The following is a 288358-nucleotide window of genomic DNA, read 5'->3' as shown; positions in this document are numbered from 1 at the left end:
TATGTATATAAATAGACATTCTTAAATTATTTTTAGTGGTTATGGATTGATAAATGTAATTCTCTTTTATGAAAAACACAACTGATGAAATCTAGATGTACTTTCACAAAAACATACATCATTTATCACATAGATACCAATCTAACATAGAATATCCGAAGCCTAATCTGACCTTGTCGTTTCTAAGGGCTTTAACCTCTATATGACGTAATATGGAGTAAACAAAAGGAAATTCCTTAGCAAGAAATAAAGGTGACAAAGAACTTTGTAGCAAAGAGGAATAGCGATTGCTTTCTGAAAAGCTGTAAAAAGGATTTAAGGGGGGTTAGGCGGTCAGCGAAAATTCAGCTATTCGGGCCTGAGGTAAGCGGTGAGGGGGTCCGCGTTTAGTATGGAATCAACGTGCTCGAAACTAAAAATCGTAAGCGCCATTCACATTTTTATCAAAAAGTGAATGAAAATATTTAGTATTTTCTAAATCTAAAACAGTCACGAAATCGAGTAGGTATGTAGCTATGTACTTGTGATTTTATACGAATTATTATCGTAAAATACGGTTGTAATGAGCATTTATATGATATTTTAGAGGTAACTTCAGGATTTTTTTTTATCGAGCAAAATTTTTCCAATCGTGTTTTGGAAACAGTCATCCCATCACACATACGTTCTGTAATACATATTAGAAATTTCAGTGCGAAAAAACCTCAATATTTTCAATTATAGCTCATAGAAAACAGTCCATTTTTCCGTGTTCACCTACTAAGGGCCCTTAAAGGACGTTGTTATTGCCTCATACTTTTGATGTATAGATACTTTGTGGAGTATTATTGTTTTGGAGTTATCGTCTTTAGTACTTTGTATAGAACGTTGTCTCATTAACGATAATAAATAATTATACTTATGAACCAAACGTTAGGTTAGAGCTATTTATTTATTCATTTTTGTACACAAAAATACGGACAAATGAAGGTTTTGTGGCTAAAATCCATCAGCTCTACTAGTCCACTTAATAATTTCACAATAGTAAATAAATATATGTAAATTTTACACAGTGCTATTTATGATTGCCAAGCGAAACTAGAATTTATTTATTTTATTGTTAGGTCTCTTTTTATGCAAGGAAGTAAGAAAACTTTGCACTTAAATACATTATCTCATGTCTATTTTATATTCCATTGGTTCTTAGATAATGTAGATCTAATCGGTCTTGTTCTTATAAATTATTCTTCGCGGCATACGGAATGGCAATACTTTCTAAGTCAATTATTTGTTAATACAAGTGTTAAGGAAATTAAATAAAAATATTAACTTTTAATTTTACTTTCATGAAAATGTTTGGTGTTTAATGTGTGACCTACACTGTAAGCTATGAATACAAGACGAAATTTTCTCTTCATAAAACTACGAATAAATTGACTAGTTGTACTGTGTAACTAAGGTTAGGTTAAACTACAGCTTTACAGAGTAACATAGACATAGAGGCATGATTAAGATAGAACATGAAGCCAGAGCAAGCAAAGGTGTTAATATATTTAAATGTATAACTACGTCATCCTTACGTCTCCAGCTGTTACAGTTTTCATACTCGAGTTCACAAAAACTGCCAAATGTTTTATAGTAGCCGTCATAATGCCTTGCACACACTATGTTCCTCCTGAAAATAAATAAATATAGGACACAATCACACAAGAGATTATGTCACATTTTACGGAGCATAGATGATAGAGTTTTACTATTATTTAGATTCTAAAAATCTTAAAACGCACAGTTGCAAATTTTACAATACACAATGAACCAATACACAAATAATAACAAAAAAAGAAAAGCAAAGCAAACTATTTACAGAAAGACCCTTTATGTGCTGCTTATTTTGTGGGTTTGATCCAAAAAAATCAAATAAATTTTCCAAATACACATCTTCCTCCAATAGTACACAAGGCCTATGGCAGATTGTAATTATTCGCGATGACAAATGAAATTACTGGACACAGGTCTGACATAATCTATGATTAATTTGGCAGAGGACTGACAGCTTCACATGCTCTCTGAGGCATGGCGTCAAATAGTCGAGTCTATTTATGCCTATATTATCTTCTCTTAAGCTATGGGATTTTGATGTGATTTGCGAAGTGAATTGCTATTGTATTTTGATGTATTAAAATAGCTATGTCAAACAACATCTATACTATAGATTATAAAGCTGAAGAGTTTGTTTGTTTGTTTGTTTGAACGCGCTAATCTCAGGAACCACTGGTCCGATTTGAAAAATTCTTTCGGTGTTAGAGAGCCCATTTATCGAGGAAGGCGAAGGCTATCATTATGCTTAGACCAACAGGAGCGGAGAAACGCGGGTGAAACCGCGGGGCGCAGCTAGTTCAATATAAATCAATTTAAGAACATGATAGTTTTTGATTTTTTATTGCTTATTTACAGTTAAATGACTACCCACCACAACGTATATGATACGTGACACCTTCCTGATACTGTCGTTAAAGCCAGCACAAACCTGCCGCAGGGATAATCTCGGTTGCACGGTCGGAGCAATTTCAGCGGCTCTCTAAATTGCCCCTGCTTGCCTATAAACATCACAATTAAGGAATGAAGGGTGCAATTCCAATATTGCCCCTGCTGCAGGTATATGCTCACACGTATATAGATGCGGACTACTCAGCCCGCATTATAATATATTATATACGTCGTAGTCGTCGTAGAGTCCTTTAGAAATTAATAATAGTTAATATTATCAGTATTATTATATCTGTGGTATTATATTCAGTTCAACATCAAAAAATGAAAGTATAGAACTAACATTATACTAAACTTAACCCGTCTGTGCATACATTACCGTCTTTACCACAGGGGGCCAGTGCCCAGGGCCCCCCATCGTCTGGGGGCAGCCTGGAGGAGATTTTTGGAGACAATTTTTCTCACATAATATATCTCAAAATATTTTATTAAAAACGCGAACGCGAGCGCGAACGCGAACGCGAACACAAACACAAACACAAACACAAACACAAATTCAAATTCAAATTCAAACTCAAACTCAAACTCAAACTCCAACACCAATTCGAATTCGAACGCGAACGCGAACTAGTACTTGTAGATCATAAAATTATATATACAAAAGCATCAATACATTATTTTCCTAAGGTGTAGCTTCCTATCATTTTCTAAGATAATTATAACGATTTATAAACTCATCCCATCCTTATAATATGCAAACGTTTCTTAAATCACTTCACACCTAAATGATTTTATGATAAAACTTATCGTTTCAGTATAAATCGCGAAATCACCTAATTTTTATTTATTTATAACCTGGAATATGTTTTTTAATTCACGTACCGGAATGACAATTTTGTATTTTATTTTTAGTAATCCTTTGAACAATTTTACTTATTTTCTGCTGGATATGAAATTTTGTAGTTTTAAAGGTCCTAGAATTTAGTGAACTCTGTTCACGTCAGACCATTTCTATACGAATAGATTTGCCTAGGCCTTGAATAAATTAAATTATGTCAATAACGCACGCAATAATTTATTTTGATCAATAAGAAACGGCTACGAAAGAATAATGTGTGCTTGTGTACACACGTAAGAAGTGAAACTTCTTTATAATCTTATTTTTCCAAAAATTATATACCTGTATGCAACTTTACAGAAATACGTCGAATCACGCGTGGTAGGGATAAGAAAAAAATGGCGCGTAACGAAAAAATGTTACACTAAATTTTTTTCCAACCCCGATAAAGGAGTTTCACTTCAAAAAATCCATATGCTAATATTAAAAAGATAAATTTGAAAAAGAGAAAGGTAATTTGAAATTTCGAAATTCTAACAAATTATTTGAAATCTTAAAACTGTTATAGCCATAAACAACTCTTGTTCTGAAAAAGAGCATTTTACTTTTAAAAAAATATACTTAAGTAGCTTTTGCTAACAAAATATAACAAAAAAATTGCGCCTGTGGCGATAATCACAAGAAATTGCGTTGATTTAATTTAACAAATTCATTAGAAATGATTATGTGAAATTACTTTAATCAACGTCGTGGAAAATAAACACCATTTTAAATTTTCATTTTGTTCCCCTCGAAAGGCTTAAAAAATTATCTTATACAAAATTTGGCGCTAAATTTTGGCATCGTATTTCCTTGTTTAGAATACCCCGTATCATTCTCCCTAATTAAGACAAATCTTACGACTCAAGCTAAAATTAGGCCATTCACACTACAGGGCGCGCATTTGAAATATGAATATTAAAAACAATACTAGATATTACCGCCACATGCAACCCTTTCAACCCTTTATCTTTGTTGAATGCTACATTATAATAATCGCAAATACAGTTTAAATATTAAAAACGCTTGGAGACATCAACTAAAGGTAAAAAATATTTTAACCACTTTTTTTTTTTTTTTTGTTATCCGACCCTTTAACCGATTATAACGAAATTTAGCACACATATAGAGGGTATCTTGGATTAACACATAGGATAGGTTTTATACCGGAAATCCCACGGGAACGGGAACTATGCGGGTTTTCCTTTGAAAACGCGGGCGAAGACGCGCGCGAAAAGCTAGTACAGAATATTAAGATAAACTCAAGAAATTTTTGTATTGTCACAGTACCTTTATAAGTGTACTTAACGTAACTTTGAATTAAATCCGTAAATTAAAAGTGGGTTAAATTCGAGACTATGATAAGTGTACAAAGTTTGAACTAGCCTACTCTAGCCGTCCTTTAATAGTGGGCAAAATTCGAATTTAAAGGAGTCGATAACATACAAACATACGGGAGAAGCTAATATAAGCGTGCTAAAAAGTATAGACCATTCGATTCGTTTTAGTGTTAAACTGTATTTTGAATCATGTGATTAATTTTTTTATTAATTTTATAGAACAAAAAAGTAGTAGCAATAACTTACTTATAAGCAGCAGGGCATTCATGAATAAAAACCTTACACCCTTTATCAATAAGGTCTGATTTCCGAAAAACAGAGTTCTTTGGGTAGAAGCGCACACGGCCCGGCTTCGTCATGCTTTTGTTCACGTAGTGGGAGTCAACTGATAAAACTATAATGGAAATTATGTAAAAAATATGATTATTTGGAATTAAATTAAGATGCCGTAGGAAACTATGCGACTACTTTCAATCATTTATGACAATAGGCTCTGAATAGATCATGGGCGTAGCTAGCCATGGGCTCAAGGTGGGGCAACAATAAAAAATAATATGTAACTAGCAACTGTATGCATCAAGTATGTACCCAAAGTTATATCCAGGTCTTCAAATGCCGGCGGCCGTACCGCCGGCATTTGCGAAGGCATTCGCGAAGGCATTCGCGAAGGCATTTGCGAAGGCATTCGCGAAGGCACTCGCGAAGGCATTTGCGAAGGCATTTGTGAAGGCATTCGCGATGGCACTCGCGAAGGCATTTGCGAAGGCATTCGCGATGGCATTCGCGAAGGCATTCGCGAAGGCATTTTTTCTAGTGTAGGCACTAGAAAAAAAAAGTGTAAAGTAAAAAGTATCAGTGAGTTGTAGAACGTGTGACGTCACAACAAAAGTGGAATTGGATAAGTTAGTGGGGTAACTAATTGTGGTACTATACTCATTTTTCTTACAGTTCATGTAACATAGAAGCCTCAGCTATTTTCTTTTTTCATGTGTAATTCGTTATTCGAATTATTCTTATTCAAAACATCTTATTGTTCACCTACCACACCACGAAATAGATCCAAAAATCTTCAGCCATTTGGTCGCTGGGCGTATGACACTTGTTAGTTGTTAGTCAGTCAATTTAGAGGTAAACGGATATTAAGCTTAGTAGTTAGTAGGTACTTCAATTTTTAGATTTGGTTAGGTATCTACCTACCTTCCAGGTCAAAGCTAGAGTGGGGCAAGCGCCCCACCCTGCCCCACCGTGGTTACGCCCATGGAATAGATCCTACTTAATATTATATATGCAAAAGTTTGTGAGGATGTGTGTGTGTGTGTGTGTGTGTGTTTGTTACACTTTCAAGCAAATACTACTGAACCGATTACAATGAAATTTTGCTCACATATAAAGGGTAACTTGGATTAATAAATAGGATAGGTCTCCAACCGGAAATCCCACGGGAACGGGAACTATGCGGGTTTTTCTTTCAAAATACAGGCGAATCCGCGGGCGGAAAGCTAGTAGGTATAATATTTCAAAAATGCTAATAAAGTTTTAATGAAAATTTCAGTAGGTACCAATTTTTGTTTCGTAAATTAATATCACAAGGACACGACATACTTGACAATCTCGCTGTTCTTACAAAAATAAAGATAAAACTGTATGAATATTTAATATAATATTTTTTACTCACATAAAAACGCTATAAGGAATAGAAATCGAAACATAACTTGAAATCAATAAACATAAAACATTATAGACTGAGGTAAATGAAATTTCTAGACGCCTGGAAATTTTTAAACGAAAAATACTATACCTCTACATATTAGAGAAATTAATTTTCTTGTTTCACGCGCAATTTTCTTGGAATCGTTATTTCTTATACAAGTATATTCTAGATGATAAATTTTTATTTATGTTATTTACGATCAGTATTGGAATTTGCGTATTTTAAACTAATGCTAATATTTAGGAATGTATTAAGTAGACTGGTTGTTGATTAAGTTACTTTTATTTCATGAGAGTTTATAAAAATACACATTTAGAGATAACTAATAACTATATTATATTTGTTATATTAAATAAAATAAGTAACTACTTATGTACCAAATGCAGTGGGAAATAATAAAATAATGAATTAAAAGCATTTGTTTAATATTAATTTATGTAACTATTGTGATGGAAAGAAATTCCTCAACATTGCAAAAGAATTCGTCACGGCATCATTTCCACCCTGAGAACCACCTTGTCCAGCACCCTGGAACATTAATTGATATTTATTTTCATATTATTCGTATACCTATTCGACCTTTATGTAATATGATGTATGTAAAACTAGTTTTCCGCCCGTAGTTTCGCCGCGTTTTTAAAGATAAACCCGTTCCCGTTCCCGTGGGATTTCCGGGATAAAACCTATCTATGTTTTAATCCAAGTTACCCTCTATATGTGTGCTTAATTTCATTGTAATCGGTTCAGTAGCGTTAAAGAGTAACAAACATACATACACACACATATAATATCCATCCTAACAAACATTCGCATATTTTATAGTATTAGTAGGATGGGACTAGATGTTTCTTGTGATCAACGAAATTCCTATTCCTAAAAATAATCTTACTTGCCTATTGACTATCTCCAAACACAAACTCGTACCTACTACTAATTATAAAACAACTGCATCGTTTCGTGAAAGAAAGGCAAACCAACAAAAAACATAATTTGAAAGCTCGGTTATAGCGTGACACAAAGACAAACAAACAATTACTCTTTCGATTAGTATATAGTACCTTAGGATAATATTATCAAAGATAATATAATACTAATATTAAAGCAGTGGTGGCTCAGTGGTGAGACCTCGGACTTCGAATCGATAAGTCCGTGGTTCGAGACCAGGAGAGCGCGCAGGAAATAAATTGATTTTTCAATTTATCTGCGCATGTTGTAACATCACCACTGCTCGAACGGTGAAGGAAAACATCGTGAGGAAACCGACATGTCGAAGAATTAAAAAGTTCGACGACATGTGTCATCCGCCAACACGCACTTGGCCAGCGTGGTGGATTATGGCCTGTACCCTCATAGGAGGCCCGTGTCCCAGCAGTGGGAACGTATATGGGCTGATGATGATGATGATGATGAATATCTTAATATATATAAATCTCGTGTCACAATGTTTGTCCTCAATGGACTCCTAAACCACTTAACCGATTATAATAAAATTCGCACACCATGTGCAGTTCGATCCAACTTGAGAGATAGGATAGTTTAAACATGTAGGTACCACGGGCGAAGCCGGGGCGAACCACTAGTAATACTATAGATAGTAAAGATTTGGCAAAGGACAAACGGTTGAAGCTTATAGGAACTGAATACAAAGCCTGAAGACTATTCAGGCATTGTTCAGTAGATCTGGATTCACAGTAATAGTTTTGCCTTATTAATCCAAGCTCTTTACAAATTGTATAAGGTGCTAGGAACAAGCTCAGTGGTGAGCTCTACTATAGAAATTATAACAATTATCATATTTTATTCATAAGAGCTTTTGAAGTTTCATTGTATGGAATCACTACTGCTTATGAGCATTTACAGAATAATTGAAAATCTGCAAATGTGTTGCTAGCTTTTTAATATTATAAATGCGAAAGTAACTCTGTCTGTCTGTCTGTTACTCAATCACGCCTAAGCTACTGAACCAATTTTAATTAAATTTGTTATGGAGATTATTTGATACCCGAGAAAGGACATAGGATAGGTTTTATCCCGGAAATCCCACGGGAACGGGAACTATGCGGGTTTTTCTTTGACTGCGCGGGCGATGCCGCGGGTGGAAAGCTAGTAATAAAAACATTAGAAATGATTATGTAAGGAAAGGTATATAGGTGTTGGTTTAAAACACATACTTATTCTACAAATAATTATTATGGTTCTGGAGAAAATACATAAGATAATAATATAATACTAACGAAGAATGTATTTCGCTTCTTTATAAGAGAAGCGACATTTTTCTTCGCTTATGAAAAACAAAATAAATGGCCAAGATTTAAGGTAAGAGGATACTTACTAAGTTATCACCTAATACACAAGAATTCAGTAATGAAATAACGAATAAAAATATTATAATTTGCTTCATTTTGTACTTTATGTCTACCACGATTAATGTATTTTATGAATATGTAGATTTATAGACATTATTATTATATTACATTTTTTAATGTCTAATAGAAGATTTATAAGTTTGTCATGTGTGTTAGTTTACGGTATGATGCCTAGTATTTTTGGACACTTTATTTGGTAAGAACTTGCAATAAATAAAATATATTATAAATAGAAAAGAAAGTAGTTATCTATGAAGAACAAAATTATTTCAACATAATAATATTTTATGATTAAATAATCTTGGGTGCATATTTTATTCTATGCAAAACCGAAAATCGCTGTTAGTTAAGTAACTACTTATATATTTTTATTAAGAATTCGTGCCGCAATTAAACTCATGATGCATTCACACTGTCACTATTTAGTTTAATAGTTGTTATATCACTTCTACACATTCAATAGACACTTTGCATACCTTACGACACACCACACATCATCTTCTTTTAGTCTTAGATTTAAATATTTCTTCTATAAATAAAATTATTTGTCACGGTGCATTTACATTAAACGAGCGAAATATGCTCGTTCTAACCCCACTTTATCAAATTATTTTAGTGTAAATAGGCGTAGAGTATTATTTCATTGTTCAATGCGTTCGAAAAGATTCTATGCAATGTTCTAATACTGAACAACACTGAAAACGATTTTTCGTTTACACTAAAAGACTACGAAAGAATGCTCTTGCTCTAGCTCTATGTTCGTTATATGTGAGCACCGTGTATTAAGGCACCTACGATAAATAAAGATTAATTTTATTTAAATACGTACATTAACAACAAGACAATAAACACAAACCTCATATAAACTCCTTTATTCAACACTAAATACAAAAATTTACACTTAAGCAACTACTTCAAAAGTACAAAAAAAATAATCCTGCGTGGCTGCTTCCCCGATGACTCTTACAGCGGGGCCTTCTAGATGGAGTAGTTTAATGGATGGATGTAAGTATGTTTTTTAATATTTCACGCGAAAACTTCTAAACGAATTTTCATGATACTTGATAGTTATACGTATTTACTAAAATAACACATAACCTATAGAAATACCTTTTGTTCGTGGGTGAAGCCGTGCGAAGCAGTTAGTTTGAAATATAACTCTTAAGGTTCTTTTCCACCAATAATGTGCGAGGATGCGTAGCGAGGAATGTGTTTGTACAGAACCAATCATATTATCGCTTTATTTAGTTTGAAGTTTGAAGCGTTATGCGTTAGAAGCGCTACTATTGCTTATTTATCGCACATTGGAAAAGCACCCTTATTCTAGCATAGCATTATTATTCTAAATATCGAAATGTACTGCGACATTTCGATATTTAGCATGAAATATAACTGACAATATTTGCACTCAGACTGCACAATGTTGTCACTAAATAAACGTTGATAATTGTAAATTGCACGGGATTATTTATTCATTGGACGCTAATGATTGTATACTGAATAACCGATAACACCGTGGTGGTAGTAAATACAAGATTAATGTTTATTGAAATCAATCAAATGGACTGTCGATTTATAAACTATTGCAAATGCACTTATGTCATTGAAATGATTTTTATACTGTAAAATATTAAATAATACTTAAGTTTATCTTGCTTGTTTATATCTTGGTGGCTTTTTACATTTCCTTACCCTGTCAAAAACAAAAGGAAAGGGGGCGTAAAGATAAAATGGGGGTTAATTTAAAACTTTTTACATTGATTTAATTAAACGCTCTACATTTAAAATATTTTTTTAATAGTTATATTTTTAACGTTGCGAATTGTATCTGATACGTATAAGAAAATAGATTATGTATTTCAATGTAAAACCCTGTGCGTATAGTGATAGTTATGAAAACATGTAAGTTAAAGTTGTATATTAAATTTTAAGAAGAGAAATTTCGTTGACTAGGAGAATCACTTACTATTATGATACAAGGAAGGTTTTCCATATTTCGTTTTTGTATGTAATGTTTAAAAGTATAGTATATTAACCTTAATTTCTTTAGTAAATAATTTGACTCAAACTCAAACTAAAAACTCAAACTCATTTAGTAACTAAAAATCTATTTTTAGAATTATAATTCAGAGTTTCCATGCATAATTTTATAGCATTCATGACGTGAAATATATATATTATACTTATAGTAGAGCCATTTTAATAGGCAACATTTGACAGTTCAACAAAATTCAACAACGTAACCTAGTAACGACGACATGATATTTCGTTTTGTTAGAACTGCACATTTGCTTAACTTTTTACAATTACGATTACATATTTATAATAATAATGACCGATACAAGTAATTTTAGGATTTGATTTTACTGATAAACCATTCTAAACATAATAAACAATTTCTGATTTAAAGAACTGACGTCGCTACAATTTTGTGTCAATTAACTTTTTTTCTTTTTAAATACCAGAGACGTTACTCTAAAAATCGAAATCTGACATCTAGAATCGAATGCATTGATTACTTCGGAATAAAAATTATCATAAATTATTGACATGTGTTTCAAATTCGATTGACAAATGTTTTAAGCCCGTATCGATTAATTCACGTTAATCGATGTTTTTAAGCAGGTTACCACCCTATGAAGATAAAATTGATAGACGTCAAATGTTGCCTATTAAATTGGCTCGACTATAAAATAAGAATTTATAGGAAAGCGCGGGAAACTTCGAACGAGGCGGGAGCGTGTTTTAAATTTTAATTTTAAATTAAACTTAATTTTATGATCAGAGGAGTAATTTGTTGTAAATATTATAGTATTTAGTGTAAATAGTTATAGTTTTATATTATATTGGTAAGTTTTATTGTTAATATTATTTTTAATAGGTACTTATGTAAATTGTATATTTCAATTGAGTCTCCTTCATAGAAATCTATGAAGGATCCTCCTGATCCTTTGAATGAGGGATCAGGTCTGGGACCTGGTCCCTCCGTCGCTAGCTATGTAACAATATGTAGCAATGATGATAATTTCGATAAAGATCTACTTGATTGGGAACAAGAAGGTAATAGAAAAAGGAAGCGTGGTAAAAATATAAATACTATTAATAGCCTAGAGAATTTAGATAGTGGTCGCCAGAGTGTTAACTCTAATAGCAACTCTATATCAGCTAAGGAAAATGTTTCAATTGATTTACAGTCTAATTCTTTAATTAGAAATATATATACTGAACATGACTCTTATCCATTTGTTGTTCATGTACAAAGATGTGAATCATCACCTGGTGATGGTTCTACGTTGCATCCAATTACATTTGGCAATTTTTTGAAAAAAAATAGTTTTAAAAATATTGTAGCAGGCAGTGTCAAAAGAATAGGCAGGAATAGATGCGTTGTTGCTTTTTCAACTGCTCATGATGCTAACACATTTATTAATAATAAAGCCTTAGAAACATTCAATCTAAGAGCAAAAATACCATCCTTCCATGTTTCTCGGATAGGCTTAGTAAGAGGCATTCCATCAGAATGGTCTCCGGAAGAAATTAAAGAAAATATAGTTGTTCCTAATGGATGTGGCTCTATAATAAAAGTACGCAGAATTAATTATAAAGTTATTATTGATGGTACAGTTACATGGAAGCCTTCACAATCTGTAATATTAACTTTTGATGGGCAAACACTCCCGTCAAGAATATTTATTTGTTATAATTCTTTACCTGTAGAGCTATATATATTTCCAACCATTCAGTGTTATAATTGCTGTAGGTATGGTCACACAAAATCAATTTGTAGATCCAAGCCCCGTTGCTATAAATGCGGGCAAGATCATAGTGGTGAAACTTGCAATGTTGAAGAGGATGGTGCATCATGTATAATGTGTTCTGGTTTACATTTTGCAAATAATAAAAACTGTCCTGAATATAATCGTCAGAAACTAATTAAACTTACTATGGCTCAGAAGAACTTGTCATATGGAGAGGCACTTAAATTACACCCACAGGTAAAAAAACCTTATGCCGAAGTGCTTAACAATTCAACATTGCAAGTCTCACCAAAGCATAGTTTACAAAATTCAAATATAAATACATCTCATAAAAAGACTGTTTTTAAAAAACAACGTTCGCCACCTAAAAGTAGCCAAGGCTATGATAGAGCTGCTCATGAAGCTTTAATTAAAGAATGTCAAATGCCTACACCTGACAATGGGTGTGCCTACAAGATATCTCCATCTAATGATACTCAAAATGGTGCTATAATGGAAATTTTACTCGCTTTAATCAATTTATTACAACAAAGTAAGACATTAAGACCGTCCAACGTTGCTTTACTTAATAAAATTATTAATAACACAATAAAAAACAATGGCTTCGAACATAATACATTGGAATTGCAGGAGCATTCTTCCTAAAAAATCTGAATTAATTCATATCATTAATAAATATACCCCATTAGTAATCTCACTAAACGAGACTTGGTTAAAATCATATTTAAATTTTCGTATTCCCGGTTACATTTGTTTGAGGGATGATAGAACTGACGGATACGGCGGTGTTGCAATTTTAGTTAAAAATACTCTTACTTTCAAAAAATTACAACTTTTCCAACATACCGATAAAAGTTTCAATATTGTCGGAATAAGACTTAATAATACGATTTCCATTGTTTCCATTTATATTCCTCAGTTTTCGAATTTAATTAAGCATGATATACAACATATTTTTTCCACACTTGAAGAACCCTATATTATCTTAGGTGATTTTAATTGCCATCACCAATCTTGGGGATGTAGTATATCGAATTCAAATGGAGTACAATTACTAGAGCTGATCGACAATAACAATTTATGTGTAATAAATTCAGGGGAGCCGACACGACGCACTCATGTGGATGAGAACTTGAGTGCAGTAGATCTAACAATTTGTACATCGGATGTAGCTTCATGTTCATCTTGGAGTCCCTTACCGTATACGTTTGGTAGTGACCATTTTCCTATTTTAATTACTTTGCCGTTCAAAAATAATCGAAATTATAAACAAAGTTCACGTTTCAAATATAGACTGCAAAATGTAGATTGGGACAAATATAAAAATACAATTGAAAATGAAGTAAGGAAACTTCCTGATGTAAATATCACTAATGGAATAAAATGCTCGGAAGCGTTGGCAAAAACGATTTTGCAAGTTGCTGAGGAGTTATTCCCCGTTAAATCGACCTCAAACACGATCATGTCTTCTCCACCTTGGTGGGATAAGGATTGTACAGAAGCGATAAAGAAACGAAAACTGGAAGAAAAGAGATATGCTGAGAATATGTCCACGGAGAATTACAATAATCTGATTGCTACAATAAAGACAACACGATCACTACTCAAGAGAAAAAAACAAGAAGGGTGGAAATCTTTTTGCACATCCATTTCACCGAATACTTGTCCCTCTCAAGTGTGGAAAAATTTAAAACGCTTCAGGTCAGCATTTGCTGAGCAACCATATAGATTTCCAGAGTCATTGGCTCATGATTTTATGCAAAATATAGCTCCCAATACAGTTCCAGAGAATAATATATTACCCGTGACTTCTGTTTCATTTGATCACAACTACTTTCGCATTGATTCCTTTTTTTCTCTATATGAGTTGAAAGGAGTACTGTCAAATGTAAAGGATTCCACCCCCGGCCTGGATGGTATACCTTATTCTTTCTTAAAAAACCTCGGAGATACTGCATTACAATACTATCTTGACATAATAAATAATATAATGATTTCCGGAAATATTCCATCCGAGTGGAAGACACAAGAAATTATACCTATACTCAAACCAAATAAACCAGCTGACGAGCTCTCATCCTATAGACCGGTAGCTTTGTCATGCGTTTTATTAAAGGTAGCAGAACATTTGGTGAAAAATCGTTTAGAGTGGCACATCGAGCATCACGATTACCTATCAAACAGTCAGTTTGGTTTTAGAAAAGCAAAAAGTACAATAGACAGCATAGGCATTCTCACAACAGACATACGTTTAGCCTTCTCGAACAACAAGTACTTAGTAGCTACTTTTCTTGATATTTCATCTGCCTATGATAATGTAATTATATCTATCCTCAATCAAAAACTTTTTAAATTAAATGTTCCTTGTATACTAATCAATTTCATAATAAACTCATTAGTGGACAGAACTATATGTTTAAATTTAAATGAATCAGAAAACATTTCACGTAAGATTCACAAAGGACTTCCGCAAGGTTCTGTACTTAGTCCTCTGCTGTATAACATTTATACTTATGATTTGGAAAAGTCACTGAATGATACTGTAAAAATTCTGCAATATGCCGATGATATTGTTATGTATAGTGTAAATAATAGCTTAGAAGAAGCATGCAATTGTTTAAATAACAATCTAAACAAACTTAGTATGTGGCTTAAAGATAATGGTCTTGACTTGTCAGTAGAAAAAAGCTCTGTTGTAGTTTTTTCTCGAAAGAGGTCTTTGCCTCAAGTAGATGTAAGCTATAATGGTAGTATTTTTCCCATTAAAAATGAAGCAAAATTTTTAGGAATAACATTAGATAGTAAATTAACAGGAATACCTCACATTGATTTTGTATCGGCTAAATGTGAGCGTATTTTAAATATAATAAGGTGCTTATCTGGCGTGTGGTGGGGGGCACACCCTTTTTGTCTCAAACTAATTTACAATGCTCTAATAAGAAGCAGTCTAGATTACGGAATGTTTTTGTTGGAAGGTGGTAACGTTAGTGCCTTTAGAAAACTTGATAAGATTCAAGCGAAGGCCATTCGAATAGTTGTTGGAGCTATGAAATCTAGTCCCAATAACGCACTTCAAGTTGAGTGTTGTGACGCTCCGCTTCATCTAAGACGACAGTTTTTATCCGATAGATTTCTTTTCCGAGCGCTGCAATTTTCCAACCATCCCTTATTTCATAAATTGAAGGACTTGAATGAATATATATTAACATCTACGTATTGGCGCTCTAAAAAAGTTCCATGTCTGATCGAAAGTTTCCGTAGAGTCACATCCATTACAACACGTATACATCGATCTCCGCGCTTATCATTGTTTAGTCACAGTTATGATAATTTGTTAACATATCCAGACATTAAGTACGATATAGGAATCATCAAGAATGATCCTCTAGCCAATCTTAATTTTAATACAAAAGTAAATAAGGAATGGAAAGATTGGAACCTCATTTTTACTGATGCATCTAAGACGTCTTTGTCTGGGTGCACTGGAATAGGCATATACCATACACAATACAAAATTATTCAAAAAATAAAATTACCACCTCAAGCATCAGTATTTACTGGTGAATGTTTGGGCATTTTGAAAGCAATTGAATATATACTTATTATTAGCGAAGTTAGCACGAACTGTTATTTTTACTGATTCTAAAAGTTCTTTACAAAGTCTTGAAAAATATCCATTTCATAATAAGCCATTTTACCCTTTCATTTTTGAAATTAGAAACAAATTAACACTTTGTAAAAATAAAAATTTAACAATAGTTTTTGCATGGATACCCAGTCACACCGGTATAAAAGGCAATGAAAAGGCAGACGCCTTAGCAAAAGATGCCATAGATAGTGGTGATATGTTTCCATATATCAATTATTGCCACGATCTTGGTAACCTTCCTAAAGTTTACCTCCATGATACCTGGACTAAACTTTGGGAAAGTAGCGGAATGCAAAAGGGAAAACGTTTCTATTCTCTTCAACCACGGATTCCAATGAAGCCTTGGTTTAATAAAACCAAAGGAAGTAAATTAGCTACAAGTATAATTATTCGTATGCGACTTGGACATGTTTGTACTCCTCAACATCTTACTAAAATTGGCGTATTAGATAATGAAATGTGTGAGTGTACTCTAGATGTGGGCAACCTGAATCACATATTTTTTGCTTGCCCACTGTACGACCATTCCTCTTTGTATTTATCTCTTGAATCACTTGGTGTACCCTTTCCTATTTCTATTAATTGTCTCTTGCTCAATCCTGCCAAATATTTTGAAGCCATTGCCAAATTTATCACTCGAAATAATATAAAGTTGTAAATATTTTTCATTTTTTTATCTTTTTATTTCAGTAAGAATGCAGTATGTTTATTTTTAAAATAGAATTGTTTAGTTTTTGATTTAATTATAATTTTTATTTAATAGATTAGTGTTATTTAATATATCTAGATTAGTATTTTAGATTGTATATTGCTACTTCTCTGATTATGCGCGTGCGTGAATTTTCTGTAATAATTGTAAAAATGTATGTTTCCCTACCTTTTAAAACTTGACACTGGCAAATAGTTTAGTCTTGTTGCCATGATAAACGAAAAAAAAAAAAAAAAAAGAATTTATAGGCATTTTCTTATATTGTGTCATCAATGTGTCATTAAAATAAGAAATAGGCATTTTATCATGTGTCATCAAAATAGGGTTGTTTCTAGTACAATAGGATGTGAGAGTGATTGCACAAAAATTGCAAATAGTTTTAAAGACCATTTTCTTGTACAACCGCTATTGAACGTCAAAGAATGTGAAACAGAGTGTGGTGACCTGATTGATATAGAAATCACAGAAAAAGATGTAATAAGATCATTTAAACATCTCAAAAGAGTAAAATCATCAGGTCATGATAGTCTGAACATTGAGCATCTGTTATATGCTGGACCGACTTTTGTAAAGTTGTTAAGTTATCTGTTTGGCCATTTTATTAAGCATAGCGTATTGCCGGAGTGTTTAATGATGACCACGGTTGTCCCAATTGTAAAAAGTAAGTTGTGTGACCTTTCTGACATGGGTAATTATAGACCGGTATCAGTGGCCACTGTGTTATCAAAGGTTTTTGAATTTATTTTATTGGGCTACATAGAAAAGACTGTAAAAATTAATGATCGTCAATTTGGCTTTAGACAAAATTTATCTACGGATCTTGCGATATTTGCATTGAAAACTATTATAAATCTAGAAAAACTTCTGTGTATGCGTGTTTTCTAGATTTAAGCAAGGCATATGATAGAGTGGTGTACAATAAGTTATGGGACAAAATGTTTAACGCGGGTGTACCTAATAGTATTATTCGTATCTTGAAATATTGGTATCAGCACCAAAAGAATGTTGTAAAGTGGCAGCGGTCATATTCAGATACATACATATTGGACTGTGGTGTAAGACAGGGCGGAATGACTTCTCCGATCCTATTCAATCTGTATGTCAACGCGCTGATCGAGGAGCTGAGTTCAGCCCATGCCGGCTGTCATATTGGCGGGTTTAATGTCAATAACATAAGTTACGCGGACGACATGGTGCTCCTTAGCCCCTCGATCAAGGGTCTTAGAATACTGGTAGATATATGTCAAAATTTTGCTAGCGAACACGGGTTAATGTACAATGAGAAGAAAAGTAATGTCTTGGTATTTCGCTCGGGAAAGGGTCCCGATAACATCCCACCTATTTATTTGAACGGAACGAAACTAGCAATTGTAGAAAATTTTAAATATTTAGGTCACTTTGTCACCTGTGTGCCTAGTGCGAGTTTTCATCGAGTACGAAACGTTACTATCGCGTTTGCGTCACAGCCGAATTAGTATGGGAAATCGAACAGCGCCCCTAGCGGACGTATGGGGAAGCTTTGATTCCCCATACAAATTTCGCTGTGACGCAGACGCGATAGTAACGTTTCGTACTCGATGAAAACTCGCACTAGGCACACAGTACTCTAAGCGACGAAGTTGACATAGAGAGAGAAAGGCGAGGTTTAGCTGTACGATCTAATATGATTATAAGAAGATTTAAGCAGTGCAGTAGAAATGTTAAAAAGCTTCTTTTTACCTCGTATTGTCAGTCTTTTTATACGAGCAACCTCTGGGTTAATTAAACGCGTAGGACCATGAACATTCTAAGAGTTCAATATAACAATGCTTTTAGGATGTTTATGGGCCTGCCGCGTTACTGTAGTGCTTCCTTAATGTTTGCATTATATAGAGTAAATGACTTTTATGCAATTATGAGAAAAAAGATTTTTTCTATTAGAGACCGTATACGTAAAAATGCAAATATTGTGTTAAAGGTGTTAAATTATTCGGATAATATCATTAGTAAGCATTGGATATGTAAATTAAGCTGTAGTAATAAACGTATTTAGGTAATAGGTAATTGTAATACTAACACTAGGATAAGATTTTACTAACACTTTATGGGCTATGTGGCCTGAATTAAATGAATTTTATTTATTTATTTATTTATTATTATTCCGTTATACACAACTATAAATAAATATTTCAATAAGACAATACTATGTTAGTTATTTCATAGACCCAGAGCAAGGTCAACATATATTTTTATTTAAGTTAGTAGTATCACAAAAAGATTAAACATATAAAGAGGCAATAATTATTTTTAAAACGTTTTTGTTCAGTTCAGTTACAAATGCGGGTGGTAAGAGTGATTCCCCTTTTCGTTAGTCATGTCTGAAACCCGTTTCTATAGAACGGTACTAATTACTATGTATCCTTACAACATTCTTACTATACGGGTATCGTAAGGTGGAGGAGGTGAATTCCCGGTGTAAACTAGTACTCCTTATAATACCTAGTTCTGGTAATTTACCAGGATGATAATCTACAAATTGGCAATAAAATAAATCAATCATAACATCATCTTACCCATGGTTGAATTAATCATCTAAGTACTTAGGTATATCATGAATATTACCTACTAATATTATAAATACCACGAGATCGGTAACTATGCGGTTTTTCCTATACTAAGCGGACGAAGCTGCGGGCGGGAATCTTGTCTAAGTATATTATTATAATACTTATACTCATTTATCTACTCTCTACTCAACTCTATCAGGAGAATAAGTTAACTAGCTGTTAGAGCAACTGCATGTACAACCGCATGCAGCATGAAAGCTTAACATTGAAAATAATACTTACGACGCTTACATTTTTTATTTTTTATGTACATAAATTTTCAGAAACATTGATTGTTGTTCGTATAATATGACACTAATATCTTTGTGATATCCCAGTTCACTGTATAATAATTAATAACACTTTATAGGATGTAACGATGTACTAATAAAGGATTAATAATAATTAATCGCGAAATGATATTTTTGTTTTTTTATTTTTCTTGTCCTTCCTATGGATTTACATGAGCGAGTGCTCATGCGAGTGCATTGTAGAGTGATATTGCCAATACTATTATCACAGGCATTATGTATTATTTATATTTGTACTAGCTTACCGCCCGCGGCTTCACCCGCTTTTTCTAAAACCTAATAAATTATTTACTAAAACCTTTCTCTTGAATCACTCTATCTATTAAAAAAAACCGCATCAAAATCCGTTGCGTAGTTTTAAAGATTTAAGCACACAAAGGGATATAGGGACAGAGAAAGCAACTTTGTTATATACTATGTAGTGATTTATAGCTGTTAAACACTGAGACAATAACATTATAATATTATGCACAGTTTTTAATATTATAACAAATTACGATTTTTAAATAAATGACGTTATTTGAACATTATCAATACATATATAAATACACAAGCTGTGATGCCTCAATGGGTCTGAATTATTGTCGGTATTAACTGACTAAAATTTCTAAGTAGGGTAACGGGTACTAACCTTGGCACCCCCCCAGTGATTGGCACTTTGAGGTTTAACATGCAATTATTATGGTTCGCTGACTAATTACCAAAAATAAAATTTACCAAATAATGCCCCCATTATTTATGGGCAACACTAAATGGTAGTTATGAATTTTAATAACTCGTAACACGGAGAAAAAAAATCTTTTTAACCGACTTCAAAAAAAAGGAGGAGGTTATCAATTCGGCCGGTATATTTTTTTTTTTTTTTTTTTTATGTATGTACACCGATTACTCCGAGGTTTCTGAACCGATTTACGTGATTCTTTTTTTGTTCGATGCGGGATGGTGTCGAATTGGTCCCATAAAAATTTTATTCGGCTAGGCCTAGTAGTTTTTATTTTATGAGCATTTTTGTCTGTACTCGATGACTTAATTTCAATGTAGCAAGTAACTTTGATTCACTTCCCGTTAACCGATTGAGCTGAAATTTTGTATACGAATGTAAATTGGATAGCGATGAAACATTATCATGACATGGAGCTGATCTGATGATGGAATCGGAAGGTGGCCATAGGAACTCAGTAATATATTGACTCAACTTTATCGAGTTTGGGCTCGTTTGATTCGTGTTGAAAAATACACTAAAAAGTAGGGATGCGCCGAATACCGAATACATATTCGGTATTCGGCATATTCGGCATCTTTTTCACTATTCGTATTCGGCCGAATTATTCGGTTTAGGTGCCGAATATATTCGGTATGAGTATTTTTACTTTCTTGGCTATAGAACTAAATAAATAACTTCATATTATGAATGATTTATGTCATACTAATCTGCACAAGTCAAAGAAATCCTATGAAGAATGTGTTGAACCTAAGGTATCTACACTAATATTATAAAGAGGAAAACTTTGTTTGTTTGATTGTAATGAATAGGCTGATAAACTACTGGACCGATTTAAAAAATTCTTTTACCATTCGAAAGCTACATTATCCACGAGTAATATAGGATAGGTTTTATCCCGGAAATTCCACGGGAACGGGAACTATGCGAGTTTTTCTTTGAAACCGCGGGCGGAGCCGCCGGCGGAAAGCTAGTATAAAATAAAACAATCATTACATTTCAAATCAACGTTTATTTTGTAAATTTACATCAACATAATTTAATCATGTTTATTATTAGCACTTAGTTAGTATTTAATATTTATTATACTTTAAATCCTGAAGTCTGAAGACAATGCTTTTAGTCCCAATAGAATATGACACACGAAAAATAACACAATCACACAAATTACACTTAACTTTTGTTTTGTCATCTTAAATTTCATCAAAAAAGTCCCAAGCTCGCGATCTTTTACGTCCGCTCATGTTGCAAACACTAACTTAAAGTAAAAATATAAAACTTTTAAACAATATAAAAATTTTAATATTTTTTTGTTTTAATTTGTAACGTATTCGTGCGATGTTTCAACACAACTGAGACGGCACGGAGTGCGCGGGCGATATACGCGGGTGGCAGACGGTGAGGTAAGGCTCGCTCGCCACCGAGCCAGCAGCTACTTGCGACCCGTTAGAATCCGTTTACGCATCAAAACACATCAAAACATTGAACCGAATAATTCGGCCGAATATTCGGTTCGGTAAGGTTTTAAACGAATAGTATTCGGTATTCGGTTATTCGGTGAAACCACTATTCGGCGCATCTCTACTAAAAAGTATTAAATAAAAATAACTGCGTTAAAAACAACCGACTTCAAAAACGGAAAAGTAAGAAATAAAAAAGATTTGATATTATTAATTACTACATATTATTTTTATGTGCTATTTATTAAATAGGTTTGAAGTCGGTGCCAAACACTAAGCACTTTAGTATTAAGCCCATGCACCGACATCAAACCTTTTTAGTAAATAGCACATAAAAATAATATGTAGTAATTAATAATATCAAATCTTTTTTATTTCTTACTTTTCCGTTTTTGAAGTCGGTTGTTTTTAACGCAGTTATTTTTTCTGTCATAGTTCCGAGCGCAACAACTTTATCGTGATTTTTTAACAAATTTTGCTAATACTGGGTAAGTTTGTAAGTTGTTTTTCTTTGTTACTAGATTAATAAATGATTGGTGTGTTGTTTGTACTTGTTAATGAGTTATTATATTACAGTTTTAAAGCAAAATTTGTCATAAAAATCTGTTAATTATTGAGTTCTTGGGGTGCCAATGACTATGAGCCATGTTTTGTATGAGAGTACAGTTTTTTGGCACGGGGGCCAATGAATAGATAACGGTTTAACAATTATCCATGTTAGATTTTGGACTTTTTATGACGTGCATTAAAAGTTCTATTCAAAAAAAGCCATATTATGGTGATAGTGAGTCTGCATCCAAATTTTGGCAGGGCCAATTATTGTACTTTTAAGGCGATTGGCAGGGCCAATCATTATACTCGTATGGTGCCAATAATTATACCTACTTTTAATGAGGAGTAGTAGTGATGTGCTAACGTTCATGTGATTTATTAGGTAAATAATTATAATAACAATAACAGGCCTGATAGAAAGTAACATTGCCTCCTACGCAGAAGGGCCTGGATTTGATTTCTTCATAACAAAATCATGTTGTGTCTAAGGTGCTATAACATGAAGGTATAATAATATGTAATTAAAAAAAGGTATTTAATTTAGGTAGTAAACACAATGTTGGAGGGTGCTGTGTGAATTAAGCCAGATTTTTTTATTATTATTCAATTCAACAAAGATATTCAAGATAAATCATTTTACATCTTGCATTTTTTTGAATCTCTATTAGGAAGAGCGAGAACGTATGAGAGGCGGACCAATCACGAAGCGAGCGGACGCCCATTTTCAATTCGATTCCTTAATCTGCATGGCTTATAACATCATATTTGTTGCAGCATTTTATTATTACAAGCCTATTCCCAACACTATTTGTTCTCCGTCGTATTGATTGGCATACCACGTGTATAATTATTGGCAGTGCCAGTCATTGTACCTTTCACTATGTTAATCACTATACCACCGAGTGCCAATAATAGTGCCCTGGGGACTTTTTCAATATTTGTTTAATTTTATCATGTAAAGTCTTATTAATACAGCTAAATTTTGATTCGAAATGGTTCCTAATATATTTTACAATCAAATGCCATAAAGTGTAGGTCACTAGTATATACGGTTGATTTTACACAAGCGTTAAAAGTCAGTAAATTGCTTTAGGTGCCAATCATTGTACCTCTTACCCTATATTCTATTAAACTTATCTGTCATTTAAATATATGAAATATTACACCAAATAGCATCAAATAGGCTATTTTCAACAATCATCAAAGTAGTGAAACTGTTTTTAATTGTCAAATAAAAAAATATGAATTCAAAATGTGTAGGTATGTATTACATATATATTTGTTTGATGTCCTCAAAAATTAGAACCAATGGAACCAAAAATTTTGAACGCAATTAGAGTCATCTAAATTGTAAAGCAAGTTTATGTAAAATTATGATCCAAGCTTGAGATTATATTTCATTAACAACGAACATAAACTAAGTTTTAGTAAAACTAAGTTCAGATCTTAACCCTACGGTGTTCTGCGTTTAACATATTTGAACTGTTCAAAACTCTCTTCTACCGTCATGACAGTAAAATGTTATATTAAATATTCAATACATCTTAATATATATAAATCTCGTGTCACAATGTTTGTCCTCAATGGACTCCTAAACCACTTAACCGATTATAATAAAATTCGCACACCATGTGCAGTTCGATCCAACTTGAGAGATAGGATAGTTTAAATATCAAATCGTTTTAGAGAAAGCGGGCGAAGCCGCGGGCGGTAAGCTAGTATACTATATGTATCCTACTAAAATTATAAATGCGAAAGTTTGTATGGATGTTTGTTACTCTTTCACGTAAAAACTACTGAACCGATTACAATGAAATTTAGCACACATATAGAGGGTAACTTGGATTAACACATAGGATAGTTTTTATCCCGGAAATCCCACGGAAACGGGAACTATGCGGGTTTTCCTTTGCAAACGCGGGCGAAGCCGCGGGCGGAAATCTAGTTGAATATATACTATGAAATTTATGAAATTAATGGAATTAATTATCATTATACTTAATCATCATCATCAGCCCATATGGTATAATATAAGCATTGTTAAGAAATGTATAGTAGAGCAGATATTATAAAGAAAACATATTGTATTTGATTTAAGATTTTTATTATATAAAAAATTAAAAATATGTATGTACAAAATAATACTTTAGTATGATATATTGTCATTTCATGGTTATGATGTATATCATAACCATGAAATAAATTATTAAGAGTATTTTGGCAGTAAGGATACGAAATCCACAAGAGACGGGTTCTACAAAGGAATTCTTAAATGCTAACAGAATATTATAGTGTTTACTATCATAACACATGTATAAGAAGTAGTATTTAATCCTTAGATTATCAACATTATTACCCAATAAGGTTCTTGTCAAAATTTACAAGGTTAGGAAATCTCTTTGATTTCCAAAATTGAACTAAGCTGATGGTTTAAAATCTTTAGGACTTATTTCACTTATCTATAGTAATATTATAAAGCTGAAGAGTTTGTTTGTTTGTTTGAACGCGCTAATCTCGTAACTACTGGTCCGATTTGAAAAATTCTTTCGGTGTTAGATAGCCCGTTTATCGAGGAAGGCTATAGAGTATAGGCTATATATCATCACGCTAAGACCAACAGGAGCAATGCGAGTGAAACCGCGGGGAACAGCAAGTTCCTGATAAAGTCTCTGATATAAAATACATAGTGTATCAGAAAAATTATCAGCTACTCGTGAAATCGGTCCCTAATACTTCTGACAATTTCTTTTAAAGTCCAATAGTGTAGATTGTGAATCCGTCTATGTAATTGTAGTTATAATTTATATCTTCTATTTTCCCTTGTAAATGGATGTCGCCTGGCCAACCACGGCTACCGCTGGTCCAGCCTTGATGATTCCATCTCGTATGTTCTGTCCCATGTGTTCCTGAAAAATATTATTAATAATGATTAATTTTACATACTTTTTTATGAATAGATAATAACAAATAAATATGGAGCTATAGGGTTTTGAATGGTTCGATTATATTTTAAATAAAGAGATTATAATTAAAAAAAAATAGACAAATAAATACATTGTATAACTATACATTCTCTGGAGTACGAATATTGTAATTATTTCAAATCTATATTAATTTATAATATAATATGTACTACACGAGGTACCTATCTGAAGATATATTCTATCAATTTATAACATGGATACATTCCTATTCGGATAAATATTTACTTATATAGGAAATAATTATTGCTCTTGTATTTCTAGACCCATAATATTTATGGTAGACACAAGTAAAAATTTACTTTAACAATTAAAGCATAACATACAAATAATTATAAACATCAAAAATATAAAAAAATAATTACAATTTTCTTAAATATCTTCCACTTGGGAGCCGCCGACACCGCGCTGAGAGCCAACACCAACGCAAACACGATAGAGAATATCTTTGCGAAATTCATTTCTATATAGTTTTTTAGTTATTTGTATAATATTATATTAATCTTGCTTCACTCACAACTTGTAGTGATCTGAAGAAACATTCAAACACACCGCTTTTATATTACAAGTAAATACATAGTTAGTCATGTGGCTGGAACATAGGTGTTATCAAAAATGAACTTTATACCATTGTGCTACGGTTGAAGTTAGCTAGTTGTTTTAACTGCATCTCGTCTTGGGTCAGAAGGGAACTCCCGACGCTCTTGATAAAGTGATTCCTCTTGCGTGTGATATAATTAATGTTATTGATATAAACATAGTTTATAATAATATGAGGCGTCAAAATATTTTAGTCCCGAATTGTGAGGGGAAGTACCTACTAGTAATTTAATTTTTAAAAAGAAAATACGAAGCGTTGAATATAATATTTTCATTTTAAAGTCGTAAAATATTATATTTTTATTATGGCTCTATTATGACACCGTTGCTATGGTTCCAAATTTACGAAAAAAAATCAATTTAAATAATTATTATTGCTGAATAATACAATTACCTATGTATCTAGTTAAAAACTAATTTGTTTTTGGGGGAAAATACCTCAAATGTTTAATTTAATACTTCAAGGATACGTTTTTAAAATCCCGTATAAAAAATTAAATACCTAGGTACCTCAATTATAAAAATTCCAAATTTACATTGTATATCTAACTAATTCACAAAATATAAAAATTGCAGTCGTTTGTTTCCTATCACTATATAAATTTAGCAATCTTTATGTTAATACTAATAATAGTGTAAAGCTGAAGAGTGTATTTGTTTGAACGCGCTTATCTCAGGAACTAATCCGATTTGAAAAATTATTTCGGTGTTAGATAGGTAGCCCATGGATGGAGCTATGCGGGTAAATCGCGGGGCTCATCTTTTATTTATTTATTTATGTATTTATTATATTTTAATCGTTTTAATAGATTTCCAATGGTAAGTAAGTACGGCACTTACATTATAGAGTGAAATTGCCAATACTATTATCACAGGCGTTGTAAAATATGCGCATTTAAAGGAAGCTTGAATAATAATCAAATTATAGAATATTCTTCGTCGTTCAATATATAATTTGATATTTCCTTACGAATATAGCTTTAAAGCAATCTTATGAAGATTATAAGTAATCAGGAGAAGCGTGTATGGCCAATATAATATAATAATTAATTGGTATGTTATCAAGAAGTAGGTACATATTATCTAGGTAATATTTGTATGTATAACATTGCTATGTTAAAAACATGCTCACCCTTGCTATGTTTTTAGGGTTCCGTAGTCGGCCAAGGAACCCTTATAAGATCGTTCAGTCCGTCCTAGTCTGTCACAGCACATTATCTTCTACGTTTATGGATTGATTTGCATGAAACTTGGTTCAAGGATACTTTGGATATGAATCTCAATTTTAAAAATACAAAAAATGAAAATTACCCTTTTTGTTTCATGTTTAAAAATATAGTCATATCAATTATTCTGCGCATATTAGTTACTTAAAAATTATATTATGTAGAGCCACAGTCGCATGTGTAATTTTAATAATACATAATTTTTCATCGACATTTTACTGTGTTTTCTGATATAATTAAACACATTTAAATGGTAAAATGAATTGTTTCACAAAAACTAAGTAAATTGGTTATCATAACATAATATAATTATATATAACACATCTTCATAAAAAAATCGCTCTCTTTTTTGCTATACCTTCGTTATTAATTTTCAATTTCAAATTTACACTTATTTATTACCTATTTGAAAATTCATTTCATATAATTTTACATGATATTAAGCTACGAACTATTCATTAAAAACGCCAAGTATTTCATTATTACTCCTAGAAGGTTGACTTAATTGACATTCATAACGAAATTAAACTGTACTCTTGTTGCTATTCGGGATTTCATTCGTCGTGAAGCGAGATGAATTTTCCCATATTACAAATTATTGTTAGTAATGTTACGGTGTCGAGAACTAAATATTTATCATAATTATACCTACTATACCATATACCAACAGGGTGTAATCGTTAGGTGTGCACAGGCGATTATTCCGTAACTACGTATTGCAGATATCAAAATACTTTAAACAGATATCGAAAGCCCTTTACCTAATGAGTAAAATAACAAAAACTTTTTAAAAATAAAACGGGAAATATCCAAGTCCTATGTATATACTTTGTAGAAAACGGTGGTAAAATAGTAGGTTAACTAAATAAAAAAAAAATAAAAGAGTAGTTACGAAATAATCGCCTGTGCACTACCATAGTACCATATACGATACATAATATACGATATTATGTATGTGTGCGTGAATGTATGTGTGTCAAATGTACGGGAATGTGTGTGTAGAGTGTAATTCCGAGAAAAAATACAATAAAAAATTGATTTCGTGTATTTTTTCTCGGGAATTTGTGCACTATTTTAAAATTATCCGATTGCACTATATTCTCTATTAAAATTACTAGTATGCTAGTTTGCTATATCTCATAATCCGCGCGGCTCCAACCGCACAATTTCCATAAAAAACGACATACTTTAAAAAGGAGTAACTACTTACAAAGTTTTTACTTCAGGTACTACACAGTAGGTATATACCTACCTACCTACCTAGGTAGGTACTAGGGAGGTATATAGTACCTGCTGGCTTTTGTGTTAGTACAGAGCATATCATTTGATGTCATTGTAATGATTATAAACGAAATGAGGTTATAAAATGCATCCATAAATTCAGTTTATCGTCCTATTAATATTCGACACTGACTCGCTTGGAATACATGGTAATAAATTCCCATAAAATAAGAAAATACATAGGAGTTAATCACGATAATATTTTTTTTCAGGTATAAAAGTCATTACACATAATGTTGAATCAATTAAATTTGTTTATATTTTTACTGTATAGTGCACAAACAGATTTTTACAATTAATTACCTACTTAATATATATATGTACAATCCAATGTTGTTGGTAAAATATGATTAATTATATACTACAAGATTATAGTACTATTATTTGCGCTCATATTCGTCATATAAATTATATCTTATTTATAACAAAATTCATACCCTTTACGTTTTCAATAAAACAAAGGTTTGAGGCGGGATAAGAGCTAGCGCGCAAGAGCAACTTTTGTCTCCGCAACTATTTTGTCTCTCCCACCAACTCTATGGGAAGTTGCGTCGCTACGTGCGCGCACTTTCTTACTATTCCATAGAGTTGATGGGAGAGACAAAATAGTTGCGGAGACAAAAGTTGCTCTTGCGCGCTAGATCTTATACAACATCTACAGATTAGTTTACTTGAAGATCCTTTGTTACTGTTTTGAGCTTCTGGTAGTAAAGTCATTATTTATTCAACAATTAATATTTTCAGATATTATAAACGATTGAAAAATATTTTACGTAATAATGTCTAATTTTTCTAAAATTAAGTGTCTGCAATAATATTAAATTTTGTAATAATAATATATTGACCATTATTGACTTGGAGTTAGAACGAGAATGTTCTGAATTTAACATAATTATTAACAATCAGATGATAAAATAAAATTCATAAAAATAAGTTTTAAGATTTATTTACAAAATAATACTTACTATGTAGTCATATTCTAATTAACAAATAAATAATATCGAGTATTTAGGCAGTAATACAATATCTCAATTACATTAACAATGTTTATAAAATGTTTCATAATGTATCACAATAACATACACAATATAAAGACAGGAATATATCGATTATTTAGGAACAAAAATATAAAATTCGAAGAGTTAATGTTACTAATATCGTTTCGTAGATTGTTCTTCCCATATTTATTTTTAGCAGTAGATAATAAGATGAAGAAAATGTACTATAAACGCAGTTAAGTAATTGACTCATTATTTTGGAGGTAGTTCACTATTTTCCTTTATAAATTGTTGAAGCCTGGCCCACTACCTCTACCGCTGGTCCAGCCTTGATGATTCCATCTCGAATGTTCTGGCCCATGTGTTCCTGGAAAGAGAATATTTAATATATAACAATGCAACAATTAAAGTATAGTTTTAATGTCACACCTAAATTACATAGAAATTAATTTAAGAATTGAAATACACATGTTATAATAATTATTAGCTTGATAAACCAAGTGTTACATAAAATGCACTAGTTACCATGACTAAATTAGTGAAAGATATTATTATTAATTGTGGTAGCTACGAAGTACGAACTAGCTAAGACCAAGAAAATCACTGCAATTTTTCCGATCTCTATAATATTATTCATAAAGCTATCGAGTCCACGTTCTGTTGTTCCTAGATAAAGTATTTAGTATCTAGAAGCCACAAAAACAAAAAATACTTACAATTTTCTTAAATATCTTCCACTTGGGAGCAGCCGTCACCGCGCTGAGAGCGAGCACGAGCGCGAACACGAAAGCGAATATCTTAGCGAAATTCATTTCTATCCAATTCGTCTTGCTGCTTCACGCACAAATTGTGTTCTGAAGAATCATTGGACCACAACGCGTTTATATTCTACGTAAATGACAAACTTTGTTATGCAGTTACAAAAAAATAGACTTGAAAGTTGAACTCTATGCCGTGGTGTTAAGGTTGAAGTTGAATGTAAAAGTTGAATGGTCTGATTACTTTGTTTGGTCTGGTCGGGAACTCCCGAAGCTCTTGATAAAGTGAATCCCGTACAATTAATGATCGATACTTTAATTAATTTACGTCACTGATAGCGCGTATACTGTAATTCTGTTTGAACTTTCTTTGTTTCTTTGTGGGTGGTTTTTTATCGTTTTAGTGTTTGAAGTTTATAAGGAAGATTTAGAATTCTTTAGTTTTATGCTTTAATTGATTAAATAAACTAGAAAGCTTAGAAGGAAAGAAAGATTAAATTTTTTATTACCTATGTTTTGTTTATTAAGTTAATTATTTTTTATTATTAAGCCATGGCTGTCCCACTGCTGGGCAAAGTTCTCTCTTTCCTCCGTCCACGTCTTCCTATTGTGATCAATTTTAGTCAATTTTGGTCATTATTTAAAGTTAATAAATATAATAAATTTTTCATAACGCATGACTAGATCAGGAGAGTATTCCACTCTACAATATATTTTACTAGCTTTCCACCCGCGGCTTTGCCCGCGCGATCAAAGAAAAACCCGCATAGTTCCCGTTCCCGTGGTGATAAAACCTATCCTATTTCCCGGGATAAAAAGTAGCCTGTGTCTTTTCTCGGATATCAAAATATCTCTATACCAAATTTCATGCAAAATGGTTCAATAGTAAAGGCGTGATTGAGTAACAGACAGACAGAGTTACTTTCGCATTTATAATACAAATTACAATGTATTAAGTATGGATTAATCAGTTTTTTTTTTTAATTTTAACATAAACAATGACGTCAGGAATAATGTAGCTTTGAATTAAGTTAAAATTAATTAACCATCCTAAATTTTCCCCACATAAAACAAGTAAAGAATCTAAATATACTATAATATCAAATAGGTATGCATGTAATGAAAATTAAATCATCCCATTTGTACTGTACTGTAACTATTTTCCACAGAGTACAGAGATAAAAATTTAAACTATAATGACACTGTGGCAGGAAGCAACAAAAAAGAAATAAATTTTATTTATTTTAGGGCTAATTTTTCAATCCTTATATTTATATTATTTATATCTCAATCCATAATACTCGGGTACCATCATAAGGAAGGTACCCGGTCCTTTGGAAGGCTTACGTGGGGACACGGATCCAACACGCAGAGGCCCTTTAGAGAACTTTACTGTGTTGTGGGACACCAGCCGCAGCCTGCCCATGACTGCACTATAGAGATACAGCCCTGGGCAGTCCGCGGCCGATGTAGGACTATTTCGAGATATGGAAAGCAAAATAAACTGGGCTATGGAGTGGGATGTTAAATGGGCCGGTATTTGGGGACTATTGGAAACTATGGCACCTGCCTTTCTACTAAAAGAAAGTAAAAATATGTTGGCAGGTGGTGACTCGCCCTCTCACTGTATGGGCCCCCGAAATAAGTCGCTGCAATAGTGCGACAAGGGGGCAACATATTGTGAGCAGCTAAGGGTGGAGAGGCGTCCCTGGACTTTAAACTACGATCACGCGCTCCCTGAGGGTCCAGCATCACGCGCCCACTCGCCACTTACGCTTCGCATCCACCCTTCGAGCTAAAAGCTCTCGCGACTCCACTCTGGCCGGCCGGTTAAGGCGAGCCAGAGGTGGGGGTCCTGTCCTCGTCAGGCTTCACTCCGACCGGCCGGTGAAGGCAAGCCGGAGATGAAGACAGGGGCCTCCCCCGGGAGCACTCGGTTCCCGCGGGGTCGCTACTCCCCGACACCCCGCCACAAGGTGTCCTGCGGGTTGACTGATTGCACGGGTGGAATATCTATTGTCACATAGACAATAGATATTCCAACCGTGGGCGATGGGGTCGTCACATCCCTACGCCCATATTATTTATATTATTACAATAACGTATTAAACTACCATTTCAAACATGTGTTCTAATTGTCCGTATTTGATAGTTTTTATGTGACATTTTAATATGTTCGTGTAATACTTTATTGGACCGATAAATTTTAACTAACGATTGAAAAATCAGCCCTAAATTAATAATAATTGTATTGTCAAATAAAATAACCCAAATCCATGACAAAGTAAATCGACTGAGCTTTCCTTTCAATATCAATATAAAAATGAATATAAATAAGAGAAATGTATAAATCTCTTTAAATTTATTACCTCCAGAATTTAGGTCAACAGGATAACCGTAAAAATATTAAAGGAAGTTCTTTGGTTATTGAGAAATAATTTCCCGCCAAAAACCATTGTATTATTTTTTCACGCAATGGCGTTCGGATTTATAACAACAACGTCATGTTATATTCGTTAAAAAAAGGAAAGAAAGCTCAAAATTATTATGTGCATGGTGAAATTTTATACAGTTTATTGTGTGTACTTATATGAAAAAAAACAAATACAAATAAAATGTGTGTACAAATAACATGTATACGTATAGGCCTTCACACGAGGGGTTCTTAGAATAGATAATTATTATATTATGTATGTAAGTTATTTAAAATTGTTAAAGATATAAGTTTAAATTTATATAGGTTTGACGTATATTAATTTTGTATTCTTATTTATTTGTAAGAAATAAAAGGCTTTATTATTTTTTAAATATTTAATTTTAATTTTTAAGTGTGTAATAACATAGCCATTAAATACGTTTAATGCATACTCCTAAAAATTTTCACATGTAAAGTCCATGAAACATAGTTAATATTGTCCGCCAAAAATAATAGAACACAGTAACAGTTTTAGTGAACTAAAATTGTATACGGGCACAAATCCTGTCAAATGTTAAAAACAAAACTAACACAGGCATTGTTTATAACTAAGTTTTTGTTTGAATTCATAGCGGAAACACGCAGCGCAGAGTTTCGAATGTATGTATTTTCAAAAATGTCTGTAATTTTGTCTGACTTAATTCAGTGTTTAAAACTCTCTCTGGGTATCTGGTCTGGATAAATTTGTATTCATTGTTATAAATAGCGTTTAATAAAAAAATTGCTTAGCAATTAGAGTGGTTAATTAATTAGAATTAAAAGAGATAAAAATGTTTTGTGTGTGTTTCTTACACTATGGGATTTCAAACAATATTTTTTCGATATATTTGTTAAATAAGTAATATTAAGTACGATACAAAGAATTCTTTGAAGTTTTTTATTGACTTCGCACTTGACTTCGAATAAATACTTGACAGTATTTATTAATAAAATGTAAGGTTAGGTATAGAAATCATTTTTTCAGATCAATAAAGATCTTAATAAAATGCCTTAATAGTTTTTAATAATTTATTCCTTAAAATAAATACAAAATACTGGATTCATTATTATTTACAATAATACATTACTTTGAGGTATATATAATAGATATAAAATAATTATTTTATCCTTTTACAATGCTAGTAGCTTGTCCAACAACTGCAACGGCTGGCCCCGCTTTGATGATACCATTACGTACGTTCCTTCCAGCTTTTTCCTGTAAAGAAATAAAACATTATAATTTATTTGTATTAAAAAAATACTTATTTAGGATTGATAATATTTTTATATACCTAATATAAGGCCTAGGTATTAGGTAGATTCCAGTTAAAATAAAAATAGAACTAATCCGTTTCCCATGAGCAAATTCTACATATTACATACAGAAAAAAATATATATCAACAATCTTGTAAGATATTTGAGATAATAAGATTGTTTACATACAATTAAACTGTACCATTCGTAAATGATAAGACCTAAGATTGTCTTAGTATTAATAGAAAATTATCTTTCATTAACCTACATAGTATAAAGTCGCTTCCCACGTCTGTATGTATGCTTAGATCTTTAAAACTACACAACTGATTTTGATGCAGTTTTCCCAAACAGATACTAACAGAGATTCATAAGGAAGTTTTTAGCGGACAAAGCCGCGGGTGACAAGCTAGTTATTTATAATCACATAATTAAAAACTTACGATTTTCTTAAAGAACTTCCATTTAGGTCTGGCGTCCACCACGCTCATTGCCAAAATATAGGCGAAGACAAAGAAAAATATCCTCGAAAAATTCATTATTGTTAATGGTCTGCGTTTAACACGTTTTGCAATGAAGCGATGTGCGTTTATGAGAAATACTGCTGCAAGTCCAATTTTAAATACTAAAAACATGACTAATTTTAACGTGTAGTTAATATCGCGTTGCCAGGAAAATAAGAACTCTAATGCGTAGGAGACAAAGGTTATTTTAGCAAGTTGTATTGTTTGTTATGGTTGTAGATAAAAGGTCAATACGGGTCAAATTGCTCGGAACTAAAATAATATGGGTGATAATCGTGAATCCCCTGAATGCATCGGGACAGGGGGATTATTACGGTTTGTGTTTGGATGTTTATTTCTACACTAATGTGTAAGTAAATTTGGAATAGTGGAATAAAATATTGAGTTTGTTAAATTTATGCCATGCATTTTTCTCTTAATCACTAGGTACATAGTATAAAACAAAGTCGCTTTCTTTGTCCCTATGTCCATTTGTATGCTTAAATCTTTCAAACTACGCTACGGATTTTGATGCGGTTTTTTTAATAGATAGCGTAATTCAAGAGGAAGGTTTTATTATATAATTTATTATAGGTTTCAGACAAAGCGGGTGAAGCCGCGGGCGGTGAGCTAGGTTTTGTCTAATATAATATTTAAATGTGTGGGATTTTATTAGAATTATCAAAAGGCTTTGTTTTTATTTTCATTCAATTTGTGTAGTCTTTTTAATAAGCTCTTTTTATTTGGATGGTTGGATATTTATTGCTCTTTAATAGATTATAGTAAAATCTACACATTTTTATATCTATATATTTTTATACCTACCTAAGAACGTGACTTGTTATTTCACAGTTTTTTGTATTCTGGCAACAGTCCCAATGTCTGGGTATTTTTCATTCTAGCAGACATGAACACAGTTATTTTTTCCTTTTTCGTACGCCTTACTTTACCTACTTAGATACTTATTTATTGTTAAAGAAAACATCATAGAACAGGAACTTAAGTACAAGTACATACAAAGACGAAAAACATTAAAAAAAATTACACAAAAATACTTTAAAAGCCTTTTTTAATTTTCTTTTATGTTATACAAAAATATGCTACACTTTCTCGCTAACCCGCTTATTAAAATTCGCTCCAAGTTTCGATATGAATTAATAAACAGAATATGAATCATTCAAAAACACAGGGTTCAAGTTTCTTGTAAAGTGGCAGGGACTTCACCGATAGAGTTTCAGAACCTTCTAGAATATTTTGATATTTACATAATTTAAGTATATTTCCTAACTATATTCCCTGGAGAGAGGTTTATGATGAAATCAAGAAAAGTGTTTAGTTTTTTTTTTTTTTAATAGTAGAATATCTATAAATGATGTTTTGAAAAGTAATCATTGATTTGATTTATTATCGAACTATATATTTTATAAGTCAATAATTATATTTGAGGATAAGTTATTATAAAAATATAACCAGATTTTGAAGAATTGGTGCCTCTTCATATTATTTCCTACTAATATATTACATACCCATTCCAATATTATTTTGTGAGCACACTCATTAATCATTATACAAAAACTGAACTTAACTCATTATACAAAAACTGAAACTTTATTTATATATTTATTATTTATGACATAATTATTTATATTTATTTATTATTAATTTTATTCAATTTTAAGCATACTATGTATCCATAATGTAATGCACCACCACCATAAAATATGTAATCCTTATGGTTTTTCGGGTTGTCTGGCAGAAATCGCTTACAGCGATAAGACCGCCCTCTGTACATATTATAACTTGTATCACTCTTTTTTGTAATCTTGTATTTTTGTGTGCAATAAAGAATTTTTCATTCATTCATTCATTCAAAAATACTGCTTTCAGTTTAATGTAGTTTTCACTGATGATAAGACGATGATGGAAAATCGATTGATATAATTATTTAGATTTTTAACCCACTTCAAAAAAAAGGAGGAGGTTATCAATTCGGCCGGTATATTTTTTTTATGTATGTACACCGATTACTCCGAGGTTTCTGAACCGATTTACGTGATTATTTTTTTGTTCGATGCGGGATAGTGTCGAATTGGTCCCATAAAATTTTTTTTCGGATAGGCCCAGTAGTTTTTATATTATGCGCATTTTTGTCTAACTAATAACTAAACACTTTACATGGAAAAAAAAATAAATCTTAAAATACAATAAACACATTCAAAAATATCTTAATATCGTATTCGTGATTAGGTGGACTACTCAGCATTTGCCTCTCCGTATTAGCGGAGAGGCGCCGGTTTTCAGTAGTCCCCTCGACTTGCTACGCTTGTAGCACCAGAACGGTCTTCTGGCAGGTTAAATTATAAGAGCTAATACATAAATTAAAAAGTAAAAAAGAAAAAACAATAGGTGATTAAATGTTATATAGATAGTTAAAATTAACAATCCATAATATGTAGATAATAAACTTACTTGTAAATACATAATACTTAACTAACTTTGATTCACTTCCCGGTAACCGATTGAGCTGAAATTTCGTATACGTATGTAAATTGGATAGCTATGAAACATTATCATGACATAGAGCTGATTGGATGATGGAATCGGAAGGTGGCTAAAGGAACTCAGTAATATATTGACTCAACTTTATCGAGTTTGGGCTCGTTTGATTCCTGTTGAAAAATACACTAAAAAGAATTAAATAAAAATAACTGCGTTAAAAACAACCGACTTCAAAAACGGAAAAGTAAAAAATAAAATAGATTTGATATTATTAATTACTACATATTAATTAGATGTTCTATTTATTAAATAGGTTTGATGTCGGTGCACAGGCTTAATACTGAGTGCTTAGTGTGTGGAGGCTGCGTGTGCGACGATCCCAATTGCTGCTACTTTTGCGTTTTTGAAGTCGGTTGTTTTTAACGCAGTTATTTTTATAGACTACCTAATTAATTGCTCAAGCCCACACAGATTGTTATTTTAGTCATCTTAATATTTAAATAGCGTTTTGTAAATTACCTTTACTATATTACTAATTGTACTACTTGTAATGAAAAAATATATTTGTATTTTAACCGATGTACCTATACAAAATCGACAGCGGTTCACATCATAACATAATCTTATTCTATATTACACACTATTATCCTTATACTATAATCGATGAATCGGAAACTAAATTCTTGTAACATAATTAATAGCATTTAATTGTTTGATACGGTTCTTCACCGCTGACTCATTGCAATGCGGAAGCTTAAATTATATGAACATGAACATGTCATAGTTATGACAAAGTGTGTAAAGGATAAACTGAAAAAGGACCTAAATGAAAAGGAAATAGTGTATGTTGTTAAGATTTAGCCATCTTTATTGAGCTTATAAATATAAAATTATTTATTCAACTGAACGGAATGTCGCCATATCGTTTTGCTTAAATAATTATAATATTATACAATATATACATACTATTGTTAAGTTATTGTTATAATAAATTACGAATTAGGCAATAAATGATGATATTTTAATGTTTCAGATCATAATAAAATAAGTAAATGTTGTATGACAACTGGACCCAATCAATGTGTTTAATCTCTTTCTTTTTTTGTAAGAAATACTTATTTTATAAAAATAATCTCACATTCCTTACAGGGTGCTTTTCCACCAATAATGTGAAGCTATAAAATGTCTTCTATTGCTCAAAATTATAGAACTAATAAACATACCTCGCTCGCATTCCTAGCACAGATTCCGCGCATACATCTCTCGCTTGTTTTTTATGCGCAAAAACACAGCTGTACACATCCTCATACATCTCTGGTGGAAACACAGCCTTATACAGTAATTTTTCATCTTATCATAATAATTAGCATCTGATCACATTGTCCATACTTCTGGTTTTCGTTCAACAAACGAAGAAATTAACTGAGACAGTGACATAGTAACAACAGGAAAATTATATTTCAATTTTATAGGATGTTATGATTCAATTGTACCTAACCGTATTTTTGGTACTCTTCACAGAAACAAGCTTCTTTTTAAAAATACATTAGCATTATTGACAGATTTTGAGTCCAGGTGGAATCAATCCTCGAGGTTTTTAAATCAAACTCAATTTTGATTGAAGAAATTCAAGTAGGGATGTATGTTTTATTAAATATAATTATATTATAATTGTGCTCAGTATTATTTACCTACCAACAATCCTATTTCACTTGAATCTATAAGATTAATTAAGTTATTAACTAAGTAAAAAAAAAAAAAAAAAAAAAAAAAAAAAAAAAAAAAAAAAAAAAAAAAAAAAAAAAAAAAAAAAAGTCTACACTCTACATTATTTAATCTGCGAACTCTACATTGTTTGCAAATTTCACCTACACTCGATTAGTCATTTTCAGTGAAAGAATATCAAACATGCGCACAAACTTTTGTCTTTTAAAAAAACTAATAGTAACAGGATCAAACAACAATAAAAACTACGGAAGATCTTCAATAAAAAGTGTAATCCCTTGCAAGGAACATCGATCTGTGAAACAGATGCAGTGACACGCCTTGCCAATGCTCCATTTCACACGGGACTTATTTTAATCAACCGACTTTAAAAAGGAGGTTCTGAATGTGTTTTTTTGGGTTTGTAACCTCAGAATTGTTATAGGGTGAAGCGATTTGGGTTATTTTTCTATTTGAAAGTAAAATTTAACGTGAGAGGCTTGTGCCTTTTAAGTTTGGTTCAGTTCTGACAATTGGAAGTCGGTTTAGTTTTTTGTTAAAAATATTTATTGCTATAACCAACCAAGGTTATTATTATAAGTAAAGGTGTAGATAGGTAATTCGGGCTCCGGGATTGACACGTCGAAAAGTGGCTCATTAGACAGAATTTACACGATTATCACTTTTTCGCTCACGGTAGTTGATACTATCTTGCTATATTAAGGGGCTGACAAGAGCAAATTTAACAGTGACTGCGCTCTCGTTTACTCCTATTTAGACAGTGTACGCAAACGAGAGCGCATTATCACTGGTACTTGGTTGGGCCAGGTCGTAGAAGAAATGAAAAATTTAATGATGATTTCAAGACCAATCTTTGCAATTATTTTCTATCGAGCCGATTTCGTCCAATTATGTATCGAGTCCGTCCACGGTCTCCGAAATATTATGAATATTAACATATATTTTTTTTTGATGGGCTAGAATCTTTTCTTAAAAAACTGTTCAAATAACTTCAATAATTTGGTGTTATCAGCCCCTTAATAACGCCTGTAACATCTAATCGTGTGTGTGTTGGTGGGCCGCTTTTGAAGATCGCATAGAATGTTGTGGTGGTGACATATTTACACCTTTTTACGTTGTTTTTACTCGCAATTAAATTGGTACCTAGTAACCTAGAAAGTTCGTCCTTGACACAAGTATAAAGATAATTTTTCTATATTTCGAGTGGATTGAACACAGAAATCTTAGAGATAAGAGTCGTGTATAACTAGGGTCAATATTTCTTTAGCCTCGTTGATTATCTAATGTTAACATACTTATTGATCTTAAGGATATATAATTAACTGTCAAATGTTAATATGTATTTATAAACGAAACTGAAAGGACGAATATATTACTGACTGACCGGTTGGCTTGGTTGGTAGTAGCCCTGCCTTCCAAGCCAGAGGTCGTGGGTTCGATTCCCACCCGGGGCAAATATTTGTGTGATGAACATTGATTTGTGTCTGTGTGGTAATTTATCTATATAAGTATTTATTTAAAATTATATATATGTATGTTTATCAGCCAACTGGTTTCCATAACACAAGCGAAAGCTTAGTATGGGATCAGATCGTGCCGTGTGTAAAAATTGTCCTGAAATGTTTATTTATTATTACATATAATTTATTAATTACGGGTCTCGTTTTTTTTTCGTAAAAGTTGTGCTAATTCCTAAGCTTAAGAACAATTTTTCACTTTTGATTAAATTTAGTTTTCTTCGTTTTTAATACCTATTATACTATTTTACGTAAGTTTGTTTTGTGCATATTACTACCATATTATTGATGTAGCTAGTCACTCTTACAGTAAGACGACCCTTTTCGTAGTAGGTAATGTTATGTTTTACTAAATATTAGTGCTGATTTACACAGGGTCAGTAACTGACTACAAATTCGAGGCAAATCAGTGCTGACCCGAAAAAAAACCCTGTGTAAACAGATTTGAAGTCAGTACAGAGGCTTGAAGTCTATGTAAACAGTTAAAGTCAGTCGCGGCGCCGAAATTCGGCGCCGCGACTGACTTTAACTGACTTGTCTACTGACCCTGTGTAAATCAGCACTAACATTACTTAATTACAACTCAGTGCTCTAATGCTGGTATTTGCATGACACGACCTTGAAATTTTATTTTCAAGTCCGATAAAGAAGTTTTACTTCGAGTAATGTATACGTGTAGTAAGGTTGTAAATTGCTTCTTTTGTGAATCTAATACATAAAAATGTATATAACGTAATAATCATAAATAATTTGAAAAAATTTTAAACTTTTTATAAGTTTTAATTCCATTGTTCTTTTTAAATCTATGCAAAACAGGGATTAACGATGTCGGAACTTGGTATTCAGCTGAATAAAAAGTAGCTCAAGGCAATATCATTTCTTTTTTGAGATTAGAATCTTGCGAAACGTTTTAGGAAGAAATTAATTTTTTATCACATTTATTTTGGCAGTTAAGAGAAAATTACAATAAAACTTAAGACAGACGTTTCTGAATTCAGCTTCTTTTAAAAGCACTTAGAAATCATCAAGTTTTATTAGTAAATTCTTGTTTATGCTAAATTCGTATTAACTGAAAGTTGAACCATTTTCAAAGACAATATCGTGATATTTCAATGTAAAAATACTTACTATTTGCTATGCCTATGTGATAAGCTATCATTATTTGTAAGGAGTAAAAAATTAATAAATCATACTGCACGAAACTAAGCAACCTTGACTGTATTTTTTATTAATTATTCATTCATTCTAAAACATAATACGTACCGAAAAAATGATTAAAATTATACCTAAAAATTAAAATTTGCAATTCTGATTCTTTGCTATAAAAAAACTATCAGGCACGAAAAATATGATTATAACATGAAATATTACGTGTTCTTGATAAAAACAAGAACATATTAAATAATAATTTAAATATTTATAGTTATTGCATATTTACGTAAGCACAAATCTATTTAATATCCTAATACACTTAGATAATACATAACAATATTATAAAGTACCTATGTGCATCATAGTATCTAGTAGTAATCAACTATATATCATATAGTTGATGTCCGTTGCCCATAAAACATTATAATTTACACTAAAACCTAATGAGACATAGTTATTTCAACAGAATGTAAGCAAAAGGTTCGTGTTCAACAAAATAAAGGGTAACATTGCATGTAACAGCCCTATAAAATTTAAGTGAGGTGCTAGGGTTGGCATAACTTTTAAATCTGTTATTTGCTGCTATTAATTTAATGTGACCTTGTTTTGAACTTGGTTATGTAGTTTTTGTTGCGTGAAAGCCCTTTTTTATAGATTTTTCCTTTATCCATGAGAAATAATGGAATCTTATCATGAATTTTCGGGTTAAATATTAATAAAATAACTAGTCTCATTAATTATAGGCAGTTATGGAAATAGTGCGAAAAAATATTTTTATTAGGTTCTATTTACTAATGTATCATTCGCTTTTTCTATAGAAGATCTAACGAGGCAATTCTGTGGATGTGTAGGAAGAACGAGAAATCGGTAAAGTTGTGTATCTTCAATTAATTGAAGTGGCTTTGAACACTATCCGTATTCAAATACCACAATGTGTTCAAATTTCTGAGGTAAATATCATTCAAGAGTTAATATCATTTTTGATCATATTTCTTTATACAATTATTATAATACTAGCGGTCCGCCCCGGCTTCGCCCGTGGTACATATTCACGTTTTCTCTACATAAGAACCATCCTCGTACTTCGAGGAATATAATAAAAAAATAATTAAAGAAATCGGTTCAGCTGTTCTAAAGTTATGCGCTTACCAACACATTTTGGGATTCATTTTTATATTATAAAAATTACAAAGTATTTTATTTCCGTAGATAATTAAGAAATAATAACATAAAGCTTTTCACGAACCACTTGAAAGAATAAGGCTCTATAGTTTTGTTCAAAACTATTTATTGAACTCGAATTGTCTACCTTAACTCATTTACAATATGATTCATTTTCATTAACTCATTTTCATAAAATTTTATACACAACGTTGTTTCATAAAGCTTCCTTATTTTATATAGGTAACTAGTGATCCGCCCCGGTTTCGCTCGTGGTACATATTTCGCAATAAAAGGTAGCCAATGTCCTTTCTCGGGTATCAAAATATCTCCATACCAAATTTCATGCAAATTGGTTCAGTAGTTTAAGCGTGATTCAGTAACAGACAGACAGACAGAGTTACTTTCGCATTTATAATATTAGTATGGATGAACACCAAACCCTCTAAGAATCGACGATTTACGGAACCGCTTATAAAAGGCGCAAGAAGATCAAGAAATCCTTGACCTGAAAATGGTTGTTTGTGAAAAAAACCCTGTTCAAGACCGAAACAAAGTATCGACGATTTATCATGGAACGTAGCCGTAAATGGTCATAATATTATTGGAGAGATGCCAATATGTACTAGCCGTGAATCTACCGTGATATCTCTGGAATAGCCTTTTTTAAGCTGGTAGAAAATGTTTTCAGTATGGAACTTTTCCGACTAACGTAAAATAAGTTTTTGAAGTGAAACTGCTTTAACGTTCAGAATAAAATTTCAAGATCCATGGCAATCCCGTCATGTCATGAAGTAAGGCGACGACTTTGGTATCTTTGAATCTTGCCAAAGTTTTACTTCTGACACATGTCCTTGGAAGGTTTCTTTAATAAATGCCTTTGAAAGTAAAATTATCGTTATTAATTACTCCTTTCTTTATTAATAGCAAATTACCAGTGAACGTAAAACAACGCAGTATAGAACTAGACCAGACTTTTTTCATAATACTAGATAAACTAAATCCTAAAATCAAATCAAATCGTTTTTAAAAAGCTTTATATTACTTATTGTTGTTTCCTCAATAAAAAAAAATATTTAAGACACGCAAACCCCTCAAATGAAATGCTTTACTAATCCAAGCTTTTGTAAGGTAATCACGCAATACCATAATATTATATAAAATTACGATAACGTAATCTGCTTCCGTGAAACCAAAGTTTACGTCTTTGATAAGGAATAATTTGAGCAATTTAAATAACTACTATGTATTTGAGTCTGAAGGGTATATTTTTGTTTGACCCGGTTGATTCTGTTTGCGATTCTTACCAAGTTATGTAATAGTTCGTAAGAATACGTAATAAGGACTATTGTAATGTATTTATTATTATAGTAGATTGGTTTGATTTTTAGGATGATATAACACATCTGTTATGCACATTTTTTAATAAATAAATACTATAAATTTATAAAGAATAGAAAAAATTCGATCACGAGGCGGGACACGAACCCGCATCCTTTCGCGCCATTCCGGGGCGGATGCCTGACCAACTCAGCCACTCGTGACCCGCCAGAGTAATCGAATTTATTCTATTCCTTCAGTTTTATGTGTCTTAAGGGACACACCTTAAATAAATACTGCCTAATATCTTCAATATAGCTAGCGGTCTAGACTTAGAGCATGTTTAGATAAAACATTGCTTAGTTTTCAACTACCTACATGGAATATTATGAAATAAATGAAATGAAATAAGTTTATTATGGACACATAAAAAAAGATACAATTTAGTTAAGAATAAAATTAACTGCGTTAAAAACAACCGACTTCAAAAACGGAAAAGTAAAAAATAAAAAAGATTTGATATTATTAATTGCTACATATTATTTAGATGTGCTATTTATTAAATAGGTTTGATGTCGGTGCACGGGCTTAATACTAAGTGCTTAGTGTTTGGCACCGACTTCAAACCTATTTAATAAATAGCACATCTAAATAATATGTAGCAATTAATAATATCAAATCTTTTTTATTTTTTACTTTTCCGTTTTTGAAGTCGGTTGTTTTTAACGCAGTTAATTTTATTTAATACTTTTTAGTGTAATTTTCAACACGAATCAAACGAGCCCAAACTCGATAAAGTTGAGTCAATATATTACTGAGTTCCTATGGCCACCTTCCGATTCCATCATCAAATCAGCTCTATGTCATGATAATGTTTCATCGCTATCCAATTTACACACTTATACAAAATTTCAGCTCAATCGGTTACCGGGAAGTGAATCAAAGTTACTTGCTATATTCCAATTAAGTCATCGAGTACAGACAAAAATGCTCATAAAATAAAAACTACTGGGCCTAGCCGAATAAAATTTTTATGGGACCAATTCGACACCATCCTGCATCGAACAAAAAAAGAATCACGTAAATCGGTTCAGAAACCTCGGAGTAATCAGTGTACATACATAAAAAAAAAAAAAAAAAAAAAAAAATATACCGGCCGAATTGATAACCTCCTCCTTTTTTTTGAAGTCGGTTAAAAAAGGAACTTTAGGAAAGGAAAAGATATTTAGTAAAAGTTTTCGAAGCGAGTTTATTTCATACATTATCTTTATTGCAAGCCACATTGACCCTTTTCTCTTTCACATAATAACTTTAATTGTTTAATGATGAGACGTTAAGCCATAAATTGACGTAGTTAACTAATGTGTGTCCAAATCACTACATAGTATAAAACAAAGTCGCTTTCTCTGTCCATATGTCCCTATGTCCCTTTGTATGCTTAAATCTTTAAAACTACGCAACGGATTTTGATGCGGTTTTTTTTAATAGATAGAGTGATTCAAGAGGAAGGTTTTAGTATATTATAATTTATTAGGTTTTAGACAAAGCGGGCGAAGCCGCGGGCGGTAAGCTAGTAATTCATAAATCTTGTTAACGATATCATCAAATACTTTCTCGTCAAGGTCCAATTATTCATATATCCAATAGTTGTTGACAGTAATATGACGAAAGAGAAATCCGGTCGAACAATTTGACAGCCATTATATTTCGTACAGAAATATGAAAGCAATTTTGGTCAAGTGTGACAAAATACGTCATTAAATTATGGATATACAACGGGTAAATGTTACCTAAAATAGCGTTGTTTTACGGCGCATTTACATCAAACGAATGCTCAATCTAACCCCACTTCGTTTTTTTTTTTAGTGTGAACAGGTGTAGAGCAATATTTCGTTGTTCTAATTGTGTTCGAAAAGAATCTATGCAATGTTCGAATACTGAACAACACTGAATACGAGTTTCCGTTTACACTAAAATATCAAAAAAGTATACTCTTGCTCTAGCTTTAGCTCTATGCTCGTTTGATGTAAATGCACCGTTAGCAGAATAAAAGACAATTTCACAGATATTATGTTCTAAGAACTATTTATTATAGAAATTTACAGCTTAAAAAGCACAGATAAGTATTCATAACTTTTTGCTCGTTTCTTGTAACTTAAAAAAAAATCATTAAAAAATATTTATTTTCTTTGATAAAACAGGGATTTCATACCAATTTACACAATTTATAAAACTTTTTATTCTTAACTTAGGTTGACATTTTTACCATCATAAGGACAAAAGTACGTTTCCTTTCACAAATATATCTCAGATAATTGGGCATATACGCCTATTCCCACAAAATGAACCCACAAACAAAGATCAGGAAAACTGATGCAAAACTACTTCTTCCCGACATAATGAAACAAATCCTGCAAACTAATCAACATTTGATTACGGAAACACTGCTTGTATCCTTGTTGCAAACGAGTTTTAAAAGTTCGCAACTAAACAACGTTCGGATGTTACCATGACGTCTTATAGCAGTACTAGTAGTCCGCCTCGGCTTCGCCCGTGGTACATATTTCGCAATAAAAGGTAGCCTATATCCTTTCTCGGGTATCAAAATATCTCCATACCAAATTTCATGCAAATTGGTTCAGTAGTTCAGGCGTGATTGAGTAACAGACAGACAGACAGAGTTACTTTCGCATTTATAGATATTATTATTAAAGTATGGATAAGTATGGATTACTTCCAGGGTGGGAATGTGATGGCGCTAGATGACCTGTATAGCGCTGTCATTTTTCGGCAATAATACTGCTTAAAGACCTCGTGTTACGGAAACAGGATTCGTTAAACCGTCCTCAATCAATTTCTGAACTCAAAATAAACAGTTGATCCCATTTTAATTACGAAAAGTTAGATAAGTACATAGGAACTTTTCCATTTGTTAATCCCGTTGTTTAATTGGAATGTGTTCTCCAGGTAAATATTTATATTTATAGCCGATTTGAAGTCAGGGAAGAGAGCGGAGAGCTGTCAATTGATTCGGGCAAAAGCAAGTTATTAGTTTATGAAAACAGCGCAGCTTTTTTGTTGCATTGAAACTAGACATTATTTTGTCGTGATGTAAAACATTGAAGATATTGCTTAAAAATTATATTATGCTATAATATAATTATATATTTTAATATGTTTACTTATTGTAGGATTCCTAACCCATTGAGCCCCCAGCGGCCCAATCGGTCCACGACAGTGTCTGTGATTCCGGGGGCTGAGTTACTAAAGTTTTGTCTATATGTTCTGCATTTATAATAATTAATATTACCATAGAAATCGATATGTTTCCACATCGACTTAAGAGGCCTACACCACCGAAACTAGCGCCACCGAACATTTTATTTTTTTACTCCTTAACCAGATCAAATTTAAAAAATCTAGCTCGGTACTTTGCTAGTATATTACTTGTAGTATTTTTGGTATTACTTTTCACTATTCTAACTGTTCATTATTCTAGAGAACTTTTGATTACCGCCAAAAGTGGCCACTTTTGGCGGTAATCAAAAGTTCTCCTAATTTACCGAATGCAAAATAATGAAAAGTAATACCAAAAATACTACAAGTAATATACTAGCAAAGTACCGAGCTAGATTTTTTAAATTTGATCTGGTTTAGGAGTAAAAAAATAAAATGTTGGGGGGGGCGCTAGTTTCGGTGGTGTAGTCGCCTTAAGCACCAATCTAAGCATGTTATCAAAAATAGGCACCTGTATTCATTAAAATTTACGACAAAAATAACATCTTTCATGACGAGAAAATTACAAAAAATAGCGAAAAATCGAAGTGATAATAATAGACAAAAATCAGAATCAAAAAAGTCACAAAAAGATTAATATTCTTTTGACATTTTCTTGATCACGACATAGAGCTTATACGAAACATTTAATTAAACCAATTAAACATTGAAAAGCAACCGATGAGGAATTTTCATTAAATTTTAATCAAAAACCATTATTTATAGTGACTGTCTTAAGTTATAAAATTTCCTTTCGCTGTCATTTAAAGTTGTCTAAGTATTTATTTTTAGATACACGTGATTTGTATTTTAATCCACGAGTATACGTTTAATCAAATTTCAACAGACTTTAGTTATATTTAGAAATTGAAGCAATTTTTTGTAAACGCAGAATAGAAAAGGGTACAGTTTTCACTGATATATTGCAAGAAGTCTAAATCAAAATGTTGGATTCATTTGCTGAAGAAATTTCTGACCAAACCTAGTCTAGCTAAAAACATATTGTAAAAAACCTTTTAAAGTAATTGAATTCCTATTAGATATTCACAAACGACACGGTCAAAAGGTATTTTAGGAGTTTTTGTTATCTCTAAAACTGCAGTTCACTAATCATATCAACACATCCATACCTATTTTCTAAAGTATTAATTTTTAAAAATAAGTCTCAACTGAAACAATCCCCTTACTTCACCTCTATTCGTACAAAATTTCAGATCATATCAAGCAATTCTGTCAAACAATCTACAAGGCAATTCAACTATCTAACAACTAGGCTATTTGTTTCCAGAAATACATCGGTTAGTCCAAACCTTGCTATATTGAAATAGCATTTATATAACTGAGATCTATTTCTTAGCCAAAGTTCTGAAGCAATCAGAGAATGACAAACGGTTTCCATTTAGCTCGTTGCTTCGAATCCATGTTTGTGCAAACATGGATAGATACAGAACTATTTTGGTATTTGGCCACAAATATCTAGGAAGTAAATTGATCGTTTAAGCGGTTTGTTGTTGATGATAGATTTGAAATTTGATTAGAATTTAGAGGGATACATTATTTTAAGTTCGGCTTTTGTAATTTACATAGATTTGTAGGCAAAATGATGAAGGTAAGATGTTACATTTTAATTTTACTTTTAAAAATAGTTCATTATAGGTACCTAGTCTACAGTCTACTATAGCAAATAAAAAAAATAACATGATCCTGATCTAATATTGATTATAGATTATATAGGTAAACCAGAATCTGATGGCAATTGGGGAAATCAAAATTTTGAGTGTGCAACCCTAGGGAAAATGGACTGAACGATCTTGATACTGCTTATTTTTTATTTTGTCCTCAACATCATTAGTCACATTACATAAGTATACTGTACTTAATAATGAGATATCCACTTAATATTATGTAGGTACATACTTACATGTATAATATACATTTTACTTTTATCTATGTAATACATATTATTATTTACACATACCTATATTTGTATATTCATTATCATTATGCCATGTAAAAATATGGATGTAAGTATAATGCAGATCAAAACTAGATAATGCTAATATTTTTTTTTATAAAATAAAATAACAATAAAATAAAACTATGTTTATTTTCGTAAGTATGTTGAAAACAACTGTCAACTGTCAACACGCGCAATTGTGCTGTTGGAGATTTATTTAGTTTATAGTTATATGTGTTTAAACTTTGTTATTTTATGTGTGAACATTATTAAAAGTAACTCTTACCAGTGATAATCCTGTGACATTATTAGTAGTGCATAGTGTTCAGTGTTTATCCAGAAAAACTGTGATTAAAATCAAAATCGTGACATTCCGTTTTTTCGAAATTTTTCCACTACCCTCATAATTTTTGATAATTATTTGATCCATAATGTCATAATGTCATTTGACGTTTGGAAAATCAATCATTAGTGTTGCCATATAATAAATTTAAATTTGCCATGAATGGAAAAAATAGTAGTAATCTTACTGGAGTTAAAAATCAAGCTCCTGGTCAACAAAGTACAATATCACCTAAGAAACCAGTGCGAGGGAATAATATTACCAATAATAAGAAAACCCTAGCTCAACAAGTATTTCACCCATCTCTTTTTAATAGACAGAGATCTATTTCACTTACGGATTCGGTATCAAAAGAATGCGGAGGAACATCGTCTACCTTACTAAGTTCAGAGCTAAATTCAAACACCGCAGAAATGCCTGGTCCAGATTCTGAAATGCTTACCTCTGAAAAGCAGCCACCGGCTTGGCAACGCGTCCCTTGGACCAAAAAACGAAAAGTTTCTGAGCTATCACCACCCGGACCTTCAACTCAAGTTGGAAATAGGTTTGCTAACCTACCCATCGATCTCACTGAAGATGAGAATAATGCGCCAATACCAGTGAGCAAGCCTCCCCCCATAATTCTCTATGGCATTGAGGATCTTAATGAGCTCACAAAACTTATAAGTACAGCTGTAAGTCGATCTGAGTTTAACTACAGAATAGTAAACAAAAACATCATTAAAGTAATGATGAATACTATAGAAAGCTACAAGAAAGTTATTTCGGTTATACGAGAAAACGGTTTAATCGGCCATACTTTCACACCTAAAGATTCCAAATGTTACCGTTTTATCATCAAAAATCTTCACCACAGCACACCGCACGAAGCTATTCGAGAAGCAGTTGAAGGTTCCAACAACAAAATTGTAGGTGAAATTATTAATGCTCGCTATGGTCCAGAGAAATTACCAACGTCTACTTTCTTTGTGTGTGTTGAACAAAGTATAAATAATCGCGAAATCAAGAATATTCAATATATCTACAACCAAAAAGTTAAGATAGAAGATCCACGTAAATCTAATTCCATTGTGCAATGCCAGAGATGCCAACAATATGGACACTCCAAAAACAATTGTATGCGTCCGTACAGATGCGTCAAATGTGGTGAAGGACACAAAACCTCAGAATGTATGAAGAAAGACAGATCAACACCGGCTAAGTGCGCTTTATGTTCTTGTAATCACCCGGCAAACTACAAAGGATGTGAAGTATATAAAGAGATTTTAGCACGCCGTAATAAACCTCGCACTACAAGGACAAACCATAACAATATTACAGCTCCGCCCACTGCTAGCCCCAATATTGTGCCAACCCTAAACGAAATGCATCAGAGAACTTATGCCTCAGTTGTTTCTGGAGAAAGATATAATAGTAATCAAGAGCTAAGGCAGGACACCCAGGAACAAAACAACAAGTTAGAACATATCCTAATAAAACAAAGTAAAAAGCTAGATATTCTCATTCAACAAATAGGCTCCTTGGTGAGTCTTATCTCTACCCTCATTTCAAAAATTACAAAATGACTTCTCTTGCTATAGCTGCCTGGAACATCAACGGCATTACTCCCAACACAAATGAACTAGAAATATTTCTTAAAGAAAACAGGATTGACGTCTGTCTTATCTCTGAGTCACATACAACAGAAAGAAGTCAAATATGCATACCTGGTTTTTGTGTTTATTTTACTTCTCATCCCGATGGCGTTGCACATGGTGGTTCTGCAGTTGTCGTAAAAAATAGTGTAAAACATTGTCTATTGGAACCTTTTCCTGCAAAACACCTGCAGGCTACAACTGTAAGAGTAGAAGACCGTCTCGGTGCTATTAATATCTCTGCTGTCTACTGTCCGCCTAAACATAGAATTAGTGATGATATGTTCACCTCGTATTTTCGCAATCTTGGTAAAAGGTTTATATCAGGAGGAGACTGGAACGCGAAACACACACATTGGGGCTCTCGGCTTACGTTAACCAGGGGACGCGAACTTAAGAAATCTGTGGACATTAATCATCTAACAACATTGTCAACAGGAGAACCCACGTTCTGGCCCACGGACAATAACAAAATTCCGGATCTTCTCGACTTCTTCATCATAAAAAATATCTGTCCAAAATACACTCAAATCGAATCCAGTCTTGACGGATCTTCAGACCACACTCCAATTATATTAAGACTTAGTATAGGTATTATAAATCGCATTCCAAATAACGACACGCTTTACAATCATAAAACAAATTGGGTGAACTTCAGACAATACCTTGAAGAAAATATCACACTAAAACTTCAAATGAAGTCGGCAGATGAAGTAGATAATGCTTGTCTTTATATTACAAACCTCATTCAAGTGGCTGCATGGATAAGTACTCCTGAACTAAAACACAAAGCATATAATACTCCTACTCCTATTGAAATTCGTGAAAAAATTGCTGAGAAGAGACGACTTCGGAGAGTCTGGCAGATATCTAGAAACAGAACAGATAAAAGTCGCTTAAATCGTGCTATTAAGGACCTTAAAAATCTTCTCAAAGAAGCCAGAGATAATTCTCTAAAAAGTAATCTCGAAAGGATGTCTCCTGAAGCTTATGGAGTCCACTCGCTCTGGGAAGCAACTAAAAATATTCCACAACCACAGAATTGTTCTCCACCCATTAGATCAAACGACTCATGGGCGCGCACTGATCAAGAGAAAGCTGATGTCTTCGCAAGCCACCTAGCTAACATCTTTAAACCAAATGAACCTAATACACCCGAGGACTCCGAAATAGACACCATCCTTAAGCAAGATGTTCAACTTTGTCCACCCCTGCGCCTAACAACGCCACGTGAGCTATCCAGACTTATCTCTATAATGGACTCCAAAAAAGCTCCAGGCTTCGACTTGATTAACGCTAAGATCCTAAAAGAACTCCCACGAAAAGCAATCGTCTTCCTCACTATACTCATAAATAGCTCTCTTAAAATATCGTACGTTCCTGCTCTTTGGAAAATATCGCAAATTGTAATGGTTCCCAAACCTGGGAAACCAGCTAATGAAGCACAATCTTATCGTCCTATCAGCCTTACTCCGATCTTATCCAAGCTATGGGAAAGAGTAGTTCTGCATAGATTGAAAACAGATCTACAGCAAGTTCAGTTGATTCCAGACCATCAATACGGATTCCGAGACCAGCACTCCACGGTAGAACAGGTTCATCGCGTTTACCAAATTATTAGGGAATGTCTTGAAAATAAGGAATACTGTTCGGCCGCCTTCCTCGATGTCCAGCAAGCTTTTGATCGAGTGTGGCACAGGGGTCTACTTTGCAAGATCAAACTGTTTTTACCTCACTCCTATTACTTACTTCTTGAATCTTACCTCAGCGAAAGGATGTTCCAGGTTAAGGTTCATGATGCCAGATCATCTCTCTTCGCTTGCTTAGCTGGTGTCCCTCAAGGATCTGTACTAGGCCCGGTCTTATATAATATTTTCACTAGCGACCTTCCCCAACACCCAGGGGTATCTATAGCAACATTTGCCGATGACGCCGCATTTCTAGTATGCAATCCAGATCGAGAGAAAGCTAGCTATATTCTTCAAAATCAGCTAAATAAAACCCAAGATTGGCTAGATAAGTGGCGCATAAGAGCAAGTGCGCCTAAATCACATCACATCACATTTGCACTTAGACATGGTCTCTGCCCGCCTGTCCATTTGGGCCAAGAAACTCTACCACAGTCTAATTGCGTGAAGTACCTCGGCTTCTACTTGGATCGTAGGCTCACCTGGAAAGATCATATAAAGAAGAAGAAGACAGAAGTTAACTTCCGCTTCAAAAACTTACTTTGGCTCTTAGGTAGACAATCCACACTTTCTCTAAGCAATAAACTTAGAGTGTACTGCGCAGTAGTAAAACCTATTTGGACATATGGTATTCAACTCTGGGCCTCCGCTAGCGAATCCAACCTAATGTGCATGCAAAGGGTGCAAAACAAAATCTTAAGAGTGCTCACAGCAGCTCCATGGTTCACTCGCAACTCTGAAATTCATGAGTACTTAGAAATGCCTACAATTAAGGAAGAAGCTACTAAATACCTCAAGAAGCATAAGCAAAGACTTGTAATGCATCCAAATCCACTCTCCCAGCAATTGCTTAAACTAAAACCCAGGAAACGTCTGAAAAGAGCTAACGTTGATGTTGAGCTACATTAGAAAGGGGAATTAGGGCACTGGTTCTAGTTCTCCAATCGCCAAATTATTCTGTCCAAATATCTGCTCATAGTCCGTTGACTGATCGCAGATGTCAATTAATAAAAAAAAAATAAATTAAGTATTAACAGATACACAAATAATTATAAAATTGACTTGGACAGCTTGAATTTGACGCATAGCCGTATTGGAAACTCCTGTAATAAGTTTTCATAAAATTATATTGTAATCAACAAACAATATTATAGTTACCTACTTATAATATTTTTAATTTTAAGTATCAAAACGGGTAAGTCCAATTTACCAATAAAATATTCAAAATTGAAAATTGTGATGTGTTTGACCCTTCTTCATCGAATGTTTTTCTATACACATTATAAACAACACCTCTTGCTTGTGATCGCAGCGGCTTTTTCGACATCTTCGAAGATTTTTTAGACAAAATCCTAAAAGTTATTCAACAATTGCAAAGAAGAAAATAATTTGACAACTATTTTGATAGTTGTCAAATAAAATTGCCATATGAAAATCTTTTATTTCATAAATATAAATATGCCATCAGATTCTGGTAGACCTATACAACAAACGATTAATCATTAATGTTTAAAAATCACATTTTGTATTTCCCTAAAGATGCTTTATCTAATTGATAGATTGAATAAATGAATATTGTCTGTATACGAACAAAAAGACAATATAAATTAATTATACACACAACGTAGCTACTACTACTACTATTGTATGTAAAAGGCGGTATTGTCTGACATCAATCTTTAGACTCGAATCAAAAAATAATCTTCTTAGTGCAATTCAAATATTGAAATTTTGATTCCCTTATTCAATAAAAACCAAAGAGACAAATCAATCCTTTGTAAGTACTTTTTGCAATTTGATTTTAATTAAACTTTTAAATGCTTTTCTATTGATTTTGACTCAGAAGAGGACAGTGAGGACAAGTCTTTGTAGTTCAATTTATCAATGAATTATGTATTTGATATAAGTTCAATTAGTAACCTTATTAGGTGTACCCAAAGTACTGGGTACTACTACTGACTTATATAAATAGATTTGGCATAATTTTGATGCATAGAAAAATTAATAGCTTTGACCAAAAAGTAGCTTAACTATATTATCGCGAACAAAAAAAAATGTTGTGTAGTTTTATGAAACCACGGTAAAAGTAAATCTTTTTTTCACACTATAGACATTTAACTAAAAATTATCGTATTTGTACGATAATTATCGTACGTATCGTGCGTCACGCGACATGCGCTACACAGACCAAAAAGTTTGAGACGATGTAATAAAAGTTTCACTTTAAAAAAGTATTTAAACGTAAGCTACTTTGAAGTGTAGACCAAGCAAATACGCGTGCCACGACTATAGCATGGAAGCTATTTACTCATAGGGTTATATAACATTGTCACTAACTATTTACAACCCATGTAACAATAATAATCGATTTGTATTCAAGGAAGAACAATAAGTGAAACTTTATTTGAATTGTTATGACTTATGATAAATATGATAGGATTGCTCAACGTCATAACAATCAAATATACCTTTTGTTTCTGAGAAAGCGTTAATATTGTATTAACTTTTTATTTCAAAGGGGTTTGAAACTTTTTGTATGGACGCTGGCATATCGACCCGCCGCCATTTTGATTTTTTTTCAAAATCGCGGCGCACGATTAAAGTGGTATGTATGGATAGAGGACACATAGACGAACAAAAAATGTCTCATAACATAGTACCCTAAAGCGTCACATTACCGAGATATTTGGAGGTAAATATTCACTTATGAGTACGACAAACACTAAAAATAGACATAATACGTGTCTATATGCATAATATTATCTCCAAATAATCAATCCCAGGTAGATTATTATTATTACAGGAAGAAAGTAGGTATTCATTACATTACTTACATTTTTATGTAATATATGTATGTTTTTATGTATTACCTCCATTATATATTTACCTCCAAATATCTCGGTAATGTCACGCTTTAGGGTACTATGTTATAGGACATTTTTTGTTTGTCTATGTATCCTCTATCCATACATACCACTTTAATCGTGCGCCGCGATTTTGAAAAAAAATCAAAATGGCGGCGGGTTTGATATGACAGAAAGTTTCAATGCCCTTTCAATAATTTCTGAATTCTTATATTAGTTACGTTTCTAAAAAAATATTTCTTTTTTGCAATCGTCTCTCTACAGTGTTAAAGGTACTTTGCCTGCAGGTGATTTTACAAAATTCCTCCCTGTATAATTCTAAGCATACCTAATTGATAGTCATGTTCCAACCCATGTTTATAAAATCGATCAGTTTGTTCAGAAAACCACAATAAAAGACTGTTATTATAATCTAATTTTAAAGGCTTGAATCTGATGTTTATTGAATAAACCCATATTTTCAATCACCGAACCCAAAAGCCAGTTAAAGTTGTTTTAAGAATAAAAATTGAGGTTTATTTTATGAGAATATAATAATATCTATTAAAAACATTAAAAAATAATATTGGCTCTACAAACAGATATGAAAATTACGCTTGATTCTTCTTCGATTCAAACTTCCAAATTCAATATCAATTAGCCAATATAATGCAATTTTCCCATCACTTATTAATTGTCAAAATTATTATTATTGATTTGTACTTAGATAATATTATATACATATTTGTTAAAATATTAAACATTTGAGTTATCAGAGAAGTCCTTCTAAATCGAAATCTCTAGAAAAAGACGTTGATTCAAAACATTTTAGATGTTTTTATTTCATAGCCTTAATTTTATCAAATAAATTCATTCCTTGTTAGCTTGCGTAACGTTTCGTAAAATCCATTGATTTCCTTGATCCGTTGATTCAGAGACATACGAAGAAAGACAAAATTGACTTTCACATGTGAGTCAAGTTGATTTTACGAATTATCAGCTATTCCAAACCACTTTCTCCGACCTCGAGAAAAATACGTAAAAGGCGAGTTAAGGATATAGTCAAAATATTATGTATATTTAATAGGTTCTCCCGCACAGGGTCGGACTGGACTGTGAAAATCACACATACACAAACAGACACGAAAATCCTAAATCTATCGGAATAATGCAACTTTCTACTGGTGAAAAAATCTAATTTTCTTAATCATTATTTGACTTGTTTTTGACAAATATAAAAAAAAATCTAATTAAATCTACGTTCGGTAAAGCAGCGTCTCAGAAGCTTTTTCTGTACTTAATATTATAATATTATTGTTTTGGGGTCCATTTCGACATCAATATAATTTTCTTTTTTTGCAAATTGTTATTTCGTTTTAAAAAGGCAAATAATCACAAAAGTTTTATCATCGTGTCAATACGATTTGTTTATTTTCTTATCTATACAATTAAGATAAGCCATGTTCTATTCATTCATTCAATTTGCTATCATTCAACCGTCTTCTAACCGGTCTGTGCGTTCGTAAAATACAGTTATATACGTCGTAAATATAATAAATAATTCATCAATTTGTCCCCATTCTACTAGGACACAAGCTTCCTAGTATGAGGTTTTAGACTTGGACATAAACTACACTGACCAAGTCAAGTACGCTATTGTATGACGTTATTTTCAACCGACTGAAAAAAAAAGAGAAGGTTCTCAATTATTTTTTTGAGTTCGTGCTCTCTTCTCTCTTCATCACAAGTGTATATGTTTTATCTCATAGAAGTAATAATAATGTAGTTGTTTGTTATGTTTAAGTTTAGTATTTGTCTAGGTCACAAAGCTTTTGTAAGTTGCGCGCAATGTCGACCAAACTGGTGATCAAAAATAGATTTCAATGCTTCAAACTTTCATCCTCTAGTATAATCCATTTTAAATATTATTAAGATTAAGAATAATATGTCTTATTTCTTAACTGACTTTCAAAAAAACTAAACAAAAGATATTAAAACAATAATTAAACAGACATTTATTGTTTAACTGACGACGATTTCTTGGTCATTAGTCATGACTTTCCATTTTACTCACTTTTCACTGTCATAACTCATTAGTTTTTTTTAATCGTTACTAACACTAATGGTGTAGAAGAATTCGTTTGTATGCATATCCGTATAGCAGGAAAGTTATCGTTCACTTTAGAATGATACAATTTCCCGGACATTTATTTTTTTGTAGTTAAGTAAAATATTTGAGCCTTGAGGGTATTTAGACATAAGCCATTAAAATAATGAAATGTCAATATCTTTACAGAGTCTTGTGACTGGAAAAAACGGCGGATGTTTACAAATTATCTGAACATTATAACATTATTAAATATATAGTTAAACAACATTTTCAATAGGGAAATAATTATTTCAGAAAAATGGTGAGATGAAGTAAGATTTTTGCTAAATTATCTTTGGATGACCCTACAACCTTTACAATTACTTAAAATAAATGAAAGTGCAAGCGTTATCTAAAATAAAAAATTAAATCTCTCCCCAAAGAACAAACAAATGTTACCATGTGGAGTAACTACAGCAAAACTATAGCGTTCCTTTTAATTAAAATTCTCACTAAAAAAGGCATTTAAAAAGAAATACTGCATAGAGTTTCCAACTTCCCACATTAGTAAGCGGAAAATGTTTTAATTTCTTTAGAAAATGTCTTTTATAGCGAATACTTTCAAACTTTGGCGCGAGGTGTCTTTTATTTTATTGTTCTGAAATATTTTATAGGTTGACTTGTCTTTGTTCTTTGTACTGTTTGAGTTTTTACAGGTAGGAAATTGAATAACAATTTTTGCGAAGTTCTCTAACGGAAGACAATAAGGATCTTTAAAACTTGTTTCATTTATTCTTTTGAGGCTTAGAAATGTTTTATTCTAATAATGGTAGTTAGAAATAAATTCCATAATTAATTTAAATGTTGTTTACATTTTTTCGAAATTATGGCTTTAAAATTAATTAAAATACAAATCTTAGAAGTGTTTAAGGTGTACCATTGACCGTGAATGTTTACTTACAATAATCAATTTTTATTCATAACTAGTGTTCCGCCCCGGCTTCGCCCGTGGTACATGTTTACGTTTTCTTTCCATAACAGACATTCTCGTACCTAAAGAATATTATAAAAAGAGAATTAAGAAATTGGTTCAGCTGTTCTCGAGATTTGTGATTTGGTGCATTTGGCGATTCATTTTTGTTTTATAGATTACATGTCTTTAATATAATTCAATCATGTTAAATACGTTAGTTTTGCTCACACTTCACTCAAAGACAGTGAATTGTAAATAAATTAAACATGCTAATATGTGCTAGAAACTAATGTCAGATGTGCCGCTTTCCAAAGGAATTCCTAAAGACCTGTTTGTGACATCTTTAGAAAACTCATAATTTTGGTGATCGAAATATGACCTGCTTCTTGAATTTATGTTCGTAATATGCATACATATATACGATATTGCTAGTTTTATTTACGACTTTTGGAACTTTATTTTATTGATGTTCAAGGGTAGGAAGATCTAAGATAAGAATCGATCGTTATCAACATTGAAATAAGGCATAGCTTTTTATCGACTTCAAAAACGGTGGCTCGTAATTTGACTTTAAATAATTATGTTGACCCAAAAAATAGGATATATCGATATTCATAATCATTTATTTTATAAAAGCTTTTACTTTTCATAATATGGTCCCATTTAAATAAGATAAATTTAAGGAGAATACTAACCTTTTATAAATCTTCTTACAAAAAATCAGTATTTTCAACGAAGTATCGTTTGTTAGGTATAGGTATTATAAGTTATTTTTATCAAATTAATTTCATTTGTCGTTTGAATTTTTTTTTCAAAGTCTTTATCTTTAAAATGTTTATTTGAAAGTCAGAACTTTACTTCGCCGTTTCAGCTTTCATGAGATTATGAACTTTTGAAGATAAAAATACGTCAAACTTTATCAAGTTATAGAAAGGAAATTGAAACAGAAATAGACAGGTATTTGTTACGTTTTTTATTTAATACTTGAGGGTAGATTTATTCACTTCTTTTCCTTATTGATTTAATAATTGGAAAGTGTATCTATGTAGGTAAATTCTTATTTAAATCTCTAAATTCTAGAATGATCTAAAATTTCAGAAGTTTTGACAATCTTTCGCAATCTCTTCGTAATTATAATATTCTTGTTTACTCTATTTCTGTAAAATTGGTTTAGTAGTATCTGCACAAAGGACCTTCACACGTACCTAAGTATAAACTATTTTATAATTATACGTTATAATTTTCCTTAACACCGTATGAAAAATACCTAGCCTAGGTAATAGGTTAATGCTTAAGGTAAGGTAAGGATAAGTAGAAGGAGTAATATCTTTTGAGTTACAACTACTACTAAGCATAGAAACGATACACAGTCTAGTTTAGTTTTAAGTTCATAATTTTCATCACGTTCATATATTTACCTACTGTCTACAAAATCATGAATAGTAACAAGAGATTTAAATTCAAACATTACGTAAAACAAACAAACAAACAAGAAATAAAATGAAAACAGCAACAAAAACGCTTATCACTGCCGCTGTTCGCTGTAGGTCGTATACCTCGTTCAAACCGGTTCAATGACCATTCACGGGCAAGGTAAAGGCTTTTCGCATATCGATACTACTATGACAACTCGATTTTAGCTAAAAACGATCGATTGTTATTATATCTATCTAGATTAATATCGAGTTTAGAAGCAACATCAAAAAATGAAGTTCTCAATTCGACTGATTATTTTGGGTTTTTACCTTCGACGTTTTTTAACTTTTGACTGGGTGGGTGATTTTTGTTTTTAGTTTGAAAGCTGGTGCCTGCTACTCGATTCTATTTAAAATTGGCTAAGTTCTGACAGTTTGAAGGCGTTTTCAGTTAAAAAATATAATATGGGTAATCCATACTAATATTATAAATGCGAAAGTAACTCTGTCTGTCTGTCTGTTACTCAATCACGCCTTAACTAATGAATCAATTTGCATGAAATTTGGTATAGAGATATTTTGATACCCGAGAAAGGACATAGGATAGGTTTTATTCCGGAAATCCCACGGGAACGGGAACTATGTGGGTTTTTCTTTGACTGCGCGGGCGAAGCCGCGGTCGGAAACCTATTAAAGTATAAATTAGTGTTGTTGTTAGTAAGCCATATATATATGTTTGAAAATACTTATTGCGTTTTAATCAAGTGCCATTTTATGGAAGAGTCTTGTAGAATAAATAAAACATGACGATATAAGAACATAATATTTGATTGAGTTTGATGGAAATTTTCATATTCAATTTTCTCTTCACATTTTATTATGTTATTGCTATATCGATCTTTGATGGAGCTATTTTGAAAGTTGTTTTCAACGCTGTGACGTCATCATCTATTATTATTTGATAATAATATATTGTACTGGAATGATATAGGAGACAAAAAACACAGGTGTGACTTACAAAGACTTTTGAAGATATTTTAGGAGTAGCTTTCTTTGGTTATAAAATTTAAATATATTTTTATTGTATATACGAAAGCAAATTATTAAGCTAGGATAAATTTAACATTTGTACAAAAAATTTTTCGCATTAAGAAAAATGTTACATATGCTGGAAATATAAAAAATCCACTAATCCACTAAAAAATCCAATAATCAAGTACTTAAACTTTTCTTTGTGAATCCTTGTTCTCACTAATCTAAGTCATGCCAAATAGATTAATTACCTAACTTAATGATTAAACTAAGTTCTAAATAGTGAGTAACTTTATTTAACAATTCTTAACGAAAGTTCATCACTTTCATTACCTCGTCTCTACATGCAAAAACTACAAAATACAAGAAACTTAAATAAAAGCAAAATGTATACAAAAACACTTTCTCCATTTCTTTATCTTCAATCAACATTATGCATTAGTCGTAATATGCAAAAAGAATAATTTCCAACTAACGGATGAATTATTTAAAAAAAACTACATTATGAAGCAATCTTACATCTTGAGACTTCATTTAGATGTGAATACGATTAGGTAAGTGTGGTATTGTTAACTCCAACTTCGTTAAAAAGAAATGAAATGAGTAAAAGATAATGCTTAGTTATAAGTAATTTTCATTTGTAAAGGAATGGGAAAAATACTGTCTTGGAGTTTTATTAATATGTTTACTTTTTTACATAGTTAAATAGTTGTTTCAGTATGTATAGAAAAAAATAGTAATATCTACATATATACATACTTAAAATATTGATTAGTTAATTTAAAAATCTTATCATAGGTACGTAGTACATGAAAAGTATGATATTAGGGATATCGGATTTATAAGAAATCTACAACACTTTAACTTATAAACCTACAATAAGAGCATCATCTGTGTAAGAAACGGGGATTTCGCCTTTATTGGAAACCTTAGGTCTATGAAATGCTGCTAATACGGATTGCAGTATACATACAATATGTCTTCATTTATATATTGTGTATTGTATTTAGGTTATGAACACTGTCGTAAGTAGGTACTTCGTCAAAAATCTATACACATTTTTTTCAAATATATTTGTTTGTATTTTTTTACAAATTATCGGATTGACGAAAAATATTGTTTATAGAAACAAGTATTGGACTATCATTGTCATAAACTCTATAAAAATAATTATCTGTTAGTACTATTAAGTATTAACACATTAAATGCCACTCAATATTAAATTATGTTCCTAAAATTGCGGTGGTATTTTTTTACCTTGTGGTTTCTTAGCCTCAATCATCACCACCAAAACATAATTCGCGCCATTTTTCACACAGAACATTCTATTCATATATACATTCAATAAAACTCGACTACCGAATTATTACGTAGTACATTGTAAGAGCCGAAAATTTCTTCACTTTCACTTTCCAATACTGCTGCGCATACAAAATCAATTTTCCATCTATCATGACTTATGCGTCCCTGGTACCTGGTCCACCAAATTTCTAAACAAAAACTTATCAGACCGTATATATTATTATACTATATACTTATGTATGTAATATCAAAAATTGTTAGGTCTTTAGTTGATAATGTTAGTAATGGGCTGTGGATAGTTTGTGGCGGTAAAAGTTGTATGGAGGGGATTGCTACAGCGATCTTGACAGTGAGCGACCGTGCGCGTGAGTGTCATCGCGAGACCAACATTATATTTATTTACTGTGTTCGATTGTGTGTTTTGTGTTGTGTTATTTGTGTCAATAGTTCCCGGATTTATCAATGGATGCTATTGAAGCATAGTAAGTAATAACCTCAATTTATTAAAGGAATTTTCATTAGAACGCTTTCGAGTGGAGACATTCCTTAATTTTATTATGGAGAATGTGCTAGACAGTTTAACAGTAATCAAACGAGCAATGTTATGAATAATGGCGATATAATTATTATAATGTAGAGCAATAAAAACTAGCAAGAATGTAAGTTATTTGAAAGGAACAGTCTTGTTTCCTTTCTACGTTTCTGGGTTACTAAGTATAGGTTTCTAATTAGGGATAAATAGACGCTGATAAAGTTTTAACTTTTAGTTGATTCTATTGTAACTATTTAATTTATATAGAGATAATATAAATAAATATTTAAAAACAAACCGCTACGCTACTTTACATCAAATAACGATTTAAAAATCAGTTTTATAATATTGTATAATTTTTTTATTGTTATTTTTGTTGTGCGAGTGTTTTATTCATTGTATGTTTTCCGTACCTACTTTGTAGGTGACATAAATGGATACCAATTTCTCGTTGAAAATTGGGAAAAGATTTCTTATCTTTTAAGGCGTTCAAATGATCATGACCTTATCTTTGACCTCATTATACCTATGTGTTTACTTTCCAAACATACAACATTTCACATTTTTTATCTTAACTGCCTTTTTCGTTAATCTAGGTAAATACTTGTTTATGGCATGTTCCCACGCTTTATTACCAAAAAAAGAGTTTTCCTTTTCTTTTAATTTGGAAGTTTGACACACTTTTTCATTCTTTACTTTAAAACTGTTTTATTTGTTTGGTTTACTGTTTTATAGGTTCTGGACTTGACTTCGTCTGCACATCTTTTCACGTGCCACATGTACCAAATTAATATGTTTTAAATTTAAAGATATACATATTGATAAAAACTGCAACACGACTAGTATTCTTTTATTACCTATACTAATATTATAAAGCTGAAGAGTTTGTTTGTTTGTTTGTTTGAAGGAACTACTGGTCCGATTTGAAAAATTCTTTCGGTGTTAGATAGCCCATTTATCGAGGAAGGTTATAGGCTATAATATATCATCACGCTACGGCTAACAGGAGTGGAGCTACGGGGGTGAAACTGCGTGGAGCAGCTAGTTACAAATATGAAAGGGAGGGTCCCTTTCATATATTTTGTGGATTACCTATATCAAATCTGTTTATTAACTGGCAAGCAATATAAAAACCTTTATAAAAACTTTCTCTAAATTATAAAAACACACTTCATGATTAAAAATTCGTGTAATGTAGTTTTGCCATAAGTTCTGATATGATATAAAAGTAATACTAACTTAACTGAAAAGATAATAAATACAAAAATGTTACAATCACCTCCCCGTTCTAATATTTCATTTAATTTCCTACAAACAAACACATTCAAACAATAATAAAACAATAAACATAATACATTAAATAACAATCTTAATTATACTAATTCTATGCAATTAAAACAATCTGCGCATTGTTCACGTACTCAATACACATGACATAGTGGCACAAAAAGCAAGGAAATGGGTATTATTGACCGTCGAAGAAAGCCGCTTAAATATTTACTTGGTATTAATACTATGTGACTATGCAGTTTAGCCAAGACATACCTACTGAATATACAATTAAAGATTAAAGCTCTAAGAATATTACAGATTACTATATAAAAAATAGTTACTACCTTTTTTAGGTGGAGTGATTTTCTGATTTTTTTAGGTGACCCATACGTAATCGTTTTTCAAACGATCTCAAAAAAGGAGGATCTTAATTCGACCGTATTTTTTTGGGTTTGTAGCTTCAGAACTTTCGACAGGGCAAATCGATTTTGATGTTCCGTTATCTTATTTAAAAGCTGATGAGCCTTCCGTGTGGACCTATTTAGATTTGGTCTATTTCTGACCATTTGAAGGTGGTTTATTTTTTCTTAAAAATAATTATTGTTTTCACCTGAAATCGAACCCTGAATTCTAAGCTCACGCGTACCAAGGAGGCAGTTCAATGTTTACTACAGATAATATAACACTAGTAATGTTTACAATATGGCGGATGTATTAATCTCCTTTGTAATTATTATAATCCTATACCGTTCTTTAATCGAGATTAGTAAGGTTTCTTTTCATGCAAAATCGCTAATTAACTTCAGGAATGGAAAGGATGCAGAAGCCATACATTTACGAAATAATATTATTGTACGCTAATGCTGTGTTTTCTGCTTGACTTTAATTAAACTAGTTTTATATAAGACTAGGAGAATGAAAGATTAACATAGGAACTTTAAAAACGTTGTTTTGAAACATTATCTGAAAAAAAAAATATCCAAACACACGCCAACATCTTTATTCCCTCGTGATCATGATGTTATAGTAGGTATAATTTCAGTTGTTTATATAAACATTAAAACATACACAAAACAAGCATAGGTACTTTATACTTTGTAAAATAATTGACTTTATTACGAGAATCTTAATATTCTTATTTTATTACTATTTAATACATAAACTGACCTATACAATAAAAAAAACATAAAATAGTGTATTTGGCGGCCTTAGGTACTTATAAGTGATTGCATAATATATGAGTCGTGAAGAAAGTTAAAGTAAAAAAATCTCAAATTCATCAAAACTATAACGTAAAGTGTTGTCTTGGCGCAGAATCTCAAGATGTGTTTCATATTCTGTTTACTGTATTTGGCGGCCTTATCACCTTACAGTCACGTTATAGGTGAAAGCAAAAAAAAACAATCTTATCAAGCAATAACACATAATTTTATTTTTGAATCAATACAATTATAACATAAACTGTGTTAAAAATATAAATTTATAAAGAATAGAAAAAATTCGATCACGAGGCGGGACACGAACCCGCATCCGCTTCTTTATAAATTTATATTTATAACAAAGCATTTGAATGCCATAAAACCAAAAATATAAATTCAATAAACTGTGTTGTTAGTTGTTACGCGTAAAATCTCAGGATATTTTTAATTTTTGTTTTCTCAAATTTTGATTGCCATAATGCGCATGTTTATACGATATGAAAGCAGTGATAAAAAAAAGCATCATTATTTGCATTAAATTAAAGAAATGCTAGAATTTAGAAAGCTGTTTGTTCATTAGAGAATATGAAAGTGAGGATTAATTTACCTTTGACAGAGGAATTATTATAATTTTAAAGAAAAAATTTGCCATCAATTTATTTTCTGTTTAGGTATGTCAATGAAATAATATAGAGAAATTACCTATAGAATAAAATATAAATCCCATAGTTTACTATTACTACAGTTATTCGTTTCCAATATTACTGTACTGTTTTTAGGTCCTGAAATTTTCCATCCAAGTATCCCCAATAGGTGTACCTATAATTATGTAATTATGTAACATACATTCAAAACATTATTTCCCCAAACTGAAAGCACAGTAAACTAATTAATTAGAAATTACCCATAGAATACTATTACTCTGTAACTATAAGAAAACTTCCCTCCCAAGGGACGTGACGAGATCACATACGATTTATTATATGAAATGAGATAGACCTTCATTTACCCAAATTTGGAGCCCTGAGAACTATTGAATGCCCAGCAAGAGCTAGTGTAAAAGATGCTTAAAATGTGATCCGAAGTTATATATATACTAAAATATGATACTGATTTGATATAGTTTTGTGATTGAGAGAAAAATCTTTTCCGATAATTTTGTGTCAATTATTTCTTCGTATTACAGCCGTATTACGGTGTATTTAGATCAAACGAACATAGATTTAGAGCTAGAGCAAGAGCATTCTTTAGCGATCTTTTAGTGTAAAAGTATCGTATTCAGTGTTGTTCAGTATTAGATCATTGTATAGAATTTTCATTCATATTCTATTTTATTTACTCTAAAATAATTTAAAATCGCATAGTATTGTATAACATACATTGTCATTTATTGAAATTGGCAACGCCTTTACATAAAATATCTCCATTTATTGAACAAAATGTTCGACAGCTCAAGCGAATAGAATGAATCATGATATAAAAGGAAAAGTAATTATAAGTGACAGTATTGTTCCTGCATGACTGGACAATAAAGTATGCAAATTTTATGAAGTTCGAGGAATGTATTTTTACGATGATAATTCTATTAATTGACTGGCATAATGTATGAGGTTTTGTAAAATGTTAAATTTAAAAAATCGCAATATCATCTCGATAAATTAGCGACTTAATATTTTTCATTTATCAATTATATAATATTTATCGAACAACCTCACGTGATTAAATGTAAAAATATTTATAACTAGCTTCCGCCCGCGACTCCGTCCGCGCGGATGTCGGTCTTCGCGTGGATGGTTATTTCTCCATTTTGAGTACCTCTGTCAATAACATCTTATAAATATCTATTGGACTCAATTCCCAAATACGGCTAGGCCTATAATAATACGCAACGTGTGTTCGCGGTTCTAAGGAACAACGTCTATGGATAAAACTGAAAAATTAAGATTAATTTTTTTCTACGTATTTTTCCAGGATAAAAAGTATCCTATTTTACGCCCAGGATAATAAGGTATAATTATACCAAGTTTCATCGAAATCGAACCGCTAGTTTTCACGTGATGCCTTCACATACAGACAGACAGACAGACAGACAGACAGACAGACAAAAATTTTTTTAATCACATATTTTGGTTTGGTATCGATCCAGTAACACCCCCTGCTATTTATTTTTTCAATATTTTCAATGTACAGAATTGACCCTTCTACAGATTTATTATATGTATAGATTATATTTAGGAAAAATTCATAATCATCATTAGAAAAAATTACAAAAAACCATATTATCGATACGAACGAAAAATCAAATTCAATTATAGTATAAAGAAACTGAATGAATAATAAAACAGTAACAATTTGCCTTAACCCAGGTCCCATTGAGATTTCCATTTGGCTTTTAACCAAAACATTTGTTTGATCAGTTAGCTTGCTCAATAGTATTCTGTGCCAAAAACCCATTACTAGCAAAACAGCGCAAAACGAAATGTTTTAACGTGCATCCTTTTATTATTTTACTAGCTTTCCGCCCGCAACTTCGCCCGCTTTCTCCTATAAAATTAATAATAATCAATAAAAGTAATGCTGATAAAATTTTATTAACAAAACCTTTCTCGATAAACACTCTATCTATTAAAAAAACTGCATCGAAATCCGTTGCGTAGCTTTGAAGATTAAGGCATACAAAGGGACGGAAAAAAACCGTATTTCAAAATGTTCATAAATTGGAAGAGGTAGGTAGGTACAATGCCATAGAAAAACAGCCATAGTGGTGAAATAATTTTATTAAGCGAATAATAATTCATAGCTCTATATGTATGCTTTAGGATAAAAATTTTGTGTAATACTTATAATACGGTATATGGTGGCTAAAATTGTAAACAAAGATAAATTATTCGCACTCGGTGAAACAAATCGCACGGTATTATCATACAATAAACAATACAATAACAGAAGTTTAAACCGTTGATATTCAATGAATAAGCGGTAGTTTATGTCCTCATTTTTTTATTTGAAATTCTTTCCAATTTCTTAATTAGTCGCAAAACAGTTATAATGAGACAAATTTGCTATTCATTGAAGTTAAGTAAAAGATCAACGTTAAAACGGTACTTAATTTATGTTATTTTCTTGTGTTTGATTTAAAGCGAGTAATATACATTTGGAAATTCAAAAAAAGGTCGAAACGTCGGGTTAGTATATTATTGAATAAATCGCGTTTAAAATCTGTTACAATCTTTAATTTCTAACGGTACCAAAAATTATAAATGATTCTTTTGTATTTCTTTAATACCTACATTAAATTACTGGGTGTATAAAAAGACAGGTCAAAATTAAGATACGAATCTATTTCGTGATATAATTTGAGTATAAAATATGAGTGTAGTGAAAGTGGGCGTATGTACACGTGTGAGTGCGTGTGTGCGTGTGTGTATGTGAATTAGCATATTTAAATGACAATCTATAAAGTATATTTTACGAGTCCTTAATTTCTTGATCCATATAACCATAGTTTAACTATCCTACAGATTTTTGTTCGTATCGCAAGTCGAAACAAAAGTACGTCAATCGTCTTCGTGTTTGGAAAAAGTAAATTCTGTCGTCATTCAATGAATGCGCTGGTCATTCAAAAATATGCCGAGCGTTATATCCGCTCTGGTCAAAGGACTAGTTGGACGTTGAGTGATGTTTGTTAAATCAACGTTCGGCCTAGTCATTCAATTAAAGAATGTCGTCATTCAATAAATGCGCTAGTCATTCAATCAAATAGCAGATGACGGTGACAAATACATTGCACTATTACACTATCTACTAATTTTACGTAATTCCATTCGATTCATCAGTTCGAAGAAACAATTATTTTTAAATACCATATTTATTAAATCACAGACAAACAGACACGTGGAATTCATTTATATGCTTAAATTCATCTTAATTCTGTTCCTCGTTGTTCAAGTATCATGCTCAGATTTCAGTACATAAATGGTACACACATATTGTTTTACAATTTCATAGAATACGTAATCTGGGATCACAGAAGCATGTATAATATTGAATGTTCATCTGTATGAATAGTGAATACAGTGAATTCCGTTGCATTGTTTAGAATAGAGGATTTATCTTATCTTGTTAGAGAAACGCAAAATATCAAATGTCAACTGAATTTTATTTCTAGTGTTTGTGGAAAATATTTGAAAGAATATTTTTGGAAACTTTTAATTTTGTAATTCAGTTAAAAATATTTTGTGTTGAGAATAATCGAATGTGTTAGATGACTAATAGCTGTTTTTTTTATATCTATAATGATCGATTGCAGATACAATCAATAAAGAAAGAAATATACCTTTTTTATTAACGTATGTATCTAATCTTATTCAAAAATTAAATAATCTCGTTTTATATCCGTTTATAAGTTTCACACATAAAATTTTCGATATCAAAATATAGGATCAGTCTCTATGTTATTAGATCTATTAGGATAAAACATTGCTATCTTGTTAAAATATTTTAAAAAATGTGTTAAAATGTCAGCGTCTCGTGACTTCAATTTGCGATCCTGCGGAATCTGACACAGTTGGCACCGGTTTGTGAGTCCAGTATCAGACAGTACTTTCTTTTAATTTTATACTCGCTTGTTAATTTTGACGTAGTTGGGCCTTTACGTTTAATAGCAGTGCTATTTGATTTGTGGAAATTATCTTAATTCGAGGTTTCCTTTGAAATAATGAATAATCACAATAAACCGAAACATTATACCTTAATAATAAAATAACATGATTTAGGTTTTACATTATGTTTCATTTCCTGAATTTACCAAATTATAGATATTGTTTATTTTCCACTTTTCGAACTAAAACAAAAGTCAGTTTATGGAACTCAATTAGCATCTATCAATAGAATCGTGTGCATGAGCTAAATTTGGTGCACGTTTCGAGAACCACACAAAGCTGACAATAAGCCTTATTCAATTTTGACGCAAATCCGTACTAATATTATGAATGCGAAAATAACTCTGTCTGTCTATCTGTTACTCAATCATGCCTTATCTACTGAACCAATTTGCATGAAATTTGATACCCGAGAAAGGACATAGGATAGGTTTTATCCCGGAAATCCGGAAACGGGTTTTTCTTTGATAACGCGGGCGAAGCCGCGGGCGGAAAGCTAGATACTTATAAATGTTTGACACCGAACGGAGAACTCAATCAAAACCACACAATCTTTTCTTCAATGCAAAACCAAACGGTATCCAGACCGAAGAAAGTATCCTCCAAGAACATGATAACACGACCAAAAAAAGTGTCCGACATTAACCGTTCACAATTTTACGTATTCGGTTGGATAATCCACGTAAGCTTAAATTAGCCAGTGACCGTGATACCCACTAATGGATACCTGTCTACAGCACGCTCTGCTTGGTGCATTTGACGTCCCATTAATCGACATACTCGCACATAGGATTATAGGTTTGACATTATATATTATATTACTAGCTTTCCACCCGCAGCTTCGCCTGCGCAGTCATAGAAAAACCCGCATAGTTCCCGTTCCCATGGGATTTCCGGGATAAAACCTATCCTATTTCCCGGGGTAAAAAGTAGCCTATGCCCTTTCTCGGGTATCAAAATATCTCTATACTAAATTTCATGCAAATTGGTTCAGTATATTAGTATGGATAATATTATAAATGCGAAAGTAACTCTGTCTGTCTGTCTGTTACTCAATCACGCCTAAACTACTGAACCAATTTGCATGAAATTTGGTATAGAAGTATTTTGATACCCGAGAAAGGACATAGGCTACTTTTTATTGCGAAATATGTACCACGGGCGAAGCCGGGGCGGACCGCTAGTATAATATATAATAGGTAATATAATAATTTATAATATTATATATAGTATGGATGTTGGGGAAAGGAAATTTTATAAAACATATAGGTAGGAATTGAAACGCTTTTTTATAATTAATCTTTGTTTATTCAGGGACCTTTGTCCAAAAGGACGATGTCAATCCCATCGTACCTTATGTATGTATGCAAAACTACAAGCCCCATCGCGCTTAGTATACCAACAGTGGAACACCTGTATAAATAATTATTTACTCTTAAAATCTGTAATATATTTTAAAATTTAAAGTTGAATAGCATTCAAGCTGGTGCAGCCAGATCTAATATTTTTATGTTTTATACCTATAGTACATAATATTATTCATACACACAGTAAATAAAACGTAAGATTTATATTATGTATACTGTATACTATTTAAGATATTTTATAATGTATACCGATACCGATACATTTCAAAAATAATATAGAAATTGAATAAAAGAAAGTCTCAAAAAGTATTTACCTCTGTGAAATTAGTCACCTAATTAACAGATTTAAATGATCTACTGCTGACATAGTTTAAAACGTTTAGAATATTAATGAAGACACTGTCCTATTAACCTGATCATAAAGATCCGTAATAAATATGAGTATCATTCCCATGTATCTTTTGCCGCCATTTTATAAACTCGTTCCAGAAGATTCGATTCGATCGCTCGGTGGTATGACGGTCATGGGGTCGCGTTTAAAAGCTGGTTTTATTATAGAAATCTGCTTATTTATTAGGTAGTTTTTTTGAGTACCAAAAATGATTTTCATATTAATTAATGTGTATTATGATTAGCGTATAAATTGATAATATGAACACATGTTATGGTTGTAAAATGTGGGTCATAGAAAAGTAGATATAAACTACATTATTGTTTTTTGTTTATCAAACAAATTCTTGAAATATTTAAGTTGATCTGAATATTTATATAGACTTCAGCTTGATCTTGAACATCTACGCGTTCCTGAGAAAAAGGTTCTTGATAGACAGACAGATAGGTACTTTTTTTTTCATTTGTTGTTCGAAACCATAAAAATGACGATTTTCCTCTTTATGTTATAAATCATATATAACTTAAAATTCAGCTTTGTTAAAACGAGGATATAATAGAAATTTATCCCCTTTAGTTAAAACTAAGGTTTAAGCACTGTCAGTTTCACATCTACGTCTATAGAGGTCTTAAACTTTTAAATTGAACTGTCAAATACTGTCTGTAGTTCAGAAAGCATTTATGGAAGTTTTATTGAAGTAGCTTGTTTATAAAATTAACAAAAGTATACTTAAAATAATGTAAGTATAGTTATTTCATAATAGTAACTATATTCCAGGCTTATTTATTGATCAAAATGATAGATGATAATATAATAATTAAAGATGTAACATCTATACTAAGATTATAAAGCTGAAGAGTTTGTTTGTTTGCTTGAACGTAATCTCAGGAACCACGGATCCCATTTGAAAAATTACTTCACTATTACATAGTTCATTTTTTCAGGAAGGCCTCGCTCGATTGAAGCCTAGCAAAGCGGGGAAAACCGCGGAGCACAGCTGCTGTATAACATTCTATTTATATTGTTGACGTCTTACATTATATTACAAACATTATTGAATAGCAGTAATCTACAATCGATGATAATAATTTAATTTCTTGTAGTGAGATGTTACTTTTATAGGCAATTTTATTACAATTTTATGTCGATAAAGACGTTTCAACTTTTTATTACGACACACTTAACCTAAATTGTGTTCGGTAAAAATTTTCTTTAAAGTAGACGTCTTATATTTACATAAACTTACTATAAATATAAGAATTCTTTATTTTATTCAATATAGGTACTAATAATATTATAGTCATTTAAATTTATCAATATATTAATTGTAGGTCATGCGTGAACTATTTTCTTCTAGGCATATGGTGTTTTTGAAATTTTCGTTAATTTCAATAAAGCTTTAACAATTTTTAATCTATATGAAAATCTCAATGTGCCCATGAATCAATACAATAGTGTGTACAACAAATTCATAGTAAAAGTGTATCGTTGCATAAATTGTATAATTTCATTTTTAAATGGTCAACATTAATGCTTCACTTTCGCTTAATGCCATTCATAAAAACGTTCGAGGAATGGTCAAGAGAAAGTATTGGGCTTGCCGAATATTAAAATATCACGATATACACATAAGGATGCGAATTAAGTAATAATTATCTGTGTTTTATGGGCTATATAGTTCGATAATTATGTTCTTTAGGTTGATCGTGATCTATGGTTCATAATATTATAATGGTATGAGACACGAAATATTATTCTGAGGTTGTATTAAAAAAATCCAAAATTAATGGTTCCGTTTGAATAAGCTCTTTTTTAAGAGAAGTGAATTTTTTATAGCTTAAGAGAATCTGTAAAAATTGGTCACCCATCAAGTTTATGACCGCACCAGACGTTTCTTAACCCGACTTTTTACTATTTACTGTTATATCTGCAAATGAAATGTTCAAATTTCATATACTTTGAAATTTTAGGCCGGTTGCAGAGCTTCACCGACCATCAGTGCGTACGTCAGTATTATGTATGGAAATTCATCACAGAAATTCATAAAACTGTTCATAGCTAGACCGACCATACGCACGCGTATTTCCATACATAATATGACAAGCGCGACTGACATACGCACTGATGGTCGGTGAAGCTCTGCAACCGGCCTTAAAACTCAAGGCAAATTTAAAAAAGCAGTAGTTGTAAAGTAGCTAAACAAAGACAGCTATAGCACAGTTTCAATTATGACACTATACTAGTTAGAATATCACGCATAGAAGACAAGCTATCTTTAGTATTTTCCTTAGGAAACAAAAGCCTTCGAGGGAAGTTCTTTATGACGAATTGACGAGCCTTGAGGCTTTCCGATGTCAATGATATTTCAAATTGCGAAAGCTACACTTTGATATTTTTGTGTGAAGTTTCAACAAGAGAATAACAAAAGATAAATTATTATTTTTGTGAAAAATTTCAAGAAGCTATGTAACGATAAAGACTACGCACTGTAAGTAGAATAAAATATATTTAGAAACATAATAATTATTATTATTATGATGAGAAATATATTTTATTGAATTTTATATAATAAAGCATCATATAACTTCTTCTGCTATTTTACCATTGGTAATAATATTAGATGTATTTTTTTCGAAGTCGTAGCGTGATTTGTCAATAAATAATCACAAAAATATTTTTTCAATTCAAACCTACGATTCTGATAAAACTTGTAAACGGAATTCTTAACCACATTCATTTTAATGTCTTACTTCAATAATATTTCATGCTAAATTAATTATTACCTATAATTTATAAACAAAAATTCAAATCATACTTGTACAATGTACATAGACACAGAATAATTCCGCAAAAAATATGCTTGTTTATTGTTTTTAAATCGATAAAAAGATAAATGAAAACAAATAAAAATCTTGCAATATTGTAGCGAAATATCTCTCAATCTCAATATCTTCGTTTTAGTTTTTACTGTTCTGTGGTTTTTACATTTACATAAATTCTTTCACACACGACGCTAGTGTACCCTCAAATTATGTTAATAGCGAACTTTCATATTTGCTATTTATGCATTTTTACAAGATTGACGTTTAAATAAATATAAATTTGTGAATAAGAATCTATCGAAGTATGTCTATGTCGACGGAACGATTGACATTTTTATTTTTATCACTAGCTTCCGATTCTTTTTTCCGATTATTTTTTTCACTAGCTTAGATTAATTTTTTTCTGCGTATTTTTCCAGGATAAAAAGTATCCCATTTTACGCCCAGGATATTAAGGTATAATTATACCAAGTTTCATCGAAATCGAACCGTTAGTTTTCACGTGATGCCTGAACATACAGACAGACAGACAGACAAAAATTTTTTTAATTACATATTTGGGTTTGGTATCTATTCTATTCTATGGTAGCTATTTATTTGTTCAATATTTTCAATGTACAGAATTGACCCTTCTACAGATTTATTATATGTATAGATAGATATTATAATATTCATTAAGTATAATATTATATGAATTAAACTCCAATAATAGAATGTCTATTATTTAAAAATAACGTACCTATTTAACTTTACCTAGCCTTCTACAAAAAGGAAAAACGCGTAGGTTATACCTTTAGCAACTATAATAGCCAAGCTCAGTATAATTTATTTAATGAATCTAGACTATTAATAACGTCTGTTAGATATCTAATTAGGTAATTATATCTAAAACGTTTACCAATCATCAAATGAAACCCCTGAATTTAATAATTACCTTACGTGCTCTTAATATTATACAAGTAGTAATTACTAATTCTAAGGGAAAATATGCAAATTTTCTTCCTATTTGTTCCTTATGACGATCCTTACTTGCCTCACAACTAGCTGACGTGTGAACGATCCTAACCTATTTGCCTGACAACTAAAACTGACGTGAAATCTTATGGAGATTATACGCGTGAGTATGAATAATTAAACTTGGAATTTATAATATTTATTCGAAATAACATCACAGTTTAAGACACGAAAGAACAATAAGATAATCGTTGATATATTAATTTAAGGGCGGATTTTTCAAACCTTGGTTAAAATTTATCCGTCCAATAAAGTATTTTAAAATGTCCACGAACATTTTAAAATGTCGCCTGTAAACTGTCAAATACGGACAATTAGAATACATTTTTGAAATGGTAGTTTAATACGTTATTCGATGAATAAGTTTTAACCAAGGATTAAAAAATCAGCCCTTGGAGACAAAAATTATTAACAAGAGGTTGAAACTAAATCAAAATGAAATAATTTTTCAAATAAATGATTACTCCGTCATGTCAATCACAGATTAAAAACTAACAAAGTCATGGCCATTATTTCAGATACTAATATAATTTTAACTGATAAAATAAATGAAATTCAACATCCTACTTAACGGCTCATAAATCAGCTTATATCAGAAACAATATAATTAACATCTAAACGATGCACATTAGTTGCACCAGTCTTTAATATCTTCAAAGATATGGTCACAATAGTAATGACGTCACGTCCAAGCAGTGAAAGGTGGTTGAGTGAACACATGATATCGGAATGTAAACGTTGAGGAGGAAAGTCAACGAAATGCTTGACCGATGCCGATACTGCAATTTTTTTTAAATATACTCGAAGTAAATATGAGGTTTCTTATGAAATATTAAATAATAGAAATATACTTATATATTTGTCTATATGTATTTTATAGACTTATAAACTATTGATCATATCCTGATGATATTCAGCTGTGTTGTGCATGATATTATGGCCAATTCAGACTTAGAGGCAATGTTAATGTAGGTATACGTGAACTGTATTAATAGCGCGATAATTGGTGCATTGACTAAATAAATAAATATACAGTCCCACGATGGTTTCTGAGTTGGTTTCAACAGTGAACAAGCGAAGCCGGGATCCACAGCTAGCGAAATATATTTTTGAAGACTAATTCTGTGCCAGAATTACTGATATAGATTACAAAGACAAGTCCCTAAAAATTGATCGATAAAGAAAAATCTGAAATTAATAACAGATGTTTCGAAAGTTACGTTAGTTTAATGTTTTGAAGGACAAATAGGTCACCTAAGACGCAGTACTAAAGACTAGCTTTAGGTCACAGAAAAGGTCGGTCCAAAACCCTTACGGCATTTTACTATCAAAATGATTATGAAAACACAAACATTGAAATGGTTATAGTATATAATGATAATGACTATAGTTTTCCGACAAGCGTGTCACACTGGTGCTCATGCCATAATAATTCATAATTATTGGTTACATTTGTATAATGTAGGTTGATATGGATCTGTGTTTAATTCATATAATTATAATATCGCAAAAACGATTTATTTCGCTGCTATATAATAAACCACTTATTTGTTCAATTATATTTTACCGTTGATAGCAATTAATGCTCTTTTATCTTTATAAGGTGATTTTAATTTGAAAGTTTGAAACAAAAAGTTGATATGAATTCATTTGTTAAAATTGCAATATAAGCATTTTTCTGTTAAACTTTTCCGAAAGAAAGAAAATTCTGCCTATGAGTTATAATAGGTAATCTAGCAAAGTAAAAAAAACGACGTGTGGCACTCGGGGACTGCCGCGGTAAAGCTATTGCATGCTATGCCTTCAAGCCACACCTCCGCCCGTCGGAGTGGGGAGCGTGAGGTTTTTCGTCACGGAATTTCTCGATTCGGTCCCCGCGCTCAAGGCCCGCGATAAAAGCTATGCAATAGCTTAAAAGGTCATTATATCTTAAAGAATCGATTCTTAAGAATCGATTCTTATTCAGAAATTTTATAGCTTGTAATGTCTATCCTTAAATGGCTACGAGCATAATGTACAAAACAGCAAACAACAATGGTTTGAATAGTTTCTATCTTTAATAGCCTTTTACGAGGATTTTACTTCGTCTTGTAAACCATTCAAATTTGCGTCTTCTGTCCAATAATACTAAGGTTGAAATAGGTCTGGAAACATTTAGAAAACTGTAATAAACCATTGCGGAGAACCGTAAAAATATTATAAAATTCTCTGAATAGAAAACGTTCCTTATTTTCAGGGTTTGTAAGTAAGTATACAAACTATTATTGCACGGATGAATAAGAACCTTAAAGACTTTAACGATGAATAAAAATATTACGTTATTAGGTACAAATATTTAAAGTAAGTATTCAGTACTAAACCACAAGAGCCACAGAAATATGCTTAATTCGATTATTCCAAATATTTTGTAAATCAGAACCTTATTATATTATATACAAATACCATTTATATCTTGAAAATTTTTCGCGAATAGCAAATAAATTACTTCCAGGCCTTTACTCGTAATATTCAACCAAAATTGCCGTTTACATGTAAAAAAATACCAAGAAAATCTGCCGCACTGAAATCTTATTTAGATTCTTCATTAATTTAGTTCCTATTCAAGTTCACGTTACGTTTCACCATCCCGAACATTTTGAATATAGAAAAGTGATTACATTACAGTATTATGTAATGGGACATGAAAGAAACTGTGTATGTACATGTAGTATGTATAACCGTATGTGAATACACTTACCATCAAGAAGCCTGTTGGAAAGACGCAAAGGCGGTATATGTATAAGCCCTTAGTATCGAGGGGCCCCATACCTTAAGGAGCCTCATAGTCCAAAAAGAGAATACGATTTCATTATTAGATTTCTATATATATATAGATAACAACAATAGGTACTTGGTATACCTAAATAAACAACTAAAAAGTTTTCATCAAACAAAATCAACCAATTTGCAGAAGTTTGCACAATATATTTATACCGCTCAACTAACAATTTTCCATTTAAACTTGTTGACATTCGTAACATTTTTCCAGCATTCGGTTGCTTTTCCACCAATAATGTGCGAGGAATTCGTAAATAACCAATAGTATAGCTTCAAACGCTAAACGCTTCAAACTTCAAACTAAATGAAGCGATATGATTGGTTATTTAAAAACACATTCCTCGCTACACATTCTCGAACATTATTGGTGGATAAACACCCTTCGTTTCGCTTTTGAAAAAGCTTTATTTTCAGAACGAGGTAAATGACTTGTTTCTAGACGAAGGAAGTAATGAACATGGAAGAAATGACATTGGCGTTTTCAAGATAGGTAATTCATAATTGGTGCTAATGGCTACCATTCACAGGCCGAACTAGGTATACGTTATCGCTAGCGACTAGTCAGCAGACAAATCTGAATGAATTTGTTCTCGGTTCGAGTGCGGCAGTGTATGGACGAAGACGGCTTTGTCCGCGGATATGCACTGCTCCGGTCTCGGCTCGTGGTGCGTTTAGTGAATGTTAGTCTTTAGAGTATAGACACGAAATACTACAATTTTGATTAAGTACGTCACGTAACTGCTATTATTTCGTCTAACAATTTGACTGTCACTTTAAAACAATACACACATCGTATGCAGTGCTCTTGGAGCAATGGTCTATTCTTTACAACAATCGACCTACTATGAAGCATATAGGAAAATTTATCTAATACAGGAACTATCTAGGTATATCTTTATTGTATTTGATTAAGTTTAATACTCGCTTTAAATTCACTTTTTGTAACAATGACTTGACTATGACTTATTAATAACTTGTAAATGTTGAAAGGAATTAGTTTAGCGTTAAGTCCCTGAATAAAATAAACTTTGAAATGATAACATAATTTATATTATTATTAACGACTAGTGATCCGCCGGTGGCTTCGCCTGTACCTACATATTATATAATAATATAGCCTATAATAGCACTAAGAGATAGCGTACATATACATAAAGGTACACAATAGTAGTAGTAATAGTTGTTCCTGAAATTAGCGCGTTCAAACAAACTATCCAGCTATAATTATTAGTATTTATTTATTTATTCTTCACTGTTTAGGAAATACAAAATGAAGACGACACAAAATAAAAGATACAATCGGCATACAGTGGGCGGCCTTATGGCTATAAGCCATTTCTTCCAGGCAACCGTCGGGTAGAGGATAAAAATATAATAACTTCGGTAGTGTGAGCCATTAATTAGCATGAGTAATAAATATAGGTAGTATTGGTATAGACTATAGAGTATGGATAATATTATAAATTATTTATCTATGACACACACTCAAGTAACGTGTAGGTAACTTTCTTCACATCGTTCAGAACTAGGTGATGTCTTCAAATACCCTGTATTTGACCTGTTGCGGTGTACGATCCTTCAACCTATGGTTGCACATGACACACAATGTGGCTTGATATAATATGATAATATATAATCTGCAACGTTTAAAGATATATAATTTTCCGGATGGATTAACTGGTTTCTAAAATTTTGTAGAGTTCTTCTTTATTAGGTTTTAAAGTGGTAATTGATGAGTAGATATATACCTTAACTATTAGCTTTCCCTGTCCTTATATCCCTACGTATGCTTAAATCTTTAAAACTACGCAACGGATTTTAATTCGGCTTTTTTATTATATAGAGTGACTGAAAAGGAAGGTTTACAAGTTTAATTTATAAGGATTTAGACAAAGTGTGTGAACTCTGTGAAGCCGCGGGCGAAAAACTAGTTTTAATAATACGCACAAAAATAAGAATCGAGTATATCTACCTACATAAAAAGAAAAAAAACATTTTTAATCTATGAGACAAAATCTCATTACAATTCAGTGATTCTATAAAAAATACCAGTCATGCATTCAAACAACAACAAGTAAACAACAATTTTAACAGTTTCACACATTTTGTGAAGAGTGAAAGCATACAGCTCAAACGGTTTTAGTTTTATTTATGTCTGCTTATCAAAATGGGCGTCTAGTTTCTTGTTGGCATTCAATTCACTTTTATTTTCTACGACAAACTCTATAAACGGTTTTAGTTCTGATAGTTGTATATAACTTTGATAATTTTCGTTACTTGATTTGTGTAGTTGTATCTAATAATATAATAGGTACCTATTTTATCTTATTGTGGTGATATTTTTATGGGTATATCGGAGTTACATGGAGTAATGTTAATAGTATAAATTTAAAAATAATTTAAAGTTGGATTATAGCTTATTAAACATAACAATAAAAATCAGTAAAATAATATCTAAAATATAAGATGTAGCATATAAAATAATAAATATCTAAAATCGTGAATATTTCAACCACCGATAATATCTGTACTAATATTATAAAGCATAAAGCTGAAGAGATTGTTTGTTTGTACGCGCTAATCTCGGGAACTACTGGTCCGATTTGAAAAAATATTTCGGTGTTAGATAGCCCATTTATCGAGGAAGGCTATACACGCTAAGACCAACAGGAGCGAAACCACGAGGGTGAAACCGCGCGGCACAGCTAGTAACTTATATATAGTAGCCTTTACGCATAGAACTTTACCACAGCTAATACCTATAATACACCTTTACCCATAGAGTATCTTGAAAAACAAGGGAATGTCTACGTATTTTATCACCGAAAAACTCGCAAAAATATAATATTATCAAACATTTATTCCCCATACTTATTCTTTTCACAGAACGGATAATAAAATCAGCCCAGGCTATAAAACTCCTATTCCCAAAGCCCATACAAATAAACTTCATGCTGTATTTATACTCACGCAGACTCGATAACAATATATGAACTCATTTGGGATAAAATCTAACGTTTTACAATGTATTAAATGCTTCATTGAATATGGTCAATGCTGAATGCATCTTCTTTGCTTTTTTTTATTTAGCCTATGTATATGGAGTTAGATTTTTTGATTGGCGAACGTTATTGTCTATCGTTTTGAAATAACACTGAATTTGATACTTACTTAACATTGCTGGCAATAAGCTAGGTATATAAATAAATAAATATTTCAGGACATTTTCACACACGGCACGATAATATGATCCCATACTAAACTTTCGCTTGTGTTATGGAAACCAGATGGCTGATAAACATAAATATGTATATGTATAGTTTTAAATAAATATGTACTTATATAGATAAGTATTAAATTATAATAGTTTATTTGTGCCAGCTTCAAGGGAATAAATTTACTAACAGATACGATACGAATATATTTACAAACACGTAATTGTAGTTTTTAAAACTGAACATTCAACCAACAATCAGTATTCCAATAAACCACTTATTTATTTTTTATTTTACCATAACATTGTGTTATATAAATAGTAAAAATAATTTTAAACCTCGATCTCATCAAACCCATCACATTCACCTAATGATATTTTTAAAAAATTAAACATCTATTCGAAGACATAAACAAATTTCATTAATAAAAGGCAATTTGAATAGAATAAAATAATTTGTTTCTTTTCAGTGCAAGCAAGTCAGTAAACTTTGTATTAAGTTTTATGCAAAGTTCACTGACTTTTTATTGTTAATACGTTATTAGAGCTTGACGCAACACAATAAAACTTAAGTTGTTGACAGTACAATAAGTATATTCTTTGCGTACTTTTAAATATTAAAAGAGGCTTGACAATTTAACATTTGATGAGAACATATCGCTGACTCTAGTAAATAACAAAGGTACTTACCTATTATGTTTATTCACGTCTGAACAGAACGTTTGGTAAGTCCAAAATAGTTTAAATCACCTTTATCTATCCTAGTTAAATTTAACACTATTTAAACTTCATATTCAATATTTTATATTTTAGCCACTAGAAAAAAAAAACTAATTTATTTTGACTTGACTTCGAGAATGACGCTGCACTTTACAAACATTACAATTTTCTCGACATAATACATTTCAAAGATTAAAACGTTCCAATTTCAAATTAACATTACAATTTTCTTGATAAAATACATTTCAAAGATTAAAACGTTCCAATTTCAAATTGAGCAAGAATTCTAGAACAATCTATAGACTTTATTAAACCTCGTTTAGAAATATGGTAAGAATCCCACTTAAAATTTTCCATACGATTTCACTATACGAATCTAACAAGCATTGTGATTGGACAAAGGGCTCTTAGAGACAATTTCATGGACATATGAACATATCGAAACGACTTCATGTTTTCCAGTCGACTATAAAAGCCTATTCAGTCTAAAAAGCCTGATGGTATGAGTATTCAGTTCGAGCTAAATCTGTTTTTTTGGCAATAATATTAGTTAGAATATAAGGCAGTTTACCAATATAGATATGAACCTGCGAGCGATAGAAATTATAAATAAATGCCAAATATCACGAAAATCCGTTCAATGGTTTTCGCGTGTTAGAGCAAAAAACACATCTTATCATTCTTACAAATATCGTGTTTATATTAGAAATATTATTTTTTCTATTTGAAATCTTAAATTCAACAATTTCAAACTAATATTTACGACCAACGAATATGTATTTGTCTGTCTTAAGAAAATAGTTTAAACAGGGTGACCCACTGTTGGTATACTAAGCTCAAAGGAGGTTACAGTTTTGCATTCGCTGAGTAGGTACGTAAAAAATACTTATAAAATTCCAGACGCATTTTTTTCTTTCAAATAGATGAATTATTAAAACTCTATGTGTACAGTTGTACACCCATAACAAGCAACCCGCCCAACTTTGCCACCAGAACGTGAGCTATCGTTTAAGATTACGTTTTCATAGACAAATTAATGCTCACATTAGAGACGCGGTATATATAGCGGTAATTTTGTTGTTTAAGTATTTTTTACGTGATCAGTGTATGCAAAACTACTAAGTCCCTTTGCGCTGAGTATACCAATAGTGGGACACCCTGTATAACTTCTTTAAATGGCATCGAGATACAGTATATAACAATACAATGTTTATGAAACCATTATTATAAGCCATATACTCATAAATAAGTACTCTATATCGGTTACAACAAATTCATAGTCCATACTGAAGTAATGGCCAATAAAAACAGATGCCACTGAACGCTGAGGAGACTAACTTAGTATGGGTTACTTATTACTGTTATAGAACTAAATTACTAGAATAGTCTTGAAATCTAAATAAGAGACTAAGGCCTGCTTCATACACAAAAAGGGATTTGGAAATCGTTTAGGCTTATCTTTTGCATGTTTTAAACCACAAAAAATCTTTTGGCGACTTTTAAATATTTTTGTATTGATTCCCTATGTTAATTAGCAGAAGTATTTATACAATTTATTTAAAAAAGACATTTATAAGAGCTATAAGATCAGATATGGAATGCGAAGCTCCTTCCGTAACAAACATAGTTTATTTTGTTCCATGTGGAATTCGTAGGTACATCGTTCATACATACTATAACATACATAATATAGTATTTGTTCCATCTAGTAGCATATATCTACGTTAGTAGTACTAATGTCAATTACTGAACTTTGGCCTGAGAAAGTTACGAGGACAAGGAAACTCTTGACATCGATGATATTACTTTAGTTACATTTTCTAGCTCTTATTAAATTACAAGGACCTCATGATAGCATTGTTTTTGACAAACTGGCTAAGGGCAGAGTTTGATAGTGTAAGTTCGATTACCAATCGAAAAATATTATTTGAAATTGTCTAGTATTACAATGCAATACAATACAAGATCCTTTAACACATCAAAAAAGAAGATCAAAATCAAATTCATATACATATCATCAACATATCATAATACTTATTTTATTGTCTGTGGTAGGTACTTTTGTCATAGATATTTAATTGTAATTATGTGTGTGATACCTTTAAGATATGTATGATTATTCGTCGTTTTATTTAACGTTGTCGTTGATCTTGAATGAAAACTAACCGCGATCGGCCTGTAGTTTTTCGGGTCGGAGCGAGTGCCTTTCTTCGGTACAGGGTGTATCAGGGCGGTCTTCCAAGTGCTTGGGACTATACTGGAAGTGTAAGAGGATCGAAACAAACGCGTAAGGATTGCAGCTAATTCGGGAGCACAAGATTTAAGGACTATCGCAGGGATACCGTCTGGCCCATTCGATTTATTGATATCGAGTGAAAGAAGAGCTCTACGTACGGCACGTTGTGTGAATTTCACGTCAGCCATTTTGCTGTTGCAGTATGGGATGGTGGGTGGAACTCTTCCTTCATCATTCAGGGTCGAATTCGACGCAAAGAGTTTGGCCAACGTATCGGCTTTCTCGTTTGCAGTGTGGGCAATTTTAAATTAAATTCATTTTAGGTAAGTATATACACATGAATCTTATGAAAAACAAATATTTTCAAGCACGAAAGCTTGGCACAATTATCCAAATTTCATTGAACCTAATTTACATTACTACGAATTCAAAGTGAAAAATTCAACAACACGCAAGAAATTTAAATATATTATCATAATTTTGTAGTTTTATAAACAAAATTAAAATCTTAGAAACGCGTAGAAAGCCACAACCTACGGCCGAAATGATTTGCATGCATTTACACCATTTCACCGATAATGGGCTTAAGTTACTAGCAGGAGCGTTTACTATTTATTTTTATGCATTTCTATTTATGGATTAGTGTAACGTTGCACTTAGACCAGACGAACATAGACCTAGAGCTAGAGCAAAAGCATTCTTTCGTGCTTACATAGAATGTTTCCACACTCTCTACGCATAAAGAACAACGAAATAATACTCTACGCCTGTTTACACTAAAAATCGTTTTCGTAAAAGATCGCTAAAGCTTACTCATTGAGTCATATCCCACACGTTTAATAGAGAAAGCTGTTGCCAATAGGTCAAACAAAGTCAAGGCTACCTTAGCTAAGTGCTACCATATAACTTATAATTTGATACTATAAAAATAAGTCAAAACCTAACCGTAAATTAGTAACGTTTAGTACGTCGCTTTCTCTTAAATTTTTATTTCAAATCAAACAACATAATATAGGTGAAACCTACTACATGAAAAGTATAATGAATGGATTTATTACAAGTCTATTATTTTCGATTTCCGAAAATGTTATTCTAATTTTAGTTTATTTCGAACTAGATTTCCGCCCGCGGCTTCGCCCGCGTTTGCAAAGGAAAACCCGCATAGTTCCCGTTCCCGTGGGATTTCAGGGTTAAAAGATATAGATACTGCTTTCCGAATCGGTGGTAAATGTTAAAAATATGTATTGACGTTTCAAAAGTGCTTCTCGAAGAAGTCTAATTGAATAAATAAATGTTTGAGTTTGAGTTTGAGTTTGAAAAACTATCCTATGTGTTAATCCAAGTTCGGTTCTTTAACGTGAAAGAGTAACAAACATCCATACATCCATACTTACAAACTTTCGCCTTTATAATATATATAAGAATATAAGATAATCTCTTTTCTATAAACGCTTAATTCTATAAATAAGTATCGTAGATTAAAATACAAAAACACAAAATCAAGTGTAAATTACATCAAATCAATTAACGTTACCGCGTTTTAACCAATTACCATACCTCTCCAAAACTCCCGTCCCAAACAAATTAAACCAATTATTGATCTTTGATTGAACGTCTCAAGCTCAGATATCATAATCCCCATTTCGAGGAATTAAGGCGATTACGTTTATATCCAGATTATTGCAAAGATATTCAGAACTCGCATCTAAAGGATATTAAGTACAAATTGAATTTATTTGCAAAAATACTCCCCGTGGCTTAGCTGTAAGATGTTCAGCGAATATTCATTTATTGGGTACAATTGAGTTGGGAATTGTAGTTTCATATAAATTTGCGTTGGCGGGAAACGAGGAATAATATCGCAAGCAATAGCAACAAACTCGATAACTCATTACATTGAGGTTTATTATAAAAACTACTTAAGATTTTAATCAATAGACTTTCAGAATTTTCAATTATCTCTTGAAAAACCGACAGCTCAAGTTGTTTAAGCAATTTTGGATAATACGAAGAGCTTTTGTTGTTTATCATCAATTTGTTTCTATTTGGGAGTAAGAACTAAATAAACAGTTTTCGCTATTGTCCATCTTAAAATAACATTAGCAAAATAGATAAACGTTTACATATCTTAATTCGTTTATTTTCCTCCAAGTCACGAAAAGGGAGATCTCCTTATTTATAGAGTAAATTTATCATTAATTCTAATGTACTGTGTTATCCAACAATAATATAAGTATAAAGGAGTCACGTCGAAATGTTGCTAAATAGCTATAATTTACTTCAGTACCTGTTTCGCTCACGATAGTCATGCCATCACTGTGACGTCTAAATGCGTTAGTGTACCGTTTTTGAAGATCGAATGTTTGTATTCGTAATCTATCTTCACCTTTTTACTTATAATATCATTGAGGGTAACATACAAAGTTTCAAGAAAAATGCACCTTATTAACTGTTAACCACCAGTTAATAAGGTGCATTTTTAACCGATTGTGTTGATCTATCTGTGGTGTGCAAAGGGAAAATATATGAACTTTTTTTGCTGAGTCAGACGCAATTCTACAACGTCATTCTATACTATTGAGGCGATGTTCGATCGTGATGTGAATTGTGATGTGATATGATTAATTGCTTAAAGGATTTGTTCGGAGATATTCAAGAATCATTCGTGCGTGAACTTCCTTAAGAATGTATTAGAGAACGAAGAAGAATTAGGTGTAATGTCAGGTAATTGATTCGTAACAAGGCAATGTAACCATGTTGCTTAAATTTATTTTATTTATTACACTTTATTGTAATACAAACATTAAGTAATAAGAAACAATAAAAAGAAAATAATTATGGTACTAGAAAGATGTAGTACAATTGGCGGCCTTATCACTAAGCAGTGATCTCTGCCAGGCAAACAAGCGGTAAAAAAGCGAAATATTTTGTAAGTAGTTAGTTTGTAGATATGAAGGGAATAATTCTTTTCATTCTCTGTTAAAATTAAGTACGAGTTAAAACTATCCGCTAGGTACCATAATTAATTTGGAAGTCCGCCAATTCTCTTTAGATTTAGTGAGTAACATAGATGCTATAAAATAAATGCACTGGAAAAATTACATACTTGCAGATATTTTCTTAAACTTCAAATTTTAAATCGGAGGCTGTGTTTTTATTAATACGCTGTGTTAAATAATAGGCACAATTATTTCAACAACAAATTTTATTTAGCTCATAGTAAAGTCGTAACAACGGAAATTAATTCTAAAACATGATTTTCTGATAGTACAGGATCTTAGGCTTATAATAACGTTTCGTTTTAAGCATAATATTAATGTAAACATCTCACGTGTTTTTGAGATGAAATTGAAAATGTCGTGGAGGGTTGTACATTCATATCTATTGTTCACAGCCATAGAAATCTAAATAACAAGACACACACAGCGCTTTCGGGATTAGGATAATATAATATATGAAGTGTTTTTAGGGTTCTGCAGTCAAATTGTAGATCCATATTTTTGGTTTTGTATTATTTTATTTGTGTTTTATGTTTACCTCGAGATATGGTAATATCTGAGATATAGGTACCTACATTTTATTTCATACAATATCATTATTCTTAATAATGGTTTTATAAATTGCCAAATAATGTATGTGAATGGAAACCAGATCTTATAAAGTTATGAAAAATTGCGTATTTCATACAAAAACAAATATTTGCTACTAGATTTCCGCCCGCGGCTTCGCCCGCACAGTTCCCGTTCCCGTGGGATTTCCGGGATTAAAACTATCCTATGTGTTAATCCAAGTTACCCTCTATATGTGTGCTAAATTTCATTGTAATCGGTTCAGTAGTTTTTACGTGAAAGAGTAACAAAAATCCATACATCCATACATCCATACTTACAAACTTTCGCCTCTATAATATATATTAATATTAGATATTAGATTTTCGAACACACTCCAATTAAAACAATTATTTTGTACGTATAGAACTTTTAGCAGCTACTTGGATACAACTGGCACTCGAAAACTTAAACTTGTCAGACTAGCCATATTACTCTTATCTTTTAAAGTTACTCAGCACATTGAAGCATTTAACTGTTTACTTCTAACTTAGTTTAAAACAAATATTTTTACTGTTATCACAAGTCTAGACAGAGAATTTAGTATAAGCCACTCGGAGTAAATTATTTTACCTTCCCCGCAGTGTTTGTGGATTAAGTTCATAATCTTATTGAAATTGTATTTTAAAATTGGCTAACATTTTGTACAACGCTATCTTGTATAAGATAAAATATCGTATGTATTGTGAAGTCTATGATATAAGATATAGAATCATATTGTTTTAACTTATTATAGCTATAGAAAGGAAACTATGTTATATTTTATTACTGTTATGTGAGTTGTATGTTTATTATATTGTTTTTATGTTAATTGCGGCTGGGAAACATCAATCCGTGTGTTCTTTAAATATCTTTATTTGTATACAATATCCCATAGTTTTCAACATTCTCTACATCAACACTCTTAGGTAGGTACCTTATAGCTGATTAAAATTTAAAAGTTAAATAATTTAGTTACAATACGTATATAATATAATTACAATTTAATAATGACCTACCTATGTTATAAATAATAAAAAAGAGGGAAATTTCTAATTCGTCTTCAAGAATTTTATGCTATAAGTTAGGATAGGTTTCACAAATTGTTAGCCCGAACATAAAAATTATCATTTTTTGCACAAGAATACGAATATTTTCGATTACATTTCAAATTTAATCGAATAATAAGCAAGGGTGATCAAATTTTCAACACCCTCCCGGGATGTAAAGGGAATCCAACTACAGCGATTGCCCGGAAAAGTTCATATTACAGATTCAGGAAATACGAATAAAGTACGTCAATACTGAATAAAATATTTGGTTCGTTGAATTTAATTACTGAATACAGAAAGAGGAGATTTTTAATGCAAAATGGGGTTTCGCCTGCTGAAAATGAAGAATTATTTCTAGTAATTAAAATGTAGTGTAGCTTTTTTAAATGTAGTGCTGTAAATGTATGATTGAACAATTTCAGCGTATAAACAGATAAATATTTAAAAGATAACATATTTTCTTAATATGATTTCTGAAATGAAACTCCTTTAGGCGCGTGGAGAGTAAAATTTCTAGGTCGCGTCATGGCAATTCCGTCACGTCATGGAGTAAGGCGACGTTTTTCCTATCTTTGAATATTTGAAGTTTCACTTCTGACACGTGCTCGGCACACACGCTCTTTTTTTGTGAAACATGTTTCATATCAGAGTAATTTGACTCATGATATATAAATTATCAGAATGAACAGAGAAAGTAAAAATTTAATTAATTTTCACTCCGTTATGCGTGTCAAGTGCATTAAAGGTCAAATCTGTAACTTTTACCCCGTCTCGTTCAATTTATTATTTAACATCACTTTGAGCTCAAAAAATAAATAATAAATGCTTTTGTGTATGTTTATTACTAAATTTAAATAAGATTAATTTATTTTAACTATTAAGGCGATTAACACACGGTACCGCGTACCGCGGCGGTTGGCAGTGAAGCCCTACGAGGTACGGATCGTTCGACCGCGCGTTCGGGCGGTGTATGTGTGTTTGGTATCAACGGATTTAATAGAAGCCAATGCAACTTGAGAACCGCTTCACCGCCAACCGCGGCGTTACGCGGTACCGTGTGTTAATCGCCTAAGATGTGAATAATACCTATTGGCCTAGTTTAAATTGAATGTATAACAAATACATTAAGAAACGTTTTTAATCTATTTTATTTTTAGACTTATTCCTATCTGATTAAATGCAATCGTCAATATTTAAACATTATTTTAAACATAAACACGGCAGTAGGGTTGAATCATAAACATTAACAACAAAAAGTAATCAAATCAAAAGTCATACAGTTTAACCTTCACCGAGATACAGCAGATAATATTATGACATCCGCAAAAACACTTCCACGACAATAGCGAAATATAAACGTCCCGACGAACTCATTGTCGCGAATCTCAGCGAACAATACCCGGACATTTTCTCAATCACCATAACAATAGCGTGAAACCAATAGCTTCGACGCTTTACAATTTTCTCCAAGAAATTTAATACTCTCTTCCTCTTTGTTACAGATTTTCTCAATAAATGACGTGAGAGAACGCATCGTACGGTGATGAAGATTGAAACATCCAACACAAAATGGACACGAAAAGCAATCAAAGACGAAGAACGGAATGGAGGTTCACGGAAAGAATACTATTAGTCTCATTGTATATAATTTGTTTAAGTGTCAAATGCAACTCTCAGACTCACAAAGATTCGAGTCATGCTGAAAGTGTAACCAAAACTAATTTAGATAGTACCTTAGAATCTAATGCCTGCCATAGCTGCTCTAATAGTCAAATGCATGTAGATGTAAATAAAGTAAATGATAAAGACGAACCAGAAAGTGTAATGGGTAATTTAATAGATTCTTTAAGTACGTTTTGCGAGAAATACGTGTTTGTGAATAATACAGAACGACAGCTGAGCGAAGTTTTGGAAAATGCAATAGACGATGCATTGACAAAGGACAGATATGTAATATTTGATGGAGTTGAAATTAAGTCGCTAAATGTAAGCAAATCAAGCGATAAAAAAGAAGATGCAGAGGCGAGAGCACTGTTCAGTTCATATACATATGAATACAGATTATTCAAGAAGGTGAAAGATTTTATAGATACCCACATTCTGTCCATCAATTTACCGAAAGCAGCAAGGGTGATAGGATTCAGATGTAAGTATTTAAACTATATTTATTTCACCGCAATAAACTTTCCCTACGTTTTATTGAGAAAAAATGTGTTTACAATTCAGATTTAAAAAAGCATCATGTGGTATGTCGGTCAATCAGAGGTAAAGAGAGTAACTTTACTTGATACTCATTGAGAATTATGTCACGAAAGTACTTTTAAAAGTATTGTTACATCAATAAAATAATATCAGCACATGTCTATAAGCTTGTAAACTAACATTTATATGGATTTTTATTTTACCATATAGGTATTTTTCAGAATTATTGTAGTCACGATAAATAAACAGCTTAATGTATCCAATCATTTATACATTTATTCGCACCCTTTTATTTCATTATTTAAACTTTTAATCATTAATAATACAATCTACGTAAAATTAACGGTAATAACATACGATTTACGGCAGTGTTTAAACAACAATCAGCCCCTTTTATGTAAACTCTAAAAAATTAAAAGCGTCATTTACGTAAAAATATGAGTATAATTATACACCGTCCAATGTATAAAGCTGAGCTGATTTATGAACGGTACGTGGATAAATTAACAACAGATTTGCCGCCCCTATTATATGGAAATTATAAAGCTAATAAATAAAATATAATAAATCCAAAAGTTTGTATAGGAAATAAATCGCTTTCACATTAAAAGTACGGAAACGATTTCAGGTATATTTTATAGATAAAATTGTTACTCGGAAAAGGTTCTATCTTATAAACTAAACAATCGAAATTTGTTGTAGCTAAATTTTCATACAAACGAACTATTTACCTTGATTTAAAGTCCACCTACTCTACTTCAGAAGAAATATTTTATCAATGTATAAAAGCTGGAAACCGCGGCGTCATAAGCAGCTTACGTGCTTAGGCAGACTATAATTATTTAACTCTGTACTAAATTTGAATATTGTGATTACAATATCATAATAAATAACAATACGCAACGCTAGGACTAAAACTCAAACTGTGCTTACGTACTATAATATCTCCAGTATGAAAAAATTAAAAAAAGTGACAACGCTATAAAGGTCGTCTAGCGCCATCACTTTCTCGCTGGATATATTATAATACTGCTTTAAGATATCAAGCCCTGCGGAAGTTTTTCCTTATATCAGTTCAGAAACTTCCACGTGTATAAGATTAGGGTGTTAAAAATAACTTGTATATAATTTTGTTGTTACAGCGTTCGGCTTGAAGAAATTCTTCCTTCCACTCCTAATAGGCATGCAAGTTTTCAAGAGCATCCTTCTGGCGATGTTTTTGCCCAGTATATTGGGCAGCTTCGGGAAAATTCTGGGAAAAGGTAAGGACTTTGATAACTTTTCCAATTGATTCGTTGAGTTTTCGCTTTGGCGAATTCATTAACTTTACTTTGTATTGGCATTGGGTATTTGCAGGAGCTTTGATATGTGAGCTTTCAACATTTGTTATAGATTTGTAAATATGTATTGTGACTAAACGAAAAAATGTACGTTTTTATTTCGTTCTTGTTTTTTCTTTGTCTTGATATTACAAAAGTAAAAAAGATTAAAAATTTACATTCAAATACAAACAAAGTATTTGTAGTAAACAAAGTAAACTAAAACTGTAATTATTTTCTAACGTATTGTGTAAGTTTCTACTCTTTATTGAAACAAAAGACGCTCTTTTAATATAAATGTAAGCGAAACTATTTTATCTTTATTTGCCTATTGTTTAGATATATTTTTACAATATTTATACTAAATTATCTTTTTTACAGATTTCTTATACTTTTACCCTTTTATAATAATTATTCGATTCCATATTCTATAGCCAGCATATTTAATTTACCTTTCGTAGAGATATGTTTTATACTTGAACACTTTTCATTTGTCCGTGTTATTATTAATAAAATATGTTCAGGTATTTTTCAATATAACACCTAATCTAATAATATTAAATAATAAAACCTTTACATATACTACTATATACCTACTTAAATATTCATTGCTATTTAATATTTTCTACTTTTTAAAATTTATGATCTTATATTTTACAGATTTTTGGTTTAATCCAGTAAACCAAAAATCTGTAAAATATAACTTTCTTTTAATAATATTATTCTCATAGTATTACCTGATTGTGAAGGGTGGAATGATTTTCGATTGTATGTATCAGAATTGTGCTAGTAACAGGATACATAAATTAGGAGCCGGGTTTTATTGTTCAATAATAACTCTCTTCTTACAGGTATATCTCATATCTCGGCAGCTTCAAGTCAGGCTAGTTACCCACCAGCCAATACAGATGAATCTGCTTACAATAACGATAATAAAGACTTCATGGGATACGAAACCAACCAAGCAGGGACGTTCGCCTTCGCACAGGATTACGGGAATGTGGACCCTAATGAAGCTAACGATTTGTCTAATATTGACATGTCGAGGTAAGGGTTTGTTTGAAAGATTATAAAGGTGTAATTGCCATAAAGTAATTGTTGAGAAATTCAGGTACAATGGTTTAAATTAGACATTAGAAAAACAGCGTGTGTGGCGACCTCACGTGTCAGAAGTGAAACTTCTTTGGCAAGATTCAACGATACCAAAATCATCGCCTTACTCCATGACTTGACCTTGAAATTATACTCTCAACACGTAAAGTAGTTTCACTTCAAAATATTCTTGTGATAAGTAATATTCCTGTTTTAAATAATTTACAATGTCACCCTCAGGCCTCAACTCAAACTCATACTCAAAGTCAAAATTAAAACTTATTTATGTAAAAAAATATGTTCATGTTCCTGACACATTACTTTTCCAAGCCGTTGAATATAATACGGTTTCTATAAAAAATTTCTTTAATATACTGAGCTTGAACGAAAATTTTTAATATATAAGAAAACACAATACACACGAAAGTATTATTTACAATACAATATACGTTAGAATTATTACTGAAATATACATTATCACGTTCCTCGTATATTTCAAATTCAGTTCTTTTCAGTATATCAAAATATTCTAGCAAGCAATATAGAAATTTAATATTTAATAGTATATTATTTTCCATTTGTTAAAGTTATAAATAAATACTATAAAGACCTTGATGTTCAGTTATATATAATAAAACTAATCATGATTGAATGTGTATTTTGGACACATTTTCGAATATGAGAAATAATATTAGTAATTTCTCCTACCTCAGATTATTACCAACATAGTCTAAATCATTATTTTGCTCCAATATTTCAATATCATCTTCGATCATTCGATCTCGATTCATTATAATTTACTTACAAATAAAATACAGGAAGGAAATAAATAAAATGTCGAAGAGGTATTTTTAGTAAGTAATTAAATGTACCCTCATAAAAGGCCCGTGTTCCAGCAGTGGGAACGTATATGGGCTGATGATGATGATGATGATGAATTAAATGTAACTTCAAACATTGCTGAAATAAAAACTACCTCAAATTTCCCGAAGCAGTATTGCCTCAATAAATAATGATAGATACAGCCAATCTCAACTCGTCAAACACAAATTGGAGGGAAATTCTACAAACAAGTATTCGATAACAAGACAATCCAATTTATTGCCAGAAATGGCTTCGTCACGTCACTTAATTTAGGGAAATGAACATCGTGATTGAATTTTAATGAAATTACACGAGTTGAAAGGGTGTTAGATTAAATAATTAAAAAAGTTTGCCATAAGTAGTAAGTACGTCATGTGTCAATGAAAACGTCATTAAAAAATAAATTTGAATTTGGAACCTTTATAATATTTGTTATCTGCGACAAAAAAAAGTTCCTGGCTGGTTAGATTGACAGCGCGCCAACTAAAAAAAAAGTTATTTTTTTCCCAGAGGAAATGAAAAGCAAAGCGTATCACTCAACCTTATTATTTTTCCCCGGTCGCCATATTGAATTTGCGGTCAATATTCAAACTTACGCGTTCGTGAACAATATTATGTATTTATTTTATTTCAAATTTAAAATATATCATAGAATACACTCTACTGAATATTTATTTGTAAAATAGAAAAATGTTAACCGATTCGTTTTTATGTGTGTAGTTAAAAAGTTTTTTATTAAAAAGTTCAGTGATAATACTTAATAGTCTAGTAAGTAAAGTTTAATTTAATATATTTTCAGATTCGGCGCAGGTGGACAGAAAGTGACTTATCTTCCATCCAAAAACAGTTACTATAAGAATCAAATGACAAATAACTATAAGGTATGTACCTACTACAATATTGAATACTTATTTACCTACTAGAGAACATAATATTTAACATATTGAACAGCATTTTGTAGTGGTATTTATTTCTGAATTCGCAATTCGTTTGTTATTTTTGGAATGAATTTTTGCTATTTATTAACTTCAATAACTATGAAGCATGGAATGCTTTGTCAGTATTATCTGGTATTATCATAGCCTCATTTCCACGAATCACGAACAAAATAAAAGGAGACCAAACTCGAAATAATTTTATTCAGAAAAATTGTCGTAAAACCCTGACATGTTTTATTCATTTCTTTTAATTGTTTAAGAATTTATCCTCTCCTTAAGCGATTATATACTAATTTGACCTAAAAACCTAAAGGGACTTAAGAAGACCTAAATTAGTATAATTAATGGACATTAACAAGGGTTCCTATTAGATCCTTTGAATATTAAAGACCTGATTTAATACGGGGACTTATAATTGAGTTTAGAGTTTATTTGAAACAATGTTCTTATTTAGAATCTATATTTTGATAGAAAATGCTACGAAATGAGCAGCTGTTGTTTTTGTAAAGTTTAGATACGTTTTTAAACTTACCAAAAATGAAGTATCTAATTGTTTCAAATGAGTTTCTTATATAAATAATAAATATACGATACGCTTATGTTTTTATTAGTAAAATCGATTACCTATGTAAAATTATGTAGATGTAAGTTACAAGCGCTCCGTGAGTGGCACTTTGAAATATGGCTAATTAGCCAGAATTTACTTAAGCTTTTCGCTCACAATAGTTCAATACCATTTTATTTTGACGTCTTTGTGTGAGTTAGAGTGCCGTTTTCGAAGATCGAATGTTGTGTTGGTTACCTACACCTTTTTACTTAGGTATATGTAGCTGACAGGGTCGCCATTATAAGGTGCGGAGTGGAGTACCTATGATATATTAACTATTATTTTAATGACACAAAAGTAGAAACTTACAGTACATTTATTAACTATAAGTACTTACGCTATACTTACACTACATAACCACACCTAATTTATAACAACACAATTGTGTATTTAAACACAAATAATATCACATTCTAATAATAATTTTCAGAACTTCCAGAAAATTCCAGCATCATCTATGATCCTGAGTAATTACGATCCGTTTTACTCGCCACTACTCTCTCGTTTGGACGGGATCTTCTCGAGTCTTGGTAAGTTTTAAACTATAAAGTTCATTAGAAAGTTGTATTAGATTATGTTATCTATCAATGAAAACTGTATCAAGTTTATAAATATTTGATAAAGTGATGACGATTGTTATGTATGATGGTCAGGTTTTTATTACGAGGTACATTTTTAATGGTCTTTTAAAATGACAATGTATCTAGTATCTACGTTATAATATTAAGTTCTTCATAGTCATTTGCATATTAAAGAAAATATTATAGTAATCGATATAACTTTTTTTTTGTCTTTACATATTTTGACAATATATTATAATATTTCGTTTTCATAACTTATTGACTAGATAATTACAGCACATTAGTGAGTTGATTAAAACAGCAACGACAAATCGTCTCTCAACTTTAATTAAAGATAATTTGACACAGAATGATTTTTAATTGTAGATAATTTTATAACATTAAAATGCTTATATTTTTTGAAAAAACAATGGCAACACGTTACCACGAAAGACGCGGATTGAAAACGTCTGATTATCGAAATTTTCTAGTCTCAAAAATCTAATATCAAATATGTTCACCTTAAAAACAATTAACATTTCCATTCCAGGTCTAGCCCCAACAGAAAGTACCACAGAATCCCAACAGATTGGAGGCCAGACCCTCAGCGATGTGAAACTAGAATCTTGTAGAGAACAACTTATATGCTTGATGTACGCTAATCCGGCGAAATATGCGCCGTATAGTAACCTCGTCTCTGCACAGTTGAGCAGGTTCGTATGATAAATCTATATCTATACTAAGCTAAGCTGAAAAGTTTGTTTATTTGAAGGCGCGGATCCCAGGAACTACTTGTCCAATTTGTGAGTTTTTTTCTAGATAGATAGGCTAGATATCATCATGCTAAGACCAACAAGAGCGGATCACTGCGGGCAACACCGCGGGGCACAGCTAGTATAATATAAATGACGGATTTTTAAATGTACCTTAAATATATGTGCATTTATTTAAAATTGTACAAGAATATTACTAACAGATTGGGTCAACAGGGCTATATAGCATCACGCTAAGCTATCTATTATATCACTATTAGATAATAAATGTGAAGATAAATGTACTGTAAGTTTCTTTACTTATCAGTTCGATAAATTGTGTTGACGAAGAAACTAATTTAGACTAGGAAGTCTAAATAACATAGGAATTCGAGATTGGTATTTTAGGTACTATGTAGATGCTGGCGTTAGTTACCAAGAAAAAGTAGTTTAAAAAAATAGCTCTTTTTGCGTCTAATAATACAGATTAAAAACATGTTTACTTGTTTAAAAGGAAATAACAATGTTTTGTAAAAACCTTTTAAAAAATTAAGCGTGGGCAAATTTGTAGGCGTTAACGATAATGACAAAAACATCAAATCTGTAAATAACTGTAAAGAAAAGGAAAATAAACTGATTTAACTTTATTAAAATGGACGGAATGAACACAAAAAAGGAAATGTAATTAAGAAGAACAACTGAAAACTTTCCACAGAGAAACAGACTGTTGCTGATAAATTATGTAGGTAACGTATTAAAATATAGTATTGGAACTGTTTCAAAAGTGATTAGCTTTATAGCAACCCTATTTGACTGTTTGCAAAGTTTGTATTCGTTGTGTGCGCGATGACAGCGCCCCTAGTGGCCGCAACTATTAAGGGCTTGTCATCTGTCAAATCATTTCAACTGATGTCAACTAGATGTTAAGATATTTTTGTGATATTGATTTTCGACTAGTTTTTCAACGAAATTGAAAAAAATAGTGTAAAAAGTGAGTGTGTATATTATACCTAGCGATTTTCTTTCTGGTGAAAAATATTTTTTTCTCTTCACAGCTACTATCCATTTTTGTCTTTGCTGTAATGTCCACTTTGATGTTGGAAACGAATTAAACTTGCAGGAATTGTTTTTCCCCATTGTTTTTACAATTTACGACACAGCATGTACTATGACCCATATCGCTAATTTTTATGTTTGTGCTTAAATTTATAAAGGAAGTTATGAAAATAAAGCAATTTGACACATGACAGCCCAGAATTAATTCACATTTCTGCCACGTCGTGCGCTACGGTCGATTTGCCGTTCCCTACCACCCACTTCGCACATAGCCAATAAGTTTGATTTTATAAAAGTTGTGAACGAACACATACGTAAATACATAAATAATTTAAACATAACTCACAATATAAAAAAAAAATGTTTAGTGGAACTAATAAATTTTATTTAGTTAAAGTGTAAAAGATTCCTTGTAAAATTATTAAACTGCAAATGAAAAAATCTATACTAATATTATAGAGCTGAAGAGTTTGTTTGTTTGATTGATTGATTGAACGCGCTAATTTCGTGAACTACTAGTCTGATTTGAAAAATTCTAATCTAATCGACCAACAGGAGCGGAGCAATGCGGGTGAAACCGCGGAGAACAGCTAGTCAGTAATAAAGACGAAATTATTTTAGAAATAACCAGGCGAAACATTTAATGGAGACAAAGCGGCTTGAAATTCTAAAGTCTATCACAAACTATTATCATCTTAAAACAGCTTTGTCTTGTTTAGACCCTTCACTGTCACCTTATTCCAAAAATTAACATAAATATTTAGTAAGTTAAAATGGAAATTTTCACTCAATTTTAATAGGTACTTTAAATTGATAATACACAAAGAAACTAAGGTAACAAAATTTCTTGAAAATCTGTAATTTCCTAATTTCAAGACACTTAGTGAAGCTGCTAAGATAAAATGAAATACTATATTGTCATTTAGTGTAATTAACTCTTTAATTGTGTTATAATCTGATAAACGTAAAGCTAAGACGGTAGTAAATCTACTTGTTTTTTAATTAAAGAAAGATTATAAATTTGGTGCTAAATATATATCGGAAGATTAGTTCCATTCCGTATTATGATCTCTTATTTCCAGACAGTTTACGCCGTGAATTGAACTGACTGGCAAATTCATATTATGATCGCAAAAACCAGCCATCGATATTTCATAATATAAATTTGCCTGTCACTTTCACGGCGTTAATAATGTGGAAATAAGAGGTCATAATACGGCCCCTCAACCCTGTTGGCACATTGTCAGTTTCCGACTATAGGGGTTCAGGTTAAAGTTAAGATTAAATACTTTCGTCCACGTCCAGCAAACTGTTCTTCAAATAATAGGATCATCTGTCCGTTTATCTCTTAGCATTGAAGTTGTTTGAAATATCTGTGATTTAAATTACTTAATAATATATTTACAATTTTGTAAGGCTAAATTCAATAATGAATTATTCAAGAATATTTAGTTTATTTATACAATTATTGAAGAAAAAACGCTTAACAACCAAACGATTGTATAATCATTCCTTACCAATAAAATTGTATATCCATCGAAAATTAAAATAGCAAAGTTATTTAGATGAAAACAATTTTTTATTTTTAAATAACCAATAACCTCCTCTCCTAAGTCTCTCAGTGTAATCTCATATTAGTTAATTTAGATATTATTTTGATATCTTGAATATATATAGGGTTGTATTTAGTTAGGGTGAGGGAGCTACCATGAAAAAATAATCGATTAAAATTTTTTTTATTTTATTACAGAGAACTAAACGAACTTCGTCGCCCGGTATCCGACAATCCCGAAATACTTCGTTTCTTTAGGTACATGAGAGCCGCTAGACGTGGCCAAGAGGGTGTTGACTGTATACAGGCCAACCCAGCTTGTACTGTCAATACCCCCACACATACTATGATCGCTGCTTACCATGATATTAATAAACTTGTGTCCGCTAGGAAAATACATTAAAAAAGTCTAAAAAATTTTGAGGTTACATTGTATTTCTATTTCCAGAAATGTTAAAAATAATCGTTATTTTAAGCATTTCTGAAAATAAAAAACTAACACTGAATTGTCTTTATAGAAATGTAATATAATTTTATGGTGGATAGGGTATGTTGATGAAATACAATTTCTAAGTATTTCCAAAAATGTTGAAAATTTGTTTGTTGAGTGTTTTGAAAAATGTTGAAATAGTGAGATTCAAATTTGGAACTGGAAATATTTAGAAATTTCGTTGAATTGTATAAATGGTAATTAAATATAAACTTTGGTAGTTTTTAAAACAGATTAAGTCCGACTTTATTGTTTTATTTCGGCGATTATATTGCGTATTACTTATGTGAAGAAAATGTACCGCTCAATTCGATTGACTTTTACCAATGTAATAGGTATGTTATTTATAATAATTTTTAAAATATTTAAAATGAAAATAGTATAACCTAAACATTTAAGTATAGATTAAGTTATTTTATTGTAAAATACCATTCCAAAAACAATGGAGATTCCTCTTCAATTCGTTGCATTTTTTATATGTTAAGAATCTCTGTTTTTGCTCAATATACAATATCTCATACAATATGTTATCAAATATTTGATATCCCTTCAAGATAACGGGATTTTACCTAATGGGCCCTCTTCACAATGGCCAAAGTTGGGCCAGTAGAGTTAATCACGATGGTGTAGAGTGCCTTAATGTCTATGATCGGCCGTCATCTATCTATATATGTATATAAAAATGAAGTACGAGGATGGTTCTTATGTAGGGAAAACGTAAATATGTACCACGGGCGAAGCCGAGGCGGACCGCTAGTAGAAGATATTTCTTCAAAATCGCCGTAATGGCGGCAAACATCGACGATCATTTGTTGGGCCAACGCTGCCCATTGTGAAGAGGTCGTTCTAAAATATAAACTAAGTAAGATATGAGGAAGTTTCACAGCTCTCCAGAGTAATCCCTCTTTACTCAAGTTTCTTTGTATATTCAACAACTACATCTTGTATTCACAAGTTTGCAAGAAGGTCTGAAACAAAGTTTATGGTAAATAATTATTAGTGCACTGTTACTGTTGCATAAATAATAAATTACCGGTATAAAGTTACATTTATTTTGGTGGAAATTTGTCCTTTTGACTTAACATCAAGAATTTTGTGAATATTAATACATTTCCATAAAATTGTAGTTCTCTAGATGAGCCTCGTGGTTTTGTCTGCTACAAAATAGTACCTACTTAGCCTATGTTAGATCCCTGGGTTTCCAAGTATTGTAACTGAAAATTTGATCAAAATCGAATTTGTCGGAAGTTGGTTTGGCCCGGAAAGAGTAAAAGACAGACAGACTTTAGCATTTATTAAACATCGATTAACATAACTTTAAATATAAATTATATCCATGTGGTATTTCTCTTTTATTCTGTAAACTAAAATTATTTAGGTATTTCTCATATGCATAAAAGTAAAATGCTGTACATAGGCTTTTATTTATTTACATTATTATCTCTTTGCATAATTATGCAAAGATTATGCACACAATTGTTGTAAATGTGTTTATTATACTACAACGTCAACGTCAACTCTATCAACGTCAACGTGACGTCAACTCTATGGGCTAGTAAGAAAGTGCGCGCACGTAGCGACGCAACTCCCCATAGAGTTGATGGGAGAGACTAAATAGTTGCGGAGACAAAAGTTGCTCTTGCGCGCTAGCTCTAATACTATGTTGTTAACAAGACCATATTATTTTGATTAATTTGGTGTAAAGGATTTCGAAGCTCACTAGTTTTTAAGTTTTCTGTACATATAATAAGATAATTCTATATTAAAATATTTAAGAGTGATTGTAATTTATTGTATGAATGTTTGCGTGTATGTTTTGAAAGTCTTTAGTATATTATAAAGTTATATAAATTTTCTAATAATGTTATCTTAATTGTGCCTATTTTAATTGTACATTATTTATTTATTTAAATGTGAAGGTATGTTATTTATTTTTGGTTATAGTCATTTAATATGAAATATATTTTTGATTCCAAATGATGTGTTGATTTATTGTCCTGCTTATTTCCTGCTAATTTCCTTTAAAAATGATTGCCAAATTATTTAATATTAGCTTCTAGTCATTATTTAGCTTACAAACTATTAAAATTAAGGATCATCAACAAACTGTAAGAAATAAATCTTATTTAGCTCGATTTTTAAAGTAGCTAGTTTTACATTTTTGCTATCGCATTGCCATGAGAAAGAACAACGATGTCAGAATGAACGAAGTTTGAGGAACAACAAGGTGATATTCATAAAAATTTATTGTATCAAAGTCCGATCGAATCATGATCACGTAAAATTTGCTTTGAATGTTTGTTCAAACTTTCTTTATCTACACTAGGAAATTCAAACTTTGAACAGTAACACATAAATGTCTCCAATATTTCACCTCAAATCTGATTGCCTACATATCGTCATAATAATATGATATGGTACCTATAATTATTGCTTAATAGCAGGATCCCATGGCTTCACTTGCATAGACCGTAACCAATGTGCTTATCCAAACAAACCAATCTTTGAACTAAATTTCACGCAGATCCGAGCATAAAGAAAGAATCCGAAAGAAAGGTAAAATATTCATAAGTCCTGCAAACATATATTTTTACAAACCGATCTACTTTTGTCTTTTAGAAAAGAATATCGTTACAAAATAGGTAATGACAATAACGTTTATGATTCATAAACAATCAATATATTGGATACAAAGTTCTAATATATACACTTTATTTTCCTATATAGACCTCTAAAATAATCGAATTATCGCAAGAAAAATTCATACAATTGAAAATATCATTAAAACCCTTTTAAAGAATATCACGTGTAGCATGCAATTTTTCCCGCAATTGGTTTCTACTTTGTTGAATAATAATAATGTAAGTATACAAACACATATTCTCTTCAAGCATTCTAGTTGCGGATATTAATCTTTTTCGTCTTGTGATAATATACCCTCATAGTTTTACAAAGAAATTGCAATAATATAAAGCGGCTCTTTTATAAAGAAAATTTCTTTCGCTCAAACCATCCATGACTTTTTTTTCATAAAATAAGATAGATTAATCTTCAGTTCTATAAAACAAATCCACTTTATTGCTTTACGTAAAAGTGCCATCGACCCAGACAAACTTTTAACAGCATCACACGTACATGCTAAAGTTAACAAATAACATTATATAAATAGCAAATAAAAAGACAGTCTCTGTCTGCTTTTCTTAATAAGCTTCAATGTCTTGCGTACATATCTTTTGTCTTGATACTAAGTTTACGACTAAGATACTAATTTTAAGCTAAAACGCAGCTTTACCTTCTTTTAAATGCCTAATGCCCGATTTCACCAATAACCCCTAAACAGTCTCCTAAGTAAGGGTTCCTTAGTTCAAGGGACCCTTCAAATCACTACCAAACCTAACGATAGGCTTAGAGCATTAAACCAACCTAAGGATTTAGGTGACACTTATCTGTCGGTGATAGAAAATTTTACGTTAGGTATCCCCTAAATTGATTCAGGTGACACTTAAAATTTTACGGGTTGTTGGTGAAAACGGGCATTAGCCTTTTATCGTATTATCTACCCATTTGTTACTAGTAGAAATAAGAATAATAATATTTTCAATACATTCATCCAAATAGTATTCCTTCCGCATACTGAGATGAGACCACGGCTTTGTCGCTTGAATGCGCTTTATGACTAAGCTATTACATATTACATTTCGCTAACAAACAATCTTGATACTTTTAACAAAAAATTCGTATTTTGTTGAGTTAACTAGCATTGCACAACCATGGTATTTTGATTGAGTGACTTTTCGTAAAATAAACCAAGATATACGATACCAATTGATATTCAAATTTAATATTTAAATAAATAGGAACTGTTTTTTTTAAATTTGTATAAAATGTAATTTCATTCACGACAGCCAACATCCACTGATACTATGCTACACATTTAATATTTGTATGGTATACACAAAAGAAATTATAAATATTATCATTTTACTCAATTTTTGGAACTGTAAGTACGTAATTATAAATTAAAGATATAAAACACTTAGACGTTATACGCCATCAAATTAAAGCAAGATCTTACTGTTATACTTGACATCAAACTCTTGACCCAAACGATGTTTCTTTAGTCTTTAATCGGATCAGCTTAACTCACTTTGAATTGTGGTCACAGAGAATCGGTTGGACATTATCGTACCTAATACAAAGAGAAGCAATCCAGATCACGAACACTAATTCCTCGTGTATTTATTTCCATTGAGCGTACGCTTCTTGGATTATCTGTTAACTAATTAAACAAAACACTCATTGCAAGAGGTTAGAAAGATGGTTCATTTGATAGTCTGAATCTACCACGAGTTATTGCGGCTTGTTAGCTTAAGCAGGTTCAAATTTTACTTTACAAATTTTAATTATACTTTTAATATTGGCAAACTTTCTACTTTTATAACATTGACATGCGGGTTTCATCATGTGTTCATCGCAAGGACAGGGGTTATGTGAATAAAGTGCAAATTAATTGAGAATTTAAATTTATTGCACGTTCCTGCTATTCAATACTACATATTGAATTCTAATAGAAGTTGAAGCTCAATCGATCGACATCTATCTTGAAGTAAATATAAACGATACTACAACGATATCTACAAAATTACCTAGCATTCTAATCAAATATAAAAGCTCTATGTGACAACAAAACACCAAATGTTAAGTTGATTAAAGACATTAATATCTTTATAGATTGGCTATTGAAACAATCAATCTTCTAAATAGCTCTTAAATGCCTATAAAATTTCACAATCCAAGTTACTGAAGTGAATTTTAATCCTCGCATTTGATTATTTTGTTTTGAACCTTTGTAATCCCGGCAAACATTCAATTAAGTTAACAATAGAATAATCACTATACGACGTTTAATACAAATTCAATTAAACTAAAACAATCAGAACCAAGTATCAAAACTTTTCGAGCCAAACACAAAACAAGTGAATGAAGATCCGGTTCTTTACCCCTTCTCTTTCCTCAATAGAAAGTAGATCCTACTTTTAACGAAATGGAGACACGCGAAAAGAATCTTTATTGTATCGTCTAAAATATCAATATTGAATGGATGGTTTTAAGCAATAGTGCATCATATTGGGTAATGTGTGTTTTTCGGTTAGTGGCCCAATCGTATGGATGTTTTGACTCCATGTGACGTCATAACTTAATATGAGTCATAGTATATACAAACTAAATATGAATGAGTTACATTTGATCTTTCATCATCATCAACATCAGCCAAGCCAATTGCATAAACAAATAGGCCTCTTATGCGGATTTGGGTTTTTCTTTTCTTGATACAAAACTCGATTACCACAATAACTCTTACTTATATATTTTATAGTTATAACACTTTTAGTTATAAGCCTAGTTACCTTTTCAGTTTATTATTATTTTACATGGACCTACAATTTATATAAAACTTGTGTACTATTCGTCTTTCCAATGAAAAAATATCGCGAATAATAATTTTATTGTAAATAGAAAGTCGCCTGAAAAATAATTATGTTAAAATATTGTTAAAAATTTATAGACAATTCTCCCTTTTTAGCGAAATATCATTTTCCTGAAACTTTTCTATCGTAATCGTTACGACAATATTTTCTAAGGAAAAATTAATGAAAGTTCTTAGAAAAACTTCATAATGATGAGAAATAATATTTTGCAAGTTCCGAAGGGTAGAGTTACCATGAGCCAAATTATGAAAACCAACAGGACACAATGAAAGTCAGTTTAACATGGAAGCGACTTTTTTATAAACATAATCAATTTTGTTTATTCACATGCTTAACTAAACCAGCTGAATGTGCTATTATTACAATGTAAAATCTCACACAAATACAGTATGATAGCAGTAGCCATAGAAACAAAAATACAACTAAAATTAGGCGTTAACATAACATAAATATGTTCATAACAATAACAAAAAAAATATAACTGAATATCAATATTCGTAAAATTTACATGTTAGTACCTTAATATAATTGTTTATCATGGAACTTAAATTTTGTGTAGATATGAATCGATTATTTGCTGTCATGCTTTTTATTTAAATTCAAATTTCAATTGAAATTTAACAGACGACATGACATACAGTGAATAATAACTACCTATTAATACAATGATGTTTCATAATTTGTCTCTACATAGTATACAGCACTTTTTATATTCTAAATAACTATAAAACAAAGCTTAAATTTAATTCCCAACATAAACCAAGAATGATAGCGAATAAAAAGATTCCTCCATACTTACATAGCCTCAAAACATCAGCTGGGATATCCCAAAGTTGCGTTAACTTGATCCAAACAAACGCGATCGCGTTGCAAATTTATATCATTCAAAATAGAACTCTAACAGTGCTAGTATTAAAGATTAAATTTAAACAGCAAACTTTCCGTCGAAGAATGAGTTCTTTAGAGCCTTACATAGGTACTCATGTAAAAGTAAAGCCAATCTATATTCAAATATGGTATAAATTCCCTTACAGCGAATTAACTTTACAATAGTCTGATCGTATCCTGAGCTGACTTGCGAATTTAAGCCCTAAGACAATGTGTGAAAGTTTAATTTTGTGTGCATTAACAAAACGGAATCATGAAGTTTATGCAATTGTTATGTTTTATTATATAAGATGGATTGTTGGTCCGTGGGTCACTCTTACTTGCAACGTTCAGTGCATTGAACGTGAACTAGATTTAGTGATAATTACTATATAGGTAAGTTTTAGTTACTAAATAACCTATTTCTAAGATTATTTTTACGCCTCTCCTGTTAACACATAAGTATCTATTGATAATATATTGATAATATTTGTTTAAATTTCAACAATATGTTATATTATAGTTTTATTCAAAATATTCATTTTTCTATCAAACAATTCAAGTTAAACTATTAAATATATTTAAATTGACAAATAGGATCTTTAATATTCGAGCCATAAAGAAGCCTTATTTATTAGAAGAATAGCCAAGATGCTCTTTAACATCCTACTTTAAAAATTAAAGTTCAAATTTTCAAATTACATTATGTAATATATACTAAGTCATTTTTTTGACAAACAGATTACTTATCTTATGAAAGACAATATTTATTTTCTATAAGCCCTGCAATACATATCAAGAGATTTATAGACCGAATTAGTCGTTTCCTGCAAAGCCATTAAAATCTTAACTACCGTACATTCAACTAGTCCTATACGGAAATAATCTAGCACCAGATCTTAGAAAGTAGGAACCCTTAACAAACTTTGAACACTTTCTAAGCTGTCCTTTAGATTATAATGTATACAGTGTTGGAATATTTAAGCGTGACTCTACGCACGCAACGGGCTTTTTACTTAGAGGTTCATAGAAATATATGTCGCTATTTTTATTTATTTTGACAGTAATAGTGCTTATGAAAAAATCATTTTCATTAATTCACCACTCATTATTAAGCCAAGAAGAGTTAATTTTCTTACTTCTTTCTTACTAATACTGCACCTAACTATAGCAGAACGACTAATTAATAAGGCAAATTCTGCAATACAATTTATACCTTATTTACAAAACTATACTAAACCGTAAGGATCGATAAATATTAACTGTTTTAACTAAATCAACGACAAACATTGTCACGAATAACCTACATGATATATAAAACATGCAATACCGAATACGTTTAATAAGAGATAGTCCCAAGGAAATACTTTCGAATAAATCGTCAATAACCCAGTGGCCTCTACATGACTTAATCCGGCCCTGTCATAACACTGTTATGTCACACCGCACACGCCTACTCATTGTGTCCTAAACTAACCCACTATAAGGACATAGTGTTACGACAGAAAACATTCATTCGCTTACGAAAATATTGTTCTTGGCGACGCTAAAATGCCTTTAATCGAATGATTGTGCCACGTGCCACGATGGTATCAAAACTATTTTGGAAAAACACCCACTTTGCTAAAACAACTTTGTATTAAAAACAACATTAAATTAGTACTCTTTCTCGGACGATCTTAGTGACTTTTGGAATTTTAAATTCGTAATGTACTTCCTGGACCATTTTAGAGGTGGTTTTAAACGTTAAAACTTAAAGGAAACTGAAAAATAAAACGTAATTCAATTAAAAACGAGTTTAGCAAAGAAAACTTTTTCAATTAATAATCAAACATGCTCTCAGGAAACTAAGTTTTCCTCAACAATTTTCTTCAAGTATCTATAAGTATACATAACCGTTACTTTGTCAACTGCCTTATTGATTTTGTTAATGAATTTTGTTAAAAGGCATTACTTTCGCGCCACAATTTGGTAATAATATATGATGTGTGAATTACAAAACTTACAAGTGATATGACAAGACAATAGAAATATTAACAACAATTATATATAAACTGTATTATTTTAAAACCTTTTCAATTAAGATTTATGTATTTGTTCATACCAGCTTTCCGCGCGCGGTTTCGCCCGCTTTGTGTAAAACGTAATAAATTATAATATACTAAAACCTTCCTCGTAGAGTAGAGTAGAGTGGTTCCTTTATCTATTAAAAAAACGCATCAAAATCGATAGGGACAGAGAAAGCGACTTTGTTTAATACTATGTAGTGATTATGAATTATTTTTATTACGTATTCAAAATAATTTGTGTGTGCTGAAATCCAAGAAACATTCTCTTCGATTCTCCGATGATATTTAATATGAAAAGACCCAATTACGCTATGTCTTAAGTAGGATTAAATGCAAAACTCCCACGCGCTAGATATGCTAATATTTTAATTAGTTTACATAATAAGACGATATTATTGTACAGAGTAGTTCTCCGCTCACCCGCAAGTTTTTAACATTTTTGTCAAGGTGTACAAGTTAACACTATTGAATTAGAATAAGTGAATTGTAAAATTCTTTTGAAATAAATGTCTCTAAACCTAATATATAGAGCATCTATATGACTTTTTTAATTTTAATTTGTTCTTATAATTAAAGCAATATATCGAGAACAAAACAAAAACCATCATAATATATACATTCAAAATATAACATTTATTTATCATATAGACATATTTTAGATGCACTTTAGAATTGTCATAATACATAGATGAAGATTTAGCCTCTGAAGTAACCAAACAATTTGTAAATAATTTGCCAAAAGATTCTGCCAAATTTCGAAGTAAACGTTCGTTCATTTAATATTGATTAAAGAAGACAGTAGACTTATCTTCCCACAGCCCACTACATTTCATTCAAATCCTATAAACAGTATAAGCGTGAAACAACAAATTTATACTAATATTATAAAGCTGAAGAGTTTGTTTGTTTATTCGAACGCGCTAATCTCAGGAACTACTGGTCCGATTTGAAAAATTATTTCGGTCTTAGATAGCATTTATATTATCACGCTATATTATATTATCACGCTAATACCAAAAAGAACGGAGCCACGCGGGTGAAACCGCGGGGCGCGGCTAGTATAAGATAAATTTCGCGACATTAGTAATTTACCGCGAAAGTCTTAAAGAAAAATTCTCATTCAGTAAGCGTTAAGGGAATTGCTCTTTTCGATTCGAATAATAACTAAACGGAATTTCTCGAAATGGTTTATGCGAAATAGAAATAGCCAATTCTATGAAAATATTCTTCAGAATAATAGTCATAACTGGAATACTTGTTGATTAAAGTAAATTTCATAACTAAACACTTTCAAGTGGTTAAATGGCAAAAGACATCAATTAATTAAACAGTAAAACCACGGCAAAATCTTTTCAGTACCTAATTTTATTTTTATTCCGATGAAATAGACCAGTAAGTTCTGGGAAGAACTTTAGTGAAAAAAGGTAGAGTTATAAATATAATACATCTCCAGGACTCTGCCCACTTCAACGTATCATAATATGACCGTAATAAAAAGGTGTTGACACAATAACTACAACCTGAATAATTGTATGCGAATTTGAAGATATTTTTTGTTCAATTTTATATTCCAAGCGTGATGTTTGTTAAAAAAGTGGCGATCGGGGGCAGTAATAAGACGTTATATAATTAATATTCCGTTTGTCCAAAAATATGACATCGTTAGGAACATTGCTGACAGACGTGTCACATACAAATTATCTTAACAACCTCAACAACTAGGTAGTTATTAGTTACAGTCAATGCTAGAGAAAATTGTATGACTGTAAAAATACTTTGGAATTTGGGCCACTTCCTCTCTCTTACTTCAATAAGGTAGGTAGGTACATACTTATTTTAAATTAAACAGCCTACAAAACTGCATGCAGTTTGCATGTAATATTTAATGCATACCTACCGATAAATGTGTTATAACTCATAGGTAATATCTGATAGTACAGTAATACATATGAATTCCTATACTAAAACTAAGATTTACCATCTAAAATCACTCTAAGAATAAAATTATTAGAGCGGTATACCTATCTACTATTATTCAACTCTTTCCTCTACACTTCTGACATAATAATTTCTCTACTTTCTTAGTGTGAACGTGATCTAATCCACGTTGAGCAGTCCTTGACTAGTAATTTATATTATAATGGAGATGAGAATACAGCTTCTATGACTCGTATTTAAATAATAGAGTTTAGAAATCATCAAAATTCCTTAAAATATTTAAGTTAAAAAAAAGGTTTATCCTAAATTTTACAGAAAATTCGCAATGATAGCCAAATTATGTAAAATTTTAATATATACAAAAAATATGAATACCATTTTTCGTGAAATAAATAATATACCTAGTATTTCATGAAAATAACTATGTAAAAGGTATCTTTTGCTCTAAGTGTGTCACTAATTTAAATATTGAGTGAAATCCAAGGACATTAATTATATAAATGTAATGAAAATTAGGACACTAATATGCGAACAATATCACATAATCTGTATTCCGTTCACACTGTGACGCTTGCACTTATTTTTACCGTTATACAAAGTATATTATGACAGATATGACGTTTGTAATTTCTACCCAATTATTAAAATAATACACATTACATTATATTATTGTCTACAACATTTGTAGCTTCTTCTCTTATTTCTCTTTTACTATACATTTTTTTAAGTATTTTAATGTTAACAAGCATGCTCCATTTTGTGTTCAATAAACGTGCATTAAGTAGGTATTAACTTTTTATAAAGACTCCTCGCATCTTCGCTTCGCTTGGTAACTATTGACCACTTTACTCACCTGCTTAGGTAATACTTTCTGTGTCAGTCACAATAAAGTAATGCCGTACAATGTTTAAAATACACTCACAACTAGTTGTGATTCGTAATTATCTATTTACGTACGTCAATTCAAGTAAAATTGGCTGCAGAATGTAGATATTCTAATTCAATATTTTCTATCCTGTTAACAAATGTTTGTTACAACAAATAACATAAAAATGGGTGATACAGAAAATGCCGTTTCGAGAAGAGTCATAAATTATAAATTAAAAAGTTAGCAAAGTTTGATCCATAACATAAAAACAAACATTAATTGTTATTATTTGTCACCTCTACTAATTTCGATTCTTTGAACGGCTGTCCACTCAGGCGCAGTAAACACAAATAGTGGCTCTCACTCACACGCACTCGACTTTTCTTTTGTTTTTCATAATAAATATAGTTTTTATTAAGTTGTGTGGTGTATGAAATTTATAATTATGTGATGTTATAGTGACAATATTCAAATAAGTGAGAATCAATGGGGAAAATTGAATCTCTTCATGGTTGTTATGTTTTACATAGAGTAGGAAAATTTGGTAAATATATTTAAAATTGAATATTGTATTACTTAAAAATAAAAATTGGAAATGTATCCAGAAATATATCTATTGCATTTGAAATCAGGATATGTAAAATTCCTTAATCTATGCAAACCAATAAAAATTGTTGTTTATCTACTTTTTAAAGCAATCAGCAAATAATAACAAAGGCCTACTAGTTATCGACCAAAACGTTAAACAATTTTAAGCGATTTTGATGATGATCGCAGGGAAGTAGGAAATTTCGTTAAAAGCCTTTTAACGACAAAAATTTACATGATTACATCCGAATTTCCTTTTAAAGTTCCTGAAAGCGTGAGGCGAATTCGTACATCATTACACGAAGCGTTTTAACAAAATAATGGGAAAACAGTGCACGTCATTCAGTTAATTTTCCGCTCTATTACACAAGAAATAGATTACAAAATCGAATGCCGGCTCTATAATTGTTAATTCATTGACAATATTCGCTTCATTTAGATATTTAATGTAAATATAACGCACCTTATCGTATTTGATTAAGGTTCAATTTGTATTGGCCAACTTGACGAAAGTGATTCGGCTCTAAGTAAAAGTAGAAAGCCTTAGAACAGTTCAACAACTGGAATATTGTCGTAGGTTGTTACTATGTATAGAATACTGACTGGTATACTGAAAAAAAAAATAGAATATACATACATACAATTTAGCTTATAATGCATAAGACAAACAATGGCTATCTCTTTGCATCATACAAAAAGATTTCATATGATTTAAGATGATTAATTAATTGTAAGCTATATTTTGATGTAGTTCTTGCTATTAAAATTAATATTAATAATCACATAAATTACCAGGATACCATAAACAAACAAAATGCTAAGCAGAGCGAGATGGCTGATGTTGGCGATTTCCGCCATGCTTGCGCTGCAGTCGCGAGGTGAAGGAGGCATACGTCTGCCAGACCAGCCACCACAAGAAGAGGGGAGGTCATTGAACTTCAATGATGATAATGGACGATCGGTAAGATATTAATCAGTATATAGTTGTCTATGAACTAGTTTTAGTAGTCCTGGTTCAGCTTGAAAGAATGAGAATTCGTTTCCTTACTTCTTCATTGGTCAATTATCTGATGGGGGCCACCTACACCTACTACTAGACGACCTATATTATAAGTGCAGTATTATTTCCACACTAGAAATAATACTGCTTTAAAACATCATGGTAAGATATGAGTGTGCTCTGTAGATTCTATGCCTTAACAGATTTTTTCATTAATTCACCTACACGAAAGCGAAGCGGGCAGTTAATAAATAACAAATGATGTTTAACTGACTGTAAATTTGGTGCGACCAAGCAATTTCCGACCCAAATTAACAAAGAATCGTTCCTTAATTGTAATTTGTGGACACTGGAAGACCGTTCAATTTTTCCTCCAACAGGATTTCCTATTAGTTTTTTCTACATTACCTTTCGTATTACTTTGAGTTCATGTGTATATGTAATATATCAGTCATCTGGTTGAATGAACTTGTTATATCAAAGTTTGGCCTAGACATGCAATTGAATGTCGTCTTTCAATGAACGCACTCATTCAATCAAATAGTTAACGGTGCCATATAAACAAAACTATAATAAAAAAATGATTTCTGGTGTTATAGCCTCAAGCAGAAGGACGTGGTCTTCTGGACTGGATAGGTTTAGGAGAAGACCAGGACCCTTACATCCAGCAGGCGACGCAGCAGTGTATTAGTGGAGACCTGGCTGACTGCTTCAAGGCTCAAGCATTACGGTCTTTTGACGACTTCTTCGATAAACATGCTTATCAGTAAGTATTGGTGCAAAATGTTTTAATTTGAACTGGAAGTTTTATAATCTGTAATAGTTGGGATTCCTGCTTTGTAGTATATTTAAGAAGTTTATTTTTTTATCGGAGAAAAACATTTATTTATTTATTTATGACACTTCATTGTACATGTAAGAGAAATTTAAAATAAATGAATACATAACATTGAAAAGTGTACAAAGACGGCCTTATTGCTCAAAAGCAATCTGTTCCAGGCAACCATAAAAATAAAGGACTTACATTGTTAAAAAGCGAGGGCGCATCAAAAAGATTGAAGAAAATTTTGTCAAGTTATACCTAAGTAGAAACTTGTGTCGCACTGCGTTATTAGAGTGAACTCTATCATTAAAAATACATTATTTATTTTTCCATAGAACGCTAGAATAGTATAATTGATATATTCTAGTTTGTTCCTAATGGAATGATAGAGAGAAACACATAAAATACATTAACATTTACACCCGTAAACATTCCCAAAACCTACGTTATTTAAACCTATTGAAGACCGTACTAAAAGCCTAATATAACTAATTAAATGGTCTTTACCACGCTCAATTAGATAAGACATGGTAAATTCATTAAGAATTTTAGTTCTATTTGTGCGAAATAATGGTAAGATTATCGCACGAAATTATTTACCCTCGTTAGTAGTAAGATGACATCGTATAGGCTTGTCAAATAAATCAGAATCCCTAAGATTAAGGATAATTGCTTCTAAAATTTCCTTATACATCTTAATAAATCAACGAGCTGTAATGTTTCATCACTTTCAACTTTCAACACTTTCATCAATAATATAATTAATATTGATTCGAGGTAGTAACAATATGCGAAAGGTTTTTAAAATTAGAGTTCACCTTAAAAATTTGCTTGCTTTGTTATTATATTTGATTATTGTTATATTTTCACAGATTTGACGTGATGTTTGAAAATTGTAATTTCAAATAATAAAGTCCCCGTTAAAACTAATACCTGAAACTGCTACTCAATAGAAATGAAGCAATTAAATAGTTTATTAAATAAAAAATTTCAAACCTCCATATTCAAAAATATATCTATAATACCATTGATTAGAAGGATAAATGGTTCGAAACAATCTCTATAAAAATCTTTTTTCTACAGATTGTCAGATAACGCAGTGCTCGTAAAGGTAGAATCGCAAGCAAGGGCGCTGTCTCGGGAACCTCCGGAGTTCAGTTCCCAGCCAAGGAGTGATGACTCTGATTGGGACGGCCTTGTCAAATATGGGTTGAGGAAAATTGAGAGGTAAGGATAATGAAACAAAGTGCTTGTTACATAATTTACATGTCTTTTATGTAATACTAGTTGTTCCCCGTGGTTTCACCCGCATTGCTCCGCTCCTGTTGGTCTTAGCGTGATGATATATAGCCTATAGCCTTCCTCGATAAATGGGCTATCTAACACCGAAATAATTTTTTCAAATCAGACCAGTAGTTCCCGAGATTAGCGCGTTCAAACAAACAAACAAACAAACTCTTCAGCTTTATAATAATATTAGTATAGATAATTGAATAGAGATTTAAAGCCGAGTTGTTTGTTGAATACTTAACTAAGATCTGATGAATGTACTAAGGAAATAGTCATATATCGTATCTGTTTACAGTTTACGTATATACGTCACGTAGCTCATAAACAGATTAAACTTGTAAACCTTTGTATTGGAGTTGTACCCAATGCCCATAATATCATACCAGTTATTTTGTCGTTAGAGCGAATATTATTAATATTCGCTCTAACGACAAAATAACTGGTTCTTACTATAAATCAATCCTCTTAGCCTAATACATAATAATATCAGAACTGAATAACAGAAATAACGAGTACTATTTAATTTACTCTCAGCACGCGGCACGTGACGTCACATTCCCACTTCATTTTTAATCTGTTCCTTTTTATAGTAATGAATGTTCCGCAGGTTTTTACGATCAACCGCTCTGGAAATGCAGTTAGACAACGAAGTGACATCAAACGGAGTCATAGCCCCGCGTTTTATTGACGAGATCGCTGATGAAGTAGACATTATTGAGGACAAGAAGGCTTCCCCGTTCCGTGAGTTATATTTCATTTTTATTAGAAGCTTACGGCCCACAGTTTCGCTCGCGTTTTCAAAGGAAATTCCTATAGCAATGAGATGTTTAAGTAAAAATTAGCCACAGACTACTAACTCTAGACATAAAAGTCATATCATAAAATCGTTCTGTTACGGCGTGAAAGAAAGACAAAGAAACACACTTTCGCATGTATAAAATTAGCACAGACAATATAATACTATACTAGATATTAGTATGGATTATGCATTGAAATTGAACGTAAAGCAATCATCCAGTAGGTTTTATTTGAAAGACTGACAAACATCCATACTATTATGTAGGTACCTACATAATTTTAGTATAATGATCCTACAGTAGAAAATTATACCTATATCCGGTCGTCTATGATTAATTGTATATGTATGACACAATCTAATTAGGGCTACCGAGAGATCTCCCTAATAGATGTTTTGGGCTAGTACTACAAGTGAGATTGCGGGCTAAAAAGATAAAAACTCTGATTTATCAACCGCATAGTCGTAAAGTAAAACAATCTGTGGAAAAGCTGATCCTCGTTCTAGAATTGCTTTTTGATTTAATAGTGTTTTATCTTGGCCGTAAATTTCTCATCTTGTATATAAACGTTGTACTCTGATTGTACTATTAATATAAACAATAAATCATATTTTTCATCATCTACCTAATTGAATAAAAATATTATTTTTTCAGGCTCCCAATATAATTTTAACTCATTTTCAAACGCCTTCAATAGTGCCAATAATGCCATAAAATTTTTAACAATCCAGATCCATCCTTAAAATAAATATTTTCAGGTCGTCACAAGCTCAAGAAGCTGATTATACCTATGCTTTTGATCCTAAAGCTGTTCAAGCTGAAACTACTCCTCTTCTTACCTCTCATTCTTGGTCTGGCCAGCTTCAAGAAGTTCCTTGGATTCATGGCTCTTGTTATTCCTGGTAAGCTTAATTCATAGTATTCGTATGGAGATAATAAATAAAACAATGTATCTAAATAGTAAAAGATAATTTGAAAAAAGTCACGTTGTAGAATTTTAAGTCGTTCTTACTTTAAACGATTCGTCATGTAATTCAGAACAAGTATTTCTTCAGCTATCGTAAATATTGTAATTTAAAATAGTTACTACAATCCATTTCTTCCTGTTAACATTTTTATAGTCATTTAAAAATAACATGTTCAGACCCATCGATACATAACTCATTCACTAGGTCCTAATAAACCTATTTTTCAGGTGTTATCGGCTATTTCAAATTCTGCAAGCCCAACCTATCATCTCCGTTCTCTTCTAACCATTTCTCGGCACCTCAGTACTCGCCAGCTGGAATTGGAGTCAGTCCCTACAGAGAACCTGCACATTATGGACATTATGATACCTATGTAAGTTAATAAATATAAATCCTTATGTCTTTCTTCTATATAGGATAACTTTAAGGAATAATGTCTGATTGGAACATTCCTACTTAGCGAAAACATGATTGTTACACTTGTTACACATACTTTAGACTTACATAAATGCGCAAAGTCTAAACGATAAAAATTACGAGACCAAGTGAAATTAAATGTTAATTCGTCTCCCTACAGACTACTAATGTTGGCCACGAAATTCTTTCCCAAAGAAAATAATAATGACATTCATTAGTTGTTTTTCAAACAAACATAGTAAAAACACGTTCATTTATCATTCGGGCCATTGTCCCGATCCCAACGAGGATGAGATGTAAAACATTCCGTGATCTGACTAAAATATTTTTTTCAGGCCGGTCACAAATATGGTTCGGGCGTAGCGTTCCGAGATCACGAGGCGAATCCACAAGACCTCGCGTACCAGGGATGGGAATATAGAAATAAAAAAGGCTCAGATGACATTAAAGCTGAAGAAGCTTAAAGTTTATTTATAGAAGTAAATTAATGCTCAGGTTACCAGTAATCATATATTGCAAATTTAAATCATATTAAATATACTCGTAGAAGTCTTAAAGGTGCCAAAATTAAGCAACATTCTAGACTATTTTGTAAGGGTTGTTTCGCATAATAAAAGTGCCAATTTTATATTGCTATTGTATCTCCCCGTATATTGTTATAATTATACGTTATATTTTCCATTGTAATTGAAAATATTGCGAATTCTGACAATGCTATTTATCGGTAACGAATTCACTGGAATCGGTTTTTTCTTTCAAATATAATATGCTTAGAAACGTTTTGTACAGAATATATTTCAATATGTACAATAAGATGCCTTATAAATAATTTTTGTTGTTACTATACTCGAGTACCAAAAGGTACGAATAAGTGTAAACTTTATAAGTTTTTGTAAATAGAATCTATTCTTTTAATTTATAAGATGTTATATTTTATTTTAACATTATTTGTTTTATAAATAGAAATAAAAACTTCACATTACAATACTTCGTTTTATTTTATCCTTATTACCTAAGTCCTAAATGATCTATCCAATTATTATGTTACCAATAGTTTTTGACATGTGCATTAACAACATCATAATCCTTATCACTACCAAGGAATTCTATTTCATCTAAATCTTTAAGGATATATACGTCACTTCTTTCTGTATCTCTTTTATTTCTTCTCATATTTCTCGTCTGCAACTTTTGAAACGGCATATAATTTCTCAGTACCTTGGAATTCTTTTTAGGTCTTCTTCTTTGATTTGCTTCCGTTGTGTATTTATCTTCACTTTGTCCTGATTGGAAATTCTTTTCGTTATTTTCGTATACGGTTGATATTGTTGGTGATCTTGTGGCTGGCTGTACGTATATTTGCCTATGTTTCATTCTATTCTTCTTTATTATCTTTTGCACTGTCCGTTTTGGTGACTTCTTTATCTTCTTTCTCTTATTTTCCTGGTAAAGTGGTTTCGGTATCCGTAAGATATTATCTGATTTGTCGATGAATGTTTTGTTTGGTACAACCTGAAACAATTTAGAAGTAAGTGATTAAAATTATGTATAAATTAGCAATCGTTCTATATCCTGCAACTTTAAGAAAAAAAGTAAGTAGACCTGTATAAAACATCGTTAATTTGTTTCATCTTTTATGCAATAAAACAAATAAAAATATTGAAAATTGATTTTCCATTTTTCAGCTATTTTGTATGGGTGGATTAAAAAGTCTTTGGTTTATCAAAACCTTCATGTTACATCTAGTAATAATGTTATAATTTTTTGCGCCTATCCTATTATAATAACTTCAACGCATACACGAAACAATAGCTATTTCTTTCAAAAGGAACCCTTAAATGAAACGAGTTCACGCTACCATTTACCTTTATCCTTTACTGGATAATATCACTGTACTTATTACGTTTTAAATATTCAAGATCTTCGTTCCAGGAATCGATGTTTTAACGTCTAATATTCTGCGTCAAAAGATGGAATTCTAAACGATGCGTTAAAAAATATTGATTATTAATATAATTCTTTATTATTTACTTTTCATTTTACCCCTCATTATTGAAAATTAGGCAAAGCCTAATCCTTTAAATTAAAGTACCTATCTACTGAATTTTTTTTCATGAAATCTCAACTATTCTAATATAAAAGAGTCCACAGTTTAGAGAACTCACAGAAAAGACCGACTGATTGAATATCACTTCTAGATTACATTATTGACAACTGATTGCCTCCAAAGTCAAAACTTACTGAAATAAACCCAACAAGTTCCTTTATCACCTCATAACTTCAGTTGAGTCAATTAACGTTAATTCTGTTAACGCTTCAAACCGTTCTTAGTAAATCAGTTCAATAGAATCGATTCTCGTACATACATACATCTGTATGTACGAGGTATCGATATAGCTATAGATAACAGAGCTTTCGCAATTCTGCTATTAATTAGCAGCTATATGATGTATCTCATAATACAGTTTCATTATCTCAACTAACACATCAACAACTTAGTGTATAATTAATTGAATCGAAGTTTGTCTGATTACGTAGGTATTATTGCTACCAAGGATATTATTGTGTCATATTTATTTGTTTTAAAAAAGTTTTGATTAGTGTAATAACTTACTTAACTTTTAGAATATTGATGTAAAAGAAAGTAATCTTTTTATTTATGTATAATTAAATAAAACAATAGGTAAATGGTATTTCAGTTTGTGACACTGTGACACAAATTTATTCCAACATTTTTCTTTTTCAATTTATAAGGTCTACAAGAAAGTACGGCTTTTTCTCGACGTCGTCGTGTTTATGTTGATTACCTATATCTACAAAAATGGTACAAGATAAGTTCAGAGAATTTAAATAATAATCGGGTCGACTACTTAAATAATTTACCATGCTATTCCTCAAAGAGACGAAAGGAGCCACTCCATTGTTTTGATTTTCCTTAAACACGGAAGCATTCTGTAAAAATGAATTTAATTTTAGATATCTATTAACGATGTAAGCATTAAAACATTTTGAACAATGTTACCTAACCCTTCCTAAATTTAACATCCTACTAATATTATAAATGCGAAAGTTTGTATGGATGTATGGATGTATGGATGTGTGGATGTTTGTTACTCTTTCACGTAAAAACTACTGAACCGATTACAATGAAATTTAGCACACATATAGAGGGTAACTTGGATTAACACATAGGATAGTTTTTATCCCGGAAATGCCACGGGAACGGGAACTATGCGGGTTTTCCTTTGCAAACGCGGGCGAAGCCGCGGGCGGAAATCTAGTTTTAAATATAAAAAGAAAACTAGGTACCTATTAAAAATTCAAAGTGATATTTTGTCAAAGGGACATTGAAACCATATTACCTACCACAATTTGAATGCATTTTTCTGTGATCTCATCATTTGTTTTATTACAGTGCATTAATTGTAAGTATTCATTAATTTTTAATTTCGAAAATTTTCGAGACATATTTTCATCACAATATAGTTAGGTACTTCCTTTTATTTTTGTGTATTATATCTGCAGTATTTTTAACATAGATAATTTCAGTCTAAAATTTTTTTATTCATTTCTATCAGTTAAAAGGATTAAGGATATTAATAGACCAAAAGCTATAAATATAATATTTATAATCGTGCTATAACTGCCTAAAATTAGAACCAAATGAAACATCTCACCTGTATTAATTCATTTGAACATGACAAACTAAAAACATTTAAAAGTAACAGCAAATGTAACATAGTGTGCTATATTAAACTTACAAATGAGTAAATCACGGCGCAATTAGTACAAAGTTTATGTGTTAACTCAAAACACTATTGTTCCTTTTAACTGCTGAGTAAACTAGATTTACCTGATTACGAGTAAAACCTTAACGCAAACAACTTTAAACATTCAGTTTCTAAGTACTAACCTGGGATATTAAATGCTAATAATTTTTATTTTTATGGAGGTACCTACGTTCTGTTTTAGCAATAAAACGGCTGATCTTTCTGATGAACTATCTAACATAGAAATAGCTTACAATTTCGACAAAATATTTACATAGGCTTTCCTAAATTTCGACATTTCAGCGTCTATTACATCTTTTAAAGTGAAACTTTTATTACATCGTCTCAAACTTTTTGGTATGTGTAGATGTCGCGTGACGTACGATAATTATCGTACAAATACGATAATTATCGTAAGTTTCACTTTTACCGTGGTTTCATAAAACCACACAACATTTTTTAATCATAATACTGTATGACATAGGCCCTAAGTCATATTGTATTATGTTATTATCTGTGATCATTCTATACTATCCTGTAATCACACATAGATTACTCCTGAAAAGAAACCTTTTTTTTAAAGATAACATTATTCCAAGAAAACATAATTTGAACAACATTCATACGAAATATCTGAATATCTTTAATCGCTACCTCTACCAGGGAATAAAATCCTTAATACCTCTACCAGGGAAGCCATATTTGTATTCACATAAACATCACAAGCGAATGTAGCAATGATTTTATCTACAAAGCTTTATGACTTATGGTTAAAGGGTTTGGATAACTTTTAGGTCATGAGAGGCAATATTTTTGCGATATGAACCTGATACTCATCGTATTTTTGGGCATTATTTATGTGCGTATTAACCTACTTAATTAAAACGAATGTCTAATTAAGTATATAAACATATCTACTGGGTACTAATTTGTTGCTAAGCGCAAATCTCGAGAACAGCTGAACCGATTTCGTTAAATATTATTTTATAATATTCCTTGAAGTACGAGGATGGTTATTATGAAGAGATAACGTAAACATGTACCACGGGCAAAGCCAGGGCGGACCGCTTGTTTTCTAATTAATAAAATACCTTTATGGCAAATGGTAAAGTGCTTTCAAATGCCAGTATAATATTATAAAGAGCTTTATATTATGAATTATGATGCTACATACCCGGGATGAAGTCTGAACAGAGAAATATATTATTCATTTAGTTACGAATTATGTATCTTTCTATTTTCAAAATAATGTAAAGCAGTTTTGGAGCTTATTTTGAAGGAACAAACAAATAATACCCCTCTACAACATTTTACTTAAACTCTACGATTTCAATTTCCTTCCTTAGTTCAACGAAATAGTTTTCCATTTCCTATTTCATGGAAATTTAAGAAGCGAATTCAGAAACGATTGAATTAACTTCAATAATTATGTATTGAAAAATAATAAAGATTAATTTTAAAGCGGCCCCTCTTTATATTATTACTTCACATGGGTAGGTTTTAAGCCCCTGTAAAAGATGAGCTATAAATCAAAAACATTTGCGCCTGATAAATTATAAAAAAATTATATTAAAAAAATGTGTGCGTGTACTAGTGTACACACGTAATAAGTGAAACTTCTTTATGACCTTATTTTTGAAAAAATAATTTACTATATGCAACTTTACAGAAATACGTCGATCACGCGTGGTAGAGATAAGAAAAAGATGACGCGTAACGAAAAAATGTTACACTAAATTTTTTTCCAACCTCGATAAAGAAGTTTCACTTCAATTATATTATACTGTAAATGTGTATATGTGATGTATGTATATAGGTACTTAACGTTAGTCTTAAGGGTTTGGTCTAGTAGTGCAAACAAATGCATCCTGTCATCCTATATGTAAATAATACAAATGTACTAAGGGAAAGTTGCTCCACTTAATTTTTAAAAATTAAATCATTCGTATGCATAATTTAATATTCGTAATAAGTACCTAAAATGACAATTTGAAACAATTTTCGTGAAAATTACACCGGGTGATTCTTTTTATCAGTACACAAAATTTGCGAATACGTTCTATCAAATTTTGTATATCATAAAAAAAATGTAATGTTTGTGTAAAAAATTATAAAATAGAAAAATGCGCAAATGAAAACAAAAGATATTTATTTTTGACTAGCTTCCGCCCGCGACTCCGTCCGCGTGGATGTCGGTGTTCGCGTGGATGGTTTATTTCTCCATTTTGAACTGGGAAGACGTTTCTCACTAAATTAATATTAGACGATTATGATTCACTCCAGTCCAAACAGCAAATAAGCAGGCTTCTGCTTCTGCAACGTTTAGTTGTCCCTGAATTTGGAAAAAATAGTCATGTTTCTTATCTATGACAAAAGTGTTATTTTTTTGCATTGTATTTCAAATATTAAATTTTTTATTTTTAACCGCATCTTCCGCATTCATGTATTTGGCCGGAATTAGACATTTAACTTCTACTTACTAGTCCCATTTTCCCTTCTTGATATGGGAATGTATAAAGTAATTTTTTTAGATATTTCTCGTTATACTTTTAAAAAGTTATAATTGTCATTTTGCTCATTAGGTAAAGTAATTTCGATATCAGTTTTAAGTTTTTTGATACCTGCAATAATAACGTCATAATCGCCTGCATATACTTATCGATTACACCCTGTATACAATCCACCATCCACATTCATAATGTTTTCCTGTCCTCCTCTCCTTTACATTTTAAATGAGTAAATCTGCTACCACTGAAGGATGTTTCATTGTGATCAGCAAATTTTCACCACTGTTGTCGATTATTTGTTTTTCATTTTTAATCAGCAATTGGGAATCATCAGTTTTATTTTTTGCAGATTGGTGATGTACCCTAACAATACGTCGAAAAGGGAAAGCATCAACGAATTATCGTTTTCGTCCTCTTTTTTTATTCTTCGCGTCTCTGTTACTTGTGTTTGTTTAGTTCTCAACACCTATTGAATTTTCTATGTTATTGTGATCTTCCATTACATCTGAGTTTTGATGATGTGATGATAATCCATTCGTTTTAATATTGGTACTTAGAGGTCTAAACTAGAAATGGTAGACTAAATTTGTCAGCGCGTCTGTAAGATCAGAATATAAAACCAACATCCTGTATTTAAGTTACAAAATTAATAATCAAATAACATGCCGCTACGTTCAAAATGACTAGAAGAAAAAATTAAAACACCTCGACATATTTGGAATTTTGGAGTAAACAAATCATTTTTCCCGTATGTCCCAAGTTCAAGTTCTCAATACAAGTTTATATTATGTTTCGTATTTCTCAAACGAAAAATAAACATTTTTGGAACTTCAAAAAAAAATTATATTATAAGAAAATTTATGAGCTTACTTTAGTTTTAAAGAAATATACATCCCTTTACTGACACCCCGTAAAATAACGAAATTTTTGCCAATCACCTTTGGTTTCATTAACTTTATGTTCGAAGATAATTTTTTTTCTAGTAGTTACACGCATATTTTTTTCGTTTATTTTCCATATCGAAATCAAATGTTTAAAAATACGAATATTTGCACAAAACTAAGATAAAAATAATCAATTAACAAAAATATTAAATTTAATGAAGTAGAGCAACTTTCACTTCGGTATGAAGGAAAATCGAGCGTAGAGCACACGTCAGAACGCTCCGGCCCAAGGAGCGCGACTAAAGAAATTCGCTAGGATTTTTCCTACTTATTTTAAATATTTTTTTAATATTTAAAGAATTATCAAAATTCAAAAAAAATTTTTTTAAAGGTTTAATACTCATTCAACTCGAATAAATTAATGGAAAAAATAACTTTTAGCAGTATTTATCAATAGTTTTTGTAAGGCAAAAAATGGGAAATTTAATGAATTTATAACGTTCTAATTAGGAAAATCATAAGATTTTCGGCAATTGTATTCAGCAGATTTTAATAACGACTATATAAGGATAATAATGCGCTGATCAAATTGTATAAATTGTAATCGGTTGCAACGTAGTGAGTGCACAAACTTAGCTCGAAATGTCTTTGGGGGAAAGAGACTTATCTTGAAGGCCTGATTAAGGTAACATAAAGTAACTTTATAAATGTGAAAAAATTCATGCGCATTGCGTATATAACACTAATTGATAAACAAGAAAAAAAAATTCAGTTTATCATTTCAATAGCCGGGAAAAAATTGTCAAATAACTTGTTGAAAACGCAATTTTGCTAGACTGCAGCCTTAATATCATTTTATTATATTTGTACAGAGCTAGTCGATTTTTAAGAAATATATTTCTGTAAGCCGACAAAAACAAAAATGTTTTAACTAAATTGCTACTTACAATGTTTTTAAGATTGCCGCTTAAAAAAGATTTTCCCCAAAAATACCTTAAAGTAAGTGTTCTTCAAGTACTTAATTCCTAAGCCTTCCCTTTGCAAAACGTTAAGCCATCGAATAAAAATGTAATTAATTACGTGGAAGGATGTTTATTTGATTTTAGTAGAAATTAATTTTGAAGCTTACGAAAAGCGTCAACACGTTTCGCGTAAACAACTTTTTTGATTTAAAATAATTAATTTCATAAGCCAGCTAGCTATATTTAACCAACATTGAAGATCTTTCTCAGTAATTAACTAGCTGATTCGTCTTAACACAATGCTTATTTTTGTATTTTTAATGATTTAGGTGCGTACTTATAACTAGATGGACCCGACTTTTCCCAGGTTGACCAGGAAAAAATGTTACTCTGCTTATGGTAAAAGAATTGTTAAAATTGTATTAAAGTAAATTGTTACAAATTTACAAATAATAATGTCCCTGCATAATATCTAATATTTTCTAGTTAAGATTAACTGAACCACACTACCGATTACTCATGCCATATTACAAATATTTTCGGGATTAAAAATAGTTATATAAATTATTCCACCTCTTCAGAAGCATCAGTTAATCCCCCAAATGATTTAAAAATGCGTTTTGAAATATAGCACTATACAATAATAATATCATTTATCCTACTCGTTTTATCAAGCGCATCTAATGAACAAAGTCTATTCACTACCTCCCACTACCGCCATAAATTTTACATACTGAGAATAATTATTATTTACAGGAAAGCTTTGAGTTATTATTAAACTCTCTGAAAATTGCTGCAACTGATCGTTCTGCGAAGTTTTAATTAATAAATTGAAATTTAACCTAATCTATGCATTTTTTAATACATGGATATAGCTTAGCTAATTTGCAATGGCGTAAAGGTACAAGTCCGAAACGGGCCGCAGACCGCAAACTGCAAGCGACAACACTTGTTTCTATGAACATTGAACATCTATGAATCGCTGCGCGTTGCGTCTGCAGGCAGCAGTGTCGCCGCGCTTGGAATCAATTTCATAGATGTTCATAGAAACAAGTGGTGTCGCTTGCAGTTTGCGGTCTGCGGCCCGTCTCGGACTTGTACCTTTATCATTCTCTTTTCAGTACGTTCATTCCTATTCATTCATTCTAAGCATTATAAATAAATATCAAATAAATGACAGTACAAAAAATAACCTTAACATCATTTTCATACAATATTACAGTAACAGCTTCTAACCCGGGATTTGCCCAAAATAAGAGTTTATATTATACTAGCTTTCCACCCGCAGCTTCGCCCGCGCAGTTAAAGAAAAACGCGCATAGTTCCCGTTCCCGTGGGATTTCGGGATAAAACCTATCCTATTTCCCGGGTTAAAAAGTAGCCTATGTCCTTTCTTGGATATAAAAATATATCTATACCAAATTTCATGCAAATTGGTTCAGTAGTTATGGCGTGATTGAGTAACAGACAGAGAGACAGAGTTACTTTCGCATTTATTATTAGTATGGATTGTAGGTGACCCTGTAAGGTACCCTTGGTAGAGCACAGCGTAGACTTTAGACATGCCTGTTCTGCTTTATTTCAGGAATACACCATAGTAAAAGACGTATAAACTAAAAAACGTCTAGGAAATTTGTATGCATAATATTGTTATCTGTGGTGTTATATTATCTATGCCAGCTTAATATGAAATGATGACCTAACCCCTATAGAAAGTTTCCGGTGTGCTACATAGGAAAAATAAACGCTTAGAATAAAGCGATTATGAATGTACACCTAGAGCAAGTAAACCCACGGAGAACAGCTAGTAAATATTAATTAACAAACATAATAGGTATAATGAATTTCTGAACCAATGAAGCGTTTAAATTAATAAAAGATAATAATATGTATATAAAAATAACTACATGCTGTACATCTCAAATGAAATCGCATTACCTCTATTTGTTCCAGTCTAGTGGTGATGGAGTATTTGTGAATTCACTTAATGCATAGCCAATCTTGTTAAGCTAATTCCTAGACTAAGTTTAAAAATGGCGTCGTTAAAGAAATGAAAGTTATCAGTTGGATTGGACATTTTATTTTATTCGAAATCCAGAAATTATTTATCATCCTACGTAGGAATTATGAATACCTACTTATATTTTTATTTATGCTAGTAACATAATAAACGAAATTTTTACGTAAAGCTCTAATCACATTGAGAGCTAAACTTTTACCTTACTTTTACAATAATTTTTTTTTTAACAAAAACTTAAACCACACAAAACGTATCTGAACGGAATAACAAAACTTATATAGGACAAGCAAAGAGCCAGTTTTCAACTAAAAAAAAAAGAATCATCGAACTCGGGTTTTATTCCAGAAATCCTACGGGAAACGAGAACTGTGACTTAAATAAAGATTCATTAAATAAAGAAATATTCTATGAAATTAATTTACATTAATTTTACCACGAAGTAGCAAATCAAGTTATTAAGACTAAGAAATATAGTTGTTAGAAAACAGTAAAAAAAATATTCAAAACAAACAGAATGCTTTTGAAAACATTCCACAATGTTTCGGAAAAACATGTAGGTACCTACTACATTTGCATACATTTAACATTTGTATACATTTACAGTTTAACAAACGAATGTATAGACACAGAAATTATAAATTAAAACATTTTTTAATTTTTATTTCTTATATTTATTAATATAAAGAAATGATAAATCAAATATATAAAATATTTTTCTTCATCACTCTACTAGCAAATACCACATTTGGGAATTACATTATCGAAAAGGTATTTTATACTGCCATTTTAATAATTATGTTATAATTATTCTTAAAAATAAACATTACCTCGTACAATACAATAAAAGTACAATAAATCCACTCAACTAGCAAGTATACTTTAACAACATAATAAATTATAATATTATATTGGAGCAAGACGTATAAACTAAAACTAAAATAAATATGATACTTACATTTTCATTTCATCTCTTAATATTTATAAATCTCGTGTCACAATGTTTGTCCTCAATGGACTCCTAAACCACTTAACCGATTATAATAAAATTCGCACACCATGTGCAGTTTGATCCAACTTGAGAGATAGGATAGGTTTTATCCCGGAAATCCCACGGGAAAGGGAACTATGCGGGGTTTTCTCTGAAAACGCGGGCGAAGCCGCGGGCGGAAAGCTAGTAATATTATATATTTTCATTCCTTCCAAGCCAGCTGCCAGAGGTCGTGGGTTCGATTCCCACCCGGCGCAAATATTTGTGTGATGGACATAGATGTTTGCTCTATGTCTTGGTGAAGTATTTATTTAAAATTATATATTTATGTTGATCAGCCATTTGATTTCCATAACACAAGTGAAAGCAGATCGTGCCGTATGTGAAAATTGTCCAGAAATATTTATTTATTTATTTTCTGATTAAAGTTTTTATGTTGGCAACTCCATTCTTTTTTCCAAAATATATGTAGCAAATTCCATCAGCTGTAATGAAAAGAAATAAATGAATTTCAAAATGGGCCTAGTCATTACGAAAATTACCCCACAACAAAAACTCTACATTAATATCAATTATTACTTTTCAGGGTAATACTTCAGACACTTCTGATAATATATTTAACAACTCAAGTATTCGGGTATGTATCAATGTTTTTGGAGTGAAATTTCTTTAGGCGCGTTGAGAGTAAAATTTCAAGGTCGCATCATGGCAATCCGTCATGGAGTAACGCGACGATTTATGTATCTTTGAATCATGCCAAAGTTTCACTTCTGACACGTGTGCCTGGCACACGCTTCGTTTTTTTATATTATTAGATAACTTTTCCTTATATTAATTTCCAAATAAAGTCAAAAGTCAAATTTCACCTTTTATGAATGTAAAAGTGCAGGAATCGTATTCAATTAAAATTTCCTTTTTATGAAAAAAGTAAACTTACTCAGTTTTATAATCTCTGTTTATATTCACTTAGCACTTATTCCATTATATAGTAAGAATAATATTTTAACAACATCTCTCCGTCCCGGATTTTATTATGTAGTATAAAATGTAATTATCCAGAAAAACTTCATGTATTTTTTATTAAATTCTATGAGTACTCTTTGTCACTCTGCATATTTTCTTCTAATCATCTTTGTTGGTGATTTTTATTATGTACTAGATGCAGCAGACGTTGTTCTACCATATTGCCCCGTTTTCGTATTTTCTAAATAACAAACTTCAACAAAATATTATCCGAATTGGTAGAGCCGTTCTCGAGTTTAACGGCTTACGCTTAGCAACACATTTTTATGTAGATTGTAAAAGATAATTCATATTTAAACGTTTTACTGGTAACATAATTATTATAATATAATATTTAATTTATAATTACTATCTTAATTAGTAAAAAAAATGTAATTATATAATTGGAACAACCTCGCAGGCTTCTAAAATACATTATTTAAAACTTATAATGACTTGTTTTAACTTTTAATGAATCCCGTTCCTTACAGAGGGCCAGACATGTAGAATTTGCTACAGAAACAACTTTATCCCACGTCCTTAATACAATTGCGAGAAATTATCCAGATTTGAAAACAAATAAAGGACAATCTATTGAAAAAATCAAAGAACGGATAAGACGGAAACTGCGTCAGTATATGAAGAAGAAAAATATGAAAAAGGCCATGAAATATTATAATGCAACGACATAATAACCACGTTATAGAGCAATAAACTTTTGATAATAATTATTATGTCTATTTTTATTTGGATACATCATCCTTTTATGAAAATGTATGTACCTGCAAAATAGATCTGCATATTCCTTGTGTTTGTGTTTCTGAGTCAAATAAACTTTATTTTATTTTTTTATTTATTTTATTTTATTTGGTGACGTTAATATCGCATGGTTAGGTATACCCTGCTCAATTTTGTCGCTTTAAAGCGATTTCCCGTATTTGATTCCCTAATTCATAGAAAAAAATGCAAATTTTTTGAAAAATAAACTATCTAGTTTAAATGTAGATACTTATCTAATCTCAGACAATCTCTCTCTAAATTTAAATTATATCCACGCCAAGTTTTAGGATGTATATTGTATATTGTATATTTAAAATATATTTTTACTAGATTTCCGCCCGCGACTTCGCCCGCGCAGTCAAAGAAAAACCCGCAAAGTTTCCGTTCTTGTGGGATTTCCGGGATTGTGTCATTTTCCCGGAATAAAAAGTAGCCTATGTCCTTTTTCGGGTATAAAAATATCTCCAATCCAAATTTCATGAAAATTGGTTCAGTAGTTTAGGCGTGATTGAGTAACAGACAGACTGACAGAGTTACTTTCGCATTTATAATATTAGTATATTGATTGTAAAATATCTTGATTTTAATATCTCTCTCCATGTGTTTGAATAATTAATTAGTTGCTTAGCAGCCTTTTGTTCCATACCTTAGTTAAATTCTCTAAAGCTCCAAAACTATCTACCAAATATATCACATTACTCTCTTTTACCGTCGGGGATAGAGCGAATACTTAAGAGCAAAAATAAAACAAGACGTAATTCAATCATTCATTTTAATATGAACAATAATATCAACAGGCTTTCCCTTCTCGAGTTCTTTCGACTCTGATAAATTGGAATCCTTTCCTCTTAGAGAGGTTTTCACGAATCTTTTACCGTATTTCCTTTTTGGTTTAGCCTTCTTATGAGTTTGAACATCATTCTTATTTATCTTTTTCTTTTTGTGTTTTAATTTCTTTCTCTTGGGCTCTCTGTAGGAATATTCTGCTCTATTATTTTCATAATAGTCGGGTTGTATCGTCGATACATACTGTAACAGATAAAAAAATATTAATAGGTATTATTTAGTTGGAAAAATGTTAGTATTTGGTAGGTTCATGCTTAATTGAAGATTGGAGAAATCAGGAAAATTACTATTTTGTGTGGTGTGGAAATTAAAAAGTGAAAAAATTGAGTATATAGAGTTTTGAACACGGTTGTTAGATTACCTACCAATTAATTTGATTTGTTCAACTATAGATATTAAATAATTTGGTTGCTTATCACAACAAAATGAATATAATAATAATAAAATAGTTGTTACATTATTTTATGAAGTTAATGTTTGTTTCAGATTCAAAAATTTTATATATTAATTTTGTCTAATAAGCAATCAAATTATTTAAATATCTTTAATTAAACAAATCAAGTAAAATCGGTAGGTTTTGAGTTACATAAATTACTAATCAGTTGGGCTACGCACCCTTAAAATTATTAAACCTGTATAGTGAAAAGGTTTGTACCTAATTATCAACTTTAAATTACATAAATCGTTCAAAAGTAACGTTTGTGGCAAATTAAATATTGTAAAAAAAATAATTTAAAGGCCGGCAAAACAATCGCAAGGGTACCTAACGTTGCAATTTCTATGGGCGGCGGTGAACACCTTACATCAAGTGTACCACCCGCTCCTTTGCCGGTTCTAGTAATAAAAAAAATATATATTGTATTAAAATCTTACCTTGAATTGTAAACCTTCTCTGCTGCTAAAGTCCAGAGGCACAACTGCATGTCTTGCTTCTACCTAAATGAAAATAAATAAAATCAATAAAAACTTTTCATACAAGAAAATCCGTAAAAATCCGTAAATACATTTTGTATTATGTATTTTGCTATTTATAATACAAAAATTAAGGGATATGTAATGTATTATGTATTTATATGATTCGTCTATAGATCGTAGGTATTTGAAGAAAATTCTATAGAAGATAATAATTAAATTTTATAATAATACCAATTACCAACCCTATTCCGATCACCAATAAATTCTAATAAAACTATTAATACGTAAATAATCCACTCATAGAACATTCTTCAGCTTCACAGCTTTATCAAATGGTGCAATTTATGGTTTCCTAAACAATCTGGTTTACGTTTAAAATTCAAAATATTGATAAATCTCTTGTATATTCCTTTTTATAATTTTCTAATCCCGAGCTATATTTATTAAACAAAGTTACCACTCTGAAGTTAGATTATTAGTTCGTCCTTTTCTTTCATATTCAAAATCGTATTTCTATCTCCCCTGGCAGCTTACTTCAGTGCGGTGAAATACATTACATAGAAATTAACAATGTAGAGATTTTATCATTACCTAATTAATATGTTATACATTATACAATATAGTATACGTTAATTCCTGCAAATCACATAATAACTACCTAATTATAAATATTAAAATATATCCTTCGAATGTTATTTAAGTCACTGAAAAACGACATTACTTCCTTCCTACCTTTAATAAATTTTTATTTAACAATACTATGTCATACTAGCTTTCCGCCCGCGGCTTCGCCCTCGTTTTCAAAGAAAAATCCTATGTGTTAATCCAAGGAACCCTCTATAATTATGTGTGCTAAATTTCATTGTAATCGATTCAGTAGTATTTGCGTGAAAGAGTAACAAACATACACATACACATCCATCCTCACTAACTTTCTCATATTTTATAATAATAAGTAGGATAGACTTTGAACACGAATAAAAATAGATAACTATAGAAGTTTTAATCACAGCTGGTGTTATTTTAATATATAAAATTCTCAAACAACAACTAACTAATTAAAAAAATTCTCAAATAAAACTCTTTTAAACTACGTATACATGTCGAACTTTTTAACGATGTCAAGTTTAAATATTTCAAATTATAATATTTTGTAAGCGACTTAATGGAATTCATTAAAAACAAGATTTTCCTAAATAATGTTTTGTTAATAAATACTATGTCTCATGTGTATAAATTAGATATTTGGTGTTTGGATTTCATCAAAATGTGTATGTTTGTGTAAACTGTAGGTATTCTGAGATAATTCACGTTACTGTAATTATGTAATTCGTGTATAAGTGAAAGATTAACATTATAATATTATGTACCGTATAGAATTATTCCTAGTGCGCTGAAATATAAGAAATAATCATTACGCAATAAATCTCATACAGGCCAATTATCTCTGAGGTTTTTTAATACTTATAAAATAATTGTCAAAATTAACTCCGTCTGTCATTGAAGTTATGATCTTTTAAAACTTTTCCCTATTCCAGGATATTACCAGTCATAAACGAAAGTGGCAGAATCATTTCATTTCAGGTTTTTTGCTCTACTCGCCGTAAAATTCCCTCATCCCATCCCCTCATATGAATAGTAGAAAATAAAATTAATTAAATACATACAATATGTCTATAAATCACCTATGAACTGATTTTGAAGAAATTCGGAAATAGACTACAACTTGGAAAAGTTACCCTTTCAAACGCAAACTCAAACTCAAACATTTATTTATTCAATTAGACTACTTTTAGTAGCACTTTCAAATCGTCATTACATAAGTATTTTTAACATTTACCACTTTCTATCAAGAAAACTAAATATGATATAGGAATATGGGATAGAAATCAGTAACTAAATCTAGTTAAATACACATGTACAAAGGATATATCTGGAAAGCGAAAATCGAAAAGGTTACACTGATACTACATACTTACAGTTGTTTGAAACGGGGATTGTTCAAAGAGATCAAAACTATTCCAATAGGGTTTGGTTGAAATAATTTTTCATTTAGCTACAAAACTCTATCTTCAATGGGAAATTAAATGATACATCTACCACTTTTAATAGAGACGACTGTAGTATAGTCTGTATGAAGCTTATATTATGTAACTGCTTACTTATACATAATATATGCATTATAGGTAGCCTATATAACATCTTTATACAATTTGTTTTCATTAATCTATACTAGTTATATAAAATCTGAAGAGTTTGTTTGTTTGTATGAACGCGCTAATCTCAGAAACTACTGGTCCGATCTGAAATTTATTTCGGTGTTAGATAGCCTATTTATCGAGGAGGGATACAGGCTATATATCACCACGCTAAGACCAACAGGAGTGGAGCAATGCGGGTAAAACCGCGGGGCACACCTGTGTTTATTCTAATTGACCCAGATAAAAAGCATGTATCATTTAATATTGTTTTGCTTATACACTGTTGAAAATCAATTACGTATGTAGTTCCAACACTCTCAATATTAAGGTAGATATAGATTTATTATAAAGTGTAGGCACAGATTTAATATAATACTACAGGTATAGGTAATATGGTACACATCTGAATGACAAAAAAGCAGCATCCTAAAGCTATTGTCTAAGTTTCAATATTCTTGAATATGTGATTTTGTAAACTTCACAAGCAGGCTTATTTCGTCGGCTAACCATTTTTTGGTTCTATATGAAATTCTGCACTGCCTTGTAAACCCAATATCGTATGTAGGGTAACCACAAGTTTAATATGTAGAGTCTATAAATACCTTAATAAATATCTTATAAGTAACTTATATCCAGAGTAGGGGCAGATCCTCATCGTAAATGTGATTAAATTTATTTGAGGAACAACACCCTTTCGAATAATTTATTAATTAATCTCTATATTTCTCGAACAAGGCTTTAAAATGCGAAAGTACGTGTGTTTATTTATATTTTTACAACTTACTACAAAAAAGTCTTAATATGGTTAATAGATTAAAACATAGCACTTATCAAAGAAAAAATATATTTATGGCATACAAGATATATGCACGTGGCTTCGCCCGCGTTTTCAAAAAAAAATCCCGCATAAATAAAAATTAGTATGTAGTAGTATAAATTCTTCAGCTACTCACAAATTTCATTGTAATCGGTTCTGTACTATTTGCGTGACAGAGTAACAATCATCCATACATCCTCACAAACTTTCGCATTTATAATATTATTATTTACTAGCTGTGCCCGCGACTTCGTCCGCGTGGAATAGTGACTGCATAGTAGTTACTAAGTACTTATCTTAAATTATTGAGTAAACACAGACTACCATAAATAATTAAAAGAACTGTAAGTAAAATTTATTACTAAACTGAGCTAAACAATACAAAAAAAAATGCCTTATTAATTTTCTACGTAAAATTTCTTTTAAATTATGTCATATTATTTTTAGGCACCAGGGGGGAGGGGAGCAAATTTCTTTTCCTTCCTTCCTTGTATGGATGTTTTTAACTATGTATCGTGCAGCAACTGATCAGCTTAATCGATACTCAGTTTTTATCAAATCCAGCACAAAATCCAAATCAGATCTTTCCTGAATCCTGTCTCACGCCTGTAGGTAGTAACTAAACCGTTTAGACCGTGCAATAAAAATTAAATAAAAAAAAAAACAGCGCTACGAAGAAAAGTGCATACATAGAAAAAGGAATAAATAATTTCACAAACTTCCCGAAGATTTTTAAAAATAAATACCATTTTAAGTAAATATTTATAAAAAAAAAACAAAGTCATCGGGGCTGCCATGCCAACATCATCATAATATACCTCATGATCAAAATACATATATGGTACTTAATTTTAAAGATCGTCGGGAAGTTTGTAAAATAATTATTTATTCCTTTCGGTTTCTTATTTTCATGTAATATTTTCAAGTGAGCGAGACCTACCTCTACCTCCATATTACATTCCTACATCATATTGATATCTATAAGTTTATAAATTTATAAAGAATAGAAAAAACATCATGTCAAGAAAAGGTCGTGTTCCATCGTTACAATATTGTATTCACTGAAAAGTGCTTCATATTGGTTGAAATGGTTGTTAAATCATCTCAATAGATGGCGCGCGGTGTGTCCCTTAAGACACATAAAACTGAAAGGATAGAATAAATTCGATTGCTCAGGCGGGTCACGAGTGGCTGAGTTGGTTAGGCATCCGCCCCGGAATGGCGCGAAGGATGCGGGTTCAAGTCCCGCCTCGTGATCGAATTTTTTCTATTCTTTATAAATTTATATTCATAAAGCATTTGAATGCCATAAAAACCAAAAAAATATAAAATCTATAAGTTTGTTGCTCCTTGACATCTTTTAAGTTGGGCCGTAACCGTGCACAAATTGTAATGGACCACAGTGGCAAAAGAAGTGGTATACTTATGAAAAAATATTGCCAAGGGCCAGGCCTATGTAGCTTTGAGTAGAGTTCAAAATTTCCAGGGTGTGGCTATCCTCTCGCTCCCATATCCCCTCTTCTTTCACAGACTTTCAACCCTTCCCTTTCCATCCCTAGTAAATGGCAGAACCGATTTTGATGTAAACCATATCTAATTGTACCTATATGTACACGTCATATCCTGTAGTTTGATGCTCCATTTGGTTTATTTATCCCCACTGTCACCCCTAAAAAGCCCTAAATGTAATAAACGGATGAACTGATTTCGATAAAATATGACTAATTGTAATTCACACGTTGCCCTTTCCATATTTTGATATGCCGCTTGAGTATTTGACCACATTATTCATTCCCACTTTTACCGCTGTAATCTAATAAATGAATAAACCGAATTGGATAAAAATATAACTAAGTGTACTTCACCCGCTTAGTTCACCCGTTATGCACTTTTATTTGATATGTCACTTGGGTATATTTGACAACATTCGTTTTTTTTCATTCCCACTTTTACCCATAAAAAGGTATAATAAATGGATGAACCGATTTTGATAAAACATGTCTAATTAAACTTTACACGTCATGCCCTTTCATATGATATGTCACTTGAGTATATTTTTGACAAATTCATTTTTTTATTACCACTTTTATACCTATATTAAATAAATGGATGAACCGATTTGTTACTGATAGGTCGTTCACTTTCATTTAATATATCACTTAGGTACTTATATTTGACAACTTTCGTTTTGTTCATTCCCACATTTACCCCTATAATAATATACCTAGGTATAATAAATGGATGAACCGATTTTGATACACTTTATCTAAGAACCAGCGTCGGAAAATATGCTGCCTAACTAAAAAAACCGCATCTAATTCGGATTACCTGTTAGCGAGCTACGGTGGCACAGACAGACACACACACACAGACACACATAGCGGTCAAACACTTATATCACCCATCTTTTTGCGTCGGGGGTTAAAAATATAATACGACATAATTTAAAGGACATTTTATGTATAAAATTTACCTAGAAGTAAGAATAATTCTAATTTGACCAACCCCCCCCCCCCACCCTTGGGCACTTTCGATATGATCACTTGGACATTTATAGGAATAATAATTGTAACAGATAACTTACGTTTTATCGTACAGTGTATAGAATGCCTTAGCAAATGCTCGCCGTGAATACTTAAATGGTCATAACTTTTTTATTTACGAACCGATTGACATGAAATAAACACTAAATGTTAAATGAAGATTACCACAATATATTAGTGAAAACCGCATCTTAATCGGATAAGCCGTTTCTGAGATTGGCGTGCACGAACATACAGACAAACAGACAAACAGACAAACCGACAAACAGACAAACAGACAAACAGACAAAAAAATTTTTAACTACAGTTTTGGGTTTGGGATCGATTTAATAATAGCACCTGCTAATTTTTTTTTATATATTTTGATTGTACAGACACGACTTTTCTAGAATTTTATTATATGTATTGATTAGGATAAAAAAATTATCCTAAAAATATTGAACATTGTGCCACCCTATTACCAGCCGCGCTATTTAATAAGCGAAAAATGAAAAGTTTGAAGTAAAATTCTTTCTTTTTACCGCCAAATAAGTCTAAATGGGAATGATTCTTATCAAACAAAACCGAGCCTTTATTGTATTTTACTTAAAATGTCTTAGGAAATTTGTTCGAATTTTTATTTGTACAATGATAGCGTTTAATGTTTCAAGTTTGTGATTAATGTCCTGTTTTTTAGGTTTTTGGATGAAACAAAAAGCTTGACAACGAATTCCATGTAATTTAGTTATTATTGTACTTTACCTAGTTTATGTTGCGAGATAAGATTTTTTCGTTTTATTTATTTTTTTTGCCCTATAAAGTTATGTGAAATTGTTTAAGATAGAGCAATCAATAACAATGTATGAAACAATAGAAGCAATGCGATATTAAAGGGATCTTTATGCTTTTGGCATAAAATACTTAAGAGTAAGCTAACGTTACTTTTAAGATAATAAAAAGTATCTAACACTAAGAAGATAACATGATATTCTCAGAAAAGGTACATATTATATTTAAATCGTCTAGTTCCGCTTACTAAATCACGTTGTAAAAGTGTACCAATTAACACAATATTTCCATGTCGTTTCTATTTAAAAAGAAAACAAGTCAAAGACCGGCAAAATTGACTCACACCAAATCACTTAATAATTGATGTTACCGTTGTGAACGAATTCAAATAAATATGCTCACTTATTGTTACTTGTAATCTCTTAGATAAAAGGCTGTAAGCCCTCCAGATATATTTTGTAAAACAAAGATGTCCTTTGTAATATTTGGTATGAAATGTTTATCTTGTGAGTCACACGCTTATTTGTCCTAGAAAGTGGAATTGGAATTACTTCTAAGAATTGATTGTTTTGTGTGCAAAACATTCTTTATCAAATTAGTAAGTAAAAGTAAAGAATATCCTTCCAGGATATTCTTTACTTTTAAAACAGAAAACAAATCAGCTTTTTGTAAAAGCTATTGATTAAGTACCTATAGGTAATATTCGTTATACGATTCCTTTACTGCACGATCTAGCTACTGAAAATTTACAAATGCATACAAAAACTGTTTTAATAGTATCGAATTATTATATTAAAATCTGGTAGGCAATCGGAGTTTTAATTTTGAGAAATAAATAATTTAACTAAGAAAATCATGTAGAGCGGATTAAGATATTGCATAATATATTGAAAAAAATAGGGCGATGTAACTTGACCACCTCGTGGTTGCAAACATAAAACCAACAACAGAAATTCCCCAAAAAAACAAATCGAGGTCAAAGGACCTACATAACAGTACACCAAGTTTTCTTTTATTTTGGTCCTTCCCGCGTTCGGTCATTGACAGTTGGATTTAACACCTTCCATATAATTACATACCTTTCTCTTTCCCCCGCAAAGAATGGACACATTACCGCTATGATAGAAAGAGATGGAACGCGGAACGGTACTTTTCAAATAGCGGAGTTCAGAGTCAAGGACAAATGCACTCTGATTTTCTTACTCGAGCGAAGGAGACAGTTCTATGGCGGAGAAAGAGATGACTATATGAAATGAGTTTAGATATAAAAAAATTGTCATCGCGTGCCGACGTTGCCTATACGCCGCGAGTGCGCTCGATTTTTAAATATTGCTGGTTTTACAAATATTAATACATTTTGACGAGTGCATTTCTAATATTTGTGTCATTTGTTTTTTGGCACGCAGTTCAGCATTGTGTTGGAGATAAAATAATGTTACCGTAATTTAAGTGCAATAGAAATTTCATAGTGAAAATAGACGTTAGTTACCGTAATTTATTTATATCTGGATGAAATACTTTTAGTAACGGTAAGTTAATTATTTATTTATATTAAATAATGTTATTGTTTTTGTCCTACTTGAGTATACTTATGAATTATGTATGTAGAGCTAATTAGTGACCTACCTCAGTAATAACGAAACTGAACTTTTCCAAGTTTGGAAGAAAACATGAGCTTTCGAAGTTTAAACAATATTTTCTTCGTTCTTTGCGTCCATAAAGGTTTCAAATTAATTTAAAATTACTTGATTTTGATGACGCACACATTTACTTACATATATTTATTTTTAAGAAGAACAGATTTTCTTTCTCCAATATGTTACTATACAATAATTAAACTTTAAGTAATTACCTTGACTACCCCATTTATTTTTTCTCTTCATTTTACTCTACATACACCTCTACCAAATAATAAGTAAACATTTTTCACATTCTAACCTTTTAGGTACTTAACTAATAATAATCAGTCAAAATTTTGTGGAACATAGTACTTACTAACACATGTTTTTTTCATTGGCTAGCTGATCCACGCGACTTTGCCTGCTTTCAAAACGAATATTTTTTCAATTCTTACAATTTTTTTTATAAAAAAACCGGCCAAGAGCGAGTCGGACTAGAGCACCGAGGGTTCCATATTAACCTGTTTCTTTTATAATAGGTACATACCTATTATAACTGTATATTAACTGTAAATTTATAAATACCCTAACTATACCATTCATAAATACCTACCCTGTAGGTTTGTGAATGTCGAAATTTTCAGCATAAACCGTGAACAGCTGCAGCTTTTGATTACATTGTCTTATAATTATTTTATTGCCCCCACTGATAATATTAGGATAGATTTGGGCTTGGTCAAGGCACATGATAATGTAACTAATAAAAAATGAAATTTCCGAACATTACACGAAATGAACAAACTTACGATATGGCCACAACATAGATTTAGATTTCATAATATCCCGTTCTGAGCCGGTCACTTTATCAATAGTTCGTTTGCATTGCTTGTTTGGGTACAATGCTGTATAATTATTGCAATTGTTGTACTCTCAATAGTATGGTTTAGTCATAAAGAATATTAGCGAAAGGTACCGGATTCGCTTCCCATAGGAAACGGAAATGTACTAACGTGCTTAGTATATGTTTTGCATTTTGTTGAATTGTGTGGCATTTTTATTTTTATTGAAGATAACTGATAAATGGAGAAAATGTAATTACGTATATTTATTTAACGAGAAAAAGCAGGCATTTATTTATTTTTAATTGTGTTAGGATCAGCTGTATAATGAGATACCTATGTATGACTTTGATCTGCTTAGCTCTGAGTGGTTAAAGTTTGGGTATTACACAAGGTTCAGGATTTAGTATAGCTAAAACATATCTCAGTAGGTATAGCAGTAATCAGTATAGGACTAACTACTTATCCGTAAAGAAAATACATCATGAAACATAATACCAGAACTCTATGTAATGATGTATCTACTTCCAACTAAAAGGAGCTTTTAATTTCGTAAGAAAAATATTTACAGACTAAAAACAATCGTAAAGTGCATTTAGACTTTAGATGTGCTTTAGACTGAATGGACTCTGTTCTAATTCTATTCAATTAACACGTTAGCTGCGAAACAGGGCTTGAAACACCCTGTCCGTGTCTCGTCGTTATAGCGGTAGGAAAAAACTTAAACTTCTCTGTCGTGCGGGAGGCATAACTTCCATCTGGTTCAGTGTAGGAAAGTGATATCTATATATCTGAGATGTGCTATTGATTCCTAGTTCAATGGTATACCGACCTTAATACCGGGTTTCTTAGACCTCGTGCCGCACTGAACAAATAAAAATTCTAACACAGTGCGGAACGAGGTTGCGAACACCTCGTACCACCACGCACCTCGTACCGCACCCTAAGCTAGCTTCACGCGGTTAGTGTTGTGCAACGCATTCGAGACTATTTGTGGAACAACTTATTGAAGCTTTTACAAAGAAGGACTTGAATGTGGATACAGGTAATTTTCAAACATCCTAACTACTCGTTATAATAAATATCGTAAATAGAAACGTGAATGTGACATGTTGAGTAACTTTCTTCAAATAGGTTGATAATCATGATTACTATTAGTGTGTTTGTTCATTGAATCAACTAGCGGCAAATCCAAAACACCCGGCAATCGGTGTATGGCTCATCAAAATTTAACTCTTGCCCAAGTCAACAAGCCAACAAACAAGGCACATCATCTCTTAAAGGGATCAAAGAAGAGTAGATGTGTAGGATGTTACGAAAAACTCCGCACCTTCTTAACAAGTCGTGAGGCCGAAAAAGGTAAAGAAAATTCTCACAGAATGCACTGGTTGCAAACAATATTGTTGTTTGGCCTGTTTTAATGAAAAACATCCATAAGTTTGATAAATAAATACAATTAAATAAAATCGATATTTCTTTTCCCATCACTAAATTATATGAAAAACTGCTATTGTTCAGTGCGGTATGGGGTACATCAGACCCCACATTTTATTTTACCCCTAGAATCTAAACTAACTAATCTAACCACGGGCGACGGTAGATTTAGGTTAATGAACTCATTGTTAATAATAATCACGACAAAAGCCGCACACTTTGTCTTATTTGGCGCCAAAAAAACGATTTTGGTCTCCTACGGGCGGTGGGGTTTAATATGCCTCGTGCCGCCACAATCTCTGGTATAGGACAAGGTTTAAAACGTCCCGTAACGCAGTAATGGAAAGTACAGATATTTCTGTGCCGCAGTGAACGTGTTAATGAAAGTTTTGATAATAGGTAAACGTCGATAACACAACATTCTCATATATTTTAATGACATAAAGCACTTACACATAATTCTCAGAAATAAACATAAAATGACGTCATAAAGAAATCCCATAAATGCAAATGTGCAATATTAATATTCCTTTAAAAGCTTCATAATTTAAAAGATTTTATATCATATCCTGGAGCTTTGCGCTTTATAACCGACTAAAGAGGTTTTAAACCATAATACTCATTAATGACCTACCTACCAATAAGGTATTTTTTTACTGACGGACGATAAAATTTTACTTTTATAAAATAAATGTCGAAAACACACTGCCCAAAAACAAAAATAATTACTTGGAAATATGAATAGAAAAGGAATAAAATATTAATAATTATAAAATAAATTATTTATTTGAAATATCGTTTAAACACAAAGAGGACTATTTAGTATTTACCAAATACTAAGAACTGTTATTGTATTATGGATTTTATATAGAATACGTAGAAAAAGTCTAGAAAGAATAATTTTAAAAATTCATGTCAAACTGAAACGTGAGAAATAAGCCATACCTAACAAAACAAATATAACGGCAATTCATTATTTAAATTTAAACACAAAACAAAAGTTAATTGGTAAAGATTATGTATAAAAACTATTACTAATCTATTAATTGTGAAAGAAAACTAATTACCTATATACTTATATCAAAATTGGAAAAATTAATACTTGTCTGTTGTCGGTATAAAATTGTTTGTCCATTTAACCCATTGAGCCCCCAGCGGCCCGATCGGTCCACGACACAATAGATTTTCTATTGTGTCTGTGATTCCGGGGCCTGAGTTAGGTATATGATTTTCAGCAGTGTTGTACATGAGCGAACGAAGCTTTCTAGGTTGGTACGATCAACCTTGTTATTTAGTACTTAAATAAATAAGAAAATTGGACAGGCAAAGCCGGGGTGTACCGTGTACAGCTATTTAAATTTAAAAGTTGATTCATAACATGGGAACTTTAGTTTTGTCTGATAATCCTTTCTTAATTAGTGTTTGGACTAGATAGCATTGTGTGAACTTTCCCTGAACATAATATTATGAATTATAATGTTATTTCGCAAAACTATTTTATAGTTTAACTTTGAATACCTTTAGTTTGTGCTTCCTTTGTATTTATGTGTTAAAATTTATCGTATTCGTCATTATTGTGATTCATTAAATAATCGGTATCTGGAAATTCTAATATTTCGAAGCCTTTGCCAATCTTAAAATGTTTATACACTACTGAATTGAATACGTTCTTCTGAAACCATACTACCATATTACCTACCTAGGTATATAATTTAAATATTATCTAGCTCTTACTAATGAATCAACATACAGCTAACCTACCTAGTACCTATATCTTATAACGTTTTCATTTAGTTCTATATCGCGAACCGTTATTAGTAATTTAAACTGCGTAAATGTAAAAAATAGCACGTGATTTTAAAACCATTAAAAACATAAAAAAAAACAACTGGAGGCTATAGCGGACAGGTGGGGTCAACGACCGTGTGACGTCACTGGGACCGCTAGCTATGCCTAGAACGATCACGAAGAAATTAAAATCATTTCATATGTATTACGTCATACTTCTTTGCAATTCGTAGACGATAAAAGTTTTTATAAAGTACCTAAGTACCCTGGTACAAATGGAAAATATTCTTGAAATAATATTTATACGTTATTTTAAAACTTTTGCTGAAGGCCTAGAATAGAAGCAATATTATTCTAACTCCTAATCTTCTATTCTATATCCTAATGTGAAATTTATAAACATCTTTGGGTAAAATATGGTCAATGTAGATTCTAAATTCTAACAATAGAACTATTTCCATAGCCTTGAACGCACTCAATTAAATTTCTCCTATTATCGTGTTCAACTACATAAAAATATTTTTCTCCGTACTTACACTGCGTTTACTCTCATTCTTATTTTACAAGTGAAAAAAATGGACGTTGATAACTATTATTGCTATAAAATATTAAAACAAAATCATGGTAGAGTCACGTAGAGTGCCGAACGCTCAACACAAATAAAATATTAACTACCTACTAATCTACACTAATATTATAAAGCTGAAGAGTTTGTTTGTTTGTTTGAACGCGCTAATCTCAGGAACTACTGGTCCGATTTGAAAAATTATTTCGGTGTTAGATAGCCCATTCATCGAGGAAGGCTAATCACGCTAAGAGCTATCATCACGCTAAGACCAACAGGAGCGGAGCCACGCGGGTGCCAACGTTTATTTATTCAATTAGACTTCTTCTAGAAGCACTGTTGAATCGTCATTACATATTTTAAACTTTTTAACATTTACCACCTTATAAGAACCAATCTCCAATGCATATAATTACTAAAACTTTGAATTTATACTCCGAATCAATCTATATCTATGTTTAAATTCCAATCTAACTCAAACATTATTGAAACAACCAACTGTTTATTTCCAAAGCTTCCAGAACAATCTCAAGCTGATAGATTTCGCTTTTAACGAATACTGTGAGCTATCAACCGTTAATGTACTTTCATATCTTTTATTCATAATATGTGATCAAGTGAATTCCACCTTGTCACGATATGTGCTGCAATCAGGTTATTTTTGCCGATTATGCGAAATGAGATTTAGTACCTACTCAATTATAATGAAATCATAAAAACATAGCCTACATTGTGTATAGTTATGTAGGTCATAGCAATTAATAGTAATTATCTATGTGTTTGAGTATATTCTGAAATAATTCTCAGAAATGTAGAGCAAGAATAAAGGCTATTTTATGTGCTAACTGTGATATATTTTGCGTTAGTTACATAATTTTTTATAAAAAAATTCATTACTTATTAAGAAACTAGCTTACCGCCCGCGGCTTCGCCCGCTTTGTTTAAAACCTAATAAATTATCTACTAAAACCTTCCTCTTGAATCACTCTATCTATTAAAAAAACCTTATCAAATTCCGTTGCGTAGTTTTAAAGATTTAAGCATACAAAGGGAAATACGGACATAGGGACAGAGAAAGCGACTTTGTTTAATAATATGTATTAATAAATATTTCTTCATAATATGGTAGATACAATATAGTCTCAATATAACTCCATTATAATTTATAGATAACGTTCAGAAATCCTTCTACTTAAATATCCTTATGCAAAAGTATCCTATAAGTGGGTACTTTCATATTTTGTAAAGGAAAGTGTTTCAAAGCTTGATATAAATCATTATTTTTCTTTCAAAATGATTCGCGCAAAATTTTTATACGAAGGAAATCTGTACAAAATGAAATTGTGACTTCATATTCTTTATAGCTTTCCGTACCATAAAAATATAATTTGCTTTTGAAATGTGTAGTAACTATTTCGTAACAACTTTGAAGCTATTTTCAGTGTGTTAAGGTGTATATTTATTCGTATTTATGAGGGAATTTTATATTAGATGTGAATTTAGTTCGCAAGTATTTCATCCTACTTCTAATATATACTAATGCTTGCTTTATAAAGTAGACTGTAGAGTATATAACATAATATAATAACAGACGTTACCTCGTAATTATTATTTTCATTGAAAACTTCACAAAATAATTACATTAGAATATTCAGCTCTACATTGTAGTCAAACTTTTGTGTATACGAGTTACGTGTAACAATTCGTATTTAATTTAACCGTTATTATTATTGTACTTATACATATTATGATCATCAGTATTCAATATAAAAGTTTCAAATGCTATTCAGATTGTTAACCAATCCAATTCTTACGATGAATTTAAAAATAATAGAAGTGAAATCAGACAATAATTTTATTTTCTAACGCTTGAAAATTAGCCCTCAAAAATATTGAAAGTTTGTTTCGCCTAGTTAAGCCTGCATTTCTATCCTTAATCCCATATTCGTTTGGACGAAGTAAATCAACCCTCGTCCCTAGTTCCTACTGTGCAAACATAACATCAGGTCGTTTCTTTTGTTCCAGCTACCAAAATGGCAAGAATAAGCACACTCCTCATAGTAATATGCCAATTAGCTACAATTCCAATTTTGGGTAGCCGTTCAGAAGATGACAACCCATTACTGGATATGGCATCTTCCTTCCTACAGAATATGGGGAATGGAGGCGGCAATAACTTGGAGGGTCTGGCGGCTATAGGCAATATCATGGGAACGTTAATGCAAGGTGACAATGCTAAGAACATTGGAGCCATGTTTGGACAGGATGGTGGAAATGCCGGCGATGTATTATCAGGTAAATTACTCTATTTCTTAATATGCATGAAAATATTAAATACTAGCGGTCCGCCCCGGTATGGTATGGTCCGGTGGTACATATTTGGCAATAAAAGGCATCCTATGTACTTTCTCAGGGTCTAAAGATTGTCTGTGCCAAATTTCATCAAAATCGGTCCAGTAGTTTATGCGTGAAAACCATACATACATACATAATTACATACATACAAACCTTTCCTCTTTATAATATTAGTATAGATTTTACTTGTACAACCTATAATTATAAATGTATTTTACAGGACTCGGCAGCTTACTCGGCGGTCAAGATGGTAAAATAGATCCCTCCATCGTAGGATCCATGGTTTCCATGTTCGCCCAACAGATGGCGCCCAACGAGCCAAAGCGCCAAAAACGCCAAGCCCAAGAAAACGATTTCAATATGGAAGGCCTTATGAGCCTGGCTTCTGGATTCCTCGGAAACAAGAATGCTGGAGGATTCTTACCTCTAATCATGAACACATTAAGTTCACTTTCCGATGACGAAGCTCAGAAACGAGCTGACGGTCACAAGGACCACGCGTCTTTCCTACCTCCATTTTTGGAAAAGGCTCATTTATATTGGGATATATTCATTAATTCAGAACTTGGGAAGACTATTTGGGAAAAATCTGGTTTCAAAAGGGCAATGAAATCGTTTGTAGGCCCAGATGGAAATATTAGCTTTGAATTGATGTTTAAGAATTTTGAAAACCATTCGTTTAGGAGGCACTGGATTAAGGCTGTAGCAAAGTATTTAACGGATATGGTAGTGCATGTCGCTAAACCAGAAGTTTATCAAAGGTTAGCACAATTATTTTCATATTATACATAATATGCATTATGCATATATATACCTGCATAATATTTCAAAATCTGAAATTGTAGAGCCTTCTTCATTAAGTAGGTACCGTAATTATTTATTAATATTTTATTGGTAATTTTCCAGTATTTTCGAATATTTTCTAAATTAATCATCACTTTCTTCACTGTGTTAAGTAGATTAATTTTACACGTAAAAATCTTTATTATTATCATATTTACGTGTAAAAATCTGCAAGACAAAAAAACAAAAACCATTTATTAGCCTTACTTTTTACAATCTGAAGCACATTTTATCTAATTCGCAATGTAATAAAAAACAGTTTAAACAAAGCCAAGTCCCCTTAAAATAGCACACAATTACTTCAAATAGAGCTCTAAATAAATTGCAGGAAGGAAGTAGGTGCTGGATTTAGTCCGACAATCCCACTCGAACGAACTTCGCATACTAATTATATTGGTTTTCCAGCTAATCCTGCTCTGCGAATATTAACCTGATTTACGCGTTTAAAATAGTATATAAGTTTAATATTCATATCACACCATTTTTAATAATTTATTGGTTAATATTTTGAAAACACGAATTCTAAAGTTCTAATTTGTAGATTTGTAGAACTTCCATTAGATAATAATTGAGTTATTCTTTTTAGTTTTTCCTTTACCTTTACAATAAAGACGTTTGAAACTAAACCAATTTTGTTCGTATTTGATTTTATAAGAATTAAATAAATATTCGAGTAAAAGCCAAAAGTAAGGCTAATAACTATACCTAAATATGTAGTTGGAAAATGTGATGACCCGCTTCTTTTGATTAACTTTTTATTTGCGGTGCCTTTAACTATGTTATTCTTACTGTTTTGAATGTAGATACACTTTCAATACATTATTTTATTTTTCTAAATCCAAACGAATAACTTCAATAATAAATACACATTTTCAGGTACTTAATCTCAGGACAATTCATCGTCAACAGTTTCTTAGACTCTCAAGGAGTGCCAAAAAGCGTTCATTTGAACCCTAACCGTCCAGAAGATTCGATCACAGTACTAATAAACTATGTTCTTAATAAATATTTAGATATGGATACGGACGTTTCAGGATATGTGAAACCAGCTATTGAATACATTAAGGTGAGTATTTTGTAATAATAAATCAATGATATAAATAAAATAAAGTCCTGTCAGTTACACTATTTATCACTCAAAAATAGCTGAATCGATTTGGCTGAAAATTTGTGGTGAGATCACTTAGTTCCAGAATTCAGATTAGGGATACTTTTTATTCCTTTCATGAGTGTCTTATCTTTCCAACTAATATCTTAAAACATAAACGTGAAAGTTTGTGAAGATAAAATAAGCAAATAATCTCAAATCCTATTATGCTATTTTTATATTACCAACAAACAAGTTTTTAAAAAAAACTGTATATATTCTGTAGTTCTAAAGATATTCAAAATTATTTTTCTGCCAATACTTCACTAAGTAGGTTGTTGGAATCGCCTACGAATTTTTCGTTATCTAAGTAAAAGGAACGAGTATTTCCTATTATAAAAGAAACATTTATGTAACAATATTGAATAGGGATAAAAATAAAATTAAGACGGATTTAAGAATGTATAAAAAAGCTTATTTCTTATATCTACAGGATTAGGAATTTAATTGGGTAGTTTTATTTCTTATGCTCAATTGGGATAAAATTATGGACACAAAGTATCAAACAGCTTTTATATTTAAACACATAATAATTAAGTATATACATCTCATTGCATTTCTCTCTTTCATCAAGTTGTTCAGAGTCCTGCCTCTTGATATTTCTAAAAGCTCTACACTTATTAAATTGCCAACTCGAAAAAAACAATAATAAAATGATGTGGTTTTCTGCTACGTTAGCATAACTAGGCTAAACTGTGCTTCAAAACTATCATGAAACAACACCTATGTTGCGTTAGTCATTAAAATGAATTGAAAACCTCCTTCTTTTTCGAATTCGGGTACGACTGATGGATATGATGTTCTTAATTCGTCGGAATAGTTTCATATAAACAAAGAGCGTGTGCCGAGCACACATGTCAGAAGTGAAACTTCTTTGGCAAGATTCTAAGATACCTAAATCGTTGGCACTGTATGACGTGACGGTATTGTAATGACGCACCTTGAAAGTTTACTCTCAACGCGCCTAAAGAAGTTTTACTTCAAAAAGCACTAAAAACTATCTTTTTCTGTAAGGTTTCCTGTTTTTACAACTTTATTATAGTGTTAAATAAATCTTCCCTTCCAGCAAACGCTAAAAATGGCGCAATTCAAGTCCCAAAACCTCGCTAACCGTTCCGACTACCACAAACTAGCGGACAGAATGACAGACACACTGAACTTAGAAGTGATAGAGCCTGTACTACGCGTGTATAGAGCGTATAAGCATGCTATAGCGGCTCCACATTGCCAGGAACATTTGATGTGTATTGTGAATAGGCACCATGATCAGGATAAATTGGGTAAGTTAATACTTCAAAAAGGTGAAGGTTCTGATTTCAACTGCATTTTTATATATTTGTTAATTTGGAACTTTTGGATGAAGCGATTTCGATTGTTATTTTCTTATTTTTTCGAAAATGAGTAAGTAAATAGGTAAATTTAACATGACTTCGATTGTACGATGAGAATTTTTTATATATAGATATATATATATATATGGGTCATTATACAAAAATGGGGTAACTCAATGTCACCAGCCAATTTATACGAAGTCTTATTATATTTTAATCAAATAACAATCTATTTTAAAACAATAAAGCGTCCTTTATTTGGTCACTCACTTTCACTTCTTTATTTAAAATACAAATTGATAAAAAAACAAAATTAATACTTAAATAATCAGTACTTTGGCATGTCACAACTCCGAAAACCAACAATCAAGTGACTATTTTATAAACATTATCATTGATTAGAGAAAACTTACTAACTCAGGACAATCTTTGATATACATAGTATTATATAGTATAACTTTCATAACGAAATGTTTAACATTTTATTTAAAAAATAAAAATAAACTTTGTCATCGTTTTTATTGGTCAGTCCGTTGTGTGTTTTTTAAATTTGAAATTCTCGCTAAATATCACTAAGTCGAGGTCAAATCCCTGTCTAAATATTAATGTTGGTAATGAAGTTACTTGTGCATCCCATATTTTGATGGCCGTCATAACTGTACCAGCGCTAGGGTTGTGTTTGTCCTCTAAATTCGTGCTGCGCCAGTCAACATTTCAGTCCTATGGTGAGTCGTTATTTTATTGTTAAACTGATTTTTATTTTCATTCATACATGGTTAAGTATGATTTGTAAAAATATAGTTTGTTGATATAAGAAATAAGGCAAAAAAACATAATTTGTGATTATAATCTCATATTAAGTCCCTTTTTATCAATCCGCTGGCATCAGTCCTATGTCAGATATCGCGCCAGTGGACTGACGCGACCCCATAGTACTGATGATTCTATCGTTTTTGAGAACTTTTATCTTGATTGCTATTGGTATAAGCATTTCTATTTGATATTTCAGTTTAAAACATCATGCGCCACGCTAAAAGAAACCGAATTTGACTAGGGAAGAAACATTTAAAAAAGAGTAGCAAAGAAAAGAGCTATTGAAACAAACTACTAATAATCTTATTTAAAAGATCTTATTTTATTTTAATTATTGATTTTGATGCTTTCAGGGCATAGCTTGTTATATGTATTTATTAGATAAATACGTAAACGTATAATATTGTGAAGTAAAATTACCTCAAAATAACATAAAAGTTAATTATTTTAATAACATTATAAAAATGTCAAAAGGCTCTTATGAAAACTCAGATGAGACTTTCATTCAAGCCTTTGGTTAAAAACCATGAACCATTTTATGAAAATTATTACTTTTAACATAAATAATGTTAGATTTTTAGGGCTCCGAACCTCAAAAGGAAAAAACAGAACCCTTATAGGATCACTTTGTTGTCCGTTTGTCTGTTAAGACGTTTTTTTAAAGCGCGTGGAGGTATCAATTTGAAATTTATATTGAATACTCAACATTAAGAACCCTTGGGGCTGTAAAAAAATTAAACTTATAACGCAACGCAATTAAAAGATACCTACATCCGTTAATACTGCAAATTTCCGCAAATTTAAATATTCGCAAGGGAATAAAAAAATACACAGGATGCTTGCCGTGTATACAGTCTTAAAATATGGTAAAAAGAAACGTCTTATAACACGGATAAAGGAAAAATTGCTAAAAGTATAAATTTTAAGTTACAAACATAATAAAAAATAGGTTTGTTAGGAGTCCAACTCGCACTTGGCCGTTTTTTTGTTTCTATTGTTTGTGAATTACTTGAAATATTAAGTAAAACTAAGTCAAAGTAGTAAGTTAAGTAAGAGAGTAAGAATATTCACGTTGCGTTAAATGTCAGAAGGCTGTTTTGAAAATTGAGACATTGTTTTTTCCCAGTATCACAATATATTATCAATTATCATTTTTAAATGTAACTAAGTTATTTTAATACTTAAAAGACATGTGCCATTACTAAAACTGAGAGATTTGTAGTAATTTTAATTGAATTTCTTTAAGAATATTACAAAATTGTGTTTTTTATCAGTACTATGTTAGCCTTGTCAGTCCCCTGGAGGCCAAATCCAGAAAATTTAAAATATCTCACAATCTACTTAAAAAAGTGGCTGGCCCGATTTGGAACAATATATTCATTAGATTAGCTATCACATACACCCTAATTTGTAATAATCTGATATAAAAAATATAGTAAACAAAATATCCTTAAAAGTTACCCCATTTTTGTATAATCACCCATATATATAATATATACATATAAGTAATTTCATGTTTACTTTGATAATACTTTCAATAATGTTCGTATATTTCAAAAGGAAAGTCGTCTAAAGCTTTCCAAATGATCAAAATGACCGGACCAAAAGCATTATTTCAGCATTCAGGGAAATACATTAACACAGCCAAATATTCAGGCCACTGCGTAATAACAATAAATAAAATCTAACGCTTTTAATGAATGTTGTTTGAACAGTTAATAGTTTTAATGACGATTTCTATTCGTATATTTATAATATTATTTTCAATTTCCTTCCTTTCTATTGATGTAGACCGTGCTTTGGAATAATGCGAATGCCAGGTTATTTCCATTAATGTAAAAGTAATATCATGGTAATATTATGTAAATGGTGACTATTGTATTAAATACTATTTCCGCCGGCGGCTCCGCCCGTGGTTTCAAAGAAAAACTCGCATAGTTCCCGTTCCCGTGGAATTTCCGGGATTAATCCTATCCTATATTACTCGTAGATAATGTAGCTTTCGAATGGTGAAAGAATTTTTAAAATCGGTCCAGTGTTTATGAGCCTATTCAATACAATCAAACAAACAAACAAAGTTTTCCTCTTTATAATAATTATTATTAATGTAGACGAAGGCCAATATTATCATTGAAATCATTTCAGTTCATCAGTACCAATAATTACTATATTCTCTATATGTAATTATGTATTTCCATTTAAGGTCTGCCAGGATTCAAAGCCGGTCTCACAAAGCTTAGCAGCTTAGTTGCGTCAGCGGCTCTCAGCTTCCAAAACGGGAAAGGTTTCTGGGACTTGTACAATGCAGTACAGAGCGATGTTAATTGTGAGGTAAGTCGTATTATAAGTACTAGCTGTGCCCCGCGGTTTTATCCGCGGTTTATTTATTGCTCCGCTCCTGTTGGTGTTAGTGTGATGATATAATATACCATAGCCTTCCTCGATAAATGGGCTATCTAACAAGTAACACCGAAAGAATTTTTCAAATCGGACCAGTAGTTGAGATTAGCGCGTACAGACAAACTCTTCAGCTTTATAATATTATTACTAGCTGTACCCTGTGGTTTTAGCCGCATTGCTATGCTCCTGTAAGTCTTATCATGATGATATATAGCCTATAGCCTTCCTCGATAAATGGGCTATCTAACACCGAAAGAATTTTTCAAATCGGATCAGTATTTCCTGAGATTAGCGCGATCAAACAAACAAACAAACTCTGCAGCTTTACAATATTAAGTATAGATTATTAAGTCGTTATAAGCATGATTCACGCTACACGTGACACTGATTATCTTTTAAATTAAGCAGTTTTGTTTGTCCATTTTCCTTGAGAACCCTTTCTCTTTAGGGATAAGGGCCTAATGTAATTTACCTTTGTGTTGTTAATTATATTTCGGAGGGACTTTATCTAATTTGGTCTTTTGTTTGGAGAATGAAATTTAAGTTTTTCTCGTAAAGTTGGAAAAAGTAGGAAATAGCATCCACCATATTTATTCAATAGGTACCTACAAGTAAAAGACGTTCCTTTACCTAAATAAAAAAAAACTACCTGATATTAATAATATTTATGTTTATAAATAGCTAATTTTCTATACTCTATGAAATAAAAGAAGAGTAAAATTTTATTACATAGGTAGTAAATATTAAGACTTGTGTTAAAAATTTTGTGTCTTTGGACACAAAAATGATCTCATATTTAATCACTAACAAAATGCATTGACATTAATAAACCTACATCAAAAACCACTCGAAGCAAACACAGTAATCAGATCCTAATGTGATCATGAAAACTTTACACCCAACGCTTCCGGCAGTTAATGTGTATCTTAACCCTTATGATAGTACATTAGGATTAACTTTAATGGTTAAAGCAGTGATATTTTGGCTTAAGAATAATCTACTCTGGCCATGCTTGATCTTTGAGTATAATTGTGCTCGTAAATTCTGTCTAAGCTCGCAGTTTTCCGCCTGGGGTGGACAATTGTAGGAAATTCAAGTTTTTTTGCAAGTTAAATAATCTGTGTCTACGGGTACCTAAACAAAATAAAACCTATTTTGTTAAATTTGCAATAAATTTTTCTAATACACAAAAACTAGTTAGTTAGGTAAATGTAGATTCTCTCGTGAATACTAGGTAGGTACCTACCTACTTAAAAAGTTGCAGCCAATTCAGTAAATTCAATTAATTATTAAAACTAGACGCATTTTGATACAGAAACGACTAATAGAACGACGCGACGCGTGCAAAATTAATTGTGTTGATATTATATTTAATTATTTCTTAAGATATATTGCAAACTTTGCACTTCAAGATTATTTGCATTTTATATATTTTGATGTACAAACTCAAACTCAAACATTTATTTATTCAACATTTATTTACTCAAACTTTTGAATCGCTATTACATTTTTTAATTTACAAAATATGTGTTAGGTAACTACCTATTTATTTTATTTGATATACCTATCCCTACCACATTTTCATTATTATTTTTTTTATTTCAGGCCAAATACCCCGCTGACTGCTCAGCATTCCACGAACATGAACTGAAAGTGACTACCGAAGTTTACCATAGTGAATTATAAAAATATTTTAGATAATAATTTAATTAAAAGTATTAAGTTTCTGAGATTAATTAAGATTCGATTTAATGTAAAGAGATTCCTAATTATTAATTATATTTGGCTTATTAAGACTTGTAGACTTAATTGAATATAATTATAATATTATGCATAGATATCTATAATACGCGTACTTAATGTACAGAAAACTTTTTAAGCCTTATTATCTTAATATAAATTAACTTTCAAACGTAGGCAAATTGTGCTCATTATTTTAATTAATCCAATAATAATTAAGATGCGATGGAAGATACCGAAAATAAAAATAAATGTTTTGCTATTTCCATACTGCCTTCGTAAATAGGTTTAGATATTTTAATAAATTAGTAATTTACTTGATTTATATATATTATTTTCATATGATTTTATTTTAAAACCTAATTGTAATGAAAAAAATGGCTGGATTTGGTGCTAAAATGTATAAAACTTGCATTTATTTGCATTTACCTTTAATTTATGTTTTTATTGTACTTAACTTCTGTAGATGTAAATACTTATTTGTAAAAAGATGACTTAAATAAAACACTTTCAAATTAATATTATGTTCTTTTATTATTTATATTACCTCATTATTTTAAAATTAATATGACTAGTTATAAATACACATATTAAGTACCCTAATAAAGTGCAAAAATCACAATATTTATTAACCTTTAACAAAATTTAGTTGTATTATGTACCAAACGGTATAAAATTATTGTAAATTACAACATAAAATGTTTAATGTAAATAGCTTACATTTTGTCATAATATTTATTACACATCATGAACAGCTCATACAAAATATATCCAAAAAAATCTATAAAAAAGAATGCAGACGAAATTTAGTACCTACTCAGGGACGGCATAGGAAATTGAACATATTATATACTTCTAAACAATATAATATTATTTTGTACGAAAAAGCGTATTAATAATTTGTGCTTTGTATATTCTTATATTATATTATCTTAAGAAGCTTATTTATTCGGCTTATAAACGGCCAAATAAAATATAGCAAACCTACTCATCTTTTATATTTTCTTGTATTAGACGAAAATTTTTATCAATAAAAAAAGAATATACAGCTACAGGAATTCTTAATTTAAATTACTAGTTATATCAAATTTGCCGCCTAAATTCTGCTTATTTCCTGTTTGTTGGCAAACAAAAAAAAATAAAAATTTGAAATACAGAACGGGTATAAATTAGAAAGTATGATTAGGAATCTATATTAGTTGCTTAGACATAAAAAGTGGAATCTCTTGGTACCATATTATTATAAATCTAAAATCTAAATTAAATATTTAAATACAATATAATGACGTGACGATTTAACTTTAATTTTCCACTTTATTTCTTGACTGGTATATTCTTACACACCCACTCCATGCCTTCCTGCAAAAAATAAATCCAGATTAAAATAGGCAATCATTAAAAATCGTTAGACCTATAAGTACAATATACCTACATATTATATCGCACTATAGAAAAGGGATGTAATGAGAAATCATATATTTAATAACCTTTCTTAAAACATAAATCTTTTAAAAATTTTTGAAGTGAAACTTCTTTACGCGCGTTGAGTGTAAAATTTCAAGTAGGTACCTACGCATCATGACAATATGTACCTTCATGTAATGGCGTAAGGCGACGATTTTGGTATCTTTGAATCTTGCCAAAGAAGTTTCACTTCTGACACGTGTGCTCGGCACATACATAATAAATATTGTTTAAATAAGTATTTTTAATTTTTTTTTTTCATACTTTAACCCCTGTCCCGTCCGTAGCAACACACGCTTGTATCTGCCAAGTGCGATCTCTTATCAAGTGCAGGCCGAGATGCTGCGCCACTTCACTAGCTGGCAGAGCTGTTAAGAGATTATGATTTATATATATCATTTTTAAAACTGAGAAGAAACAAAAATAAACAGTCGTAAATATATTATCACTGGGAATTTGAAAATATATATGAAATTCACTGTAAATGTAAACAAGAATAATTTGAATTAAAATTATTTATTATTTACACAATATAATAATTTGAATTAAAAAATTCCAAAGCTTAATAAATTAGAAGTTGAATACAATAAAAAAAATTGACTAGTTAATATACAATTGGTATGAATTTAATTTAGAAACACAAACCAGTAGACAAATCCTGTTTATTAGCGTACACCAAAAGTGGAACTCCCCTGAGTTTCTCATCTTGCAACAATTCCGCTAATTCATAACTAGTCTCCTGTAACCTTTGGTGATCTGAACAGTCTACTACATATATCTGAAAATAATAATTACATGATAGTTCACAAGAAATCACCAATAATAAAAAAATATTAATATCATGTGGGTGAAATTAAACTTCTTAATATTTGATGATTTGTTCAGTACTAGCGGTCCGCTCCGGCTTCGTCCGTGGTACCTGCTTATTTACGTTGTCTACATAATATGAACCATCCTTGGACTTCCACAAACATTTTAAAAAATAATTATCAAAATCAGTTCAGCCGTTCACATGTGATGCCGTGACAACGTGAAACGGGTTTCATTGTTATAAGTATATATTTTAGTTAAAGTTTAATTGCCCTAAGGTAGAATTTACAAATAAGTATTTAATATTATTATAATAAAATAATAAATAAGTTCTAAATTAACTTAATGTCTAAGTTAATACAAACCTTGCGAAGAACGAAAATCTTGATCTAAAAAGTGTTTAGGTTCATGCTCATCACAGCTGATGTATATTAATTTGTAAAATATTTTAGTTATTAAATTATAATAAAATTAATAAAATTATGAATAAAGCTCTATTTGAAGTTCAAGGTGAAAATCGAACATGAGTACCTAAATGTAAAATATTGTGCAATTGGAATGCAGGTGTGAAATACTACTTAATACCGATATATTTAATATTTTTACTCACCAAAATATCCGTATTTTCAAAATAATTCCTCCAGTAGGGTCTGATTTTCCTTTGACCACCAATATCCCACACATTTAACTTGAATCCATTTGATAAAACCGATTTTATATTAAATCCTGCAGTTGGAGTCACTTGAGTCACATCTTCAGAGGCTAGTTGCTTCAATATAGTCGTTTTACCTGCATTATCCAAGCCTAATAATAATAAACGCAGTTCCCTTTCTGTAGACGATCGCAGCTTTTTTAAAATACTTAAAAGACCCTGGAATTGTAAAATTAATGGTTATTCCAATACATTGCTTTACTTAGTTATATTCTAGTATGAAAAAAATAATCCACTTACCATACTTTTTGTCTTAGAACAGTAAAATAGCCATTTTCAATAAACGCAAAAGCGTAAACATTGTTGATGCGACAGCGTTACCATGGTAACCGGTAGGCGGCAACCGCACAAATTTATAACGATATTATTGTTAATTTTTTGAATGTCATTCTGTATTATGATTTTGTATTGAGGATTTATTTTCTTTAGTTTTTCTTAGTACATACAAAATATGCTCGTCATCTTAGTATTATTTCATATTTACACATTATAATATTAAAACGATTAAAACACTGAACTGAATAAAAAATCATAGTACATAAATATTGTTCAACAATGCTGAACCTATCTTTCGACCTTTTCGACTTCCAGCGATGGTAACTAAACTAGGTATTAAAACGCTAATACAAAACTTTACGTTGTTTTACTATACTTTACCATTGAGTAAATTAGTTTTTAATCTGTATCTGCATTATCTAGTCGTCAATGTCAGTGTGACATCGTCAAATAAAAATTACATTTACGTTTGTCATTGTCAAAGTCAAACAAACAACGCGTGAATTAAGCTACACAGTACACACGTGTTTTAGTGGTGTTTAATTTTATTAGCTTAGAAATATTACAAATTCTACTTAAAAATGGGTAAAATCAAGCAAGAACCTGTTGACCAAGAAGACGTAAAAGATGTAAGCATAAAAACAGAGTCATTAAGTTACGACGATAAAATTGATCACTGCAGTATTATAGCAAAGCCGATGGCTTCAAAAAAACTAAGCAAGAAGATATACAAATTAATCAAGAAATCTTCAGGGCACAAGAATTATATTAAAAACGGACTAAAAATCGTGCAAAAGCAGCTCCGATTAGGTGAAAAGGGGTATGTTTACTTTTTGTTTCATATGCTTATTTTGAGGTTATGTATGTACGCATTTATCATTTCCTCAATTTTAAATTCTAACTTACTATCTTATTATAGGTACCTTGTATATAATACGTTGACTATCACTGGGTGTTATGAGGTTTTTTTTATAATGTTTATCCATATTTTAAATGTTCAACCTTTCCAACGCATGATATTTACAAGAACATAATTATGCATGAATCTAATCTGAGTTGAGACAAAAACCTTTTACATTAACGTTAAAAGGTTTTTACTTATTATAAAGTCTTACATTTTCACTACTTATACAATACTAACTTTCCACCCGGGGCTTTGCCCCCGCAGTCAAAGAAAAACCCGCATAGTTCCCGTACCCGTGGGATTTCCGGGATAAAATCTATCCTATGACCTTTCTCGGGTATCAAAATATCTCTATACCAAATTTCATGCAAATTGGTTCAGTAGTTAAGGCGTGATTGAATAACAGACAGACAGTTACTTTCGCAATTATAATATTAGTATGGATTAAGAAAACAAGTTATTTACAGTACACATTACATGCACCAATTTCATAATTACCTTTTTATTTCAGTATTGTCGTCTTCGCTGGGGACATTTCACCAATAGAAATCATGTGTCACCTGCCTGCGGTTTGTGAAGAGAAAGATGTTCCATACTGCTACACGCCCAGTCGAAAAGACATAGGAGCAGCCATGGGAACCATGAGAGGCTGTATCATGGTCCTCGTTAAAGAGCATGAAGAATATAAAGATTTGTTTGATGAAGTTAAAAGCGAGATCAAATTGTTAGGACATCCATTATAGGTAGAGTTATTAGATAAATACTATAACATATTCTTGACCGTTTTTATACTTGGGAAGTTTTGTTACTATAGTGATATGGAATAATACATTAAAAAAAATGTATTGTGAATTATGTTTTGCAGTTGTTTTATATTAAACATAATTGAAAAGTCACCTTTTTTAGAAACAATAGAGATGATGTCTAAAATTATACAAAAGTAAGGAATTATAAGGAAAAGATATTAAAATCTGCAATTTCATCATTTAACATGTTATACTTATGGATTTTTTTTTTTATAAGGCATTTAATGATCCCCGATGATCAAGTTTACTTAATTGATTTCAGAGCATGCACTTAACTTTGATGAATCTATTTTTAAAGTTGAATATGATTACCTAGGTTCTGCATTAAATAGGATAAGTAGTATTATAAGCTTATAATTATGTAAGGTAAATGTAATTTTATGTTCTAAATAGGAATAAATATAAATAAGAAACATGTTTGTTTTATTTTTTATAAAGTTTTCTTTGTCTTAGAAGTTAAATATCATGCATTTTCTTGCAGAATTACTGAATCTTTTGATCAATATTAATTTAATATTTGTGTTTTGAGTACACACCACAGTAATTTCAAATACTAGTAAGTTCAAAATTGCTATAAAAATAATAATCTTATCATTGTATAAGTTATTTCTCAAAAAACCTAGAGCTCTAAATTTGAGGATAATGGTAAAAAGAAACAAGCATAATTACACATACATTTATTAATTACACTTATTAAAATCTATGGGTAAAAAATGGCAGATCATTATTAACCAACAGTGAAGATTGGCAAAATACATCAGACATTGTTATGCACTAGAATACTAAAACGCTTAAGCTACGTAAATCTAGAAATTCAAAGGTTTCAGAAAACAGTTTCTAATTGATTGCATCAAGCGCACATAGAAAAAAATTTTGCTGCTTTTTAAAAACTGCTAATAAAGGTGATTTATAATGTATTTATTTATGAGGAATTAAACAGATATTGTAAGTAACATGAATTGATACAGTAAGTAAGATAAATTTCGAGTACATAATATTATAAATTTATAAATAAACTTTCATAATGTCATAAAAATAGTCATGTTATTGTGAATAGGTATTTCTCTATCAGCATATCCTTAACTTGGAAACTGTTTCCTGAAATAATTATTTTGTGTACATTAGAGTTGTCAGTTATCCCCCATTCATCATCAATTAAATACTAATAATTGAAGCAATTATTTACGAATTAAACCCTGCTCCAGAGTGCACTGATAATGAGATCATTATCTTATGATTATCCAAAAAGTGTGATCCGAAAATACATTTTTAATAGCAATAATTCTGATTCATTTGTACTAAATCTGCTTTTTTGTGATTATCATAAATTATACAATTCAAAGCAAATTCTAATAAATAGTATTATAATTATTATGATTCTATGACCTAGCAATTAGCATTATTTTAAGGTGGATTATTAGACTAGGAAAATGTTATGTTCAGACCAGAGCCAGGCGAAACACAATATTTCGTATTATATAAAATTCTTTGAATGGCTTAGTACTTTGATATGTAAGCGTGAAAATTATGGCGGAAATGTTTTTCAACTTTAATAAAAAATTTTGTTTATTAATTGAGAAGCTTTTCATCATGTTAAGAATGTTATAAATATACAATGGCTACATCGACCACACAACCACGTTATCGATGGGCTACCTATAATAAAGTTAAAAAATACCCAGTAAAGTGCAGAAATTCTTATTACTACCATACTCTATTTGAAATCGATTATTCATTATGGTACAATTATTACAATTATAAAATTCAATACTATAATGTAAACCTCGGCCAGATTTCAAAAATAATACATTCTCTTCTAATCTCATAATAATAACGATTTAAATTCTTACTGCGTTAATAAATGTAAAATCGAATTATAATTTTATAAGTGTTTATCCTATCTTAAAAATTCTAATAAAACCGAACCTACACAATACACTTTCCTTTTTTTTCTTCCACATGCACTAAAAAGTAAAAATACTTTTTTAAAAAAGACCGCGAAAACGAAAAACGGAGACCATAGAGGATTATCCTTTTTTTTTCGTACGTTTTTGTTTGACGATAAAACTGCAAACTTGTAATTATTACCTTCTACATCTTAGAATTTCAAAACACACCAATTTTTTTTTTTATATCTTGATTAAAAAATATACATATTATATTCAGATTAGAAATTAAAAACATACCTTTACTCTGCTTTAATCGAGTATGGAATGAGTCATCTAGATACACATGGAAACCCTACCGTATCCAAATAAAATCCACCTACACAATATACTATAATATTTCTCTCACAAATATTTGGAGCGCTCTTGAAATTTTACAATTGTGCGAAAAATCATATCATACAGCGCTTTTCTTAGCTTTCATTACTTATTTACATTGCAAAAATAATTTTATAACGACTAAGGAGCGGGAAAAGCGATGAAGTATTCTAAAAATAATTTTATATACTTAATAAATAAAATAATCTCACATATCGGGTCTTCACACTTTAAATACCATTAAATGCTTCATAAAGAAAATAAATGGTGTACTGTTGTAGACAGACCTTAAAATATTTAAATGGCAACAAAATATATGAGTAAAAAAAGTTGGGAGCAATAATTAGTAGCAACCAAATCAATAGAGCTTATTCAAGTAATCGAGTAAAGGCAAAATTATTAAAATCTAAGCCGATATTCGATAAAATTAATTAATGATACACATTTAAATTTTCAAAACTGTATTGTATACTATAGGGAAAACTCTCTTTTTTGAGTTTGCCCTATAAGAGGTGTGAAGAACCGATTTCAATCCCCTCAAAATTCACAGTCAAGACTATCACAGTTTCTAAATAAATACATTTTAGATTAAGCGCCAAAAAGCTTTGCATCAATGTTGTCAGGTACATTCTATGTACTGCTAATCTAAAGTATTTTTTAGTTAGTTTACTGGTTTACAGATTTCTTTGTAAGGCGCTAAACGTACACTCTACTTTAAAACTGAATCCTATACAATCGAAATATATATTTACAATCATCTATATTCACAAAGTAACTGTTTACTTTCAAATCACATAATTTATAATATCACGTGTTAAACACAAATTATTTTAGAGAGAGAAAATTAAATACAAATTCCTACATGCACAACAGTGGCAAATAACATTGATGTGCCTGATTTTTTTGACAAACACACGACAGCTCTTGAACAAAACAATTTAAAACTTCATAACTACATAATCATTTATATAATCTAATATATAAAAATCAATGCCACTTTTCGTTGTAATTCCATAACTCGAGAACGGCTGAACCGATTTCGATAATTCTTTTTTTATTATATTCCTTGAAGTACGAGGATGGTTCTTATGTAGAGAAAACGTTAATATGTACCACGGGCGAAGCCGGGGCGGACCGCTAGTAATTTATTATAAATAATAATTTAGAAAAAAATGCATGTGCGTGACATGATTCCCTAAAATCGCCTTTCTATGAAGCTTTCAGCAACAGTCTTACTATTCATACCGCTTTAATCTAGCTTCCATATAATTATTAGATAATTATTACCTACGCATTTCAAAATAATATTACTTTCTAGATCTCATCAAAACCTTTAAATCTACAAAAGCACCTAGCTTAGCGGGCAGGACACCGTTTAACCCATGACCACCGCATTCATCAAAATTGTCAAAATAAATGACAACTTGGAAGAGATTTAAACTGACCTAAGATAGTCATGCTTAATACAACGCATATCTTTAAAAACAATGCGACGGTTTTCATTTTATCACACTTGACAGTAAAACAATTATAGAGCGTTAATAATTGTAGACACATCATGCACATTTTGCATGTCATGCAATATGACCGTCTAGGTTTTGCATTATGTTAAATTTTTTTAGTTGTCAAAGTGCAATTTGACATATAAGTTATGGCGGGAAAATTGTATGTATGGACGATTACCTCTATCCAAATTCCAAAATCTAAACACTTAAATACCTACAAATGATGGCGTGCGAACAAAAAATATATTATTATGGATCGAATACCTATTAGAAGTTAATTTATCAATATAGGTACCTACAGTACTATTCACTGTTTGTGGTCTTTAGTAAATTCTATTTGCGTATTCAGATAATGACTTAAATAATGCATTATAAAGTGATTCTTACTTCAATTACATTAAGACAGTTAAAATTAGTATCGTATGCATTTTATATTGCTATACATTCAATAATACTAAAAAGTTCTCTTCACGTAAACAGTCAAGATTTAAGGCGTGTTTCCAATATCTGTACTAAACTCCGACAAGTGTTTTCTTCCATACATTACGGTTCTAAAACTTACCAACTGAATTTGTATCAAGAGTAATCAAATATCTACTTATGCTGTTTTCTCAAAACCTACCTTTAAAAACTATGTTAAAAACCTTTTTAAGTCATTCCTACTAATCCTAATTACCGTTTGACTTACGATTTCTCTCTTTGGTATAGTTAGAAAAGTTAGAAAAAAGTGAAATTGCAAAAATTGGTATCTGTGTTATTTCACGCGATAGATCTGCCCCGGTTTTAAATACTAAGATTAAATGAACATTTTATCCGTTCAGTAGAGGGCAGTGCGTTATAATGTTTTAAGATATTATTGCTTACTTTTGAAAAATTCTGTAAGCTCATTAGGTATGTTTCAGTCAAATAATAATAGAGAGAGTAAAAAATATGTTATGATTTTTTTAAAGTGAAACTTTTATTACATCGTCTCAAACTTTTTGGTCTGTGTAGCGCATGTCGCGTGACGCACGATACGTACGATAATTATCGTACAAATACGATAATTTTTAGTTAAATGTCTATAGTGTGAAAAAAAGTTTCACTTTTACCGTGGTTTCATAAAACCACACAACATTTTTTTCTTTAGCACAGATATTGAATTAAATTAATGAGCACATCTTACACTTAATTACTGGCCAAACTATAATAGGTACGCCTACAAAAATCATGACGACAAAATCACATTCCGTATTTGCATTGCAAAATATTTGTAAAACTTACTGACTTAAATTTTACTCTTAACTATTCGACAAGACAATAATACCACCTGACGTCATTAAAATTCGAATTTAGTGCATTAATTAGATTGTTATTTTATTATGGATCCGCTTGTACTATGTGTCTGATTTACAGGCTATATCTAAGAATATTGACATAATATTTGCATTTGACATAAAGTTTGGCTGTATGATTAATTCCTTTGCCCCAAGACTTTGCCCGTTCATGCAGAGAGGCAACGATTTTTATACATACAGCCAACTTTCATGTCAAAGACCAGACCATGAAAGTTTTAATATTGACATTTTAAATTATAGATTTAAAATGTCAATATTAAAAGATATAGCCAACAAAATAGAGCGGGTCTTGGCGGGTGCGTATATTACAATGGCGTTTAAGTGTAGATGTGAAATATAATTAGAATGGTCAGTATTGTGCTCATGAAGCACATGGAGACGGGCAGGAGAACCGCGAGACGAAGCGATCTGGTGATAAAACATACACCAATTATTACATTTATTTATTACATATTGGTAAAATATCAAAAGTATTTGGATTAGAATTCTAGAAGTATCAGTCTGGGTGTCTGTCCAATTTATAAATTATGAACTTTTCGTGTGTCCACGTTGTTTTGTTAAAAAATTTCAATAAGTAAATCTTATAATATTATATTTTGTATTGTATATCGTATAATATTATATTATGTACTAGCTTCCGCCCGCGACTCCGTCCGCGCGGATGTCGGTCTTCGCGTGGATGGTTAGGTATTTCTCCATTTTGAGTACATCTGTCAATAACATCTTATAAATATCTATTGGACCCAATTCCCAAATACGGCTAGGCCTATAATAATACGCAACGTGCGTTCGCCGTTCTACGGAACAACGTCTATGGATAAAACTGAAAAATTAAGATTAATTTTTTTCTACGTATTTTTCCAGGATAAAAAGTATCCTATTTTACGCCCAGGATAATAAGGTATAATTATACCAAGTTTCATCGAAATCGAACCGCTAGTTTTCACGTGATGCCTTCACATACAGACAGACAGACAGACAGACAGACAGACAGACAAAAATTTTTTTAATCACATATTTGGGTTTGGTATCGATCCAGTAACACCCCCTGCTATTTATTTTTTCAATATTTTCAATGTACAGAATTGACCCTTCTACAGATTTATTATATGTATAGATTTCAACATCATGTTATAAGGTACTTAACGTAACATAATTGACTTTTTTATTTATAAAAATATATCACAAAATTTTCTTCACATTGAGGAAGGTTATGACATGAGCTCAGACCACTCGCCTATCATACTAACTATAAGTGAGAGCATAATAATGAGGGAAAGCCATCCTACTTTAGTAAATAAATATACTAATTGGGAAAGCTTCAAAAAGGACTTAGAATCTGTGATAGAATTACAAATTCCTTTAAAATGCCAAGAAGATCTGGAGCATGAAATCAGAAAATTTATTGTTGATATACAGAAAAGCGCTTGGAATAATACACCTACTGTTAGAAAAAGCAAAAGATCCAGTAATTATCCGCCAGAAATAACAAATCTTATAGCCAAAAAAAGACAACAAAGACAGATATGGCATCATACGAGATTTCCACATGATAAAACAGTCCTTAATAATCTTACTAAAAGACTGAAAAGAACAATTCAAAAGTTTCAAGATGAATCAATGGATATCTTTCTTAGTCATCTAACTAGTGATCGTACAGCAGATTACTCCCTTTGGAAAACCACAAAAAGTTCAAAAAAACCAATGACGCATATCCCACCAATCAAAGATGTGAATGGGAAGTGGGCAATCAGCAACGAGCAAAAAGCAGCAAGATTTGCACAACATCTGGAGCAAATTTTCAAACCCAATGAAGAGAATGAACACTTCGCTTTAGTAGAAGAAACAGTAAATGATGAGCTAGAAATAAGACAAGTCACTCCAAGAGAAGTATCCAGTGAAATTAAACGACTTAGCCGAAAGAAAACACCTGGCTATGATCTCATTACTGGAGAAATCCTTAGAAACCTTCCGCGGAAGGCTATTGTCAAACTAACTACAATCATTAATGCTACCTTTAGGCTTAAGTGTGTGCCTGATGTGTGGAAAATAGCCGAAGTAATAATGATACCAAAACCTGGTAAACCGCCACATGAGACTACTTCATACCGGCCGATCTCTCTGCTGCCGATCATGTCAAAATTATTTGAAAAACTATTCTTGAAACGGTTAAAACCCATAATCGAGGAAAGAAACTTAATTCCTGAGTACCAATTTGGATTCAGAGAACGCCATTCTACAATAGACCAAGTACATAGGATAACCAATATAATTGAAAAGGCTCTAGAAGAAAGAAAAGTTTGCTCCACGGTATTTTTGGATGTGGCGCAAGCATTTGATAAAGTATGGCACGAAGGGTTTATATACAAACTAAGAAATATGCTCCCAAAACAGTTTGCTGACATCTTAGAGTCTTACTTATCACAACGTATGTTTAGAGTAAGGCAAGATGATGCATATTCAGAGCTTAAGCCTATAAAAGCTGGAGTACCGCAAGGAAGTGTCCTGGGTCCTATTTTGTACTTGTTGTACACTTGCGATATTCCTGAGTTAGAAAACAACACCATTGCAACATTTGCGGATGACACAGCTATAATGGCTACAGGTGACACTCAAGAAGAAGCAGTAGAAAAAGTTCAGACAGCTGTTAATACGATCTTTGACTGGACGAAAAAATGGAGAGTAAAACTCAATGAGTCTAAATCTATTCACATAGACTTCACAAACAAAAAGCCAAATTATCATCCGGTATACATAAATAATCATGTAATACCTTATCAAAATACAGCTAAATATCTGGGTATGACTCTTGACGCAAAGCTTCGCTGGAAGGCTCATGTCAAAAAGAAACGCGAGGAGCTAGAGCTTCGCTATAAAGCTATGTACTGGCTAATTGGCAAGCATTCTTCACTCTCAAAGCAAAACAAGTTACTCTTGTATAAACAAGTCCTTATGCCTTTGTGGACTTATGGTAGTCAGCTTTGGGGCTGTACTAAACAAAGCAATATCACTATCATACAACGATTCCAAAATAAAGTACTGAGAGAGATCGTGAATGCTCCTTGGTACATTAGAAATGACGACCTACATCGGGACCTTAAAGTAGATCTCGTCACGGACATAATTAAAAAGAACGCCGAAGCTCATGAACGCAGACTTCACCATCATGTGAACGTCGAGGCTATCCAGCTCCTTGACAACACGGACATAGTGAGAAGACTGAAAAGGACAAAACCTTTTGAGTTAGTTTAGTGAAGTGTCAGTGTAATATAGTGAGTGCTATTCATAAAGAACACATGAACAAAGTGTCTTCGCCTTAAATAGAGACATTAAGAAAAGTGTTAATGGACACATTCTTAGACATACTATACCTAGCAAATTAAGTTAGATTTATATTACTCATTAGCCTATAGTAAAAGGCTAGATCGTAATTTTCAATAATGATACCTTAGGTTCATTATTTTAGGTAAAAAAAAAAAAATGTTATAAGGTTAATGTGAAAAAAAACCTAGAACTAGAGTTTTTTTGAAACCTCATTTTTTTACATAATGCAAGAACAGTAGGTAATTGTATTCCAGCGCAAATTGTTTTAACAGTATTTTTTTTATTTTTGAAGTTATACTTCTATTGGCGCGATGGAGAAAAATGATGAGAGTGAATTTTTACGATGCGATTACCGACACCTAAATTTAACAGCATGACGTTAGTTCTAGGTGGTATGTAACTATGTTCAAGTTGTATATTTTAGTATTTTTTCCATACGCCAAAGAAGTATAACTTCTAACGCGTGTACATAAGTACACACACTCTTTTTTTTTTTTTTTTGTTAAATTTTACTTCAACATCATACAGTTATAAGGTTTGAAAAAAACCTGGGACTGGATTTTTTTGAAACCTTATTTTTTACATAATGCAAGCACAGTAGGTAATTGTATTCCAGTGCACGTCAACAGTACCTTTTTATTATTTTACTACGTAGCAAGTAGCAACACTCACCTCCAGTGCGGCAAGTGTCAGAGCGGCTGCTGCGGCTCGGTGCGACACAGCGCCGTCGACGCGTCCGCGCCATTGCTCTCACGCCGCACCTTACCTGTACACATCATTGAGATATACGTATAGAGACGACACCGCCTACATCACTTATGTTCCGCTCAACATACGCCATATGGCGTAACTGCAAGCTCATTTTTTATTTATTTTGAAGTGAAACGCATCAAATATGCCTTCGTGTGTTACGATATTGCACAAATAATTCAAATAAGACGGAAAAGTGCAAAGGAATAACTTTCATCGGTAAGTACCTAACTAGATAATAATTTTTAAAACTTAGTTAGAGCAAAAAAATGGCGCACAGATTTTGTTCGTGGTGTCTCCTCCATACGTAGTACTATTACCTCAATGGTACACATATCATTTACTAGCTGTGCTCCGCGGTTTTACCCGCTGTGCTCCGCTCCTGTACCCCTAGTGTGAGTTTGATCGAGTACGAAACGTTATTATCGCGTCTGCGTCACAGCCGAATTAGTATGGGAAATCGAACAGCGCCCCTAGCGGACGTATGGGGAAGCTTTGATTCCCCATACAAATTTCGCTGAGACGCAGACGCGATAGTAACGTTTCGTACTCGATCAAACTCACACTAGCCACACTGTTGCTCTCAGCGTGATGATACAATATAGCCTATATAGCCTTTCTCGATAAATGGGCTATCTAACACCGAGAGTCAAATCGGACTATTAGTTTCCGAGATTAGCGCGTTCAAACAAACAAACTCTTCAGCTTTATAATATTAGTATAGATAATATAATCACAAGTATATCAAAAATAAGAGCGTGTGTGCCGAGAACACGCGTCAGAAGTGAAATTAAATTACTCTTTTTAACATTTTATGAAGTTTAGCATTTTAGAGGTCTGTTATAAAGGTGATAAGCACAATACCATACAAAATACATACAAATGAGCACTTACTAGTAAAACAAAGACAGCCCGTCTGCTGGCTGGCCTGGAGGGACGTGGTGGGTCGAATTTCTTTCAACTCTTTTGATTGTTCTGCTAAGCACTTTTGATAGTAGTCGAATTCTTTGACGTACCTATAATGAAGTTCTTTATCGGTGTGATGTTTTTCATATAAAATAACTATTAAATATACTGATATTAAATATTAACGAGTGGTAAATGAAAAAAATGATTAAATAATAACTTATTCAATATTGGATTTTCATAGACTTGTAACGTGCAAACATTAAAGCAAAAGACTGGATACAACGCTCCGCACAAACATTTTTAGTTAAAAAACTTCTACAAATAAAATAATATCTATAAATAGTTACACAAAATACAAAAAAATCCAGTAAAAAAACGTCATCACAAAAAAAAAGTTCCAAAAAATTTTTTTTTGTACATATTTATACAATTTAAAAGCTATATTAGTTAGTTTTTAAGCTATATTAGTCTAGTAGTTATAAAAAACAACTCACCAAACCGGCGGCCACCTATTATCAGCTAGGTATTCCCTGGACGCCTGCGAGAGATGTTTCGCTCTGCACACTCTGTCGTACGCGCCGCAGAGCCGCCAAGTGCACCATTCGGAGAGATTGTGCGCGTTGTGTAACTGGGGATTGTGTTAAAACTTTACTCGGCAGCGAAACAACGAAAAATCTGTCAGTAGTATGGCAGGTTTTCGCATATGATATGTCTCACTCTAGCAAATAGATAGATGAAATAGTTGCGTCCTTGTCAGTATTGTTTCGCAAGGAACTGCGAAATTGCCATTACACAGACGCATTATGAAAAAGTTGCGAAATACATAACTAGATAATTAACACCCAGACACAGAGCAAACGTGGATGTTCATCACACCAACATTTGGGGTGGGAATCGAACCCACAACCTCTGGCTTGGAAAGTAGGGTCACTATCAACTAAGCCAACCTGTCAGTCATGATTATATAATATACTTAATATGTTCTACCGAAATACACAAAAAAAAGGAAAAATTGGTCAATCCGATTCAGAGATGACACGTCAGTCACCTATGAATAATGAAGATCCATAAAAATATTTGCTTTAGCAATCAAGTAGCATTAAGAAACTACAAATTTGCCATTCTTTATTCTTTATTTTTCCAACAAAAGTAATTTACAGGTATGTATACCCAAAACATTACAAGGCATTTACTTAACTAAAATTACATCATTTTTTATAACTAAGAAAGAACAAAATAATATTTTTAAATTTATAAATATAAACTTAAACAAAATATATCGCATTCATTGCTGTGAGCGAGCATGTCATTGAGCAGCTTTATTCCTCTTATAAGGAATTTACATTACATTATAAACGATTAGAATAGAAAGAAGAAGAAAAGTCAAAAAATGTGTTACCTTTACAGCCTCGAGTAACGATAGTGCGATTTCAACGACATTATCTTCATCACCGACTCTGGAATCAATGCCATAAAATATTAAAAAACAAAAAAACAAATGTGACATTTATTTGTATTTTATAAGCAAATGTATTTCATTCTGCCAATGTTGGATGGATGAATTAAAGGATAAATAGTAGAGTTCACATGAATATTATGAAAAAATGGAGAAGGTTCTTAATTCGATCTTTATTTTGGCGTGTTACTGTTACTACAGAACTTTCGAAAATGTGCACCGATTTTGATGATTTTTTTAAAGCAGGAGCCTCCCGCTTAAATTTTGTCCTATTTTAACGATTTGCAGGCAGTTTAGTTTTTGTTTCACCTCTTACCTGTCCTGATGTTGCAATTGGTCTATAACCCTAGCTTCGACCAAATTGACCAATCTATTCATACACAGTCTATTGGCCAATTCCAGTAACTCCAAACACCTGGTCGGCTCGACTGTGGGAATCTTATCACAATAGATATAGCAGAGCAGGATGTGGAACGCGTACATTTTAACACCGGGGAATGTTATCTGGGGAAAAAAACCTTATGTGTAGAGGATTAAGTCTATTTTGCAATGCAGTTGTTTCAGTTTTACTTAAAAATAACTATTTAAGGGAATTTGTTTTCTATTTTCGTACAATACACATAAATACATTTATATCATATTTTTATAATGTCAGTAAGTTAATAAATTACAATCTAGATTAAACATTAACGTAAATAAAGGCAAAAAAGTTTAAATAAATAACACAATAAGAGAGTCTAGTATGCTTCAGTAATATTTTAACCTACGAAATGCGGAACTTATTTGATAGGTCGCCTTTTTTACAATAATATTATTAATAGTATGTTATTTTATTTGATTTACAACAGTTTATTACATAATTTCTATTCACTCACCACTCTAGAAGTGCTTTCCCTAAAGTGTCCCTGAAACATGGCTTTCATGGGATCACATCTAGCCATCAACATGGCTCTATGTGCCAAGTGTATCCCATCATCTAGATCGAATGTGACGTCAGCGAATAGATTCCTTTCTACGTACATGTCGCAGAGCCTTTGAGGAAGTGGCTGAAATAAAATCAATGGAAAATACTAATATTTTATACATATTCAACAAATTATATTTAAGTGTGTATGGCATGTGTACATAATGTGTATGACACTCTGTACCTATGTCTGTATGGCATTTCAAACAAATTTCCCAGTAATTTGTCGATATTATTGACCCATAAGCAAAATGTGTTGGACATTAATCAACTACACGTACAATCTCGTCCAAAGATTGGCTTAAGCAAAACTCTGCCTATGTGTACAGTAGGCAGAGTTTTTCAATGAAAGATACAGAAGACTTTTGACATTACTGCCACGAAAAAAAGGTGCTAATTTCACTAATTATTTTATACGGATACGGCCATTTTTTAACGACCTTTATCGACTATTTTATATGAATAAATTTATTTATAGTCAATAGTATGAACTTTAAAATATAAAATCGATAGTTTTACAAATACATACCGTATGAAACTGCAACATGAATCCCTTGTCGAATAACAAATGCTGATCCAATATAAATTGACTTAATTTTGTCAATTCATGGAAACCCAAAAGCTCAGCCGCTTGGCGTATTTCCTGTGAACATAGCGATATACTGTAATTTTATATATATATTTCTAAAACTACATGCGTCTTTATAAAAGAAAATCTCTGTTTCTTTTAATAATACCTATACAAATATTTATTTAATGACCACATCTATTAAATTATGAAACAAATTCAGAATAAATAAATGGTAAAATAAACATAGTCCAATGAATGTTTGGTACAAATCACTTTTACTATTGAAACTATTGAGTGCCTATTTTTTTATACTATCTAATAGTTATTATTTGTCTTTTTTATAATATTACACAAGAATGCAAAAATCCTTTGCCTTAAGCGAAAAAGTACATAGAAATTCAATAATTTAGCAATAAATATAATTTTAATATTATAATCTACCGTGTAAAAAATTCATGCATTTTAGAAAAAATATGAAAATACATATTTAAAATATACGAAGCAAAAATAAACCTGAGCGAAGTGTGACGTAATCAAATGACGTAAATTATTCAAATATAGATAACAAATAATAATAAATGTAAAATTAATAATCATGATTTATGATTTATTTATTAATAATAAAAATTACCAGTAGTAATCCAATAGCAGCGGACTGCAGAACACATTATTAATTTAATGTTATTTTTATTTATTTACTTGGAATTATATAACTATAGAGCTTAAATACATAGAATATAAAATAATGAAGCAAACTTGGTGTCTCGAAGCAGCAATGTAACATAAGTAATTACTTATTAAGTACTTCTGTGTATGTACTAAGTTATACTGTCTACTATAAGAAGCTAAAGGTTGGAATACACTGAGATAATTGAGTATTCAATTTGTATTTTCCTATGCGTATTTATAATACAGCATTTTTATGACTTTTTCAGGCGATTAGAAATGAGTTCCATATCGGCTTATATTTCATTTGTATTATATTTTTACTTAGGTTAATAACCATATTACATAACCATCATATAACCATATACCATTGTGATTTTGAATATCCGTGAGAAAAAGCTTGATAATACAAACTAAGAATAATTTCTAACAGACGTGTAATGATTTTTTTTTTATAGATTTTTGTGCTTATACCTTTTACTCATTCTCAAAACCTAAATGAACAAAATTACAAGAACCGACCTGAAATAGGAGGCCACAAACACGTTTTATTGCAAGAAAAATTAACAGTTTGATTACTGTTAAACTGTTTGGGGTAATAACACGAGGTATAATGAAATAAATATTCAAAACCCTCTCCTCACCTTTCTATATAAATACATTCAATTTTAAATACGCCCTTACAACTTGAACCAAATCAATAAACAAAATAAACATATTATATTGTGTATACCCAGTGTATTCCAAGCCTTTAGAGCGTTAAAAACAAGCCAATCGATTTTGCCGCTTATACCCATGTATAAATAAGATCGAAATTCATACGCACTTGTTGTTTGAACGCGTTGCTATCCATTGCGCCGGTGTATATGAAATTGATGATTTCCTGCATCACGTTTTGTGATATTATTTTACTCATCGTCACTATTGTTTGAGTTTGAGATGTTGCATGTTGGATCTTGTCACACTAAAACGAGAAAATTATGTGAAAGATAACTAATATTAACTTATATTAACTATGTTATTACATAATATTATTTTGAAGTGAAACTTCTTTAGGGGCGTTGGGAGTAAAATTTCATGGTCGCTCCATGGCAATACAGTCACGTCATTGAGTAAGGCAACGATTTTGTTAAATCTCGCCAAAGAAGTTTCACTTCTGACACGTGTGCTTGGCACACACCCTTTTTTTCTTCTAAAGGCCTCACGGCTTTCTTATGTTCTGTTTAGTCTATCTGTCAGTTAGTATTAACGCTAACACATAGGAATGTACATCAACAAGTGAAAAATAATCAGGGATATTATCAGCAGTCAAACATAATTTATATTTTATTATAAATTTATAAAGAACAGAAAAAATTCGATCACGAGGCGGGACTCGAACCCGCATCCTTTCCGGGGCGGATGCCTCACCAACGGCAACTAAGCCACTCGTGACCCGCCAGAGCGATCGAATTTATTCTATTCTTTCAGTTTTATGTGTCTGAAGGGACACACCGCGCGCCATCTATTGAGATGATTAACAACCATTTCAACCAATATGAAGCACTTTTCAGTGAATACAATATTGTAACGATGGAACACGACCTTTTTTTGTTGAAATTGATATTTTTGGTTTTATGGCATTCAAATCTAATATATAAAAATCAATGCCACTTTTCGTTGTAATTCCATAACTCGAGAACGGCTGAACCGATTTCGATAATTCTTTTTTTATTATATTCCTTGAAGTACGAGGATGGTTCTTATGTAGAGAAAACGTTAATATGTACCACGGGCGAAGCCGGGGCGGACCGCTAGTGCTTTATAAATATAAATTTATAAAGAATAGAAAAAATTCGAATTATTTTTATTGATAATTTGGTATAACCAATACATTTTTTGTGAATTCTAAAAGTACTCAGTAGTAAAACAATAATCATGGACTCATAGACAAATAGAAAAATTTAAGATTGAGAAATATAATACCTAAGTACTTATGTTATTTTATTAGTTAAATATAGTAAAGATTTTTTATTTTTTATACTATAGTTGGAAATATTTACCCTAACAACTTTAATGGACAAAATGGCGGGATGATTGACTTCTCTGTATAAATCTGGCGGCTTTTTACAATTATCACTAACTGGCAGAATCTGACATGACGAGCGACGTTTTATTTGATCCCAAACTCTGAAAACAAACAAACAATATTTAAAAGTTACATTTAATCATCATCATCAGCCTATATTTTCTTGCCAATGCAGCCATCCTATATCAGGGTAAAGAACAATAACACAAATGTAACGAAAATATTATAATATATATTCTGCCTTTAAAGAAAACAATTTGCCGCGATCTAGAAGTACATAGGCAAATTAAAAAAAAAGAAAAATAATAAAAACATGGATTTGATACAAATGTATAATTTTATAAGGAATTACCTCATTTGTTTAGCTTGGTCCTGGCGAATTAAATATTCAGTGTCTTCATTAAAATCTCCCGTTGTGGCTTCACCCATACTGCTCACCTATAGGATTTGAACGATTGAGAATACAATAACTATGTCAGAGTTTAGCTAAGGTTTTTTAATTAATTTTTAAGGGTATATTGAAACAAAATGTAACAATTTAATGTATGCTTGGCACTACGCAAAACATTATATTTTATAACGTTTGTGTTGGCCATTTTTTTTTATTTAATTCCACATGATACATTCAATTTGATTATTTAAAGTAATTTTTAGTTTAAATTTTTATTAATTACTAGCTTTCCGCCTGCGGCCTCGCCCGCGTTTTCAAAGAAAAACCCGCATAGTTCCCGTTCCCGTGGGATTTCCGGGATAAAACCTAGTCTATGTTGCTCATTGAAGATGCAGCTTTTAAATGGTGAAAGAATTTTTGAAATCGGCATAGTAGTTTATGCGTGAAAACCATACATACATAATTACAAACCTTTCCTCTTTATAATATTAGTATAGATGAAGTACATAATTATAACCCATTTTTAACCTGTAACATATATATGATAATACTAACCATACTACTCTCACTAGAGCTCCTAGCCAGTTCCGCGGACACACTTATGCAGTCTGTGGTCAGTAGTCTATGGAACGCTTCACACGCGGCCGCCATCATGAATCTGTGGACCGGGAATCCTTTCGTGCCACAGATTATCACCATGTCTGAGAAATACTGTGGACGAAAATTATGATTACTTGTTTTTGTGTGATGTCTTTCGTTGTGGATGTGGTGATATTTAAGTTTTCTTTTTATATAAGGGAGAATGAATTCGATTCTTTTTGATGAGAGAAATAATTTAAATGATTTTAATGGTCTAAACTCCGAGTTATTGAAAATAAATTTTGTTTGATTTAAACATATTATATTTCGTAAGATTTTGCGAAATTATCGGTTATGAATGTCTACTTCTTTTCCAAGATTATAATTAATATATTATGTATTTGTAATTTGATTATTATTATTTATTATACGTTTTTATTACATGAGGATAACAGAATTACCTGTTGTCGCAATAATGTTGCCATATTGTCCAGATATACACTGTTAACAACTGAAACTTCTGGCTCCAACGGTCTCGGTGGTCTGAATGGGGCCTAAAACATTATAAAAGAATATAGAAAAAAAATCATAAAAGTTGACTCGAACAAAAAAATAATAATTTGAAAATATTCGATCAGTATTTTTGAATAAAATATTTACGTACATTAAGCAACCAGACACAAAATCACGCAAACATTGTCCAATGCAAAACTCTGCCTACGCATATAACAAGCAGAGTTTTATAACGAGCGACACAATAGCTTTGAATATCACTGCTACTAATAATTTCAATTACTTACAAAAACTTTTTTGACAACCTTTCAATAGACTTTTGAGTCTGATTTTTGTAGTATTCAATAATCCATACTTAATATTATAAACGCGAAAGTAACTCTGTCTGTCTGTTACTCAATCACGCCTAAACTACTGAACCAATTTTCATGAAATTTGGTATGGATATATTTTGATACCCGAGAAAGAACATAGGCTACTTTTTATCCCCGAAAATGACGCAATCCCGGAAATCCCACGGGAACGGGAACTATGAGGGTTTTTCTTTGACTGCGCGGGCGAAGCCGCGGGCGGAAACCTAGTCAAAATGTATATTTTACTATCTCACCTGTAATAACGGCCTTTGAACTCGTTTCAAGTTAGTCATCCAGAATCTTTGCTGTCTCCTCGCTATAAGGGCGGCTCGTATAGCATTTTCGAAAACCTCATTCACTCCATAATACGTAAATACTGAAGTTTCGTAGTAATATATACCAAATTCGTGTGCTAGAGCCCGCCCTTGATCTGGCATTACTAGATCGCTTTTTCTTGGCGCCCTTAAATTTACTTTCAATTAATATTTTAGGATAATAAGGGACATATTATTATTAAATTTATTTTTCGACATTATATAATATGGTCATACAATTTCTTAACATGTTTCAACGTAAAATAAAACAATCCATTGTGAGCCGCGGAATTCGAAATTCGAATCTTTAGCTATAGATTCAATATAATTATTTTTGGCAAATCAAGTTAATACAATGATTCAATATATTCTAAAAAAGAGCATTGGTCCTTCGAGCCGGATAGGATATTTTCGAAAATATTAACACAATATTTCCATCACTGTTTATTAATAATTAATACTGTTTAGTAATAATAATATTAGTATACATATTATTACTTATACAATAATAGTTTCATTTTGCTTACCGGATAAAAGGACTTCTATCCTTACAATAGTTCAAATACGTTTCATCACGGTACATATAACGCAAATCGTTCTTACAGCCCACGAGAAGAACCGGTGTGTTTGGACAGAATCGTCTGAAATTATTACATTACTATAAGATAAAGATTATATAACATGATGTTCATTTAGTTTGAATTTGAAGCGTTTAACGTTTGAAGTGATACTATTAGTTATTTACAAACACATTCCTCGCTACAAATCCTCGCACATTATTAGTGGAAAAGCACCCTAATTATTAAATTTATTTGATAGTTTTCCTTCATACGATTAACCCATTGACCCCGAGCGGCCTGATCCGACCACGACGCAATAGATTTTCTATTGTGTCTGTGATTTCGGGGGCTGAGTTATTAAACCAATGATAAGAATAATCTGAAAAAAAAATTGAAAAGTTCCAATTTTTCTTTCGTATGGTTGGAACCTGCGTCTTTTCTTGGAAGTCGACACCACCACTGCCCAATCCTACAGAAATAATAAAGAACAGATTATTCGTCTAATAATACATTATGAAGCTTATATTTACCGTATTTCCGGATACCACATGGCACCGCAGTTCCTCAAAGAAATTGGATTTGTTATGGAGAAACACAAAAGCACCACATCAGATCTGTAGACAAAATTTACAGATTAAAAAGCAACAGACCCATCTCAATAATCGATATTTATTTTTTTATGAATTTATTTCAATGAGCACTAACTAAAAATCTAATAGATTAAGATAATGTACGTGTATGTCAATAATGTAATTGATTCAATCAATTCGCAATAAATCCCAATTCTTTCAAATCTTCTACAAAGCGAAGCGAAAGTGAGGCGCTTAAAAATAAGGTGATACCTATCACTCTAAAATATGTAGTACGATCTAAATTAGACGAGAATATTCAATATAGTTCCATTTCATAGCCCCAATAAAGGTTATAAAGGCTTATTTTCATACTATATATATATTTTCATCGTACATCATTTCAAATACAGGGTGTCCCAAAAAGTAGTGATGAACGGAAGCTGGGAGGTAGAGGACCTAGAGGGCTATCCGAATCACCCCCATGAATGTTATGCGATTTGTCGTATTTTCGGAGTTATGACGTTTTTTTCAATTTTTCACCTATCGCCGAGTACGATGATATTTTCACTCATGGTGACGTCAATTATTGCGCTAGATGCTTAATTTTTTTTGTGTGCTAAGCTGAAAGATAAGCCAATTCAGTATGGTAACATTTTCTATCGTTAGATCTTCGAATGGAATAAAAAAAAGAATGAAATGCCAAGAAAGATAAAATTACCCAGTATGTTCACAACTTCAAGGGCCCATAAAAAAATAAAATCACATAAAATTAGTTTTCCATTTGGCTTTTAAAAACTTGCTCTATCTATCAGGTAGCTACCCTAAAAATTTCATTTTATTATTCAAAAGGCTTCAATCGAAAAATTGAAATCTAAATGTGGTAAGTGAAAAAATTTTATCAACATGATGATCATTATAACCAAATTAAAACCAATAAATAGGTGTTTAATTAGCAGAAATTTTTAAAATGACCCCGCTGTTGCTCAGTGTAAGTGCGACATCACCGTAAAAAGTTGTCTTTTAAATGTCTGAATGCCCTTTTATCATTTTTAATGGTTTCTTCTGCTACTATGAATTTCCGGGTTATTTCGTCCAAATTGTGGCATTCTCTCAAGTAGCCGAGGTCTTTTTAGTATCCCCATTGAAATAAATCAATGGGATTTAGGTCGAGGGACCGTGGAGGCCAGGCTTTTAGGCAGGCGTCACCGGCGCATGCGCAGGCTGCAACGACCAATCCATCATTCAGGGTATCTTTGCCCTTTAGCCACGGTTTCCGGATATAAACCTCATTTTTTTTTTTCGCGGGGATACTGCAAAGTCGAGAGACTGCCACAATTTGGACGAAATAACCCGAAAATTCATAGTAGCAAAAGAAACTATTAAAAATGATAAAAGGGCATTCAGACATTTAAAAGACAACTTTTTACGGTGATGTCGCACTTACATTAAGCAACAGTGGGGTCATTTTAAAAAATTCTGGTAATTTTAAACACCTTGTTATTGGTTTTAATTTGTTTTTATTAATCATCATGTTAATTCAATTTTTGCACTTATCACATTTAGATTTCAATTTTTCGATTGAAGCCTTCTGAATATTAAATTGAAATTTTCAGGGTAGTTACCTGATAGATAGAGCAAGTTTTTAAAAGCAAAACGAAAAACTTTTTTTTATGTGATTTTATTTTTTTACGGGCCCTTGAATTGGTGAACATACTGGGTAATCTGGGTAATTTTATCTTTCTTGGCATTTAATTCTTTTTTTTATTCCATTCAAAGGTCTGACGATAGTAAATGTTACCATACTGAATTGGCCTATCTTTCAGCTTAGCACAAAAAAAAATCAAGCATCTAGCGCAATAATTGATGTCACCATGAGTGAAAATATCATCGTACTCGGCGATAGGTGAAAAATTGAAAAAAACGTCATAACTCCGAAAATACGAAAAATCGCATAACATACATGGGAGTGATTCGAATAGCCCTTTAGGTCCTCTACCTCCCAGCTTCCGTTCATCACTACTTTTTGGGACACCCTGTATAAAAAATTGTAATATAATTTAAACACTAACCTAGGTTCAGAAATTGTCATTAATGACTCATATGCATTCAAAACGTCGTTAAGATCTGTTCGTTTAACAGCCATTACTGTTATTTAACCGGCGGATTAAAAAATATGAGTACAATTTTATAATGTAACGTAACATTGTATGGCTTGTCTGAAGGCTATCAATGTATTTTAATCTATAGTGACATTGTTTTATGGCATCAAATTGTATGTTTGTATTAAACTTGGTAGTAGGTACTATAAAGTATGGTTTTAAAACGTTTTTATTGAACTTAATTCTGTTTGAAATATGAATATTCAAGCTCAGTTATGACTGTAATGATAGAGCTTCAGGGCGTCCTTGGTATGCTTTTAATATTTATATTGTACTAGATTTCCACCTGCGGCTTCGCCCGCATTTTCAAAGGAAAACCCGCATAGTTCCCATTTCCGTGGGATTTCCGGGATAAAACCTATCTTATGTGTTAATCCAAGTTACCCTATATATGTGTGCTAAATTTCATTGTAATCGGTTCAGTAGTTTATGCGTGAAAACCATACATACATACATACAAACCTTTCATCTTTATAATATTAATATAGAAAAGATAGATAACATTTTAAAAGCTTCCAATATCAATTATTCAGTAAGGCTTATGAATGCTAATACATTTGAAACAAGAATATTATGCATATTTAATTTCGATGCCATAAAACCTGAGAGCTTTTTAATCAAATATTTCCTAATACTTAAATCACTACATAATAATATACTTTGATAAATAATTAAAACACATTCTTTGTAATCAGTAATAATTTGTATGCTGTTTTGAATAACGGTTAAACATGATGTGCATGTGCCTACTGTAAGTAAAACAAATGTAACATCTTTATATATAGCGTAAATAAAGAATTACGAATTAAGAAAACCATTAGTAATGAAATAAAATAACCAGGCATGACTGAAGTTTTGTCTTGTATTCACATACAAATGATATGATTTAGAAAAATGTATATTAATAATTATACCATACCTTCCATAAGCGAATCTTCTGTCTTTCTCATGGTCGCCAAAAGTGTCCCATAATCTCAATGATACATTCACTCCATCCACAACTTCCCAGGATCTTTCTAACACCTAAAATGAATAGACAATTAGACATCTTTATAAAATTATAAAGTTTCAGATCCGTAAAAATAATTAAATGGAGGTGTTTATTATAGAGTGCTCTACAATATTTTGCTTCAAAATTCCCGTCGACCAACACTCTTTTGTTTGAAAAACAATAGCTTGCTGCTTGTGTATAACTTATTTAATTTAATCATATTATTTCTTATTAGCTTGATCTAAGAACTTTTCGGAGTTGCGTATTGATCGTTATATTATTTAACACCATTTAATAGTTATTTACGAAAAACTATATTTATATTCCTGTTTTCGTAGATTTTCCAGTTTTTTTTTTCATAGGTACCTAGTTTTTTTATGGTACTGGCGCTACCACCGCCCACATTTGCAGAAGCGTAATGGTGGCAGTACACATGGGGCCAACGTGTTGGGCCAACGGGTTGGGCCAACGTGTAGAGAACTACTTGGCGGTATGTTGGCTTCATTAGTGTAGTTGGCGCCAATATTGGCAGGTCGGTTTTTTGTGCACACTTCAAAGGATCTTGGCGCGCTCCGCAAACAGCGTTCACGCGTTGGTGTCTTCTTCAGTTTGTTGTTACTCATCAGCGGAGACAGTATCGTTGCGCGTCAATGAAATTTACGTTTCCATGTTCCGATAGCGATGGCGGCGCCGATGTGGACAAGCAATGAGGTTTTACAATTCGTAGAATTGTATCGACATGAATGAATAATTTGGAATCCACGGCATGAACTACACAAAAATAAAAACCATATGACTCAATAAATTAGATGTTTTATTTTCTATTTATATTATATTATTCTAGATGTTTTTCATAACTCACTTTCATACATTTTCGATAAAAAATGAATATATTTATAAAATGAGTAAAATAGTATGAAACAGTTAAGTACTTGTTCTTAAAAATTAAATAACAATATACAACGAGCATGATTTTGATCAAATTGTGCTTTAGGTATTACATAAATAATATTATCAAATATCACCAATCAATACATCCGTCCGTACTCTTTAAAGTTTCGTTTTATAGTTAAAATTAAATGTAAAATGTACAAATTTTAAACATTTGAAAAAATCTAAACATATTTTTTAAATAATGTTTTATTTGTACAGAAATAAAAAAAGGAAAAGAGAGATTGGAAAATGCTAAGGGAAAATGGTATCATCATAGACAGCAGAGTACACTCAATGTTATTGGTGCACATGTACGTAATAATTAAACGCACTGTATAAATAAATTGCCGCGGCTGCAAGAACTTCTACGGACTACGTCCATCTTTGAAGCGCCAATGCAGAATGATCAGTACGCCAATGTGTGAACAGGAATCTTGAATCCTTCATTTTTACCCAACACGTTGGCCCAACGCCTTGGCCCCATGTGTACTGCCGCTATAAGATATGCAGATCTGCCTCTACAAATAGATTGCCGACTGTAATAGCGGCAGACTAATCGAAATTAACAAACATTTCTACAAAAACCAGGGCTTCTATTATAATGCAATATTAGGTAATAAATGTCTAAAGGATTGAGATAAGCTGCATTATATTACATCGCTTGTACGAGAAAATCCGCTGAAATTAAATTTCAGTGCAGCTATTTGCGTGATATAAAATTCTAAGTAGGTATTAAACTTTAATGTTCGGTTAAGTATTTGGATAAAATTTTAATTATATAGTGGTATGACCTCATTTTATATCGCTGAATAAATGTAGCCATACAAATACTTAGGTTACACCTAAAATGCAGATTTCTAAGTTCAACGTTCTTTGCTGTCAAATAGCATGTGATAAATTAAAGACTATTTTCTATATGAATTATTTCGAAATAATTGAGCTATAAAGTTAGCGGTAAGGTACTCTAGATCTTGGTTACTTGTTACTTGTTTGGTTATTTCATTACTTTTACGATAAAAGTAAATAATATCACCATCGTGTGTATAAGGCGAATAGAAAATAATACTACCTACTTAGTTTTATAATGATGAATGCAGTAGAATCGCGTTGGTAAGACTTGAGTGTGAGTTTGAAGAATTTTGACGCATACTAGATAATAAACATAGCAATCTATAACCGTTCAACCGAATGCTTACTTCCCTTCACGAATAAAATAAATAAATTTTAACAATTGTTCAAACTTCGACCCTACATGGCCGTGCGAAGTTAGGACAGTAACTATTTAGTACTCTACGGTTAAGACAACTTGATTCAGCTACAAAATTCATATCAACATTAAACTCACATCCTTATAGATTCGATACTGATCAATCGCCCAAACAGTAGGCACATGAGTGGTCATCAGCTGCGACAGAGACACATGCTTGTTGCATGCGCGGGCGCATATCAAACGCGTTTTCCCCACCGCCGTGTCGCCGACCACCACGCATTTCACTAACTCCTGATGGGGCTGCTCGTTGTCCATTATCTGTAATTAAATTGAGTTTAAAAGACTTATAATTAAATATAGAAATTGCTTGATGCACGCCGCCGCAGTAATAATAATCATAATCGTAACGAACTCCGAGGTTCATGAATGCATTATAACCTAAAGAACTATCACATACAAAATGTCCAAACAAAAACAGGTACACGCACAGGTACACGCACGCGCACCCACACTGACACACACTCACACAGTCACGTACGCCCCTAACTAACACGCACGCGCGTCCATACAAACTACTTGCATAAATAAAAATAACTAAAAATTCAAAATTTAAAAATTTAAACTCGAGTCAAAACATTTTTACTGCATATAATACAAAAATATATATGTATTTAATACATCTGATAGAATCACTTGAATAACATCTGTTAAAAATTAAAAATATTTGAGGGTAGACAATTGTCTATCGGCAGAGTGCATAAAGAACACAATGACCCTGAGCATTTTTCAATAAATGAACATACTTCACTATCACTACATAGTACTTATAAAACAAAGTCGCTTTCTCTGTCCCTATGTCCCTTTGTATGCGCAACGGATTTTGATTTTTTTTTTAATAGATAGAGTGATTCAAAAGGAAGATTTTAGTATATAATTTATTAGGTTTTAGACAAAGCGGGCGAAGCCGCGGGCGGTAAGCTAGTTAACAATAAAGTTCTTTGATATTACCCACATTTTATATGTGCTCTAGGAAAATTGCTTTGATTTTATCTGCTAGTGTTTATATTTAGTGCTCACGCTTTTAATTTTATTATGTAAGTATTTTAAATCAAATAATTATTCAATTAAATACTTTATATGAAGTCTGGAAAAATCATAAGCGCTGGTAATATATTAGACTAGCTGTGCTCCGCGGTTTCAACCGCGTTGCTCCGCCCCTGTTGGTCTTAGCGTGATGATATACAGCCAATAGCCTTCCTCGATAAATGGGCTATCTAACACCGAAAGAATTTTTCAAATGGGACCAGTAGTTCCTGAGATTAGCGCGTTCAAACAAAGAAACACTTCAGCTTTATAATATTAGAATAGATAATAGCAGTTTTTATAGAAAAGTTTTAATTTTTATTCATGTTTATCCATTATTACTTAAAACTATCCATAATCAAATTATTTTGATACCTCACTCAATTAATATTACTTATATATTAAAATAATAACTAGCAGCTTGCCAGAACTTCAACCAGATTAATTGGGAATGAAAAAAATATTTTTTTTATTGATTGAGTAGTTTTTCAGTTTAATCCTTAGAACACAAGAAAAATCTTTCCTGCTGCATACTTCTGCTAAGATGCTGACTATCATAGTCAAAAAAATGCACAGCTTGAAATAGGTACCTTGAAATGTGTGGTGGTGTGGCCAATATTAAGAAAAAAATTGTATAAGAAATCTATTCAGGTATATTCTGGTCTGAAAAAATAACGACTAAGATTAGAGAATAAAAAGATATTTGATAGTTTGTAATATGATCACGAGAAACCGTGGCAGGCCGACTGAGAGATGGCTAGACGAAATTCTGAAACTAGCTGGAGAAAATTGGATGAAAAAAGCAAATGACAGACTAGAATGGAGAAAACAGGAGGAGGCCTTTACTCTTAAGAGGTCCTTAATAAATATTAATTAGTTAAGCATTTCAATAAGAATTTAATAATAATATAAAAAACTATGTATTTACTGTTTAACTTAGAATAATTTACTTGAACAAATAATATAAAAAACTATGTATTTACTGTTTAACTTAGAATAATTTACTTGAACAAATAATATAAAAAACTATGTATTTACTGTTTAACTTAGAATAATTTACTTGAACAAATAATATAAAAAACTATGTATTTACTGTTTAACTTAGAATAATTTACTTGAACAAATAATATAAAAAACTATGTATTTACTGTTTAACTTAGAATAATTTACTTGAACAAATAATATAAAAAGCTATGTACCTATTTACTGTTTAACTTAAAATAATCTACTTGAACACTATAAATGTAAAACTTTTATAAAACTATATATTTAATTAAGGAAATAAAAAGGCTTTTTTATTTTATTTTATTTAATATGATCACTAACCGGGAATACATAAATAACTATTTTACATCTTAATTTAATAATTAACGAATTATGATAGCTCCATTTTAAGTCTAATATAAGGTCTGCTAAACATACCTCACTCCTTATTGAAGGTAAACATTCATTATTATTTTAATGTATCACTTTTACTTTCCTTATTCCATTTAGATCCTGAAATAATTTATTAGGTCGATAGAAAACATCGCTGATCGCACTTTTATGTATTTTTATTGTCAAAATACCTAATATCTATAATATTTTCAAAACAACTTAAAACTGTCAAAAGCAGCTGATGATTTTGAAATTTGACCACAGAAGTTTGACGTCATTTTTAAGAACGCGTTCAAATGTGTCCCTTTAAATCCTTATAAGATTGAAAATAATTAATTACCTATAATTTTTAATACAACATAATTTTTCTACATAGATTTAACTTTATTATGAAATAAAGTAGCTATTTTCCTTGATAATTGACTATGAAATTAATAAAAGATGATTTAATTTTCATGTCGTGAACATTTTGTAAAATATATAGTAATGCAGACACTTACGTGATTTTTTCAATGAAATTTAAAACCACTCCTAACTACTAACGTAATATGAAAATCATCTGCACATTTTCACAATATTTCTCACTGAAGTCAAAGGAATCGCCACAAATAAAGACAGCTTAGCACATTTTAATAAAATAATACTTGTATCAGAATATCGGCAATACAGCTCATAAGCTATTTCGAAGTGAAGTTGATTTTGTAGCAATGCAGTGTTCTGCGCATGTTTTATGAATGAAACCTTGCGCAGAGCGGCAGGCGAAGACCGGAGACGAGCGACATTTTAATTCAGATATTGACAATTTAGCTGAGTCAATGAACTCCAAAATAATTTGTTGCGCTCATAAAGAAAATATTGTTTTAAAGTGCATTTGGTAGGCATATATTAGAGAACATTAATGAGAATACATCTTCAGCAAATTGATAACCAAATAGACAACATCCCTTGCAACCTGTGCTTGCAAGTTGCAACATCCTTATTACGTTAAGGGTGCGTTCAATATTAAGTGCTTATAATGTATTCCAAGTCGCAATTATTTGCTGTATCTAGTTCTACCTTATATTAAAATATGTACATATAATATATGTCTTTTATTAATGAGGTAGCGGTAGTCTTGCAATCTAGTTCGATAAAATAAATCTGGTTAAATTTACGTGACCTAAATAATTATTATGTAATTTTAAACTCTTTTGTATCTATTTACAAAAAATAACGAATTATTAAATTCAGGCCGGAAATTTTTGTAAAAATTAAAAATAAAATTATTATGCGTCAATTCGAAAGTCAAAGGATCGAAGATAAATCAATTTCCTAATTTTAACTTATAAACCATAATAAAGTTCAAAAATGAATTCGATTGCGGAAAGAGAAGCATTCCTAGATATAGTATTTCGAAGATTATTTTAATAAACAATCAGAATGGCATATTTCGCATCACTTTGGAAAGCAAGGATCATAGAAAAGCACCGCCGAGAATATGAAAACGAAAAAATTAATTCAATATTTCAATCAAATACCAAGGTACCTAAAGATTCTGGGCTGAAATGGCGATTATACGGCTATGATACGAAACGACGCATGTCTGGCCAATTTAAAAAGATGTTTCCAGATGGTTCAAAGATATCGAACTTGTTGTTGTATTTGAAAACAGATCAAACGTTTCCTAATTTCCTATTGAAGAGTTTAATAGGTTTCCTTGGCGGGATCTTGCTCACATATCTTGGCTTCATGTTCTTTGTGTTCCAATTGTCAATATCGCTCGTGCATGCTACCATAATGAGTTCTATTATTGGCGTCTTACTCACACTGGGACTGGCTTTCAGCTATAGAATTAGGTAAACATAGACTTTGTTTTCATAGCGTAGGTGCATTTGTTATGTCTGTATCAATATGTACTTAGTACTTACATTCGCGGGCTCTTTAGAGCTCGTTTATACCTACCGAGATTTTTATTTCTTCGGTCGAGATTTCTATTGATACGTATACGGTATAACGTAGGTACTATAAAAGTAAAATAATAAACCAACGTCATCAATATGAATAGATTGTTGTAGGTACTTATGTAGTGTGTACATTTACTTGCTAGAATAAATTTCCTATGTACCTATACCTAGAGTTGTAGTACAATGGGAATTCTTGAAATTTGTTCAATAAAGATTCATAGCACATTTTCACTTTCCAAAGTACCCACATATTTTATTCTGATAAAGTAGAAGTAAGCTTCTGTTTGTTGGAAGCCTACGTATAGGCATTAGAAGTAAAGTATCAAATCGATATTTATATCTATCTTCGCAATAGTGGCGTGTTTACGTTATAGGTACCTACTTTTAGAAATGCATTTGTTTACTTTACCACACACGTCATATCATTAAATATTATAATAACATTCTAGTATGTATTTAAGTGTAATAATATGTAATAGTACATTAATCGCCTCTTTGGTGCAGTGTTTGTTGCGTTAATAAGAAAATTTGGATATGACTTCCGACAAAAAATCATCATAATCAAGTGGCTGTCGCTGGCCATCCAGTGGCTGTGGTCGGAGGCCCGTTTGCACCGACACTTAGTGTTTCGTTTAGTGACTTGCCTCTTAACATACATAAAGGACAAAAAATCAGCATCGTAATACAAAATACATTTCTTTTCAGATGTCTAGTGTTCCTTCTAATACCGCAATTCTTTTCACGCATCGGAAGGTACACCCTTACGTGCTATGCTTTGATACTTATTCTGACAGGACCAGCAACGAATACCTTGAGGAATTCAGAAGTGCTAACCGAATCTATGGCTTGCAGTCAGGTATGTTCACTACATACTACATAGGTAGTAACAAAGTCGATTTCTAGCTAAGCGGTTTTTTATAATAGATAGAGTTGTTCTTGAGGAAGGTTTTATTATATAATTTATATATTAAAGCCGCGCGTGGGAAGCTAGTTTGTAATACTGCATGGTTTTGTCGCCTTGTAGTTTTGTGCTTTAAATTCCTATAAATGTCCTAATGTAAATGCACTATTTTGCTCTAACGATCTACTAATGAAGTTTCAAATACTCGTTGTGTCTATGTGTGCGTTATTTATGTACTCACGTACATACACGTGTGCCGATAAAAAAAATATGGTAAATAATTTATTAATATATCCTGAAAACGATTGCAAATATTGTTTATAACACAATTATCTAATAACATGCATTTGCGTATAATATGAAAAAAAAAGTGAAATTTACTGCCATAAAGCTTTCCATTTTCCATTTTTGGCATAGGCATTCTGAAAATTTAATTTTGTACGGATACAAGCTAGGTGTGTACCTACGCGGATTTTTTGTACGATGTCATTTTGGTAATCACGTAATGTTATAATGGGTTTGGCTTTTTCATTATACGAGCTTAGCGTGTAATTTTTATACAGTAATGTTATGAATTTTCATGTGATACAGAAATAGACTATGGTCTGAATTAACACATAGGTAACGCGGGTTTCTGGCTTCAGCTAGTTATTTTATAAATACGAAATTATTTATAGGTATAGGTCCATATTTTCAGCCATTAAAATTTAAATGTATTTTTTCTGTAACGATATCCAACAAAGCTATAAATTTAAATTCATTTATTCTGTTATCTGTTTACAAGACAGTGCGCGTCCATCATCATTGTATTTTATGACCCGAGAGAAAGTCTTGTGCGGAAGATTTTCTTAAACGAATTGCATTTGAATAAACAACGAATGCATTAATAATAATTGTTTGTAGGTATATTTAAAACTATATTTTATAACATACCGCCTATTATTTTATGCATCTAAGGACGTCTTCAAAAAGTCGTCAATAAAAAAATTATTCATATTTCTGTTGTTTTGTTGTATTATTGTACCCGATCATGATTGTGATACCATATATAAATAGAATTCTGTTGTAAGCATTTTAAAATCGTCCTATTATAATATTTTACCTAAATAGAAACCAGGTTTAGAACGTAGTTTTGAAATATCCTGTAGGTACCTACCTACCGTAGCGCGTTTATTACTGGCTACCAAATTTATCAAATCTCTGTAGTCTTATTACCTAATCAAAGTGTTTAATCTTCTAAATTTAATTTATTAATGTATTTGCAACAGTCCAGAATTTATTATTTTTCCATTTTAAATTCTCAACTAAGTACATACTTATTGCATTAACGTCACTATTGATCCAACGTTCTTACTGTTCTGTGATCCAACATAACAGGAGCAAATAAAAGCCAACGTGCGGCACCTGACTGATTCCGCGAAAAGCCCCTACAACGCGATCAAGGACAGCATTCGTGTAATGCTGGCTCAAATCAACCGGGTCAACGATAAAATGGACGACATTGTAAGGAAAATCGAAGGCTTGGTGATTAACATCGGTGGGTAGTTGACGGAATATGATTGCAAGTTGCTTTAATTTTTTTTATATATACCTACCTAAATTAATGATTTACCGCGCACATTTTTTTGGGTGTTAAAGATGTGGATCGTTTTAGTTAATATGCTTATAAAGTTTCATTTTCAAGTGGCTACCTAGCTACTGCTTAGTGTTGTAAAAGCATAATAAGTTTTGACTGTCTTCGATACTTCGTAACATATTACCTAGGTAATAGGTACTGTGTTCTGTTCCTTTTATTTATCTAAATGAACAATTTCAGCGGACATAATCCAATCATCATACGCCTGGTTAAATAAAACAGTCAATACTTGCAATCGAAAACTTGGATCACCATACCAACACTGTATGCATGCCCTAGCTAAAGGAATACCAAATTGTATATCTACATTAGGACCAAAGTTTTCTTGGTTATGTAATGTGACCACGGTGGAATCGGCATGCGAAATTGTGAGGAGTTATAGAGAAATGTGTCTATTGGATGAATTCGCTAAAGGATCTTTTGCGGCTACTATAAAGAGAAGTGAGTAGATGATTTCTACTAATTGTGAGGGTATTCTTTTAATTAACGGATTATTTTCTTCCAGGTGTAAAGTGCGTAATTCAAATTTCATAATGGCATCCGATGTCACTTCTTTTGCTTTCTTATTATATTTCTTTGTAGGTATATAAAATAACTCATGCTGATAAGTATAGATTTCCAAACACATAGGTATTACAAAAACTGCTTACCCTAGTAAAATTGATAACCGCTTTGAAAAGACACTCAACAGTTAATAGTTGAAATATAGGCAGAGGCAGGAAATGAGGCATCCGCCCCGGAATGGCGCGAAAGGATGCGGGTTCGAGACCCGCCTCGTGATCGAATTTTTTCTATTGTTTATAAATTTATATTAAATTTATAGTCTTAATATATATAAATCTCGTGTCACAATGTTTGTCCTCAATGGACTCCTAAACCACTTAACCGATTATAATAAAATTCGCACACCATGTGCAGTTCGATCCAACTTGAGAGATAGGATAGTTTAAACATGTAGGTACCACGGGCGAAGCCGGGGCGGACCACTAGTTGAAATATAAACTACAAAGTCTCTTGCAAATTAATTATTATACCTATCCATGGCCAGTTTCACAACTTCTGTTTCTGTTTCTCTATCTGTTTACGTTATCACTGTGTTATAAATACGTACGTAAATTATTAACGTCAAGAAGGAAGGATCCTGATCATACCAGCAAACAGTGGAACAACCCTAAATCCTAATAGAGCGAAATCATTTTCTAGAACTACGTGAATTCACAACTCGTATAAAGAGAATGTTCTACGCCAGCATACAAATCCATCACCGGTTCACAATAAGCACTAATGCTAGTCAGTCAGCCAGTCAAATAGCGAATGGTATCATAACTGAGATACGGAACAGAGCTGATCCGCTGTTGACTTGGTTGTCTTGGAGTTCGTGTGCCACTAGTTTGTTCTTGCTGCTTATTATTTTTAGGTGGGTTTGTGATTGTTATGATAATGCTAGAAATTCGTCTTTTGATAGTCGTTCTGAGAAGTCAAAATGTATGCGAATAGATAGTAGCACAGACTAATAATAATATACTACGTAATAGTAGGTACAAGTTACAACTATAGGACCAGTATATTTAATAACAGTGAAAAATAGGCTGTATGTTACTCTAGAACACAATCAGTTATTTCAATAACAACGTCAGTGAGAAAATAGTTATCTTATTTTTAAACCAATTTAGTTTTTGACTTAGGCTCTATATATTATATTATGGTAATGCTCTAAGGGTAAATTTCTCGAAATGAATTAATTGTTTAGACTGATGACTTCGTTGATTTTGTACCAGGGCAAAATATTATCAGCACATGTACGAAACAAGATCAAGATTTGATAATTGCTACGTAACAAAGGAACTGTATGAACTCGATTGGAAAAGATTTCAGGAAGGGAGGGACACTATTCTGCCTCTAAACAGGAGAGAGAAAGCGAAGTATATCCCTGTGAGATTTCAACTTTAGCATAATATTCTTTCGTGAAATTAAATTGATTCATTAATTACGATACTTACCTCCTTATTTCATTTGATAATTTTCACAACTTATGTTTTTCTAAAGAACCTATAACCAGCTATCCTGTCTTTACCTTTATCTAGGTATCTTTTACACTTAGGTTAATATAATATCCCATACCTAGAGAAACCAGAAAAGACCCTCTTTTCAGACGACATCATTTCGTTTAGTAACTACAGAAAAGGTATTTCTATCCCGGTCAGCTGTAGTCATGGCTATCACGACGTTCAAATTAATGATACACATGGTAGCAGACTATAGTTTATATTGGGTGTTAATGACGATACGTTACCATGGCAGGTTCCAGAGTTTAATACCACGTTAGTATTTATCTCGGTGCTTTTCAAGGAAAAATAGGTGGAATGATAGTAGGAGGTATGAGGTATGATAAAATCAAAATAAACAACAGACAGACAGTGTCAAATAGACTACACGTCGAGTCCTCGTACTCGTCCTTAAATTTTCTGTTTTCCTGCACTGAATTCTCGATTTTCATCATTTCAATTAACTTATTGTAGATTAATTTAAATAATAACAATGTTCATTCCCGCTAGCTAGCTAAGAGCTACAATTTCGGAAAAGTTTCGCAATAAAACCTAATTTCCTCATCAATATAATAATCTTCTTATACCTAATCACTTATTTATAGCTGGTCCTCCCGATGCTGGCATAAAAGTAACAGGAACAGGCTTCGGAGCAGATTTGTTACGATCTATATTCAATATATTGACAGTGCCATTGTATTTGCCAGCATCATCTCCTATATCGTGCTTACCGAACCCACATCCACCTGATTTTCAACGTTATTATCAAATAGGTAAGGTTTGTATTTACATTTGATATCAACAGATTTTTATCTATGGGCTTTAACCTGTACCTTCTTATACGTTTGAGTATAGAATATGGACTATTAACATTTACACGTTAACTAAATAATTCTTATTTTTTTTTCAAGTTTTCTATCACACAGTAAATAAATGAACAGAATTTAAAAATATATTCATTATCCATTCTTCTATACGATCATGAAAATTGCTAACAGAATTATTGCGACTTATCTTACCTTTTAGTTCAAGCAGTTCCTACCTTTGCTTTATGGATATAGGCGTTGTTTCAGATTTTCTCTCAGTTTGAAAAGCTTCACTATTTCTAATTATTACCTTCCTTACTATATTACAAACTTTCAGGTGTACTGATAATACTTTTATGGTTATTCGCGTTATTCGAACCGTACGGTCTGCGACTTCGCCACGTGATCATGGGACATTATCGCCCAGAGCGAGCAAAGGCTCGAGCCACTTGGCTATATAACCATATCTTGAGAACTAGGGGTAGGGTTTTTTATCATTTTATCAATACAATACAGCGGTATTGATTTTAGCTAGTAATCACGTAGTGGTAGATAAAATTAACTAGTGGAATGGCCAAGTTTTGGTGGTTGTTTGATCAGAAAGCCATGAAATTTTTAAATATTGACCATGCATTAATCTAGTGCATTTCAGTTAAAACTAAAAAATAAAACAAATTAGAGTGGAATTAAACCAAAGAGAAGAACTAAGTTTCATGACCTTTTACATTAACATTAGGCAGCCTACATTATTGTACTAATAAGTATTATTTATTCAATATTTCATTATTTTTTTCACATTCAACAGGCAGTTTTATGAAACTAGCAAGAAGGAAACTTCATCGTGAATATAAATATAGCGGTGAAGAGAATCTCACATTTCGACACTGGGTGGATTCTCATATACCGTGAGATTTTTTTTATTATCGCGATGGTTTAAAATATGTAATAATATACAATAAGATAAATTATGCTAATAAGCATAAAAGTTATGCGTACTTTTAAAAATATAAATTTGAAATTAAGAAAGTAGTCCTTTATTTTGTTTAGGTGTTACTTTTTGCGTCGTTTATTGGGAACGTTGCCGAAAGAACCGCACTGCCTGCTTTGCGACACTATAGACCTGTTGAGAGATCCCGACACAAGATTGATCAGGCAAGTTTAATTAAATATATCTATGCTAAAATAACTTCAATTAATATTCTACTCCTAAAACTTAAAAAAAGCCAAAAAAAATCATCCATATTTTTATTTTTTCTAGATGCGAAACACCATCATGCCCAGGCATATACTGTAGATGTTGTTTCACCGATATCGGTGAATTATGCACAATTTGCATGTCTCCAGCCGATTATGGAGACCTTAGTGATATCAGTTTGGAAAAGTAAAGATTTTTGAGTAATGTTTTGTAGTCTGTAGTCTGTAATAGTGATATGAGTTTGATAATCAATTATTTTTAATTACTGTAATGTTAAACAAATACTCAAGGCTATACTCAAAATAATTCTTCTACAAGATTAACGTTGATAAAAATTTCAGAGGGTCCACAGACGATGATAGTGATAATGATATCAATGAATGCAAAGCTGATTCTAGTAAAGATTATCTAAAACTTAGCCTTCTCAAATCAAAAATTAATTATAGAAAAGAAAAATGTGACTCATATTATTCGAAATCTAACAGAGATGAATATTCAGAAAAGATTTCCCTTCTTGAATCGTTTGACGATAATTTAGAACTTAACGAATATGCAGGTTCAGAAGTTCAAAATTCTGATTTTAAGAATAATTACGACGTATATGGAGCTAAAACTCATCATGTACGTAATATGAAGAATAAAACAAAACATGGAAGAAACTATGTAAAATTTAAATGCATAAGATTTATAATAAGATATTTCAAGAAGACAACACGATATAAGTTGAAATTACCAAGAATCAAATCAAAAGCAATGAAAAGAAAACGAATTCATGAATGGAGAAAAATAAAAATGTCACAATTTAACAAAATTATTTCAAAATACCTTTCCAGATCGGGGAACGTTAGACGCTGTATTTGTCCCAAAAACATATGCCGTAAAGAATATTTTTGTTGTTTTCATATTGTTATGTCAAAGAAATCTAAACCAAATATGGATTTTAAAGCACTGTTAAATCGAAAAAGACGTGCTCGTAAAAATATTATAGTGAATAGATGTGAAATAAATAATCACCTGAAATTAAACTGTACTTCAAAAATGATGAATCCTAGTAAATTAGCAGTGAATTCTGCTGATGAACCTATTTTTTGTACGAGAACAGATAACGAACTCAATGCCACAGAAGAAAACGGAACAAATGATAATATTCATAACGAAAAACCTGATAAGAAACAAAACGAAAATAAGGGTAAAATGAAAAATACACCAACTGAAGGTATGCCCAAAACCGAATCAAAAAAACGTAATTGTGCTAAAACAGCTTTTATAGCCTTTTCAACTTGTTTATGTCTTAAAAATAAATTAACATCAAGTGAAAGAAAGCTGAATGATATGAAAAATCACGATCGTTCCTTTCAGAAGCAGAAAAATAATTTTAAACGAAGGAAAAAGAAAGAGAAAATTGTAACGAAGTCGGATGAAACCATTAAAATAAAAGCAGATACTGAAAATACTAGGAATTATAGAATAACAGCGTATTTACAAGATCAATGTTGGAATAAAGGTAGTTGTAGAAATAAGGAATCATTGGAATTGTTGACGAAGGAATGTGCGCTAGATGACTTGGCAAATTTGAGGATGGCAGCGGCGAGAAATAAAGCCAGAGAAGCAGAAATACTGAAGGTATTATAAATTTGAAAATGTGGTGTTAGGAAGTTTAAAAAAGGAAGTAGCAATGAGTAAATTGGCGTAAAATATTTGCTAAGAATATCAATTCCATTCCACGAGATGTTGAAATGGCACTAATAATTTTTAAATTTTAATAAATATTTTGTTACATCGATAATTATAATTTTTCGACGCTTAAGTTTTGGTTCTTGAATGTAAATTCTTTTATAGATTCTCGCAAAAAAAGATTCGCTTAACAACATAAAAGCAAAGAAATGCAATTGTCCCGAAACTCCCTGTATTTGTGTACCCAATCAAGGAACGTGTCACAATAAGTGTCACAAGCCAGTGAAAAAAGAAAGAAGTTTTTTCAAATGCAATAAAGGTTTAAATGCTTGTTTATTTATAATGACAAGTTATCACTACATGAAACATCATCATCACAGTATGAAACAAAGTCGCTTTCTCTGTTCCTATGTAGGTATGCTGCATAAATCATTAAAACTTCGCAACGGATTTTGATGCAGTTTTTTTTTAGTGAAGATTAGAGATTAGAGTTAGATGGAGGGGTTCAAGAAAAAGTTTTGGTATATAGTTTACTAGGTTTAAGATAAAGTGGACGAAGCCGCGGGTGGATAGCTAGTTAAACTCTATACAAAATAAGGCTTTAACTCAAAACATGTTGTCTATTGTAAAGATTAATGTCTCTATCGTAACATCGTATTTTAGATAAATTCATATCTTTTTGTATTTTAGATAATATATTCCATCAAAAGTGTAAACCCAAAGATGTATGTTGCAAATACGTTCGTCACGCAATCGACATTGACCAAGCTGTGTCGGCGACGTTTCCAGAGGTTCAAAGTAATGAGATTAAAGTCCATGATTTTGAGGCTGGAAAACGTAAGCAATATTATATTGTTTAGAATTAACAGCTAGGAGGAACCACTTTCGTTTTAAATTAATCGATACTTGCTTCCAATCTTCCAAATAAATCTTAAAGATAGGATAAGGATAGGTATATAGGTAGTATAATCGTTAAGTGTGCACAGGCGATTATCTCGTAACTATAGCAGATATAAAAAAAAACTTTAACTGATATCGAAAGTACTTAACCTAATGTTAAATGGCAATAATCAGTTTTTAAAAATATAACGAGAAATAGTTACGGAATAATCGCCTGTGCACACATCAACGATTACACCCGGTATATTATAAGGATGCCTTAATTAGTATCAGAAAATGATACTTATAGAAATTATTATTAATAATTGAAACTAATATAACTCAGTAAAGATTTCATCAAAATTCTTGTAAAATAATCATTTTGCAATGATAAATTATTATTTAAACCAAACCTTTAACCCATTGAGCCCCAAGCGACCCGATCGGTCCCAGACACAATAGATTTTCTATTGTATCTGTGGTTCCAGGGCCTGAGTTATTTAAAAAATTTCAGATTGCAATAAAACTACGGAACCGCATAGAAGGCACGGAGTTTATTGTCCAACTAGGAAGGAGTTTGGCAAAATCGGAGACGGGTGTCTATAAATTTAATATTATTTCGAATAATAATTAGATATATCGGTCAATTAAGCAAAGCTGGCATGTTCACAGTACTCACACTTATGCAATTTCACTTACAGTATGTTCAAAAATAAATGCGACTCTAGTTTCATTTTAGAAAATATTTTAGACTGGCTTGCATATTCGCTCGTCTTTTAATTCTATTGAATATGCTTAGGATATGTCACAACTAAGCGCTCTAAAAGATTTTCCACAAAATTTAATTACGGATTCCAAAGAACACATACCGCAATAAGACATTGGTATTCAATTTTAAGTAAGAACAACCGATATCGTTTGTAAATTAATGTAAATGGTGATAACTCTGATTATTAATTAGTAATTTGATTTTTGAAAAAAAAAATGTCGATTTTAGTCAAAATTTATATTTTTCTAACAAGATCCTTATCATCCAAATTTCCACCTTGGTGAGAAAAATTGACATTTCTAATGAAAATGAACAAAAAATTAAATGATTTTATTAAATACTGTAAAATAGTATATAATTCTTCCATTTACTGTATCACAAAATTCTTCATAGATTTTTAGATATTCGTACTACACCAATTACATCACCCTGTATTTATAAACAATTGCAAAATATGACACATACATAGGCCGGGAGATACTGACACAAAATTTCGGGTCATTTGTAACAGAATGGCGGTTCTTCAGAGGTCTTATTACGCAATGACAAAAAGAAAAATGATGGTCAGAACGCTGGTACCGGCGGACTAGTCGCGTGGGCGTAAGTCACACTCGTCGGATAAGTAAGACCCCTCTAGACCGCCATCCTGTTACAAATGACCCGAAATTTTGTGTCAGTATCTCCCGGCCTAACATGTGCAATGTGTAAATGTGTTGACGTTCCAGCTCTTCTTAATATACTTATACTTAGATGAAGTTTTGTATTCGTACACAATTAATATCAACAAATTACTTTATTTGCAGTTATAAGCTTTACAATTTTATAAACGAGACTAAGATTTGTGAAGATCAGGTAAATTCCTATGGGTATTTTATCTAATAATATTTAGATATCTAATAATAAACATTATTCATTTTTTACTGATATTTTCTCTTTGTTTTTTAAAGTACGTTCCGGTGAATTACGAAGTATCATCAGGACAAACGAATAAGACAAAGAAGCCCCTTGATAAAATTCCAGCATTAAAAGCAATGAAGATAAAAGATATTAAATTGTAAGTACCCGCTTTCGATTTAAATAATACATAAGTATATACTTAAATGTGTTATTTTATTTTTATACTATTTACGTTTTAATGATTTATTTTGTTTTAAATTGCAGGGTTTTATCAGAACGTTGCATGCATATAAGGTATTTTATATCTCCTTCTTTAAACACTTAATTAGATGGTTTTTGCCTTTGAATTTACTGTAGACACTAAGTACCTACCTACATAAATAATGCAATAAAATTTTAGAATAATTTTAAATATTAAATACTTTGTAGGATCAAGAATCCTGCACCAATGATAAAAAATCTCTACAAAGGTTTAACTAAGTCTCGTAAACACCCCAACGGTGTACAATACACGAAAGACACTATTTTCAATAGAGGTAATAATAAACATAAATTTCAAAGTTATTTTACCAAATGTTTCAAGTATGAACGGTGTTTTATTATTTGCAGCTTTTGGAGGCAAATCGGTTTTTCCTATTGTTCAATCCAGGTAATTTCTAAACTCTTCTAATAAAATCTTTTTGAAGTGAAACTTCTATAACGGGGTTGGAAAAAAAATGTAGTGTAACATTTTTTCGTTACGCGTGACATTTTTCCGTTATGCGCCATCTTTTCTTATCCCTACCACGCGTGGTTCGACGTATTTCTGTAAAGTTGCTTAAAGTAAATTATTTTTGGAAAAATAAGGTCACAAAGAAGTTTCACTTCTTACGTGTGTACACTAGTACACGCACATATTTTTTTTAGTTTATAAATGTACTTTGTACTTGGCATTTTCCCTGAAAATTATGATCTTGCATTTATCTGCTGATTAAAAAGATCCTGTTTTTACTTGCTAACTACTTTGTTCCAATATTTTTCTGTCATTTCTCTGCATATTATGTAGGTGCAGGAAAAGTTGAATTCTATTTCAACCTTCTTCTTCCTTGCCTGTTTCATTATACTTGAAAGGCAATTCGTAATTTTCACGCCCTTAGAGCGGCCGTATGCGGGCGGCTCGAGCAGTTAACGGCTGAGCGACGTACACGGTCTGCTCGAGCGGTCGGTCGTTGACTGCTCGAGCTGTCGCTATAAACGCGCTATAATAGCGTAGTTGACGGCTTGAAGCGGTCGCGACTGCTCGAGCAGTCCAAGTGAATGAATGTAAATAGTTCACCGCGCGGTCGCGCCTTCAATCCGTCCGCGTCGGTCTCAACTGCTTGAAGTGGTCCGAGTACGGCCGCCCTTAATCTAATTCCTTTATGACATTCAGTTCCTGTCAATATGTTGATGAGACCATAGTTCAAGATCGTGGTACCCAAATGCGACAGAAGTCCGATGCTATTTCACCCAAGGTGTATTGTGGTAAGAAAATTTCTGAATTTGATAACATTTGACTAGATAAATGTATTACTATTATAGTTTTTCATACATATTATTTTCTACTAGTGGTCCGCCCCGGCTTCGCCCGTGGTACATATTTCGAATAAAATATAGCCTATGTCCTTTCTCGGGTATCAAAATATCTCCATACCAAATTTCATGCAAATTGGTTCAGTAGTTTAGGTGTGATTGAGTAACAGACAGACAGACAGAGTTACTTTCGCATTTATAATATTAGTATGGATTCGTCGTCGTTCCAGCCTTTCAAGACGTCCACTGCAGGACATAGGCCTCCCCCAAAGATTTCCAAAATTAAATTAAATTAGTATGGATTTCTATCCCCTATTTCACTCCATTAGTGATCCTGCGTTTTATTACAAAAGGAACTTTACAAGGAACGATTCTAACTCTATATACTTAATTTCAATAAATCCGGCTCATTTCAATAATTTCAATGTGAAAGGAGGATATACAATAAATTCATTTATTCCGAAGCGCATACTATCTCAAACCAATTGCTTAGTAATAGTTGCGATGAATTTTGATAATTCAATTAATTTAAGAGCAATCTTTTAATATCAATAGCATTTTCATTAAATTCTTTGAAGATGCTGCAGTTGAAGTTGTCAGGCAAACCTGCACTTGTGCTACGCAATGTAGAAATATAAATTGTGTAGAAAAAGGATGCTCTACAGATGCAAAGATGAAAATATCGGGTAAATATTGTCTATGTAAACATTTTCAGTAGAAAATAACAACATGTATATGATTATCTTTTTCCTTTTTAGAACACGCTGCAGATAAAAGACCACATAACGTTACGAATGAGCAAGAAATGTCTTCTGATTACTCAACATCTAATTTTGAAAGCTCTAGCACATCGAACGCATTCACACATAGTGACGATACAAAAACAGACACTACTATTTGCAGTAGAGTGGCTGTTGATTTAATCGAAGAAACACCAGTTAGGGCCAAAATCAATAAACACGTTAAGAAAATTAAAGTTAACGTAACAACTAAAACTAATCAAGGAACAACGACGGATTTTGCTAAGTTTCGAGATGTTAGTACTATAACAGACGATTGGTGGAGTCCGATAGTTGAACGGAAAACTATAAAACGTATTAAATATGAACCGGTCAATAAGTGCAAGTTAATGCATGATAAATGTATATCTACGGATAGACACAGAATTGTTAAGTTTTTGAGTCGTGCGCAAATTATACCGAGAGGTCAGTTAATTCTGAGTTAATATGATTTTAAATTTTCAGCATTTGTTTTATTCGTTGAATCGAAAGGTGCAAAAATGTAATTGTTATTCTCTTTCAGAAGATATTTTATCTCCTTCGCGGTATCTTTTAGAGGTAAGTTAATGCAGATACTTATAAACATAGAAGGTAGCATTATATCTTGGAATAAATCTATACTATTAATATAAAGCTGAACTCTGAAGAGTTTGTATGTTTTTTTGAACGCGCTTATCTCAGGAACTACTGGGGCCTTAGACAAACGTACGTAACGCCATGGAATAGAAACTGCTAACGCTTATTATTGACATAAGCTCATGACATTTTGGTAATGGTTCGATCACACTACCAACGACGCAGACGACCACGATCAAAGTTCCAATCTTGCCGAAATTTGTTCAAAATCAATATTAAAATCTCCCGTCATTCTGGTACTCAGGAATAAAAAAATTCGAGGTCAATTAATAAAAAGAAATAGGGTTTTTTGCGATTTTCGCCGAGACGGTAAGTTTATCATACAATCACCTGAACCAAAATTTTATATAATCTAATTATCTATAAAAAAGGTTAAATACATTTTTTTCTAGGAGCCACCGTTTCTATGAAAAACCTGTTTGTTTATCCATTGATCTCAAAATTTTTTTTTCCAAACACCAATACGACAGGAAATTCTTAAATTTCATTTTTAATTGTGTTTTGCACAATTTTATTTAATTGCGACTGGATGAAAATTTTGTTCGTGGTCGTCGTTGTCGTTGGTAGGGTGACCGAATCCTTATGCAAAACATCATACGCTTATGTCAATTTCTATCGATAGCGTATTCTATTCCTTGGCGTTTTGCCGTTTGGCTAAGGCCCCTTGTCCGATTTGAAAAATTATTTCGGTGTTAGATAGCCCATTCATCGAAGAAGGCTATAGGCTATATATTATGATCATGCTAAGACGAACAGGAGCGGAGCGCAGCTGGTAATGGATATACATACATATTTTATACCATTCCTCCACACATTGATTGTATCGCTACCGACCTAATAATAATTATATTGTCAGCACTCTACATAATTTTGATAATACTTATCATTTGTTTCAGTCTCAAAAATATTACAATGAATTATTTACTTCGAAACTATTTGCGCCACATTTATTCCCTGTTCTTGTAGCGACGGTAAGAATCCTATGTTATTTTCAATCAAGATAAAAAAAATATGGAATAGATTTTGTACAGTTATTTCTATGGACTATTTCAGAAGGAAAAGGACAAAGCACACTTGAAAAGTCGTTACAACCACCTTCGCAAAAGTGAGTCGTGCATTGATAATGACACTTTTTCTTTTTTTGTTGTCAATTAAAACTAGTTTTCTGCCGTGCGCTTCGCTTGTGAAAACTTGATAGACAACAGGAAATTATTACCTACACTAAATAATTATATAATTTCATATTATCTGCATTACATATTAAATTCTTCTTTCAGATAGAAAAACGAAGAGACTAGAAGACTACAGTTCACCGCGTTCAAAGGTTTGTACTTTGCAAATCTTAAATACGATATTGTCAGACTTACTTACTACAACATAATTATTAATATGTGATTCTAAATATTTAAGGGCTCGAATATATTTACTGATAAAATATGCAATGAGAAGAGTATAAAGAAATGTCAAAAATGTCTTACAAGAGAAAATTGTAGGAGGCTGGATGAGAAATCTTGAAGAATATTTGGTAGGTTTTTTTTATAAAAAAATATTATCTAGTTTCTACGTAGTTATTTGTATTAAAATGTATGAAATTATTAAAAGCATGTTTTTTTTGAAATGGTTTAAGTATTGGTTCACTTTTTATTTATTTTTTTCATATTTTTTCAGATAATGAAATGTTCAAAATGTACGTTGCGTGATATTTGGAGAGCTGTAAATTTTTGTCTATGTTTTTGTTTGTATTTTTTAAATAAATTTAATTTTATATTTTGGACCGTTATTCGACCGCGCCCTTTTCGGTGGCCCACTGCCCCAATTCCATATTATTATCATGAGTGATTTCAGTTCAAGTGTTAATCAATCAGCTTCATATACCTTATAATATTTTATTAATATATTATGTGTATGTATTTACCTTTATTAATGTATACCTTACCCACTTACCCCTTCTTTGCCCGAGACGAAGCAGTATAATAATACACAGTAGGTATACTGTATACCTAGTTAAATTATTCTACCTATACGAATCTGAAATCAGTCCAAAAATAAACAAAAATATGTTCTATATTATGTATCAATTATTAATATACCTACTACAATCAGAAGCGTAGCGTGCCTTGACCGGGCCCCGTATAAAAATTTGTTTGGGGGCCCTTAGGAAGGGTAAAGATTTCTCTTCTTTTCTGGGAAGTTTTTAGTAATTTTTGCTTCTGCACGTTGGGGGCCCCCTTGGCGCGGGGGCCCCCGTATAATTGATACGGCAGATACGACGGTAGGTATGCACCTGACTACAATTTACAATGTATACTAACATTTCAGCCAAGATTTCACTTTTATTTTGTTGTCACGATAGCCATACTAATTTTACAGACCTTATCTATTTCACAGACTTTCAAGTTTTGTTGTATGAAAAATAACTATATATCCAATATCGTCAAAACTTTAATGTATTAACAAAGTCTCAACGGATAACAATTGAATAGTAGGTACTGTTTATTTTTATAAACTCTACGATTGTATTGCCAAGGATGATCTCATATTGAAACTATGGGGGGGGGGGGGGGGTATTATTATTGAACACAATTGCAGAACTAATACAGTAAATAAGCCTGATTATTAAAACTATAACTACTTAACATAATATTAATATAAGAGTTTCTCTACTGTTAACGTTCGTTGGTACCTAAAGGAGAATGGCGAAACTGGGCCTAACTGTTACAGAAATCAAAATATATTTAAAATTCATTATGTTATTTTTAGTAATTCTTGGTAAAATATTTACTTCTGATTCTATGGGAAAACAAATCTTTGAAAAAAAAGATAATGTGTTCACTAGCGGCATTGTTATTTAGATTTCTATGACTACCGGTCTTATCAAGCAGAGATTGTCAGTGTTGTCAGGAGTAAAAAAGTCGAATATATCGATTAATACGAATGAATGTCTATATTTTATTTTTAATTTTATTGAATTCAAATGCTTTATAAATCAGAAGCAAAACTTAACTTATTTTTAACACATATCTTAATTTATTTAGATCATTCTATAAAATAAAAACATGTTTTACTTAATCAATAATAATTATAACATTTTTATTTAGGTAGCTGGCCATTAATAAAATGTCAAATTATTAATCATAATTGTGTCAGTGATGAGTGATTTGTTTATGTTTGTTGTTTGACATTTGAGTGAAGTTTTAGGCCCTTCTCCCATTACGATACGCATAGGCGATTCAAGTATCCTGCAAGTCTCGGAGACTAGTCGCCGCGGAGTATCTCACATACATTTTTATGTAGGCTCGCACACTACGCTACTGGTATCCTACACGTCCGCGACTAGTATAGCACATACATCCTTCCTCTATGGTATAGCACTACTCACCGTATCGGTCGCTTTTGCATCGCGTCTCGACTCTCGCGCGTATCTCTTCGTTAGAAAGATAAAAATATCTAATCATCATGTTGTAGTTCTCGTTCGGCTACAAAAACTCTACAATTTATGTTTCTTTCAATATATGGATGAATCCAGTACTTCTTACTCTTACGTTGGCGTCTTCTATTTCTATAAAAAAGAAAAACTGCAAGAGCTTCTTCGTCACTGGAATTGCTGATTGCTCGACATAACGACGTAACTGTTGTTGCAATAAATAAATGAATTATTATTATGATAACGTCGGTCCACAAAAACGAGGCACAATAATTTTGAATTTAGTCATTTTTCAGTCGCATAATATGCGAGCATCGGGTAGCCAGCAAATATCTAAGTAGTATTCTACGCGAGTATCGTATTCTAGAAGTATCGTACTTACCTAATGGCAGAAGGGCCTTAGTAACATTATATTCAAAATTGATCTTAATCAATATCCCAATATCTCTGCTATCCCATAGAAAAGATCTATAATTATTATATTCATAGAGTCTGTATATTTTTATCTATTTAATCACCCATAAATCATCAGTGTAACGATCAGGCCCAGAGTCCTATGGGAGTTTGCCATTCTCCTTTGATTCTCTTATGTCTACACATAGACTTCATTAAAATACTACTAAATACTAATAACCACCCTGTAAGCTAAATAAGCTTAATAATGTTATCCTTTTTTTAAAGTGGAACTTGTTTCACTGTATCACACACAGTTAGTCAGTTATTTCATCTCCTAAAAATTGAATTATCAATATATGCATCGAAGTACAAATTCTGCCAGTTTTTTTAACATTTTCTTTTACTTCAAACTAGTAGTGTGTTCGAAGCTTCTTTGGAATCTTGAATCTCAAACTTTCCTCGAAATCCATTCTACTCAGGGAGCACAAAAGGAAAACAAATAGCGCAGTAGTAAGGACCATAGAGTACATTATTACAAACGGAGAGTAGGTAATTAAGGACTATTCAATTTATCGCTTACCTACAGACAGAGACGACGGATAATATTTTTTTTTTATACTGACGATGATTAACCAATTAAGTATTATGTATCATTATTGTTTGAGACTAACCCGCTGTTTGTATCTATTGTATTACGATCAGTCTACTCGTTAGCGCCTTGCTGTGATGGCTCCATCGTTATATTTATTTCTGTAAGTTTTATTTGATTCGTTATTGAACATAGCTACTTATTAATTTTAAGTAAATCAATTCGATCTTTCAGAAATCAGAATATTCTTTTGCTCATCCTTCGTAGAAAAAAAATTATAGACAGTTTTGTAAAAATAAATTTTAGAAAAAAATGGTCAAAATTTAAAAATGTTTTATTAGTTACGTATTTTTATTATGTATCTGCATTTTTTAAAGTTTTTTACATTGCAGTTTTCTACTTATATTTAATAGTGGAAATCGTGTTGCATCTAAAAGTAAAGTGAGAAGTTTCCCTGAAGGATTCCTGTTTGGAGCCTCGACGTCGGCTTATCAAGTGGAAGGAGGTGCTTTTGATGACGGTAAATATTCCTTAACATAAACCACAATATTAGCTACTAAGATAGAGAAAAGATTTTTTTTCTTTGTTGCTTTGTAGAATGATTTAACTCAAAATATAACCGATGAACGATTAAAAAATTATTTTAACAGCAGACAGGTACGTTTGGCAAATTTTAGTTTTACTTTGTTGTATATTTTTTAAGTGAGGGATCAAATAATATCGAAGTTATTTATTTCAGGCAAAGGTTTATCTATATGGGACGTAACATCTCACGAGAAAACGTCACCCATTCAAGATGGAAGTACAGGCGATGTGTCTGCAAATTCTTATCATTTTTACAAACAGGACGTAGAAATTATGAAAGATCTTGGCTTAGATTTCTACAAGTTCTCTATTTCATGGCCTAGAATCCTTCCTGATGGCTTTGCAAATAATGTGAACAAAGCTGGAATAGACTATTACAATAACCTTATAGATGAAATGTTGAACAATAGTATAAAACCATTTGTAACAATGTATCATTGGGATTTACCTCAGCAGTTACAGAAAATTGGAGGTTGGACCAATCCGTACATAGCGGATTGGTTTAAAGATTACGCTAGTGTTTTATTTGAAAATTTTGGGGATAGAGTTAAACACTGGATTACTATTAATGGGCCTAGTGAGATTTGCTACGGCGGGTATGGTTCAGACCTTTTGGCGCCGATGTTAAATATGACTGGAATAGCCGATTATGCGTGTGCCAAAAATGTTCTTCTGGCTCATGCTAATGCTTATCACTTGTATGATGAAATGTTTAGAGAGCATCAGAATGGAACAATTGGTATTGCTTTGAACTTTACCTGGTTCGAACCGACGTCCGATAATCCTGATGACCATCAAGCTGCACGGGATGCAAGACAGTTCTTAGTGAGTTTGAGGGTCCTTTTTATACTTTTACCTACCTACCATGTCTGTTCCTATGGTAATTTCTATAATATTAATACCAAAAGTACATCAAATTTAAATATTTCCGTATAGATAACTATAAATGTGTTTTCGATAGAATTGGTTTTTCAGCCAGGAAGGAAAAGTTGTTGATGATTTTACGTCAACAATGTTTACAATAAGATATTTTGTTTAAAATTTTTCAGTTTGGCCAATACGCGCATCCAATATTCACAAAAGAGGGCGACTTCCCGGAAGAATTTAAAAGGAAAATTGCAGGGAAAAGCGCTGAACAAAGTTTCAAGCGATCACGACTTCCAGAACTATCTGCAACTGAAGTGACTGCTATACGAGGATCAGCAGATTTTCTGGGCATCAATTCATATACAACTAAAATGGTATATAGGGATGCTTCGATAGAAGGCATGTACCCAGTGCCATCTTATATGGACGATATGGGAGTCGTCATTGTAAAGGATTCAATGTGGCCACAATCACAGACGGATTGGTTGCAGGTACCTAATGCTCACTTGCTAGTCCAATACAATTAATGCAAGTACGAATAAAATTTATGTTTTTTTTACAATCAGATAACTACTCACAATAATTATTATGGTTTTTCTCCGATGTAAGAGGGTGTTATATTACCTTTTAATTATTAATATTTTTCCCAGATACGCTAAATAAATAATCTTTACAGGAAGTGCCATGGGGATTTTATAAAATGTTACGAGAAGTGAACAGACTGTACGATAATCCATTGGTTTATATAACCGAAAACGGCTGGTCAACAGCCGGTGGTCTTCTCGATGAAGATAGGATACGTTATCTAAGGAATTATTTATCTGCTTTATTGGATGCCATAGATGCTGGCTGTAATGTGCAAGGATATAGCGTTTGGAGTATGATAGACGCTTTTGAATGGAGGGATGGATATAAGTAAGTCGTCTTTTCATAACGAAATGTTAAAAAAGTGTGATAAGAGCCTCTCCGATTTGTTATGAGTTATGACAATATAGATGATAGCATAATAACGTTCTCAAATATTACCTATTGAATATGTTTATTATCTATACTAATATTATAAAGCTGAAGAATTTGTTTGTTTGTTTGAACGCACTAATATCGGGAATTACTGGTTCGATTTGAAAAATAATTATTTCAGTAGGTTGCTCATTTAGCGAGTAAGGCTATAGGCTATATTATGTATAACATCACGCTAAGACCAACCAGGAGTGGATCTACGCTGATGAAACCGCGGGGCACAGCTAGTCAGATGCAAGGCTAATTGCATTATTATATATATTAAGTTTGGATGATTTTTTTCTAGAATAATCTTTGTTTTATTCTTTAGCGCAAAATTCGGATTATACGAAGTAGACTTTTCGAATGAGGACCGCTCAAGGACGCCCAGGAAATCGGCCTTCATTTACAAAGAAATTATAAAAAGCAAATCTCTTGATCCACACTATGAACCTGAAGTGTATCTCGAGGAAGTTCCTGAAAATGAAGAAAAGAAAGACGATTACGTATACAATAAATAAATAATACAGTTATCATTATGGTTGATTTTATTTACTACAATAATATAGTATTTGGTTTTTGGATGTGTAGGGAACTAGGGATTAGTATTAGTAGAGTAAACTTGCGGCCAAAGTTTGACTGGCAACCCAGTCGATATATTATATATACAATTTTGATTTTAGCAAATAAATTATGAACGCACTAATCCTGACCAGTGCAAACTTAGCACCCCATCTATGGAATTTTGGGTCGAAAATGACCTTGATCGTTAGGTCCCCGTTAGGTCCTTTAAGGTCCCACAATTTTTTCGTTAGGTCCCCTTTAGTTTATTTTTAAATAATTTTTTAAATTTTAGGTATAAAAAAGTGCACTTTAGCACCCCATCCATAGAATTTTGGGTCAAAAATGACCTTAATCGATAGGTCTCCGTTAGGTCCTATAAGGTCCCACAATTTTTTCGTTAGGTCCCCTTTAGTTTTTTTTTAATATTTTTTTTTTAATTTTAGGTATAAAAAAGTTACACTTTAGCACCCCATCCATAGCAAAATTGGCGAATTTTATCAAAATCGTATTCTTTACCGTTAGGTGCGTAGAGGCCCATCGTTGAAATTGTTAAATTATTCTATTAAAATTTATATATACATATATAAGAAAGTCGTGTTAGTTACTCCACTTATAACTCAAGAACGGCTGAACCGATTTAGCTGAAATTTGGCAGGGAGGTAGTTTAGAGCCAGGAGAAGGATATAGGATACTAAATATGTACCACGGGCGAAGCCGGGGCGGACCACTAGTTATAAAATAATTGAAACCTGCGCATGCGCCTTAGAGCATTAAGGCATGCGCACATCATACATAAACAGTGCGAAATTTAAATTTGTATCGTTTCATTTATTAAATTAAATCAATAAATAAATCAAGCAAAATAATAATAATAATATAAAACAAATCATACCTACTTATAATAATGTGCAATGCAATCAAGATGAAAAGCATCAAAATATCAAGTCACACTTAACAATGCATTGAGATATTTCTCGTAAACACTCTTGTTTTTCCTTGAAAACTTGTTCTCTTTCAAATTGTTTCATTTTAAATTTATTAATCATAGTTTAAACTTTTCGTCATGTTTTCAACTCAGTTTTTAAAAATAATTTTTTTTTGAAATCACTAAAATCCTAAGCTAAAATCGCAGAAAAAAAGATCACTTTGACAAGCTTTGACACATCAACAACTCAGGTTTTAATGACAGTTAACTGTCAAGTGTTGCCATTAAATTTTCAAAATAAAAAGCCAGTTTCATCTTTTGAACCAGACGTGACTAGTATAGATTTATTTATTGATTTAATTTAATAAATGAAACGATACCAATTTAAATTTCGCACTGTTTATGTATGATGTGCGCATGCCTTAATGCTCTAAGGCGCATGCGCAGGTTTCAATTATTTATAACTAGTGGTCCGCCCCGGCTTCACCCGTGGTACGTATTTAGTATCCTATATCCTTCTCCTGGCTCTAAACTACCTCCCTGCCAAATTTCAGCTAAATCGGTTCAGCCGTTCTTGAGTTATAAGTGGAGTAACTAACACGACTTTCTTATATATGTATATATAAATTTTAATAGAATAATTTAACAATTTCAACGATGGGCCTCTACGGACTTAACGGTAAAGAATACGATTTTAATAAAATTCGCCAATTTTGCTATGGATGGGGTGCTAAAGTATAACTTTTTTATACCTAAAATTAAAAAAAAAATATTAAAAAAAAAAAACTAAAGGGGACCTAACGAAAAAATTGTGGGACCTTATAGGACCTAACGGAGACCTATCGATTAAGGTCATTTTTGACCCAAAATTCTATGGATGGGGTGCTAAAGTGCACTTTTTTATACCTAAAATTTAAAAAATAATTAAAAAAAAAACTAAAGGGGACCTAACGAAAAAATTGTGGGACCTTAAAGGACCTAACGGGGACCTAACGATCAAGGTCATTTTCGACCCAAAATTCCATAGATGGGGTGCTAAGTTTGCACTGGTCTAATCCTGCGGTGGGATCTTAGACTAATATAGATATATGGAGTTAGCTTATTTAATTCCTTGGTAAAGTATTGTATTATACATATAAATTAATAACGATAGCGTTTAATTAATTTTGACATTTTAATAATAATTATAATATTTACCTTGATCTTTTATGCACAACAACTTTGATTATACATCAGATTGAACGCATCTATAGCCTAAAAAAACGCACTGTCATTTTGACATTGACTTCAATCCGACATGACTTCAAACGTAAATGTCAATTGTTTTGTTTATGTGTAAGTGTTACAAGTGTTATCGTAACACGTTTTGTTAAAAAATAAATGGAAAAATGTGTGATTTAGATCAGCCTATAAAGTTGTTTGTGAAGTGGAATGGAAAGGAATATGATCTTCCAGAACTATCGCGGTCGGACTCGGTAGCAATGTTGAAAGTCGCCATAGAAAATGCCACAGGAGTTAGACCGGAAAGACAAAAGCTTCTCAATGTTAAATTTCAAGGTATTTATATTTAATTTATAAGCTGCGTTAACATATTTAATATGAGGGTTTTGTTTAATTTTAATATGCCATGTAGTAAGTATTTGTTCCCAGTTACCATAAATTTAAAAAGTGACCGAAATTTGAGGTAACATTTGTTTCATTAGGATCTGCAATATGCTGCATACTAACAGACGAATTCATCGCATCTCATGGCATTTTCATATAAAACTAGTTAATATGTTTTCTAGACTAAATATTATATTTTATACCAAGTACTCCCTCATGCCATATGGGCATGAAAATCATTATAAATTTAAAATAATAACAAGTTTATGAAAATAATGCACCATAGTGAATCCCAACACAACTGGTTTATTTGTTGATGAGTCATTGGCATTGCCTTGCACATCTATACCTACTTAATATTATGAAGCTGAGTTTGTTTGAACATGCTAATCTCAGAAAATACTGGTCCTTAATAAATGAATAATATTTCTCAGGAAAGGTAGCCACAGATAACTACACTCTATCTGAGCTGAATTTGAAACCGAACCTCAAAATAATGATGATGGGTTCGCTAGAAGAGGCGATACAAGGCGCTCAGTCTAAGCCTGATGGTGGGGATGATGTTATTAACGATTTGGATATTGAAGAAGAAGAGGTGGATGTAGAAAATCAAGAGGTATTTAATTTATGATAAAAAATTTGATTGTTGTAATTTTGATGGTATTAACTACTAGCTTTCCGCCGCTGCTTTTTCCGCGTTTTGTAATTTGGATTTCCGATATAAAACCTATTCTAAGTAGTATTTTCTAGTTTTTTGATTGGTTTGATTTTACGCGAGTATTATACATTTAGAAATTAACACTTTACAGCGAGCGTGGTCACGGGGAGACAGAACGTCGAAACGTCGGGAAAATAATAGAATGAATAAATCGCGTTTAAAATCCGTTAAAAAGTCTTTAATTTCTAAACCTATTCTAAGTGTTAATCCATGTTACCCTCTATATCTTTTCTTATTTAATAGGCAATTACATTGCTTAATATATTTTATAATTTCTTAATTGTAAAAAGAAAGTGGAAAATGTATACTTAATTATAAACATATGCTTTTTTCAGATTTATTTAGCAAAGATCAATAAAAGGGTACGAGATTATAAAATAAAAGTATTGAATGAACCAAGACCTGATAAGAAATTGTTAGTACTGGATATAGACTACACTCTGTTTGATCATAGATCAGTTGCAGAAACAGGTATGACATATTTTTTTTTAATAATAGTCTGTATTTTCAAGCAAAAATTATTTATCTATAAAAATAGCCATTAAACCATTTCTATGTGACATTAAAGACAAAATAAACAACCATATTTTCACTTCCATAACATTAGTAAGGAAGCAAGGATAAGGATTCATGATTTTATTTGTTCATAAAATTATGTGATATTTATTTCAGGTTACGAGTTAATGCGTCCATTCCTACACGAATTTCTAACATCAGCTTACAAAGACTATGACATTGTGATCTGGTCGGCAACTGGTATGAAATGGATAGAGGAGAAGATGAAATTATTGGGCGTGTCTACGCACCAGGATTATAAGATAATGTTCTATTTGGATTACTTAGCTATGATCACTGTACACACACCTAAATATGGTACTATTGATGTAAGTATATGTTTTCGTTTAGTAAATACATAATATTTTTTGTCTTTGTTAACTTTTTAATCTGTGCAATCATCTGTAATTGTTCCTGCTTATTTCTTTTATTAATTTGTAAATAAAAAATAATAAGTAATTAATGTATTACATTTTTAGTTAATGCTATACATACACTACATAATCATACTCAACAACCATTGAAATCATTAATTTATACTCATTTGTTTTACAGGTAAAACCTCTAGGCGTTATTTGGGGTAAATACCCGCAATACAGCTCAAAGAACACAATAATGTTCGACGACATTCGAAGGAACTTCATCATGAATCCAAAAAGCGGGTTGAAAATACGAGCATTCCGACAAGCGCATTTAAACAGAGACAAAGATAGAGAATTACTGCATTTATCCGGTTATTTGCGGGAAATTGCCCGGCATTGCGACGACTTTGATACTCTGAATCATAAGAAATGGGAGAAATATAAACCGGAAAAGAGAAAGCAAGCTGGCAGTAAAAGAAAAGCTGACGATAATGCCGACAGCTCTGGTGCAACCGCTAATGAATAAGTTTATATAAGTTCAGCCTCAAGGTTTAAGACTGCAAATAAGACTTTTACAGCTTTATAACAAAAATCTTAGATAATTTACAGTCTTACTCTTATCAATTGATTCTAAAGTGATAAAGACTATGTGTAACCGTCTCAAAGCAGATATCTGTTAAATTTCTCTCATTTTGTGGTAAGACTGATAGTGTTCATGTATTTATATTGTATGCACCAAATATGTATAGAATATAGATTAGTTGTTCAGTATTGCAATTAAAATTAATTTAAATAATCCCTAATGTAATGTTTTGTCGTGCCTCTATAAAATTTATATCTGATTCTATTTATTTGTACTTATTGGTTTTCATTGTGTAGAAAATGACATTATATTTACTTAAAAGTTGTAACTATTTATTATTATTTATCCCAACAGTCACAAGCTAGCAGGATCATATTAAAAGAGCATTTAAATTGAAAATAATACTCCAAATAAATACTTACAAAAGATTCCATTTTTTATTATTTTGGAAAAAATAGCATTGAATATTTAGTTCTGTCCCCCCCCTACTTTCACTTCTATGAATAAACTTAAACAGGTGTATCTTCATTATATATTCTAGAAATGCTATCTTTATTACCTACTTGTAAAACTAGTTTATCCTGGGTGTGTGCGTACTTATTTTATCCTATTGGTCTTAGGATGAACTAGTTTGGCCTAGGCTATACCAGTTCATCCGATCGTGTATAGGACAAACTAGTTTGGCCTAGGCAAAACTAATTTGTCCTGAAATCGGGTTTGGCCGGTAACATAGGTATCTAATATGTTTCTCATAGATAATAAGAAATAATCTCAAAAGAAGACATATTGTAGGTAGGAGTCTATGGAAGGAAATCACTATCAATATTTTTAAATACCTCATTACTATTTATTTTACCTAAATATGACCTAAATATAGGTATTATTTTATTTCTCTACAGTGATTGTTACTTAAGGAATTGTAGGTGTCTTTCATTAATGATGTAACTTATAACTAGGACATAGTCTTAAATTTATTTCAATAGGATGCTCTCAATTTTTCCAAAGATCTTGTGAATAGAAAAAAAAAACACATTTAAGAATTTCATACTTTTATTGTCATTTTATCACCTAAAATACACTTTATAAGTTTAAAGTCAGCCTTATTGATATTCAAAAATTTCATCACAGTATGATATATATTTGAAGCACTTAATTTCATTTTTATTATTATAGACATTTAATAAAGTAAATGGCTTATGATGCCTCTAAATATAAAAGATTATAATTATGTAATAACATATAAAATTAAACAGCTCTAAAAATTAATGAGCAGAGTGAATAATTTGATTATTATTTTTTACCTTATTTTTTTAACTAGGTACCTAATTCTTATGTTTTGTGACATCAGTCTAAAATATTTTGCATGATTTATCAAGAATTAAAAATATACATAATAATAAGTCAATAATAGTTCATACTTCATAACATACCTACCTATAAAATGTTAACAAGCTTATAATGAATGCAAGCATATTTTTATACAAAAATAAAATATTTGATGTAAGTCCAAATAACAAACTTCATACAAAAAAAATAACTTTAACTTTAAAAAAATAAATATGTATTACATTAATATAATATATTGTATTTTGTATTTAATATTATTATATTATATTTTGTATTTATTATATATTGTTTAAGTAGAAAGTTTGCAAACAGAATACATGTACATATATTTTTTTAATTTAGCCCACTACATAGGTATTATATGTTTTGAACTTAAGACACTAAACAATTTTTATAATCATAATTATGCATATTATCCTTTAATTCTTACACATATAGTAAGATACAAGTAAATGGTGAGTATTACACATTTCTATATTCAACATACAACATACATATAAAAATATATCATTAGATTAAAAGAGTTGTATAAATAATTACCTAATCTACTGCAGATACTATTACATTGTAAACAGGAAAACTTAAACTAAAATCCTTTAAGCACCTTAGTTAAGAATAACATAAAGTATACAACAAGCAATACATTAAATACCATAAAATACTAAGTAAATGGCCACATTCCTCAAAAACACTGATTTTCACTTTCAATCAAAGCAACTGCAATCACAATCACACCCATCCGCATTGCTACAGCAGTCTGCGTCACCACTATTGACATCTCCATTAGACTCACAACAAGATGTTATACATTCTCCACATCCGTCAAAGCAAGCCTCCGTACATTCTCCAATTCGAACACAACACCATGCTATGCAGCGGCACAAGAAATATATGTCATATTCATCAATTTCATATGGAGCGCAACAACAGTCATCATTTCGCCGTCTATTTTCTTCTGCTTCTGGATCGTCAGGTATTTCATGGTTACTACTGAGAGGCTGTGTTACTATTAACTGTTCTTGACTCAAAATATGTTCAGAGTTTGGACTACTTTCTGATAAGTTTGGAGTATTCGATTCTATAGCACTATTTGAGATATCGTTATTGATAGTGGGCAGTACGTTCAGAACTACTTCAGCCATTATATTGATAGTTATGTTAGATAAATAACTACTTTATTAATAACTTTTTACTTTGAGTTATGTTTTACTATCATTGTAACTTTCACTTAATGCTTAAATAGGGGTTTCTTTAGTTAACTGCCGCACGTATTATAGGTTTTTTGTGGGAGGGGAGGGGGGAGGAGGAGGGGGGGACCCTCCCCCCAAAAGGGGAAAGTTAGGAAACCAATAGTTTTGGAGAAAAATCAATTTTCCTATTCTAACCTCAAAATGTATGGAATTGGTGTTAAATCATTTTAACTAAGCATTAGACGATAATAACAAAAAATTTACGATACATAAATAAAATACAAACAAGTTGTGTAAGCCTACGCAGTTTTTTTATTTGAGTGGGAATCGCCCTAAAGTCGCTTCTGGCACTCGCCGGCCGCTGCCGCGGCACGCTCGCTTCGCTCGCTCGGCTCGTGCGGCAGTTCAAGAGTTAACCTAACACGCTCGTCGCTTCGCTCCTCGCTACCTATTTGGATATTAAAAATAAAAGTTTAATAGTTTTTTAACCTACTTACGTAGATTTTTTTTTTGTTTGAGTGGGAATCGCCCTAAAGTCGCTTTTGGCACTCGCCGGCCGCTGAGTCAAGTCACAGTACAGTGAAATGGAACGTCTTGGTCCGCTTTTTTTGCACAACAAAACGGATAAATGCGCTTTTTTCGCACAAAAAAACTATTAACTTTAAAAATTAATAACTAAAAAACTACAAGTTTCCTAACGATAATATTTTGGAATTACAATCTTACATTACCTAGCTAACTAACAATATAAATATTTCCAACAAATTCGTGCGGCAGTTAACTAAAGCCAACCCCTTAAATACATAATTCGTTTTAGATTTAAATGAGCACAACATAAATAAACATAATGTACAGTATAATCACAGTACATATATACTATACTAATTTATAAAACATTAAAAATATCTTTCTCTTCCATATTTTAAAATTTGACAGTTGACACAAAAAACATGTCATCACTCATCAGTCATTTGCGGTTTTCACATGTCATTAATCATCTCTTTGATAATCATTGTCAAAGGTCAAGTGTGTTGTCAACAGTCAAGTAAATAGGGCGTCAAAAATATGTGGAGGCCACAGAACATTGTGGAGGCCCTCGGAATCATTAAAAAGAGATGATAAATTAAGATGAATAATAATATGTACCATAGAAATCTAAATAACAAGACACTAGAAGTCGTAAACGAGCGTGACTTTGTCGCCACTCAGGTGACTCTCAAGCTACCAGTGCGTTCGTCGATGCTCAGTTGCTTTTGAGACGTGCGCGTGTAAACATGGTGTATTTCACCATTTCCCATTGTAGAAATTCTTCCACAAGTTGTAATGATACTAATAAATGAATAACATATTTTCATCGGTCAGTATTTTTTTTAGAAATAATGCCGTTTTTCTTTAAAATTATGGGGTTCAATAAGTCATTAGTTGCTTGTTTTGTGAAAATACCTAATTCTCTTATTCAAATTAAAAAAGTCATATTTTGGAAGAACAATGAACAAACGTTGTTCAATATGAATAAACATGGAATAAACGTTGTTCTATATGGGATAATAGAACAATTGAGTTTTTAGTTCACCTAAGAGCCAGCGCGCACGAGCAACTTTGTCTCCGCAACTATTTTGTCTCCGCAACTATTTTATCTCTCCCACCCACAGAACAGTGACCCATGGGCTAGTATGAAAGTGCGCGCACGTAGCGACGTAACTCCCCATACAAATTGATGGGAGCGACAAAATATTTGCGGAGACAAAGTTGCTCGTGCGCGCTGGCTCTAAGAATTTAATACATCTTTGTAAATAAATTTCTGGACTGTATATAGAACTTGGCACACATTTAGAATTTAGATCTCAATTATTTTTCGGCAATTAAGTCAACCATTGAACTTGGCTCCCATTTTTACATTTATGTTTTTGGTGGGATTACTTATTACCTCAATATAATAGGTCCGAATTTATTGTGGAATAACGAGCCCCAGATTTTAAATAAAACAAAAGATGTAAGTAAACTATTATTTATTTCTAAGTTCTATTTCTATTTCATGACCATGGCCTGGCTTATTAATTCCTATGTTTATAATTTCCATCTTATTGTAATTTCCAGATACTTTAAAATGACGTAGAAGATGTGCGAGGGTTACTTTCATGGTCATAAATCCGTATGCTTTACCTGAAAACAATAAATACACGATTTACATTTGAATGGATTTAATTTGCTGAATAATTAATTATGTTATATATATTCATTATATCTTTTGAACAAGAATGAAATCAATAATAGTTTGTTGTCAGATAGTATTGGTCAGGGTTTTGGCGCTATGCTCAACAATTTAGGGCTTAAAGTCACTAATATTTGCACTCCTAACAGTTCATTTAATTATATAATCAAATCACTTGATCATTTTAGCTTTAATAAGAATAATATTGTAATTATACTATATGGAGATAGTTTAAATATAAAAAATAAGGATATTGATGTAGGATTTCAAAAAATGTTGGAAATTAGTAGTCAGACTAAATGTAAATTTATGTTGTGTACATTGCCGTACCTACCTACCTGGTTTGACACAAGAACAAAATAGATTAATTCATAATATGAATTTAAAATTGTATAATGTAACAAATCATCATCGTGATGCATTTCTTTACTTTGACATTAATTTGTGTATTAAATCTTTTACTTTGACAAAGAATACAGTGTATCTGCCATCTAGATATAAGCGAGAACTTGCTATGTTAATAGCATATAATATTAACCAGTCTGGTACATGTTTGTTATCAGACCCTGGATCTACTATAATTTTATGTAGTAGTAATAATAATTATATACACCAACCTTGTGTTGACAGAAAATCTAGCCCTAAGCTAGATTTAAACTAGTATATAAGACAACAGCTAAGCAGACTTTTTCTATTGTACATCAAAACATTCAAGGCTTGGCTAGCAAATTATTAGAAATAGAATTATTTTTAAATCATAATAGAATTAAGGTTTTTTGTGTAACAGAACATTGGCTTAAACAATGTCAGTTGGTAATAAATATTGATAATTATACATTAAAAAGTATATACTTCAGGACATATGCTATTCATGGAGGTTCTCTTATTTTTGTACACAATAGTGTAAAATGTAAAGAACGAACTGACATTGTTAGTCTTTCTGTAGAACGGACCATTGAACTGTCAGTTCAGCTACTTTCATAGCATTATGTCCTATGGAATTCTACTGTGGGGCAGGGCTGCAGATATAGAAACTATATTTATCTTACAGAAAAGAGCCATTCGCTCTATATATAATTTACGTGCTCGGGATTCACTAAGAGATCATTTTAAGAATACTGGTATCCTTACTGTACCATCACAGTATATATTTAATAATATTTTGCATGTACACAAAAGCTCCGACTTACACACAAGAGTAGGAGATAGACACGATTATGGCACAAGGAACAGGAATAGAATTGAAATGCCATTTTTCCGATTAGCTAAAGTTAAAAATTCATTTATGGGTCAAGGTATACGCTTTTACAATAGAATTCCTCACAATATTAAAGAGTTTAGTAGTTCTAAATTTAAAACTTATATAAAAAATGTATTAGTTCATGTTAAGGATTGCGGGGATGATTAAAGATACAAACTTTGATCATTGAAGCGTGCCTTTATTAATCACACAACAACATGGGGAACCTCTTACATCTTGCAGATTACAGACTATATGAAACTTCCTTCATAACTGACAGTTGACACAGTGTCACAACCAACGCAGTGTTGCTACATACAATATTATATAAATCATTGTTAATCAACACCTCCCCCCAATGATTTATATCAACATAACTACCTACAATGAATAAGTAAGAACTAACAATACAATAATTTGTATTAACCAAAACTAACAAACTAAAAATACACAATGCGAACTGAACTTTATTCCAATCCTAATTTAGGTACAAAATAATTATGGGAGATTTTATTTAATGGTTTCGTAAAAATATCAGCTATTTGTTGCTTTGTAGGTATATACATAACACAAATTTCTTTACATTCTATTTTATGTTTAACGAAGTTGTATTTTACATCCACATGTTTCATTCTTTTTTGATCAGGATTACATACAGAAAATATTGTACTTTTATTGTCTTCATATATGGTAGTGGTATTACAATTAACGTCTAACTCATTTAATAATTTCCTAATCCAACAAGCCTCTAGAGTTGCTTCATTGAGAGAGTATAACTCTGCCTCAGTAGTGCTTAAAGCTACAGTGCTTTGCTTTTTGCAACGCCAAATAACACTGTTATCAAATACTTTAAATATATAACCAGTTACAGATTTCCTATCTTTATCTACAGCAAAACTTGCATCAGCATATCCAACTAGTGGTTCGGAATTACAATTCTTAGTATATTTTAAATTATAATTAATGGTACCTTTAACATATCTTAAAATCCTTTTCAAGCATTGCCATAACCTTTCTGATGGTCTAGATTGATATCTTGCTAAATATGAAACAGAAGCACACAAATCAGGTCTTGAACCTACTACAGCATACATTAAAGAACCTATACAAGCTCTGCATTTATGCTCTAAAGAGTAATCAATTGTACAATCATCAAGATTAACATTAACTTCCATGGGTGATTCACTAGTATTTGCTTCAGACATACCAAATTTTGTTAATATAGACTCTAAATACTCTTTCTGGTTAATATACAAACAATCACTATCTTGAATAATATTAATACCCAGATATTTTAAATTTTTAGATCCTAGATCTTTCATTTTAAATTCTGTATATAACATTTCTTTAACATTATTTATCCTTAAATTGTCCTCACCCAAAATTAGTAAATCATCCACATACAACAAAATGTAAATACCATCCTTAAAATATAAACAATAATCGCTTTCTGCTCTTTGAAATCCTTTACTCTTCATAAAACTATAAAATTTATTATACCAATTTTTTGAAGATTTTTTTAAACCATACAGTGATTTATTCAATTTCAAAACATAATTTTTATCTATATTTATACCAGGTGGGGGCTTTAAGTATACAACATCATCAATTTCACCATGAAGGAAAGCACCTTTAACATCCATTTGATGAATTAAATAGTTCCTTTGAACAGCTAATGATAAAAGAACTCTGAGAGTTTGTAATTTCAAAACAGGAGAATAAATTTCATTAAAGCTACCTTCCTGTTGAAATCCCCTTGCAACTAATCTAGCTTTATATACATCACCCACCTTTTTTGTAAAAATCCATCTACAATCAATTAACTTAACATCATTTGGTTTTTCTACAACTTCCCAAGTTTTGTTATCCTCTAAAGATTTAATTTCCTCATTTACCGCTTCATACCACCTATCCTTATCGTCATAAGAATCTATATCATTATACTTTTCTGGAACATTACCATTAGAACAAGACAAAAATGATGCCATTAATATATCACCTAAATCTGAATCATCAGTAACAAAATCTTGTAAATATTTTGGTTTAGTTTTCTTTATATTTTCCCTAGAATTAACATTATCTATATTCCTTTCTTCAAATTGTAATGATTCTAAATTATTATCAGAAATTAAAATTTTCTCAGTACTATTGGTTTGGGTTTTATCAGGACTACTACTACCAACCTTCTCCTTCCTATCCGAGATAGACTCCGCATCAATACTAACCGTTTCAGGTGACTCTGAACATGTTTCTTCCCTAAACAATACGTTTCGTTCTATGCATATTCTCCTTTTATTATCATCCCATAATCTATATCCCCCTGGAGCATAACCAACCATTTTCAATTTAATACCACGAGGGTCTAACTTCATTCGGAGTTTTTGAGGAATATGGGCATATGCAAATGACCCAAACATTCTGAAATTAGATACATTAGGACGTCTTCCTTCCCACATTTCAAATGGTGTAACATTAAGAGAAGCAGTGGGACTACGATTAGTGACATATACCGCATATCTCAGGGCCTCGCCCCAAAGCTCTTTAGAAAGTTGTGAATCTAACAATAATGCACGCGCCTTTTCAGTCAGAGTACGATTCATTCTCTCAGCTACTCCGTTCATTTCAGGATTATATGCAGCAGTATACTGCAATACTATGCCCTTTTCATCACAAAAAGATTTAAAATTTCTAGAAATATACTCACCACCATTATCTGACTTTAACTTCAATATACCATGACCAAAATGATTACTAGCATAATTATAATACGTCTTGAAATATTCAAAAACTTCAGACTTGTCTCTTAATAAGTAAACTGCAGTGAAATGGGTAAAATCATCTATGAAAGTAACAAAATATTTATATCCGTCCCACGTAGACGGGCTAACAGAACAAACATCGGTATGTACTAGTTCTAAGGGTTTCCTAGCCTTATACATTCTCCCATTAAAAGGAAGGCGTGTAATATTAGCAAGTATGCATGATTCACAATGTTTATTTTCTAAATTTTTTTCTTTCAAATCAGTTAAACCATCAACCATATTTTTATTTACTAAAGTTTTCAAACTACTATAGCTTAAGTGAGAAAATCTTTTATGCCAAATTTCTACTAAATTATCTTTTGTGTCTGATTTTTCACCATAATAACAATCATTAAATATTACTTCAAATTCTACAAAATAAAGGGATCCTAGTCTATGCCCAACCATAAACAATTCATTGGTTTGTGAGAAAACTTTAACTTCCCCTTCATTGAAGATGATCTTTAAACCATGTTTTTCCATTTTGGAAACAGATATTAAATTTTTCCTTAATTGTGGTACATAATACACATCATTTAATATAATATTAACCTTAAAATCACTTAAATAACATTTTATTTTTCCTATACCAACAGCTTCTAAATCAACATCATTTTTGGCAGCTGAAATTTTAATTGGCTTATCCAGTTTACAATAATTAGAGAATAAATTAATGTCATTTACAAGATGAAATGAACTACCTGAGTCTATAACACATTTAAAACTATTCTTATTCTGCTGTTCAGTGTCAGCGCTAAAGGACATAAAACTTACAAATTTGTTACCTTCAGTATTTTCAGTGCCGGTAAGAAATGACTTTCCTCTACCTCTCCCCTGGGTCTGATGACGAGTAGCCTTAATGTCGTCTCGGCCTCCGTTGTACTTCCAGTCGCCACGTCCACGGCTGTGAAGTCTCCAGTCACCAGTCCTGTGTCGTGCCTGCTGAGTGCTCCTACACTGAAATTTTTTGTGTCCGGGGCGTCCACATCCATAACACAAAAAGATTGAAGAATCAAGGGATTTGATCGCTCCTCTGTTTCGTTTTTCCTCTTCTCCAAGCAGTCTGTTTTTCACAAAGTCCATTTTCAATTCCTCCATAGTTTCCAACGCCGTGATAATGCCTTCATAAGATTTCGGCATGGATAGTAGTAAATAGTTCACCTTTTCTTCTTCCGAGAGCTCACTGCCAGCATCCCCGAGTTGTGCAAATAGCTTTTCCATGTCAATAAAATGTTCCATTAAAGGTTTCCGTTCGTCGAATTTCATATCGGATAATTCTCTTCTTATAAATAATTTAGATCGTGTACCTTTCTTCTTAAAGCTGTCTTCCATGCTTTTAATCATTTGATATGCAGATCTGTCCTTCAAGTATTCGAGATGACTGTCGGCGGTTGCCGCTATTATAATAGCCTGGGCTTTAGCTTCCAATTGCTTGTTATTTGTAGATTTACTGAAATCCTCCTTTTCGATCGCCTCTATTGCTCCATTATCCCGCAGGATACTTTTCAATCTAAACTCCCATGCGTTGTAATTGTCCCCCGCGAAAGGGACAATTTGATATTTCTCTTTTGACATTTTGTCCTTTAATACTCATTAATTCACCATATATCCGATGGCTTTACTTGGCTGTGTTACTGGGCCCATAACCCTGTTAAGGATTGCGGGGATGATTAAAGATACAAACTTTGATCATTGAAGCGTGCCTTTATTAATCACACAACAACATGGGGAACCTCTTACATCTTGCAGATTACAGACTATATGAAACTTCCTTCATAACTGACAGTTGACACAGTGTCACAACCAACGCAGTGTTGCTACATACAATATTATATAAATCATTGTTAATCAACAGTTCAGAGAGCGTACTACAGTATTCAGGAATATATGGACGATAAAAACCCATGGAGGGTTGTCGCGTAAAAACCACAAGACAGTTCATTGGCATATTATGTAGTTAGATATAAGTTTCATATATTGTAATATTTACATGATTTTAAAAGAGCAACTATGGAGTTTCTTGCCGATTCTTCTCCATAGATCACTGCTTTCCGAATCGGTGGTAAATGTTAAAATAATTATGTAATGACGATTCGAAAGTGCTACTAAATAGTAGTCTAATTGAATAAATGAATGTTTGAGTTTGAGTTTGAATAATCAATCTCAGGTTCTCTAAAATTATGACTCAGAAATAAAATCTCTATGAGATAGTTCTTTATAAGTAGGTTCAATATCATAAAATAAAAACAACAATAATTATTACTTACCGATACAATTTCGTCTCCCGTATCCAAAAGCACCAAAGAAATTAGGATTATTCGGAAGCCGAGCGGGATCTAGCCATCTCTCAGGATGATACTCTTCAACATCTGGACCCCACTTGGGGTGGTGAAGTACTCCATATAACGATATTATACAAATGTGGTCCTTTCGAAGAACTGTATTTTCTAAAAGAATAATCGCCATTAATTAATTGTCCAGTTTGAAAGGGATAGTAAATAAGTACTTAGGTTATTCTGTAAAGTTATAGCACTTTAGTGGTAGAAGAATTTTTAAAATCGATCGACGCGTTGCGAAGTCACGGCTTGCGGCACCAAATCTGATACCCATTTTTCATATCGCCGCCAGATAGGTACGGCAGAACAACGTTTGCCAGGACGGCTAGCATTACATAATATACTTACTAAGTTGTACATCTTTAGCTATAATGCGTGCAGTTAATGGTGCAACAGTGCAAAATCGGATTGTTTCTTTCAACACTGCTTCGACGTACGTTAGTCGAGATAGATCTTCTTTTAACACATCCCTGTCTTCGTCGAAAATTTCTTTGATCCTACAATTAGAATATTGATTTCACTTTTCATTATTATAGAAGCGATAGTGAAATATAAAGACAGTATTTACTTTTCACGCGGCAAATATTATTAATATTTTATTTATAATTATAAATATTTATAAGCTTTCTTGTATTACTTTGCTGCAAGTAAGACTTAAGTGGAGTTCAGACTTAAAGTGGGTACATCAGCTCGCTTCGTTTGTAGGTATGTTGGAAAATGTGATAAGTTAAATTTAAATTCGAAAAGGTAGTCAATAGTTCAGGATACATCGCCCATTTTTGCAAGTGACTACTATCAAGCTGATTTTCCGTTTGTAGCTTTATTTTGATGAGACACCGAATAATTTCGTGTACGAAACTCTCGATTGTGGTAGCTAACAGAGATAACAAATGGATAACAAGGATAAAAATTTTTGATTTGATGGTTCTCAAATATTTATTACGCAATTTGTAGGACAATATGTCTGTTGAATTATATAAACATTAACTAAGTGAAAACAAAAAAATCAGCTTGTTAGTAATCATTTATGATGATCTCGTTATCGATACACTTTGGGAAGGGGGACTCTTTCAACCAACCATAGGTTTTGTAGGACAAATATTTTTTCGAATAATTTAGGTAATTATCTTGAGATTGGACAAAAAAAAATTCAGTTAGTAATAAATATTTGAGAACCATCAAATCAAAATTTTTTATCCTTGTTATCTCTGTTAGCTACCACAATCGAGACTTTCGTACACGAAATTATTGGGCGTCTCATCAAAATAAAGCTACAAACGGAAAATTAGCTTGATAGTAGTCACTAGCAAAAATGGGCGATGTATCCTGAACTACAAGTTCTATTGGACAAAATATATTTTAGTACTCCGTGGTTTTCAATACGAAACAATATTACTCACTCCTGGTAACATTTTTCTTGAATTTCAGGATAAGTGCCTAGCAATACTAGAGTGTAGGTCAATATTGACGAACTAGTCTCAAAGCCTGTTAGAATAATATTGTTCATTTCATCCTTGATATCTTTTTCCTTTAGAAGCACATTGTCGAAGTCTAGTAGACGGTGCAGGAATGGTTTAAACTTGGTATCTGAAATAACACAAAATAATATACCTACTCTATAGGATTAGGAAAAGGCAATTATTAATAAAATTATACGATTCGTTTGATTTATTACTAGTCCGACCTCCGAAATTACTGAATCTTATTCTATTAACATACCTGATTTAAAACTGTACTTGCTAGGCTCTTCTCTTCTTTTTCTTAAAACCTGCAATAAGAAGAAATATCACTCCTTATTTTTATTATTACATTAAGCACTGCCTACGATATCAGTCGATCGGTACAGATAAAAACATTGTAGGCATTTGCTAATCCAGACGATATAATCTACTTCTGTGCCAAACTTCGACCTTACAAGCATTTTTTTGCGTAAAAGCGGAACAAATCCAACCTTAGAAACTTTCGAGTATTTTTAAAACAGTAGCAGGACTCAATGAAAGTGATAATGATTAAGCTAATAATTCCTTACCATATCAGTCAATTCGTGTGTAATCCCGACGTGGTAGTCTTCGTTTCTCTTTAAATTTGATTTGTCATACAACGTGTCACTCAGCAACCATGGCTGTTTTACCCGATCACAAATGTTGGTTATCGCACCACGGAACGCTTTTAAGCAGTCCTCGTTGAAGGCACTTTCACCTGTGATATCGACGCCTGCCGTTGTCCCTGTGGTGTCATAAATAATATTATAAAAAATAATATAGAAAATAGTACCTATTATGTTGTATATGCGATGGTTCCACTATGTAGTGAGTTTTAGAAATGCCTTGGAAATACTATTGCGAAGATATCGTCGTATTTAAGAGCCGAGGCAAATTTAATTTTTAAACCTTGATGTAAAAAATTTTTAACAAATTATTCTAGGGTTTATATTTCCTTAGATTGTATTTCTTTTAACTCTCCAACAATTAGATATTTCGCGAAAATTGTTATAAAGTATCTTATAAGTCCTTATTATCATCGGTTATGAGACGATTATATTGCCGAGGTTTAACTTGAAATATTCAAAATTCAAAAGAGATAGAAGACGCTTACAACAAATGGTTTCCAGGGTATTTTTTTCTAAGCTGTTTAGCTGATCGAAGGGGCCACAGTCGACCCGCTCCTTCCACTCCTGGACCAAACGACGACTTTGATCGTTAAAAATACCCATAAAGCTGTCCAAAACAAACTGGTTAAAAGTTGGATTCACGATTTTCCTGTGCTCCTTCCATACAGATACTGTAAATATAATATTAAAATATATTAAAACTGTCTGTTGTCAGGGTGTAAAATGAACGGATTTTGATGAATATTTTTTCGTAATAATCAAGTTATAATATAGCCACAGTATTACAATATTTCCTATATTGTAATACTATGATATAGCTTCTTGCTCGTCCTTGACAGTTGACACAATTTAATTTGAATTTGATTCTACCGCGACCGTCTACGCACGTGCAAACGGAGGTGAAAAGTCGAGGGAACAGCTGTTATTTCAATTAAAGTTTAACTAAGTAAGAAGTTATCAAAATAGAAGATTCTTTCTTCCTATCTCTATTCGAGTACATACCTGGTCCAAAAAGTAGGCCATCGCCAAGCAAATGATTCGTAACTCTTTTCATGAAACCCGGCTTGTGCATGCATGTACTGAGCACAGTGTTACAATCGTCTGGATCGGTAATAACTGTAAATTGTTTAATTATTTCTTAGTACTTAATTAAATTGGAGAACGTTAGTACTTAGTTAAGTTGTAGAGATAAGAAAAACTCTAGTACCTATTCCTTCAGTTTAAGTTGTATTATTTCATATCTTCGGACTTTCTTGCCCTTCTCCGTAGAAACGGCTTTGTTAAACTAGTAACGTAGAAATGTTATGTCGATTAAAAAGTGCTTCTAGAAGAAGACTGAGTTTGAGTTTATCTCAAGTAAATTCTCGGTCAAATAAAGCGCTTTAAGCCCATAGCAGCGTGTATAATAGGTACCTGATACCTCTACGAGTGTGTGTGTAAATATGATATATGATAGCTTCGGATATATCATGCATAACAGAATATGACCTCTTTCAACTTATCACGCACGGCCAAGTTGCAGGAGACGATATAGTATACCATGATGTCTTAAAGCAGTATTAATTCCAGAATGGATAGATGATAGAGCTAGTTGTCTGGCACCATCACTTTCTTACAGAGGAAATAATCCAGTTTTAATAGTTTGAAAAGAGGAAAGTCAGTGTTTAAATTATGTTCTGTTTAGTTAAATAAGTGTGCACAAGTGAAACTGTTCTTTATTTCATGATAGGACCACTTCATTCCATAGAAATCTTAGTATAGGCATAGGCATAAGCATGTATTTAAAAATATAGACATTACTTATATAAAAAAATCAATTGTCATAAAGTGATTGTGTTTGTTATATTGGCATACACAGTGATTTCTATCAATAATAATTAAAATTATACAATCGTTTGTTATGAATACAATGAGTTGTAATAAAGAAGTACTTATACCTATGAACCATACTGAATATTCATAAAATAGCAATTATCTATTTATTTATTTTTACTTATTCATATAAAACAAGCTTTCCGCCCGCGGCTTCGCCCGCTTTGTCTAAAACCTAATAAATTACCTTAGATTACAAAATTACATACTTACTAAAACCAGAGAGTGCTTGCCTTGCTCTTGACTTATCTACTCTATCTATTAAAAAAACCGCATCAAGATCAGTTTCGACATAGGGACATAGTAGACACACGGACAGACAAAGTGCCTTTGTTTTTTACAATCTTCAATAAATAAATAGTTTTCGAAGTAAAAAGGGATTTCCTGGATAAAACCTAGCCTATGTCGCTCAGTGAAGATGCAATCGGAAGAATCGGAAATAATTTTTGAAATCGGTCCAGTTTATACGTGAAAATCATACATACATACATACATAATTACAAACCTTTCCTCTTTATAATATTAGTATAGATGATGGCAAAATACCTACAATTAGTTATGACTATTTTTTTCGACTTAAAAAAATTTGTAACCATTTTTGTATCAATTCTTTTAGTGAATTATAAAGCAATTGGATTCATCGGCCATAACGTTTTAGAACTTGGTGATCGATTATTTTCAGTTAATTTATTTGAGTTTGAGACAAAGCAGGCGAAGCTGCGGGTTGCTCTAGACTCTAGAGAGTTTCTCTTAACACTTAACAAATATTACAATGTACTCACCATATAAAGGGAACATTCCCATATAAAACACAGACACGTCACCGTTCGCTATCGTGTATCGAGTTACGCTCTTTATTTTTTCCCATCTTACTGAAAATATGAATTGGAATGCATGGGAAATTTTTAGTAAGTAGTATAAAAATCCGCCGTACCGTGGCAACGCCTAGCCTCTCTTAAAATATAACTTACCTTGACGACTTCCAGATAATAGATTTAAGTGACCTAATATTGGCCATCTCCCTGGATATACGGCAACATTACCAGGATACCACTTTATCTTAATAAAAATGTATAGAAATAAAAGAAAACAAAAAATAAGGAACCACAACATTTTTGTTAACTGCCTCGCAATAGAAATGAAATATCAATGCTTCGCTCATACAATTATGCAACATGATATAATTCTTTTAATACTTATACTTAAATGCTAAATACTTACAGGGGTCAATAAAATTATGCATTATAAAAAAAATTTACAATGCAAATCGTTAACAAGTGTGATTACTTAATTGTGAAGATATAAATATAATTCATTAAATATTTCCGAGTTTTTCATGTCTAAGCTGCATTTGTAATATTTCTAAGTGAAAAATGATTAGGTACCGGTACCTACTTTTAGCATGCAAACTGCAGATGCTACACGTAGATTATTTTAAACATTATTTCCACCTATTTTATTTCTCTCATCTGTTCGCTGTCTAGGACTCTTGTATACGGATACAAGAGTCCTAGACAACATATTACATTATTCCTAGATAACGGTTTCTAGGAATAAAATAGACAAGCTGCTACCTATCTTTTGGTTTGCTTCCGCTTAGCGCGAAGGGACTTGTAGTCTTGCATACACTGATCACCTAAAAAATACTTGAATAACAAAATTACGCCAAAATTTTTTGCTACATTTTTCCTTAAAATTCATGTTTTCTTCTCTAGCTTCGCGCAGCCGGCATATAACGCTTCGCTAATGTGAGCATTTTGTCTATGAAAACACGATAGCTCTAGTGCGGGTGGCAAAGTTGGGTGAAAACAGAGTTTTAAGAATTCATCTATTTGAAAAAAAATGCACCTGGAATTTTATTACTTAGTATTTTTAATGTACTCAGCGTATGTAAAACTATATTCTCCATTGAGCTTAGAATACCGACGGTGGGACACCCTGTATAGATAGTTGCCCGTGTTGACCGTGAATAAAAAATATAAGGTGCCACCTTAGGTGCCACTGATGAAAACCTGATGTTAATTTCTTTTAGTGAAAGAAATTTAATATTCTGTTCTGCACTACCGAAAATTTCCTTATACAAACATAGTAGGTAACTAAGTTTAGACTTTTATAATATTTTTTATAAATTATAATATTAGTATAAGTACACTAACGTTACGCCCCGGCTTCACAGCTTAGGAGCTCATATAAATAAATTATAAAACATGTGCGTAGATTCTTGAGGCACTCTGAAAATAATTATATACGTAAGTACATACATTTATCATGCTCATTTTCATTAATCACCCTGTTTATTGTAAAAACCGCATGACATTCTGTTTTGTAGTTTATGAGTTCAATTATGATTTTTAATATAAGTAATAATAATATTATGAACTTATAATTATTATGACATGAAGCGAATGAGTAATTCGAACTCCCTTTACAGCCGAGAAGGTGACTCCCAAGGTGTTATTCTTTAAATATTTTTTTAAGAAAGCCGTACCTTTCCGATATCTATTCTAATATTATAAAACTGAAGAGTTTATCTGTTTGTTTGAACGCGCTAATCTCAGGAACAAAGTAAGTACTGGTCCGATTCGAAAATTTCAATTTCATATATGTTACAATCAAATCCCTTAACCAGTCAATAACCTTATTGACCGGTGCCTAAAATTAGTCAATAAGGTTATTGTCAAAATCCTTATTGACTGATTTTATCTGACAAAACATATATAATATAGCCTATAGCCTTCCCCGCTTTTTTTGTGTGGTGTTTCTCAATGTTAGCCAGAAGGGCTTCTACATTTTAAGGCCTTCCCCGCTGAAAGGGCTTTCTAACACCGAAAGAATTTTTCAAATCGGACAATACCTAGTTAGGTAGTTCCTGAGATTAGCGCGTTCAAATAAACACACAAACTCTTCAGCTTTATAATAATATTATAGATTTACTAACATAGCTAATTAAAGAAATAATGTAAGTATTAAAATTAATTCTCCAATTTTATTTACATTTAGCCAATGCATATCAATGCATAGCGTATAAGTATCTATATTTATTTTATTACTTAACACCTGGCACCAATATTTAGTTTTATTTACATTTAACTTCAATCCGCGTCGTGAACATTGAGATATACATATGGAGACGACACCGCCTGCATCACTTATGTTCCGCTCAACATACGGTCATACGCCAGATAGCGTAACTGCACGCTCATTTTTTATGTGTTTTAAAGTGAAACGCATCAAATATGCCTTCGTGTGTGTTACGATATTGTACAAATAATACGGAAAAGTGCAAAGGAATAACTTTCATCGGTAAGTACCTAACTAGGTAGATAATAATTTTTAATACTTAGTTAGAGCAAAAAATGGCGCATCGATTTTGTTCGTGGTGTCTCCTCCATACGTAGTAATATTATCTCAAAGGTCGTGAAGCATAGTTTCCAACTACCTTTTACCACATTTTATTTCATCCAATTCAAAATTCAAGTCACAATTTAAGTACTTAGGTATGTGAAAAGATTTTTTTAGCAATCTACTGACAAAATTATGGTCAAAAAACTCTCATTATTTTCAAAATTTTAGGGATTGATTTTGTAAATAATGTTTGACCATTTTGGTTAATTTGGGGAAAAATTATTGGTCATTTTTTGCGGCTAACTCTGCAACACAATGGTAATTATCGCGTTCTTGTAGACACGAGATAGCCATAAAAATGTCTGTGTGATAAAGCGCTTTGAAATTCTGTTTATAAGATAAAGTTAGTGTGAAACTCTTTTTTCTAACTCCCTCTACGTATTTTTAAATAAAATTCTAGGAAAAATGCAACCCTAACTACTTACCTACTTAATTTATATTTTTATTGTTTTACTTGTGTTTCATTAATCATAAGATATTGCCGATAAGAAGTTGCATTAGGTAGGTATTAACAGTATCTAGGTAGGTATTTTCCCTTGGAAAGAAAATGCCTTTAGAGAATAAAAAGTAAATGCAAGTTCAATATAAAATAAAACAGGTCAAATATATGCCCAATGACCTTATGTTGTTTATCTTATTCATTTTTATGGTGACACAATAATATTAACTAATATATTCTAAAACATAAAACTAACATCGTATTATGCGTCCAATATATAACTCATCCCTCATCAATCAAAACCAACGTTATTATTTACATTGTGGCAAGATTTGTATCAAACTTACTTAGTAAAAAGCAGGGTTTACACAGAGCGGGCAAACGGCACGTGATTTCTTCGGCCAAGCCAAGTCCAAACCGTAGAGTAACACAGAGCAAGTAATATAGGTAGAGTAAGAACGTAACTTGTGACAAAACTTACAATTGAAAGCTTTCAAAGGCTGACAGATTTTCTGATGATCAATGAAAATTAAGCTAAAAGACCGTTCATGCCGTTTGCCTAAGTGATTTTCTAACCCTGCTGCGTCACGCAGCAATTGCTTCGCGTGTATGCTCGCTCTATGTGGATCCGCCTTAATCAGTAATGGTTTTACTCAGTTTATAGACAATTTTAAAAACTGAAGAAAAACGCATTATTTCCCCCTTTTTACCACACTTAAATTTGCTTTTAACAGTAGGAAAATTATTCTAAATTGTTTATTTGAACATTGAGCTATGAAAATTACACATTCAAAGTATTCGATATGAGGTATAGGTAATACAAGGGTACACTAGAAAAAATTACAATTGTGATAACGTAGCTAGCAAGCTGAAAAGTGTGATGTTAAGTAAATTATTATTTTACTTCAGAAATGTGTGTGATGCCAGCTGATGAAGGCGTGCTTTGGGGTGCTTTAGGGGCACTGTCCCGGGTGGTCTGGATATTTGGTATATGTCCTGTAAGTCGCTCCCCAAAAGTAGAAGTGTCCAAATGGAAAAGTTTCTATGGGAGATATATTCTACTTACGGCTTTGAGTAAGTTTTAATCGTGATAATGGACGTTAAAACTACGTGATGAAAATTTAAATGCATCGCCGCGCCGGCGCCTTTGTCTTCTCAGGGGCTTTATTGCTAAGGGGCATACCCATAATAGCCATATAAGCCATATTGGCCATTAAATATTTCAATCTAGTAGATTTGAACAATGACTTGAGTTTCCATTATTGCAACACAATTTAATACAAAACATATTTTTCTGGTCCTAATTCGATGAGTGATTTGCAGTGTCTGTTTTTCTTTGGATTTCCTACGGTTACACTAAAATCCCAAACCTTACTATTCTCGATGTAGTTGGCTATTTATTAGAACTCTCACAAATAGTAATCGTTATATTTTCTATTTGGAAAGCTCCAGAGCGTATTAGAAAATGGGTGAAGTGCCTAGAGAATATGGATACGGTAATAATATGCATTTGAAATTGAAGCTATGTTCTTTTCTGCATCATAAATTTTTGTATCTAACTAGTTACTTACTTATGTTTTAGAGATATTTTTTAAGTTGCTTGAAAGATCTTCTCAATTGCTAATGTAATTAATTTAGTTTATTTGTTTTATTATTTGATTTAATATTGTGTATGTTCTGTTTTGGTTGAAATAAACCTTTTTGTATTGTAGATATTATTGTATTGTTTAGATAATAGAAAGAAGTGAGTCCTTAATGAAGAATGAAAGGAAATGGAGCATATCATCTATTGGATATCTGTTAGTGATACTACCTTTGATAGCGCACGTAAACTTTCTTTATTCATGCAAAGCGTATGGTTGTTCTTATCGTAAGTACCTATATAGTGCTTGTTTTCTGACGAGAATTCCGATTCTTTCTAAATTCTAACTCGTGCTCTTTCTTACCCGGTCCCCGAATCACCGCACATACCAAGGGCGCGGTTGGGCATGGTACAGTACAGCGGCCATGCGGTCAAGTTATAGTAACTACCGCCATAAATAGAAAGATAATATTCGTGAATTTAAAAATGTTCTATTGGCAATAAAATGCTTAAAATCGACTTTCTTTTTTACTTTCACTACAAAGTAACAGAAACATTTTAATTTATATTTTGAAGTTATGTAAATATAACAAGTAGGTAACTAAGTACTGCCTCATCAAATGACTTAACTTTTCAATTATTTTCAGTGTTTTTTCTAAAAGGCTGGGCGCCTTCATTTCCTTCTGTTATAACCGTCAACTCCATGATATTCCTGATTTTTCTTTATGTGACTCGAATAAAAATAGCGCTAGCTGCAATCAATCACGAATTGAAACATTTGCTTGACTATTCAGGTAAATTAGTAAATTTAATGTTTTCCATTTACTACCTAGTTACTGGAAGGAAGGGATGTTTTATAGCAGTATTTCCTATTTCTAGTGCATAGTGTGGTAAAGTGATGGCGCTAGACTATATTGTAGATAATAGGTAGGTATATACCAAACACTTATATACCTGTATATAGGTGTATGGTATTCAATATATCTATATGTACCTACGTATATCACTGTCATTTTTCCACACTGGAATATAAATACTGCTTAAAGACATCATAGTTCCGGGACAGGCTTATCATTAAAACTACTTACCTACTATCACTCATCTTTTTGTTTAGTTTCCAGTAGGTAAGTATAATTTAGTATACTGACTATTGTTATACATAATTCATAAAATAAATGATTTTTGTAAGGCCGCGTTTCCACCTGCAAGAAAACTTACCTACACGAGAAATGTCCAACAGTCTATCTGACAGCAACTTGCAAGTCTACTTGCAAGTGGAAACGCGGAATTAGACTTGCAAGTTGCTGTCGGACAGACTGTCGGACATTTCTCGCGGAAGTTTTCTTGCAGGTGGACAGGCGGCCTAAGGCTTTTTTAACCCTGGTAGAGGTATTCCTGTTGCCATCGTTTTATTGATTGATTTTAAGTTAATTATCATTACATTTTAGAAGGTGAATATAAAAACGATAGCAGAAAAGTAACATTACGCAACAATTACGTTAATGCCCAATCAGCTCAAACCAACGGTATGTAAATCTTTTCAGTAAAAAAGGTTATGTCAACATATTATATAACTGAAAACAAATTATAAGTAGGTATGATGTCTATTATAACACTATTGGTCTTACCACAATACAATTTAAACACAGTCTAACTTTAAAAGTTTAAACCAGGGATCTGAACAGAGTTAGATTAAAGAGATTAAAGAGAACCCGCGCTTAAAGTTAAACCCTGTCTTAAGTTATTTTTTGGTTAAACAGTTTATCTCTAGACATCCATTTGTTCTACCACCAGAGCCACGTCAACTTCTACTCATATCTGAGAGGATCCGTAACTTGGCGCATTCCTTCTCTTCTGTGTGTGAGGCGATAGAAAGTGTCAATGATACAACGGGAATTATAGTGTTGTTCGTAATAGCTAGTGGTGTACTATGTATCATGGCAGGCGCTATGATATTTGTTACCTTGTTCATCAAAAAAGGTACGCATAAGGTACCTACCTATGTATGAAACTCTAACTTACTTTTACAGGTAAAGTATATAACCACAGACTAATAATAAATATAAAAATATAACTATTTATATCCAGTATATCTAAGCGTCCCGCAGTTTTATCCGCATTGCTGCCTTCATATTGGTCTTAGCGTTATATACATATGTTATTGTTATATGTATAATGTAGCCTATGTGTCTTCAGTGTGTGCCAAAAATAGGTTCAGCAGTTTTTCCGTGAAGGAGTAACAAAATTTTTTCGCATTTATAATAACTACCCACAAGTAGGATTAACAGGATGTATTAAAATTTTCAGAATCACTTGGATCAATCGTAATACACTTCATATGGTGTTTGAATATTATATTTTCTAAATTTATTATACTGAGTGAACCGTGCCATTCAGTGCATAAAAAGGTACATTTGTTTACATTTTTTTTATCAGTCATTTCAAATTATAGTTGATATAATTGATTTATATATAGATATGGGCAAAAACAATTAAGCACTGAAAATTTGCGTATGAATTAGAATTACAGAAAACAAAGGGCCATGTCCTGTTTTAACCTTTCCTTTATTCCGCAAATCGCTCCTTTCCTATTCACTATCTTAAATATAAAGTCAACAATCTATTTCCGAGGTGTTCATGGTTATTGGTGGACCACCAGCCCCTGTGCCAAAATAAAACCTATTTGCTAATATGGCATTATAGGTAGGTAGGTACTAACTTGTGAATTATCTTTAAATTGGACAATTAATTTTTACTTTAATTTCAGATGTCTCTCATGCGTACCCATTTAATAATGTTACAAAAGAAAAATATCTACAATGAGAGGATAACGAATGAATTGAAAATATTCTTTTTACTAACATATCTCAATAAAAAGAAAATATCCCCTATGAAGATAGGTACTATCGACCGATTATTGACACTTAAGGTAAAGAAAGGGTAAAAAGACAAAGACATTTTGTATTAATTAAAAAAAAGATAACTCTATTTAAAATATAGCGGCATTTATATTTAGTATTACGGGCCCTCATCACAATCTCGCGTTGGCCCAACAAATGATCGTCGAAGTCGATGTTTGTCGCTATTACGACGCCATTATGAAAAAACATTTTACAATGACGGCCGATCATAATATAGGTACATCTAGGCGCCTCATGAATACCAAACATAGAATAAGAATATTTTTTTTTTTACTTTTTTCAGATTCTACAATGTGTAACAACTTACTTAGTGGCCGTGATAGGGCTAAAAGTTTCAACAACACACAACAAACATTTCAACTATGAAAGTGTAGATATTTTATCAAACTAGCTGTGTTAAAAAACCGCAAATTAAAAAAATATTTTACAATAAAAAATGAAATTTCGTTTGCATGGAATTGTCACTAATTCAATTTAGAACCGTGCCAACCGATTTTTTTTATATTGCGAGTGTATACCGACAACAGATGAAAACATCGTCTCTGAAAATTCATCAGCTCTTTACTTGAAATACAGGCTATGCTGAAAAACGAGAATACAGACGGTCATTGAAGTTATAGTAATACTAGCGGTCCGCCCCGGCTTCGCCCGTGGTACATGTTTACGTTTTCTCTACATAAGAACCATCCTCGTACTTCAAGGAATATAATAAAAAAAGAATTATCGAAATCGGTTCAGCCGTTCTCGAGTTATGGAATTACAACGAAAAGTGGCATTGATTTTTATATATTAGAATAGTTATGCTAAGTACCTATACCTTTTCGGTAAGGAACTCTAAAAATGTCAGAAAATACCTAGATTTTGTTTGTAAATATTTTCATGTAAATAAATTATTATACTAGGTACTTAGTTACCTAGTTACTCTATATTGGCTCTTAAGAAATATATTATAATAATTTAACTAAATATAGTTTTTTTTTCTCTATCCCTGTGTGAAATGGTAGGTAGATACCTACCTATATTATCCTATCCTACTTTCTTCTTCTTCGTTCTTACTATGATAATATTATAAATGCGAAAGTTTGTGAGGATGGATGTATGTGTAGGTATGTTTGTTTCCTTTTCACGCAAATACTACTAAACCGATTACAATGAAATTTAGCACACATATATAGGGTAACTTGAATAAATACATATTTTATTCCTGAAATCACACGGAAACGGGAGCTATGCGAGTTTTTCTTTGAAAACGCGGGCGGAAAGCTAATTAATCTTCAGTAATTAAAGATAATACCTAGGTACCTACCTATCTTAATTTTTAAGTTATACTTAGTTAAGTAGTGCGATCTTAAGTCGGTTTAAAAATAGTTGAACACATGAACACTATTCTCAGATCCACATAATAATACATACTAATAACTGCTTACATATCATAAGATGATATGTAATATCATAAAAATCGGTCAAGCTGAAGCTGTTATGGTGAAGTTTTGTGGCAAATACGATATATAGGTACCTACCTATACCTACCTTAATTAACTAGTAACTAACTAACATACCTATTTATAAATCTATACCTACATATAATAAATCTGTAGAAGGGTCAATTCTGTACATTGAAAATATTGAAAAAATAAATAGCAGGGGGTGTTACTGGATCGATACCAAACCCAAATATGTGATTAAAAAAATTTTTGTCTGTCTGTCTGTCTGTCTGTCTGTCTGTCTGTATGTGAAGACATCACGTGAAAACTACCGGTTCGATTTCGATGAAACTTGGTATAATTATACCTTATTATCCTGGGCGTAAAATAGGATACTTTTTATCCTGGAAAAATACGTAGAAAAAAAATAATCTTAATTTTTCAGTTATCCATAGACGTTGTTCTATAGAACCGCGAACACACGTTGCGTATTATTATAGGCCTAGCCGTATTTGGGTCAGATAGATATTTATAAAATGTCATTGTCAGATTTACTCAAAATTGAGAAATAAATAAACCATCCACGCGAAGACCGACATCCGCGCGGACGGAGTCGCGGGCGGAAGCTAGTGTATAATAATATTATAAAGAGGAAAAGTTTGTAATTATGTATGTATGTGTGTATGTATGGTTTTCACGCATAAACCTCTCAACCGATTTTGATGAAATTTGGCACAGACAATCTTTAGACCCTGAGAAAGAACATATGCTACCTTTTATTGCGAAATATGTACCACGGGCGAAGCTGGGGCGGACCGCTAGTAAATTATAAAGTAAGGTCGGAAATCGGAATATAGAGCTGTTTATTTCTATATTTTTCTAGATTACTTAATACTCATGTGCATCAAAAGTGATTATTATCAAACTCAATGCGGCCATTAATTTTGTAGACGAATTGATTTTATATTTTATTTTTCTTAATGGAAAAAGTTTCTAAGCCTTTTTTTTCTTCAGTTTTTTTTTGCCTTTTTCAAAAATGTGTGTAAAACATAGGTACCTACTGATAAACCAAATATGTCTGAAAAAACTGGACCGCTTTTGAATAAATTTAAAATTAATTCCAGAGCTCAGGCTTCTTGTTCTCATCTTCGGCAATCCAGGTGGACCCATGGTGATAACTTGTACATAGGTATATAACACAGCTCAACAAAAAAAAATTTTTTTGTTGTTGCCCTGGATATTTCTACAGATTTATATAATTCAACTAGGGTAAACTCACCTAATTGTGTGACTCACTTAATTCGGAGATACAACGTTTGGACTCTTACACAGCGTTATAGGAGTTAAATCCAATACATTAAAATTAACCCTATGGTAGGGTAATAAAGCTTCTTTTTGTGTGCAAATTTTTGTTAAGATCGTGCGAGTGAAATAGTAACAATCACGGGATTTGTCATTGCGCCCGCCATGTTTGACGTTTCACCGGTGCGCGTGCGACTATGCTGTCATTATTTAATTAATTTTAAATAGAAAAGGTGAGTTTAAGTCCATGATATTTTGACAATTCATTGTTAAAAACATATATTTGCTGATACCGACAAGGGTTTTAGTAATTTTTCATTTGTTTTTGCATAATACCTTATTTCCTGGGTTCAAAAAGTTAACGATTCTCAAGATTGCAACTCAAAACAGTGTCACCGAATTAACCAAGCAAACTTTTATTATTTTCAATTCGTGTATTAATAATTGTCTTCAGTACGTATACGTTAGTAGTTTAAGTCAGAAAATATTTATTTATACTCAGGTAAAAAAGTGGGATCGCTTTCAAGCATTTTAAAAAAGTCCGTTATTTTTTTATCACATAATTATATGAGTTATTTTTTTTATTTTAGACAGCATGGAGGAAGACAAAAATAAAAATAGAAAATATAATGAAACAACCCTGACATCCGCAATTTAAAGTATTCTGTAGTCAAAAATGAGTCCGTACACACTACACACAAACAATTTATAAAGTCCAATATTGTTTTTTATTGTTCCCCGCTTTTGATAGTTTCTCGTTGATTAATAAATACATAATTATTACTTTCAATATGTTATATTTTTTATTAATTTTATTTTTTTGTTACTTTTGTGTTAAAAAATAATAAATACTCGCATAATTCGGTTTTATCAGAATTAGAGAAGTACTATCACCGAATTATAGTGATTGTCACAGAATTAGACAAGTCATCGCGGTTTGATTAAGCTCATTTTACGCTGAGTTAATTCATATGTGTTAAGATTACACTTGCTCATATGATAAATGGAAGACTGGTTAATGTTCCTATTAAAAATAAAAATAAAATTTATAAAGTTTAACCTGTTTTTTTTTTCATATTCTGATTTGTCACAGAATTAGATGAGTTGACCCTACCCAGTTTGCGAATGTAGTCATTAAAATTATTCAATTGGCTCTAGTTTTTTTTTATGTGGATTTTCATTTGTTTAATTTTCTTATACGGCTCTTTAGAATACGGGTTACTAACAAGTGTTTATTTTTTTGGTGAATTACGTTTTCTGCACATTTCTTCGCTCAGACATAACCCTATTCTATAAAACTGACTATAGAATATGAGGATAATTAATAGTTTCTCTAAAAAAATAATTTTAATGAACAACAATGTTCGGTTTGTATTGAGTTGAAAAAACCGAGTAGCACAATGGTCAGCAAAGTGGATACACCAAATTCCCTTGATGTTTTTATTAATGGGATCAAACAAAGCAAATGCATTGGGAATAATTAATAAAAATGGGAATTAGGCCTTTGAGGGAATCTAGAAGTTTAAGAACGACGGCCCTACAGGACGGACGTGTCGAAAATTGATAAAAGATGAAAAATTAACAAAATTAATAACTTATGCTGAATGTGAATTATGGAGAAGCATAGTATTGGTAAATTTAAGGTAAATTTAAAGGACCAAATTATATTGAAATTGCGCAACAGGTGTTGAAAAACTCAATTTTATATGTTATTTTATGAGCGATGATACGAACATAAAGCTACACTTTCCCCACAGTCTCCTGGATATATTTCAAGTAAATCTGGGAAGTTTCTGTAAGAAACAGTCGGAAAGCATCCAAAAATAACTAAAAATTATGGAATAAAGGTATCAGGGTAGATGGGATCGTCAACTGATGGCAGGTTGCTGATGGTCCTTAAGAAACGATGGTCCTTAAAATAACTATAGAAGAGAAGCTTATTAAATATATTTTCTTGTACTATTTCATAAGTTTTAATGATTTTTCTCCATTTTCATATCCATTTTAATCAATCAAAAACTAAAACGAAACAATAAGTAAAACTTTGTTATAAATAAATGATGTTAAACAAATACACCTTCTATTTCATGCTGGGTTTTAGAGTCTAATAAGAAAATAAGGATTAAAAAAAAATTTGAGCCAATCTACCAAAACCATTAATAGTTTTATATATACAATATGCATTAAATTATTCGAAACCACTTTCACATCCAGGGCAACAAAATCATTGTTGCCCATGTAATTCTTGCTTATAATGCAAAAAGTGCACTGCACCTGTACAATAACTCATTACCATTACAAGCTAAAGTCAATGACATTATAATTTTAATTTTCAATTTTAGAAAGTTCTCGGATTTAATTGTGTTGCGGTCAGCGAAAATTCAGCTATTCGGCCCTGAGGTAAGAGGTGAGGGGGTCCGCCGTCCGCGTTTAGTTAAGAATCAACGTGCTCGAAACTAAAAATCGTAAGCGCCATTCACATTTTTATCAAAAAGTGAATGAAAATATTAAGTATTTTCTAAATCTAAAACAGTCACGAAATCGAGAAGGTAAATACCTATGTATTTGTGATTTTATACGAACTATTATCGTAAAATACGGTTGTAACGTCAGGATTTTTTTTTATCGAACAAAATTTTTCCAATCGTGTTTTGGAAACAGTCATCCCATCACACATACGTTCTGTAATACATAGGTATTAGAAATTTCAGTGCGAAAAACTTCAATATTTTCAATTATAGCTCATAGAAAACAGGGCCCTTAGCCCGCATGGCCTTACAGTTAATACATATCTCTATTACTTTTTTTATTCATTTTACACAAAAGAAAATACTTTAAGGGGTAGATCAATCTTAGAGATGGTCTTTTGAGGAAACATTTTCTCTGTATATAATTATATAGTTAATATATAAATTTTCTAACGTTTCTTACATAAAACTTCTTTAAATTTTTAATTCTGGGCAAAAAGTCACATATTAACATATTTGTGGGTGGGTACCTATAGTAATTTACAAAAAATTATGTCTAAGGAAATTTTTTGGTAGGACGCATAATTTCTGATAAATCGCAAAAAAATATGTTTTGTCATGGTATCACTTTAAATCTTTAGTTTTTTGCGCTTAAAATAAAAAAAATGATAAAACTTAACAGCTATTTAATAAACAGGACAAAGTCTATCGGTTACAGCTAGTGTTATAAATCTAAATTATTTTTTAATATTTTAATTTCCAATTTTAATTTTTGTAATTGCAACTGGTGCAGCTCCTCATTTTGCCGTATCTTTTGTTCATGGACCTCCAGTGCGTGTCTTATAGACTCCCTTATTTTTTTAAGCTCTAGTTCCTGAAGGCTTTCTGTACTCTTATTATACTGTATTTCTTTCTCTCTTAACAACTGTTGGACAACGTTATCACTCTCCGCCATCCTTTCTTTCTTTCCTCCACCTGACAAATAGTAAGAGATAAATAAAAGATGTATGTAAGTATTTATATAACTCTTTATTATGTAAACTACATATGTAACTAATAAATGTATTACATTGTAACGGTGATGCCATAGGTCTCTTGAGGGAGCTGTAGGGTGTACTCGCATCCAACTTCTCTGAAGTCAACGGGTCATCTGTGTCTGTTAACACTTCATTAGTAGAAGCCTGTAAAATAAGTATTATTCAATATAGCATGTCACAAAACACCCTCACACCTCATATTATGTATTAAATTTAAATGTGAAAATTGAAACTTATGGAAAGATTTGGTTGCACATTCATCATTTCTATATTATTTTCGTCAAGCTGTCTTGTTGTCAATAGAAATAAATTGCATCTTAAAAGCATACTCCTTCAAAATTACATGTAGAAAAGAGGGTAACTATTATAAACACTTACATATTCAGTTTTTAGAATTGTATGTGTACCATCATCATATATTGCTTCATCTCCATTTATTGAAGATGGTGTAATTGACCTCAGCCAATCTGTAGAATCTTCTTCTGGTTGTGGTCCTCCTCCAGTATGTCGCATTTCTTGACCCTCTTTCCTTCTATCCTATTTTTTTAAACAAAAATTTGAATGTACTAATATTATAAAGCTGAAGATTTTGATTGTGTTAATGTCAGGAACTAACTAATGTCTAATTTTAAAAATTCTTTCAGTGTTTAAGATAGTTCATTTATTGAGGAACACTATAGGCTATAATATATTATTATGCTAAGACCAACAGGAGCAAACCAAATGTATATGAGTAAAATAACTCAATGTTTTGTTTGTATGGACAACGAAAGTACTTATTAAATATTAAAATAATAATTACGTAACTACTTACTTTTTTCGCAACCCTCTTTAAATTGTCAAATTTATCCCTGAGTTGTTTTATTGTCCTTGGTGTGCTGGCAAAAGCATTGAATTCACATTTAACCGATTGCCATGCACTTTCTTTTTGTTTATTGATGTTTCCGGTAGTCTTTTTGCAAAACAATATATTTCTATGTTTTATGATGAGGTTTCGCAATCCGTCCATTTCAGCTTTTGTGAAATTCGCACTCCTTTCCCTGCTATATCCAATACAAAACGACTATAATATATTGGGTTAAACTTTATAGCAGCAACAACAATGTAAAATATACAAAGAATATTTATAAAATTTAAATCACAAGGCAGATGACTGAGGCTTACTTACTTAGATCGAAGGCTTGCACACCTTGAGTTGTCATCCTTTCCGTCCATTTTCTATTTCAGTGGCATAGCATTATAAAATAACAACAAATTTGTTTTCAGAGATTTGATTGATCGCACTCGGCACTTTGCAGTTTGCAAATTGCAATTGTTTTTTTTAGTGACAATTTCACACATTAAATTTTGACAAATGACAGATCCATGTGCGATATTGCTGTATTTAAAAATGTTACCTGCAATTAGTGTGGAGATAAATAAGAGAATTTAACTTACAACCCACACAACAACTAAAAAAAGTGGCTTGCTTTCTATAAGAGAGGTAAGAGAGATAATAAAGAAACACGCGCCCATCGCACGGCTTACAACAGCTATACAGCTATAGCAAAAAGTGTCGTTACAACTTTTGGTCTTAACCACAGAGCAAGTAGGTAATTTAGACCTTATTCCGTCTAGCCCCCTTTCGCAACGCCTGATGAGGAACTTCGTTCCAATATCATAATATTCAATTGAATAAAACATTAATTATTTCTGTTTGAAAAATATACTTGGATAGGAACTTAATGGTGTTGTATATGAAGTGTAATTAATAATTATCTATTTAAATGTTGCGAACACAAAAAATCATATCATAAAATCATTAAGATGCGAAAGAAAGACAAACCAACAAACACATTTTCGCATTTCATTATTTTAAATAAAGATAGTAGGGATTGCGAAACAAAATAGTAGGTAGTAAAATAAAACAAAAAATTCGAACTCATACTTTAATTTAATTACATACATACCATATTTACATAAATAACTACAATAAAGGACTTCGGTTCTATACAGTTTGTATGACGTAAAATTTTTAAGCTTTTAACTTTGCCGCTATTTAAATGCGTAATTTTACTATTTTTACACAAATCCTATGAGAAATGTCATTTTAGCAATTAACACTTCCCGTAATTGAAACTAAGCCCATATCTACAAATTAAAAATCTACTAAAAATAAAATCTTCAATAAATTATTTTATAAACTTGGTGTTATGCTGTCTTGACAATAAGGTTGAATTTCGTTTGCTTAAATTTTATCAAAACAAAAAAATTAATTATCGAAAAAAATTACAGCAAGAATTATTTATTCTTCTTAAATCTTTATTATCGATAACCCGCCATGTTTTTTAATACAATTTCAACATTTTAGTCAAATATAACCTAAATGTTGCCAGTTACATATTCGCAAAGAAAGAAAATCTCCGTATCGAATTTACACATTACATCTGGCAACCCATATATTATTTATTATTATTGCCATTCAAAGGTAAATACAAAATAGTAAAATACCAATTTAAAACATTGCCAATCGAAAAAACAATATTTACTCGACTTGGACATGGCAAAATCAAAAAAAAAATCCATTAAACGGCAACATTTATTTATAACAATATTCTCGTTACACATGGCAACCCTACAGATACAATAGACCGGATACAGAAGCGTGTGCCATCACAGCTTCCGCCGCTTGTCTGATCTCGAGATGAACTCGAGCTGAATCTAACCAACTCTTTGCTACTGCTCTAGGAGCGCCTTGTAAAAGGTTAATGTAGCGTAAAGCTGATGGTAAATCGCCATGGTCGATGTGGTATCTAGAAAACGTCAGATATCATTTAGAAAAAATACGTTAAACTTAGGAGGAAACAGTATTCAATGAAAGGAAAATACAATAGTGTGGAAAAACACGATTGTTCCGGCATTTGCAAAAAAAAAAAAAACCATTAAACTCAAAAACTGTCCGAAGCATAACTCTGCCTACTCTTGTATTAGGCAGAGTTGTAATTTAATTTTTTTCTATTATTCAAATTTTATATCTATTTTATGTCAAATAGCTTTAAAAAATCTAATTATTATTATTTCATACAAACAATTAAATCTCACCTCGCCCTTTGAATGATGTCGAATGTGTCCAATTTCGAGAAGTCCATGGGAAGGTTGTCCAACTCATCTTTGGGTATTTCGGCAAACTGTCAAACAATAAAATATATTACTTTAATAAGAAAAAATGATTTTAAATAATTTCTTCGATACTGATAGATATTTTCTTTTAATCAAGAATGTTTTAAGATAATTGCAAGATTGCTTTAATGTGTAATCATTATTATAAATTTCAATGTTAAAATTAAGTACTATTAAAGTAAAGGATTGTATATTTTGCCAGAGTTTGTGTTATGGCAGTAAACAACGAGACAAGGTGTTATAATGTCTCTATAATATCTCCATGACTGCATAACGACTTACTTATTTTATATACAACATTGTTTACATATTATGAACTACGTGCTGTTACAATTTTAATTCTATCATATAAGATTATTATAAGTAAAACGTGTGTTAATCTATCTACGTGACAATATTGCTGACACATACAAATATGTAGTCGCTACATATATAGTTATGCGCACGTGTGCATGTGTGATTTTATACGATCTTGTTTCCTTGTTAAAATGTATGTGTGTGCGTGCGTGTACGTATAAGTTTACATGTACATACGTAATTAGTACGTACGTAATTAATATTACTATTTTGTAAGGGAACCTAAATAATATGTACATTGTACAGTTTAATTATATAATTGTAAGAAATTACACCGGCCGGGTTAAATATTAATTTGTATGTAATAAGAATGTACTGCGATTCTACACAACTGCCCAATTGATGTAGGTAGTTACAAATCGCAGCTAGTCAACGACTATTAGCAAAGTGAGGGTAGTTGGGTCGAACGTAGTATAAACAACGTCCGAGCCCTTAGGCACGATTAGTACGAATGCGCCTCGAGTCAATGGAAAGCGGCATTTTATAGGATTCGACAGCTAAGCATGTTTGACAGGAAATAGTGACAACTATTCATCGACAAAATTATTAAATCAAAAGTCTAACATTATAACATTGACTGGCCGGTTGGCTTGGTTGGTAGTGGCCCTGCCTTCAAAGCCAGAGGTCGTGGGTTCGATGCCCACCCGGGGCAAATATTTGTGTGATGAACATAGATGTTTGCTCTGTGTCTGGGTTTTAATTATCAATATAAGTATTTATTTAAAATTATATATGTATGTTTATCAGCCATTTGGTTTCCATAACACAAGCAAAAGCTTAGTATGGGATCAGATCGTGCCGTGTGTGAAAATTGTCCTGAAATATTTATGTATTTATTTTATTTATAATATACCTTTTGGAAGAGCAATTTCGACTGCAGCCACGAAAGGAAGTAGACCGGCAAACTCGCTCCTTCTCGACCGACTAACGCCACTTGACAGGCTGTCTTTTCTAACTGTACACAAAATTATTTAAAAAGTTATCAATAAATCTACGGCAGGATATTAATAGCACTTTAATAAAAAAAAGAGTCAATAATTATATTGTAATTGTACACAAATCGACGTGAAACATTGCCTTGACTTGAATCAATAGCAAAACATTTGTCGGCTACATAATAGAAAATATTGTATATATACTTGTTAAATGAAATGATAATAAAAAGATATTTTGAAAATTTATTTGATTTCATCATATCCCGAACAAATAATAACCAACAACATAAAATATTAATTAATTATAAATTAATACATACTGTATCGAATTTGTCCCTCAATGCCTTCTCTGTAACAATTCCCTTCTCCCGAACCTCCTTGGGGATTCCTTTTAGTATCGTTTGCACTAATTTATCGTCTTTACCTGGAAATTATGTTATGTTATTATGTTATGTTATTTGATTAGATTTCTTTTTATAATTAAACTGTGGTACAAAATATATCTTAAATGCGAATCAAATAAGACAGTTTAAAGCTTAGATAAAGACTTGCGTCACGTTTTAACGTCATTTATGGCAAATTGAAAAAAATAGGTGAGATAAGTTCATATAATAAATAATGGAAATATTTTTGTTGCTTTCCATCCTTTTTATCTAGCTTTCACAGAACAAGGTTTATAGTAAAAACATAAGAACATAATAAATAAACTCACCAGCCCGCTCCAGCGCGGCGATTTCATGCGAGAGCACAGCGTTGTCTTGCGGGCGGCGCGTGGCCGCGTGCAGCGCCTCCGCGGCCGCCCACAGCGACTGCGAGCGGCGCGCCTCCGACTCCGCTTTGGCGCGCTCTAGTTCGATATTTGAATTTTAACTTTTTCTGCTTTTGTATTTTTTTTTTTTTTGTAAAGAGGTTTGATCAAGAAGCTTATATCTAATACACTGGAGATTGCACTATGAACGTTGACTTGTCACGGGAAGGTATGACCTTGAATGACGCCTGGTTGTTTTTTTGTCCCTTTCACACTTAACTTGGCAAGTTGGTATAAACGGTGTTTATTTATAGTGTTAAAAGATACCAAATAAACTGAGAATAAATGCATATTGAATATTATGATATTTTTGGAAACTTGTCATGGCTTTAACAAGATATTATTGACGTAATAACGTATAAATACACATTAGAAATATAAACATTATTTCCAATAAACTTCAATTAATTATCAATCCATACTAATATTATAAATGCGAAAGTAACTCTGTCTGTCTGTCTGTCTGTTACTCAATCACTCCTTAACTACTGAACCAATTTGCATGAAATTTGGTATAGAGATATTTTGACACCCGAGAAAGGACATAGGATAGGTTTTATCCCGGAAATCCCACGGGAACGGGAACTATGCGGGTTTTTCTTTGACTGCGCGGGCGATGCCGCGGGTGGAAAGCTAGTCATCTATAAAATGTAAGTATTTTTATACTTAAAAAAAGTTAACTCAATAATAATCTTACGTTTAAGCGTCTGTTCAATGGCCATCAACTTCCCGGCCATAGCCGCCAACTCCTTCTTGAAGAGTACCCTCTCTTTCTCGACTTGCTCAGAAACTGAGCGACTGAATTTACCCATAACCTGTGAAATATTTGAATTTAGTAACTAATTTTAACAAAAGATTTAAAATTTAAAATAATCTAACTTAACTAAGAGGAGACCATATATTTTGGTATAATATTAATATTTAGCTATGAAATTTATGAAATAAATAACATTTTCAATTAAAATATAATATAATATGTTTCACTATGACGAAATAATTTAAAAATAAAATATTTTGTACCTCTTTCTCTTTCCTGTTCAATTGATCCTGCAAAACTTCTTGTTGGATTTCAAATTGTTTCTTTAGTTGTTCTTTCAATTTCCTGTTTGCCTCGGCTTGGATAGCTAAACTCTGTAGAAAAATAACAATCAAAATTTCAACTAAATACACAGAAAATGTACCGTATAATACAATATTAGACTTCTTATTTGGTAATCCTACTATAAATGCGAAAGTTTGTGAGGATGTGTATGTGAGTGTTTGTTACTCTTTCACGCAAATACTACTGTATCGATTACAATGAATTTAGCATACATATAGAAAGTAATTTGGATTAACACATAAACTAGGTTTTATCCCGGAAATTCCACGGGAACGGGAGGTATACGGGATTTTCTTTGCACACACGGGTGAAGCCGCGGGCAGAAAGCTAGTTTTTCATAAATATACATTGATATCAGTGGATGTTACAATATTGCAATGAAGATACATGCACGTTGTTCACGCTCCAAAAAGGCAATGCGAAAGTCAGGTAATTGCCCGACTCTTGTAGACAATCTGTTTTATGCGTGAGTGTGAAACAGCGCGGCTTACATTATTGCCTTTTCACTACATATTATAAAACAAAGTCGCTTCTAAATTACGCAACAGTTTTTGATGGAGTTTTTTCTAATAGATAGTGATTCAAGAGGAAGATTTTAGTATATTATCACGTTTTAGACAAGCCGCAGGCGGGAATCTAGTTTGTAATACAATATTTTTGGCCTAAATTATCTATTCTCATGTAATACCATGGAATTTATCCACATACCTGTTTCTGGAACTGTTTTTCCTTCTCCAATCGTTCCCGTTTAATCATGTCTTCCACCTTCGCTTCGATAATAGCCTTTTCGTCGTGACCTGAGTAAATTTTGAATATAAGACAATTTGTAAATTGTAAGATAAAAATGTAAAAACATGTAGTTCCCTTTTTTCTTAATATTTTATAATATATTTCCGCCCGCGGCTTCGCCCACGTTTGCAAAGGAAAACCCGCATAGTTCCCGTTCCCGTGGGATTTCCGGGATAAAAACTATCCTATGTGTTAATCCAAGTTACCCTCTATATGTGTGCTAAATTTCATTGTAATCGGTTCAGTAGTTTTTACGTGAAAGAGTAACAAACATCCATACAAACTTTCGCATTTATAATATTAGTAGGATATCTTGTGCAAATGTCTAATTTTTAAAGTAATATCAATAAATACGAGTTATTTACTTAAAAGAAAGTATAAAAAATACTTGCACATAAGGCTAAAAACAAATTCTGATTTGAATATATAATTTAAAATCAATGAAACAAATATAAAAAGTAACTCACATTCAATAGCTCTGTTAATTTTAAGATCTCTCAAAGTTTGTAACTCGGCTATTTCGTTTTGTAGATATTGCACCTGAAATAGAAACACAATATAGTAAACGAAAAGAGGTTATTATTCAAAAAAAGTATTATTCAATAACTATAACTATAAGGCCGTACATGTATGTATGAAACCGATTTTGACCCACTTCAAATGGATTAATTCAATCTTTGTACACTTATCAAGGATCGGTGACAATAAAGTAATTGTATTTTTTAGTCTTTTAAACTACATTTATTTCACACTAGTGGTCCGCCCCGGCTTCGTCCGTGGTACATATTTCGCAATAAAAGGTAGCCTATGTCCTTTCTCGGGTATCAAAATATCTCCATACCAAATTTCATAAAAATTGATTCAGTAGTTTAGGCGTGATTGAGTAACAGACAGACAGACAGAGTTACTTTCGCATTTATAATATTAGTATGGATTACATGTTACAAAACTATTATAACTATACCTGTTTCAAAGTGTACATTAGAAGTAAGTCGGTATCACCCTTGACCTCCAACTTGCGGGCAGTGAGGTCGATTCCCGGGAACAGCATTTGCAATTCCTCCTTGTAGGCTTGGCGGGCTGCTTCTACCTGAAATATAAATTATAAATGTTTATTTTAGTTGTGTCTTAAGTTGTATTAATATTATACCAATCTTAATATATATAAATCTCGTGTCACAATGTTTGTCCTCAATGGACTCCTAAACCACTTACCCGATTATAATAAAATTTGCACACCGTGTGCAGTTCGATCCAACTTGAGAGATAGGATAGTTTTTATGAAAAAAAAACGTAAACATGTAGGTACCACGGGCGAAGCCGGGGCGAAAAGCTAGTATTATAATAAATTAATAATAAAAATATTTAAACTATGTAATTTGATTAATCCTTTTATCCTATCTTTCTAAGAAATTTTTTAATAGAAAAATCGATATAACCGAAAATAGTCCAGGCGTTTCCGCGGATTGGCAAAAAACGCGGGCTCGAATCCCGTGTTGTTATCAATTGTTTTCTATACTTCAAAAGTTAGCTTATTTTTTGTGTTTTTTGCAAACAATAGCACCAAGAAAGGAAATTTATTTTAAAGATACAAAAATCACAACATAAATCGCTTTGTTACACTGTGAAAGAGTGCAAAACAAACACACTTTCACATCAATAAGGACTACATATTTTTTGAAGTGAAACTTCTTTATCGGGGTTGGAAAAAAATTTAGTGTAACATTTTTTCGTTACGCGTGACATTTTTCCGTTACGCGCCATCTTTTTTTATCCCTACCACGCGTGATTCGACGTATTTCTGTTAAGTTGCATATAGTAAATTATTTTTTTAAAAATAAGGTCATAAAGAAGTTTCACTTCTTACGTGTGTACACTTGTACACGCACACATTTTTTTTGTGGAACATAAGTTACCTTATTCCAATACTTATCACCGAGCACAGCCTTTTCCACACACTCCTTGTACTCAGCCTCAGCTGTACCGAGGTCAGATCTAAACTGTTTGATATATCGCTGTGTGGCCGCTATGCTCTCTGGTGGAGCTTGCACACCCGCCTTTATCATGCGGTCTAGGGTCTCTGGAAATGGTTAATTACTTTATTTATGACCTTTTTAAGTTTAAATGAAGGTTTTAGTTGATTTGGAAATGGTAAACTTTATTTATCGTGTCTTCAAAATTATTGATGTACGTATAAGTAACTAAAGTAAGAATTGTCTTCAAAAAAATGTATGAGCAGTAAAACTATTCATTGAACACTTCATTTCGTGGCAGTAATATTCCAAGTCTATTACATACACTTAATAGAAAACTCTGCCCAATAAGTGCATAGGCAGAGTTTTGCATCGGACAAATGAATTGACAATTCAAACTCATTGAAGTGAAGGTATTTCTAAATTGATATTCAAATCGTACTTATAAACAATAAATATAACAGAATATTTTTTTCAAAATACCCAGAATATTGTTAAAATCCTTTCAACAATAAATTCAAATAATAATCATACCAATAGCGCATCTAGCCTTAGCAGATGCCTCTTTAGCCTTCTCAATGGTAGCGTCTCGTTCATTTTGAGCACCCTGTAGCGCTGTGAAATGCTTCTTGTCTAAGTCATCTAAGGGTGCTTCTACAACCTGGAAATGGATTTATTACTATTAAGATTATAAATTATATTCATAAATAAATAAAAATAAAATTAATCGTAAGCAAACTCTTGTTTGTAAATAACTTAATTCTAACAGCCATACTATATTTTTATAACTATTTAGTTTGGCAAAGCTTTTGGTCATCAATTTTTAAGTCAACAACAATTAATGTGAATTTATTTAAAACAGTTGTTTTGAAGTGAAACTTCTTTAGGCGCGATGAGTTAAATTTCAAGTTCGCGTCATGGCAATACCGTCACGTCACGGAGTAAAGCGACGATTTTTTTATCTTTTAATCTTACCAAAGAAGTTTCACTTCTGACACGTATGCTCGGCACACACGCTTTTTTCCATATAAGCATTTGAATGCTATAAAATTATATATGAAATTTATTTAAATAACTACATTATAGTATTTGATTTTACGCGAGTATTATACATTTAGAAATTAAAGACTTTGTAACGGATTTTAAACGCGATTTATTCATTATATTATCTTGATTGATTTATTCATTATACCCGACGTTTCGAACACTTTCGTGGTCACGGGGAGACTGAGATGTTATATGTCTTGATGGTCATTCAAAAATTGCTATTTGTAAACTACCTCCACCTATTCCGTAGTTGGTTTGTCCGTATTCTAACTACATTATGCCTTTACTGGTCACCAATTTCTATATTTACCTTATACAAAGCTTTATTATAATCAGCGCAGCACTGTGTAGCCTTCTTGTAGTTATCGATGGCTATTTTGGTGTTCTCGTGCATTTCGTGTTCAATCTCCACCATGTCCTTTGTGATCACGATCGGCGGAGCTTCGTGTGGTTCACACTTGTCTGTTTGTACGAGGGTCGCTGAAAATTAATTGTTATAAGGTTAGTTTGTATCAAAAGTGAATCTTAAAGTAAGAGAATAAATTTTATATTCTTTGGCTAATTGTTTATTGTACCTACTTTGGTCCAATTAGCATAACAGCCATTTAATAAATAATATTGGTGCCATTTAACTATGAGCTTTTCTATTGCACTATTAACATAATATTGATGTTGAATTTTCATAAAATTTCATGATTATTCTACCATTTTCTACATTTTTCGAATGTATAATAAGAATAGTTAACCAAACCATGCTGTTTTTATTCCCTCAATAATAGTTACAAAAACCAGTTTTACATATTACTATACATCTATACGAATATAATAAAACTGAAGAGTTTGTTTGTTTGAACGCACTAATCTCGAGAACTACTGGTCCAATTTGAAACATTTTTTCGGTGTTAGATAGGCCATTCATCGAAGAAGGATATAGGCTATAATATTATATCATCTCGCTAAGACCAACAGAAGCGGAGCCACGCGGGTGTAACCGCGGAGCGCTAGCAGCTAATATTATACACAAATGATATATTCAATTAAGAATATTCTTACCTGGTGTCTCAACCTCGGGAGTCTCCAACTTTTTCTCTTCAACATACAATGGTTCAAATTTCGTTGGCGGTACTGTTATATAACAATGAATGATATTAGAAATGATAGTTTTAATAATTTGGTTTTAAGATTTAATTAACTGTTAATACGGAATAAGGAACAGATATGAAATAAATACATCTATATTTAGAATATGAAATGAAGATTTTAATGCACTGAAAAATAATGCATTAATCGTTTATTATCTTGGCCAAATATAAAGCTGAAATATTTTATGTTATTCTACAAAATGAATATACGAAAAAGTATTTCATATATGGCTTCACTGTTAATGTACTTTAAAGGTATAATCTGTTGGGTCAATGTTTTAGAAAATATATTTTCAATACATTGTGCTTACGTTCATATGACTTCTTTGAAAAAGCCTTCTTTGCATCAGCTTCAAGGTCTTGTTGAGATCGCTGTTTGAAATCCATAGGCGATACTCCTTCCTGCAATTGTTTTATCAATATTATATCTCTTTAAGTTCATAAAAAAGAACAAACATAAAATAATTATTTGGAAAATCCAAAAGTGCACGACTCATAATGCTCATTTAATTATGAAATATAAAAATAAAATATATATATATATATATATATATATATATATATATATATATATATATATATATAAAGGGCTGGATCAACTTAGTGCCCAAGTTGGTATTTATATATATATATATATATATATAGATATCTCCATGGGCACTACGTTGATCAAACGTGCCATATAGTTAGTAATTATTTGATCCGTTTTCACTTGTTGATCCGGTTGGTATTTGTGGATCCATTGCCACACCACCGTCCGTATGTGTATCCGAACGGAGCCACAAGTGTCACCATCAGTAATAATAATAATTACGTGCTTTTTATACAAATCCACCTTTTTTGCGTTTAAGCTCTTGTTGATCCGATTCAAATGAGCCAATCAGAGCCCACCGAGCTCAGCCATTGGTCGCTTGCGGCCTTAGCCATTTGAAGGTTTAAAGACATTTATTTCCGCTAAAGAAACGTATGTTGCCGTTCGCCTTCCATAATTTGTTCGGATCTTCGGGAGGGCAAGATAGCTAGCTCGTCTATTAGGATAGTGGCGATTTGATGTTGAGATTATAGTATTTGTATTTATGTTTTTATGTAGCGCTTTGTGGATGAACATACACGTATTATAAAAGTATAATTGTTTTAAATTCATTATTTTAGTGTCGTCGTAGATTTTATTTGTAGAAGTTAAAAAAGGATAGTTTAAGATGATTTAATGATTTTATTTTGTAAAATTTGGAGTGGCTCTAATTTATTTTTGTAAGCACTCCCCCAGACTTCTATTAAATACATTAGGTGCGGCTTTGCTAACGTGTTGTAGATGGTGTGGCGTAATTTATGGGGTATGCAAGAAGTAATATTACGCAGAGATCTAAGAAGTGCTGATAATTTATTTTTTAGATGGTCGATGTGATAATTCCATTTCAGAGAGCTGCCGATTCGCAAATCTAGGTTATTTCTCGTGGGTTTTATGTTCTAATACAACACCGTTAATTTTAAATGGAGCGTATGGCGGAATAATTTTGTTATGAGCTTTGAATTTAGATATATTTATTTTTAGGAGATTGCATTGAAACCATTTATTTAATTCATTTTGTGCTTGCGCTATCATGTCATGTATAGAGGGAACAAAATAAAACAGACAAGTGTCATCCGCATAAAGTGTTAGGTGACCCTTTAGCTTTAAATCTTGTAAATTATTAATATAAATTAAAAAAAGTAATTGGTAAGGGAATGCTATCGTGGTTATCTATTTTAACTATTTGTGAAATATTTATCGATTTCTTAAATATTATGATTTCAGCATATCTAGTGCTTTACCATTAATGTTAATGGATGTTAATTTCTTTATTAAAAGTTCGTGAGAAACGGTATCGAAGGCCTTTTGTAGGTCAATAAACACTCCCAAAACTATATTGTTTGTGTCAATGTTCTGTTTCATTTAAATAGTTAGGTCCATAGTCGCTGACAGAGTGTTACTTTTTGGCTTAAATCCGTATTGACGCACTGAAATAAAATTAAATGAGTCTAAATATTTTTCTAATCTCGTGTGTAAAATCTTCTCCAATATTTTTGACAATACTGGCAAAACCGAAATTGGCCTATAGTCACCAGGTTCAAATTTTGAGCCACTCTTATAAATAGGAGTTACCTTCGCTATTTTTAACGAGTCCGGAAAACGTCTTTGAATTATGGCTTGGTTAAAACAGTCGCTTAAGGTATGATTTAATTTTTCTTTGATGCATTTAATTGCTTTTGTAGTAATACCATCAAGACCTGTACTACAGTTTGAAGTAAGTTTTTAAGCTTATTTATAATTATATATTTTTACTGGCTTCGGTAGGTCTGAACTTATTAGTGAGGTAATTTTTAGATTTCCTCTCCTCTGAGTTATAAAATGTCAATTCTGGGAAACCAGCAAAAATTACATTTTTTTCGCGGCTCTTTCTGTCCCGTAGTTCCTTGATTAAGTTTTTATTTATATGAAGTTGATTTTTAGACGTAAAACCCGATGAGTTGGCTCATGACTGACTGATTAATTGATTGAAGATTTAATTTCAGTAATTTTATTTTACTCTCACCCTGGTTTATCTGGGATTCTAATTGAGAAATAGTACTCTTCAATAATATGTTTTGTTCAGTAATTATCATACATGCTCATGACTTAATTTCATTGATTTGATTCGTATTTTGGCGAATTAAATTCAAAGATTGTTCGTTGGACGATTTAATTTCGGTAATTTGTGTTTTTACCTCAGAAATGTTTTCATGAATTTTGTTTACTATTTTGTTCATTTGAGCATACATATTTTTCAAGTAATGTACTAATACGGCTCAACTCCGACCGAATATCCTTCATATCATCATAAATCTGCAATCTTGTTCTAGCGGTTGTTTCCGTTTTCTGGAAGTAATTTGAGTATCAGTTGGCGTAGAACTCGTAGAAAACGAACTTAGCTTCGATAGATCGGGATGCGATCCACCGGTAGTACCCACTGCACCACTGCTGGTTAAACGTGTTGGCGATCTGCGCACACTCATATTTACTCCGCAATGGATAATTTGTGCAGGAATATGAGTCGTCATTTGTTTGACCTTAATCTAACATTTTAATTATTTTATCAGATTGATATCAGAATCAGGGCAAAGGCGAACGCTACATGTCAATAAATATTATGATAATTATCTTGATATTTACTGATGATTCAAGAGGTAGGTTGTTATTTGTAGGATGCATACTACTTGAGAATTATCACCGTCACTGTATGACGAAAGGTTCGTAAATATCTATCTTTTTAGGGTTCCGTATTTTTAGTTTCACAACATTTTCTATAAGTTTCAATTGAATTACGGTCAACTTCTTCAACTTGCATAAAACTCAGGAGATTTTTTGTTAGCCCTAATTTCATATCCCCATGTCAATATCATGCAAGTGCATATAAATGGAACAGATCAACATACGACTTATGATTTGGTATATAAAACGGAGTCAAGAAGTGTTTGAGCATTTCAAAATTTGAACCGTTACTGAGTCGAGTTCGTCTAGTGTAGGCGGATTTAGCAATGTATGGAACATTATACCTAACTATAATATGTTTGTGTACGGAGCCAACAAATACTGTAGTGTTTACGAAAAATAAATCTACGTTACTTAATATACAGTTTCGTTTTGTCGGATCAAATAAAGCTGTAATTTTGATAATATAAATGGATCTGATCAACATACGACTTTGGATTTGGTATATAAAACGGAGCCAACAAGTGTTTATGGGTTTCTGAATTTCGGCCGTTACGGAGTCGATTCAGTTCAAGATCTTAGCAATAAAAATGTTGAGTATATCAATTTCTCTATGAATACGTTTGGCAACGTCGCCCAAATATTTGCGCCGTTGCCACTCCGGGCAAGATCTATGCAACCGGAGTCGAGTAATATGGGGGAAAAGGTGGAGTCGGTAATGCACGGCAGTCGGGCTGGATCAACTTAGTGCCCAAGTTGGTATTTATATATATATATATATATATATATATAAATACCAACCAAATAAATACCAAACAACAAAACCAAATAAATACTTACCAAGTTGGTATTATATATATATATATATATATATATATATATATATATATATATATATATATATATATATATATATATATATATATATATATATAAATACCAACCTGGGCACTAAGTTGATCCAGCCCGACTGCCGTGCATTCCTGACTCCACCTTTTCCCCGATATTACTCGACTCCGGTTGCATAGATCTTGCCCGGAGTGGCAACGGCGCAAATATTTGAGCGACGTTGCCAAACGTATTCATGGAGAAATTGATATACTCAACATTTTTATTGCTAAGATCTTGAACTGAATCGACTCCGTAACGGCCAAAATTCAGAAACCCATAAACACTTGTTGGCTCCGTTTTATATACCAAATCCAAAGTCGTATGTTGATCAGATCCATTTATATTATCAAAATTACAGCTTTATTTGATCTGACAAAACGAAACTGTATATTAAGTAACATAGATTATTTTTCGTAAACCCTACAGTATTTGTTGGCTCCGTACACAAACATATTATAGTTATGTAATGTTCCATACATTGCTAAATCCGCCTAGACTAGACGAACTCGACTCCGTAACGGTTCAAATTTTGAAATGCTCAAACACTTCGTGACTCCGTTTTATATACCAAATCATAAGTCGTATGTTGATCTGTTCCATTTATATGCACTTGCATGACATTGACATGGGGATATGAAATTAGGGCTAACAAAAAATCTCCTGAGTTTTATGGAAGTTGAAGAAGTCGACCGTAATTCTATTGAAACTTATAGAAAACGTTGTGAAACTAAAAATACGGAACCCTAAAAAGATAGATATTTGGACGAACCTTTCGTCATACAGTGACGGTGATAATTCTCAAGTAGTATTTTTTTTTTTTTTTTTAATTTGTGATAGGCGGACGTTTGACCGCAGTCCCACCTGATGGAAAGCGGTAACGCAGTTTAAGATGTTAAGTCACGTCTACCTAGAAGGTGCCTATTAACTCGTCTCTTGAAGGAACCCAGGTTGTAATTTTCCGGAAAGACAGATGCCGGCAGGGAATTCCACTCCTTTGCAGTTCGCACTAGAAAAGAAGACGCAAAGCGTGCTGTGCGAGCTGTCGGCATTTCCACTAAGTAGGGATGGTATCCTGCCGTACGCCTAGATGTTCGTTGGAAAAAAGGAGAAGCAGGGATGAGGCTGTGTAATTCAGTTGCACATTCTCCGAAGTGTAGGCGATAGAACATCGAAAGACTGGCAATTTTGCGGCGATGACCAAGACTCTGAACATGGGTGTAGTATGCACCCTACAAATAACAATCTACCTCTTGAATCATCAGTAAATATCAAGATAATTATTATAATATTTATTGACGTGTAGCGTTCGCCTATGCCCTGATTCTGATATAAATCTGATAAAATAATTAAAATATTAGATTTAGGTCAAACAAATGACGACTCATATTCCTGCACAAATTATCCATTACGGAGTAAATATGAGTGTACGCAGATCGCCAACACGTTTAACGAGCAGTGGTGCAGTGGGTACTGCCGGTGGATCGCATCCCGATCTATCGAAGCTAAGTTCGTTTTCTACGAGTTCTACGCCAACTAATACTCAAATTACTTACAGAAAACGGAAACAACCGCTAGAACAAGATTGCAGATTTAGTGATGATATGAAGGATATTCGGTCGGAGTTGAGCCGTATTAGTACATTACTTGAAAAATATGTATGCTCAAATGAACAAATAGTAAACAAAATTCATGAAAACATTTCTGAGGTAAAAACACAAATTACCGAAATTAAATCGTCCAACGAACAATCTTTGAATTTAATTCGCCAAAATACGAATCAAATCATTGAAATTAAGTCATCAGCACGTATGATAATTATTGAACAAAACATATTGAAGAGTACTATTTCTCAATTAGAATCCCACATAAACCAGGGTGAGAGTAAAATAAAATTACTGAAATTAAATCTTCAATCAATAAATCAGTCAGCCATGAGCCGACCCATCGGGTTTTACGTCTAAAAATCAACTTCATATAAATTAAAACTTAATCAAGGAACTACGGGACAGAAAGAGCCGCAAAAAAAATGTAATTTTTGCTGGTTTCCCAGCATTGACATCTTATAACTCAGAGGAGAGGAAATCTAAAGACAACTACGAAATTTTAAAAATTACCTCACTAATAAGTTCAGACCTACCGAAGCTAGTAAAAATATATAATTATAAATAAGCTTAAAAACTTACTTCAAACTGTAGTACAGGTCTTGATGGTATTACTACAAAAGCAATTAAATGCATCAAAGAAAAATTAATAATACCTTAAGCGACTGTTTTAACCAAGCCATAATTCAAAGACGTTTTCCGGACTCGTTAAAAATAGCGAAGGTAACTCCTATCTATAAGAGTGGCTCAAAATTTGAACCTGGTAACTATAGGCCAATTTCAGTTTTGCCAGTATTGTCAAAAATATTGGAGAAGATTTTACACACGAGATTAGAAAAATATTTAGACTCATTTAATTTTATTTCAGTGCGTCAATACGGATTTAAGCCAAAAAGTCTCTGTCAGCGACTATGGACCTAACTATTAAAATAAAACAGAACATTGACGCAAACAATATAGTTTTGGGAGTGTTTATTGACCTACAAAAGGCCTTCGATACCGTTTCTCACGAACTTTTAATAAAGAAATTAACATCCATTAACATTAATGGTAAAGCACTAGATATGCTGAAATCATATTTAAAAAATCGATAAATATTTCACAAATAGTCAAAATAGATAACCACGATAGCATTCCCTTACCAATTACATGTGGCATACCACAAGGTTCGATTCTAGGCCCATTGCTTTTTTTAATTTATATTAATAAATTACAAGATTTAAAGCTAAATGGTCACCTAACACTTTATGCGGATGACACTTGTCTGTTTTATTTTGTTCCCTCTATACATGACATGATAGCGCAAGCACAAAATGAATTAAATAAATGGTTTCAATGCAATCTACTAAAAATAAATATATCTAAATTCAAAGCTCATAAGTCATAACGAAATTATTCCACCACACGCTCCACTTAAAATTAACGGTGTTGTATTAGAACATAAAACCCACGAGAAATACCTAGGTTTGCGAATCGGCAGCTCTCTGAAATGGAATTATCACATCGACCACCTAAAAAATAAATTATCAGCACTTCTTAGATCGCTGCGTAATATTACTTCTTGCATTCCTCATAAATTACGCCACACCATCTACAACACGTTAGTAAAGCCGCACCTAATGTATTTAATAGAAGTATGGGGAAGTGCTTACAAAAATAAATTAGCGCCACTCAAAATTTTACAAAATACAAATAAATTCATTAAAACTATCTTTAACTATCCTTTTTTAACTTCTACAAATAAAATCTACGACGACACTAAAATAATGAATTTAAAACAATTATACTTTTATAATACGTGTATGTTCATTCGCAAAGCGCTACATAAAAACATAAATACAAATATTATAATCTCAACATCAAATCGCCACTATCCTAATAGACGAGCTAGCTATCTTGCCCTCCCGAAGATCCGAACAAATTATGGAAGGCGAACGGCAACATACGTTTCTATAACGGGAATAAATGTCTTTAAACCTTCAAATGGCCAAGGCCGCAAGCGACCAATGGCTGAGCTCGGTGGGCTCTGATTGGCTCATTTGAATCGGATCAACAAGAGCTAAAACGCAAAAAAGGTGGATTTGTATAAAAATCACGTAATTATTATTATTACTCATGGTGACACTTGTGGCTCCGTTCGGATCCACATACGGACGGTGGTGTGGCAATGGATCCACAAATACCAACCGGATCAACAAGTGAAAACGGATCAAATAATTACTAACTATATGGCACGTTTGATCAACATAGTGCCCATGGAGATATCTATATATATATATAAATACCAACTTGGGCAATATATATATATATATATATATATATATAAATACCAACTTGGGCACTAAGTTGATCCAGCCCGACTGCCGTGCATTGCCGACTCCACCTTTTCCCCCATATTACTCGACTCCGGTTGCATAGATCTTGCCCGGAGTGGCAACGGCGCAAATTTTTGGGCGACGTTGCCAAACGTATTCATGGAGAAATTAATATACTCAACATTTTTATTGCTAAGATCTTGAACTGAATCGACTCCGTAACGGCCGAAATTCAGAAACCCATAAACACTTGTTGACTCCGTTTTATATACCAAATCCAAAGTCGTATGTTGATCAGATCCATTTATATTATCAAAATTACAGCTTTATTTGATCCGACAAAACGAAACTGTATATTAAGTAACATAGATTATTTTTTCGTAAACACTACAGTATTTGTTGGCTCCGTACACAAATATATTATAGTTAGTTAATATTCCATACATTGCTAAATCCGCCTAGACTAGACGAACTCGACTCCGTAACGGTTCAAATTTTGAAATGCTCAAACACTTCTTGACTTCGTTTTATATACCAAATCATAAGTCGTATGTTGATCTGTTTCATTTATATGCACTTGCTTGACATTGACATGGAGATATGAAATTAGGGCTAGCAAAAAATCTCCTGAGTTTTATGGAAGTTGAAGAAGTCGACCGTAATTCAATTGAAACTTATTGAAAACGTTGTGAAACTAAAAATACGGAACCCTAAAAAGATAGATATTTGGACGAACCTTTCGTCATACAGTGACGGTGATAATTCTCAAGTAGTATGCAACCTACAAATAACAACCTACCACTTGAATCATCAGTAAATATCAAGATAATTATCATAATATTTATTGACATGTAGCGTTCGCCTTTGCCCTGATTCTGATATCAATCTGATAAAATAATTAAAATGTTAGATTTAGGTCAAACAAATGACGACTCATATTCCTGCACAAATTATCCATTGCGGAGTAAAAATGAGTGTACGCAGATCGCCAACACGTTTAACTAGCAGTGGTGCAGTGGGTACTACCGGTGGATCGCATCCCGATCTATCGAAGCTAAGTTCGTTTTCTACGAGTTCTACGCCAACTGATACTCAAATTACTTACAGAAAACGGAAACAACCGCTAGAACAAGATTGCAGATTTAGTGATGATATGAAGGATATTCGGTCGGAGTTGAGCCGTATTAGTACATTACTTGAAAAATATGTATGCTCAAATGAACAAAATAGTAAACAAAATTCATGAAAACATTTCTGAGGTAAAAACACAAATTACCGAAATTAAATCGTCCAACGAACAATCTTTGAATTTAATTCGCCAAAATACGAATCAAATCAATGAAATTAAAAAAAACGAACAAAACATATTATTGAAGAGTACTGTTTCTCAATTAGAATCCCAGATAAACCAGGGTGAGAGTAAAATAAAATTTCTGAAATTAAATCTTCAATCAATAAATCAGTCAGTCATGAGCCAACTCATCGGGTTTTACGTCTAAAAATCAACTTCATATAAATAAAAACTTAATCAAGGAACTACGGGACAGAAAGAGCCGCGAAAAAAATGTATTTTTTGCTGGTTTCCCAGAATGGACATTTTATAACTCAGAGGAGAGGAAATCTAAAGACAACTACGAAATTTTAAAAATTACCTCACTAATAAGTTCAGACCTACCGAAGCCAGTAAAAATATATAATTATAAATAAGCTTAAAAACTTACTTCAAACTGTAGTACAGGTCTTGATGGTATAGTAATACGCAATTAAATGCATCAAAGAAAAATTAAATCATACCATAAGCGACTGTTTTAACCAAGCCATAATTCGAAGACGTTTTCCGGACTCGTTAAAAATAGCGAAGGTAACTCCTATCTATAAGAGTGGCTCAAAATTTGAACCTGGTGACTATAGGCCAATTTTGGTTTTGCCAGTATTGTCAAAAATATTGGAGAAGATTTTACACACGAGATTAGAAAAATATTTAGACTCATTTAATTTTATTTCAGTGCGTCAATACGGATTTAAGCCAAAAAGTAACACTCTGTCAGCGACTATGGACCTAACTATTTAAATGAAACAGAACATTGACACAAACAATATAGTTTTGGGAGTGTTTATTGACCTACAAAAGGCCTTCGATACCGTTTCTCACGAACTTTTAATAAAGAAATTAACATCCATTAACATTAATGGTAAAGCACTAGATATGCTGAAATCATATTTAAAAAATCGATAAATATTTCACAAATAGTTAAAATAGATAACCACGATAGCATTCCCTTACCAATTACATGTGGCATACATGGTTCGATTCTAGGCCCATTGCTTTTTTTAATTTATATTAATAATTTACAAGATTTAAAGCTAAATGGTCACCTAACACTTTATGCGGATAACACTTGTCTGTTTTATTTTGTTCCCTCTATACATGACATGATAGCGCAAGCACAAAATGAATTAAATAAATGGTTTCAATGCAATCTCCTAAAAATAAATATATCTAAATTCAAAGCTCATAACAAAATTATTCCGCCATACGCTCCATTTAAAATTAACGGTGTTGTATTAGAACATAAAACCCACGAGAAATAACCTAGATTTGCGAATCGGCAGTTCTCTGAAATGGAATTATCACATCGACCATCTAAAAAATAAATTATCAGCACTTCTTAGATCTCTGCGTAATATTACTTCTTGCAACCCCATAAATTACGCCACACCATCTACAACACGTTAGCAAAGCCGCACCTAATGTATTTAATAGAAGTCTGGGGGAGTGCTTACAAAAATAAATTAGCGCCACTCCAAATTTTACAAAATAAAATCATTAAATGAAATGAAATGAAATGAAATGAAATGAAAATGAAATAAATCATCTTAAACTATCCTTTTTTAACTTCTACAAATAAAATCTACGACGACACTAAAATAATGAATTTAAAACAATTATACTTTTATAATACGTGTATGTTCATCGGCAAAGCGCTACATAAAAACATAAATACAAATATTATAATCTCAACATCAAATCGCCACTATCCTAATAGACGAGCTAGCTATCTTGCCCTACCGAAGATCCGAACAAATTATGGAAGGCGAACGGCAACATACGTTTCTATAACGGAAATAAATGTCTTTAAACCTTCAAATGGCTAAGGCCGCAAGCGACCAATGGCTGAGCTCGGTGGGCTCTGATTGGCTCATTTGAATCGGATCAACAAGAGCTTAAACGCAAAAAAGGTGGATTTGTATAAAAAGCACGTAATTATTATTATTACTGATGGTTACACTTGTGGCTCCGTTCGGATCCACATACGGACGGTGGTGTGGCAATGGATCCACAAATACCAACCGGATCAACAAGTGAAAACGGATCAAATAATTACTAACTATATGGCACGTTTGATCAACATAGTGCCCATGGAGATATCTATATATATATATATATATATATATATATATAGATATACAGTCTTGTAGTTTTCGTTTTTTTTTTAATTGCAATTAAACGACACTGAATTAATTAATCATTCGCATTCAGTGACCTACAATCATCAATTAGAATATTTAAAAAAAAAATTTAACTCAAATGATGGATTTTTTCACAAGTTATAGTGTTTTCAGGTTTCACACATGATGGACAGGAAAATTTTTTGACCTATTTCAGTGTTTTTTTCCAATTCTATTGAAGTAAATCAATTTTTAAAAAGTATGGGATTAATCTCCATTAAATTATCTCGACAATAGTATGCAAAATATCTTGATTCCGTGAACTAACAAGGCTATAATAATAAGAATAGCTGCAAAAATGAGGCGAAAAAAATTTTTCGATCGTAAAGCACTCTGATGCTTCGCATCGTCGTGCAATAAATGTCACATTTCAGAGTTAAAACTTGGTTAAAAAGCAAAAGAATGAAATTTAAAAAAATTGCGACAATATCTACTCATATTTGCAATGCAATAAAATACTGTTTTTCTTTGAAGAACAGCTAAAGAAAACACTCTCAATTAGATCATAAGTTGACTTGTAAACAAGTACAAGTATAATATATAGAATATTTAAATATTTTTTTATTCATTAAACATAAAAATTTCAGTTTAACCACTCAGAGTGGCCGTAGCCGTATCGACTGCTCGTAGCCGCGACCGCGCGGTGAACTATAGACATTCATGACTGCTTGAGCAGAAACGACTGCTTCAAGCCATCAACTGTGCGGTTGATAGCGATAGCTCGAACTGGCAACGAACAACGACTCGAGCAGTCCGTGTATGTCACTCAGCAGTTAATTGCTTGAGCTGCCCGTGTACAGCCAAGCTAAAAGGCTTTAAAAAACAAAATTAATGTTTCACAAACCTTTCCAAACAAGAAGTTAGACACTGTGGTGGTGGCTTTATTGAACTGGTTAACTGTGGACTTCCAATATGTTGTGTTCTCCTGGTACACAAGTGCCACTAGATCGTTAGCCCAGGGGGCGTTTGATTCTAACCAGTTTCTCGCTTCTGGGCTATTTCTGAAATTTTAATATGATAAAAATACAGGATTTTATTTCAAAAATAATTTACAATGTCTACCTGATACTGACTGATAGATTATAGATGATAAAAGCATAATTTTGAAAATAATCATTTAAATTAATATAATAAAGATAGTATGTTCTGTTCACATATGCATAAATATCATAATTATAATTAATTATGAAGAAAGTAAGATCCAAGATTAAATTTAAAGTCTGATATTTCATAATTAATAACATTGTGGAAAACATTTTAGCCTTTACAAATGTGGACATAGTGTTAATACTGTTAATACATAGTGTTAATACTGAATTTATACATTGAATTTGCACTATATAACAACAAACTATTATTATATTATTTACACAAATAAAGCTTACCTGGCGTAAACCACAGCTGAACCAGTGAGGAGTGTAGCACCGAGGGTGCCCCATAGTAACTTCCGGGATTTTGGGGCCTGCTTGCCAGAATCTGACGCATGTCTCCGATGAGGAGATCTCATTACTATAAGAGCTGAACATGATCCATCGCCAATTTGTTTTCTGACCTAAAAGCAAAATATGCAGATAATTAAATAAAAAATAGGAAAATAAACCTATAAATCAACTTTCTTGATATAGAGGTCCTGTTACCATTTGGATTCGAAACATTGGTATGAATAAAGACTTATCATAATTATTAATAATACAGTAAAATTGCTTTGTATATTTCTGAATAGGCTTTTATTAATTGATAGGTATAATAGATGAATGGGTAAGGTACATATTATATGTATAGGTTTATATTATGTTTACAGCTGATAATTTTGATGATTACGTTAGGTACCAAGTTTAAGGTTAGATTAGTTTAGTATAATCTATGGTTATGTTATGTTATGTAATACAACAATAACAAGACTAAATAACATAAAACTTTATTTGTGAATAGAAGGAGACTTCATTTACAAAATAGCTGCAGAACACATCTTTATCGTGTAGTTATTTGTTGTTATTGGTATCTATTCGAAAAGCCACTTTCGCAAAAATTTTATGGATTTTTGACGCATAAGGAGTAATAGCTTGGACATGAAAATTTTTATATTCAAAATATCACCGTAATACTTACCAAAACTAAGCTGGGATTTGCTATTTGATTTGTAAATCTATACATTTTCGGCAGTGAATATTTTCCACTCGGGCTGTCAAAACCTAGAGATCATCGTAGACAATAGAGTCAAGTGCCTGAAAGGAAGTTATAGACAAATAAAAAAAATAGAGTTATGTTGTATACAGAATAAAAATACGAAAAAAAATTAAGAAAGTTAATATTTTCCCTTAAATATTTTCCATTGTAATTTCATGCTGCCTTACTTCATCTTAATCTATCAGATTTTTAACCGACTTCAAAAAAAAGGAGGAGGTTATCAATTCGGCCGGTATATATTTTTTTTTTTTTATGTATATACACCGATTACTCCGAGGTTTCTGAACCGATTTACGTGATTCTTTTTTTGTTCGATGCGGGATGGTGTCGAATTGGTCCCATAAAAATTTTATTCGAATAGGCCCTGTAGTTTTTATTTTATGAGCATTTTTGTCTGTAGGTATTTGTAAATTTTGCAAGTGCAAGTTTGAAGTCGGTTGTTTTTAACGCAGTTATCACTTGTTGGAATTCGTTGTAATTTAGGAAATACCAATGTGGTATTTTGACTGATAAATTTATCTGTGGATTAATGACAATGACATTTGACAATCGACTAATTTTACGCATAATTTTGATTGTTCAATCTTCATGTAAATAAAAAGATTATTTATTCAAAATGTTTCGCCGCACATTCTCCGGTATTTTTCATTATTATTTGTAATTTAATGATTGTTTAGTCAAGTGCTCCTCCATTAATTACATAATTATTATCTTATGTATGTCTTGACAATTGAGGTTATCTTTATTTTCAGTTCTTCGCGGCCTGAGACCTTTAACGACTCCTTTTTACAATATTACCAGAGTTATCCCAAATGAACATCGCTGTTTTTCCGCATTATCTATGAAAACCAATCTTTCTTTAACCAATGTCAGCCCCCCAACTACCCATTTGGTGAACAACAAGCAAATTTTAGATGTATGCTGGAACATCGAAGCAGTCCCAGTTAGGACTGTAACCAAATTTAGCCTGAAGAAGGGTAAGCGGAAAACAGTAAAGCCTGCAATAAAAAGATTCTTCAGATTACATTGGGGTGGATGGATCAGAACAAAAGTAGGAAGAAACAAGAAAATGTGGAAGAAAAGTTTAGCACAAAGAAGGCGTTTGAGGCAACATGTATTCTGTAACTCTACACAATCTACTCTACTCGATAAAATGGTAACCAAGTTTTGGAAGAAACCCAAGTATTATGTTGAAGATCCTTATGCACCATACCATACAAGGGAAGAGTTTTATATAACAAGAAAGAAGCCTGCTAATCATTAATTGCTTAAGTTTTAAACAGTAGTTATAATAAAATGTTACATAGGTAATGGATCTACTTATTTCAACCCTTGTTACAGTAGAATTAATAATTATTCTAATAATGTGAATCAAATCTAGGATTTTTCTTAATCTCTGTTTTATTATTGTACTTAGCATAAAATTAAACTTATGAATATAGTAGTTTTAAATGGCATATTCTTCAATGTGTGTTTCGGATTTAATTGCAATTTATTGCTTGTCTCCAAGTCTGTTTAAAATGCTTTAGATTGCAATTCAAACCCGATTGTATAATTTAAATTCATACATAGTCTCTGTTCAGAAAAATATTTGTATGAACTATATTGCCATTATAAAGTTATATTATAGAATTCGATTTTTTTTTTGTATAATGGCATTCAAACGTTTTATATTGCATTCAAATATTTATAAAGCATTTGAATAAATTTATAAAGTTATATTTTAATCAAATATGTTTAATAAGTTTCATTTTAAATACTACAATTATTTTGTCTAACTTGTATTTCTACTTAGGGCCGATTTTTCAATCCCGAGATAAGCAGTCTAATAACTACCCCTCGAATAGATTTATTCAATTGTATATCTAACTCATAACGGCTCGCCTATTTTTCAATTGTGATTTAATTGATGAATAATTACTATCTGACCAAATATTTCCATATTGGCAGCTCTGCTCTCGGAGTGGCGAAACAAACATATTAAATTAGTCAGGTTAGAGCGGGATAGAGTCAAGTCTTGTAATTTGCCAACAACCGTCATTATGACTCACGTCAGGAGTGCATTTTAAGTTTATCTTGTGTTCTATGATTGTTGATTATTGTTTTGATTCGAGTAAAGAGTTTTGATTAAATTTGTGTTTAAATTTATATATTTTAAAATGGAAACGACATAAAGGCAGCGTCCGGCAAATTTTCAATCGCATGGTCATCAGTACTATCAAAAACATCAATTTCTATATTATTTTAATTGATAATAATTATATAGAAAGAGGCTTTATTGTAATAATTCTACGCTCTATGTTATTACATACGAATTACGAAAATATCCCAAATTTGACGCGTCAGTTGTCAAATCAAACGCCTATTCGTCGAATAGCGCGCTATCTGACCAGTGCAAACTTAGCACCCCATCTATGGAATTTTGGGTCGAAAATGACCTTGATCGTTAGGTCCCCGTTAGGTCCTTTAAGGTCCCACAATTTTTTCGTTAGGTCCCCTTTAGTTTATTTTTAATAATTTTTTAAATTTTAGGTATAAAAAAATGCAACTTTAGCACCCCATCCATAGAATTTTGGGTCAAAAATGACCTTAATCGATAGGTCTCCGTTAGGTCCTATAAGGTCCCACAATTTTTTCGTTAGGTCCTCTTTAGTTTTTTTTTTTAATAATTTTTTTTTAATTTTAGGTATAAAAAAGTTACACTTTAGCACCCCATCCATAGCAAAATTGGCAAATTTTATCAAAATCGTATTCTTTACCGTTAGGTGCGTATAGGCTCATCATTGAAATTGTTGAATTATTTATTTTATTAAAATTATAAAATAATAAAAACCTGCGCATGCGCCTTAGAGCATTAAGGCATGCGCACATCATACATAAACAGCGCGAAATTTAAAATCGTATCGTTTCATTTATTAAATAAATCTATTGTTCTGAGAGTGCTTATTTATTAAAAACCTACTTTTCAACCTAGACTTAAAATAACTATTAGTGTATTAGTGTCAATCTTGGTGTCAATCTATGGTGTATATATATTTTTTGTAGCGGCCACAGGGCCACACTATCTGGAATGTCATCGCGGCGTTTCTGCGTAGGGTCAATCATCATAATTATGGTAACTTAGGTTATAGTTGGAAATAAAGTTTTGATACTTTAATTTATTATTACGAGCTTTGTTTTTTTGAGAGATTAACAACCTCTTCATCTATATAATATTATATATATGTAATCTGGTACTGTTATCTGATACAGATAAAAAAAAGAACAGCTAGTGAAAGTAAGAAAAAACCACAGACATCCAAATATAAGTAATGTTTATATATCTGTGGAAAAAACATAATAAAATACAATTAAATTTTGTTTAATCAATATAATCATATTAAATCTAAAAGCCGCGAATAAAGAATAAGAATCACTATCATTATCTCTGACATCATTAACTCTTCCATGTCTGCAGTTATTCCATCTTGTTTTTTTTTGTACTGCTCTTCAACATGAATAACATGGTTCGGTCAAAGAATAAATCTCGTCGAGATACTGATTTTGTGTCTTTAAACATTTTGAACGGACCAGATCGTTCAATTTAATATTGTTGCTTGAATGGTTTTTAACTTGATTACTGGTATCATCCATGCAAAATAATAATATTAAACAAATCATACCTACTTATAATAATGTGCAATGCAATCAAGATGAAAAGCATCAAAATATCAAGTCACACTTAACAATGCATTGAGATATTTCTCGTAAACACTCTTGTTTTTCATTGAAAACTACATCTCTTTCAAATTGTTTCATTTTAAATTTATTAATCATAGTTTAAAGTTTTCGTCATGTTTTCAACTCAGTTTTCAAAAATATATTTTTTTTAATTTTTTTTTTAGAAATCACTAAAATCCTAAGCTAAAATCGCAGAAAAAAAAATCACTTTGACAAGCTTTGACACACCAACAACTCAGGTTTTAATGACAGTTAACTGTCAAGTGTTGCCAAATAAATTTTCGAAATAAAAAGCCAGTTTCATCTTTTGGACGTGACTAGTATAGATTTATTTATTGATTTAAATTTAATAAATGAAACGATACCAATTTAAATTTCGCATTGTTTATGTATGATGTGCGCATGCCTTAATGCTCTAAGGCGCATGCGCAGGTTTTTATTATTTTATAATTTTAATAAAATAAATAATTCAACAATTTCAATGATGAGCCTATACGGACCTAACGGTAAAGAATACGATTTTGATAAAATTTGCCAATTTTGCTATGGATGGGGTGCTAAAGTGTAACTTTTTTATACCTTATATTAAAAAAAAAAATTATTAAAAAAAAACTAAAGGGGACCTAACGAAAAAATTGTGGGACCTTATAGGACCTAACGGAGACCTATCGATTAAGGTCATTTTTGACCCAAAATTCTATGGATGGGGTGCTAAAGTTGCATTTTTTTATACCTAAAATTTAAAAAATTATTTAAAAAAAAAACTAAAGGGGACCTAACGAAAAAATTGTGGGACCTTAAAGGACCTAACGGGGACCTAACGATCAAGGTCATTTTCGACCCAAAATTCCATAGATGGGGTGCTAAGTTTGCACTGGTCGCTATCTGGCCGTTGGAGCGGCAAATAGATTTATTCCTCAAATAACGTAGTTACTCTATAGATAAGACCTATTCGTCTATTGAAAAATTGAATATTTTGTTAACTGAAGAATAAAGTCTATCTAGCTGTTTATCTGGGCATTGATAAATCGGCCCTTAAAAGTATAAGTAAATATAATTGTGTGGGAAATATTTTAAATGTATCTACATAGGTAATTAGTTTGTAAAGAAATAATTTTACTTGCAGTTGCAAATATATAAAACTGTAAAATGATGAAATGGAATGTAAAATATGTGCATAATGTCATCTGTCATGTATCAGATGGCAAATTGTCATTCATGTCACTTGTCAGTGTCAACTGTCTTACCGAAATATTATTGACGCGGTTGCGTAATTTTTTATTTTACATTGTTGTGGATATCTTTAAAAGTTTGTAGGACTATAAATAATTTTTTTATGCAATAAAATTGTGTATCTGGAAGTGACGTTTGAATATATTCGAGTATGAACAGCGCGTGGTTTGTTCGGCGTTCGATAAGCTATATAAAACCTCAAACTTTGAGGAAAACTGTCAATAGCGCGACAGCGGCAACAGTGTTTGGTTTTAGAAAATTTTCGGCGGGAAGAGTTTCCAACATGAAATTTGTACAGTTTTCCTATAAAAACAATCCAAGTGAAATACGTGTTGGGTATTTAGATAAAGATAATGTGGTTGACTTAAATAAAGCAATACCTGATTTGCCGACAACTTTATTGGAAATTTTGAAGAAAGGACAACTTGACAAGGTTTTAAGGTGTGTGTTTATGTCGTAATATAAATTACCTAAAATATGAATGCACGTGTACACTGAAATAAACTTTGAAGAGTTTTTACTATATAGGAATATGGTGTGAAAATCTAAAAGTTTGCTTATCTTAAAAATTATTTCCTAATAACTACATTAGGTACGTAGTTATTGTGATATTATTTTCTGAGAGTGTGCAATAACTACCTCTCAAAGATATGCCAGCTCTAGAATATTTCACGTGCATTTTTTTAGTCTAGTCTAGCAAATAGCATATAGATACTTAAGTCCGTTTAATTTTTCATATTTGCCTCTTACAATAAAACCTGCACTCGTCTTTTAGTGCAAAACATTGATATGTACAGTTTTTGTGTATAATGAGTCACCTTTCATTACCATAATATGTTTATTTATTGTTTTCTTTTACTGCTCAATAAACATAATTTTATTTTGTTTGTGCATCAATTTCCTTATCATATTATTCTTTAAAAATCTTTGTTGTTATATAATCCTTATTTAATAAAGTTCCATAAGAAACGCAGCTAGGTGTAAAGATAATCTCTATGGGACAAAGGTACATCTTTTTGAGAAGATGATAACATTATCATGCCAGTTATAATTTTAGATAAGGTTGAACATAGCATCCAATGACAGTTTTGTTTTTCATAGTAATAAAATTTAAGATAAATACATGCAAATCATGATAATAATAGGTAGTATATGTATCTTCTCTATGTAGCTTCTTTGTATGTATATTTCTTCTGTGTTTTGCTATTCCCTTTCTTCACTGATAAAGATTGAAATCAGAAACTTGATTTAATGTTTATGCATTCAATAAATAGATATTATCTAGTAGGAAATAATCACAACTAAAACTAGCAATTATACTGTTTGTATTTCAATTTATTGATATTATACAGTAGTTATAGAATCATACAAGACACAAGTACAAGTATTGTATTCTGTTAATATATTCCATATCTATACATATAATAAATCTGTAGAAGGGTCAATTCTGTACATTGAAAATATTGAAAAAATAAATACCAGGGGGTGTTACTGGATCGATACCAAAAAAAATTAAAAACATTTTTGTCTGTCTGCCTGTATGTGAAGGCATCACGTGAAAACTAACGGTTCGATTTCGATGAAACTTGGTATAATTATACCTTATTATCCTGGGCGTAAAATAGGATACTTTTTATCCTGGAAAAATATGTAGAAAAAAATTAATCTTATTTTTTCAGTTTTATCCATAGACGTTGTTCTGTAGAACCGCGAACACACGTTGTGTATTATTATTATAGGCCTAGCCGTATTTGGGTCCAATAGTATTTATAAGATGTCATTGTCATTGTTACTCAAAATGGAGAAATAAACCATCCCCGCGAAGACCGACATCCGCGCGGACGGAGTCGCGGGCGGACGCTAGTTTTAAATAAAATGTTTGCCAGTTGCTTAGATGTATTAATAACAACACAGACTAAACATATAACTTTAAATTCTAATTTAATACATTTATAAGAAACCACACTAATCAAAACATACATTTTTCATTGAACAGTTTGAAATAGACCAAAATATTTATTTACAGTTCATACAAAAGTTCAAGCAACCCAGTGAAGGAACCACTATCAAATGTTTTACTAAAAGCTCCCATAACGGGTATGGATAAAGTGCTATGCATCGGTTTGAATTACAAGGACCATTGCGAGGAACAAAACTTAAAACCACCGGAAGTCCCGATGATATTCGGCAAGTTTGCCAGCACTGTGATTGGACAGTCGGATGCTGTGAAACTGAGAACTGATGTCACTGATGTAAGAGCATATTTTATTTTATATTTTTACTAATGTTGTTCTGCCTTACTTTTATTTCTTATGAGCATGAAAAATAGATTATCAGACCTGCCCAATGTGCATATTTCACTAGAATTGGTCAGGTTGTTTCGGAGTTTAACTACAAACACTGCAACATCAGAATTTTATACATTAGATTTCTACAGGTTCGGGAATAAGGATGGTGTAATATGTGGGTTCGAATCCCGCCTCATGATTGAATTTTTTGCTATACTAAAAAGAAAACAATATTCATTTTAATGCTTTAAAATAAAAATTCAATGTTTCTATTTTACTAGTAAGAATATGGTATATAAAGCGTAAGGAATCACTATGAAGGTCGAAAATAAGCATATTCATTGTGAATTACAATGTGTTGTTATGTAATTTAATACTATTTAATATTTATATATCTGTCCACTCATACAAAAAATAATATCTTGAATGGCAACGTCGTAAGTTTAGTTTCCAACCGGGATTAAAACCAAGACCTCTGCATTTTGGTTTATGGGTGTCGATCTGAGACAATAGAATAGTATTCAAACTATAACATTTATTTATTAAAGAGACTTCTTCTCGAAGAACTTGAATCATCATAATATAACCATTTACCAATGGTTCGGAAAGAAGAGTCGGCAAGAAACTCTGTATTTAAAAACGAGTCGATTAGGTTTACAGTTTTTAATTTTTTTTTTTTAAATATAACGATGCGATCACATGACTTGCCAGAACTATCTAAAATTTACATACATAAGAACTAAGACAACTTATCAGATATTTTAGTTACAATGTCTAAAGATCTTGAATCATCACTATCACAAATCACTGATAAAATAGTTGTTTGGTGTGAATTTTTTTCATACATCATAGCGTGATTATTGATTACGCAAAATGTAATACGATGTTTCTGCCTACCATATCCGTCGTGTTAGTTACACCACTAGTTGTAATTCAGAACAATTAAAATCCTATTTATTCAATTTTTTTCCACTCTAAATATGGAAATATCTGTGAAAAACCTATAAAAACAATCGCGTGGATCTTGGATCCAGCTCGGTACATAAATGTCCCTCAAATTTTACCTACCTACATCCTTCCAAACTTACACTGTTAGATATATTTGTTTTATTAAGATCTAATAAAACAATGCATAGATGTTAAAATTTAAATAAGTTCGTCGTAACCGCTAATTGTTAAATTAATAAAAAATAATTAACTTGCATATAACTTACCTATCTAATGTACGTACAACGTACGGAACCAGGATAAAAATCCAAAAATACAATAATGAATCAGATCTCGTGTGACCTGCAGGTCTACAAATTGGGGTCAATCATTGAGGCAAATTGAGCCGGTAATTCATCGAGTGTAGGTGGGCACGGGATGAAATAATTGTGCTTATGCGGGCTGACGTCACTGTGTTTCATAAGACGCTGCTCTTTAACTGACCTTCTGAACATATCTGCTGATTCTGTTATTTATTTACACTAAGAATATTTGCAAAGCATGTTTAATAATATTTCAATAAAATATATCCCCTTTTTAAATCCTGCAGGTACACGAGGGTATGAAACTTTATTTTATTTAATTGAACGCCTAGTCATTTTGTTTCGATTTTTTGTGATGTGCTGCTTATTAAATAAAAAAACGAACTGCTTTCCTATTTTCGGGGTAGTGGTCTAAAATATAAAAAAATCTTCATTATAATTTTGAAATGTACGAAGTTCTTCCTCTTCTTCTTCTTTTTGTGTATGGCCTTTGATGAACACATTTGTTAAACCAAGGTAAGTAAAATTAACATTGTATTTACTATTTAGCATGGCGTAGTATAACATAATAGGTAGGTATAATAGAGTACCATTTTCAATAATAAACTTCATACAATAAGAAATAATAATAATTATGTTCCATGCTTAGTGCTTATCACATCCTACTAATATTATAAATGCGAAAGTTTGTGAGAATGGATGTGTATGTGTATGTTTGTTACTCTTTCACGAAAAAACTAGATATTAAAACATGGTAAAACATAAAGAACTTTTTACATGTCACTATTTTGATTGTACTGTCCTGTAAAATATTGATAGTTAGTCGTTATTTTAACGCATGTTTGGGCTATTCGTCATGTTAGTCAAGTCATGAATTCTTAGATAAATAATCAACCCATGTCGTTACGTGCTTAGTCCATTTGCATGCATTGCCTTGCATTGGGCATCATGAAGTTATACAATACAAAAATATAATTTAGTTTTTATTTTTAGAACGTAGATTGGGAAATAGAATTTGTAGCGGTCATAGGCAAGACAGCATCAAATGTGAAGGCAGAAAATGCCTATGACTACTTATTAGGCTTCACTATAGCTCAAGACATCACTGCAAGGGACTGGCTAACTAAGAATGGTGGACAGGTTTTGCTTGCAAAGGTAAGAAAATGTAGTTATGGGAGTAAATTTAACGTTATTTAGAAAGAAGAAAAAACAAGTTATTATCATACCTACCATCATCCTACCATATACCCTTTCGAGGAAGAATTAAAAGAATTCGTCGTCCAAAAAATACTTTGTAGATTCCATGATTAAATTGCTTTACTAATGTTGTATGCTAAATAATATATTACTTATCAAACATAATCAGCTATAAAATATAAGCTCTAAAAACATAAACAAAATATTATTTTGAGCTAGAGATTGAGAATTCGCAAAAGATTCTTAATAGAGTTTCATTATTCAGGACACATCTTCTATAATTCAATCAATTTCACAGACTATGGACTCATTCTGTCCCATCGGGCCATGTATCACAACGGTCGATGAAATAGGCGATCCCCAGAACTTAGCAGTTAAATGTTCAGTAAATGGGGTATTAAAGCAGTCGAGTAATACTAACCAACTTATACATGGGATACCTGAAGTTATTGAGAGATTGACTTCGTAAGTATTTAATAGAGGATGGATGTTGTATTCTGAACATGTATGTAACATGTAAAGTATGTTTGTAAACTAACGTTTTATCAATTAAACATTAACTTTCCGTTGAATGTGGGTAGATGTGAATAAAATATTGTTGAAAGTTTCTCACAGTGCTATGTGTACGTTTACCTTAACATTATGTTTCTTTAATTATTTTAGGTGCATTTATTCTTTATATTCTGTATTAAATTTATAATTTCCAGTGTAATGACGCTATATCCAGGTGACATTTTGCTAACGGGTACTCCAGGAGGTGTGGGTACTTACCGATCGCCGCCCGAATACTTGAAGCCCGGTGACGTCATACACAGCGAAATCGAAAACATTGGAATACTCGAGACTCGCGTAGTAAAGTTCTAGAACGTTCCAGAATAAATTGCATCGTAAGGAATTACATTAGAATCAGCGATGACAAATATGCACTTCTAGCAAACTGTAAATTATGTTTAGATATAGTATTTATTGTAGGTACAGTACTTGTAATTGATAAAATTGTGTTTGAAAATAATAAACTAGATTTAAATATTTATAAATGTGTTTTTATTATACCTATTACGAGAATATACATATCTAGTTATATAATTAATAATGTACGTGTACGAAAACAAATATATAAGAAATAGGTAATATGAGTTTATTTAATAAATTGAATTTATTGTCCATAGTTTTATTGACCCCTTATTCGTAAGTACCTAACACTGGTTTAAAACAAAAATAAGGCAAATCGAAGAAAAATATTTTAGGAGAAATTTTAAATAACACTAATAAAATAATCTTGATACTTCAATCTATCTAATTAGTAGGTACACAATAAAATCAATGTACTTATCTAGAAAACCTCATGTATATATGCTATGTCTCGGAATAATATGAATATAACAAATTTTATAATTTTAAATATTCCAGTCTTATAGTCGTCTATCTAGTCTACCCATCGAACTATTGATTTCAATATTCTTCAGACGAATTGTAAACTATTTTTAAAATAAATAGGTAACTACTTCGTCTTGATAACATTTTAAATTAAAGGAAACAAAGTTAAGCACAAACTGTGAACCTCATTAATATTTAAAATACGTTTTTGAAACGACATGCAATAAAAAAACAAAAAAAAAAAAAACCTAATAGTAGATATTAAATTGTATTCTGGGATAACTTTGTTCCAAAATTTTAGTTACCTTGATTAACAAAATTTTGTGCAAGATGAAGAATTTAATGAACAACTTAACTTATCAGAATTTCAGTATTAGTGAGGATTTATCCATGGAAAAGGCTTTTTTTTTTCGTTACATTTCAATCTGTAGTATAAAACTATAGTAGGTATTGATATTTGATGCTCTTTATTTGCCTTGTTTTTTATTTTATCAAACCAATTAACATTTAGTTTCATAGTTTTTCTTTTTAAGTGACGGGGATGCTCTATTCTGTTTGAGACGATTTATGTACACATAAAAAATCTTTCAACTCTTCTATATCAGTCCCGTCCGATTAGGGCCCTTCTGGCCTCCTCCACTCAAGCGACAGCCTAAGCCGAGGTTCGAGATCCCCGTCAAGGGGGGACGCCCTTGTGCATGTCGCTACCAGGGTGAACCTTCAGTTCGCCCCCGCGTCCGCGTTAAAATGTAGAAGCCCTTCTGGCTAACATAAAAAAAAAAAATTCTATATCAGTGTCTATTGAGTTTTACCCCCTTATAATTATTAACTAGCGGTCCGGCTTCGCCCATGGTACATATTTCGCAATAAAAGCCTATGTTATTTCTCAGGGTCTAAAGATTGTCTGTGCTAAATTTCATCAAAATCGGTTGAGAATTTTAAGCGGGAAAGCGTTTGTACGATTCAATTCTTTTCTAACATCACGAAATATTAAAAGACACCATTTTGTTTCAGAAAGTAGACTGGGAGGTAGAACTAGCATTGGTGATAGGTAAAACAGCGAGTAGGGTAAAGGCAGCGAACGCGTTCGATTATATTTTGGGTTATACAGTCGCTCAAGATATCAGCGGTCGGGACTGGCAGAAGGCAAAAAATGGAGGACAGTTCTTGCTTGGGAAGGTAAGAAGGAAATTTTTTAAATATGTAGGTATTGTATTAAATAAAAAAAATGAATTTGGAAGTTTTATAAGAGGATTGTGAAATAAATAAATTACTCCTGTAATATCAAAGATATTGTGGTGATCTATATCAAACATCTAGATACATTTAAAACAAAGAGGACTATAGTATTTTCTTGTTTAAATTTCTAAATAGGACTAAGTATAACATTTTCGTACAATAACTATTATGTTCTATAACACATAAATATATATTTTTATTAAGATTAAGAAGGCACCTTTTTTCTTCAGTCAATGGACACCTTCTGTCCCATCGGTCCATGTATCGCGACAGCTGATGAAGTGAAAGACCCACAGAACTTAGCAATCAAATGTTCTATTAATGGCGTGCTTAAACAATCCAGCAGGACTGACCAACTGGTACATAAGATACCTGATGTCATTGAGAGGCTAACATCGTAAGTGTTTGTGTGTATAATATGTTTTTTGCTATATTAAATTACAAATTGTTTTCTTTGTATTGTCATATTCATTTTAAATCGTTCAAATAACAATTTGGCTTCAATTCTGAATTTCTGAGCAGGGTTATTTTTTATTAAATTTGCGACTTTTTGAAAATGCTAATAGTTAATGTTGTTATAAAAGTTGACCAATTTTTACGGAAAAAATATTTTACTATAAGATGCAGTATCGCGGACATAGTCATTTGTAAAACTTTTTAAAAGCGTACGACCTATAACGGACAAGATCAATCAAGCTACTTTTTTATTCATAAAACAATAAGTACAAATTACACATAGATATTTTTTTTACAAGATTTTTTTAAATCTGACAACATTATATTAACACTAAACTATCCTTGAATTTCAGCGTAATGACATTATATCCCGGTGATATTTTGCTAACGGGCACTCCTGGAGGCGTGGGCATGTACCGCTCTCCGCCCGAGTACTTGAAGCCCGGTGACGTCATACACAGCGAGATTGAAAACATTGGAACACTCGAGACTCGCGTAGAAAAGTTCTAGAACATTCTAGAACGTTCCAGAATCTTGTAACGTCATTGTCGTGAGGTAAACTTGTATGAAATATTGTATGTTGTACTTATGTTTTTGTTTTAAGAATGTTTATTTGTTTATTTTTATAGACTGTTCAATTGAATATGTATTTATTTATACTTTTGTTACGATGGTGGTGGTTATACCCGAATGATTCAACTTTATTTAGTTTATAATATTACCTGCAGTCTCAAATGTATCTTATATACTTAATACAAAATGTAGTCATCATATAAAATGTAAGTAAAGATATTTTTATTTTTATAAAGCTGTTATAAATATAATGTTTATCATAATTTATTATTTTATTGATCCCTCCACTTATCGCCGTTTAAAAATAAATAGGTAAAAATTATACCGCACTAAGAACTATTGACATCAAATTCTAAATTTAAAATTCAAATTACGAAGCAAACTATCATAGCTACAGCTTATCACTGATTGGTGAATAGAGCTCTCAATTGAGCCAATCGGCGTCTTCCGTTTGCACAGGAAGAGCCGTTTGAGGCCCTTTCATACACTATTAAATTTAATAGCAAGGGGAGTTTTATTAACTTAAGTGATCTATACGGGTCGAATAACCATCATAATTTGATCTATCACACTTTAAAGTGATAGGATGCAGTGGGTCACAATATAGTGGTAATTGACCCGCAGACGATTAATCTATGCACAGGATATATGTTGTTATGAATAGAATTTGAGCAATTTTATCATTGAATCTATTGGTGGGTGCAATTTGTTTAAGTGCACGGATTTGCAGTGCTATATACTGGGACATGGCAAGAATGGATAAATTGGTATTGCAATAGTTACGACTTACGTCTTTGTATTGGTGTTATCTTCTTATTGAGAGTTAATTTTATTATGAGTGAATAATGGGAGTGTTTATGTATTGCGTAGAAATATTCAATTTGTAGATTTATATAAAAAAAAAATCCGAAATTTACCTTTCATTTTTGCTTAAAAGGTACACTAGTCTGAACGACAGGGAAATTCGTTTTATCTTTAGATACTGCTTTTGCAGATTCGGATTTCCTACTTCTTAAATTCTTACTTCATATTCGAAGCTGATACGGTTAATGAAGACTAAAATAACTATTTTCAGTGAAACTTAAGATGAACCCAACATGAATCGAATAGAATGCAGATAAAACATACCTAACTTGTCCTGCAAATAATAACGAAGATTATTTATATAAGTATACTATTTACCAAGAACAAAAAGGGACCAAACATAGATCCCTGCGGAACACTAACTACTGTGATTGTGAATCGATTAAAGATCTTTCTCCATTAGCAACCTCAGTCTGAAAGTTTCATAGTTATGTAGTTGATGATAAAAAATGAAATTTTCTACGGCTCAACGCAGTCAAATATTTTGGAATCAACAACAAAAGAATACTAAAGCATTTTTAGAGTTGTCCCATGCTTAATATTGTAGCTTGAAGCCCGCGGCTACGCCCGCTTTGTCTAAAACATAATAGATTTAAACCTTCCTCTTGAATCATTCTATCTAAAATTTCATCAAAATTTGATACATAATTTTAAAGATCTAAGCATACAGAAACACAGACTGCATAGCGTGACTATTTTTCATAATTACTATGTACCTACTAGCTGACCCGACAGACGTTGCACTGTCTATGCGAAAAGTGTCAATCTATTTTTTCGCATTTTATGGCTAAAATTACTTGAGTTTTTCTTTCATAAGATCCATCTCCTGACAATAACGAGCACGTCGAAATGAGTATTATCGAAATCGGTCCAGTCGTCCACGAGTGATGCCGCAAGGGAAAAAGGGATAGGATAGGTACATTTATTTGTTTATAAAAGTATAAAGTATAAAAGTATAAAAATCTTTATTGAAAAAGTTTAAATTATCTAATTCATTTAAAATTTAAAATTATGTAATAAAAATGTAATATTTATGATTGAAAGATGTAGCGGTGTGTGTCAAAAGCGCTACCTACGCCAGCACCTGAGATGAGACCCCTTATAGTCCTTTTCAGCTATGATGATTCCTGTGACACTTCATCGTGTTCCGAATTACGTATTTTATGTTTAAAACTCCAAAATAATTTTAGTGCATAATATTTTTCTTTTATGGCGGCATTATTGCCAAAAATATAAAAATGTAACATCCTAAGCTTATAAATCAAAAACAGTATTGTTTAGTTAAATATAATGAAAAATAAAATAAAATAACACAAAAATATAATACCTACGCAATTCGTGTACATGAAATGGATCGTTGAAAAATCATAGAGTTGGAAAATCATATAATCGGCGCCCATCTTGTGATCGTTTGTCAATCGAGTCAATCGTCTGTACGAGTGCGTCAGCCTTGTATACAAGTTGCATTTTTATATTGATACTTTACGTGGTATTCTGTTATTGTTACTAATTATTATTGTTGACTTTTTGTTGCTGTTGTTTGCTAAGTTTCCTTAGTTAATTGTTGGCGAAATGCCGAAAAAACTAATTTTGCTACTTTATTCAAATCGATTTTGTTTCCATATAAAATATTATCGATTATCGGAAACAATTGATACGATTTCAGTACAGACATCTCTACACGTGTCAAAAATCGATGTGTCACAGAAATCATCTTAGGTGGAAAGGACTATAGTGAAAACAAGTTGCAATAGTGAAAACAAATTGCATTGCAATTGCATTTAATTTAGGTCGCAGTAAATTAATATTTGATGCAATGTTTCGAAACGTAGAACCATTTTTTTTTTACTTTTTTTGGATCTCCTGTTGATAAAACACGAGCTATTCAGTAATCTATGGTTGTTCTGAAGGTATTGTAAATTTACATAAAGTGATATTGTGTTGATACCGTGGCGGTTAAATTTGTTAAGATCAAATGGTCATGAAAATCAATTCTGGCTAAATATCCGGCGACATATTGCTCGGAGGTCAATAGAAATTATTTGTTTTGAAATGGTAATTTTTAAGAAATGCCTCTAGCAATTTCTGAAAAGCTAACCATTTAAGGAGTAGAAAATTTGTAACGATTAACTAAATAAAAACGCGATTATTTAAAAAAATCTCCGCTAATATATCTTTATCGACTTAGGTATTTATGCTATTTATCTCTTAAACTAACTTATCCTACAAATCTAAAAACCCACTTTAATATATATATGTATCATTCCGGACAAATCAAATCTAAATTATATATGTAACTATTATCATTATTGTTATTTTTTTAAAACTGATCATTGTAAAATTTTAATGTAGGTATGTGATTTAAATATATTATGACCTATTGTATTGCAATACCTGCATAAGGTAGCTAATATATACGGTACTATGTAAAAATGTAGTGACCGTATGCAATAAATAATTTGAATTTTAATTTTTCAACCGACTTAAAGAAAGAGAACGTTCTCAATTCAATGATAGGTACATATACAGTGGTGGACGTTTAATTAGAAACACGTAACTGGATGAAGTACCTAGTCATCAAATTTATTTACTTTTGTTTACGTATTACTTATTAGTTATTAGAGATTAAGCATTATTTCATATTATGTAATAGAACACCCGTTTATCTAGTTTTATAAGAAATTGCTTAATTTTAATCAAACGTTAGCTTAAATTAGTAAAATTAAACAACTTTAAGTGAAGTCTGATTTCCGAGTATTTTCAGTCTGGACAACAAATTAGAAACAGCATGTTCGAGTGTTCCAAAGTCAAAACCTGTTGAAATTCCGCCAATATTTTTTTCTTCTATAAATATGTAGGTATTTGCAACGTTTTTTAAACATTCCATCTTAAAGTTTCTGAAAATTAATTCATAGCTAGACCGACCATACGCACGCGTATGGTCGGTCTAGCTATGAACGGTTTTATGAATTTCCATATATATGACAAGCGCGACTGACGTACGCACTGATGGTCGGTGAAGCTCTGCAACCGGCCTTAGCGTGTTATAATTTTACGGTGCATTTACATCAAACGAACATAGAGTTAGAGCAACAGCATTCTTCCGTGATTTTTTTGTGTAAATGAAAACGTATTCAGTGCCCAGTGGTGTTCAGCATTAGAACATTGCATAGAATCTTTTCATTATTTTTGTTTATTATTATATTATTAACAATTAAAAATTTACACAAACACAAAATAGTAGAAGTTTAACTTTAAGTACATCAAAAGAAGGCTGGCGTAGAAAATGTAGAAAACATTTCAATGGACTATACCCCGGGCATGTAATCTGTCGTCAATAAAATTAATAATTCGTATCGTCACGTCATCGAGAACTTTTTATTATTTTTAGTCTTGCGTAGGTAAAAGGAATTAAATTTTGGCGGCACTTTAATCATACTAATTTCTAAATAATTTAAATCTTTAATTATTATTGTGCTCCCGGCAAACGTTTACCGTTGTGTAACGGCAAACGTTGTTCTGCCGTACTCTTGTCACTTAAGGCTGCAGTTAGACGACGAGCGCGGCCGCCGCGCGGCGACTGCGCGGTGGCTGTTCAGTTATAGCAAATTTATGTTTTATTAACAAGAACATTTTAATTCAGCTAGGTGTTTGGCTGTATTTCTAGACTTATGAAAGGCTTTTGACACAGTTTCTGTCCCCATCCTTATACAAAAACTTGAAGAAATTGGAGTGAGGGGATGCCCACTACAGATTTTTGCTGATTACCTATCAAATAGGGTCCAATGTGTTAAAATTGATGAGCACTTAAGTGACGATGTGCCTATTACCTATGGCGTGCCACAAGGCAGTATACTTGGACCTACACTTTTTCAAATATATATATATAAATAAACTGTGCCAAATTAAACTTCAGAACTGCAATATATTT

General features: G+C 31.8%; 20 protein-coding genes and 1 long non-coding RNA gene across 41 annotated transcripts in view; 10 read left to right on the top strand and 11 right to left on the bottom strand.

Annotated features, from left to right (window-relative positions):
* LOC123702875 overlaps window positions 1-6400 on the bottom strand; it is a 7804-nt gene extending 1404 nt beyond the window's left edge. Inside the window, exons 1-3 of the mRNA XM_045650709.1 lie at window positions 6359-6400; window positions 4930-5077; window positions 1560-1654 (exon numbers count right to left, since the gene is read on the bottom strand). Coding sequence (XP_045506665.1) covers window positions 1560-1654; window positions 4930-5077; window positions 6359-6392 — 277 coding nt within the window. The 5' untranslated portion in view covers window positions 6393-6400. The remainder of the gene's footprint in view (window positions 1-1559; window positions 1655-4929; window positions 5078-6358) is intronic.
* Window positions 6401-6802: 402 nt separating this feature from the next.
* Window positions 6803-8818, bottom strand: LOC123702911. The gene is made up of 2 exons (XR_006752933.1): window positions 8727-8818; window positions 6803-6922 (listed from the first exon to the last, which is right to left on the bottom strand). It is a non-coding gene; the product is annotated as an uncharacterized LOC123702911 (long non-coding RNA).
* Window positions 8819-24820: 16002 nt separating this feature from the next.
* On the bottom strand, window positions 24821-30469 carry LOC123702807 (cecropin-like). Its single transcript, XM_045650608.1, has 2 exons — window positions 30308-30469; window positions 24821-25411 (listed from the first exon to the last, which is right to left on the bottom strand). Exons 1-2 carry the CDS (start codon window positions 30401-30403, stop codon window positions 25316-25318), a joined length of 192 nt encoding a protein of 63 aa, XP_045506564.1. The 5' UTR covers window positions 30404-30469; the 3' UTR covers window positions 24821-25315.
* Window positions 30470-62831: 32362 nt separating this feature from the next.
* LOC123702919 lies at window positions 62832-101773 on the top strand. The gene is made up of 8 exons (XM_045650765.1): window positions 62832-62970; window positions 90875-91518; window positions 92717-92836; window positions 93745-93940; window positions 95649-95730; window positions 96825-96924; window positions 97505-97667; window positions 100513-101773. Exons 2-8 carry the CDS (start codon window positions 90942-90944, stop codon window positions 100715-100717), a joined length of 1443 nt encoding a protein of 480 aa, XP_045506721.1. The 5' UTR covers window positions 62832-62970; window positions 90875-90941; the 3' UTR covers window positions 100718-101773.
* A 5725-nt stretch (window positions 101774-107498) lies between these two features.
* On the top strand, window positions 107499-118903 carry LOC123702873. Of its 2 annotated transcripts, none has more exons than XM_045650706.1 (8): window positions 107499-107556; window positions 113419-113584; window positions 114223-114389; window positions 115530-115673; window positions 116344-116477; window positions 117292-117435; window positions 117729-117874; window positions 118254-118903. In XM_045650706.1, the coding sequence occupies exons 2-8, from the start codon at window positions 113438-113440 to the stop codon at window positions 118380-118382; spliced, it is 1011 nt and encodes a 336-aa protein (XP_045506662.1). In that variant the 5' UTR covers window positions 107499-107556; window positions 113419-113437; the 3' UTR covers window positions 118383-118903. The 2 variants fall into 2 exon arrangements, with proteins under 2 accessions (XP_045506662.1, XP_045506661.1); XM_045650705.1 differs by lacking the exon at window positions 107499-107556 and adding an exon at window positions 112380-112579.
* Window positions 118358-121690, bottom strand: LOC123702874. Its single transcript, XM_045650708.1, has 3 exons — window positions 121596-121690; window positions 120802-120870; window positions 118358-119430 (listed from the first exon to the last, which is right to left on the bottom strand). The coding sequence occupies exons 1-3, from the start codon at window positions 121656-121658 to the stop codon at window positions 118963-118965; spliced, it is 600 nt and encodes a 199-aa protein (XP_045506664.1). The 5' UTR covers window positions 121659-121690; the 3' UTR covers window positions 118358-118962.
* Window positions 121691-131586: 9896 nt separating this feature from the next.
* Window positions 131587-132987, bottom strand: LOC123702786. 2 transcript variants are annotated; one of them, XM_045650585.1, is made up of 3 exons: window positions 132831-132987; window positions 132551-132609; window positions 131587-131860 (listed from the first exon to the last, which is right to left on the bottom strand). In XM_045650585.1, exons 1-3 carry the CDS (start codon window positions 132898-132900, stop codon window positions 131591-131593), a joined length of 399 nt encoding a protein of 132 aa, XP_045506541.1. In that variant the 5' UTR covers window positions 132901-132987; the 3' UTR covers window positions 131587-131590. The 2 variants fall into 2 exon arrangements, with proteins under 2 accessions (XP_045506541.1, XP_045506540.1); XM_045650584.1 differs by having other exon boundaries at window positions 132551-132613; window positions 132835-132987.
* A 7217-nt stretch (window positions 132988-140204) lies between these two features.
* Window positions 140205-156028, top strand: LOC123702785. Its single transcript, XM_045650583.1, has 7 exons — window positions 140205-140450; window positions 147192-147461; window positions 147742-148282; window positions 149241-149430; window positions 150578-150791; window positions 153859-153986; window positions 155661-156028. The coding sequence occupies exons 2-7, from the start codon at window positions 147200-147202 to the stop codon at window positions 155739-155741; spliced, it is 1416 nt and encodes a 471-aa protein (XP_045506539.1). The 5' UTR covers window positions 140205-140450; window positions 147192-147199; the 3' UTR covers window positions 155742-156028.
* A 1078-nt stretch (window positions 156029-157106) lies between these two features.
* Window positions 157107-159163, bottom strand: LOC123702790 (ADP-ribosylation factor-like protein 3). Its single transcript, XM_045650590.1, has 5 exons — window positions 159022-159163; window positions 158680-158940; window positions 157905-158037; window positions 157524-157627; window positions 157107-157154 (listed from the first exon to the last, which is right to left on the bottom strand). Exons 1-5 carry the CDS (start codon window positions 159022-159024, stop codon window positions 157110-157112), a joined length of 546 nt encoding a protein of 181 aa, XP_045506546.1. The 5' UTR covers window positions 159025-159163; the 3' UTR covers window positions 157107-157109.
* A 396-nt stretch (window positions 159164-159559) lies between these two features.
* On the top strand, window positions 159560-161120 carry LOC123702719 (H/ACA ribonucleoprotein complex subunit 2-like protein). The gene is made up of 2 exons (XM_045650504.1): window positions 159560-159877; window positions 160473-161120. Exons 1-2 carry the CDS (start codon window positions 159639-159641, stop codon window positions 160702-160704), a joined length of 471 nt encoding a protein of 156 aa, XP_045506460.1. The 5' UTR covers window positions 159560-159638; the 3' UTR covers window positions 160705-161120.
* Window positions 161121-165651: 4531 nt separating this feature from the next.
* Window positions 165652-188262, bottom strand: LOC123702843 (rho-related BTB domain-containing protein 1). Of its 3 annotated transcripts, none has more exons than XM_045650662.1 (19): window positions 188117-188262; window positions 185292-185474; window positions 182942-183045; window positions 179822-179905; window positions 179259-179372; window positions 178672-178879; window positions 178013-178105; window positions 177528-177683; window positions 176934-177019; window positions 176556-176682; window positions 175340-175477; window positions 173806-173919; window positions 173188-173358; window positions 172629-172816; window positions 172256-172313; window positions 171351-171484; window positions 170842-170963; window positions 169870-169963; window positions 165652-166281 (listed from the first exon to the last, which is right to left on the bottom strand). In XM_045650662.1, exons 2-18 carry the CDS (start codon window positions 185469-185471, stop codon window positions 169887-169889), a joined length of 2154 nt encoding a protein of 717 aa, XP_045506618.1. In that variant the 5' UTR covers window positions 185472-185474; window positions 188117-188262; the 3' UTR covers window positions 165652-166281; window positions 169870-169886. The 3 variants fall into 3 exon arrangements, with proteins under 3 accessions (XP_045506618.1, XP_045506617.1, XP_045506619.1); XM_045650661.1 differs by lacking the exon at window positions 188117-188262 and adding an exon at window positions 187662-187836; XM_045650663.1 differs by lacking the exon at window positions 188117-188262 and adding an exon at window positions 187662-187836 and having other exon boundaries at window positions 176562-176682.
* Window positions 188263-188914: 652 nt separating this feature from the next.
* Window positions 188915-205094, top strand: LOC123702833. Of its 5 annotated transcripts, none has more exons than XM_045650645.1 (30): window positions 188915-189451; window positions 190265-190415; window positions 191838-191997; window positions 192277-192537; window positions 193300-193513; window positions 193875-194028; window positions 194249-194417; window positions 194747-194914; window positions 195285-195428; window positions 195753-195852; window positions 195995-196099; window positions 196206-196328; window positions 196484-197765; window positions 197982-198135; window positions 198507-198653; window positions 199210-199291; window positions 200268-200316; window positions 200412-200518; window positions 200626-200655; window positions 200791-200897; window positions 200971-201010; window positions 201773-201864; window positions 202491-202598; window positions 202671-203117; window positions 203218-203249; window positions 204224-204298; window positions 204381-204432; window positions 204605-204651; window positions 204738-204852; window positions 204996-205094. In XM_045650645.1, the coding sequence occupies exons 1-29, from the start codon at window positions 189036-189038 to the stop codon at window positions 204840-204842; spliced, it is 5121 nt and encodes a 1706-aa protein (XP_045506601.1). In that variant the 5' UTR covers window positions 188915-189035; the 3' UTR covers window positions 204843-204852; window positions 204996-205094. The 5 variants fall into 5 exon arrangements, 4 of the variants coding, with proteins under 4 accessions (XP_045506601.1, XP_045506600.1, XP_045506602.1 ...); XM_045650644.1 differs by having other exon boundaries at window positions 203215-203249; XM_045650647.1 differs by having other exon boundaries at window positions 189043-189137; window positions 203215-203249.
* A 2772-nt stretch (window positions 205095-207866) lies between these two features.
* LOC123702645 (myrosinase 1-like) lies at window positions 207867-210708 on the top strand. Its single transcript, XM_045650407.1, has 6 exons — window positions 207867-207899; window positions 208129-208256; window positions 208476-209146; window positions 209371-209679; window positions 209865-210103; window positions 210519-210708. The coding sequence occupies exons 1-6, from the start codon at window positions 207874-207876 to the stop codon at window positions 210706-210708; spliced, it is 1563 nt and encodes a 520-aa protein (XP_045506363.1). The 5' UTR covers window positions 207867-207873.
* A 2285-nt stretch (window positions 210709-212993) lies between these two features.
* On the top strand, window positions 212994-215927 carry LOC123702861 (ubiquitin-like domain-containing CTD phosphatase 1). Its single transcript, XM_045650694.1, has 5 exons — window positions 212994-213233; window positions 213716-213897; window positions 214335-214470; window positions 214672-214883; window positions 215110-215927. The coding sequence occupies exons 1-5, from the start codon at window positions 213065-213067 to the stop codon at window positions 215440-215442; spliced, it is 1032 nt and encodes a 343-aa protein (XP_045506650.1). The 5' UTR covers window positions 212994-213064; the 3' UTR covers window positions 215443-215927.
* Window positions 215928-217210: 1283 nt separating this feature from the next.
* Window positions 217211-218958, bottom strand: LOC123702735. Its single transcript, XM_045650523.1, has 2 exons — window positions 218831-218958; window positions 217211-218080 (listed from the first exon to the last, which is right to left on the bottom strand). The coding sequence occupies exon 2, from the start codon at window positions 217986-217988 to the stop codon at window positions 217551-217553; it is 438 nt and encodes a 145-aa protein (XP_045506479.1). The 5' UTR covers window positions 217989-218080; window positions 218831-218958; the 3' UTR covers window positions 217211-217550.
* A 1072-nt stretch (window positions 218959-220030) lies between these two features.
* LOC123702678 (cytochrome P450 4V2-like) lies at window positions 220031-232007 on the bottom strand. Of its 3 annotated transcripts, XM_045650453.1 has the most exons (10): window positions 231579-232003; window positions 231390-231479; window positions 229738-229851; window positions 229221-229406; window positions 228655-228851; window positions 228345-228393; window positions 228026-228212; window positions 226974-227122; window positions 226557-226736; window positions 220031-220199 (listed from the first exon to the last, which is right to left on the bottom strand). In XM_045650453.1, the coding sequence occupies exons 1-10, from the start codon at window positions 231718-231720 to the stop codon at window positions 220042-220044; spliced, it is 1452 nt and encodes a 483-aa protein (XP_045506409.1). In that variant the 5' UTR covers window positions 231721-232003; the 3' UTR covers window positions 220031-220041. The 3 variants fall into 3 exon arrangements, with proteins under 3 accessions (XP_045506409.1, XP_045506410.1, XP_045506411.1); XM_045650454.1 differs by lacking the exon at window positions 231390-231479 and having other exon boundaries at window positions 231579-232007; XM_045650455.1 differs by lacking the exons at window positions 231390-231479; window positions 231579-232003 and adding an exon at window positions 229943-230100.
* Window positions 232008-235182: 3175 nt separating this feature from the next.
* LOC123702677 lies at window positions 235183-239573 on the top strand. 9 transcript variants are annotated; one of them, XM_045650446.1, is made up of 10 exons: window positions 235183-235259; window positions 235361-235525; window positions 235775-235947; window positions 236183-236321; window positions 236681-236827; window positions 237482-237559; window positions 237828-238013; window positions 238341-238441; window positions 238801-238962; window positions 239238-239573. In XM_045650446.1, the coding sequence occupies exons 2-10, from the start codon at window positions 235363-235365 to the stop codon at window positions 239343-239345; spliced, it is 1257 nt and encodes a 418-aa protein (XP_045506402.1). In that variant the 5' UTR covers window positions 235183-235259; window positions 235361-235362; the 3' UTR covers window positions 239346-239573. The 9 variants fall into 9 exon arrangements, 7 of the variants coding, with proteins under 7 accessions (XP_045506402.1, XP_045506405.1, XP_045506401.1 ...); XM_045650449.1 differs by having other exon boundaries at window positions 235185-235265; window positions 235898-235947; XM_045650445.1 differs by having other exon boundaries at window positions 235185-235265.
* Window positions 239574-244817: 5244 nt separating this feature from the next.
* Window positions 244818-246493, bottom strand: LOC123702676 (myb/SANT-like DNA-binding domain-containing protein 4). 2 transcript variants are annotated; one of them, XM_045650443.1, is made up of 5 exons: window positions 246354-246493; window positions 246000-246228; window positions 245564-245722; window positions 245218-245329; window positions 244818-245123 (listed from the first exon to the last, which is right to left on the bottom strand). In XM_045650443.1, the coding sequence occupies exons 1-5, from the start codon at window positions 246398-246400 to the stop codon at window positions 244873-244875; spliced, it is 798 nt and encodes a 265-aa protein (XP_045506399.1). In that variant the 5' UTR covers window positions 246401-246493; the 3' UTR covers window positions 244818-244872. The 2 variants fall into 2 exon arrangements, with proteins under 2 accessions (XP_045506399.1, XP_045506400.1); XM_045650444.1 differs by having other exon boundaries at window positions 246000-246225.
* A 606-nt stretch (window positions 246494-247099) lies between these two features.
* Window positions 247100-270284, bottom strand: LOC123702788 (MICOS complex subunit Mic60). Of its 2 annotated transcripts, XM_045650587.1 has the most exons (18): window positions 270153-270284; window positions 269429-269595; window positions 268888-269044; window positions 256809-256899; window positions 256409-256480; window positions 255666-255835; window positions 254843-254969; window positions 254252-254415; window positions 253300-253425; window positions 252803-252875; window positions 252255-252343; window positions 251465-251575; window positions 251142-251259; window positions 250349-250483; window positions 249957-250060; window positions 249555-249656; window positions 248267-248352; window positions 247100-247977 (listed from the first exon to the last, which is right to left on the bottom strand). In XM_045650587.1, exons 1-18 carry the CDS (start codon window positions 270195-270197, stop codon window positions 247800-247802), a joined length of 2115 nt encoding a protein of 704 aa, XP_045506543.1. In that variant the 5' UTR covers window positions 270198-270284; the 3' UTR covers window positions 247100-247799. The 2 variants fall into 2 exon arrangements, with proteins under 2 accessions (XP_045506543.1, XP_045506544.1); XM_045650588.1 differs by lacking the exon at window positions 256409-256480.
* A 475-nt stretch (window positions 270285-270759) lies between these two features.
* LOC123702736 (39S ribosomal protein L35, mitochondrial) lies at window positions 270760-271541 on the top strand. The gene is made up of 2 exons (XM_045650524.1): window positions 270760-270868; window positions 270983-271541. The coding sequence occupies exons 1-2, from the start codon at window positions 270847-270849 to the stop codon at window positions 271492-271494; spliced, it is 534 nt and encodes a 177-aa protein (XP_045506480.1). The 5' UTR covers window positions 270760-270846; the 3' UTR covers window positions 271495-271541.
* A 3695-nt stretch (window positions 271542-275236) lies between these two features.
* LOC123702840 (fumarylacetoacetate hydrolase domain-containing protein 2-like) lies at window positions 275237-283826 on the top strand. The gene is made up of 5 exons (XM_045650656.1): window positions 275237-275624; window positions 277210-277435; window positions 282310-282474; window positions 282765-282931; window positions 283344-283826. The coding sequence occupies exons 1-5, from the start codon at window positions 275335-275337 to the stop codon at window positions 283498-283500; spliced, it is 1005 nt and encodes a 334-aa protein (XP_045506612.1). The 5' UTR covers window positions 275237-275334; the 3' UTR covers window positions 283501-283826.
* The last annotated feature ends 4532 nt before the right edge of the window (window positions 283827-288358 follow it).

The sequence above is a fragment of the Colias croceus genome, chromosome 24 (assembly GCF_905220415.1).
Source record: "Colias croceus chromosome 24, ilColCroc2.1".
NCBI classification, from domain to species: Eukaryota; Metazoa; Arthropoda; class Insecta; order Lepidoptera; family Pieridae; genus Colias; species Colias croceus.
Note: the sequence above shows the minus strand (reverse complement) of the source record. Positions and strands in the feature narration are given on the sequence as shown.

Bases quoted from the DNA above. Each gene is read 5' to 3' on its own strand.
- LOC123702645 (XM_045650407.1), top strand. From the start codon at position 207,874: ATGGCTCCATCGTTATATTTATTTCT. The intron at 207,900-208,128 runs GTAAGTTTTATT...TTTACATTGCAG, and splicing joins CCATCGTTATATTTATTTCT to TTTTCTACTTATATTTAATA. The intron at 209,680-209,864 runs GTACCTAATGCT...TAATCTTTACAG, and splicing joins CACAGACGGATTGGTTGCAG to GAAGTGCCATGGGGATTTTA.
- LOC123702719 (XM_045650504.1), top strand. From the start codon at position 159,639: ATGGGTAAAATCAAGCAAGAACCTGTTGACCAAGAAGACGTAAAAGAT. The intron at 159,878-160,472 runs GTATGTTTACTT...TTTTTATTTCAG, and splicing joins CTCCGATTAGGTGAAAAGGG to TATTGTCGTCTTCGCTGGGG.
- LOC123702736 (XM_045650524.1), top strand. From the start codon at position 270,847: ATGTTTCGCCGCACATTCTCCG. The intron at 270,869-270,982 runs GTATTTTTCATT...CTTTATTTTCAG, and splicing joins GTTTCGCCGCACATTCTCCG to TTCTTCGCGGCCTGAGACCT.
- LOC123702843 (XM_045650662.1), bottom strand. From the start codon at position 185,471: ATGGACAACGAGCAGCCCCATCAGGAGTTAGTGAAATGCGTGGTGGTC. The intron at 176,683-176,933 runs GTAATTCCTTAT...GTTTGTTTTCAG, and splicing joins GACCAAGCTAAACAAATGAG to AGTTTGGGATCAAATAAAAC. The intron at 171,485-172,255 runs GTAACACATTTT...CACAATCCCCAG, and splicing joins CGTTACTCGAGGCTGTAAAG to TTACACAACGCGCACAATCT.
- LOC123702873 (XM_045650706.1), top strand. From the start codon at position 113,438: ATGCTAAGCAGAGCGAGATGGCTGATGTTGGCGATTTCCGCCATGCTT. The intron at 116,478-117,291 runs GTGAGTTATATT...AAATATTTTCAG, and splicing joins CAAGAAGGCTTCCCCGTTCC to GTCGTCACAAGCTCAAGAAG. The intron at 117,875-118,253 runs GTAAGTTAATAA...TATTTTTTTCAG, and splicing joins ATGGACATTATGATACCTAT to GCCGGTCACAAATATGGTTC.
- LOC123702790 (XM_045650590.1), bottom strand. The intron at 157,628-157,904 runs GTTTGTGTTTCT...ATCTCTTAACAG, and splicing joins TAAACAGGATTTGTCTACTG to CTCTGCCAGCTAGTGAAGTG. The intron at 157,155-157,523 runs GTATGAAAAAAA...TATTTTTTGCAG, and splicing joins CGGACGGGACAGGGGTTAAA to GAAGGCATGGAGTGGGTGTG.
- LOC123702919 (XM_045650765.1), top strand. From the start codon at position 90,942: ATGGACACGAAAAGCAATCAAAGACGAAGAACGGAATGGAGGTTCACG. The intron at 95,731-96,824 runs GTATGTACCTAC...AATAATTTTCAG, and splicing joins AAATGACAAATAACTATAAG to AACTTCCAGAAAATTCCAGC. The intron at 97,668-100,512 runs GTTCGTATGATA...ATTTTATTACAG, and splicing joins GTCTCTGCACAGTTGAGCAG to AGAACTAAACGAACTTCGTC.
- LOC123702786 (XM_045650585.1), bottom strand. From the start codon at position 132,900: ATGTTCTATGAGTGGATTATTTACGTATTAATAGTTTTATTAGAATTT. The intron at 132,610-132,830 runs GTAATTGGTATT...TCATTTAGGTAG, and splicing joins TGGTGATCGGAATAGGGTTG to AAGCAAGACATGCAGTTGTG. The intron at 131,861-132,550 runs GTAAGATTTTAA...TATCTGTTACAG, and splicing joins GAGAAGGTTTACAATTCAAG to TATGTATCGACGATACAACC.
- LOC123702833 (XM_045650644.1), top strand. From the start codon at position 189,036: ATGGCATATTTCGCATCACTTTGGAAAGCAAGGATCATAGAAAAGCAC. The intron at 189,452-190,264 runs GTAAACATAGAC...ATTTCTTTTCAG, and splicing joins GCTTTCAGCTATAGAATTAG to ATGTCTAGTGTTCCTTCTAA. The intron at 199,292-200,267 runs GTGTCTATAAAT...CTTTATTTGCAG, and splicing joins TTTGGCAAAATCGGAGACGG to TTATAAGCTTTACAATTTTA.
- LOC123702735 (XM_045650523.1), bottom strand. From the start codon at position 217,988: ATGGCTGAAGTAGTTCTGAACGTACTGCCCACTATCAATAACGATATC.
- LOC123702861 (XM_045650694.1), top strand. From the start codon at position 213,065: ATGTGTGATTTAGATCAGCCTATAAAGTTGTTTGTGAAGTGGAATGGA. The intron at 214,471-214,671 runs GTATGACATATT...TATTTATTTCAG, and splicing joins TAGATCAGTTGCAGAAACAG to GTTACGAGTTAATGCGTCCA. The intron at 214,884-215,109 runs GTAAGTATATGT...TTTGTTTTACAG, and splicing joins CTAAATATGGTACTATTGAT to GTAAAACCTCTAGGCGTTAT.
- LOC123702807 (XM_045650608.1), bottom strand. From the start codon at position 30,403: ATGAATTTCGCTAAGATATTCGCTTTCGTGTTCGCGCTCGTGCTCGCT. The intron at 25,412-30,307 runs GTAAGTATTTTT...AATATTTTTCAG, and splicing joins GGAAGATATTTAAGAAAATT to GAACACATGGGACAGAACAT.
- LOC123702677 (XM_045650446.1), top strand. From the start codon at position 235,363: ATGTGTGTGATGCCAGCTGATGAAGGCGTGCTTTGGGGTGCTTTAGGG. The intron at 235,526-235,774 runs GTAAGTTTTAAT...AGTGATTTGCAG, and splicing joins TATTCTACTTACGGCTTTGA to TGTCTGTTTTTCTTTGGATT. The intron at 238,014-238,340 runs GTACGCATAAGG...TAAAATTTTCAG, and splicing joins TACCTTGTTCATCAAAAAAG to AATCACTTGGATCAATCGTA.
- LOC123702788 (XM_045650587.1), bottom strand. From the start codon at position 270,197: ATGTATAGATTTACAAATCAAATAGCAAATCCCAGCTTAGTTTTG. The intron at 256,481-256,808 runs GTAAGCACAATG...GTTATATAACAG, and splicing joins TTCAAAGAAGTCATATGAAC to TACCGCCAACGAAATTTGAA. The intron at 255,836-256,408 runs GTAAGAATATTC...ATTAATTTTCAG, and splicing joins TCCCGAGGTTGAGACACCAG to CGACCCTCGTACAAACAGAC.
- LOC123702840 (XM_045650656.1), top strand. From the start codon at position 275,335: ATGAACAGCGCGTGGTTTGTTCGGCGTTCGATAAGCTATATAAAACCT. The intron at 275,625-277,209 runs GTGTGTGTTTAT...ATTTATTTACAG, and splicing joins CAACTTGACAAGGTTTTAAG to TTCATACAAAAGTTCAAGCA. The intron at 282,475-282,764 runs GTAAGAAGGAAA...TTTTTTCTTCAG, and splicing joins GACAGTTCTTGCTTGGGAAG to TCAATGGACACCTTCTGTCC.
- LOC123702785 (XM_045650583.1), top strand. From the start codon at position 147,200: ATGGCAAGAATAAGCACACTCCTCATAGTAATATGCCAATTAGCTACA. The intron at 147,462-147,741 runs GTAAATTACTCT...TGTATTTTACAG, and splicing joins TGCCGGCGATGTATTATCAG to GACTCGGCAGCTTACTCGGC. The intron at 148,283-149,240 runs GTTAGCACAATT...ACACATTTTCAG, and splicing joins AAACCAGAAGTTTATCAAAG to GTACTTAATCTCAGGACAAT.
- LOC123702874 (XM_045650708.1), bottom strand. From the start codon at position 121,658: ATGTTACATTTGCTGTTACTTTTAAATGTTTTTAGTTTGTCATGTTCA. The intron at 120,871-121,595 runs GTGAGATGTTTC...TCATTTTTACAG, and splicing joins GTTCAAATGAATTAATACAG to AATGCTTCCGTGTTTAAGGA. The intron at 119,431-120,801 runs GTAAATTATTTA...AAATTGTTTCAG, and splicing joins TCTCTTTGAGGAATAGCATG to GTTGTACCAAACAAAACATT.
- LOC123702676 (XM_045650443.1), bottom strand. From the start codon at position 246,400: ATGGACGGAAAGGATGACAACTCAAGGTGTGCAAGCCTTCGATCTAA. The intron at 246,229-246,353 runs GTAAGTAAGCCT...TATTGGATATAG, and splicing joins TGTGCAAGCCTTCGATCTAA to CAGGGAAAGGAGTGCGAATT. The intron at 245,124-245,217 runs GTAATACATTTA...ACTATTTGTCAG, and splicing joins TATGGCATCACCGTTACAAT to GTGGAGGAAAGAAAGAAAGG.
- LOC123702678 (XM_045650453.1), bottom strand. From the start codon at position 231,720: ATGTTGTGGTTCCTTATTTTTTGTTTTCTTTTATTTCTATACATTTTT. The intron at 231,480-231,578 runs GTAAGTTATATT...TCATATTTTCAG, and splicing joins ATTATCTGGAAGTCGTCAAG to TAAGATGGGAAAAAATAAAG. The intron at 226,737-226,973 runs GTAAGTATATTA...TTATTCTTTTAG, and splicing joins AGCTAAAGATGTACAACTTA to AAAATACAGTTCTTCGAAAG.